At 42.0% G+C, this 288,358-nt stretch overlaps 6 protein-coding genes and 7 long non-coding RNA genes across 17 annotated transcripts in view; 3 read left to right on the forward strand and 10 right to left on the reverse strand.

Annotated features, from left to right (window-relative positions):
- Positions 1–477: 477 nt before the first annotated feature.
- LOC308462569 lies at positions 478–24,231 on the reverse strand. Of its 2 annotated transcripts, XR_013979213.1 has the most exons (6): positions 24,184–24,231; positions 22,765–22,854; positions 21,187–21,300; positions 19,647–19,806; positions 1,238–1,354; positions 478–718 (listed from the first exon to the last, which is right to left on the reverse strand). It is a non-coding gene; the product is annotated as an uncharacterized lncRNA (long non-coding RNA). The 2 variants fall into 2 exon arrangements; XR_013979212.1 differs by lacking the exon at positions 19,647–19,806.
- A 14,908-nt stretch (positions 24,232–39,139) lies between these two features.
- Positions 39,140–41,813, reverse strand: LOC308463421 (tigger transposable element-derived protein 1-like; the record flags this gene model as incomplete). The annotated part of the gene is made up of 2 exons (XM_080981776.1): positions 41,519–41,813; positions 39,140–41,027 (listed from the first exon to the last, which is right to left on the reverse strand). The coding sequence occupies exon 2, from the start codon at positions 40,841–40,843 to the stop codon at positions 39,140–39,142; it is 1,704 nt and encodes a 567-aa protein (XP_080837902.1). The 5' UTR covers positions 40,844–41,027; positions 41,519–41,813.
- Positions 41,814–65,314: 23,501 nt separating this feature from the next.
- GJD2 (gap junction protein delta 2) lies at positions 65,315–72,051 on the reverse strand. Its single transcript, XM_081013020.1, has 2 exons — positions 71,944–72,051; positions 65,315–70,264 (listed from the first exon to the last, which is right to left on the reverse strand). The coding sequence occupies exons 1-2, from the start codon at positions 72,012–72,014 to the stop codon at positions 69,421–69,423; spliced, it is 915 nt and encodes a 304-aa protein (XP_080869146.1). The 5' UTR covers positions 72,015–72,051; the 3' UTR covers positions 65,315–69,420.
- Positions 72,052–78,889: 6,838 nt separating this feature from the next.
- On the forward strand, positions 78,890–85,079 carry LOC308462773. Its single transcript, XR_013979338.1, has 2 exons — positions 78,890–78,926; positions 84,457–85,079. It is a non-coding gene; the product is annotated as an uncharacterized lncRNA (long non-coding RNA).
- An 8,417-nt stretch (positions 85,080–93,496) lies between these two features.
- On the reverse strand, positions 93,497–104,029 carry ACTC1 (actin alpha cardiac muscle 1). Its single transcript, XM_080979015.1, has 7 exons — positions 103,891–104,029; positions 102,495–102,643; positions 100,118–100,442; positions 98,593–98,754; positions 97,674–97,865; positions 94,013–94,194; positions 93,497–93,840 (listed from the first exon to the last, which is right to left on the reverse strand). The coding sequence occupies exons 2-7, from the start codon at positions 102,621–102,623 to the stop codon at positions 93,697–93,699; spliced, it is 1,134 nt and encodes a 377-aa protein (XP_080835141.1). The 5' UTR covers positions 102,624–102,643; positions 103,891–104,029; the 3' UTR covers positions 93,497–93,696.
- Positions 104,030–110,847: 6,818 nt separating this feature from the next.
- Positions 110,848–118,876, reverse strand: LOC308462493. Of its 2 annotated transcripts, none has more exons than XR_013979178.1 (3): positions 118,721–118,876; positions 116,974–117,116; positions 110,848–111,213 (listed from the first exon to the last, which is right to left on the reverse strand). It is a non-coding gene; the product is annotated as an uncharacterized lncRNA (long non-coding RNA). The 2 variants fall into 2 exon arrangements; XR_013979179.1 differs by lacking the exon at positions 110,848–111,213 and adding an exon at positions 112,381–112,740.
- Positions 118,877–118,904: 28 nt separating this feature from the next.
- LOC308462515 lies at positions 118,905–126,846 on the forward strand. The gene is made up of 2 exons (XR_013979191.1): positions 118,905–119,002; positions 126,535–126,846. It is a non-coding gene; the product is annotated as an uncharacterized lncRNA (long non-coding RNA).
- LOC308462486 lies at positions 121,888–127,968 on the reverse strand. Of its 2 annotated transcripts, none has more exons than XR_013979176.1 (3): positions 127,830–127,968; positions 125,538–125,604; positions 121,888–122,625 (listed from the first exon to the last, which is right to left on the reverse strand). It is a non-coding gene; the product is annotated as an uncharacterized lncRNA (long non-coding RNA). The 2 variants fall into 2 exon arrangements; XR_013979177.1 differs by lacking the exon at positions 127,830–127,968 and adding an exon at positions 127,125–127,506.
- An 880-nt stretch (positions 127,969–128,848) lies between these two features.
- Positions 128,849–165,104, forward strand: LOC308462622. The gene is made up of 2 exons (XR_013979236.1): positions 128,849–129,073; positions 164,875–165,104. It is a non-coding gene; the product is annotated as an uncharacterized lncRNA (long non-coding RNA).
- Positions 137,185–190,206, reverse strand: AQR (aquarius intron-binding spliceosomal factor). The gene is made up of 35 exons (XM_080977623.1): positions 190,019–190,206; positions 187,752–187,808; positions 187,220–187,260; positions 186,097–186,132; positions 184,041–184,161; positions 182,153–182,293; positions 180,968–181,036; positions 180,564–180,664; positions 180,022–180,098; positions 178,253–178,317; positions 176,479–176,595; positions 175,188–175,301; positions 174,119–174,222; positions 173,279–173,381; positions 170,054–170,174; positions 168,971–169,112; positions 168,397–168,575; positions 166,741–166,908; positions 165,683–165,852; positions 159,983–160,224; positions 158,717–158,857; positions 157,826–157,895; positions 155,699–155,809; positions 153,945–154,054; positions 152,221–152,356; positions 151,151–151,360; positions 149,764–149,901; positions 147,894–147,965; positions 147,171–147,358; positions 145,877–146,048; positions 145,226–145,396; positions 143,634–143,719; positions 142,754–142,928; positions 141,957–142,070; positions 137,185–137,653 (listed from the first exon to the last, which is right to left on the reverse strand). The coding sequence occupies exons 1-35, from the start codon at positions 190,127–190,129 to the stop codon at positions 137,387–137,389; spliced, it is 4,440 nt and encodes a 1,479-aa protein (XP_080833749.1). The 5' UTR covers positions 190,130–190,206; the 3' UTR covers positions 137,185–137,386.
- Positions 190,207–196,140: 5,934 nt separating this feature from the next.
- ZNF770 (zinc finger protein 770) lies at positions 196,141–199,598 on the reverse strand (the record flags this gene model as incomplete). The annotated part of the gene is given in 5 exon segments (XM_080981791.1): positions 196,141–196,226; positions 196,229–196,333; positions 197,843–197,999; positions 198,003–198,124; positions 199,589–199,598. Coding segments are annotated over 5 exon segments (480 nt in total), but the record flags the coding sequence as incomplete, so codon positions are not given.
- Positions 199,599–208,121: 8,523 nt separating this feature from the next.
- LOC308471833 lies at positions 208,122–220,148 on the reverse strand. 2 transcript variants are annotated; one of them, XR_013983167.1, is made up of 4 exons: positions 219,438–220,148; positions 217,278–217,358; positions 211,448–211,530; positions 208,122–209,495 (listed from the first exon to the last, which is right to left on the reverse strand). It is a non-coding gene; the product is annotated as an uncharacterized lncRNA (long non-coding RNA). The 2 variants fall into 2 exon arrangements; XR_013983168.1 differs by having other exon boundaries at positions 211,444–211,530.
- Positions 220,149–232,729: 12,581 nt separating this feature from the next.
- DPH6 (diphthamine biosynthesis 6) overlaps positions 232,730–288,358 on the reverse strand; it is a 240,207-nt gene continuing 184,578 nt past the window's right edge. Inside the window, exon 15 of the mRNA XM_080980137.1 lies at positions 232,730–235,349. Coding sequence (XP_080836263.1) covers positions 235,231–235,349 — 119 coding nt within the window. The 3' untranslated portion in view covers positions 232,730–235,230. The remainder of the gene's footprint in view (positions 235,350–288,358) is intronic.

The following is a 288,358-nucleotide window of genomic DNA, read 5'->3' on the forward strand; positions in this document are numbered from 1 at the left end:
AAATCATGAGCATGTTTTCCAGGTGTTCATGAAACTGGATGTTAAGCAAACTGGGGGTTGGAGAGGAGATGGGGCAGGGTGGGGGAGAGAGGGAAATAAGCTATGGAATCTGCATTTAATTTTCCATTTATTTTTAAAAACTATTTCTCAAAGACCCCTTCATCCAAAAGATTCCAGGGCAGTGCACAAAAGTATGGATAGAAACCAAATCATGCCGCCGTTGTTGTTGTTGTTTAGTCGTGTCCTACTCTTCTTGACCCCATGGACTAGAACACGCCAGGCACTCGTGTCTTCCACTGCCTCCTGCAGTTTGGTCAAACTCATGCTGGTAGCTTCAAGAACACTGTCCAACCATCTCGTCCTCTGTTGTCCCCTTCTCCTTGTGCCCTCCATCTTTCCCAACATCAGGGTCTTTTCCAGGGAGTCTTCTCTTCTCATGAGGTGGCCAAAGTATTGGAGCCTCAGCTTCAGGATCTGTCCTTCCAGTGAGCACTCAGGGCTGATTTCCTTCAGAATGGAGAGGTTTGATCTTCTTGCAGTCCATGGGACTCTCAAGAGTCTCCTCCAACACCATAATTCAAAAGCATCAATTCTTCGGCCATCAGCCTTCTTTATGGTCCAGCTCTCACTTCCATACATCACTACTGGGAAAACCATAGCTTTAACTATATGGACCTTTGTTGGCAAGGTGATGTCTCTGCTTCATGCACATATACTTCTAAATGCAAAAAAACACACAAAAACTTATAATGTGCTCCCGGCCCAGAGTAACATGTGAGCCAGCGGTTCCAGGAAGGCAAATGATAACTGCACATAAAGACCTGGACGATGCTATCAATGGCTCTGCTGCTTCAGCTAGAGGTAGTAATGTTCCTAAATACCAGTTGCTGGAAACCACAGGAGGGAAGAGAGCTCTTGTGCTTGGGTCCTACTAGTGGCATCTGGTTGGCCACGGTGAGAACAGGATGCTGGGCTAAATGGGTCATTGGTCTTATAAAGCAGCTGCCTCAGGCAGCAGGTGCTGGGGAGCTACAAATCAGCAGCAGGATGCTGGAGAGTCAGGTGTGCCCTACATCCCTTAAAATCAGCTTCTTTCTCTCAGGTATAGCATAGGACTTTCATGAGTCTTGAAGTAAGAATTAAGTGCTGCTCTGGCCAGCTTCTGCATATGGGAAATGACATGGTCTGGTCCTTTATTCAGCCAGCAAAAAGTTTTGAGCTGGCCATTGCTACTCACTTGTGATCTCACAAATGTTGAAACCCGTCAGCAATTCTTTCATCGTTCCAACCTCCCAGCCACGCACTGAAAGCTTTTCACACTGCAGCGAAGGAATGTGATTTCAAGTGAGCCATTCTAGATTATGATAAAAGTAATGGAAGTGGTTAATACTTAATCTTTCCATGCAGACTACTAAAGGAGGCTCATAAATTATTCCATTATTATGTGATTTGAAATGCAAATCCTAGGGCTAAAATTAATTTTTAATTTTTTTAATAAAAAAATGTGCTTACATTTCTATCATTCCATTAAGGGAAGGCATTGAAACTGAAATTCTCATTCTCTCTCTCTCTCTCTCTCTCTCTCACGCACATGCACACACTTGATTTCTTCAAATGCCCAAACATATTTAGAGAATCTTTAAGGACTGGCACATAGCAGGTACATAAATGTGTAAAACCTGCCATACCTGGGATTATTATTTTTTTTGTATTTTTTTGAATTTATAACCAACACAAGATGCATCTCTCTTATCAAACCACCCTAACGGATGTTTTTTATGCCCCCCCCCCACACACATTGCTAAGCATATGCTTGAGATGAACAGAGCTGTTAAATGGCTAATACTAGTGCTACTCCTAGATTTATATAATAGCAATAATAATAATAATTTACTTCTTATACCCTGTCTATCTGATTGGGTTACCCCAGCCACTCTGGGTGGCTTCCAACATATACAAAAACATAATAAAACATTAAACATTTAAAACTTCCCTTTACAGGGCTGTCTTCAGATGTCTTCTAAAGGTTGTATAGTTACTTATATCCTTGACATCTGATGGGAGGGTGTTCCACAGGGCGGGCGCCACCACTGAGAAGGCCCTCTGCCTGGTTCCCTGTAACCTCACTTCTCGCAGTGAGGGAACCTCCAGAAGGCTCTTGGAGCTAGATCTCAGACCATCAAAAACTGTATTACAATTTAAAACAGAGTGTAATGACAGCATTTGCTTCAAAAACAAGATCAGATCTAAGTGCTTTCCTTGTCTTTTCTTCTCTTTCATTTTTCAACATAGCCTGTCCATAAATTTCATAAGGCTGAAAGCTGCACGTCTCATATGATTTGTTGTATGCCAGCTCTTTAAAACATTAATGGCATTTTGAATAAAACCTTAACTATGCATTTTTAAAAGAACACAGCAGCTTTTCAATGTCCCTTTGCTTACAAGCAGCATGAAAACTTATTTCGGCCATTATCACCTTCAGTTTATTTATTTGAATTAACATCCGAAGAGCTAATTCCCTGAAAGTAAATGAACAATAGATACGAGATTATTTTTCCTTGCCATAAATACCCTACAGGGAAACTGGCCCTACTTTGACACATCATTTATTTTTAAACTCCACATATAAATTTGTGAACTCTGCTGATCTGCAGTGTCTGCAGCAATGGTACATCGCTGGAGAGCAAGGCCTTTGGGGAGCACCCACAGCCAGGAAACCCAGTTGCCAGAGCTTAATGAGTAGTGTTTAGAAGAAGTGGCCAATGTAAATTAAATGGAGGAAATTTACCATTTCTAATGGAACTTGTTAGTATTCAAGTCAAACCTACTTTCTGAGATGCGCTGATTTTAAAACACACAGGGCAAAATTCAGTGCCACACTATGATGAATATTTAGACAGAATGATTCCCCCTCTCTGCCCCCTGTGCTCTATTCAGGGAGGGGCTGTTTTCTGACCCTTCCCGGAGCCAATTGGGTGGGGATGCCACATTGCACAAGTGGAAGTCCTTGATCAGGGCTTCTGCTGACGTGGCTCATTAGGTAAAACCTACCCAAATACACAAAATGGGAAGGGCTACCTAACATATTTATATTATGCTTTGATGCTGATTAAAAAAAATATGATGATGATGATTGGTGATAATAATCCATTTTATTGTGCTGGCTTATTCAGTTAGTTGAATTGCCCATACAAAGCAGTCCCAGGCTACATTTTCAACATCTTCTGCAAAAATAACTTCAAGCAGCTGGGCTGGGAAAGATCACTGAGAGCTAGTGTGGCATTGTAGCTAGAGTGTCCTCTTCTGGTTCTATGGAGCAAGGCAGGTGAAGTATGGCAGCATCATGGAGAGCTCCAGGAGAACAACTCACACCAACTCACTGAAGCTAAGTCTGTGTCCCCAAGTTTGTCTTTCCTAAGCTCTGCTTCCTTTTTGAGAAGCAGAATTTCTAAAGGGCCAATGCTCTGACTTGAATACAGTGGTACCTCAGGTTACAGACGCTTCAGGTTACAGACACTTCAGGTTACAGACTCCGCTAACCCAGAAGTAGTAGCTCGGGTTAAGAACTTTGCTTCAGGATGAGAACAGAAATCATGCTCCGGCAGCGCAGCAGCAGCAGGAGGAGGCCCCATTAGCTAAAGTGGTGCCTCAGGTTAAGAACAGTTTCAGGTTAAGAATGGACCTCCAGAACGAATTAAGTTCTTAACCCAAGGTACCACTGTACAGGCATTTTCTTGTACTCCATGCACTATTGAGCTATCAAGGTGGTTTGGGAGGCACACAGTTCATCAGGCACAGGGGAAGGAACTCATGAGGGTCCTGACTCTGTCTCTACAGGTTCTGATGCCATGGGAAGTGGTTCAGGATCAGATAGAGTAGTCTCCTGATAACTAATATCAGGCTCAGAGTCAGGAATTGGGACTTCCGGGTCAGCGCCATCGGTGAATGGCGGAGTTCCTCCGTCTGGAGGAACGGGCTCCGTGGAAACTGGGTCTTCCCGCCGCAGCGAAGGTGGGGACCCGCTAGAAATCCCAGGCGGAGGAAGCCTGGGAACGTGGGGTTCGGCAGGGCACCAGGAGCGCCCCCCTACTCACAGGGAATCCCATTTAGGGGCTCCGGAGAGAAGTGGGGTGAGAAGCGCGGTGCTGCGAACTGACTGCTACTTTCACAGAGTGAAGCCGCACAGCCATTGCCGGAGAGCGCTGACTTTTTCCTGTGGACAATTGGATTTAAAACAAGTACCCGTGAGTAGAAACAGAAAATTGGATCAAGAAATTTCTTAATTTGGTAACGAAGCGGGAAGGTTCAAAACAGGAAGTCTGCCTTCCGCTTTTTGTATATAGACTAAAGCAAAAACTTTGTAAGCTAAAGCCTGGAAAGCTGTCAAAAAAGTCTAAATTTCCTTCATCCAGAATTACTGAAACCCCCTTGGAAGCAGGAGAAAAGGGGGGGAACTTTGTTCAACCCTAGCAGGAGAGGGAGTGAAGAAGGATAAGTTTCCACCGTCTCTAACCTGGGAATGGGGTGTCAGAGACAGAAATTGTTGGAGAGGTTCATTGACCGTGAATGGAATATTTTGACAGATAGCTAAAGAAGAGAAACAAGCTGATTCCAATGTTGCCTTTTGCATCCTAAAGAAACAAAATATCTGAAAAAATCTGAAAAACGAAAGTAATTTTCCTTTGTTGGACTTGCCTAAAAAAAATGGATACAAATAGAAATTGCCTCCTCTAGAGGGAGCTTGTCAAATTGTTGCTGCAGTACATTTGAGGGCTCAACAGATGTGAGATTAAGACCGTGGGAACAGGCTTTTCTGACCTTGACTAAAGATGAGCTGGAAAGAAGACTGGGTGCTTGCCTTATGCAAGACAAGTGCCTTGCTGGAACAGATGCATGAGAAGATGGACTTGATGAATGAGAAAATGGATTTGACTGTTGCAGTTAATAACTGTGGGCAAACAGGGAATATTGATACAGAAATTATCCAGGGACCAACTCATGAATCTGTACTGACTGGGCAAGTGCAGAAGATAATGGAGGAGGATGCGGTTGCACCCCAAATAAGACAAATGGAGAGTCCCGAGGCCCTACAGGAGTATGAGCCGCTGTCATTGAAGATTGAAGTTGGAGTGGGCCAGGGGGAGTCTGGAGCTGAGGAGGTTCCCAACATTGGAGAGACTTTGGAATATGCTTTTAAATACTTTTTGGACTATATTGAGGATTGTGGGGAGTGGGACTATGGGGAATGGGCAGGTTTGATGAAGGGAGATGGAGACAATTTTGGCTTGGAATCCCCCAGAGGCCTACCCCTCAATGAGAAAGGAAAGAAACTAAGAAAGAGACCAACAAAAGACAAGGAAAAGGGCAAGTATAAACAAGAAGGAGAAGAATTGCAGAAGGGACATGGAAGAGACTTAAGGGCCTCGGACATAAGGCTTCCAGGTTGATGGACTAGATGGAATGGACAGTAAGGACTGACACGATCCGAGACCAGGAAGAAGGGACGTTGGATGAAGATTGGAAGAAAATTTATAAAGAAAATTTTCTATTTAGGGAATTGGCTAAAAATTAATGAATATTAGGGAAAATGTTGGAATGAAACTATATGACTTTAGCAGAAATGATATCAGGAGTAATGTATATTTGATAACTAAGATTCAAGCTTTAAGGTATTTTAGGGTAAGATAAGGTTAAATAAATTAAGGTAATGTGATAATAGAATATGGGGAAAGATGGAAAGGATTTGTTGAGCTAATGATTAGGTTAAATTAGGTTAGGATAAATTTTTTAACAAAAATTGAGAAAGATGGAAAGAATTTGCTGAAATAACTAATTAAACTAGAATACAAAAAGGGAGGTGTGAGGAAGTCAATGAAACAAGCAATTGGAAGTTTTAGATATGTAATTTGGGATTTGTGTTTTTTTTATATATTTTTGTTGTATTGTTGTATTGGTTTTTGTGTTTTTTCTTTTCTTTTTATGTATTATAGTGTTGTTTTTTAATGTTTTTTTCTTCTTATAATTCTGAAACTACTAATAAATATTATTTTTTTTAAAAAAGGAATTGAATTTGGCTCAGCCACTGACATGAGAGCCTCTAACTGGTTCTGCTTACTGGGGTCATAGAGTGTTAAAGGCCAGGGAGGCCCAAGTTCAAATTCACACTCAGCCAAAAGGTTTGTGGGGTGAACTTGAGCCTGTCACAGTCTCTCAGCCTCACCTACCTCACAAATTTGTTGCCAGCTCTCTGGCATGTGTAACAGAAATAATTGTTATATACTATCATGGGTTTCTGGTGAGAAAGTGGAAGATAATGCAATAATAAAATAAAGGTGGGTTATCTATTTCTGTCACCCTTGCCACAACAAGCTCAGGGTACCATCTATGGTCATTTCCCACCCCTTCATTTTACCCTCACAACTACCCTGTAGATTAGAGGTAGATTAGGGTGAGAGAACAACAGGCCTACAGTCACCCAGTGAACTTCATGAATGAGTAGGAGTTTGAACACCAGACTCCCTGGCCCTAAGCCAATGCTTTATCCACTACACCACACAGACTTACTGAAAAGGGTGTACTCGCTTTAAGATGGCTATAGGCTCAGGACACTGTTTACTAAGTACTGCCTTTTTGAGAGCCCACCTTCATCCCAGTATTGTTGCATGGCCCTCTGGACCACACACAGCACCACAATAAAGCCTATCAATTATTTATTTTTCAAACTATATTCACCTTATACTGGTGACTCTGGACCAAGTCTATTTGTCTACTAAAAAGGACAATTCAGATACTTTTTTTTACTTGTACAAGCACTCCCAGTAACCCAGGAAACCCCTTGCCTACTGACATGAGCAGTGTAATATCAGAAGACCTAGCTTCAGAGAACCCTCCAGATCCTGGAGCATGCTCTTATCTCAGAGTGCACCTGATACATCCCTCGCTTCTGAGAAAGGTCAGGACTCCTACTCATCATAAGGTTTCTCTTGTTGGATCTTTAAATGGCACTCAAGTGAATCCCAAGCATCACAGTGTTTTTTGCCCAGTCCTCTTCTCCTTTGTATAACTTAAATCCTTTCTGCTTTCCCCAGTTTTTTCCTTCGTTATTAAGCCTTACCTGAACAAGTTTCCCTTCAACCTTCCCTTTTAAGTGATTCCTTTTATCCATCTTTACAATGTCAGTCCTGCATCACTCCCAGACAACAATTATGCCTGTTGCTCCTGATGGATCTCTTTTTTACACAGGCATGGTATGTGCCAAAACCTCTCCCCTTTTTAGCTATACAGTGGTGCCCCGCAAGACGAATGCCTCGCAAGACGGAAAACCCGCTAGACGAAAGGGTTTTCCGTTTTTGAGTTGCTTCGCAGGACAAATTTCCCTATGGGCTTGCTTCGCAAGACGAAAATGTCTTGCGAGTCTAGAGATTTTTTTTTCGCTTTCCCCCCCCTTTATCTAATCTGCTAAGCCTTTAATAGCCTTTAATAGCCTTTTAGCAGCTAATCCGCTAAGCCTTTAAGCCTTTAATAGCCGCTAAACCGCTAATAGCGCTAATCCGTTAAGCCGCTAATAGGGTTGCTTCGCAAGACGAAAAAACCGTTAGACGAAGACTCTCGCGGAACGGATTAATTTCGTCTTGCGAGGCACCACTGTAGTTTATTAGGGGTTTCACATCATTACAATAAAACAGTATACTCTCTTATTCCCTCTGCTCCCTACCTCCCAGCCCAGCCCAGCCAACCCCCTACCTCCATCTGCCCTCATGCCTACACCCTTTACAGCTACAGCATTTTCACTTCTGATGTTCAGTTCTTTGGTGTGCCATGCAGGGCTCAAGCTCACATGCTCAGATAAGAGTTAGGATCAATCAGTGTCAAATCTGCATTGGAATCCCAGGTTAACAACTGTAAACATTGTTGTGTTTCTAGATGATGCCATGGCCTTTGGCTAGTGCAATAAAGTTTATGATTATGAACAATTGTAGAAGTTTCCATCCCTGCATTGTGCCTCCCACTTTTCCTGGTTGTGGGTATTACTCAAAGAATTGTAGAGTTGGAAGGGACCCCCAGGATCACCTAGTCCAATGCCCTGCAATGTAAGAATCACAACTAAAGAATCCTGGACAGATGGCCATCCAACCTCTGCTTAAAAATCTCAAAGGAAGGAGAGTCCACCACCTCCCAAAGGAGTCCGTTCCACTGTTGAACAGCTCTTACTGTCAGAAAGTTATTCTTAATGTTTAGTCAGAATCTCCTTTCTTGTAATTTGAATTCAATGGCCCTACACTCTGGATCAGCAGGAAACTAGCTTGCTCAGTCTTGGTGAAGAGTTCTAAAAATGCACTCCAAATATCTTGGAAACTTGACTTTTTGTAGTTTCTGGAGCTCAATTTTCTCATGGGCTCCTAGTTGCAGGATGTCTTGTATACAGTTTTCTGCTCTTGGTGTGGCTTTCCAAAGTTGGAGGATTATTCATTTTGCTGCTTGCATGGCTCGATGGAGGCATCTTTCCTGACTTTTGGATAATCCCCTACCTGGCAGGTTTGTAGCCAATTATTATGTTCCCACCTCCTATTAACACAGATTTCTACAGGACCATCTCATTGCACCCTTCCAGTCCACCCATGTTTACAGATGGGTCAAGTGTGAGAGTAATGCCAAGGCTACCAAGAGCAGCTCACACGTGACTTCTCTTCTATGAACAGGAAGTATGCCAGTTGTGATTTTTTGTGTGTCTGTCCATGAAAGAGAAGTGGCCACTAAGTGTGAGTGCATTCTTCCAAAGTGGCATTGCTTATGCAATCAGGCCACTCACATAAAGTGTGGAAGCTAGTCAACCATAGTAGTATCTGCATGCTGCTGAGTATTCACATATATGAGTTGGCATAATGTGGAATTCAGGAAATCGCAGCCCTGCCAGATGGTCATCCAGCTTCTGCTGCAAACCCTCTAACCAAAGAGACTCCATCATCTTCAATTGTTTGTTGAAATCTTATTTCCTATGTTTCAAACCTGTAAATTCAGGGTCCACTCTCTGGAGCAGCTGAAAACAAATTTGCTCCATTATCTGTGTAAGGGCCCTTCAGATATTTGGAGATGGCTAACATATCACCTTTTAATTGTCTCTGGACTGAACATGCCCAGTTCCTAAAATCTTCCATCACAGGACTGGTCTCTAGGCCACTCACAATCTGTGTTACCCTCTTCTGGGCACATTCCAGTTTGTACTTTCATTGGACACAGCACTCCAGGTGAGATCTGACCAAAGCAAACAAGAGTGGAATCAATACTTCTTGTAATCTGAACATCATATTTCTGTTGATGTCATCTAGAATCTCATGAGCCTTTTTTGTTTTTTTGCACACACAGAACTGCTGACTCATATTTAGCTTGCAATCTACTTTAAAAAAAAGCAGCCACCCAGATCCTTTTCACATGTACTGCTGACAAGCCAGATGTCACCCATTATGTGCTTCTTATTTTGCCTACCTAACAGCAGAACTTTACATTTCGCTCCCTTGAAATTCATTTTGTTAGTTGTGGCCCAGTTCTCCATCCTGCCTATTGCAGAATTTAGCAGTCAGGTTGCTCACCAGGGCACGACAGTTTGAGCGTATGACATTGATCCTGGCCTGACAGCACAGACTGCCAATTAGTTTTCAGGCCCAATTCAAAGGGCTGGTTTTGACCTATAAAGCTTTAAATAGCTATCCAGACCCTGCAAGCATCATCTGAGACCTTTCTTTGTGTGCATTCTCCATGAGAGATCTGAAGGGTGGCAACACAAGAACGGGCCTTTTCTGCGGTGGCTCCCCCTTTGTGGATGCTCTCCCTAGGGAGGCTCTCCTCGTGCCTAATATATCTTTAGGCCCCAGGCGAAAATGTTCCTCTTCAACCAAGCCTTTGGCTGATTAACATCCTATGTCCTTTTAAATGTGTTTGTGGCCGGGGGTATTGTTTTGTTCTTGTTTTTATTATGTATTTTGTGCTTTTATCTTGTATTTTCATTCTGTGAAACACACTGAGATCTTCGGATGAAGAGCAGTAAACTAATTCAACAAATAAATAAATAAGAAAGAAGAGGTTGTACTGGAGGAGGAACCCACAATGTCAAATTATGCCTTGTTTACAAATGCAGAGGTCCAGGTGTTATATGTTCTCCTGGACTGTATCATTTCCCACTGCAGGTGGAGTATCACAGAAGAGCACTGAACCATGTGAAGCTCCACCTACACATTCAGCTAGCAAATCAGAAAGATGCCATTAAAGTTTTGTGTGTGCAAGGACATTGACTGCCCCTTGGGAAATGCCTCCCCACTTACAGCTCTAAGTGGTACAGTCCAAGAAGGTGTTGCACCAATGAAACACATCATATGGGTCCTATAGCCAGAATCACTTGCTCTTTGGTGCATATTGGATATGGCAGTGGTTTGTCCCAATCCCCGGGCAGCCCAACTGTCCCACTCAAATGGCTCAATTCAGCTAACCAGGTGGGCTAATGGAAGCCAGCACAAGGACCTGCACTAGAACAAAAGAATTTTTCCTTCTCTCCTCTCACACCAACCTCCTCCAAATCCAGTTTGGAGGGTCAGGAGAACCCCCAAAACAGCATGCAGGAAAGGAGGGGGGGGGGAGATGGTTTTGTCTGGCAAACGGAAATGCTTGTGCTGACAGAACAATATTATTAGCGCACTGTTGAATTCCACCCAAAGGCTACTTTTACTATGCCTTGGATGACAAAAGCTAAAATTTCTCTCTGTGTGTGCTGGCTATGTATTTCCTTTGCTAATAAGCTCCTTTGGCAAAGAACATTTCTTTTACAGGGTCAAGCACACAGTTGGTGTTTAATACACAATAATTAATAACAGCCATTCTGTGGGAATGAGATGAACGTCATAGTGAGAGTATTAGAGCTATTTATTGCCATAGCAGATACATTTTGCTCTGGCCCAGGGAAAGCCTCACTCTCCTGTCTCTAGCAAGCTATTCCGTGGTGCACTGTAGACGTTTCTCAGCACAGGTTGACAAATTAATCCCCACCTCAGCTGTGTGTGTGCATCAATCACATTTCCAGGCTCACGGGTGAAGTCAAGACACCCGCCAGACCATACTTTGCATGTTATTATGCGAGTGGAAAAACTCTGCAGCTCAGATCATAGAACGCAGGCTGTGCCTGCGGAGATGCCAGGGGGAATATTCAAGCGCAACATCAAACTGGAAAATAGGAGCTTGTTACAAATGAGTTCAGCTGTTGGGCTGCAGTGGTGCAAAGAGGCAGAATGAGCTCCGGGAGATGCTTGCAGCTCCAAGAGGACAAAGTGCTTGCAAGTGAAGGCAGGGATGTGAAGTCACTAGGAATAATTCTAAATGGGAGGAAAGGTGACATTTCATATTTAAATAAAAAGTCACTGCTGCCAAGACATTAGGAGCTTTGGGACCACTATATATCTTCCCATGAAATTCTTCCATTCTTCCTTCCTTCCTTCCTTCCTTCCTTCCTTCCTTCCTTCCTTTCTTTCTTTCTTTCTTTCTTTCCATTGTCTTGCTTACACGTTGCACAAACCCTGCTTTATATATTAGGTGTGCTGAAAGTAAAGCATTTACTCATGCAAACATTCCACACATACCCTTTATTTGTTTAAGTGTGCATGTTACATTCATCAGCCAGTGCACATATGCAGTAGGGTAGTGGAAAATTCATAAGTGCAGGTTCCCTTCATAATAGTTACAACTACTCCCACTCAAATGCATGCCCCTTCTAAGCATAGACAACTTTCTAAGATTATATAATAATCTTATAATTATAGAATAATAGCAATTTTGCAATCATAAATGCAGATCTCCTTATTTTGCCTTTCAGATCTACCATTTTCTGTGCACATACATGGTAAATCACAAATGTGTACTATAAAGCATCACAGCCTGGAAGGACAGAAATAAAAGATACCATACAGCTCAAAAAGGATTTTAAAAAAGTATTAACTCATGCAAAGATTCCTCCAGTATCTTCTTTTGGAGTGACTTAAGTTATGTTTTCTGTGTAGTTCCATTGTAGGTGACAGAACTTGCACACCAGTTTGTTGAAACTGAAGGACCTTATTGTGTGTGTGTGTGTGTGTGTGTGTGTTCCTAAATGTTTAGCTTGGAGCATGAAGTGGCTAAAAAGCTTCCCTTTCATGGTGATTGAGTGCTTTTAGGACTTTGGAGACAGGGACCCTGGAGGGATCCTAGAACAGAAATAGTAACAGGTCTTTCACCCCTCACGACCCTGGTCCACTACCTCATGGTCATGCATATATAGCATGCCAGCAACTGATAACCAAAAAAGGCATGCCATGGCAGGCTAATGCTATAGATTTTGCTCCTGATTAGTGCATTTCAACATGGCAGGGCACACATAGAATGGGTATTGTCAGGGGTTCAGGAGCAGAGGCACAGGAAAGGGAGGAAATAGAGAGCGAGGGGGAGGAGTCCGAAGGAAATGTTAGCGATGACAGCGGTCCGAGGTCTCTGAGTCTTTCCAGCGAATCGGAAGATTCACAGAAAGGGGCTCCCATGGTCAGAGCAAGGGGGGTGCCTAGGGGGACACCCCAGGAAGAAGGGGCCAGAGGGGACTCAGAGAGCAGCAGTTGGAAATCAGGACCAGCGTCCACACCAGAGTGCAGTAGGGGGGAGGAGTCCCAGGCATCGGGATCAGGCGGCGCACTGCCAGTGGGAGGACATGAGTCAGGATTGGCCACGCCTCCATCGGGGAGCGAGGAAACGGTCGAGAGGAAGGTTGAAGGCTGGGCGCGCGCGCCAAGTTCAAATGTACAGGAGGGCGGCGCAGTTGGCAGCCCGGATAGGGAGCCAGGTCCCAAAGCCCGCCGAAAAGAGGGGGAGGAGTCAGGGGGGTCAACGTCAGCGTCAGAAGAATCCAGGAAGGAAGGGACCCCGGGGGGTAGCAGGACCCAGAGGAGAAAGGAGAGACGGAAGAGGTGGAGTAAGGCTAGAATCTTAAACTGGTGTACAGGGGGCGGAGACTCAGATGGAGCTTCGCCGATCTAACCCCTAGACGTAGAGCTGGGGCGCTGCGGCTTGAAAATGGAAACTGTACTTCAAGAAAGACTTTTGTACATTACTGCCGGCTAGCGTTGGTCCTCTGTGAGCTGGGACCTGGAGCCAGCTCTGACAGGTATGAACATTACCTTCTAGAAAAATAGGTGCCAGTACTGCGTACCCTTGAGTACGCCCATGGGGGGAGCACTGCCTTTGCCCCACAGATTGCCACTGTGTATTGTTTATCTTACTAGAAGCCTGTGAAGCCCGAATGGCACTGAAGGTGACAAGACTTCTCACGAGGCCTTCTCGGTGGTGGCGCCCACCCTTTGGAACGCCCTCCCATCAGATGTCAAGGAGATAAGTAACTATACAAGCTTTAGAAGACATCTGAAGGCAGCTCTGTTTAGGGAGCTTTTAAACGTTTAATGTTTTATTATGTTTTTGTATATGCTGGAAACTGTCTAGAGTGGCTGGGGCAACCTAGTCAGATGGGTGGGGTATGACTAGAATAAATAAAATTATTATTATTATTATTATACTGAGCTCTGTGCTATGTGGTTATTCAATGTGCCTTTTGTTTATATTCACTTCTCCAGCAGTTTTTTGCTACTCTTTCATCAAGTGTATTACTGCCTTGTTTCGACTGAACTGCACAGTTCACAATGTCCAGAAAGCTCCATTTACACGTTGGTTTAATTAAGTTTAAACTTCTAGGTTTGGATTCAACAGCCTGCATGTCACATCCTCTCACACAAGAGGATGCCCCAGGTTTTGCAGATTCATACCTCCAGCTGTGTTTAGAAAAACAGATTATAAATAAATAAGCACATATACAATAAATTGGTGCACCTTTGCTCTGCCAAATGCTAAATTATATGCAGACTGTTCTTTGAATTAGCCCTGAGTCCACTAATCCCTGAACATCTGGGATGACATTTTCTAAGGTTACACCTGGATTACAAAAACATGTTGTGTTCTGCCAGCTTGTGTTATATGTTCCCAGATACAATTTGTCTTATATAATTTATCGCTTGTACTTGCTTCTGGACCAGGTCTTAAAGATGACATGCATAACTTATTGTCTACCTTGAGGGAATTGATTCAATTCCCAGGCTTTTGATTGCAAAGCTGCACAAATCAGCTTAACGATTCCATGAAGAGTGAATAGAGAATATATATTCTGGCCTTCTTGGGGGGGGTATATTATTTTGTTGATCACATACTCCTTCTTTTGGCTATTTCCTGTGCCCCTATTGCTTCTGCACTTCCCAAGTGTCTTGTCACCCTACCCTAGCTTTTGGGTACATCCCCTCCCTTTCTGTTGCTATAGTAACTAGGTTTACTCTTAATGTAGTACTATTTTTGGCCAATGGCCCAATTCATCAGCAAATCCCCTGTTTACTTTTTCCTTGTTATTGCTTAGTAATCTAGCATCAGAGCTAGATTGGAGAGAAGTCCAGCACTTTCACTAACAAAACTATTAGCATTTGCAAAAAGAAGGGCGGGGGAGGAAATCCCATTATATACTGTAGTGTAATCAGAAGATGCCAGAGACAACGCAAGCTAAGTGATACTTCTGGACATAATATACGCAGCATTTCTTAGAAAATAAGGACTGGCCCTGATTTTTCTATATATAAAAATAAGGCGGGAGCATTTGCCACCTTTGTCCCTGCTACATGACTCCCCTTGGGTTGTATACAAAGTAGAGCTCCACGGACAGCGCAAGTACTTCTTCAACAAGGGAATGTTCTCTCCCTCTCTTCCCTCCTTCCTGCAATGCCTAAATCTGTTCTCGGGCTCTTCCAGCCCTCTGTCGTATATCTGATGAGAGTGCCAAGTATGTGCAGGGAGAGAAGAGACGGGAAGCAGAAATCCTTGCCCTGGTGGGCTGGACTACAGTGGTACCTCTGTTTAAGTACTTAATTCGTTCCGCAGGTCCGTTCTTAACCTGAAACTGTTCTTAACCTGAAGCACCACTTTAGCTAATGGGGCCTCCTGCTGCCGCTGTGCCAGCGGAGCACAATTTCTGTTCTCATCCTGAAGCAAAGTTCTTAACCTGAGGTACTATTTATGGGTTAGCGGAGTCTGTAATCTGAAGCGTATGTAACCTGAAGCATATGTAACCTGAGGTACCACTGTAGTTGAACACTGCCTGTGGGCTCTTCAGAAAAGCCCTGCTGGACCAAACCAAATGCCCATCTATTCCAGCATCCTGTCCTCACTGTGGCCAACAAGATACCTGTAGGAAACCTGCAAGCAGGACATGAACGCAACAGCATCCTCCCCAGTTGGGCTCCACAGAATCTCGCATTCAGAGGCATACTGGCCCTCCTACTGGAGGTAATACACAATCATCATGGCTAGAAGCCATGGGCAGCCTTAAGCTCCATGGGGTTTTTTTTCTAATCCCCTTTTAAAGTCATCTAAGTTGGTCATTACTCTATTGTGTGGTTGTGAATTTATTAATACTACTACTGCTACTGCAACTGAATTTACATGTGTATCAAGGTAATTTACAAACATATAATGGAAGCAGCTAAAATGGTTTTAAAAAACAACAGCAACAAAAATAATAATGCATAAATAACTGGATAGGTTTAAAATTAACTATGTGCTGGCCGAAGAAGTACCGGTACATCTTCCAACCTTCAGCTTCTTTGGAAAACCCCAGGTTCTAGTGCTGTCAGTAAGACAATCTAAGTTTCCCAATAATCCCTGGAATTTATCTTTTTCGCCGCTGACACACACTAGTTTGACAGTTTCATTGAGCCATATACAAGATCTATTTCCTGGCCAGTCACCACCAGTTCAGATCCCATAAGAGTATTGTGAAGTTGGGAATATTTTGCTCAAATTTACTTGGCCTAGTATACCTGAAGGAGCATCTCCACCCTGATCATTTTGCCCAGACACTGAGGTTCAGTGATGAGGGCCTTCTGGCGGTTCCCTCACTGCGAGAAGTGTGATTACAGGGAACCAGGCAGAGGGCCTTCTTGGTAGTGGCACCCGCCCTGTGGAACACCCTCCCGTCGTATGTCAAGGAAATAAACAACTATCTGACTTTTTGAAGACATCTGAAGGCAGTCCTGTTTAGGGAAGTTTTTAATGTTTGATGTTTTATTGTGTTTTTAATATTCTGTTGGAAGCCACCCAGAGTGGCTGGGGAGGCCTGACCAGATGGGCAGTGTATAGGAATTATTATTATTATTATTATTATTATTATTATTATTATTTACACATGTTTACATTGAATCACATCTGCCATTTTAATGCCCATTTACCAAGTTTTGAGAGATCCTTTTGGAACTCCTCACAATCACTTTTTTTCCTCACCACTCTGCACAATCTGGTGTCATCATCAAACTTTGCCACATCACTGCTCAACCCTAAACTGAGATGATTTAAGAAGAGATTCTTTAAAGGCCTCTCAGCTGTAATTTATATCTGTCTTCCATCATCTCCAGCCGACATGGCCAATAGTCAGGAGTTATGGGAGGTGCAGTCCAACAATGTCTGGAAGTCCACAAGTTCCTGACCCTGCTCAAATCACTATCAGTTTATCACCAACCACTAAAATTCAGCACAATTCAAAAGACTCAAAGCACTTTGGGAAAATCCCCAGGTCTGCAATGCATAGAAAAAGAAGATTCCATGACTGCAGGTTAATGTTTTTCGGGTGTTTGTTTGCTTGTTTTGTATAATGCCATTATCTGGCATAAAGCTTTAATTTAATGGAGGCAACTAACAAGATCAATCCACATTCCCAATTATTATGCTGAAGTCTCTGCACTTAAACCAATTTAGTCCCATTAACGTCAATAGGACTACAGTGGCTTAAAATCCTACTATTTCACCTTAGCTGGACTGTGGATCTGACCTTGAAAATGCTTAATGAAATTGTTACAAAACACAGCTGAACCTCCTCCTCTGTCATATAGACAGATATATATATAAGGTTGGCAGATTCAGAGGAGATGCATGGTCTTTGCAGACAGTATGTTAAGTGACTTATGTGAAATACTTGTATTGTACAGCGGTATTTCAGACAGTAGCAGCTACAGTAATCTAAGCAAAACCAGAGCCAAAGGAAGATTAATCCATCGCAGTTAGACGTTCTATTTTAAGCAGCGGGAGCAAATGTCTAGTGGCTGCACACACACTAAGTTTTCTGCAACACACTACTCCAGTTTGGTGCCTGATGAAAAGGAGCCCTGTAATGAATCTTAAGATCGTAACTCACGCTGTGCCTGTCACACTGGTGTTATTGGCATGCAGAGACTGCAGGGAGGACCATTTGGTTTTTACTTATTATTCTACAACACAACTATTTTTAGGAACTTTAAAAATAAGGCAGGATCCCTCCCTCCACCTGTGCAAAAGATGCAGAAGGCAATATTCCCTTCCAGAGCCAGACCCTTGCACTTGGCAGGGTGCCATTCCAGAATGACCCCTGACTTTATGGAGGACATTTTTCAGAGGTGAGGGAGAAATGCTTTTGGAGCTGAAAACACCCATTTATATGCATAAATGCCACTTCCGTTGCTTTCCAGATGCTGATACGTCCCCAAATTCTTTGTGTTGGTGTCTCCTATGTCTGAAATATGCACATTTCACCAGTGCTATTTTAAGGTACAACATGTTTCATCACTATTGTACACTTGGCCCTCTTTGTCACGAGCACGGAGCGGGTGGCGCTGTGGTCTAAACCACTGAGCCTCTTGGGCTTGCCGATCGGAAGGTTGGCGGTTCGAATCCATGTAACGGGGTGAGCTCCCAATGCTGTGTCCCAGCTTCTGCCAACCTAGCAGTTCAAAAGCACACTAGTGCAAGTAGAGAAATGGATACCACTGTGGCAGGAAGGTAAATGGTGTTTCCGTGCACTCTGGTTTCCGTCATGTGTTGTGCCAGAAGCAGTTTAGTCATGCTGGCCACATGACCTGGAAAGCTGTCTGAGGACAAACGTCAGCTCCCTCAACCTGAAAAGCGAGATGAGCGCCACAACCCCATAGTTGCCTTTAACTGGACTTAACCATCCAGAGGTCCTTTACCTTTATCATGAGCAGTTTTTGTGTACCCATGTTCCACCCTTTGCTGAGGCAATGCTTCTCACTTTGAACTGTAATTGAGTTTAAAATGTACCATAAGCAGTGCCTTTCAGTCCCACCTTCTTAGAATCATGGAGCATGACTGAGTCAAAATTAGGCACTTTAAAATCACACTGTGTTCAACAGAGACACAGAAAACTGCCTTAGACCCATAGTCCATCTACAGTGGTACCTCGCAAGACGAATGCCTCGCAAGACGAAAAACGCGCAAGACGAAAGAGTTTTCCGTTTTTTGAGTCGTTCCGCAAGATGAATTTCCCTATGGGCTTGCTTCGCAAGACGAAACGTCTTGCGAGTTCTTGAGAGTTTTTTCCCTTTTTCTTAAAGCCGCTAAGCCGCTAAGCCGTTAATAGCCGCTAAGCCGCTAAGCCGCTAATAGCCGTGCTTCGCAAGACGAAAAAACCGCAAGACGAAGAGACTCGCGGAACAGATTAATTTCGTCTTGCGAGGCACCACTGTACCTCAGTATTGTCCACATGGACTGACAATGACCTTCTGGTATTATAGACAGAGGTCTCTCCCAAACCTACTTGGAAATGGCAGGGAATGAACCTGGGACCTTCTGCATGCATACTGTAGGTGATGCTCCACAACTGAGCTACAACCTTCCCCTGTATGGTTAACATAAGTTAACCAAGTAACTGAACCTCTCCAATGGGACCAAAAAGTGCTTGACTTCAGCTGGATCATACCCATAGCTTGTAGCTAGCAGTTATGTAGGAGGATATGTTTAGAAATTGTTAAAGATAGACAAGGAACATCTACAGCCCAGAAGTTCTTGTAATGAAAGCAAAGATCAGAGACAGGGCCATTAGCAATGTTCCATCCTTTTGCAATGGAATGGATGCCAGCAGCGATGTATGATTAATGCCCTCAGACATTGGAGGGTTCTTTCTATTTTGAGGTAGTTACTTTAAATGTAAAGCCAGATAGACAGTGCTTGGATTGAGTGTGTCAGGGCTATGAAGATAGGGGAGAGGAAGATAAGCAGATTAGGGTGCACTTGTGACCTTTTCTTTGCACACATTTAGGGAAACAATTGTGGGAAAGCGTGTAAGAAAATTGCATAAAATAAATAATAACTGGATACTCCCTCAAAGCAGTCAATAACAATCATTTGTAAGAACCTTATCTAGATTATGTGTGTTATTTCAAAGCCAAATATCAAATTTAAAGGAAAAGGCAGTTGTGGGCATTGTGGTAACATTTGTGAACATAGTAAAACAGCTGTGTTGTGTTCTGATAAAACAAGACAACTGTGTGACCCCATAATAACAAACTGTTTGTACCAATATGTTTAACAAAGGAAGACACCGATGTAAAACATAGGTATGTGGTGTGTAAAGTAGAAAACATCCCATATATGAGCTAGATATGCCTCCTGCCCACCGTAACATCTGGCTGAACTTCCAAATTTCAATCAAGATGTCATAGAAACTCACAAAGGGGGGGGAGAGATCTGGATTCAAAACTTCTAAGTGGCAGATGCACCTGTGAACATACCTTTGTTGTTGTGAAGGTCTAGTATAAGGCTCCAATTTAAAGGCTGAGATACTTGTGAGGGAGTTGAGGGAGTTGTCTTGTGTGGTAAAGTCAGCCATTTTCTCTCCTCAGAAGTCTGCCTCAAGGGAGTGTATACCACCGCAATCTCCTCAACGAAGAGCTGGGTAAAATTTTATTTCTTCGAGTTAGTTTGCAACCTTCACTGAAATCATAGAGTCATAGAATTGAAGAGCTGGAAGGGACCCTGAGAGTCATCTCGTACCCCTGGAAAGACACATCTAGAATTGTGCTGCACTTTCAATTGCCCATTTCTTGATGCCAAATATAAGCTCCTTAGAAAGTCATGAGGCAATGCTGCATCACTCAAAAATAGCCAAATGGCAACCCTGTTGATACTCAGCAGTATGGTTTGACTCTGTGTAGAAAAAAAATATTTTATGGAGGAAATTAATACTGAGCAGAAGAAAAGCCCAAGCACTGCGCACCGTATCTCTTCCTTAGTAAGCTAAGGGTTAACCCTGCTAAAGGAGCTGAGAATGGAATTCAGCGTCATGAAGGAAGGAGGGGCAAAAAGTTCTGCTCTGCCTGGATATTGCTTGCTTCATCTCTGAAGGGAAGACATCTTTCTTAGCATTGCTATTAGTCTGACAGCACCGCTAGAGGGACCAACTCATGTTTAAGAGCTAGATGTAATCTGAATTGATCAACTTGACATGTCCCAAATGATTAGTCCAAAGCACAGCATCTAATATTCCGGGTTCATCTAGCATATACCATTCTCTGTCTCTTTACCCCTGTCCCTGCCAGCCGCCATTTCCTTGCCAATTCTGTCCAAGGTAGGACACCCCTCCTGATCTCCATCCTTCACAGGATATGCAGAAGTCTTTGACGTGCAGCAGTATTACATTGTCCAGATAGAAAACAAATGAATTGGTTTTGGAAGTACCAGCAATGTACTTCGCAAATATCTTTTTAAAAACCAAGAAACCAAATTGCTTAGTCTATGAGTGTTCTCTTCTGCGTAGGAGTTATCTGTGACAATTAGAAATCCATTAGGACTTATTTAGCAATGTGTTCCCTTCATAGTTTAGACTCTGTGGGATAGTCTGTAGTACTTTCAAAAAGAGCAGCTTACCCTGATATCTAGCCTGTACGTAACAGGTAGAAGGAGTCCTGTTGCTGTGGGTTGAGGAGTCAGAGCAGTGGCTGGAGGGGTCATAGAGTTGCCATCTCTAAGTGTAATGCTGCAATCCAATGCACTCTTATCTGGGAGTAAGCGCCACTGAACACAGTATGACCTACACTTGAGTGAATGCAATGGTGCAGCTGCGAGATTTTAGATGGCCACGAATGCTGCTTCAGTTGTGAATCACACACTTGACATTTCCCTCCCCTCCCCCTCCCCATTCCCTGCTTTACATCCTTATTCCCTTCTTCTGCATTCCATCAGAGCACAAAAACAAACAAACCAAAGTTGCCAGCCCTGATAGAAAGAGAAATACTCTGATCATCTGAAGTTGCAAATTGTAAATTCACTTACATCATAGCACCCATCATGACCACAGGAACAAAATGGGGCTTGCTTCTGCTGTCCTAATGCGGGACACATTCATTTGGAAATAAGTGTCATTTTGTTGTAGAAAAGGAGAATAACCTTTTTCAAAGAAAAATAATGAAATGAGTGCCTGTAACTGTATACATGCCTGGCTAGCTACCCCTCGATTGTAAACACTTCTGAAATTAAATTTCTGAAAACTGATAGGTCAGTGGTCTGGTTGCACACTCTGGTTTTCTCCTCCCTTCTCCCCGTTGCACCCCACAGTTGTAGCATATAGGAGTGAGTTTATGGATACAATCATAAACTTAGAAGGGTAAGCACTACTAAAACAAATACTACTTACTTCCAAACATGAATACATCGGAGGGTTCCAACACTGGGTTAAGGCAGGAGTGGAGACCCTCTAATGCTCCAGATGTTTTGAACTTCAGCTCCAACTCCCATTAGCTCCACCCAACATGTCTAATGGTCAGGGGGAAGGGGAAATGGAGCCCAGCAACAGGTTCCCTGGTGATGTCCTTGGACCTTTCCATCAATCTAGGCTTAATGCTGGACCATAGGACATTGCTTTATGGCACTGGTCCATTGAGTTCAGAATTATCTATATCAATAGGCAGCAGCTCTCCAGAGTTTCAGATGGAAATCTTTTTCATTCCTACCTGGAGAGACCAGAGATTGAACCTTGGACCCTCTGTAGGCACTGGATGTTTTCTACCACTGAACTCCAGCCCTTTCCTGCTATAACTATAGATGTTGTGACGAATGATTGCCACTGCACATCCTGCCACTGCCAGGATGGGGTTGTGAGGTTCTGGTCTAGCAGCATGGCATCCTAAGATCCATTTGGGTGGTCCAGCTGAAAATTTGTTGCCACAATTGTGCCTTTTTTGTCACCCAGTAATTTAGAGTTTCACAGTTCTGCTCCACTTGGCATAATGAAAATACTTTAAGGGCTGCTATGCAAAGCTTTAGGGACGCAGGTGGCGCTGTGGGTTAAACCACTGAGCCTAGGACTTGCCAATCAGAAGGTCGGCGGTTCGAATCCCTGTGACGGGGTGAGCTCCTGTTGCTCAGTCCCTGCTCCTGCCAACCTAGCAGTTCGAAAGCACGTCAAAGTGCAAGTAGATAAATAGGTACCGCTCTGGCGGGAAGGTAAACGGTGTTTCCATGTGCTGCTCTGGTTCACCAGAAGTGGCTTAGTCATGCTGGCCACATGACCCAGAAGCTGTACGCCGGCTCCCTCGGCCAATAAAGCGAGATGAGCGCTGCAACCCCAGAGTCGGCCACGACTGGACCTAATGGTCAGGGGTCCCTTTACCTTTACCTTTTATGCAAAGCTTTGGTATACATAGAGGCCATCTTTGAGCTTGCATGTGTATGTGATTTTAGGATTCCTGCATAACTATGCACAAGGTTCTATCTAATTACTGCTTCTACATCAGTTTGACCCTATCTGACAGCATAAATGAGAGTTGAGAGAGGGCCTATCTTTGCAATATTCCAACATAGAACCGATATAAATAACACAGATGGTTCAAAGGTGTCGTTTTTCATATTTACCTGAGACTGTGCCTGGCATTCATTCCAGCTCATGACAAATAATGTTCTTCATCATCACAAGTGCTCCCACAGGAGAAACATTAAAGAAAGCTTGGTTTGAAGATGAAATAAATTTAAGTTTATATGTAGAAAGAAATTGAGAATTAAAGAAGACATGGCAACTCCAAATAAATGTCAATTCTATGTTACAGATTACAGTTGTGCCTTGGAAGTTGAACCGAATCCATTCCAGAAGTCCATTTGACTTCCCAAATGTTCGGAAACCAAAGCGTGGCTTCTGATTGGCTGCAGGAGCTTCCTGCAGCCAATCAGAAGCCACGCTTTGGTTTCCGAACATTTTGAAGCCCCAGAAGCCCTGTTGGACATTCAGGTTCCAAAGAACGTTTGCAAATCTGAACACTCACTTCTGGGTTTGCAGCGTTCGGGAGTAAAAACATTCGATTTGCAAGGTGTTCGGGATCCAAGGTACGACTGTATTAGGAAATGGAAGCCACCAAGTTAGGGAAGGCTGCACCTAATTATACTGCAAGCAGCCATCCTATGCTTCCATCCAGTTCATGCAACAACTTTCTCCCATCAGCAAATAAGTCCAAACAGTTCCCAAGGTCTTGAGTGAACACAACAAAATCACAAAATCTAAAATAGGAAGGAAAATGGGCAGAGAAAACAGGCAGGTAATATACTAGTAGCAGCCTGTGTGTTGAAGCAGCGCCCCCTTCCATCACCTCGTCAGTGCAGCTTACCTGGACAGGGCTGGGGTTGGGGTTTTGGAGGGGTCTGGGCAATGTGGGCACACCAGTGGCATTCCTATTGATGTGCCCATGCAGACCCAACCTCAGAAATGTCCTGCCCTTCCTCAGCCACATCCTGATAAGTTGCATTGATACTCCATATGGACTGTTACTGGAATATGTATACCAATACTGGATAGACAGATTGACCTGAAGCTTCCACATACTGTGTAAATCCTCCTCGCAAACTTCATGTTTAACATTTATAATGCCAACAGCTAAGCACTTTGAATGGCTTTCACCTTCACCAAATGCCTATGAGGCACAGTTATTCTTATGGCTACCTGAAAGCTTCCCATGTTAAAAGATGACAGACACCAAGAAGATACAGTGGTACCTCATGTTACATACGCTTCAGGTTACAGACTCCGCTAACCCAAAAATAGTACCTCAGGTTAAGAACATTGCTTCAGGATGAGAACAGAAATCGTGCTCCGGTGGCGCGGCCGCAGCAGGAGGCCCCATTAGCTAAAGTGGTGCCTCAGGTTAAGAACAGTTTCAGGTTAAGAACGGACCTCCAGAACAAATTAAGTACTTAACCTGAGGTTCCACTGTATTCAATAAATAAAGGCACAAATACACTACAAAATGAGCAGCGGCAACAAAAAGTGTCGCAGCACAAGCTTACCTTTTAGTTCTTGGGTACATAAAGAGCTGCCACAGATTGTTTTTGTTAAAATGAATGATTAGCAGGGGGAGGAGGAGAAAGCCAAGCTGCCTTCCTCACTTCTCCACTCGCCATGCAGTTGCCAGGCCAACTGTGGTGACAGCTGATTGGCTGGCCGCCCAGTTCTTCTATCTTCTTTAGTCTCGTGACTGACATGGCATGGTGCGAAATGTTGTTCCATGAGCAGCTGGCATAAAATCCAAAGAGGAAACCCCTTAAAGATGGCCTAGACAAGGTGTGGGGGTGGGAAGCATTGGTGGAAGTTACATCTGTCGTCTGTCATAGTAATATTTCCTTTTAAAAAATGTTACAAACGAAAGCTAGTCTAAATGAACTTGTAAAGGTTCATTCATACCATATGATATATTAGAATAGTCTAGGACACATCAGTATATTCTAGATTTTACCACACAATTGGCTGTTGGTGTATTAGGACCTCTAAAATCTAGTTTGGTGCACAGGGCCTCAGATCTGCATTTCTCAAAACTATGGGTCCAAGGGTTGGGTTTACCCTTCTTTGGGCCTGTTGTTTTTTTTTTTTAAAAAAAGCAACAACAACCCCAAACTAGATGTGGCTCAACCTGTATTTGACTGGTTGCTAAACAAATAAAGAATTCCTGTCATTTAACCTGGGTTAAAGGGAAAGTTTCACAGACCTATAAAATGGGTGGACTTTTTCCATATTCCATCAGATTCCAAATTAAGCTAACATCTACCCCATGGATATCTGCTGGACACCTGACAATCTATCATCATCATCATCATCATCATCATTATCATTATGATGGCTTCATCCACTAATGGAATCACTTCAAAATACATGAGAGCTTAAGGCCTCTGCACCTATAACTTGTGCACCTTCTTACCCAAAAGCCCATATTACTTTTCTGAGATGGGAGCAGCAAAGATTCTTTCCAGATTTCGGGGGGTGCAGGTTGTACATAGGCCTTTGATATTCCCCAGACACGTGTAGTCTCTCCAAGGCATCATGGAAATTGCCAAGCTCAGGAGTCCTTGATCTTCTGACAAGGGTAAATGAAACCCAGACAAACACGAGAGTAGCCCAAAGCCTTGTTCACACTCTCTGTTCAGTTGGAAAGAAAAAGGCAATCTGGATATGGTGGCGGACTTTTCACTGGATTCTTCCTAGGTGATCAATCAAGACCTCACCTCCTGCTATCTGCTTTCTTCTTCTTGCCATCTGTTTATATGAATGTGCATGGCACCAAATTGCCTAACTATCCTGAAAGGCAGTTTCAACAATGCACATGTCTCATTAATCACTCAGAATGAAGGTGAGGGAACTGGAAGAATGGCTGGCAAAAAAATAAGAACAAGGGCATTGATCTATACAATATTTCCAAAGTTATTGGTGACTTGTGCAAGTAACATTGCACAGGGCGGGTCCATGCATTCCCCTAATATCTACACCCAAGCTGAAGATATAATTCCAAGAAGACTTCATATCACATCAGCATCTGCCCTCCCCTAACTTTTAATTAGGAGGTTAAAACACTGGTGGCTACACATGTGTTTCTGTCAGTATGATCCTTAACACCAGCTGCATTCCAACAGTGAAGTTTCTGAGCACATCATAGCCACAGCTGAGCCACACAGGGATCAAGGTTTTGCTGACACACTGATCTGTTTTTAGAAGGGGAAACAATGCGTTTACTCTTCTGACAGAAAATAAAAACATGTGGGGAACAATGACTGCAAAATTAGGAACATTTAAGTCCCATTAATTTCAGAGGGAGAGTTAAATTGTTGTTTGTATTGTCTGTTACATTTTACTTCTCCTTTTGCTTTTGTACATCGCTCTGTCCGCCTAAGGAAGTAAGAGCAAATTTTTTAAAAAGGATTTAAATAAATACATATATACATGCCTAAAACTCTCCCATTGAAATCAGTGGACTGCAATTCCAGACTCTTAGGCTTTGGTAGTGCGTGTCTAAATATTCAAGCTCAGGGTAAAGAAAGGCTTGGCACTTTCCTGCGAGTTCATTACTCTCTATTATACTGGATGCAAGTGGCAAGTGCTGACAGGATTGATGCTAAAATGAGGCCACTAAGAAACAGGAGGGTGGTCTCAGAATCCTCAGGGGAAATTGGAGTTTGTGGAAGTACAAACTATTTTTTAAAAATAAATAAAAAGTAAGTGTTAGGAAAAAGAAGAAGAAGAAGAAGAAGAAGAAGAAGAAGAAGAAGAAGAAAGGAAACATCTGGAAACTGCCTAGTGGCATGCTCAATATCCACAAAATATTGAATTCCAATGGAAAAAGAAATATATAGGGTGTGTGGAATGCCATGCTTGAGTTCCTCACCCTTACAGAATCTTGAGAGAGGGCATGGCTGGAATCCCTGGCCAAAGCACAATGGATACACTGAAATAATTTGTTGCAGGTACAAATTGTGTCTGTCTAGTTGTCAGGAAGCATGTATGAATCCAGTTTAATTATTGTATGGCTTTGGCTACAATCCTCAAAGCTCAACCAAAATTCAGATAAATTTTAATTAGTTAATTCAAATGAAGACACTGTGATCTCAATGGGCAAAAAAATATTTTTGAAGTCATTAATGAGAACATTTCTCATTTCTCATTTAAAATAAAATACCTTAAAAGTTAAGCACATAAAAACAGGGTTGTATTGTAAGCTTTGCTAAAACAGAGACAGAAATCTTAGCTGCCCAATATTTTTTATATTTTTTTTGCTTAGCACTAGCTGGATTTTGTCAGCTAGGGCAGAAAACTGCTGACATTCTGCTGCAGAAGCTAATCCTTTAAACAAAAGAAGGTGAATAGCTTGGTTTCCTGGTCCTTCCTAGAAGACTCAGCATTCAGAAAAGGGAAGAGATGAATAAGCTTTCCATTTGCTCTCTGTGAAGTGAAGTTACCATCCCTGGACTAAAGTTACACATTTAAAAAAAAAAAAAAAATTAAGGAGGAAAAAGGAGAGAGAAAGCTTCCTTCCTTTAACTCTGCTGATGTAACAGCAAACCACTTAGCAAGATATTGAGCCAAGATCTGCAGCCTCCTGCGCTGCTACCGTAGCTTTCTGTAACTACAGCACAAACAAATAATGTCAGGGCAGCAATTCATCTTGTGGGCCTGTTTCTGCTTACTAATCACTGGGGAAATCTCCCTGTAACTTTATAATCTGTATCTTGAAAGTGTTTAGAGAAATGATTCAGTTGAATTTTCTGCTTTGGGGCGACACTATTTCATTATGCATTATGGATTCCCATATGCATTAGAAATAGAATTGTAACTGGGATTCTATGCAGTTCAGTCAGACAATCCTGTTCTTACAAGCTTGGTCCTCGCTTGGGGCCCCTTATTTACTTCACCCCCAAAGGTGCTCTCCTCCATTGTCTCCTAGGATAGACAGATCCCAACAACAAACAAACCAACACCAACAGATTAAGCTCAACTTGATCCCACCTGAACTCATTCATCCTTCCTTATAAGCCATATTTTACCTTCCAGAGCTCCGCTGTCTGAAATACTAAACACAACCAGGGCTGTCTTTACCCGGGAGTGCAAGGGGTGTGGAGCACCCGGGCACTGAATTCTGAGGGGCGCCAAGCGTCCATTGCTGAAACTGCCTGAGCTCTTAAGCATCAACCTGCTATGAAATAATAAATAATTTTAATCAAGCTAGAAAAACAAAATACATATATACAGTGGTACCTCGGGTTAAGTACTTAATTCGTTCCGGAGGTCCGTTCTTAACCTGAAAATGTTCTTAACCTGAAGCGCCACTTTAGCTAATGGGGCCTCCTGCTGCGGCCGCGCCGCCAGAGCACGATTTTTGTTCTCATCCTGAAGCAATGTTCTTAACCTGAGGTACTATTTCTGGGTTAGCGGAGTCTGTAACCTGAAGTGTATGTAACCTGAAGCCTATGTAACCCGAGGTACCACTGTACCTAGGTATTACCGAAATGTATACCTACTGTTTCACTAAAGGACTTTCGACTTTGTGCGCCCATTTACCAAAGACGCACCGCGCCAGTGGTGGTGCTTATCATTCACAACGGCGGCGTTTGTCAGACTCAACCATGGTGCTTGTCATTCTCACAGTGCGTGCATGCGAAATTAACTAAATTTGGGGGCACTGGGTGGATCTTTGCACCCTGGCGGCGCATATGATAAAGACAGCCCTGAACACGACACACTGTACATTCTGGGTATGAAGAGCAAAGACAAATGCCTGATTGTCGTTATATTTTAATTGCCTGGCACCTTCCTTCCACCACCGAGCAAATCGCACTAGTACCAGTAACATTTCTTCTCATAAATTAACATGCATAAATGTGACAGGAGATTTTCCTTTCAGCCTCAGCTGCGGGGACATGTATATATATTGGAGCAGGAGGCTGTTTCCACCGGGGCTTGTCTACTTTTGGAGTGCAAGAGAACATGGCATACTGCAGATCTTCTCTCAATTACTTTGGGAGATGTTACCTTAGATATAACTCCTTATGACTAACCCCATTGGGAAATGTTATTGTCAGTTCACAGGTGATCCATCCTCTCAGCATACTTGCCAATGCAATGGCAACAAGGGCCAAAAGGTAAGAAAATAATGAGAGAATCATCTCACTGCAGCTCTCTTGCTCTGATACATCCTTTGCAAGGTAGCAGAGTTTGGATATTCATCACGCCTAATTAAGTCCAATTTTGTCTCATGGCCTCTGATACTAACTCAGAATAGCTCAGCAGGCACTCTAGGCTAAGGATGGAGGAGAAATATGAGTCGGTTCACATTGAAAGGCAAACCTGCCCAATTCATACTTTTCAAAACAATATGCAGGCTGACACACCACCATTCTTCAGAATTCTTGCTTATCTGAATTTTGCAATGCAGGTATCAGGCTCCTGGGACTTGGCTCCCCCCCCCCTTTTTTTTTTGGCCATAGATAAGCAGGACAAAGCGAAAAGAGTCCCTTACCATTTAAAGAGTCTTTAATGATCACAGCAAAAGAACAAAGCATCTATTCTTGGAATTAAGGTGTTCCCAATTAAGGATTCCACCCACTCCCCCCCCCCAGTCACTTCCATCTTGCAACCTGGTTGCAACCTGTGTAGCCTCCTTATCTGCTCTATGTGACCTTGAACTGATAGGCTGAATACTTTCCAGTGAGACAGAGTCTGTTAGCTCTCTCTCTTCCTGTTTTTCTTCACTTTGTTGTTCACTCCCCAGTTCTTCCCAACTTTTGTCTTCAGAACTATGCCCCTCTGCAAACCACTGTTCCAAATCTATACTGCTCCACTGCTCCTGGGCAGCTTCAGGATCCTTGTCAGCGGCAGCAGGAGGGGGAGGTTCCTACCATTCCTCATCAGAGCAGTACTCCTCAGCCTGGCCTCTGACAGCAGGTCTGCAACCAAACAATGTTTACAAAAATGCATGTATTAGGGCAGGGATGTCCAACACATCGATCGTGATCTACTGTTTGATTCCTGTGAGGTTTTGGTAGATCACAGTCGATCGCTGGCCCCCTTTCCAGCCCTGGCCCCTCTCCCTGCGCAGGCCTCTATTGTTGCAGAAGGGAAGCCGGAGTTTAGAAACGGAGGCTGTTATCTGCCAACGATCGTAAGGTTAGTGGCTGCTCATATTCGTCTCTCCCTCATAAGAGCTGCAAAAAATCCCAGACCCCCCCAAAAATGGTGCATGTCCCCTCCCCAAAAAAAACAACTTTGCGATCGCAGTTGGCCACCCCTGTATTAGGGGAAAGTGTGCATAAAAATGAATACCGTATTTTTTGCTCTATAAGACTCACTTTTTCCCTCCTAAAAAGTAAGGGGAAATGTGTATGTGTCTTATGGAGTGAATGCAGGCTGCGCAGCTATCCCAGAAGCCAGAACGGCAAGAGGGATCACTGCTTTCACTGTGCAGCGATCCCTCTTGTTGTTCTGGCTTCTTAGATTCAGAATATTTTTTTTCTTGTTTTCCTCCTCCAAAAACTAGGTGCGTCTTATGGTCTGGTGCGTCTTATAGAGCGAGAAATACGGTATATTAGAGGAAGTAATATACAAAAATGCTTTGTGTTAGGGGAAATTGCTTGCAAAAAAATATGTATATCAGTCCAAACTACCTACAAAAATGAGTTTATTCTGAAAAATTTGCACTACAAGGCTGGTGGATTTTCACGAACATTTTTAATGAAAAAAATGCAAATTGCTGCAGTAATATGGAAAACTCAACTTAAGACTGGAAAAAATAAGAACCTTAAATTTTTGGCCAATCCTATTTTTAAACTGTTGCATTCGTTGCCAATTTGCTTCCAGGCAAGGTGCTCACAATAGTGCATATAGCCCTAAATCAGTGGGTCCCAAACCTTTTCAGCCCACCACCCCCTTGGTTCCATAAACTCATCCCTCATGCCCTCTACCCCACCCTATAAAAAGAGAGGGGGGTTGGGTGGGGGAAGGTGGCAGTGAAGTTGAATCAAAGTGCTTTTCAAACATCTCCTTCCTAACTTACTTCAGGATCACATTTGTCAGGTATCCCCTTCATGTTCTATAATATGCCCAGGAAAGGATATAGGCCATATAAACATATGTCACTGCAGGATACATTAAATGTCATCTAGTTGGGCAGTAGAGAAGGTTGGATCAGCAATTATACTTACTTATGGCTTTATTAAATTTCTATACTGCCTCTCATCTGTGAATCACAGGGTGGTTTATGATATAAAAACACAAAAATGCATAATGTAGTTACAAACAAAACCAATACCTGCCCACCCCAAAAAATCATATCTTCCCTGCTGTCAGCATGAACCATACCGAAAGGAACCACGCAATCCGCCCCTGAATTTGGATGCAGCTTTGTATCATATGCATAGCGTTGTTTTGTCCCAATCTCTGTGTATGTAGAAACCCATTTTGCTTCAGAATGGATTAGCAAGCATATTGCTTGTTTGTTTTGAAACGAACGTCACTTCTGTGCGACCAGTCCCACCCTGTAGAAATTCTTCCACTCAGTGAATGAATTCTTATGCTCACTTACACGGGAGTAGGTCACCCTGAAGTAAACTGGATTTACTTCTGAGTAGACATGTGTGGTGGTGGCCGATTGGAAGCCTTTGCGATGAAGTTCCTTCATTTTCATGAAACAGCATTTGGCACTGCAGTCCTGTACAAGCGTTTAGCAGTAATCAGGGCCATGGCATGAAAAATTGCAGTGATTAAAGATGATTAAAACTAGAAGCATTGTTCTTTTCCTTACTGCCATTGGTTCTTTGCATTGCAACCAGAGTGCATGTTCCACTGTATCACTTTGGCAGTGATGCTGCTTAAACTGAGTCATCTCAGGTGATCTATATTTAGCTGTACTGAGAAAGAGAGACGGGGGAGAGAGGGAGGGAGGGGGAGCTATTGCTGTCTTTGAAGACAATAGTTAAAATACTATCAACAGCAGTATGATCAGGATAAGACTGATCATTTGAATTGCACGTCCATCTGGTTTGAAAACAGATTTTTAAGAATCCTTATGTGTAAGCACTGGACTATCTCATAAGGCCATTTTACAGACAAAGATTCACATCTCTTTCTGTTCTGAATCAGCAATTTTCTTCCTTTCTTTCAAAAAATGTTACTTTATAATCTGGAGCTGCTAAGAAGCTTATGCTGCCCTCTTGTTTCTATGGACCACCTGCTAAGCTGAATCTGGATTTTATATATTACTTCTCTCTCTCTCTCTCTCTCTCTCTCTCTCTTGCTTTCTGATTAAATGCTACAGTATTCAATCTAGATTTCATTCACATAGCTTTCTCCCTTGTTACTATTTACATTACAATAAAATAGTTTTAAGTATTTTGCTTCTAAAATATCTAAAGATACTCTGTCCACAGAATACAATAAATAAAGCAGGTCTGCCATAGGCTTGCAGTCTTTAAGAGACGTAAAACACAAGGAAAGGTGGTGGTTCTGAAATCTTCCTTGGGTACCCCTTCTATTTTATGAATTTTTTATTTAGAGAAACAAGCTGAAGACGTGGGAAAGTGACTTCTGCAATAAATAAATAAATCCCAGCTTCAGAATGAGTAGACAGACAGGACAGTTGATAAGATGACTGCAGACTGATAGCCTTATGTCATTGCTGTTTGTCTGTTTTGTTCTAACCAATATTGTTGGTATATTTTGTTTTGTGAGCTGCCTCAGGGACCAAAGGGAGAAAAATTTTAGTGTGTATAAATGAATTTAATTTAAAGAAATTCAGGGAGCAGCACAGGTCTCAATGAAACTCTGCTCCTCCCTACAAGCACCACTGGCTGTGTCCAATTCTTGATATACATTTATTTATGTTTCCATCTAGCATAGGACAAACTACCTTGTGGGCCCAGGTGCAATGAGCCTGCCATTGATAAGACCAGGGTTTGAGAGATGCAATAAACACAGGACGATCATCTTGGATGTAAAGCCATACCTCATGTTATGTTTGCTTCAGGTTGCACGTTTTCACATTGTGTCCCGTGGCGACCCAGAAGTACTGGAAAGGGTTACTTCTGGGTTGTGCCGCTCGCGCATGTGCAGAGGTGCAAAATGATGTCACACGCATGCACAGAAGCAGCAAATCGCGACCCGCACACACACAGACGCAGGTTGTGTTCTTTTCAGGTTGCAAATGGGCCTCCGGAACAGATCCCGTTCCCAACCAGATGTACCACTGCAAACAAGCCACAACTTTATTGATTGCAGATGTCAGTAAGTTTGGGCATAGGCATGGGGTATTTACCCTGAATCAGCCAGCCCATCTGTCGGCTGATTGCTGTGGTAGAGTCGATCATGAGTTATGACATACATTGGGGCAACCCCTGCACAATTGCCACCTGGGGGGAAGCATTGCCCCCCGGACCCCTTTAATGGGATAACCCAATCCTTTGGTGGGGGATCCCCCAACTCCCACCCTTGGTCTGGACTAAGGATCCAACCCAATGCCTTATCCACTGACAAGTTGTGATAATTGCCACAAGGTAGGCAAAACCCCCTGACAGCCCATTGAGTCTGGAGGAAAAATTCCTGCTTGGCCCCAAATATGGTGACTGAATGTTTCATTGGGCAAGTCGAAACATAAATACTGTATTGGGTGGGACCCACTTTGACTGAGCTGTTGGGGCCAGTCACCACCCTTTCTTAGGCCTAGGGAGTGGACCACACCAAAGGAGTTTTCCCTCAGGTCCACTCCCCAGACCCTACCCAATGGTCCATCTGTGATTGGTTGGGCTGCGGGCAGCTTCGATCAGCCCCCTGCAGCCACTAAAGGAAGACATGATGTCCCCTGCAGGCCATGTGGGACCCCCAGGGTGCAACTGCCACTCCCCCAGAGAAGAGGTGAGCGGTCTTTATATAGGTTGCTGCAACAGTCCCTCGAGCTCAGCATTGTCTACACTGATTGGCAATAGTTTCCAGACAGGCAATCTTTCCCAGCCCTAACTGGAAATGCTGGTGATTGAAGCTGGTACCTTCTGTATGCAAAGCAGATGTTCTACCACTTCATTCGTTACACTTCATTCCCGAATCCCCCCTTACATGTGCACTGAAACACTCCAGCACAGACCAGGTGGTAAGAACATAAGACGAGTCTGCTGGATCAGGCCAATGACCAATCTAGTACAGTGTCCTGTTCTCACAGTGGCCAGCCGGATGCTTGTGGAAAACCTTCAAGCAGGATCCAAGCACTCACCCCTCCTGTGATCTCCAGCAACTGGTATTCATAAGAATTGCTGCCCTTGGCTGCGTAGGCAGAGCATAGCCATCATGGCTAGTAGCTATTGATAGCCTCCTCAAGGTCTTTATGTGCAACTGTCATTTGCCTCCTGCGGCCCCTTGCCTCACAAGTTACTCTTGGCCTGGGGCACAGAGAGGCCAGTGACAGCTGTGTGAGGACACAGGAGGTGCACAGGAGGTCCCAGACTGTGTTATGGATAGCGCACTATGCTGTGTATATAACTCTGCATGTGCGCCAAAGGGGAGCAGGAAAAGAAGAGGGCTCCTTTGCCTTTCAGCATAATTTATTATTGTTTGCATTTCAGCTTACAGACCCTCCAAGTGTCCCTATTTTCCAGGGACATCCCTGATTTAGAAAAGCCATTTCTGATTTGATCCCAGAATTTCCTGTTTTTCCTTAGGATGTCCCTAGTTTCACTGGAGAAATTTTGGAGGGTATGGAGTTATCTGACCCCCTGAACCGCCTGAAGGCAATTCTGTATTGGGAAGTCTTTTTAATGTTTAATGTTTAATTATTTTTTATATATATGTTAGAAGCTGCCCAGAGTGGCTGTGGCAACCCGGAAAGATGTGTGGGGTATAAATAGTAAAATTATCATTATGTAATGGGGCGTCCCTAATTTCATCGGGGAAATGTTAGAGGGTATGAGCATAATTTATTATTGTTTGCATTCTCTACAGCTCTCCTATCATGGGGACCCATGGAAGTGAACAGCATAAAAATGCAATCCAGAAATAACTGAAACATTTATACAATGCATCTCTAACACCTGTTATAAGAAGGTATTTTTTTAAAGATTTCCCCCAAAAATAATGTAAATAAAGAAATTTCCAGATGTCATTAACAATAAAAATATTCCACCAATTTTGATTTAAATGTATAGATTAATATCGGCAGTCCATATGTCCAAATAGGTATTCAAACAAAAGTGATGAGTATAAATGATACTTTAAAATGTAGGGAAGTTTGGGGGGGCATTGTCAAATCACACATAATACAAGACTTCTCGGGCTTTCTACACTTTTGTAAAATATTACTTGAAACTTTAAAACAGATGCTGTAACCTGTGTTATCTCCCCTTGCCTCCTACAGCTGGTAGTAAGTTAGGGCCGAGATATTACAGGGGGAAATAGTTACACTCACTCGCCCAATTCCACTGGCACCAATAAAAGAATCAGAGCCCTCTGTGCCTGCTTTAAAAAACAAACAGAACATTGAGATACATAGTCATGGACCTTCATACATGTGACAAGACCCTCGGTTCTGAACTTAGTGAGGTAAATAAGTTAGAAAACACCATAAAACACCCACCCATCCTGGGAAACACCATGAGAGGTATAGAGTTTGGGGACACATTTGCAACCATGCGCCACACTTGGATCCAAACCACCTGGGCAATGGCAAGGAGGAGGAGGCGCTGGCCAGTGTTTTCTGCTCTCTTGTGCTATTCTCCTCATGTTTCACCAGGCAGATGAATTAGTTGCTAGATCACATGTGTGTCTGCCCTTTTAGCTGTTGGAAGTTTTGCAAAGATCGTTGTTACTTAACAAAGTTGCAGCCAATCTTTACTCACCTTGGCATGTTGACTGTAGTTCTCTGCCTGGAAATCCATATTGGATGCACGTCTAACACCTGCACTTCTGTCAGCAAAAAAACAACAACACAAAACCACGGGGTGGGGGTGGGGAGTCAAATGCCACTATGTAAACATCATGGCATGTGCATAAAAATTCTCTCTCTTTTCCTTGTAAGGCAGATCTATAACTAGGTGTTCTACACCTTGTTTTTAACTCCTGGTACAATTCAACTAACATCCTCCTGCCCTTGAAGTCAAATTACTCTCTCGGGAATCTGAATTTTGACAACACACTTTAAGGACATCATTTTGGCCTAGTTTACTTCTGGCTGCCACACTGCTGAATTCAATAACATTAAAAAAGCCTTAAAGGAATACAAAAATCGATAGATAGCATTGATATTTCTCTTGTAAAGTGTAAGAATAATGGTATAGGGATGAATGCAGTCTTTATGAGGGATGGCGCAGGCTTACCAGGGACATTTGCAAACCTCCTCCCCACTATTTGCAGGACACGAGTCCCCAAACTAGGGAAGTAGGAACAGAGTGTTACAGGCCACCCCAGTCCCTGCTGAAGGGGTCTTGGCCCTCACCCAGGGCCTGTGCTCCTTTGGAGAATTGGAGATGTGGCTGTCATAACTTTAAGAAATATGATTTCTTCACATATTTACCCCCGAATTTAGATGAAGAGAGTCCAGATCTTACAGCATGGTCATCTCAAGAGGGGCTTGTTCCCCACAGCAGTGCAGCGCTGGAGTCCAAGGCATCTCTCACAGCCTGCCTTCAGCCAGCCTGCCCTGCCCTGTCTATTTTGTTCTCGTTTCTTCTCCCCAGCACACCTTGCTAAAGATACTCTTTTCCTGCCATCTCACACCCATGGGTGCAAATCATCATGCAGATGGGTGCATCATGCAAACTAAGTGCTCTCCCTCTTGCCCAGAGTTATTTGCAAAGGCACCACTTCTCCCATATTGCTAGAAGGTCTTAGTGTGCGGAAAACAGGAAGGAACACTCTTTCACATTCCCAGCTTGCTAACGCCATCTAGAAATAGTGTTGTGCCAAAGGAAGAAGAGGTGACTTTGCAGGTAAGCCAAGGGCTTTCCTCCACATTGCAGTGCTGTGACAGGGAGGAGACGAAATGCTGTCCCTTGCTCGCCAGAGATCATTGCTTGATCATTCTGTGACAGCATTCCCTCTCCTCCTCACAGCAGTGCTCTGTGTGAGTTGGTGCTCTGTGCATGGTGGGTGAGTGTGTATGTGTGTTTGTGTGGACTGTATGTGTAGCATGTGTTGTATATGCAATGAGCTTGTGTGTGTGTGTGCAGATGCATGTACATTTGTGTTGGTCATTCCTACCCCTGACATTTGAACCTCAGAATCTGCTGATTCCCCTTACCTGGGCTGCATTAAGGAGAATGTTAGAAGAATGTGCTTACTCAGATTGTATTAAGAATGTGCCAAGAATTTCTGCCGGGGTGTGTGGACTCTGCCTTGAGCTAGCCTGATACAGAGTAGGCACCCTATTCTTTTCCCTTGCTTTCCTCTGAGAACATGACTTAATTTCTACACATGTGCAAAACTAAGGTGAGGGAATGCCTCTATGTAAAGCTTTGTGATTTATATGCCCATTGACTCGACTTTTGTGGGTTCTCCTGTGTGTGGCCATCTCAAACATCACAGTGGTGTGTTTATTAAAGAAAGTTTATTAAAGAAATCCACAGTGGCCAATTGTCGATATGCTCTTCAGTCCAAAATAAAAATTATAACAGACCCTCCAGGAGGTTTGTTTGTTCTTTTATAAAGAAAGCTACTTCAGAAGGTGACAGTCTAGAGTAAAGAACTAGCAGGGAGGGAAGCTTAATTCTTTCTCCATCTACTGCTTCTCCTTTCCTTAAATGCCATGCTAAGGCCATTTGCCACCTTGGAGATTCAAATACAGTGGTGCCTCGCAAGATGAAATTAATTTGTTCCGCGAGTTTTTTCGTCTAGCGAATTTTTCATCTTGTGAAGCACGGTTTGCCATAGGAATGCATTGAAATTCAATTAATGCGTTCCTATGGTCAAAAAAAGTCCAAACAAAGCCAAATTTGGTACAACAATAGTTTATTAACTGCTCTTTATTTATTTTTTTTAATAATTTTTTTTATTAAGGTTTTAAACAAACAAAAAAGAAAAACAGCACACACAAAAAACAATACCTAACTTAACAATAAAAACACAAAACATAACAATTAAAAACAAACTCTCTTTTCCATTTCCAATTTTAAATTACTTATTTTCTGGACTTCCTCATACCTCCCTCTTTTGTATTCCAATCCACATTATTTGTCCAGCAGTTTCTTTTCCACTTTTTTAATCTCAATCTTTAATTTAATAAAACGTTAAGATATATAACTTCAACTTTTTTAAAACCTAATCCTTGATCTTAATGTCATATAGCTTTAAATTTTTTTCCCTTTTATTATCAAATTTCCATTTCTTTAAACATCTTTAATCTTGATCTTTAATCTTAATCTATCCTTAACTTTAACCTGTACAGCTGGAAACCACTTGTTTTCAGTCCAACATCACTCTAACATTCCTTAATTTTACAGTGTTTCTGAAGATAATCTTTGAATTTCTTCCAGTCTTCCTCCATCGACTCTTCTCCCTGGTCACGGATTCTACCAGTCATTTCCGCCAATTCCATATAGTCCATAAGTTTCATCTGCCATTCCTCCAGCATGGGAAGTTCTTGTGTCTTCCAATACTTTGCGATGAGTATTCTTGCTGCTGTTGTTGCATACATAAAGAAAGTTCTATCCTTTTTTAACACCATTTGGCCTACTATGCCCAGGAGAAAGGCCTCTGGTTTCTTGGGGAAGGTATACTTAAATACCTTTTTTAATTCATTATATATCATTTCCCAGAAAGCCTTAATCTTTGGGCACGTCCACCAAAGGTGAAAAAATGTACCTTCAATTTCTTTACATTTCCAACATTTGTTATCGGGCAAGTGATAGATTAAAGCAAGCTTGACTGGGGTTATGTACCACCTGTATATCATTTTCATAATATTCTCTCTTAAGGCATTACATGCCGTAAATTTCATACCTGTGGTCCATAACTGTTCCCAGTCAGCAAACATAATGTTATGACCAACGTCCTGTGCCCATTTAATCATAGCCGATTTTACCGTTTCATCTTGGGTATTCCATTTCAGCAGCAGGTTATACATTCTTGACAAATTCTTAGTATTGGGTTCTAACAATTCTGTTTCTAATTTGGATCTTTCCACCTGGAAGCCAATTTTCCTGTCCAATTTAAATACCTCCATTATTTGATAATAATGAAGCCAGTCTCGCACTTTGTTTTTTAATTTTTCAAAACTCTGCAATTTCAGTCTATCTCCGTCTTGTTCCAAAATTTCCCAATATTTCGGCCATTTGACCTCCATATTGACCTTTTTCAAGGCTTTCGCTTCCATTGGTGACAGCCTATTAACTGCTCTTTAAAGTCACACATACTTTAAAGAGCATTTCAAAAATTGAAGGAACAATAAATTAAGTTTCTAAACATGACAGAAAAACATTTAAAAATCAACAAAGTGTACTGTACATACATTTTCTAAGACTCTGGGGGACCACTCAAAGAAGGTTCCTCTTCCACTCTTTGCTTCTTGCCGAGGAACCTGTCCATGGTCTGCTGCTTCATCCGCCTTTTCAGCAGCTCCCTGAGAGGCAACATGACCGTCGTATCAAAAGTGTTCGCTTGGTCATGTGCCACGTGCTTGTTAGGGTGGTGCCGCTCTGCAAAAGCCTGCACCTCCTTCCACTTCTGGCAAATGTCCCTCAGTTCTTGGGAGGACGGCCGTTCCTCAGTTGCTTCCTCCTCTTCCAGCGAGGCCTGCTCCTGCGCAACCTCTGCCTGCAGTTCAACCAGCTCCTGGGTGGTCAGCTCGTGGTCGTGCTCCTCCACCAGCTCGCTGACGTCCTCCTCTGTGACCTCCAGGCCCATGGTGCTCCCCAAGGCAACAATGTCCTGCACCACTGTTGACTCTGGTGCATCAGAGTCACTTGGTGCCACACAGTCCAGCCACAGGCTGCGCCAAGCGCAATTCAAATTTCTCTGGCTGATCCCGTTCCAGGCCATGGTGATCATCTTCAAGCAGGTGACGATGTCGAAGTGGTCCTTCCAGAATTCCCGCAGGGTGATGGTGGTGCAATCAGTCACCTCGAAGCATCGCCTGAAAAGCTCCTTGGCGTAGAGTTTTTTGAAATTGGCGATGACCTGCTGATCCATCGACTGGAGCAGTGGCGTGGTGTTAGGCGGCAGGAACATGATGTTGATGAAGCTGAACTCCTCCAACAAGTCCACCTCAAGGCCTTTAGGATGAGCAGGAGCATTGTCCATCAGAAGCAAAGCCTTCAGCGGCAGGTCGTTGTCCAGCAGGTACTGTTTGACAGCAGGGCCAAAAGCAAGATTGACCCAGTCCACAAACAGCACACGTGTGACCCAAGCCTTGCTGTTGGATCGCCACATGACACTCAGCTGCTCCTTGTCGACCTTGTGTTTCTTGAAGGCCCGTGGGTTCTCCGAGTGGTACACCAGCAGGGGCTTGATCTTCAGGTCGCCGCTTGCATTGGCACAGAAGAGCAGGGTCAGACGGTCCTTCATGGGCTTGTGGCCAGGCAACTTGGCCTCCTCCTGTGTGATGAAAGTCCTTTTGGGCATCCTCTTCCAAAACAGCCCGGTCTCGTCGCAGTTGAAGACCTGCTGTGGAACGTAGCCCTCCGTCTTCATAACCTCCAGGAACTCCAAGGCAAAGTCTTCAGCCGCAGGAACATCAGAACTGGCAGCCTCTCCATGCCTGACCACGCTGTGGATTCCAGATCTTGCCTTGAACCGGTCAAACCAGCCTCTGCTTGCCTTGAAGACTTTTGGCTCGCCTGAGGTTCCTGGCTGTTCCCAGATGAGGTCTGCGTGCAAGGCCTTGGCCTTCTCACAAATCATGGCCTCAGTCACTGTGTCCCCTGCACGCTGCTTCTCTTCTAACCAGATGAGCAGCAACTTCTCGACCTCCTCCAGAACAGCTGGGCGGTTCTTCACGATCCTGGTGACTCCCTTGGCTGCATCAGTCGCAAGGATCTTCTCCCTCATCTTCAGGATGGTCCCGATGGTCGATGGGTTCCTGCCGTACTCCCTGGCAAGGTCCGTCACACGCATTCCACCGTCGTGCTTCCAGATGATCTCTTTCTTCATTTCCAGCGTCACCTTCTCCTTCTTCCTCTCGCCGGCCTCCGCAGCAGTAGCAGTCTTCTTGGGTCCCATGGCAGCACAGCTCTTACCTTCGTAAACTCAGAAAAAGAAAAAGAAAAATCAGCAATTCAAACCCAGAACCAAGTCCTTGAATTCCAAACACCCAGCCCAAAATCCAAAAACCCCAAAAAAAGTTTTAAAAGTTTAACTTACGAAATGGCTGCAAATCACCAAAGTCTTCAAAATCCTCAAATGGCTGCAAAAGAAGTTTTGGGAAAGCTTTAAAAATCACCAAAGTCTTCAAAAACCTCAACTGTTCCCCCAGCCCCTCCCCAACTGTTGCAAACCCCACCCCAACTGTTGCAAACCCCTCCCCAACTGTTCCCCCAGCCACCCAGCACACAGAAATTCAAAACCCAGAAATTTTTTTCAAAAAAAACCAACATGGACCAATGGTCACAGAAAACCATAAAAATGCAGAAAAAAACACACAAGCTCCCAGATTCTTGCAAACCCCTCCTCAACTGTTCCCCCATCCACCCAGCACACAGAAATTCAAACCCAGAAATTTTTTTCAAAAAAACACAACATGGCCCAATGGTCACAGAAAACCATAAAAATTCAAAAAAAAACCCACACAAGCTCCCAGATTCTTGCAAACCTCTCCCCAACACCAAGTCCTTGAATTCTAAACACCCCAACCCAAAATCCAAAAACCCCAAAAAAAGTTTTAAAAGTTTAACTTACCAAACAGCTGCAAAAGAAGTTTTGGAAAAGCTTCAAAAATTCAGCAAACTCTTTAAAAAGCTCAAAAAGGCCACCACACCGCGTGCAATGTGTTGCTCCTCGAAGTCAAGTTGCAACTGCACCTCTTCAAGCAATGCACCCTGGGTATTAACGGTTTTACGAAATAGGAAACAAACTTGCAAGACGTTTTCGTCTTGCGAAGCAAGCCCATAGGGAAATTCGTCTTGCGAAGCAACTCGAAAACGAAAAAATCTTTCATCTTGCGAGTTTTTCATCTTGCGAGGCGTTCGTCTTGCGGGGCACCACTGTATGTGTTTACCTTCACAAACATGTATTTGGAACCTCACAGGAGGGAGATATGCTGGGGGTGGACAGTATCTTAGTAGAGAAATACAGTGGTACTTCGGGTTAAGAACTTAATTCGTTCTGGAGGTCTGTTCTTAACCTGAAACTGTTCTTAACCTGAAGCACCACTTTAGCTAATGGGGCCTTCTGCTGCCGCTGCACCACCCCTGCATGATTTCTGTTCTCATCCTGAAACAAAGTTCTTAACCTGAGGTAATATTTCTGGGTTAGCGGAATCTGTAACCTGAAGCGTATTTAACCTGAAGCGCATGTAACCTGAGGTACCACTGTAGTTGGCATAAAACTGGTTAAGCAGCCCCTGCTACAAACCACTTCTGTGCTCTGTTGCCCCTTCCTGAAGCTGCTTGCTTCAAAAAGGAACTGCCATTGTTGGTTTTATAGCACATGTTTACATGCGGTGATTAGTTAAGGCCCATATAGTGTTGTTGTGAAATTAAATTGAGAACTGTAACTAATTTGTTTACTGAAAGGACAATTACTCCTATTTGTCTTTTCATAAAACAAGCTGATTAAAGTTCTCAATTTAACTTCTAAACAAAAACAGTTCATAATCACTTCTGTATTATGCAAAAGGTAGATGTTAGGTGTGTGGCTGTTTACCTCTTCTACTTCCTAAGCAAGTGCAAACAGAAAAGGCACACGGTGTTGTCAAAACAGTTGTTATTGCTGAATTGGTCATTCAAAATCTGAATTACTTTTTTTTTTTTTTTTTTTAAAGAAAAGCACTCAGACCTTCTGCCCGCAAGATATCACTGGGTTAAATCACAAACGTTCTTCAGCAGAATGGCAGGTTTCCAGGCTGACAGTATGCGGCATCTGACAGCGCCTATTCTCCTTGACTGTGCCGTGGGATAGAAAATGTTCATGTTGTTCCCTGTGGTTTTACATTAAAATGAAACAAGACTTAGAATTTAAATAGCTGCTGAGTTCAGCAGGATGATGCTCCAAGCTTAACTGCCTTGATTTTTACCACAGCAATGTCAAAGCAGCAACAGAGAATTCCACTGACTGGATTTCAGGGGATAAAGACTGTGTGCTGTGCATGTACCAAATTTGTCATACCTGCTTCTGCCTAATAATACTTTAAAACACCAGCGTTCTTTGGGAGCCCCTGTGTGGGAGTGGCTCCGACACCCCTGACCATTTTTTCCTCACCCTGTCCATCATTTGAGACCATGCAAACCAACAAACAAGCAAACCCCTAGTATCTTAAACTGCAGCAAGGGGTTCTAGAATTCTGCCCTTGGGTTGTGCTATCTAAGTGCAAGATGATTTATACATTTGGCAGAATCAAGTAACAACAATTTGCCTGAATATCATTATCTCAGACTGCAGGTAGGAAGAGTTGCAGATCTTAACTCTTCTCCAAGAAATAAATTCCTTGCAAGAATACTGTTTCATTGATATCCCTGGTCTGAACCCCTCCCAGTCTTTGCTGGTAGGTTTTTTTTCCCCCTCTCACCACAAGGGAAATTTCAACATGTAAATTTTTTCCTGCAGCCTGAAGTAGTACAGACCAGGGAAAGCTGTACTACTTAATTCTTCTGGGCCTCAGAATCAAGTTCTTAGGTCAATAATGCTGAAGGGGTTGGATTTCTGTAGTGCTGTAGTACAGATAACTGTAGTACAGATAACTAGGTCAGTCTTCCCAGCTATAGTGAAGTGGTATCAATACATATAAGTAAGCACATACAAACCTATGCCATCTTTTGTCATTTTGGGTGAAGAGTAAGTAGCCCAGGTAGTGGCCGTGTAGCCCAAGTTGCAGATCACACTCAGCCCACTTCTGGAATCACAAACCCAGCTCTAGAATTTTCAAATGACATATCTTTACCATGAGCAGTTCTGAATTTGGGCAAAAGGTGTAGTCAAAGGCGCTCTTGTGATCATACCATTCAGCCTTAGTATTTGAATATGAAAGCAAAGCCTCCAATAAGTTCAAGAGAAAGAGCAGATAAAATGAGAAAGCTAGAAGGAAAAGATTCACCTTCAGAGAAATTCATTATCTGGAAACTGTTCCCAAAGGTGCGTATTTTTTGGTTAATTATATGTGACAGCAAATTGGATTGCAGCAAAAATGGATCAGCAGTTTTTATTGTACTGATGCCGAAAGCTTAGCTCCTCTCTGTATGCAAAAAGGCAAGGTGGGTTTGTAATGCTGGAAACTGAGCAGATCCTTTTGATACAACTGGCTTCAATAGAATTCCAGCCCTACAACCTGGGAGGATTGTATACTCTGAAACTAGATGCACACAATCTGGATCATGCAGCTTTCAAATCCCTCCAGTACTATGATAACATCACTTTAAACATAAGAATATAACCGAGGGGCATCAAATCAGCTACCCCTGATCTAGAATATTTCCGTTTCTTCAGTGGGCAAAAAATCACTGTACAAAACAAATGTAGTCAACCGGACTTTTCAAACACATTTAAGAAGGAGCTTAAATACTTGCAATTACGGGCCATTGATGTTTTCATGCCAATGTAACTGAAAAAAATAATGTTTCTTATGACAGCTCCCTCAAGTAAAAGTACAGAAGTATGCCTTATTTATAGATGAGCTGACATGTCAACACATTTTGAGTTGAAACTTGGTGTATTTTTTCTTTTTTTTTACTATGAACAAACAAATCTTGGAGAATAAATTATGAATGACATTTGTAGCTATTTAAAGAAGATTTGTTTTGCTTGGCTAGAATTCTACAAATTAGCCCTAAAATGAGTTGCTAGAAATTAGTGTTATTATTGGATACTACTGGGTGTTGTTATTTGATGGCGCGGGGAGGTCATATAAAGATAGGTGTTCCCTTGGTCGTTACAGAGAAGGAGAAACACAAAACAGGCAAAATGGCACATTTAGGTGGATCAGCCTATTTTGGTGAGACGGTATGCAGTGTTTTGCATATTTGATGAAGCTATTTGTAAATTAAAAGACTGGGCATAATTCAGCCAAAGTTAAGCTCCAGGCAGCCGAGTCTTATGCATATCTAGCTGTGTTCAATGGTACTTCCTTACAAATAAGTGTATGTAAAATTACACATATTTTAAAGTCACTGTGATTCATCAGATTGAACACTGTGTTTGTGCTCATCATAGGTATACTGTATAATGGGAATGAAGTTCATTTCCTGAAACAAGAAAAAAGGGGAGGGGGAATTAATATTTATTTTCAAAGAGGCTATGGTCTAATACATTAACTATCTGTAGTCTAGAAAGCAAAGATAGAATTCTCACATGGGCAGAATTCTATCCTAATTTATTTTTTCTACCCCTTATTTCCGAAGTTTGACAGAGCACTACTGAACTGCCCTAGAGACAGCATCAAAGTAAGGTGTAACCACATCAAAGAGGGAACCTGTAAGACAGCTATGTCCTCTTTTGGCAAAAGACAGCAGCAGATTCCCAGCTGGTTCGGCACTGTCATTAAGAACATGGAAGCTGTTGTTGCTGCAAAGCGCAAGGCACTTGTGGACTACAAGTACACGTCCTGCGAGAAGACACTTGCTGCACTGAGAAAGGCAAGGAGCGATGTCCAGCAGATTGCCAGATAATGTGGCAATGACTACTGACTAAGGCTGTGTCAGGGCATTCAGTTTCCTGCTAACAGTGGCAATACTTGCAAAACGTACAAAGGCATGAAGAGAGCCTTTGGACCAACTGTCAGAAAAACTGCACTCCAAAAAGAAAAAAGAGAGGCAGAATGAAAAAAGAGGTGGAAGAAAGAAGGAGATCTTCATGGTCCTTGCTTACTGTGGATATTATTAAGCAGATTATGACAGAGCAAACAATGTCCCTTAATGGGAAAAAAGAGGCACTATAACTCTCTGTTTTGACTTTACACCCAATGGCGCAGTCTTCCATTGTCTCTCAAGACAGTCAGATACCAACAACCATTTCCAAAATGGAAATGTTGGTAGATATTTTCATTTCTTTCTATCTGCCAAGTGAAAATTCCCTGCCCCCAATATTGGATAGTTGTTTCCAGTTGATAATTGCTCTTATCCATAGGAAGGAAACACTTTCCTTCATGTATCCAGAAAGGAAAGTACACATTCCCAGAAAATTATGTTCAAAAGAATTTACCGCTGCTAATAGTAATAGCAGAGCAGGAAAAGCCACTGTGCTTATATCGTGCTGCCTTCTCAACACAGTAATGAACATGGACGGTAGGAGACAGGAAACCTATATAGAACAATGTTTTGATTATTTGTATTTGTATGGTATTTAGACTTGTTTGTCACTTGCTATGCAGAGGTTTCATAAATAAAATTCATTATAACAGCAACACATTAATACAAAAGCACATTAGTGTATTTTTGGTCTTTGTGGAAGCCGCCCAGAGTGGCTGGGGAAACCCAGCCAGATGGGCAGGGTACAAATAATAAATTATTATTATTATTTAGATGTAAATACACACATACACACATACAACAACAACAACAAACAAACAAACATGCACATACATATATTTTAAGGGGCAACATACATAAAAGTTGTAAAAACAATTCAGAAATAAACTAAGACAAGCTGATTTTCTTAACTCACAGGCAGCCTCTTTCTGATACCAGTGAATTAAGTAGTTTTTACAGGGTTCTTCTCATTTTCTCAACTAAAACATGAATTATATTAAAGTGACACTTTTCCTCTGTGGTAATGAACATAGCATGGCATCATCCCTCACATGTGTACATTCGTTAAGCTTTCTAACACCTTCCACTAACACTCAGCCTGCTGAGAAGCCAAGTGCATTAATCAGGATGAGAGTTCTTCATCCTTAAGTGTGAAAAGGCTATATTTAGGTAAAAGACACAAAAAAGAAATTAGAATTTCACTTGAAAGGAACAATTCGCAAATAATCTGTACAGTATTTTTTTAAAGATCAACCTTTCCATGTGTGTGCTCCATTTAGAAGGCTTCATTTGAGGCATAGCAGGCGTGAGGCGGATTAGGAGTGAGTGCTTTGTGGATTGAGCTTTTAAGGACAAAAAGATATTAGTGGAAAACAATTGGAGTCTGCAGCAAAAGATTGCAGTGTTGCAGTCCTCCTGTTCTGTGTCCCAGTCACTCAGCCATGCCTTCTTGCACTGTACTCCATCCCATTCCCCTCCCCTCTATTCTTGTCCTAGGGTAGGCATGTGTCTTACCTTACAGCCATCTGAAAAGCTGTCAAAGGACCTCCCAATATTTAAAATACATTTCCATTTGAAGGGATCTCAGGATCAGGTCTGGTTTAAAGACAAATAAGTGTAAGAAGGGAGAGAAGAGGCCTTGATGTTGCCCAAAGGAGTTAGCACTTGGACAGCAGGGCTGAGGAAGCACATTTGCCACAGTTTTCCCCACTATGATATGTATTGCGTTTCTAATTAATCCAAAGTGAGTATGTCTAAATTTGCATCTTTACACATAGATAACTGGATGCACGTTTCAGTGCAAATCTAATTTCTTTCACCCTCCTTTTTAAAAAATAAATAAAAAATGATGCATTTGCTCTTGGGGGGTGATGCATGTTGTTCCTCATTATGGTTCCCCTCCCCCAATACTTTTTGTACTTTTGCTGACACTTCCCTCTTGTGTGGAGGTAGTGCTGTTTTGGATACATAAGAATCCATACCCATCCCTAACCTGCAGAAATAGAGAGAGAATGACTGGTTAGTAGGCCAGACTCCTCCTTGTCTATTGATCCTCAGATGGTCAATAGTGGCAAGAGACAGGAGCTGAGGGTCATATTATGGTGTTCACATCAACATCAGCTGAATGGGATAAATTTGGAGTCTTAAGAGAAATGGCGGGTGGGTGGGGGAGAGAAAGAAATTTAGGACTCTCGATGGTGTGACTGGAAGTCATAAATAATTGTCAGGAACGTGCCTTCCCAAAGTGACAGCGATGACTCCAGAGAAGAAGGGGGGCCGGCTGAGGGGAGTAGAGGCTTGATTCCTTCCCACACTGAGGGTGAGGTGAGTCCCTCCCACTCGGGAATGCAGGCTATAAATCCCCAAGACAGCACAGGGTGGACAGAGCCTGCTTCAGAGGAACAGCCGCTGTTAAATTCAGCTCAAGAAGAGGAGGAAGGGGCAAGCTGTTCCCGAATCTCCTCTTGGTAGGTGAAAGAGTAGAATACAGGCGCAACGCCAGCCCAGCAGGAGGTGGGGCAACCAGTGAAGGATATCCTGCTGGCGATGGTAGAGTCACCCAGTGGGTCCAACTGCCTCATTGGGAGAGGATTGAGCCAGGAAGGCTCTGACTGAAACTACTGTGTAATTACTAAATAAATAAATAAACCTGCCAGCTTGCCGTGTCTTGGTGTGAGAGAGACATCGTAAATCCCGACACTGAAATTGTGTTGTAAGAAATCAATTTACTTTATGTAATCTGTTTTATCCTTTGGTTTTCTTCTTCTTTTCTTCTTTCTTTGTTAACTGTTTTTTTCTTTTAATAACTAATAAAGCAATTTTTAAAACTCAGCTGAATGTATGAGGGAGTGGTTACGACAGGCCTCTGTCATTTCAGATTTCTTGGAGCCAGCCTCTAAACAAGAATATTGGAACACATCAATTCTTATTTCTTGCAGGATCTCTCAAATGAACCTACTGGAGATGTAGCCACCATACCATTTTCCTTTGTCCCATACAAGTCAAAGGGGTGCATTCACCCCAGTGATTTGTAAGGCAGAAGATAAAATAAGCCTGTAAAAATAATGTTGCAAAGGAGGACCTTGGCATTGCCTTCTTAGCAACAGATTCTGGTGGCTACATGGAACCAGATTTGTTTCACTGAGACTACTGAGGTTAAGGGGGGGGGATGAACATTCCATTGAGAATATATGATACACCAAGGCTCCTTATTTCAGGCACCAGCACAATGTGCAAAGCACATTTTGTGCTACAGTCCCAAACTTTACACTGTTCTAGAGCCACAGCTATGTAATGGTATGTGCTTGGTATAAACACACCAGAACTAGAAGCAGTTCACCCAGTAGGGTGGAAACACAATGCTAGAATCTGGGCAGGTGTGCCACTACACTTACTGAGTGGGGTCGGCCAGAGGGGAGTTGATGTGGTGTGGGTGCACCAGCAGGAGTGCCCCCACTGCACCCCTACTGTGCTGACTTCCCCACAACCTGTCCCTCCTGGCAAACTGCAGCAGCACACCTGCCAGGAAGCTAGCATTGTGGCTGCATCCCACCAGACAAGTCACTGGAACACAACATTAGCTGGTCTCCATAATGTGTGCAATCCACTCTTTTCCTTCTTCTCCTTCTCCTTCTCCTCCTTACTCATAATTATTTAAGGATAAAATCTAGCAGAAGAAATTTACAGGGGCACTTCAGCAGACTAACAACATTCTAAAGTCTGTCATGCAGAAAAGGTTCAAAAGTACTAATTTAACTGCAAGACCCTTGTAAAGTTGTACCCCCTGTACTCCCTTATTGGGGGCCCTTTGCCAGTGTTATCATTCCCTGGTATTTATTCTTATCATGAGGGAGGCATTGCAAGAAAGGGCGGGGGAGCTTTTGAACCTAATAAGTTTTAACTGATTTTGAAATATTGCACTAATTTGTAGTGGAAATTATCAACTTGATAGTGAAATATCAAGGAATAATTGTATTCAACTTAACACACAGCCCAGCAATTTGAATCCATGAGTGACATTGATAGTAGTAGCAGCTGGACCGCCTGGTCCACAGAAGTGTAAATACTTCATTCCTCATTTTTAATGCAAAGGGTTTGAAATATTAATTAAATCAATTAAATTTCTCAGAAAGCATTTTTACATGACCGGGGATCTCTCCAAACAACATTTAGCCATCTTTACAGAAGAAAGCAACATTTCAAAGTTTTGCATCGACAGCCTTCAAGCCCTGGATTCCCAAAGAAACTGAAACAACATACCATATATGGAGGTTTGATGGAACAAAGGTCATACACATTTATCACATTTGCACTCTGTACTTCCTCTAGGCAGAATGCATACCCTCTCCTGCCAAGTAGAAGCCAGAGTGGTGGAACCAGCCTTAAGAACGTAAGAGCATAATACAAGCCAGATGGATCGGGCCACTAGCTCATCTTGTCCAGAATTCTGTTCTCTATCTATTTCCTCCATGCCATGTATAATTTATAAACTTTGATCACTCACCTTTTCTCTAAATGAAAAAGCCCCAAATGCTGTAACATTTCCTCATAGGTTCGCTGCTCCAAATTGTGTAATGTGTTTGTTTGATTGATACGAGACAGGGTGGAGGGGGGAAAAACCAATATATTATGTTACTGCCTTAAATAACTTTTGGAAGATCCTCTACTGCAAACTGATATTATTTGCCATAGAGATGCCCCTGGCTGAGGTTACTTCCTGCCTTGACAACAGTGCAAAGTTGCTCCTTTGTCTCTGATCATAACACCCTTTGGCCTAGACACTGTCCGTTGACCCAAAGAAGCCTTGTGGTGGCTGGTCATGCCCTGGCTGAACTTAACACCCTCCTGTCCTTTTCAATTGTCTGATTTGATGAATCCATGAAAACTGGATAACAATGTACAGTCGCCCAGACACAGAGTCCTTTGTGAGCTTTGAAGTGCACATAGAATTTCTGCCTAGCTTGGCGCACCCCCCACCCCATTTCACCCAGTTCTTTTTCCAGAGGGGGTTACTCTTGCCTGCAAAGCGATTGGTGAACTATAGCAAGCAAGTAACCCCATTTCATGGGGATTCATTTGTCTTTTTCATTTTCTTTTATCATCTTATTTCTCTATTCTCTCATCATGTTTTACTGGGCAGGGTTTGTTAGGATATTTCCGTTCCACCTTAAAAGGGAGCAGGCTGTGAGTCACAGAGTCTGCGTATTTCCTGTTCACAGGATGTTTATGTTTTCTGTTGCTTTTGTTTTCTCTCTGTGTCGCAGACACTAAAGCAGGCAGTCACGTTTTTCTGTGTTCTGATCAACGCTGAATAAACTTGTAAATAATGCTCTCCTGAGTGCAACTTTTGGCTGTGCTAATTGCTGATAGAGTGTGCATGAGCTCTAGAATGTGGCAAGATATTTTCTAGAAACTCATGTCGCTGCGTGCCTACGGGAGGTCGATGGATCGTCCGGCAGACGGCTTGGGGGCCTTGATGGACTTTATCTCCCTGGCAGTATCCCAACAACAGGTTTCGGGCCCAGATTCACAGCACTTACAGGAGAGTAAGACTGCGACAGACTGCTGAAAGGTATGTGGAGGAAAAGCGAAAGTGAGGCTTTTCGTTGCCGCGGCAAAGTCCCTTTGAACTCCGGCAGGCCTAATTGGATCTGGAAGCCGCGCCAAAGGCTTCGTGATTAATGGGAGCCAAGAAAAGGAGTCTCTGAAGTGAATAAGACTCAGGCTCAAATAAAAAAAGCTGGAATGGAGTTTTTCCAGGCTTCTGAGGCTGCTGGGTGCCCAAAGTTAAATCGGCACAACTACCAGACCTGGGCAAAATGGTGTGAGAGTTTGCTGCGTCAGTTTGGAGTGTGGCATACTGTGTGTGAAGCCCCTCCAGTTCCTCTGACAGATAGATGGAGGGCCGCTAATTCGAAGGCGATAGACGTAATCGTCTTGTCCGTCTCTCTGGAGGAAATAAAGACGCTTGCTGGAAATCTGACTGCACGTAAGATGTGGCATGCTTTGAAGATAGCCCATTTGCCAGTCATCCCAGCCCAGAGTTTGACTGCATCGGAGGTCCTGGCTGTTTCCCAGAATGCGAGTGAATGCAGGGATGCCGAGGGCACCGGTTGCAAGCTGCAGGGGGAGCTGACTGTCACGTCATCCCAGGCAGCATTCCAGCCTCCAGGAGGAGCCAAGGAGTCGGCAGCTGAAGGCTCTGTTTCTCATGGGAACCAAGGTCATCGCCTTTGCAGAGGCCGGAAGGGCAAAGGTAAACAGAGGCAGACGCCTGCAGATGGCCAGAAGCAGAGGGAGGGTGAAGAGCCCACGCCAGAGAAAAACAAAGCTTCACCAAAGGCTAAAGGCAAGTCTGATGGCCAGGAGCAGGGGGGCAAGCTGCAAAAGCCCACGCCAGTGGAAAACAAGGTTTTGTTTGCTGGCACAGCCTCACCAAAGGCTAAAGGCAAGTCTGATGGCCAGGAGCAGGGGGGCAAGCTGCAAAAGCCCATGCCGTTGGAAGACAAGGTTTTGCTTGCTGCAAAGACTGCTCCAAAAGCCAAGGCCAGGTTTGTTGTTGATTCAGGCTGTACCCGCCATGTCTCAAAAGACCGCCATCTCTTTATCTCCTTCAAACCTCAAGAAGGTGAGATCCACCTGGCTGACGGAAAGACGTTGCGAATCGCAGGAGAAGGGACTGTGAAACTGGCAAGTCTGCACACTACCATCAAAGATGTACTATATGTTCCAGGTGCTGCAGACAATTTGCTCAGTGTCCCACAGCTTACTGGGCGTGGTTTTGAGATTTCCTTCAAGAGGAGCGTCTGTGTCATCAGAAAAGGCAAAGAGGACATTTTGCATGCAAAGTTTATGGATGGCTTGTTCTGTATAACTTATGATGACATTGCTGCTGTTGTGTCTAATGTTGATTCTTGTTGTGTTGCACAAACTAACAAAGTTCTTCATGCAGGATGCATTCACGATGCACACAGAAGGTTTTGCCATCTCTCTTGGAAGGCACTGGCCAAGATGCCAGAGATGGTTGAGGGTTTGAACATCAAACCCTGTAAGTTTCACATGAAATGTGTATCTTGTGCAGAGAACAAGGTGAAGGTTGCTCCAAAAGGCAAGGAGTCTAGCAGGCAGGCTTCCAAACCCTACCAGCTAGTGCACGCAGACCTGGTTGGTCCACTTGCGCCCTCTTTGGGTGGAGCAAGGTACTTCATGGTTCTAATTGATTCTTTTTCAAGGTACATTCATGTGTTTATGCTCGAGCAGAAATCGCAAGCGTTTCCGAAGTTCAAGGCATTCTGTGCTTGGTTGGAGAATGTTCATGGTAAACGTATTGGCTGTCTGTTTACTGATCGAGGCGGGGAGTTCACTTCTCAGCAGTTTGAAGCTTTCCTGGCTGAGAAGGGAATCCAGCATGACTTGTCAACGCCTAGATCGCCATGGATGAATGGGCTTGCGGAGCGAGCAAATCAAACGTTGCTGCAAGGAATGAAGACATTGTTGCATGATGCCAATCTCCCTGATAAGTATTGGGGGGAGGCTCTGTCGAATTTTGCTTACACTTATAATCGCAGATTGTCATCACCTATTGGTTGTACTCCCTATGAGAAGATGTTTGGTAAGAAACCCAACATCAAGCACATGAGAATCTTTGGTTCTGACATGTGGGTACACACCCCACAGAGCAACAAGCTTGGGAAGCGTGGGGCACATGGTTTGTTCATGGGGTATGAAAAAGGTGCATACAGGGTGTGGATGACTGACTCTAAGTCCATTAAGTTCACAAAGAGTGTTGAGTACAATCCTAAGTGGGGGGAAAATGTGGGAATTTTCCAGAGTTACCCAGAGGAGGATGAAGGTGGTGTCAAAGAAGCAGCTAAAGCTGAGGAAGCTGCTGAGGATGATGATGACGATGATGATCAGAGTTCGGATTCCAGTTCAGTGGGCGGCGCTGCTGCTGATGTCGGTGACCGTGATGACACAGCAGACTACAAGAGCACAAAGGCCTCAGTCAGACCATCTGATGCGTCTGACAATGAACTGGAAGAACCACTGTTCACCATTGGTCACTTTTCTCCTAAGAAGGAGGAGATGAGTCCAGAAGACTTGCGTCTAGTACGCAGATCTGAGAGGGCCACAAAGGGCAGACCTCCAAAGAGATTTGCTGATGAGTTTGCTAAGACGGCAACTGCTGTTCTTAGTAGCTCAGAGAAGGTGTGGGAACCTTCAAGCTTCAAAGAGGTTCAGGAGTTAACCTCTAAAGATGCTGAGCCTTGGCTTAATGCCATGAAGGCTGAAGTTGATTCCTTGAATAGGAACCAAACTTGGGAGTTGGTACCAGTAGTCCCAGGGATGAGACTGGTTGGCAGCAAATGGGTCTTCAAGGCCAAGACAGACCAGAATGGCAAGGTTGTCAGACACAAAGCCAGATTGGTTGCCAGAGGTTTTTCACAGGTACCAGGACAGGATTACCACGAGACCTACTCACCCACCGTCAAATATGAGAGCATTCGGCTGATGCTCAAGATCGCTGCGGAGGAGAAACTGCATGTTTCCCATCATGACATTAATACAGCTTTTTTGTACGGGGTTTTGGAGGAGGAGCTGTTTATGCTTCCACCAGATGGGATGCAGATACAGAAGGGAATGGTCTGTAAACTGCGGAAATCCTTATATGGTCTCAAGCAGAGTGCCAGGTGTTGGAACACAAAACTCACTGAGACATTGCTTTCTCTAGGTTTTCACCAGGGCAAAGCTGATCCATGTGTGTTTGTCAAGGAGGAGGGGCAAAACAAACTGTATTGTTTATGTTTTGTTGATGATCTTCTGATGTTTTGGAAGAATCAGGCTTTGTACCAAAGCACCCTAGCTCAGCTGAAGGAGCACTTTGACATGAAGGATCTTGGTGAGGTATCCAACTATCTTTCTCTGCAGGTGGAGAGGGACCAAGCAGGTAATTTTCTGGTACACCAAACACAGAAAATTGCTGATGTATTAACCAGGTTGAATTTGGTTGATGCAAACCCAGCAGACACTCCGATGGTGACAGGTTACCAGGTAGACAGTACTGCTGAAGCGTTTTCTGACACAACGCTGTACAGATGCATTCTAGGCAAGTTGAATTTCATTGCTAGATGCTCAAGACCTGACATAGCTGTAAGCTGTAACCTGCTTAGCAGACATGCTAACAATCCTACTGTTCAGGATTGGAAAGCTCTGAAGCGCATAGCCCGCTATTTGAAAGGGACTATGCACTACAGGCTGAGGTTCACCAGTCAGAAGACTGGAGGTCTTGAAATCTTTGCAGATGCAAGTTTTGGAAGTGACACCACGGATGGTACAAGCACTTCTGGAGTATGCTACATGTACAACCACTGTCTGTTTGACTGGTTGTGTAAGAAGCAGACGACAGTGAGCCTAAGTTCCTGTGAAGCAGAACTCAATGCTCTGTCATTTTCACTCATGGATTGTGAATGGTTGATGCAACTGTTTAAGGACATCAGAGTTTCTGTGAAATGTCCTGTACAAGTGTATCAAGACAATAGATCTTGTTTGGCTTTGCTGAACTCGGAGAGTTGCAAGCAAAGGACCAAGTACTTGCAGATTAAGCTACATCGTGCAAGAGAGTGTATTCAGAAAGGACTCATTCAGGTGTCCTACATGCCAGGAAATGAAATTCCTGCTGATCTGTTGTCTAAGGTTGTTAACAGAGAACAACTTAAGGTTTACGTACAAAGGTTGCAATTGGGTTGAACCACAGGTACTACAGGTTACACGAAAAGGGGGAGGATGTTAGGATATTTCCGTTCCACCTTAAAAGGGAGCAGGCTGTGAGTCACAGAGTCTGCGTATTTCCTGTTCACAGGATGTTTATGTTTTCTGTTGCTTTCGTTTTCTCTCTGTGTCGCAGACACTAAAGCAGGCAGTCACGTTTTTCTGTGTTCTGATCAACGCTGAATAAACTTGTAAATAATGCTCTCCTGAGTGCAACTTTTGGCTGTGCTAATTGCTGATAGAGTGTGCATGAGCTCTAGAATGTGGCAAGATATTTTCTAGAAACTCATGTCGCTGCGTGCCTACGGGAGGTCGATGGATTGTCCGGCAGACGGCTTGGGGGCCTTGATGGACTTTATCTCCCTGGCAGTATCCCAACACCTAACCTGGGGCCAGCCCAAGACATTTTGGCACTTGAGGTGAACCACAAAATGGCATCCCTGCCCCGCCAGGGAAGAGGAGGTGGCACTACGTGGCTAGAGAAGTGGAATGTTTCGATGCTCAGCCAAGCTCCATTATGCACAATGCTGTGGCCCTATATTTTGAGGCACCCACCCTTTTGTATGTGCTAAAGTTCCCATTCATATCAATGGAAGTGGCAACCCCAAGATTACAAAGGCACACATGGAATTGCCTTCTCTACTGTAGGAAATGGGGTGGTGCCATTGTGTCTGCCAGCCTGCTTTGTGCTGCTTGGTGTGATTGCAGGCCAAGAGACCCTGGCTTAGCATGATCTTCTCCCTGCCCCCCACATCTTTAAAACATAGGGGGGAAATCAGCTCACAGATTCATTGTGAGCATGAATGAGATAAAGCACTCTTCATAATTAAAAAATAGATATACAAGTTTCATACAAAAAAAATAGAAACTGCTTTAAAAATAGGCAAACAAAAATTGCCACATAGATTCGGTCATATTGTGCATAATTATTTAAGCCCTATTTAACACAAAAACTAGTAAACCAGCTGGTTGCACTGGCTTATAATCACTGGAATTAAAACACAAACATACGTACACACAACTATACAATGCAGAACCACAGCATGGTCAGAGTGTAACCTACATCATCCCATGTCCACTCCTCAGTCCTACCTAACAGGATTCAATATAATCTCTTGAACTTCATTGATCCTAAATAACCAATAAACACTCAGCAACGTCATTTGTAAGCAAAGTTATCTAAGCATTGACAGGTCTGATAGATGCAGATATAGAGAGATATTAGATTAAAACTGTGGATTGCTTTGAAATCATTGTAAACACATTTATACGCTAATCCTCTTCTGCTCATCAGATTTCATTTGCTATCAGTTTCTGCTTCCTTCTGAAACAGAATTTCACTTAAAGATAAGTGAGATATGACCCGCTTTCCTTAAAACCTAAGAGATAAAATTGCTAAGGAACATCTAATTAGTTGCAAGGGAGGGGAATCAGACAGACTGAAATTGGTTTCATTGAAGTTCCATCCTTCATGTATGAAAATATGTGCTTACTCTGGTTTCAAGGAATTTGTTTCTCTTGCAAATGCAATGCTCCCTTTCCCTATCCTTTCAAAGCCAATGTGACATGGAGCTCTTGCATCAATGGGCTTCCATGTGAGTCGGGCGGAAATCTCACTGCCTTTTGTATGTACAGAAGCTTGCCCTTCATCTGTTTGCTACCAATAAAAAGTAGCATTAAAAAACTATTCAGGGAAATTCCTATGCAGATATGCCATCATAAACAACAAAGACAGACACCTCAGCACAGACTTTGGTGTCTCTGAAATCAGCAAAACACAATAAATGTTTTCATCATGTACCAGGAGTGTCAGCTTGGCGCTGTGACCGTGGGTGGCCAGGGCCATGGGTGCCACGCAGCGTGCAAGGCCCTGGCACCAAAATTTGAGGGTGCCTGGCCCCTTCATGGGGAATTTTGTTGTTGTTGTTTAAAAAAAAATTATTCAAAGTTATAACAAAACATATTTTCCAAAAACATATCCTTATTCTCCCCCATTTTTCCTCCCCCCTCCCCCCACAACCCCCCCCCCCCACCTCACCCCCCAACTTCCCTCAGTTCCAGTCTTTGGTTTCTCCAATAATGCTATTTTCTGCATGTTACAGAGTTGTATAGATCCTCCAACTGTTTAGCTAATTATTATCAGTAAAAAATTGTGGATGTTTATTCAAAACCTGCCAAGGAGTCCAGTTCACTTTGTTGCATCTTCAAATACTTTGTGAAAGGTTCCCATTCATCCTTAAAGTCACAGTTATCCTTGTCCCGTAGCTTATATGTCAATTTTGCCAGTTCTGCATAATCCATCAGTTTTTCTTGCCATGATTCTTTAGTTGGGATTTCTTCAGTCTTCCATCCTTGTGCTACCAGAACTCTCGCGGCCATTGTCGCATACATGAAGATGTTTTTCAACTTTTTTGGCAGGTCTTTCCCTACAATCCCCAACAAAAATGCCTCGGGTTTTTTAACAAATGTTAAATGGAACATTTTCTTCAGTTCATTGTATATCATTTCCCAAAAAATTTTAATTACTTTACAATCCCACCACATATGATAAAATGTTCCCTCCTTTTCCTTACACTTCCAACATATGTTTAAGCTAGTTTTGTACATTTTCCCTAGCTGCACTGGTGTTGTATACCATCTGTACATCATCTTCATGTAGTTCTCCTTCAATAGTGAACAATCTGTAAATTTTAAGTCAGTTTTCCATGGGGAATTTTGTGAGTGCTCAGGCACCCAGGGAGTTGGCACCTATGTCATGTACCCAAGATGATGCCAAGCATCACTGTCAAATTTGCAAATGTGTTTTGTATTTCTGGAAAAGAGGGGATCTATCTCCAGCACGTGTGTTACCAAGACCATAACTTTCAGTTGCCATTCCTTTCTGATTTATGACAAAATAGCTTTTCTTCTGTCTTGGTGCTCTGTGAGTTAGTTACAGAACCAGAATGCAGTTAGAAAAGACCACAAAGCCCTGTAGTCTAAGCCGCTGCACAAATATAGGAGACTCCATCCACCAACTCTCCACAGATTGAGCATAAGTGGTCCAAAACATAGGTCCCAACTACACAAAATGGTAAATCATGACAGTAATATGTAAATCTGTGTTTATTTTATTTAGTTTTGCATGTGGGTTGGTTTTTTTCATTGATGAATTCATTGTTTACCTTCTGTTGTGCTCCTTTGGAAGAAAGGTGATTCATTCATAACAATGGTGGTGATGTTTGGAATCTTATGTGTGGAACACACCACACAAACTTCTTCTTTAATATGCAGTCAGGCATTTGGAGTATGCGACAGGGAGAAAGGGGCCTTATGCTTTCCCCCATGCCCAATATAGATCACCTCCCACCCCCCACGCTTCTATTAGCAGCAGAAGAGGGAACACACAGACATACAATTGTGCCTTTAGGTTTTCTCTTCTGTGGCTTATCGCAGCTTCAAAGGAGATTTAAATCAGGCAACTGGTGCAGGGACAAAGGGCTTATCCCTGCACTGTGGCTACAATTCCAATCTGTCTCTCTGTCTCTCTGTCTCTCTCTTTCTCTTTCTCTTTCTCTCTCTCTCTCTCTCTCTCTCTCACACACACACACACACACACAGAGCAGCTGATTTTCAACAAAAGAAATTACATTGGGCGTTACAGAAGTTCATTATAACATGCCCTTTGGCCTGTGGTGGCAGAAAGAAGGTCCATCATAAAATGCCTGCAGAGTAAATCAATCCAGGTGACTCAAGCAACCTGCATGCACAGAAGGACTGTACCAGGATGCCCCAAGTGATGGTTAAGATGGATTTAAAGCATTTAATCACATGTAGAACTTCACTTAGCAAAGGTGACAATGTTTGCTTTAGCGGTCAGTAAGAACAGGATGACAGTGGAAACCAATTTGCAAAATCCCACCCCCCTCTTCCAAACTTCCCATTCAGACTCTGGAGTAGTCTTCTGAGACCTGGTGCCTTCCAGATGTTTTGCACTACAGCTCACATCATCCCAAGACTGATGTAGCCCAAAATGTTTGGAGGACACCTGGTTGGAGAAGGCAGAGTGACCAAGGAACAGGATCCAGCAAAGCTGTAAATAAGAGTAGGCTTGATTCTAAAGTACAAGGGTCAATGGAACTACAAGGACAATAGGTTGTCCCTCACCCTCATAGTGTCCTTCAATTTTGAACTTCTCCCATATAACTGAATGGCTGCTACTCACTTCAGTAGGGTAGATATCAAAGCTTCATGGGGAAAGCACAACTGGATCGGACTATTACAATGTGTTCTACAGACGATGTGGAAACTTCAACAGGTACCAAATGCAGCAGTCCCCTTAGTTCCCAAATACCGAAAGACTGTCTCCATCCCTGTGGACCTTTTTGGGTGTTAAGATCTTTTTTTTTTTTAAAGCAATTTATTAACTTTTACAATAAAAATAGACATAATAAACAATGTAACATCGATCTTAACATATTTTCACATTTTCTTTGGACTTCCTCACACCTCCCGCTCCCATTTTCATCGTTAAAACATTTTGTCAGCAATTTATCATCTTGTTTAAATTCTTATATCCCTTCTATATTTCATAATCATATAATTCTCAAAAGGAGCTAATTTTTCACAGTCTTACTTATTTTCTTAAAAAAGCTTCTAAATTTAGTGGTGCTCAGTTGTTTTAGTCTAGCATCTTATTTAGCATTCACTCAAATTACAATACTTTTGTAAATAGTTCTTAAATTTCTTCCAATCCTCCTCAATCCTCTCTTCTCCCAGGTCACGGATTCTGCCGGTCATTTCAGCCAGTTCCATGTAATCTATCAGTTGTATCTGCCATTCTTCCAGTGTGGGTAGATCTTGGGTTTTCCAATGTTTTGCGAGAAGTATCCTTGCTGCTGTTGTTGCATACATAAAGAATGTCTGGTCCTTCTTTGCCACCCCTTGGCCGACAATACCCAAAAGGAAAGCCTCTGGTTTCTTAGTGAAGGTATATTTAAATACCTTTTTCAGTTCATTATAGATCATTTCCCAGAACGCCTTCACTTTAGGGCAAGTCCACCAGAGGTGGAAGAACGTTCCCTCGCACTCTTTGCATTTCCAACACTTATTATCAGACAGGTGGTAAATTTTAGCAAGTTTGACTGGGGTCATGTACCATCTATAAATCATTTTCATTACATTTTCTTTCAGGGCGTTACATGCAGTAAATTTCAGTCCATTATTCCACAACCTCTCCCAGTCCTCAAACATGATATTATGCCCAATGTCCTGTGCCCACCTTATCATAGCCGATTTAACCGTTTCGTCTTGTGTATTCCATTTCAACAGCAAGTTATACATCCTTGAAAGTACCTTAATCTTTGGTTCTAACAATTCTGTTTCTAGTTTCGATTTCTCCACCTGGAACCCTAATTTCTTATCATTTTTAAAAACTTCTTTGATCTGAGCGTAATGTAACCAGTCTCGCACTTTGTCTTTCATTTTCTCTAGACTCTGCAATTTCCATTTGTCTCCATCCTTTTCTAGTATTTCCCAATATTTTGGCCATTTAGCCTCCATATTGGGTCTTTTTCGGGCCTTGGCTTCCAAAGGTGAAAGCCACCTTGGTGTTTTATTTTCCAGCAAGTCTTTATATTTTGACCAGACATTAAACAATGATTTTCTGACAATATGGTTCTTAAAGGCCTTATTTGCTTTAACCTTGTCATACCATAAATATGCATGCCATCCAAAGGTATTGTTAAACCCCTCCAAATCCAACACATCAGTGTCTTCAAGAAGTAGCCAGTCTTTTAGCCAGCAGAACGCTGCGGCTTCGTAATACAACTTTAAGTCTGGCAGGGCAAAGCCCCCTCTTTGTTTTGCATCGGTTAATATCTTAAACTTAATTCTGGGCTTTTTGCCCTGCCAGACAAACTTGGAAATGTCTCTCTGCCACTTCTGAAAGCACTCCGTTTTGTCCAAAACCTGAAGTGTTTGAAATAAAAACAACATCCTTGGCAATACATTCATCTTAATAGCAGCAATTCGGCCTAACAAAGAAAGTTTCAATTTTGTCCAACTATCTAGGTCTCTCTTAATTTCTGTCCAACATTTTTCATAATTGTCCTTAAATAGACCTAGATTTTTTGCTGTTATGTTTACCCCTAGGTATTTCACTTTTTTCACCACATTAAGTTCCATCTCATTCTGAAACCGTTCTGACTCTGTATTAGTCAAATTTTTCCCCAAAACCTTAGTTTTCTGTTTATTTAATTTAAATCCAGCCACCCGACCAAAGTCATTAATCAGTTGTAATACTCTTTTCGTACTGGGCTCTGGCTTCTGCAAGGTCAAAACCAGGTCATCTGCAAAAGCTTTTAATTTATATTGTTTCTGACCAACCTGAATTCCTTCCACCAACTGATCCCTTCTAATCATGTTCAATAGCACTTCCAGAACCGAAATAAATAACAAAGGGGAAATAGGGCAACCTTGTCGTGTCCCTTTTTCAATTTTAAACTCTTCCGTAACCACATTATTAACTATCAGTTTAGCTTTCTGTTCTGAATATATCGCCTCAATCCCATTTTCAAAACCCCGTCCCACTCCCATCTCTTTTAAATTTCCCATCATAAATTTCCAGGAGATATTGTCAAAGGCCTTCTCCGCATCTATAAAAATTAAAACTGCTTTTGTATTTATATCTGTTTGCAGAAGTTCCAAAATGTCAATAATGTTCCTTGTATTAGCAAACAGATGTCTTCCTGGGAGAAAGCCAGCCTGGTCCTTATGAATTACTTCATTTAAAACTTTTTTAAATCTATTTGCCAAAATGTCTGCAAATATTTTATAATCCACATTTAAGAGAGAGATGGGACGGTAGTTCTTAAGTTGTGTCTTTTCAGCTTCCGACTTTGGTATTAATGTGATAAATGCTTCCTTCCACGACTCCGGTGCCCTCCTCCCCTCCATAATTTCATTGCTGACCTCCATCAAAGGTTGTATCAAATAGTCTTTCAATGTCTTATAGTACTTGGAGGTCAGCCCATCTGGTCCTGGAGATTTGCCAAGTTGCATGTTCTGGATAGCTTGTTCGATCTCCTGTCGTGTTATTTTAGAATTCAGGATTGTCCTATTTTCTTGTGACAATTTAGATAATCCGTTTTTTGCCAAAAATTGTTTAATCTCAACATCATCTTGCGGCCCTTGGGTGTATAATTTTTTGAAGTATCTCTGGAAACACTTTCTAATGTCCACCGGATTCTGGATGTTTTTTCCATCAACCTCCAAGTTTGTAACAGTGTTTAATCTTTGTCTTCTCTTCAACTGCCAAGCTAGCAGTTTTCCACATTTATTCGCCGACTCAAACGTTTTTTGTTTCATTAATTTAACCTTCCATTCAATTTCCTGATTTATCAACTTAGAATATTGTGTTTGATAAAGTTTAATTTCTCTCAGAGTTGGCTGTGACTTCGGATTCACTCTTAATTTCTTCTCTAATTCTTTTATTTTATCCAAGATCTTATCTTTTTTCTCATTATGTGTTCTTTTCTTCACTGCATTCTGTTGTATCAAGAATCCCCTCATTACAGCTTTGCTTGCGTCCCAGATTATTCTTTTTTCCACCATATTATTCATGTTTATCTCAAAATAGTCCTTCAAAACTTTTTGGGCCTTCTTGGTAATTTCCTGATCTCTAAACAAATTGTCATTCATCTTCCATCTAAAGGATCCAGTTGGTAATAGTGTCATATCCATCTTTACTGCATTGTGGTCAGAGCAAGTCTTTGGGCAGATTTCCACTTTTCTAACCTTAGGTGCCAGGCCTCTAGAAATCCATATTTGGTCGATTCTTGTCCAGGTCAGTTGGGCTTCAGAAAAGAATGTTCCCTCTCTTTTTGGGTGTTAAGATCTGCAGAGGGTCTTTTGGTGGCTCCACCAGCCTCAGAAGTGTGTGGATGCCAGCCTGGGAGGGGGCTTTCTCTGTGGCGGCCCCTAAATTGTGGAACTCCCTCTACCATGGAGATGTGTTTAGTATCTTCCTTGTACAACTTCTGACATATGTTGAAGATACACCTCCCCATCCTGGCCTTTAACAATTAAGATATTTTGTTTTGTAGGACCTACCTCTTTTATCGAATTTAAACTGTTCGGTTCTATCTGAAACAATTTTTCTTGCTTTCTAGCAGTAATGGTTTTATCTTGTTTTCTGCTTGTATATTCTGTTTTCCTGTTGCAATCTGCCCCGAGACCGTATTGTTAATTAACTAAACCTGGAACTTCACTCCTGTCCATGGGTGGACTGCTTTCACATGTACGAATCCTGTAGGGCAGAAATGTGTGTCTGTATGCAGAGGACAAAGAGATGTGCTGCATTCCCACCTCCCTGCAAAGGTCCCCCCACACTACCAGTCATTGTAGATAATACTGTGGGCTAGATAGACCCTTGATCTGATAAGACAGATTCCTATGTTCCATGACACATTGGACCTCAAGCTCTAGAACAGTGTTTCCCAAACTTGAGCCTCTAGCTGTTTTTGGACAACAACTCCCATCATCCCTAGCTAGTAGGACCAGTGCTCAGGGATGAAGGGAATTGTAGTACACAAACAGATGGAAAGGAGAAACAAATTTGGGAAACACTATTTTGGAATCACATTTGGGGGAACTTGTTTTTATAAGTGGCCTTAAGGGCTCTCTAGACCAGCGTTTGGAAACCTTTGATCCTCCAGATGTTGGACTCCATTTCCCACAAGCCCAAGACAGCATGGGCAATGGTCAGAAATGATGGGAGCTTGCAGCCTTAACAATCTCTGGAGTGCCCCAAGTTGCCAGCCTCAAATCTGACAATAATGTAATATAATATACCGCCCTCTCTGGGAAGTAAATGGACAACTATTGCCAAATGACATTCAAAACAGTTTTTCTTATATTAGAGATAATACAAGAATCCTTGTACAGTTCCTCACTAATGTCTGTTAGGACACGGGTTAATGTCTAACACAGATAATTTAATGGAGGTCACGAAAGCAAGGACACTGTAAAGACAAGTCAGCCCATATCCTGTCTGCTTTTCTTTCTTCCTTTTTTCCCCTTAATACCAGCAAATCCTTCTTTCCCCACTTTGATATTTTGTAACTTTCCTTAATCTTCTTCTCATCATAACCCTTCATCCTAATACATTTTCTGCAATCCTGACCAATTTTCAGAGCATCCAATTCAAAACACAGTGCGTTATGCATTGATTAGTCAAGCAGGAGATTGCAATGCTTTGTTGTTGTTGTTGTCGTTGCTTTATGCTACTTAATTGTAGTTAAAGGCAAAATTAGGAAATCCCTTACAGGTTCCCAATAAAAATTAGCTTTAAAACAAACAACACAAGCGTTTAACAAACAATAAATGTTTATCTGAAATTTGAACTCCTCTCTAGTTCAGGAAGCAACCTCTCCACCCCCACCCACTGCACACATTTTAAGGTTTTCATTCAACAAAAATGTACCAGAAGCATTGCATCAAATCTGCTTAGAACAGATTTGTATTAAGTTATATTATGAAGCCTCCTCAGAGCAGGGAACATCACACTGAATGTAATGAATGGAGGAAAAAATGAATAGATCGATTTCATTGTAGTTTGGTATGGTAAACCTTTGGGTTAACTTTACTTGGAGGCAAGTTATACTGATTTATATGTGCCTTCCAAAAATTGGTGCTGAAGCAGCTGTAACAGAGCCTAATACCCTAACTCTTCCCCCCCCCCCTTGTGTTCCTTCCTCCTTCCTTCCTTCCACACAGGCATCCCACCCTTCCTATCACGGTTTCCAAACTAACCACGGTTGGTGTTATGTGGGTATTTATGGCCACCATGGTTAGCTTAACCCAGAATTTCCAAATCTGCTTCTAATCCCAGCTGCAACTTGCTATTGTTTCTGCCACAGAAATAAGATTCTGTTTTTGTTATATACATATGTATTTATTGGAGTTTTTAGCAAAATTTATGGGGTTGTGAGTTTCCATGAACAACAATACTGTAGTATTCCATGCACGCAAACACTTTTGCACAATTGGCTCATGTTAATATTCCATTTTATTCCCATCCATTTGCATGTTTCCAATCTCATAAACAAGATGTGCATCGCCTATATAAAAGCTGCTGTAGTGAAAAATAAAAGTCACTGGCATTGCTTTTTAATATTTACCCTTTTTGTGCTTTTCACTAAAAGCATTGAAATGTATCGTCTGACAGGTTTCAAGGCATGCCTTCACCATTATTTTCTACATATACTACCGAGAACTTAAAACATGGACCTAACACTATGGAATCTGTACACATTTAATTATGCTGAGCATGATCCAGAACTAGTGAAATCCATTGGTATTTAGCCACTGACATCAGTGAGTTTAAGTAGGTTCTTTCTACACATCCTATTGTTTATTGTGCATTACAGTTTACTTATTATTTTTACTAATACTATTACTACCACTATTACTGTGGCTAGTGTTGCTTCTATTAATACTACCACTACCACTGCTGCTGCTGCTACTACTACTACTACTACTACCAATAATGTAATTCCCATGTAAAGGAGCTGTTTAAGGTTATCCCAGTGGTGTATAAAAAGAAAATCAGATTTGCCTATGTATAAAAAATATTCTTTAGGAGTTTGTTATACTACCGATGGAGATCTTTAGCTGCCATGTTTGCCTTCTAAAAATAACATTCATGCTCTGCAGTTACATATTATTAGATAGTAGGAGTATGCACTGAAACAGTCACAAGTACTTTCAAATGGAGGGAAGGATCCATAATCAATTAAAAACCATTCATTTTAATGAAAAGATAATGAAAAAGGCATGTTTTAAAGCAGCCCATATCCTTCCTCTACCTCACATGTTGACACAACCTTATGATGACCATTATTTATAAGAGACAGAAAGGGTTAAGCAGCAAATTGGCACTGCAGTCCTAAATGCACTTTCTTGAAAGTAGCACAAGCTGATTAGAGCGGATGACCTGATTCACACATGCACCACTTGTTGACTGGTTTGCATGTGTGAATAGTTCATACAACGTAACACAGATGCTGGGAAATTTTAATACCACTTCAAACCACAACACTTTTCAGTGGAGTCAGCTCCCAAACTGGTAAGTAGCCAGTCTTCAGGTGTACAATGTCCACATGTAGAAAAGCCAAGGGACATACACACATGTGTGAACCAGCCTGGCGTTACATCCCAGCAAGTGTATTTAGGATTATTGATTTCAGACTCAGTCCACCAAGTGCTGCTCCCACATTAGCCTCACTGAAGTAAGAATGTGTTGCTCACAGACATTCTTCCATGGACTGGAATCCAACTTCAGCACTTCATTCACAGCTTAAGTCTGATAGAAGTAGCTGCCTACAGTAAACAACTATGGCATTGAGTGGCATGCCCTGAATTTTCCAAGCATTTTCACAATTGCAATGACATCTCTGCACTGAAAGGTGGTCAGATTTTACAAGTGTAAAGCACAATACAGTGGTCAATAGGGTTTTGTTTCAGAAGTCTACAAAGAAATGTACATTGAAATAAATGCAAACTGACTGCTGAAGCTTGTCTGTTTCAACAGGCAAGCATATGTCCATTTGAAGCAAACAATGAAGACCATTCTAAAACAGCCTTGTTTTCATAAATAACAATAAAATGTCTTCAGTCTTAACAGTTTCCTATCCGTTAGTTATGGATTACCTTGGTTCAAAGCTCAGTGTGCACTGAGCTTTTAAGACCAGTCTAGTCCACTGGTTATCCCTGTCCTTTGTGCTTCCCAATGCAGCTCAAGTTGCCTTGAACATTTAAGGAAAGACAGTGTATAAATAAATAAACAATAGCCCTGTGTAGTTAGTTACACATGGCTAGTTGCACCAAAACGCGGATGGAAATGGCCGCATGTACATTCTATTGAAAGCAGACGACATATCCATATTCAAATCTGATTTTACTGCCACCCCAATCCAGAGGAGGCGATTCCTTGATATGGGCTGGGCTGGGCCTGATTTTAGGATGACATACTAATGTGGATATGAAGGAAACCTAGATGTGGATTAAAACCAATTTCACTCGCATTTCAAAAGTGTTCTGTCATGGAAAGCCTGGTGTGTCAGGGATAATTTGTATGAAAGGTTGGGAATCATGTGCACCTGCTTCACACATTACAGTAGAAGCAGGGGGGGGGGCAAGAAGTGTGAGGCACTCCTTCTCCTTTCCCAACTTCCAGGCAATTTGTGAATTGAATCTCAGATCAAGATGATATGCACAGTTACTGCAATGCACCATGCATTTGATCATACAGACAACCCAGTGAAAATGGTCTGAGCCTTGAAAAAGTGCCAATTTATCCAATTAGATTGTTTATGGGATGGCCTCTGTGACCTATAAAGTCCTGGTGAAAGCAGGGGAGGGGATCCCATTCACATACAGGGGATTTAACATAATGCAATCAATACTTAGAAATATTACAATTTCTGTAATCTAAATTTTCCAGGCTACTTAAAGTTGGTTTCAGTGACATTTTGGGTTCCCAAAACAAATTCCTATATGTTTATGTACTTGAATGCTTTAACCAATTTTTGTGTGTGTGTGACTGTGTGTGTGTGTGTGTGCAGACAACACTGTCAACGTCCAGGTAGTTGAAATTAAATACTTGAAAAGCATACTTCTCTGTCCCTGAAGGGCTCACATTATGAAAAATGATAAGGAAGTTAAGGGTAGAGAGAGAGAGATTATATATAATATTCACACACACATGCATATACACACAAATAGTAAAACCTGCATTTTCTGGATCATGCTGCATCTCCTACTTCTCCAAATTCATTGCCCTACTATAGCACCATGTCATTGTAAAAAACAACAACCCAAAATCATATAAATGTTTCATATCCAAATGTTTTGGATATTATCCAGGCCATGAATATAAAAGAGGCTGTAATATAATAATCCCTATGTTCTAGATAGATATCCATATAAATTTCATCTTCATATAACAATGCAATGCTAGTAATATATATTTATATATAGTATGTATATATAAAAGAAAGTTAACTTTCTATTTTACAAAAAGGCAATTATTTTATTATCAATATAGTTATCAGCTGCTTTTTTACACCATTGCAGTAATTAAAGGAAAGAGGAAAGGGAAAGCTTGATTAAAATAAAAAGTAGATATAAAACCCTGTGGTTTCAAGTTGGGATCCCTTGCCAAGCCTTTGACTAAATACAGTTAAATTCTTTAACTTCAAGTATGGCACTTATATAAATAAGAGCAAAGAGGCGGTGACATATATTCACAGTTAATAGCGATAAATTCTACTCCTTTGGTATATGTGTCCAAAAAAAACCAACACAACCTGTCGGTAAATACATAACTTGGCTGAACTTTAGATCAATCATTTGTATGCATATAGCAGGGAGCTGTGGTTTATTTATTTGTTTATGAATTTGGTAGATCACAACTAGCATAATAATGATTAAGGTCTCTGGTGTAAGTAGGCAGGCAAACAAAAAATAAATAAATGGCAAAAGTATTTTCAGCACTACCGTTTCTTGTGTAGTTGATTTTTGTACAAAAACAAGGATAGAAAAATGCTAACCATACACAGTAATCAACTGTGTGATGCTGACCATGTAAAGTCAGGCATCCATCAGATGAAGCTCATGGATGTACTAACAGGCTTTACGGTCAGATGCCTGGACAGTGCAAATCTCTCCCTCGGCTTTTATAGACATGCTTGCAATGGAATATTGCTATGACCCCCTCCCCAAACCCTCCCTCAAGAAATGGCTCCCTTGCCGTTTTTCAATATAACATTCTAGACACATTTCCCATCAGTTAGGAAAATTTTCTTGTCCTCGTGACGGTTGAAAAGATGCTCCAGTCAACAAATAGCAATGGACCACTCGGGGGAGGAAATAACTGAGCTGTAAGGCCAGATTGAAGTTGTTGTATAGCTGTTTTTTTCATCAGTCTTTTATTTAGCACACAGTTTTGTATCTGGTTTAGAAAGTGCAGATCAAGTACCTTAACGGCTTTCTTGGTGGTTTGAGGAAATGATTGCTTCAGCAATGTCCTTTCCCTAACACTAATGCTCGGTAGGTCAGTGATCCCCAGCAAAGTCTTCTGGTTCTGCCACAGCCTCACACGTAAGCAGAGTCACTGGACTGAGTCCTGCCAAAGTTAGGCACACTCATACGTGGCAGGTCTTTGTTTCTGATTTCATAAATCGATTTCCGTTTCGCTTGCACTCCCCTCACTGCCATTTTGATCTTTCTCCAGCCCAAGTGGTTCAGTTCGGCCAAATTGAGCACCACACAAATGCCACTGACGGCAAACATGAAGACCAAGAAGACTGTCTTCTCAGTGGGCCTGGAGACGTAACACTCCACTTCCTTAATGCAAGGATACCTGTCACATTCGTACATGGATGGGACATTGAATCCATACAGGAAATACTGTCCCACTAAAAACCCAATCTCCAGGGCATTTCTGAAGACCACCTGAATGATATAAAACCTAGAGATCCCTTCTTGCCGCCTCATCTTTGACTTGGTGGTTCTAATAGCTGGGTTGGGAATTTCCTTTACTTCCAAGCAGTCAGGTTCTGCCTCCTTGGTGGAGTTCTCAGTGTTCTGCAGCACCCCATTGACAATGGTATTCTTGATCTTCTTGCTGTCGTCCCTCTTCATGGAGTCCTGATCCCTGTCCAAAGTGAGGAAGACAGTGGAGTACCTCCTTTCCCTCTGCTTGGCAGATTGGTGAACAGAATATGTTATAAAGCAGAGGCTAGGAGTGCACACCATGATGATCTGAAATACCCAGTATCGAATGTGAGAAATGGGAAATGCTTGGTCATAACATGCCTGGTTGCAGCCTGGCTGCAAGGTGTTGCACACAAACATAGTCTGCTCATCGTCGTACACAGTTTCTCCTACAATGGCCACAATAAGAATCCTGAAGATCACCACCACGGTCAGCAGAATCCTATAAAACAAAGGTTAGATGAGTGCACATTTACAGGGCAGAAGAGGAATACTGAAAAAAATCACTACTATTTTAAAGAAAACACATAAATGGAGTATAGCTCTGCTGGTGGCCACTAGCCAAGCTAGTCAGAAGCACAACTTCTGTGTTCAGAGACAGTGTGATTATTATATGGTAAAACCATAAAAGTCATGATGGGTGTCATAATCTTGCTCAACTTGCTCCTGTCTGGCCACAGTCAGAGATATCCATTAGATATGTATTAGATGCCCTAGAAGGCATTGCTGATGCCCTAGAAGGGGTTCAGCAATCTGCCTCTGTATATTCTTCCCACAAACAAGTGTAAATATTTTTATTTGCAAAGACCTCTCCAGGATATTACTTGTTATCCCCCCCTTTTTTGCTATTTTTATTTACACTTTCTCTATGGCTGTGCACTAGCTTTTAGGAATCCTTTTTATTCTACATTAATTTGGGCACTTTTAAAGTAGTGAATGTGATTCACAAATTTATAAAATAACCAAACCGATGCACCACCGGTCAAATCCAGCATGGCATTTCTTATATTCTTTGAACTTAAAGAGGTTAAGAAAACGCAGGCTAATTTCAATCATTATGGGGAGCTGTCCAGTGCTGATCTTGTATCTCATTCAACCTTCTCAAACTTCTCCGCTTTTCTTGAGTGGCTTGACCAAACAAAAAACAAAAAATGATTGCCTAAGCAATGTCCTTATCCATACGGATGTTTACAGCAAACAGAAGGAAATGCTTGCTTGGTTTATTTGAGCACAAATCTTACTTTGGCTTATACAGGGGAGAATCTATAACCACAATGACAGTTCTAAGCAGCCAGTTGTGTGCGTGTTTTTCTCCTGTACCTCAAGTGTCCGAAAACAGATGTCGGTCAAATAAAAGAGAGTGGCACCTCTCCCACTTTCTATGGTATGCAGCATATTGATCAAACCATAAATGAGAGGAGGGAAGCAAATCAAAGGTAAGGGAGCTCACTTGTCCTTACTTTACCCTTGCATTTTGCCAGCTGCAATCACCAGCTAGATAATAATACGACTCTTTGAAAGTGACTCATTCTAAATATTACTATTATTATTACTATTATTACTATTATGCTACCTAACAGCAAACATCATCCACATCTTCTGTCTCCTTTAAATGTGCATTCAGTCATTCGCTTTTCTTTTTTAATGAATAAGCCGACGGGGGTGGGAAGGGAAGGGGGGGGGAATGGATTATATCGAAGGTTAAGAGAGTCCCGTGCACTAGCAGTGAACTCTGAAACAAAGCAGAGAAGCGGTTTGGAGGGAGGGGGGGCGGAGAGAGAGACCGCGCAGTCCTGTGCGGTAGCAAGTTTGCCAAAGAAATAATTGGGAATGTCGAAGGGGATTGGGAATGGGGGTTGCTGGGAAATCCGGTGCTTCAAGGTGTCCGGTTGGGCTGCGGCTTCCTCCCCCCCCCCAACTCCCCCTTCCTGGAAGCCGGTCCCGCAGGAATCCAGGGGACTTCCTTCCAGGGCGATGCCATTTAGGATGGCGGGCAGGGAGCGCGCGAGGGAGCGCAGGAGAGCGCAGCGTCCCCGTGGAGCTCCCTCCGCCGCAGGAGCCCGGCAGGGTCAAAGAGGGCGACGGGGAGGGAGGCGCGCCGGGAGCCGTCGGGCCGCTTACCTCCCTATCATAGTGGAGTGCTGCTGGACGGCGGCTTCGAGGAGTCTCTCTAGGATGGTCCATTCCCCCATCGCGGTTCATCGGGAGGCGAAGGCTCGGGCAGCGGCGGCGGCGGCGCAGGAGCGGCGGCGGCGGCGGCTGCGCTCCGTCAGCCACGGCGGCGGCGGAGACGCGCGTTCCCGGCCCGAGCCGCCCGGCGTGCGCAGGGAGGGACGCTGCCCCACGGCCGGGCGGGCTGCCTGGCAGGCGGGGCGGCTGCCGGGAGCCAGCCTGGGCGGCGATCGCCTGGCGCAGCGAAGCCCAGGCGGAGGTCGCCTTCAGTGTCTCGCCGCCCGCCTCCCGGCCGCCTTTAAGTAGGCTCTGCTTGCGTCACGGCCAGGTTGGAGGGGAGCAGCCGAGCGGCGGCGCCACAGCCCGAGAGGGATCGCCAAAGCCGACCCCCACACAGCGCCGCCGCCGCCGCCCCCGAGGACCCTTCGAGCGGGCGGGGTGGCGTGGGGTGGGCGCCCATCTTCCCCACCCCGCCGCCCGACGAGAGCTGCGCCTTTGGGGAGGGGACGGGCAGAGGGATGGGGGGCCCCGACGACGCGCCTCGCCATCCACGGAGCAAGGAGGAGGTAACGAGTGGCGCGGAGGGGACTGGGGCCTCAGGGGATCCCGCGACGCCTCGCCAGCCTCCCCGGGGCCGGATCCGGGCGCCTGCCTTTCTTCCGGGCGGCCGTTTCCCGGGGACTTGGCCTGCGCCGCGTCCTTGACAAGGGAAGGCGTGTGGGGAAGGAGGGAGGGAGGGAGGGAAGGAGGGACGCTTTCCTTCCTCGTCGCCAGCCCAGCTAGACGGGAAGAGGAGGCGAGTCGAAGGCGCAGCAACCTCCTTCGCGCCGGAAGGGAGGGGAAAGCAAGATCCCCGCAGATCAGGAGCTGACACCCCCCTCCCTCCCCACGGTTACCGAGCAGGACGGACGGAGGGCCGCTGGGGACGATCGCTGCTCCGGACGCCAGGTCGGGGGGCGCCCTAGACGCCGAAGCGCCCCCCCCTCCCCTGCGGAGAATGGCGCCTCTGCTTCCCTAGGCTGGGCGCGTGAGAAACCTCTCGCACGGTAAGAGCGCAAAGGCCGCCATCCTTTCCTTCGTCTTCCTTGGCTCTTCGCTGCAGCAGCTCTGGCAAAGGGAGACCCGAAGAGGACACGCGCGAGGAGCCTTCCTGCCCTGGGACTGGCTTGCCAAATGGAAATGCCAGTCGCCAGCACCATCTGGGCACACCTGCTGAGGCCCCAGCAGCTAGGAAGGCCCACTGAGGAGGTACAGCTGGGCCTGGAGAGCTTGGGCCCCACTTGGTTAGAGGGGGTGCAACCTCATCTGCAACTTGCAAGTGAGGGCAGGTCCACACCATGCGTTTTAAACGGTCTTTAACAGATGCTGCCGCCCCCAAGAATTCTGGGCTCCATAGTTTGTTATAGGTACTGAGAGTTGGGAGGAGACCCTCACAGAGCTGCAGTTCCCAGTGCCCTTAACAAACTACAGCTCTCAGGATTCCTGGAAGGGGGAAATCCGTGACTGTTAAAGTGATGTGAGTGTGTGGATGTGAACTGAGTTTTGGTGGCTGCAAAGAAGGGCCCAATCAGCCTGGATGTCGCTGAGCCCTCTGCACCACCCAGAGGGAGAGCACAGGTGAGCTTGAGAAGCCTCAACATCATAAGAGAATAAGGCAGCTGGATCAGGCCCAAGGTCCATCTGGTCCAGCATCCTGTTCCCACAGTGGCCAACCAGATGCCTGTGGAAAAACCTCTTGATCTTTCACCCAATATAATGGAGGCTGGCCCATTCGGACATAGGGGCATTGCCCCACCAATCTCTGTCACTTGCCCGTCTTCTTCCTTGCAACCAGGCCAAGGACTGCTGGTCCGCTTCCTCTTCCTTAGTCTCAGTGTTGCCCCTTGTAGAATTCAGCAGAGAGGAGAATGGGGACATTGCCTGTCATTGCTTCTGACTCCACTGACCTGTCCAGGTGTGGACACCAGCTGCTACTGCCTTGGCTGCAGGCAGGTGGAGGGATCAGTTACGGTTTGCCTCCCTCTCCCTCTGGGAGGTTCAACTTGCTCACACCCTCTGCCTCTCTGGGCTGGGCTGCATGGGCAACAGGGCCTAGCAGGCTGCACAGAGTGAGCAAGAGATCACTTGTGTAAAAGATCTGTGGCTGCTTCTTGCACCTCCTCTGGAGGTGGTGCCAACATCTCTGTTTACCATCTCCCTCTGTCTCTGGCTGGCATGAGGGGGGGTGAGGGCTGAGGGCTGTGCTTGCTGGGCCCAGTTTGCACTGCCATGCCACCAGCAGGAGAGAGCCCATGTGTGATAAGCTAACAAGATGGTGGGCTGGCTGCTTTGGGCCATTTGCACACCTGCCTGCTCTCTCCCTCCAGGGACCTGCTGCGGAAAGAGAAAAGGGAGAGCAGGTGGACAGAGCCTGCAGCTAGTGCTCTTATATTCTCTGGCTCTCCCTCCCTCCCTCTCTCTGCAGCACCACAGGGCTCAGTCCCCTCACCCCACTGCCTAGAAAAAGGAGGGAGGAGAAAGCCACCAGCCTCTGTCTGGTGTGAGGAAACCTGGGTCCACTCAGGGGGCAAGAAGGAAGCCTCCATAGGCCAGAGAGAAAGCCTGGCAGTCATGCATTTCTTCAGGTCCTCTTCCAGCTAGACTACCCACATGCCACCTATTGTCCTGTGGGGAGGATTCCAGGAAAGAGGGGCAGGGGCATCATTGTCTCACCCCAGGGTGATACATCACCCACTGCCCCATGGGAAGGATGTTTTTTTTAATATGTTATTGTTGTTTAATGTGCTTTCCAAATATGCAATTGACTGTTACTTGTAAGCTGCCGTGGTAGGATTTGTATCCTGAAAGGTAGGAGATACATAACTGTAAGAAATAAAGTAAAATTAAGGTTCAGCTAACTCATATCAGCTTCTCCTGTCCTGCCTCTTCACACATCACATTTTAAATATGTATTTCTAAGCATGCACACCTCTTTTAAGTGCACATTTCCAAAGAGATGCCTAAAAAGGTAAAGTATGAATTCAGTAAATATATGTTTTGCTCAGTTACACATCTCACAGAGCTGTGATTGACTGAAGTTCCCTCCTGAGTGGACTTTCATTGGCAAACCCAGGATTGTCTCTTTGATGTGTGAAATGCTAGGGGCCAAAGAATCATTACTGAAACAGAGAGATGTTTCGCAGGTCTGCTGCCATCGTTAATATATGTGTACCTCGGCTAAGTTAGGTAGCCAAATAATATGTAAAGCATAAATACAAAGACTTAGATGGTATCATTTCAGTGTCTTTTAATAACTTCATTCTTTAAAAAAATTGAGGTTGGTGAGCTTCAAATTAGAGAATTACTCAGTGTACTCCATTTATATGGTACAGCTGTTTGCACTACACAAAATCTAGTAATTATTTGCAAAGGGGGCAGTTGTTTGTCCTTACAGAAGTGCAAAATGTATCTCAGTAAGTCGTTAGTAGTACAAATGCAACTAAGGGCACATTGCAAATGTCGTATTATAAGTTTGATATGTACATAGCATGTACATATCTATGGGAAAGTGGCCTCACTTCATAATGTACTAGAGTGATGTGACATTGTTCCTTGTTATTAATGAACTCTGTGTGTGAGAGAGAGATTACTACATATCACAGTCAGTTATAACAAGAAATAATATTGCATTACTTGTCATTCTAGTACATTAACGAGTACACTTTTTTTACAAAAATGTTTGCAGTTATTTTCCACATAACATGTACGTGTAACCCTCCTTAATAAATTGCATTTGCACTACTAATGCATATTTATTTTCTACATCCCCTTATTACTATTATTACTTATGGGAGAATTCAACGTAGTGCATAGCTGTCAATTCCCTTATTCCGAATAGGATTCCTCGCAAGAAAAGGGAAAAGTTGACAGCTATGACATAGCGCTAAGCAGATTGCTCCATCAGTGCAAGCATTTCTGCTTTCCTGATGGAATGATCTGCCCTGTCCTTTCTCCCACTACCCTGTTCTGGGGGTTCTCCCGACCTCCTGCCAGTTGGCGGGGTGAAGGGGCACACAAGGAAGGAGAGAGGGGAAAGCCCTATAGTGCTAGTAGAAGTGCTTGTGCAAGCCTCTACTGCCAGGACTCACCAGCTGAATCTCATTCTTAGATTTCTTACCCACCCTTCCTCATGAGATATCGCTATGTGTCACAACTATTTAAAAATGCAGTCTTTAAAAAAGTTAAAACAGACTGCAGGTAAGAGAAATGGGCGAGTCATAAAAAAAAAATTGAGTCTCGGGTTGCAAAAGTCCAGCATACATCTTCAGCACCTGACCAAAACTGCATAATGGAGGTTCCAGGTTCACCTCCCTGGGGAGGGAATTGCACATCTTAGAGGCTGCGACAGAGAATGCCTTCTTGTCATCCCTCAAACTCACAAGGGCAGCGGAACTGCCAAGAAAGCCCCCCCGACTGATCTGACCCTGAGAGTCTGGAGGGAAGGATCAGTCGTTCTGATATTTGGGGCCTAAGCCATTTAAGGTGTTAAACATGAGTGTGAGCACCTTGGCTTGGGCCTAGAAATGAACTGGCAACCATCGTTCTTTTCAACTAACTCTTTGAAGTCTGTAGCCACTTCGGACAGTTTGTGGCCTTTATTATCAGTGCTATTTTTCTAGAAAAAGAGGTGCCAGAACTCACCATGAATGCCTCCCTTGTTCTCTTACAATGGCATTGGCGCCCACCTGAGAGGTGCCGGAACTGAGTTCTGGTGACTTCCAGGTGGGGGGAAAGCCCTGGTTTTACCCATCTGTACAGTGGTACCTCGGGTTAAGAACTTAATTCGTTCTGGAGGTCCGTTCTTAACCTGAAACTGTTCTTAACCTGAGGTACCACTTTAGCTAATGGAGCCTCCCGCTGCTGCCACTGCGCGATTTCTGTTCTCCTCCTGAAGCAAAGTTCTTAACCCGAGGTACTATTTCTGGGTTAGCGGAGTCTGTAACCTGAAGCGTCTATAACCCGAGGTACCACTGTACTTCTTTATGTGGCCCTTTTACATGCTTGTGGTTTCTCAGCTGGTTCCTAGTTTCACCCATTTACCTAATAGCTCTGAACCACACACGCTAACAGACAATACAAATGTGTAAGTTACAGCTGGAAAGAAATGAGGGAAATCAAGTCTAACAGCTTGCCGCAAAGACGCAAAATCAAAACTTCATTAGTTCTGAAAACCAGAAGTGGCCGATTATACTGTAAGCAGAGCACCTTGAACTCTACATGCTGGTTCCTACGCCATGGGGTGAATGACTTTTAATGCATAGCCTTGGAGTAATTAAACTTTATGGAACCTAAGGGAAGGCCTTTCCAAAAAAAAATCTCAGATCTTTATAGCTTTAACGATTAGAAGAATTTAATGTGCATTTTACAATACCTGTCATAATTAAAATCCCATATCTGCGCTACATCAATGCACCAATATACCAGTTCATTAACTTCATTAATTGAAAAGGTTTCCCTTTTAAAAATGTACTGCTGTGGATTGGCTGGTGTGTGTGCAAGTAGACGAAAGGGGGAAATGAGTCTGTTGCAAATTAGGCATTGGAGTGAGGGTGTGTTCCTGGGCACGAGATAGCATCAAACAGACCAACTGCCATATGGGTATCGTGTATCTGAAGAAGTGTGCATGCACACAAAAGCTTATACCAGAACGAACTTGATCTATAAGGTGCTACTGGACAATTTTTTATTTTTATTTTTTATTTTTTTGCCATATGAGTGGCAGTGGAAATGCTAAAAGAGACAGAGGACAGTGGCTGAGTCATTACTGGCATCAGGGCACCTACAGGGCACCTCTGACTGGCAATAATGGCCAAGCCATGGAGGTGCACAGTCTTATCGCTGGTCTGGAATGTCACTTTCTGACCATGAAGTTTTTAGTCTTCGTGGCTAACAACAACAATGTGAGGATTAATCAGTTTGCTGAATACTGTTAGGCTAAGTGTCTCCTTGGGACGCGGGTGGCGCTGTGGGTTAAACCTCAGAGCCTAGGACTTGCCGATCAGAAGGTGGGCAGTTCGAATTCCCGCGAGGGGGTGAGCTCCTGTTGCGCGGTCCCTGCTCCTGCCAACCTAGCAGTTCAAAAGCACGTCAAAGTGCAAGTAGATAAATAGGTACTGCTCCGGCAGGAAGGTAAATGGCGTTTCTGTGTGCTGCTCTGGTTTGCCAGAAGCGGCTTAGTCATGCTGGCCACATGACCCGGAAGCTGTATGCCGGCTCCCTCGGCCAATAAAGCGAGATGAGCGCCGCAACCCCAGAGTCGGCCACGACTGGACCTAATGGTCAGGGGTCCCTTTACCTTTAAGTGTCTCCTTACGATTCAGCAGTTCTCAACCTGTGGGTCCCCAGATGTTGTTGGACTACAACTCCCATCATCCCTGAGCTCTGGCCTTGCTAGCTAGAGGCGATGGGAGTTGTAGTTCAACAACATCTGGGGACCCACAGGTTGGGAAAGGCTGGGTTAGATGAATATCATTCTTAGGGGAATCAGTGCCTTTTCACTTCTTCATGATTCTGGGTGGAATTAAGCCCCCAAAATGGAATTGGTCACTCTTATGTCTCTTATAAGACCTTCAGGTGAAGAGTGCTTTTCAAAAGAAAGAAAAAATGAATAAATCTATCAGACGTGCTTGTGGTTTTCTCCTTTCAGATGTGGAATCCATTCCATGTATATGAGGGTTTTCTTGTCCAGAGCTGCCCTCTCACTGCAGGGAATGGAAAAGTCTACTCTGACAGGAGCTTTGTATGCATAAGGACTTCTAGGTTGGAGCAAGACAAGGTGTAAGTTCTACATAGCACAGCTGTGGAAGCCAGACTAGGTCTGGAGAGATCCAGGTTCAGATTCCCCGCTTTGCCATGAAGCTCAGAGCGTTGTGTGAAGATAAAATTGGGGCAAGGTGAGAACCATGCATGCTGCCTTGAATTCCTTGGGAGAAAGGGAGGGCATAGATGCAAATAAAGAAAATTAGAGAAAGTACTGTAGGAGTTCCTCCTCAATGTCCAAGAAATGAAATGCGACCTCTCCACATTTATGTTTTTAAAACCCCTTTAAGAGTCCCTCCAGTTCCTTGAACACAAGGAAACTGATCCACCTCTCAGACACGCCCCCCCCCCCCAAAATTAGTGGATAGGGGGTGGCTGCTTCTCAAGTGGCTGTGGGCATCCTTGGGAAGCATCCCTGTTGGCCACACTGGAGGATTGATGTGGGAAGGTGGACTGGATAGAAGCTCTTGATTCTCGAAAGCTTCATAACTAATTCATAATAATTATACAGTTTTAGAAACAGGTTTGTTGCCTTTTGCTTGCCGCAGTATGTGGTCCATTGTATCTCAGAAAACGTTCGGTTGTGAAGCAGTTTATAAATCTGTAAATAAATAAAAATAACTATGACAATTTTTTTTTAAAAAAAACACAACCTTTTAATCACGTGTAACTGAGTCTCACAACTTGACTAGAGTCATCCAGCCTATGACGTGGCCTTCTTGGATAAGTTGTGTACTCTTGCTTCTCATAAATAAATAAATAAATCCCTGCTCATCTGACTGGGTTTCCCCAGCCACTCTGGGCGGCTCCCAACAGAATATAAAAACACAATAAAACATCAAACATTAAAAACTTCCCTAAACAGGGCTGTCTTCAGATGTCTTCTAAAAGTCGGATAGTTGTTTATTTCATTGTACACCAAACACATCCTTGCTGCCTAAATCAGTTCAATTCCTAACTGAAATCAGTTCAAAGGCATGTGTGTGTGTGTGTGTGTGTGTGTGTGTGTGTGTGTTTGTGATGACATGGTTCAAACACATCCAGAGGAGCGCTTGATTGGCTCTGCCAGTGAGTGCCACCACACCAAAACACTACTGGCTAGTCCAGCCTCCAGTGCTCTATAAGTTTATCACTGCCTCTTAAATCATTGGTGTACATTCTGCGAGGACTTGGTTTAAGTTTGAATGTATCTGAAATCCCCAATAAAATGGGAGTCAGACTGCCTTGCTCTGCAAACTGCCAAGGTGGAAATAAGGGACTGGGAAAGGTGTAAGGCATGTGCAGAACGGAAGTGTCTGTAAGCTCTCCATGAGGATTTAGCAGCCTAAGTTCTCCAACCTGCTGTGCTGTCCAGAATGTGTGCTTTGCTGAATGTGGCACTTTTGTCAGTAAATCAGCCTACATTTTATTCACAATCCTGTAGGATTAAGGTTAGCTTGATCTTCTCTGGCTTACAACGATCTGTTTCTTAATGAAGCAGCAATATTGTTTGCAGGGTCAAAGCAGTCCCTTTAAACGTTTTATCAATTGTACTCATGCTGTTTAAAAGTCAAATCCTCCTTTATGGAGTGGGAACTGGCTCTGGTAAAGAAAAGGAGTGTGTGTGCATGTGCACACACACCAAATTTGTGTTCCTTCCCAGATATCCAGAAGAAAGTGTATGTTTTGAATGTTTGTGATTCACAGAGGATGCCCAAGGGATTAATGATTATTTCTTTTTAGTGTGGATGCCAATGAGAGGTTGCTTTGTCTCTAAGGAGTTATGGGTCAACCTGCTTCACAGATCCAGCTTATTTATGCTACCTTCATCAAACAGCCCTGTTTAGGGAAGTTTTTAATGTTTTATTGTATTTTTAATATTTTGTTGGAAGCCACCCAGAGTAGCTGGAGAAACCCAGCCAGATGGGCGGGGTATAAATAATAAATTACATTAGTAGTAGTAGTAGTAGTAGTAGTAGTAGTAGTGGTAGTATTAACAATTTTAGCCAAAGACCAGCCAGAACACCACAGCTGAAGATTCCCCCAACCAATGGTATCAGCATGAGAGCAGATCTCATAGAATGAATGAATTTTCCAAACCACAGACATGAACATTTATTTCCCCCAAATTTCACACATAAATGGCACCTTAATCTGTTTGTGGTTCTCATGGCATGGAGAGGCTTGTATACAAGGAAAGCTGTGACTGAAGCACAGTGTCCTTTGCTGTCGAGCATCACTGGTATTTGAGTGATCCAACATTGCAAAGCTAAGCTATTTGTTGCTTTGAATATGAGTGGGCTTTGTAGAAAATGAGAAAATCAGAATCTCTCTCTTGCACACATGCAAAACCTCAAACGGCAGCACGGGATCTTTCCCAAAGTATTCTGATTTTGTGTAATGATTTCAAGTATTACAGCTTTTGAAATCACAGGAGTGTCAAAGAGTGAGTACTAGGGTCTGGACATGACAGGATCCTTCTGTGTACCTTAAAAGTTTGTTAGCGTACCCTACCATCAAGGCTGTAATAAAAGGTACTAGATCCTTCAGTCTCCCGTATTCACATCAAAGGGGAGAGGAAACCCCATACATGCACAGGGAAATTCTATATGTGCACAAGCTCTGTGTGTGCAAGCACATGCAGTGTGCATGGGGCTCTAGATCAGAACAAATGGCTTTAACCTCCCAAATGCCTAACAGCTGCAGTTTGTAAAAGTCATAGGATGTTGCAGTGGTACCTCAGGTTACATACGCTTCATGTTGCATACGCTTCATGTTACAGACTCTGCTAACCCAGAAAAAGTGCTTCAGGTTAAGAACTTTGCTTCAGGATGAGAACAGAAATCGTGCTCTGGCGGCGCGGTGGCAGCAGGAGGCCTCATTAGCTAAAGTGGTGCTTCAGGTTAAGAACGGACCTCCGGAACGAATTAAGTACTTAACCCGGTATACCACTGTATTTCTTTGTTCTAAACCTCTACTGGACCCAATATTCTTTATTTCAACTTTACCCCCTCTGAGGCTTTTGTTTTCGGTTATTTAGCACTTTGTGAAAAGGTACAAACCCTTTCCAAATATAACCCGTGCATTTCTTTCCTTATGCTGTGTAATTGCACTTGGATGCTTTAAAATAGCACTTTCAAGTGCAAGACGTGAAGTGTTTTGATGAACTTTCTTTCAAAGACTAATGCTAGCAGCTTTGCAGACAGTGTTTGGTTTAATCCACAGCAGCTAAATAATTAGCTGCTGAACTGAAAACACCCATCTAAGATCTCAAAACCATCTGCTCTGCTGTGTTTTCATCTGGTGCCTGCGTGTGTATTAATGACATGATTGCATCAGATTGTACCTTTTATTCATAAAATCATATGAGGACATCTGCTGCTATCTGTGGGATCTCAGTTCTTGAAGAGAGCACATTTCACAACACACAGCGTTTCAATGCACAATGTTACTTACCTTGCAGAGGACCTGAGCAATTTATTCTGTACTCGTAAACTCTACTCTTGCACACTAATGAGCTTTGAAGAACCTGAGCTGATAGCTCACAAATGAACTGTTGCAACAGTTGCATTAACCTTTGCAACATCAGAGCTATTAGTAGAGAGAGGGGAGAAATGTGATTCAGTTTGCACTTAAAGGCAAATTTACCTGATTCACACTTTCTGAAACAATATGCAGACCAACACTCAACCATCCCTTGAAATGTGTGTGTCTTCAAATTTTGCAATGCAATTCTCCAGACAACAATATGTACAAAAATGCACATATGGGCTGAAGTGCACACAACCTTAGTTAAAATAACCTACAAAAATGCATTATGTTAGTGGAACGTGTGCACAAATGTGTAGATAGGAGTAATTTTTACTAAAATACAAAAAGTTTTTCAGGACGGCCTAAAAAAAATGAAATTGCAAATAGATATGGAAATGTGGGGAACTGTCTTGCCAAATGCAAGGTGGTTCTTTAAAAAATAATAATTCATAAGCAATGCAAAACACAAGTGGCTGAGAAGAAGATTTTATTCCCAAACAGCAAGTAATATATACCTACCAGGTATGCACTTCTATCTGCCACTTGAAAGCCCTCAAGCAGTAGCCAAGTGATTCCCCCAGGTAGCCTTAGATTGCACAGCCCTGTGGCCAATCAGTCCATGCACAAGCTTCTAAATCACTCTGCCCAAACCATCTGATTTTATAGATAGCCACCTCCTCCCAATGCCTCACTTTCCAATAACAATTTCCAACATTAAAGAAGGTTCCCAGCACTAACCTCCCAGACTGATTAAGGCAGCTGTGTGGGGGGCTTCACCTCCTCCCAACTGATTAGGGCAGACATGGTCAAACGTGGCCCTCCAGCTGTTTTGGGACTACAATTCCCATCATCCCTGACCACTGGTCCTGTTAGCTAGGGATGATGGGAGTTGTAGTCCCATAACAGCTGGAGGGTCAAGTTTGGCCATGCCTGGATTAGGACATCAGAGGAGGTTTTCACACCTTTAATAATAATAATAATAATAATAATAATAATACCTTTATTGTCATTGTACAACCTGTGTACAATGAAATTAAATGAGTCTCCCCAAAAACACTCAGTCTCGTTGCACTCTGTGTGCTTATCGAACAACACACCACCTCGCAAGTCAGTTTCGCTATGTTATTTTCAAAAACTTAACAGCTGCCAAGGAGGGGGGAGGAACAGAGGCAGGAAGGGTAGCCATATTAGAATCACTACTTCCCCAATATACAATTGGTCCAAGGGGCACCTCCGGGGGGATGCTCTCCCCCTGCCGCTGCCTCCAGAGAAGCAAAGAGAAGAGGCAGCTGTGGCTTCCAGGTTCTGGCGAGATTGTGCAGAGGTCTCCAAAGGACCTGTCAGGGCTCTTGTGAGATCTCGCCAGAACTGCAGCTGTGCAACGCCAGTAAGCACAGCTTCGACGACGGAAGCAAGGGAGGTGGGCAACATGCAGTGTATGTGCAGGGCAGCACCTTCCCGTTTCACTTCAGTCGGCAAAATGGGACTTGCTGCCCTGGCCCCAGATGGCTTTGGGCCACTCAACCTGGCCTGTAGCAATCTGAGCCTGTCTCAACTTGACTCAAACGAGGCCCCTGTCCCACCAAATAGGCCCGAATCTGGTGCACAATCCTCAAAAATAATCCCATGGGTCATGAAATACCATTTTAGAAGGGGTATTGTAAGAAAGACAGAGCTATTCTGCCTGGCCTTCAGTTTGAATTAGCCTGATCGTCTATTCTCTATTCCCTTTTCCCTTTCCTTTTCTATGAAAAAACCCTTCTGGGACCCCTCATTTAAACTCTTCCCTGGTCTCCTTGCTGGCTCTAGTAGGACTTGACCAGTTAGCCCTGGTGATCATTTGATGTTTACTGACTGCGGTTCCCGCCCCCCTCGCCCCAATGATCCCTGAATTTTTGAATTTTATTGACATTGATGCTGCATTTATGTTGTATTTTATGCTGTTTTTAAGTCACATTTTAATCAATGTTTTATATTTGCTGTTAGCTGCCCTGAGCCTGGTTTTTGAACCAGGAAGGGCGGGGTATAAATAAACATTTATTATTATTATTATTATTATTATTATTATTATCATTAAGCATCTGTAATACTTACTGCTTTGACATATGGAACAACTAACTCTTTTTATTTCACTTTGATGGACCTCTCTCTCAGAACTGAGCTGAGAAAGCACAGTGAAATGTGAGAAGACATGTTGGGATATTTCAGTATGAATTCGTTCACACACAGCATTGCTTTTGGACCTAGCGCAATGCCCTGTCGCCTTTTGTCTTCATTCAAATGCTGAATCTTGTACATGCTCCAGGCAGTTCTTACTTCAATATGCTGATTTAGGGCAGTGCTTCTTTCCCTTGGTTTGATGGTAACACTACCATATGTCTTGGGTATTCCTGGTGCCCTCTCCTCTATCCCCACATCTCTCTTATCACCAGTCTCAGAAGAAGAATTCACATTACATTAAATTGCAAGGCAGTGCTGAAGCAGTCCGTTGAAATTACTAGAGCCACAGTGCGACTGATTTGAAAGTGAAACATCTGTGGTGAACAAGGAGGGTGGAAATCAGCAGCTCAGTAGGGGACTCGGTTTTTGTTTTATTTTTAAATCTCTATGCTGTTCAAGGCCCTGGGGGGTGGAATTCTGCAATTCAAATGTAAAGGAGCAGAAAAAATGTCTATTTATTTCAAATGAAATATATGTAACCCTGAAACACATGTGTATTGGGGTATGTGTACGAAATGATGTTTGACGGATGAAAATAAAGGGAGTGTGTGCCTTTAGCTGGGTCTAAGCAATACAGCACATGATTTCATCCATGATCCCTGTTTGGCTAAATGATTGTTGTTTGGTAGATAATTGGCTGTCAGGCTCTTTAATAGAGAGGGAAATCTCTAAATTGGTGCCTGCGGTAGATGCAATTCCCCCTAGGAAAGCATTTCACTTAAATTGGGGCTGGTGGACTTTTATTCTTGTATTTCTGTGAGGGTTTTTCTTTTTAACAGAGCTCAATCGTATTTCATATATTTCACAATTTAATTCTATTTTATCTCACTTTCACCTTGCTTTTTCTCACTCAGTTAACTGAGAAACTTATTTGACTGGGAAAGAAAACAAATTTTAGTGGCTGAACAGATTTGACCACCTAGCTTGTGTGTTCACATCTGCTTTCCAGGAAGAAGGACACAGACAATCACTCCTTGCACCTTCTTCTCCTGGGGCACACATCCTCTTTGTATGGGTGCAACAATGCAAAAAAAATTGAGTGAATGAGAATTGGGGTATCTTTATAACTAGAATAGCAGTCTGCAAGGGCTCCTTCTCACCCCTTTAGATGGAAAACTGGAGACCTTCCCATTTTGCAGCTGTGCCCTGGGAAACAAACACATGTCATTTGTTGGAACCTTTCTTCTGGTTTAGAACTACTGGCTGGTAAGAACTTCAGCCAACTATTTCAAGAGGTGAGTTAGAGACCTCCCCGTGGTCATATGTTCTAGCATAAGAAAACACACCAGGTAACCATTTCAGATATAAGGTCAACTAAAGCATCCATGACAGATGGCCATCCAACCTCTGCTTAAAAACCTCCAAGAAGGAGAGTCCATCACCTTCCAAGGGAGTCCATTGCAATGTCAAACAGCTCTTACCGTCAGCATATTTTTCCTGATGTTCAGTCAGAATCTCATTTCTTGTAACTTGAATCCATTGGTTCGAGTCCTACTCTCCAAAGAGGGAGAAAACAAGCTTACTCCATCTTCCAGCCCTTAAGATATTTGAAGACGGCTATCACATCTCCTCTCTGTCTCCTCTTTCCCAGGCTGAACATACCCAGCTCCTTCAAGCGCTCCTCATAAGGCTTGGTTTCCAGACCCTTGATCATCCTAGTGACACTCCTCTGCCCCTGTTTTATGCTGGCCTTAATGCAACACTTGAGAGAAGGGAGTCAGAAGACTATTTTCAACCTCTGCCTATGATAGAAGTTTGACAGAAGCCCTGATTTCTTAATGTAACAGTGTAAAGCATGCACAAGCTGTTTAGCATCTTTCATGTATTTTCCTTGAAGGCCAGCTCTGTTATGTACAACTGGTGTTCAAAGGTACCCTGTTTTGTAGCAGAGTGGCCCATATAATCTTGTATATGGGTTGCTCGGAGGCTGAATTCATTTACACATTTCCAATGCAAATGCGCCCTCAATTTTTTAGCTGACTGATGAATTCCTTGCTTTGGATATAGAAACTTTCCATTTTAGATGGCTTTGAGGTCTTCCACACTTCTCTATAAGAAACCAGCAACTCCTAATTTATGACAAAAATAGCTGAACTGTGGATTCTATTTTTTTTTTAATGAACACAATAACTCTCCTGGTACTCCCCCTCCTGGCAGACCAATCATCTGTCCAGTGGTACTTGTATTGTTCTCAAACCGGGTTGTTAGATTGGAAAATCGATACTGTTATTTATTTCTTTACATTTATATTTTGCATTTATTCTGTCTTGGTATCTTAGGAGTCTAGGACAGGGTACATGTGGTTCCCTGATTGTCTCCCAATCAGGAGACAAAGTCGGTTAGTGTCATCAAGATGGATCACAGCCTGGGACTAACTAGTGATGAAACTACAAGGGATAAATGTCAACCTTTGGCCACTCCTCTGTGCCTCTGACACTTAGAAACTTAATAAACCTTCATGGCATCTGTTAAGCCTTTTTCCAGGCGTTCATTGAATGTGTGGTGGGAAGGGCAAGGAGACTGGCCAAAGTCCCTGTTTTGGACCAAAGTGAATTCCTTTTGAAGAGCTCCATAGATAGACCTATGGACTGACTTTCAGTTGTAAATAGGTAGGACCTATGGATTCTTTCAAAACAAAAGCACATGGATTTGGGAGGGGGTTGCCACTACAAACCCACTCCTTCCCCCAAATGCATTCATTAAACATTGGAATGGGGCTTCGGGAAATTATTTTAATATATTTAAATTCTAACAATTTAAGAAGGAAGGTGGTGGAAAGGCATTGTATGGTTCCCGAAGGGAAGCATTTGTTTTCATTGTTTTGCATTACTACTCAGACAAGCCCAATGGAACAACCTTATAGGATGCATTGTGACAAAGTAGGGAACCCCCGGGATATACTCCCCAATCATTTCCTATCATGTCTACATACGGAAACCAACTTTGAAAATAGTTCCCAATTTTATCTAAGGTACAGAATCTCCTGTGCGTTTAAAAAGAAGGGCCTGATTTGTCCATACAAATATTATTGATGAGATTATCGTATTCCTGGGGGAAAGAGCATCATTTATTTACCATAGATCCTTTTTACAGAAAATCCATGGGATGTGGCTGCCCACCTGCCGCATCCCAAGGCTTTTCTTATTGTCCTCATGTGTTTTTTCAGACCTGAATTGAGGTTGGGCTTTTTTGCTTGTTTTGCTTAAATTAGCTAAGATGAGTTATTCTTCGGTCTGAAGACACTCAAAGCAGCTTACATAGTTAAAAACAATAGAAATGCAAACAACAACAAAAACAACAACAATAATAATTTGTACCCCGCCCATCTGGCTGGGTTTCCCCAGCCACTCTGGGCGGCTTCCACAATGACCAAAAGTACACTAATATGTCATACATTAAAATCTTCCCTGAACAAACAAAAACCATCATAAAAACTATACAGTCGTCCCTTGGAAGTTGAACGGAATCTGTTCTGGAAGCTCCTGCAGCCAATCGGAAGCCGTGGAAGCCCTGTAGGATGTTCGGATTCCAAAGAATGTTTGCAATCCGGAACACACACTTCCGGGTTTGCAACGTTCGAGAGACAAAACGTCCGAGTACCAAGGCATTTGGGATCTAAGGTACTACTGTACAATTAGAAACAGCAGCAGATAAAATAGTATGTTAAAAGCCAAAGCGCAGTGTGAAGACTAGGGAAAGGGCCAGGGAACCACAAATCAAAGGCATGTTGAAAGATTCCCCCCCCCCAAAAAAAGCAGCAAATACTAACAGAGAAGAGGACCAATATAGATCTCCAAGGGGAGCGAGTTTCACAATCTTGGTGCCATCACTGAAATGACCCTGTCTTTCATATCCATTTGTCCAATGCCACACAAGGATGGGACCAAGGGTAGGGCTTCTGAATCTGACTAAGAGGGGAACTCATGAAAGGGCAAAAGTTTCCTAAGCTGACTTGCCCCTAAGCCATGTATGGTTTAAAAACTAAAATGAACACTTTGAGCTAAGCCCAGAAATGAATAATGTGCATTGATAATTGGGTCTTAGCCCAATTTTCACACCACAAAATGATAAAGGGTTCTTGTAGGAGAACTGATGCACCCATCTTTCATAAATATGACCAGCTTCATCTTCTAAGACAACGGACGATGCCTCCAATTTTCGGCCAACTCTGGCAGAAAATTAAAAAGTTAGAGACGTTTTCTTTCCTTGGAAAATAAAATTTAAAGGTTCCCTGCACACACAAAAACCTATTGATGGATGTGGAGACTCAATCCACTCTGAAGGGGCTCCTTTGCCTGAAAATTTCACCCATTTATGGCGAAAGGAAAGGAAAATACGGCCATTTGTTATTCCTTATTACAGGGGACGCTCGGGTTGTGAACATGATCTGTACGGGAGGCACGTTCACAACCCGCAGCATCCACAACCCGCAGCGCTGCATCTGCGCACGTGCGGGTTGCGATTTGGCGCTTCTGTGCTTGCGCAAAGTGTGATTTAGCACTTCTGCGCATGTGCGAGCACTGAAACACGGAAGTAACCTGTTCCGGTACTTCCAGGTTTTGGCATGTCCGTAACCCGAAAACGCGCAACCTGAAGCATCTGTAACCCGAGGTATGACTGTATAGTCATTGGGGACACAACAGAGCTTGGATTTAACAGATAAAATTTGAACCTGAATGGAATTGGAACACACAGCTGATCTGACACAAACTGAGCTGCTTCCAAACACTGCAGATACAAGGCAAATATTGTGGTTGCTGCACACACCATACTACAGCCTGAATTCCATGGAAAATACCAAGCTGTGGAGCATGTGCATTTTATGCTGGCTTGGTCATGTCCACAGAATGGAAGATGGCAGGATCCCCAAGGATGTGCTCTACAAGAAGCTGGCTTCGGGCACCAGGCCCATTGGCAGACCAAATCTGTGTTACAAAGATGCCTGCAAATGTGACATGAAGACTGGCAACATCAGCCCCACCATGTGGGAATCCCTTGCAGATGTCTGCAGTGCCTGGAGACAGACAGTCAGATTGTGCATCCATGACAGTGACCAGAGGAGGAATGACCACTGGGAGGAGCACAGAAAGAAGAAATGCCATGGTACACCTGCAAGAAGAAGAAGTAGAGTTTGGATTTGATATCCCGCTTTATCACTACCCGAAGTAGTCTCAAAGCGGCTAACATTCTCCTTTCCCTTCCTCTCCCACAACAAACACTCTGTGAGGTGAGTGAGGCTGAGAGACTTCAGAGAAGTGTGACTAGTCCAAGGTCACCCTGCAGCTGCATGTGGAGGAGCGGAGACGCGAACCCGGTTCCCCAGATTACGAGACTACCACTCTTAACCACTACAGCACAATCAGACACCTTCAGCTGCCCCAGCTGCAACGAAACATGTCTCTCCCATATTGGTCTCTACAGCCACAACAGGTGCATTAATCCTCCAACAGTTTGACTTCCCCCCTCAAGGCACGCTCTTCCACTGTCTCCCAAGACAGACCGATGGCAGCTGAGCAACTGATGCGTTTTGTCTCATATTTACAGTTTTGGCATTTCTTTGGGAAGAGTGGCATATGCATATTTATAAATAAATGAATGCCGTAAATGAATTTTTGTCTGATCTGTATCCTAGTTGTGCACTGTTTTCCTAACACAAACAATTCAATGGAACTGAAATAACCCACCACCTTTGGACCAGCCTGCCTAATCTCCATGTTGTCCAGCCACAGTATGTCAGTGTGTTTACTTAGTGCTGCTTATGGCTGCAGGGGGGCGGGGGGAATGGGAAGCTCGGAGCTGAGAGCACATTGAGAGCTGAGGAGCTGCTGCAAGCTTTGTCATTAGGTAGAAAATGCGGCATGACAGACGTTATCAGGCCTTCCAAGGAAAGCCAGCCACAGTGCCGCAAATGTGCCTTAAGATTTCCCTTTCCCTTACCTTTCTCCTAGCAATGGACAGAATTCCCAGGGCAATGATTAAGTTAATGTGCTATGAATAACATAGCTGGAGAGAGGCTGCTGCTGAATAAGAATAAATACTTCATGCCAGATACATCAGAGAAATGTCCGGTCTGTTCCAACATTTCCCCACCTGTAGCAGCTTTGCAGAACAGAACCCCGTAGCTTTTCCAGCATTCTGCTCAATGGAGAACTTCAGTGGTTTACAGTTGGGAGAAAAGACATCTGTAGTACTATAAAGGGAACAGTTTGAACACACACACACACTGTATACATACAGCATACACATTATATAGTGTTGTGCACAGTCCAGTCTTAGGGTGGTGAGAAGCTTCGGCAGTGCAAGCACCTAGCAAGGCTTCCATTTTCTTGGGATGAAGGTCAGTAGAGGCTGTTGTCTCTTTAGGATATATGGCTTAATTTGCACATATAGACAACCTGAACATAGGATGGAGGAACTCCCAGCAGTCATTCTCCACAAAACTTGCCTTCCCATTAGGTTCCCAGGGAGATCCTCGAGCTATAGCTTTGGGTCCAGCACAGAGCAAAACAAACCTATGCATCTCCAGCATCAACCGAAACTCTAGTCTCCTTGGTACAAAATTTCAGGTCAGGGAAGAACCCAATGACCCCCTCGTCCCTCAGTTGCTTCTTTTGGGATTAAAAAAATTATCTCTGGCTCTTTTTTTGTGTGTATTGAAAGAACATTAATGGCTGAAATTTGCTGACATTGGTTACTACTCTGCCAGTGACAATGTCCTAGGAGAACTACACCCTAAGTCTACTTCAGTGGAAATTTTACAATAAAAAGTGCACCAGGGATGTAATTTTACCCCCAGGTGTAACTTAGGGATGTGTAAATCAGTGTTCTCTCTCTCTCTCTCTCTCTCTCTCTCTCTCTCTCTCTCTCTCTCTCTTTATTTATTTATTTTTTGCATAAGTGGCCACCCAAGAAAACACCAGTATAATCCCAATGTAACCATGCAAACACAAAATTTCCAGATAATTGTGACATGACTGTTACTTAAAGCAAAACCAGAAAATATGGTGGAGATCCAGGATTGAATCTTTCATTTATTTAAATACTGTTATTAAAAGGAAAAAAGCTCTGGTGAGCCCACACCAGATTAAGACTGCAGTGCTAAGAAGGTCTTTGTCCACTGGGAGTAAAACACTTTCCCCACTGATAGCAGTATAGGTATGTGTCTGATAGGGTTAGATCCCCTCTCCTCCAACACTATGGCCCATAGTGTTTAAACTCTATCTAATACAGTATTTTTAAATTGCTATAACCCACCCTGCGGCCTTTTGATGAAGGGCAGGTAATTTATAAAATAACAATACTGTTGTTTGGGAAGAGGGAAATCCCCCCCCCCAAATAAATGAATCTATTATTCTAATCTAGCTAATATACAATATTTGGCATATTGTAGGGGGAAATGCAGGCTGCAGCTGTCCTGGGTGTAGCCTATTCAACTGAGCCTGGATGGGCTGGTTGAATGTAAGTCATTATAAAACAATTGACAGTCCATAGCACTTAAAGAGGAATCCCTCAGGTCTGTGCAAAACCGGTGACCAAGGTGATGGGGAGGGGTCTGAGGAAGGAGGTTTGGGTTTTAAAGCAAGGTGTGCTTTGGCAGAAGAGGAGGGGAACAAAGAGGAGTCCTCCATGAGCTGCTGGAGAGGCCAGAACGCCATGCGTGGTCTGGAAGGACAGAGCCATCTTGGCAGGCTGGCTGAAGGTAGGCTTAGAAGAGATGCTTTGGACTCCAGTGCTGCACTGCTGTGGGAAACAGACCCCTCATGAGATGACCATGCTGTAAGATCTGGACTCCCTGCATCGAAATTCAGGTGTAAATATGTGAATAAATCATATTTCTTAAAGCTACGACAGCCCCTGCTAAGCCTTGATTCTCAATGGAAACATGAGCTCCTGGAAGCCCCTGAAATCTTTACACTGCTCTGCAGAGGTTGGTATCCGACTTTTGCAAAAACAACAATAATAATTCCAAATTTCACACACACACCTGTGTTTTACTAACATTTAAAGGTATAGTAGATCTGATTTCTGATCTCTGTAATCATCTCCAGTTCAGCCTCATCTCATTTCAAAGGCCTCTCTGTCCCTAAGACTGATGGTGTCTCTAGGTGAAACTCAACTGATGGCTGCTAAAACATTTGTTGCTGTCCCTTGTAATCCCAACAGATTGTGAGTCTAACATGTGGAACAGGAGTGTGGCAACTGTGATTAAAAACAGTTTATAAACTGTTGAAAAGCATAAAGAAATAGCCAGGCCTTTCACCACCTACTTTTGCTATTTTAATAGCACCCACAGTGGGGTGAAGAATTTCCTGGCCTGGTGCCAGACAGGAATAAGAACTGGGCTGTAAAAGCACCAATAACATTTTGTTTAAAATTGTAACTACTCCAGACGTTTGCTTCAGCACATCCAAGCTTTACAGTTGTTTCTTTCAGGGTTTGGCGTAGGCTTGAGAAGGTAGGGGAGGGCAAGTTGTCAGAAGAGATTAGTGTTTTCCTTTGCTCTGTCTTGCCCAAAGAAAATAATTGATGGGTATTTGAAGGATTAAGAAATCAACCCAATTTATTATAAATAATTCTCTGATCATATTAACATAACAGAATTGGGTTTGCTGAGCAGTGCTTAAGCTTTCAATGTTTAGATTACGCTGAGCTTTACTGGGGGAGAAAATTTTCCAAATCTAGTGATTTAATGCAAAACAGATTGTCACTCCTGTCCTATATATTTTATTTACCCCGGGCTACTGCTTTTCAAATATTAGCATCAAATACAGTATTTATCTGTTCAAGTTTCAAAAGGAAAGCAAAAATACATAGACAGATTGAATTAATAGGAAGAAGCTGAGCTTCTTGTTCCACCAAACAGGATCACTCTGGAGGACAATGATGTCTTGAACGCTAAGTGCCACAAATATATATATATATTACTAATCAGCTTTTGGATGTCCACACAAAAGAAAACAGCCTGAAGAGCATATTTAGGTTGCAAGTCCCAGATCATGTTTATTTATAAAGCAATAAATATTCAAAGAAGCACAAATAAATTGCACGGGTGTGTGTAAACAAACTGTACAATAACTGAACCAAGTTCAGGAAGGATTACTGGAAAAAAAGACTTCAAGAAGCATGTTGTCATCCTGAGTGGGAGATGAGTGGAGGGGGAGGGCAGGGAGATGCTTAGAAGCACTTGCGGTGGACAATTGATGGGCCAGCCTCATCATACTCCTGTTTGCTGATCCACATCTGCTGGAAAGTTGAAAGAGATGCTAAGATGGAACCACCTATCCAGACAGAGTACTTCCTCTCAGGAGGGGCAATGATCTAAAGAGAGGGAAAGAAGCAAGGTTCTCAGTTTCCAGACAATATAACTGCTTGCATCATTGTTTCTGCTGTCCCATAAGACATTGACACACAACGTTCATACACATTTTCAGATTTGGGTAAAGTTGAAATTACTCTGATTTTCAGTTTGGAACATGAAAGATGTGCTCACCTTGATTTTCATGGTGCTGGGAGCCAAAGCGGTAATTTCTTTCTGCATACGATCTGCAATACCAGGGTACATGGTGGTGCCACCTGACAGTACATTGTTCGCATACAGATCTTTACGTATGTCAATGTCACACTTCATGATGCTGTTGTAAGTAGTTTCATGAATACCAGCAGATTCCATGCCTTGGAAAGAAAAGAAAATGTGCAGTTGTTGAATGACGAAGGTAGAAGAGATTTTATGAAACACTATTCATAAGCAGAAAACTACAAAAGAGAACTGAAAATGCAAAAAGCCATTTTCTCATCAAGAATTTGCCATAAAATTGGGTAAAGTTTTTTTTAAAACCCTAATATCTGGGTTAATAAATAAGGTATGAAAGGAAAGGAGGCAGGTGGGATAGTTTTTAATAAAATGAATAATAATAATAATAATAATAATAATAATAATAATAATAAATAATAATATAAAAGGTTCAGAATGTGGCATAATGCCAGTTATACCACAGAAATGTAGCTTGTTCAGAACTTCACAGGTGTCACTGTGTGACATTTGGCTATATATAGGGGCTGTGGAAACACAATCACTGTGTTCACAGAAATGGTTGTTTATTGTGTTGCACTGATTCGTTTTTACATTTCTCAAGGCAACTTTAGCACACCAAAGCTTTAAAGCAACGTTCCAGGGAATGTTAAGATTGTTTGCATGAACAAAAAAAAAAGTGCTGTATGAACCGTTTTTGTGTCAGTATGTTAGATGGATATGCACAGCACATGTCCTCATAAATTTATACACAGCACAGTTTTTTTTAATGACTGGGCTAATTTGATTTGACATGATGCAATGTAAGACTGATGGCCCACATGGTGAGAACTTCAAGGCACAGGGGGTTATGCTAGCAATTGCATTTGAAAGTGGAGAAATGCAGAGCCTGTGTTTATGAAGGCGACAGATGATGAAGGTATGAGCAGGAGCTTAGCTGGGAGCATGGGGAGAAAATACATCAGAAGTAAGAATTTACGGGTTACGTTCCAATGTATTAGTTGACAGGTGGCTGCTTAAAGTGAAGTGAAACTTGATCCTTAACGAAACAGCAGCTGACGAGCAGCTGCATTTAAACACACAAAACTTACACTATAAACACTTGCTGCATCCATCAGATTTATTTGGCAGAACAAGGGGAGATTACTATCTCAATGAAATCAAAGGTTGGTTTTAGGGAATAGGAATCTACCCCAGCCTTTCTGGAACTTCAAGTTATCTTTGGAGCATTTACAGGGTGCAGTTCTCAGGCACTGCTCCAGTAGCATCTCCACCCATTTCAACGGATCTTATGCGGAGTTGTCCCTGCAAACTCTATTGAAGTGCAAGGAGGTAAAACCTCTGCAACACACCTTTGTCTAAGGTATATACCGTAAACCCTCAGAACTATGGCTCAAATAAAACTCACAAATGCAGTCAATCAAAACCACAATGCCAAGCTACTAACACACAACCTTTCCTCAAGCATATTACTTTCCTTTATTTGTAACTCGTCACTTTGATGTTACTAACATACTGGATCTGGCATAATATGGAGTGCCATTCTATATTTAATAAATCATTGTTGTTGTTGCTGCTGCTGCTGGGCACTGGAAGGGTCAACAATAAATTAGCCATGGATACAAGTTTCTGCAAGGCCAGAAGACCTGCTCTTTATTGCGTTCAAGATTAAATAGCCAAAGAAAAAATTATATTTGAGGAGCATTTATTGTGATTATTTTCTTTTGTTGAACATTGCAATGTGATTGGCACAGGACAACCACTCTAGTCTTTAAAGTAAATGATGTTGTGCCTTTGGCATTCATGCCTGCGACACAGGCACATCTAATAGTCCATGGCAATAGACATTCGGCCCATAAAACTAGGGAGCTAGTCAGATATGTAGATATTCCTAATAGATGTCTCCTCACCCCTCCCCAACACCCCTAGTGTAATTAGTCATTTTGCTGATGGAGAGAAGCCTCACACGGCTGGATAATTTAATTTAACTAACTGAGAAGAATAACCAAGAGGATAAAGTTATTAGGCCTCAGACGCACATGTTTGTTGGACTAGATGCAGTAATTCTTCAGGATACACATGTCTCCTCCCCCCCCCCCAAAAAAAGAGCAAACTCAACAAATGAGGATTTTTGCTGTGTGGTGAGAACGTGTGCCAAAAAAAAGGAATGCAGCAGCAGCAGCTGACAGCCAGTTCCAATGCTACATTTTACTCCTTTAGTGCCACAGTTTGCTAGACACTGTCTAAACAAAGCAATCCATCTCCTTAGACTTTGTTATCACCTGCTAAATACAATAAAGCCCCCCTAAACTAGTCCTTGGTCATCAACAAGGCTCACAGTGGGGATGGGATGCCATTCCAAACAGACATAACTATGTGGTGGAGCCAATGTGGTGAAGTGGTTTTTGTCTGACTAGGGCCTGGAAAACCAGGGTTCAAATCCACACTCAATCATGAAAGCTCACATGAAAACCAGTCATTTTCTCTCAGCCTAAACTACCACAAAGGGTTGTTTTGAGGATAAAATGGAGAAGGGCAAAACCATGTATACTGCCATATTGATTGAGCACCTTGGAATAGGGGTGGGCTTTGGTAATATGGCGCCCTGAGTGAGGTCAGAATTTGGCGCCCCCACCCCAATACTACTTATTTTCACAATAATTCCTTTTGGTACAGATGCTTTGTTATGGATCTTACCCATATAAATATATGTTTGGTTGTTGTTGTTTTGCTCCTCAGCTCAGCCCCGTGTGAGGGAACCACCCACACCACCCGAAATCCAGGGGAAAGGTGGGATAGAAATTTTATCAATAATAACTCCCCAAAGCATTTTGAACCCCAAAGGTGTTAGATTTCTCCATGAAAGTATTTTAAGGCATTGTACACAGCAGCAAAGTTGTGTTTAGTATTTCAAAGCAGCCATCTAAGCAGATGCGGACCTACACAAATTGGGAAACTATGATTGTGTATTTTAAAAAATGTACTTGGTAAGTGCCACAAACAAGAAATCCTCCTTTTAAGGAAGATACCATTTATGTAGAAGAGCAGGTCTATGGATAGTCAAGAGAGGTGCCTATTATTTTTTGTGGCTATAAAATATGTGTTGCATGTAACTTGTATATTATATAAAGTGTTACCTCTGGTTACTACCTTAATTCATTCCAGAGGTCTGTTCTTAACCTGAAACCGTTCTTAACCTGAGGTACCATTTTAGCCTCCCACTGCCACTGCGCCGCCACTGCGCAATTTCTGTTCTTATCCTGAGGTAAAGTTCTTAACCCGAGGTACTACTTCCGGGTTAGCAGAGTCTGTAACCTGAGGTGTTTGTAACTCGAGGTACCACTGTAGATAGTTCACTAGTTGTTCTGTAAGTATGATATGCCATGTAATCAGTTAGATGCTTTCTTTCTTCCTTAACTGATCTTGTGGGGGGGCAGTTTGCTACCAGAAGTTTTAGTTCTATAACTGAATCTGGCCTAACCATCCCACTACCTTCCCCACCCCCCAATCACCACACACACTTCCTTCCGTCAGGCACTTGTCAGTAGTAATGATCCTAAAATTTGTGAGGGATTCTGTAACATAGATGAGTTTTGCATGTGGCATGCTTCAGGACACTTACCAATGAAAGATGGCTGGAAGAGTGTTTCTGGGCAGCGGAAACGCTCATTCCCAATTGTGATGACCTGGCCATCAGGCAACTCGTAGCTCTTCTCTAGAGAAGAGGAGGAGGCTGCAGTAGCCATTTCATTCTCAAAGTCCAGAGCAACGTAGCACAACTTCTCCTTAATGTCACGGACAATCTCACGTTCAGCTGTAAAGGCAAAACCAGAAATTAATGGCAGAGAGGAGGAGATAAAGGCCAAGGAAAGGCAAGTGGGAACCAAGGCGAATGAAAGTGTATTGAGGAAAGAAACCATCCCTTTCTCTGAGAGGTTCCCTGCACTCAAACAGGAGTATAGAGATCTGTCACATCCTGGAGGTGCCTACAGCATCACTCAATAAACTAGATGGGTTGAAGAAATGTAGGAGAAGCAGGATTTGTGCAAAAGCAAAGTCTTGCAGGGTAAGAGGAGAAAATGGTAGTGGGGGTGGCCCATGTGGAATCTGGCAAGAAGCACAGTTCCAGTCAGAGGATTAAAACATATATATTTTTAATCCATTTTATATGACTTTGGCTATCATTGAATTTAATTCTACCGAGTTGCTATTTTCAAGTCTTCTAAAAGTGGTATGTGTTAGTGTAGAATGTAGCAGAACTCATGTTTTAAAAGAAAGTTAAGCAGAATATTTTTGCATTAAATGTGCACGTTTTATAATCAACATGTTTGGGGAGGGTTTTATAATAAGAGGAATTAGTTCACAGAAATACCTTTTAATTGTGGTGACAATGTAGGCAATGTATTTAGTTTGTTCAACATTTTGTTGCCGTGCTTGTGTGTATGTGTAGTCAAAATCTTCATGGACAGATAGAAATCTATATTAAAACAAACCTTTGCTCCCCCCACCCACATTTCCAAGTGAGCCTGAATTGTGCTTACCAGTTGTCACAAAGGAATAACCACGTTCTGTTAGAATCTTCATGAGGTAGTCGGTCAGATCCCTGCCTGCCAGATCCAGGCGCATGATGGCATGAGGGAGAGCATAACCTTCATAGATTGGGACATTGTGCGTAACACCATCCCCGGAATCAAGGACAATACCTGTGAGATAGTAATGGCCAAGATCAGATAAGCCTCTATGCAAACAAACCTATAGCAACGTTTTCAGGAGCGATGGGGCCTTTCAACAAGCAATTTAGCAGGTCAGAAGAATTTGTATGCAAATAAAGACTCAAGTGGGGCCCTTGATATAACAAAAATGACTGAGAAGGGAGAGCTTTCTTATTTCAAATAGTTCTCAGCATCATGCCACAGACCATAATATCCAAGACAAAGACTTCCTGAAATTCATCTTCAGCTTACCTTTTCTACCAGTAATGGTACTGTCTTCCATTACAACTATGGTAAGATATTTATTTTTTAATACTGAGAGTATTTACTACAGATTGTCCCCCCCCCCCCAGCATAGCATGCCCATGCTGTATTCACAAAATGGTGTCATTTATCCCACAAAGCTGCTATGACATATAAAGGGCCAAGAGCACCTGATCATCATCCTTCATCTTGGCTAGGCAATGACCAGGTGAGAAGGAATCACATGACTGGCCTGCCTATATGGTAGGAGAGCCTTCTCTGAAGTGGTAACCCCTTTCTGGAATCATCTTCCCTTCTTTGTGTTTGTTTTGGCACCTGCTGAAGACCTTTCTGTTCACCCATGCCAGGCTTTTTAAATAATTTAATCAGGTTAAATAATTTAACCTATTTCTTAAAATCTGTTTTTAATTTTGGGAGTTTTGTTGTACTTATGTAGTTTGTTGTTGTCTTCCTTTTCAATGGCTTTATGTTTTACTTTGCATTCCAGTTGGCATTTTTTACTTGTATATTGTGAGCCACACAGATAATTTCTTATTATGGAGTGACATTCAAATAAATTAGAGAAATCATAAAGAAAAACGGGAAGGCGCCAACTGCAGGAAAAGAAGGGTGGAAATTCCCAGGTGCTTCTAAATATATTTATTGGGCCCTTTGGTCTCCAGCTCGGTTGGTCTCCAAGATGGTGCCAGGTCCTATGGAATTTGGGATACATATATTGATGCCATAATGTTTACTGGGCACCACTTAGAATGGCTAAACCAGTGGGCTATTACCATGCCTGCAAAGGGAGAAAAAGGAGAAAAATGTGCAATAGAGACTGAGCATTATTGTAGGAACTACAGCTTTTTGAGAATCTAGCTCAGGGTTGGGGAAGCTATGGCAACTCCAGATGTTGTTGCAGCTACAACTCCCATCATCCCTGATTACTGCCTGGTGTTGGTTGGGGCTGATCCTAGTTGTGCTCCAACTTCTGTGGAGTTGCATGTTCCCCACCCCCGATCCAAATTTAATGCAAAATACAAGGAGGGAGTGAACTTGGTTGGCTTAGGTGTAGAGAGACTGCTAAGCCAAACAACCAGTTGCTTTTTACCTGTAGTACGTCCAGAAGCATAAAGGGATAGAACAGCTTGGATGGCCACATACATGGCAGGCACATTGAAGGTCTCAAACATGATTTGGGTCATCTTTTCACGGTTGGCCTTGGGGTTCAGAGGAGCCTCGGTAAGCAGGGTGGGATGTTCTTCGGGGGCAACACGCAGTTCATTATAGAAAGTATGGTGCCAGATTTTTTCCATGTCATCCCAGTTAGTGATAATGCCATGTTCAATGGGATATTTCAAGGTCAGGATACCTCTCTTGCTCTGAGCTTCATCACCTACATAGGAGTCTTTCTGGCCCATACCAACCATGACACCCTAGAGGGCAGAAGAGACAAGAAAACAATGCCAGGCATTGTGAGACAGTGTAGCTTAAAGGACAAAATGATTGACTTCAGTGGAGACAAGCAGAGGAAAGTTGATGGAAGATGGTATCAACAATTCATCATTTAATTCGTGTTATTAAAAGGTCATTTTCTTCTTTCGCTTGGTTATGGAACAGGTATAAAATGTGGGTGAATGAAAACTAATATATAAAATGTATTTAGGGTGCATTTGCATCACCTGTCATTTAGTAGTAGTTTACTAGTTTGTTCCAGCACTAACTGCCACAGTAAAAAACAACAACAACTTCTCTAGTTTCCTCACTGGCAGCACAACGTGGACATTACTCCTGTACAATATTTCCACATACTTCCCAAGATGAAGTAATTGATGGTTGGTTACTGTTGAAGTAAACTACTGCTGTTTGGCAAATGCAGCCTCAGAAATTTAAGGAACAGTGTTAAAGCATTTTGAAGTTATACTGATGGCATGCTTCAAGTTCTTCCACTTGAACTGGATAGTTGGGTCTGGGTCATGCCTGTTTTTCATTGCATCCATGAACCTGAATGGGCCAGCATAGTTCAACACGTCACATTTATTAGCAAATACATCCAATGTTATGTTCCAGAAATCATGCCAAGTTAAAGTTTAAAAAGTTAAAGGTGATCTCTTTCAATGGTTATGGGGAAAGTGGATTTTTTAAGACTTTTATAAAATTTGCAGATCAAGAGTAGTCCTTCAGAGGACAATGGACTACAACTCCCATCATCCCCATTCAGCATTGCCAGTAGCCAGGGATAATGGGATCTGTAGTTCAACAATGTTGGGTGAGTATGGAATAAGGATTGGCACTGCTACTACTTATTTGAGAGGACCCAAAAGTCATGTATTTATCATAGGTATGAGATTGTCAACATACAAAATTTTAAAACTATTTTTCAACGGAAAGTGAATAATAGAAAGTAACAGCCTGGGAAGCTAACACAAAAAGGAAAATAAGCAAGGGAATAAGATACAAGTGAGAAGTAAATACAGGATAGAAAAGGAGAGAAATGGAGCAGAGGATTAAAAGCAAAAGAAGCAATAGAATGGAAGTTTAAGGGGCCATGGAGTAGTAAGAGGACTTGGAAATTATTGTTCAAGTCTCTGGGTGATATGGAAAAAGTCACTATTTCTGATCGTAGTCCATCTGACAAGTCTGTTGTGAGATATGGAATAACCCCATTGACATTGACCTAAATTCCTTGGAAGGTGATTGGAATGCAAGTGAGGAAAATAGGATTATAGAAGCAGGGCATGCAAAGTTGCTTTGCAGCTGCAAACTACTGGAAGAGAAGGTTACTATTAATGAGCATTTATATAAGGTGCCAACTGTACATTGTAGGTCCTACAACATGCGGCACTGTGGAAGTGGCACTGTGCCAAACGGGAAGGTTTAGTTATGTGCAGCAACTATGTACAAGACAGAAACGGGGAAGACCGATTTATATTAGTTTTCAAATCACTTCCAGTTTAAAAAGTTGGAACTCGCCAATGGGGAAGAGGAATACAAGATCAAAGCAAAAGGGGGGGCAAGGAATTGAAGTGTTACTAGCAAGTAAATGAAGACGGAGCGGGGATTGGAATGTCAAAAACTGGAACATGAATTCAATCAATCTATTGCGGTCAATGACCAAGTACTGTAGAAAACGAGTTTGAGGAGCGTTGTGTCTCTTTATGCCCAATGCTACAAGTTTATGATTTGTGGAGGCACACAAACTGATCTGCCAAACAGATAAGAAGAGAAAAGTTTGCGGCAAGGGGATGGGGAGATTCACTGCAGCAAGCTGAAGAAGAGAAAGTTAGAGAAGCGAGGATTGCTGAGGGAGAGGAAAATCTGGAGAGGGAAAGATCGGAGCTAGGACGGGTTTTAAAGGAAAAGGAAAAAAGGACGCGTGTTCGCGTACACTGCACATGTATGCATTAGTTTGACAGTCCCCCGGGCAAGTCAAAGGAAAAGACTGGTCTCTCCTTGTTCTTGGGTGTCGTCGGGGGTGGAAAGTTTACCTGGTGCCTGGGGCGGCCGACGATGGAAGGGAAGACGGCGCGAGGGGCATCGTCTCCGGCGAAGCCTGCCTTGACCAAGCCCGATCCATTGTCGCACACGAGGGCGGTGGTCTCCTCGTCGTCACACATCTCGGGAAGGAATCAGGGAGCTGAAAGACACAAGATCGGCAAGTAGGGCGCGTCGTCCGGGCCGGGGGGCCAGACCGAAAGCGGCGGCAGCGCTAAGCAGAGAGCCCCTGAGGCTGGGTCGCTTCTCCCCTCCCGACCCTTCACGTCTAAGCACGAAGAGACAAAACAAACAACAACAAACTCCACCCAGCCGAAAGTTCCCCGCTCGGGCCGGTTCCAGGCTCCAGGCAACGGGCTCCCTTCCCCAGATGCCACCCATGATATTCCTTGGCTGCGCTTCTCTAATTCATCCGGCGGGGCTCCAGTTACAACAGGTCAGAATGCCTTCGCGCCACGGGAGACACGACTGTAGTTGGCGCGGTCTACACATTGCTTAAGCAGGTGCCGTGTTTGGATCGCTTTAGGGATTTAGCCCGCTCGAATTCAACAGCGCCCGCCTCAAGCAATTTGTGGATCGCAGCGCTCTCCTATTTTCTTGTATTGCCCTGTCTCCAAACTCGGGACCCTCATATTTTTGACTGAACGCAAATTTGGAATCCCAGTAAGGTTTTTTGGGGGTTGTCAGTACTTTCAAAAGTCGTTATTTCTTGGGATTCCCCTCCCCGCAACTGTGCAAGTGGAGAGGGTGAAATGTAAAGTTAGAAATAGCGCTAATGTGGCGGCTAAGAGAGAAAACACAACATTTCTTTGTTATGTCTCGGGCAGCGTGCTGCAAGCAAAACAAAACCACCGGTGAATTTTCCGAGGGAGACCAAATAGCCCAATCCTACACAGTTAACTCTGAGAGTAGTTGAACTTAAACCTGTTACTCTCTAGCCATCTCTTCCGCGCGCGCGCGCAAGCCGCGCAGCGCACCCCAAAGGCGATCCACAATCCGGATGGGAAGAGTAAATTTAAACCGATCTTGCCTGGCGCTTCATTAGCTGAAACAGCGCGATCCTAACCGTAAGTAAGTCCTATTGAATGGGGCTTACCCCCAGGTAAAACGGGGCTAGGATGGCAGCGCGAAGCTGCAAGCGCGCACAGCCCCATCGAACAAAGTGTGACTTGCTTCCAGGTAGATCTGTGCGCAGGGTTGCGCAGCGGATCCAATTCAATGCTTCGTAGCCCACCCAACCTCTCTGGATCGCACAGTCGCGCAAACACACGTCCCGTCGAAGGCAACCGAGGTGCTTGGCAGGGAGGCTGCCCTGAGGATGCCCAGCGCGGCTCCTGCCTTGCCGCATCCAGGCTTAGACGGCCGGGCTTGGTCAGCTGCGCTACTCACCAGCTCAACACTTAGAACTGCGCGGGGGTCCTGAGCACCAGGCTGGGTCCCGACTCGCAGGGAGCGCCACCCATTTATACTCGGCGGAGTGGCGGTGTCACTCTCCGGCTCCTGAGGGACCGGCCAGGCACCTTGTCCTTATTTGGTCGCCTTCACGCCATTGAGGAGCAGCGAGGCCATTAATGGAGTAGGGAAGGCAAAAGTCACAGCCCGGGCGAAACACTCGGGGCCCCACAGCCCATGTAAGGTAAGCCGAGGGGGTTTGTAGTCCAGCTGCTAAGGGGGATGGCCAAATAGGGAACCCTTTTGAAGGGGAGGGGGGCGAGTCTGTGTGTATGTGGGTGGGGGGGGTGGGGGGGAGACTCATGCCAACCCACTTCTGGAGGCAAGTTAAAACACATATGCCTCCTCAATGAATGGAAATGGCTTTCTCCATCTTGGTGCGCTTAAAGAATCTCAAAGCTGTGGAAAGATCAATGAATTAAGCTCTCGCTGCCACAGTGTCTGGCATGTGTCACTGCAGAGGGTGGGGGTGTCGGCAACTAGACAGCGGAGGGAGAAGCTTTCAAAGGGCAGGGATGGATTCCTTCAGCAAGATGCGAGGAGCTTCCCCTCCCCCACCCCAGGCCCCATTGCCTTCTGTGCGTGTTCAGAGACCACCCCACCCCATAAGGGGTTGTTAATCTATAACATTCCTTAAGCAGAAAGGAGGTTTCACCAAAATCAATTTCTGCACTTGGGGTGATCAGCCGGCGAGAGAATGTTTCAAACTGTCTATTAGACTGTTTGCACTGTTTTCAGAATGCTTTGGGGAAAGTTTTATTATTTATGTTTTTGCTGCCTTGCGTTCCTTTGTAAGGAAGGGTGGGGTAGAAACTGAATAAATACCTATAAGGAATGAATAAGTGGGTTCTGCAGCTGAATGTTTTCAGCATTTCCATTTCTCTGAGATCATTCTGTTCTGTTCCCACTCTACTTTCTGTCATTGTCCCCAGCCAGCCTCCAAACAGCCAACCAGTACCCCATGCAGGGCTGTCTTAAGCATATGTGGTGCCGGGGTGCAAATATCTGCCTGGCACCCCCCCCCCAGGTTGCCCAGTCCCAGGTGCACAGGAGGGTGGAGTTGGCCGGCCACCTCAGCGTTTCGCTGGCTCGGTCGCCCCTGAATTCGCAGCGCAGAGCCTCCCACAGCAGGTGAGCCTGCCGCGGCACTCCAACCGACAGATGGGCTCTTCCCCAGACTTAACTCCTGGGCCCGGGACTCTCGGCCTGGCGCCCCTGAGACCCCAGCCCCTGGGTGCCCCGCACCCCTAGTGCCTATGGGTAAGACGGCCCTAACCCCATGGCCACTGAGCAAGGTTGGTTCCCATTGGGCTGTTTTCAGGGTTCCCTCTCCCTTTGGGTCCACCCCCAAAGCACTTTTATTTGTACATTTGCAAGCTTTGGGGATTCCCCCAGCCCTGCTAGCTACATAAGGAATGGCCCTCACATCCTGAAGATTTGAAACATATTGACCCATTAACAAAATGTTAAATAAGTGTAACTGAGTATTTTATTTTGATTTATTTTGATTTTGAATTGTAAACTGTCCTGTGATCCTTGGATGAAGGGTGGTATAGAAATTCTATGAATAAAAAAGTAAATAAAAAGTGATGAATCACAAGTGGCTAAAATGCAGGTGAGTTATTTCCACGACCATCTGTGTTCCATTGCTATTAAATATTTTCGTGTCAGTGCGACATTTCACCTCATGGTGCTGGGCATTCCTGGCATTGTGGCAATGACCCACCCAGTGAAGGGATTTTGTGACATCATGCAGTGGCCATTAGAGCCAATGGTAAGTACATATTTGAGAGCTGATGTAGAGCCATGGCTTTTTAGTGCATGGGTCATTGGTTGAAAAGCCCCTGCTTGAAACTTTAGGTCAGCCACAGATCCAGAGGCTGGCTTTGTGCAAACTAGGATGTCTCAGATCCAGGTCTGTAATAGGGGAGTGGTCATCATATCGCTTTACCTTGTTATAAAGTTGATGAGGATGATGATTAGGGTGGTTAATGGAGTAAAAGACTTCATTGGCTTCTTATCTAGACCAATTTCCTATTCAGCGATCACATCCATACAGGAAGCTGCATGTAGTTTGTCAAATGGGACAGATGAAGGCATGAACTGATAACATTAATTGAAAGTTTTGTCATGCCAGAGTAGAGTTCCATACAGGAAATTCTGTCTTATGTGCAGCAGCTCTTGGAGCTAGGAAGTCCATAATCTAAGCCACAAGCTCATTCATCATAACTTCGCAATGTGTACAAGGAATTCATGAGGAAGGGAGAACAGAACTGTTTCACTAGCTTGGTCCACAATGTCATGCACTCCTTGGTGCTGCCTCTGACCTTCATGCACAGAGTGAAAGATCTGAAAAGTGGTGTGGACATAGGTGATTTTTTCCAGACCTGTGAAAAGGTCATCAGGGTGGCATATGATGTCAGAGGTGGTGCCAGTAGCATGGCCAGAGTCCCCTCTTATCCATCTGCTTATTATGCACACAGAGAGAAGGGCTCAGCAAAATCATAATGTATTTGGACTGTGAGTCCCTTGGGGACAGAAGTGTCCACATTTGGAGAAACTGCTATAAGCTGCTCTGAATCCAGGGGACAGAACAGGAGATACATCTAATAAATTTTTAAAAATGTATTGCTAGATTTCAGAAATTTACACAGGACGTTTTCAACAGTACCATCCACATCAAATAACCTGAAAGAAAGAAAGAAAGAAACTGTGTTTTGGAACTCATCAATTTCTTTCTTTTCCCTCTTTCTTTCATAGCCAGCTCTTATTCAGTAACAGCAGGTGAGCAGGCTGATTACTGAGACTGTCATGAAAAAGTACCTAACTTAGAGAGAAAGCAGCATATGTTTCTGACACAGAGTGCACTAGAAGTGTCTTTAAGCTTTGATAAACATGGGAAGAAAAATGCTTGCCTCCTGTAATTTGGCAAATAGGCAAGATGTGTGTGGCGGGGGCATGTTTCTGATGGAATGCATTAGCACATGTTCATTTAACCTTCCAGTTTTTGTCCTTTTTTGTGCACGTTTGATTGTTACTGCATAGTAATGCACACAAGGAAGATGAAACAGCTTGAACCACAAACAAACAAACCAAAAAGCGAGCTCTGGTATTAATGAAATGTGGCAGTTGCTTCCCTGCTCAGTTATTGAAACATCTAGATTCATAATTTGCTCCAGCGGTGGAATCTCAAAGATTCATCCCAACAATTTAAGGATTTTTTTTGTTGTTCTTTAGTTAAAAATAGAAAGACCGGAGAGGCAGTTGTTGAGTGGGCTTCGCTTGGTATGCAATGGCCCAGATTGTCAATGTGTATCCTAGAGGAACTTCATTATATGGCAGAGTACAATGTCCTTTGGGAACTCAGACTTTAAATTATCCAGACATGTGCATGTCTATGTGAGATATTTGGAAAGCAAGCATCAGGAAGGGGGAGAGGAGGACTCTGCTAGCTACTTCTAATTAAAGGTGTATGCCGCAATGCACTTGCAATTTTGCTGTTTTATCAGCATTTCCCACACAAAAATCTTATATACACACCAGATGTTGCAAAGCGGTGTGTGCTGTCATAAAAGAAATTACAAAACTTGCAGCTTTTTCAGATTATTTTCTCTGAAATACAATCTTACTGCGAACATTAACAGCATTGTTTTTGGTGTAACCAAATAGAGGAATTAGGTGTTCTTTGACCTTATAACAGATGAAACACTGGGTGTGTAAATAGTCAATGAGGAATTTAGCTCAGGATGCTAATCCTCCTTTGGTTTTCTCCTCAGCCTATCCTCAGTGTTGTAGCTAATAACAATTTGCAAAGTATTAGAGAAGTTGTAACAAAAACCCAAGCACACTGGCTCCCCCTCAAAACAGAATTGTATGGATAAATGTTTTCAGTCTCTAGAAATATATAGATACCAAACTTCCTCTCACCCCATAGAATATAAGCAGTGGAGTCTTTCCACAGCACACAAAGGCATTTCTGTGGGTGTGTTATGGATGGAGATGGTGAATTTGAACGTCTAAAGCCATCACAGTGTATTGCTCTGCAGCTGACAAATCAGTGAGTTTTAGTCTGTCCAAGCTTAATTTGCTTTACTGAAAGAACAGCAGAAATCAAAACTATCCATTTATTACCTTCAAACCCTTGGAAGTATCCACTTATTGAAACATTCATTATAAAAACTCTGTTGAGTAGAATGGTAAGTTAATGTGTGTAAATAAAAAAATGGCATCTGCCCCATTATAGCCTTTCCCAAAGGACCCAAATAAAACTCATTCCTATGGCCAAAATCCTACTGCTTCCTGCCTTAAAGTGATGTTACAGTGGCTGGTGAACAGGAAACAAACAAACAAACAAACAAACAAACAAATAAATAAACAAACAAACAAACAAACAAACAAACAAACAAACAAACGAAAGCATTACTTGAGGGTTATATAATGTTGGGATCAAAAAGGCACTGGAAGAGTCAGGTTTTTCAACTACGTTGTTGCATAGTTCCTCTAACACAACAGGGCTTTCCCCCATTTCCTCTCCTTACCACCCCCAGGGCCCCCCTAAATTTGCTCTGGAGGGTTGGGGAAAACCCAGAAAACATTTAGGGGGCATGCAAGGGGAGGAGAAAGTCCTGTCGTGGAAGCAGATCTTGTTCCCCTCAAGCATACCCCATTTAGTGCTACGTTGAATTCCACCCTTTGTTTTCAAAAATACCAGATCAGCTTTTGCCAATTCAGCACAGAAGAAGTTAACCTGATCAAAAGGAGGTGAATGATTAGAGATTGGAATGGCCTGGAACATCTCCCAAAAGAGCTGCTAGGCATTTGTATCTAAAGTGTACAACTAATGTACAGCTTCCCTTCTTCCTGTGAGTTCTGAAGTGACAGATATCCACAAAGACAGCTGTTTTATTTATGGAGCCATAGGGCCTCAGGTGCTACCAGAAGCAAATCTTCTGTTCCATGGGAAATGCAGAAAAGCTGATGGCATACATATTCAAACCAACTGCTTTGACATGTCTGTATTCAAGAGTACATGATGAGCTCATGGGGTTTTGTCTATAAGGGACACTTTGGGGCATTTCCACTTGGATATCAGTATGAGAGTGTTGTATTGTCCATATTGGATAAAGCAGCCACATGTCGTGCCCAAAAGTTCTCCAGTGCCTAACAAATCCAGCCCCCTTTTCCTGACACCTTCTACATGTTGAGGCCCCATAGCTCTGCATTAGTTCAGCTAATCACCTGGCACAGATAGCATTTCTAAGAAAGCTATCTTGGGGGTTCTGACTTTCAACTTCCTACCTAGCCACCTAAATTTTGTTTCCAGGACTGTATATCTAAATTACCCTGCCCTGTCATTGCTAATGTGCACCTTGACTGTTGACTACTGCTCGGCCTACCTTGATGGAGCATGGCATCTTGAACCTTCACATCAAGCAGGCAAGTCAGCAATGCAATTTACATCCCCCTATCTCACATAAAGCTATATGCCACCCCAGGCTCCTTTGTGAAAAATGGAAGGGTATAAATTAAATTAATAATGAATAGATGTAAATAAATTGATTCTTCTAATTATCAAATCACTCACTTCCAGGAGCCCCTAAATCTCCACCTACCCACCCTCAGAAGCCTATTCTCAGCATGAGACTCACTGTCCCTTATAAGGGATTATTCCCCTCTTCTTTAGAGCGACACTCTCCTTCTATGAGACATTAGATGAGTTGTCATCTTGGGAGCAGGGTTCCCAGAGGTGCCCTCCACAAACCTCTCTCATCTTCTCCAGATCAGCTACCTTGACTAAGAGTTAGGAGTTCACTGCACTACTGCAAGACACCCACAACTTCTATCTAAATAAATTTCTTGTTAGACGAACTTCAAAGAGACACCACATCTGGCTTGGATTTTTCCTGCCTCTAGTTCTCATCCTTGCCATCTGGGACATTATTTCAAGACTGAGGGCAGAGTAAAGACTCACAGCATGATTCAAAAGGACCTACTCTCATGTATAAATAAGATCAAATAGGAGGAAATGGTGTATTTTAAGATGACTTGTTGTTATGGCAGGGATGGGGAATCTGTGATCCTCCAGATGTTGCTGGACTACAACTCCCTTCTTCTCTGACCATTGGCTACACTGGCTGGGGCTGAAGGCTGTTGAAGTCCAATAACACTTGGATGGGCAACAGATTGCCAATGCTTGGCCCATGGTCTGGAACACAGGGATGTCTCTCTCCCTGAAATGGTCCCCCTATAAATTATAGGAATGCACAGCATCTTCTAGATACTGGCATAACCTCTAGCCCAGTTCAGGCATTTTCCCCTCACATGATTACAAGCTTCCAGGGATCTAAGAGCCTTAGTTGAGACTCCTGCATTCCAGGGGGTTGGACTACATGGGCGACGAGGTCCCTTCCAGCTCTGCAATTCTATGATTCTATGAGCTTTTGTGCTTAAAGCAAACTCTCCACTGCAGGTGCTATCCTTAAAAGTCATGGAGAGGTGTACTGATCGGGCACCAATGATGCACCTGAGAGGCATCAGGAAATGTGTTTGCATCATGCATTTGTAATCGTGTGAGTTGGATTGGCAAAATAGGGCTTTCCAGTCCCCATAATTAGAAATGTCCCACCTGGGTGACTTGTATAATTTAGGGACATTGAATTTTCAGGATTTGGACCAACATTTACCCTTGTCTCTAAATTACTAAAGGGGACTCAAGAGCAATAGAACTGGTTAATTGCAACACCAACAACCAGTAAACAAGTTACACTTCACAGCCAGCATGTGTGCTTGTGAAGACCTTTCAGGGTAGGGTCCTAGTTTTTAAGTTATACTGGTTAGTATATTTACATGCCAAAAGCTAAAAGGATGGGTCAGGTAAAAATATCATAACGCCACTTTTATAATGAATTAAGTACTTTTTAATGTGAATGGTCAAAAGAAGAGATACAGGTGGACTGTTAGTGCTAAATACATATAAAGGATGCTTGTGAAAGAATGGAATGCTAAAATGCTGTGAGATCTTTTCTTCAAATGATGGGCTTGCCAGTTCTGATGTTCTGAGCACACTCTCTTCCCAAATTTACTGCTTGCAGCAAAGATCCAATGGCATCATCAAATCCTAACAGGGTAACCATTGGTGATGCAAATCCATAAAGGGCTGCCAGAGCCACACTCAGGGGCCAAGCAAAACAAACCAACACAGCCAACCAGATGATACTCCACAGAAGACAGCAGTAGTGAGTTGTGGGTGGTGGTGCTGGGCTGGCATAATAAAGAAACAAAAAGATTTCAGTCAGAAGCATTTCAAAATACATTTCTACACTGAAATCATGTAGCATTTTTTTCTTTTTTCTTAAAATGCTCCAGCAATGAAGTTTTTCTCAGGGTCCACACAATACCCATCCCTATCAAAATGCCATCCCATATTTCCTTCCCATTTAATCTGGGTTTACTATTTCCCAGAGATGGACAAATCTGTCAATCTCAGTGTCTCCTTTTTCTAGTCGAGCTCAGTTCTCCACATTTCTATGTCAGCTGGCAAATTATTTTTCTTCATTAAAAGTCCTCATTAATTTTTTTCACAATTTTAGTTCAAATTCTTCCTGCTATGCACATTTTTGTGTGCAATTTTTCCTGATATATATGTTTTTGCGACCAATTTCCCAAAATATAATGCATTTTTGAATGCCACTTTCAAAAATATGTGCATTTCTATACACACTGTCCCTAATACAACATTTGTATAGACATTATTTGGTTGAAGAACTGCACCCCCAAATTCAGACAACTGCAAACTTCGAGGGATAATTGTGTTTTGGTTTGCTTATTGCTTTAGGAAGTACGAATTAGGAAGCTCTGTATTAAAATGTAAACAAACTAATTTCTTCCCCACCCCTACCACTTAAACATGTTTCACTAGTTGGCATGAAAATGGCAGGTTCTCTTCTTGTGTTTCTCACTTCCTGGATTTTCTGCAGAAATGGTAAATCTGGATTAAATGGGAAAATAATGTAGGATGGCATTTTGATGATGACAATGTCACATGGACACTGCACAAAGCTTGCATCCACAAGCAGCACCAAACCTACCAGAATCTGCCATGTGGAAATGCTCAATGTCTCCAACAGAAGCGGGTTCTACAAAAAGATATCAACCCTCCCCTTTTACCAGTGTGGAGCCAAATCTATTACCAGTGTGGAGCCAAATCTTGTTGCTTTTGGCACAGTCCACACAATACTATAATGTATTGTAAAATATGTCCTCTTATGCACACACTAAAATCCACGTTGGTATTGATTAAAGCATCAATAAGCAAATTGCCCATCTCAACTGATGATGTCTTTGCAAGAGTTTAAGTTGCAGAGGTTAGATTATTTATATAGTGATGATGGCTAAAATGGCAGATAGGTAAAAATATCATGAAACCAATTTTATAGTGAAATAAGAACTTTTTAATATAGATGGTTGAAAAAGAAGAATTACAGATCAGCACTCGTGATAAGATATAGGTAAAGGGAAGGGACACCTAATGCTGCGAGATCTTTTCTTCAAGCAATAGGCCTGCCCATTCGGACGTTCTGAGCACACTCTCGTCCCACATGTACTGCTTGTAGCAGAGACTCACTGATATCATCAAGTCCTATTAGGGTAATCATGGGTGATACAAATCCATAAAGGGCTGCCATAGCCACACTCAAGGGCCAAGCAAAAGCCACCAGCACCACCAACCAGATGATACTCCACAGAAGGCAGCAGCAGTCCATTCTACCAGCTGGCGGCTGTGGGGTGCTGACACAATAAAGAAACAAAAAGATTTCAGTTTGAAGCATCTTAAAGTACATTTCTACTGTGATTTCACATAGGGGGGAAACAGGTTTTCCAGCCAAGAATACGCAAACATATTATCAAGCAGATGAACTGCTTTTCCAGCAGATTCAGACGATTCAAAGCTAGGATTCCTTTTGTAGTCTGCAATAATCTGCTTTAAAGAAGCAACTTCTTGATAGATCATCAATGTTTTGCCTCCATGAATTCCAACTGCCTTGTCCCTCCCTCCATGTTTTAATTATATTTACATCCCATATTTTTTCCTAGTTCAGGTTGGTACATATGATTTTTCCTTCTGTCCATATTACTCTCAGAACAATCCTGTGAGAATAGTTAGGCTGAGACAAAGTGGTCATCATTGCCATGTGATCTTCTTAGCTGAGTGGAAATGTGAAGCCCCAGCCTCAGCAATCCTTCTCTGATACTCTGACCACTGCATCACACAGGTATATATAAAATATATGGGCTAGGAAGAGGACTAGCGGCATTCACTTGAAAAAAGTGGTAAACTATGTTTGGGCCCAGGTGTCTTCCCAAATCTTATAATGCTTCCTGGGCTGCCTCAGGTAAAGTTCAGTTCTGCATTGCCAAGGCAACCAGGGACTGCGCTCGGCTGTCGCAGTAGCTCCTTCCCATCTCTGTTTCTTGGTGGCTCCATCTTCTTCCGGATCAGGGCACCTGTCCCATTTGGCAACTCAAGGGTCAAGAAAAAGTTTAAAGAGCCTCTGTAAGGCCATGCCCTGGACACATTATCTAGGAATGCCACCAAGCTGAATGTAGATCAGGGTTGCAGAATGTCTGCTTATAAGGGTCAGTTCTGGCAGAGACTCTGACAAGCTTCAGAGTTTGGCTCATGATAATAAAGGGGCTGTGCAATGGATTGTCTCCATAAAAAAAGATGAGCCTAGATTGTTCCTTTTCCATTTTAAGGAGGGCATATTCCAGCAACATCAGGGAAGACCCCACATTCAGATAACGATGTTCACTTGTCTACTGCTCCTTGAAGTGAGCAGGGTCCTACCATGTGGGCAGGGTAAGGTGCGGAGAGGAGTCTGGCTAAGGGTGCAATATCATTACTAAGGTGGGGGGGCAGATAAAGGCTAAATTGATTATTATGCTTGAAGATGTTTCTAGGAACTGATTTCCCTTTATGTCCCCATTGTCTGGATTTGCTGGAGTGCTAAGAAGCAGTGCAGGCAACATTCTGAACAGTGAATTGTTGTCCTAGAGAAAGTATGTTTGTGCAGTTAAACCAGCCCTTGTCTTTTGAGAGACAGAAATGTGTGCTTCCCCAGGTGACATGATCTCTCAAGACCTACCAGTTCAAGAATTCTAAGGTGGCCACTAGATACTTTAACCCAACCCATCCCCCACAAAAAAGAGGACACTTATTTGCATCAAAATTGCATATGGTGATATATATTTACAGATGCAAATTCTTAAATAATTGCAATTATTTAAACAGAAAGAGTACATCTTACCCAAGTGGGCAAGACTGTGAGTGTGTTGAATATAGGTTCAAGGTCTCTGCTGCTTTCCCTTGATATGGTTCTTCAGAATCCTTCAGAAAGAAGTCACTAAAGGACTGGAAAGTAGGGCAGAAGGCCACTCGACAGTGTTCCTTTTGCACAGACAGAAAGGCAGGACAAAGTGCCATAATAATAAGGGTCACTCATCAAAAAGACCAATAAGAACCAGTGTTGCTATAGCCTGCCATCATTCGCTAGCGGGGCAAGAATGGCTAAACCACCTATTTTGTTTTGTTTTTAGATATTTCATGATTGTGCAGTGGGAAAATGCTTGTGTTCATATTGGTTCATTAGAACAAAACAAAATAAAAGCCTAACTGTTTTAAATATATATATTAATGTTTTCATTACAGCTACACATTATTTTCTTTTAAAAAACACTTAATAATATCACAAAAGATATTTGCTTGTGGAACATGTAACAAAGAAGAACCAAACAAGCAAAGTTTTCCAAGCAGATACACCTTTTGCCATCATCCTTGATGAAACATTGACAGGATATTTATTTATTTATTTTGGACCAGCCAAAAGTTACAAAATAGTCAGCTAAGGGTTGTTGAACTCTTCTTCAAGCCAGGTTTTCTTTCTTTTTTTAATTAAGCAAAAAGAGTGTGGTATTTTCTGGGACATGGTTTACTTTCAGATATGCGGAAGATGTAATTTTAGAATTTTTAAATATAAACTTTTTTTTCCTGTGAGTAACGAAATTCTATGTATTGGATGGAATCATTGTGTGTGTATAGGAGGGGACCCACATTACAATTGTGCGCTGAGCCCTCCAAAATGATGCTTGGATCATGGCAGTGAGGGGATTGAAAAGGAGGGGTGGCAGATGTGACCCTGAGACTCAGTCCGAATCTCTCTCTGTGAGACAACTATGGCTAGTTGCCCACCTACTGCAGCATCCTCTTCTCACAGTGTCCAACCAGATGACTATGGGAAACCTGCAAGAAAGACTTCATAACAGCTCTCTTCCAATATCTTTCCCATGAATGGAATTCAAATGTACAAGGGTAAATCTAACAAGAAATGCTGCTATTATGAGCAAGTTGCTTTGTGCAGGATTTATTTATTTATTAAAGCCATTTCCTTGAATTTTATCAATATTAAGCCAAAATAACCTTTTCTATCATCGAACAAAGAAAGGCACACAAAATACTGGAAGATACCAAATTTTTAACTAGTATTTTATCGTCTTGACCATTCTTGGTGTCCTTTTACATCTTGGACACCATGTTCAGCATACACACACATCATTATGCATTTTTAGCAGATTTTTGCTGCTGCTCTTTTCTTAGCACATTTTCATAGAATCATAGAATTGTAGAGTTGGGAGAGGGACTGCGAGGGGTCACCTAGTCCAACCCTTTGCATCGCAGGAATCTTTTGCCCAACATGAAGCTCGAACCCACAATCCTGAGATAAAGAGTCTCATGCTCTATTGACTAACTGAACACAGTGAGACTCAATTCTTAGTAGACATGCACAGCTTTATATAGACTACTCATTATTTCTCCCTTTGCTTAAACATAGTTCAGAAATGGGATCCAGGTAATGAGAGTCATAGCCCAATTCTATGCATGATGAAGGTAATTAAGAATGTAAGAAAAACCTCTGCTGGATCAAGCCAGTGCCCCATCCTGTCCTCACAGTGACTTATCAGATGCCTGAGGCAAACCCACACACAGGACTCAAGCACAAGAACACGCTCTGTCTGCATTTTCCAGCAACTGGTATTCAGAAGGCTGTTGCCAACTGTGGAGGCTGAGCACAGCCATCATGACTAGTAGGCATTGCTAGCATTACCCTCCATGTATTGGTCTACTCACTTCACTGATGCTTTCTCCCAGCTCATAGGATTGCAGATTTTGATCTACAGTTTATATCACATTCTGCCATTTCCTCTAGTAATCCAGGTAACATGTAATATGTACAGTGGTACCTCGGGTTATATACGCTTCAGGTTACATACGCTTCAGGTTACAGACTCTGCTAACCCAGAAATATTACCTCGGGTTAAGAACTTTGCTTCAGGATGAGAACAGAAATCGTGCTCCAGCGGTGTGGCAGCAGTGGGAGGCCCCATTAGCTAAAGAGGTGCTTCAGGTTAAGAAAAGTTTCAGGTTAAGAACAGACCTCCGGAACGAATTAAGTACGTAACCAGAGGTACCACTGTAACTTGTCTAGAAGTACTAAGATAAGAACTTTATTTATATTCTACAGTATATACCTTGCAAATTATACAGTCTCAAAATGTTTTGAACCCCCATGGAAGTCAGCTAAAAATGAGAAACTCGTTTTCCTCTCCAGCTGCTTAGGTTTCCATCAGTGCAATCTGATATATGTCTACTCAGAAATAAACCTCACTGAGTTCAATGGGACTTACCCCAGGTACATATGGATAGAATTGCAGTTTAAGGCACATTTGCCATATATAGCTCTTTGCCAGGAGGTATTAGTAGAGCTTACTCCTGAATAAACATGCATTAATTGGCACTGTAAATCCTGAAGACATGGCATTCTGATTTGTCTTTAAAATGTTTTTAATATGGTACTTACCTTCTTGCCTGAAATATATTGTTAGATTAGGATTAACACATCGTTCTGTACATGAAATGGAATGCATGAAATGTAGAGATTCTGTACCAAAACTAAGAGCCTATACCTTGGAGCAGGTTCAGGTTCCTTAGGAAGGAGTGATTCAGCAGCAGCTGATTTTGGCTCGGTAATGTCCTCATATGGGTCTCCTTCCTCTTCTCCTTCATCATAAGCAGACATTGCTTATCAAGCACGCTCCTTTCAAATATGCTATTAGTGAAACCAAATTTAAAGCAGCGTTAGTTCCAGATGAAAATAAGGTGTCAAACCTTTAAAAACATACTATTGCTATCCGTCAGAACATTCCTGCAAATGAAATTATATTGTGAGAGGGCTCATGTAGTTGTGGTTTATACAAACACATCAACCATGTTATCTGCATCCTTTCTATCCCCTTTCCCTGCTTAGCATTGCTTCATGATAAATAGACACTATCCTTCTTGACCAAGTGACCCACACTATTTCTTGATAGTTTTCTTTTTTGGGGGGGGGGGTTAGTTAATGTGAATTATGGAGTTGGAAAGAATTGACACTGCATAGTTTGATAGCCAGTGAATTCTTGTAACTGGCATTATATCTGGGCTATTGCAATGTTTTGTACAAGAGGCTGCTTTTGGCAATGGTTTGGAGATGACCGCTTGCCCTGCTTGGGGGTGGGCAGGGGTGGCTGGTTGTGGCCCCCCACTGTCCCCAAGGGGTGAAAGCCAGCCAGACCTCTCACAGCCAGCAGCTTGGGCTGGCAGGATACCCAACCACCCTGGAATTTTGAACTGCTTAATCATGGGGTGGAACCTGGCTGGCAGATCGGAGTCAGGAAGTCTTTACTATGGTCCGCCTCGGAATAAAAGCTGGCTGCACCTGGGTCACTCCAGTTCAGGACCATGATGGTCACATGACAATGCCACATCAAGTCTGACCCTAGGTAAGGGGGAAGCCATCCTTCTGCAGGATTAAGGCACTTGAAAAACTCCCAGATTATACTCCTAAACAATCTTTCTGGGCTGTCTTGCCAAGATGGGACTCAAGAGGCATGGAGTTAACTTTGCTTGGATCCTTTTTGAATGGTCGGGGGACTTGACATTTGGGATGACTTAGGGTTCTATTTTGTCCCCTGACATCTTTTTGACCAGATTTCTTTTGACATCCCTGTGAAACTGCTGTAAGAAGTCATCTGGAGTCTTGGGTTAAAATGTCAACTATGTGGATGACACATAACTCTACCGTTCATTTACATCTACCAAATCCAGGAGACTGAAAATTCTGAATGGAGGCATTTTGGGATGGATCATGAGGGCAAAGAAGTTGAAACCTGAGCCAGGTATGATGGAGGTATGTGGGTTGGCAAGTCAATTTAGGCAGTGGTTTGCAATTGGTTTTAAATGTTTCATTCCCTATGAAAACCCAAGTTTAGTAATTTTGGGGGGTTCCCTGTCCCCCACCCCCCAGCCTTTTTCATTTTTCCATTTAGGTCCTTATGGGGGGAAAGGATACACACACAAAATGGGAGTTGTTGTTATAGGGCTTCACATCTCTCTGTGTTACCTCTCTGCCTTGCTAATGTTGAAATAAAATGTTGGGACTATCATGTTCCTTCAAGCTTATGGTTCCCTAAGCAACTATAACATTCATGCTTGCTGGTCTTTACAGTTTACCAGGTTACTAAATCTCACCAGGTCACTGCTGGAAACAGGGTTACTATATCTATTATGAAGGGCACAACAGACTTGCAAACCACTTTGCCACTATTTGTTCTTATTCTTTACTCGCCCATTTAACTCAAAGTACATTTCTCACCAAATAAATAAATGGCTTACCTCGTATATATATAAATATCCCACAATTCTCTTTTAAAATGGCTCATTTAGTTTTCAGGTGTTCACTGTGATCTGAAGACATCAGCAGGCTTTTGAAGAGAAGGACTTTACAAAAAAAAATCCAGGCATCCCCTCATAGAATGCTTACAGGCTGTTCAAAGCATCATTGTTTCTAAGTAACCAGTATGATGTCACACTTAGGGAAATCTAAAAGACTAGAGTACCACTCCACTTCTCCTGTTCAGCCTTACTAGGGCACCTGCTCATGACAGATCAGAATAGGTAATTATGTAAGATGGGGACTAAAACCGAGAGTAATGTGTGTAACTGAGGTGTGGTGTGTATGTGTGCATTATGTTACCTAAACATCTGTCTGCTGCCAAATATTTGGAGGGGGCTAAGGTAGGGGCAGGCCTTATAACCCCTCTTTCTCCTTCCCCAACCACCCCCCAATTTTAGCCAAATCAACACAGTAGCTGAGGGAAGCTGGTACAAAAAGAAAGGATGTCTGGAGCCCTCTGTCTTCTCTATAATCTAAGCACGGTCTTGAGAGTTATTTTATTCACATGAACACTGGATGTTGTTGGCCTCAACTCTCATCAGCCCCTGCCAGCACAACCAATGACTGGGGATAATTGGAGTTGTAGTCCAACATCTGGAGGGCCAAAGGTTTCCTATCTGTGCCTTACTCTGCAATGTCATTGACTTTTTAGAGTGGGCTGTGTCTCTTTTCCAGGGGCGCTTGGACAAACCTCCAGTCATGGGTGACTTTGGGCCAGTCCCCATCTCTCAGCTTAACCTACTCATAGTTGCTGTGAGGGTAGAGTGGGGAGCGGGAGAGCCATGTACAGAGCCTGGAGTTATTCAGAGGGAAAGTGTGATATAAATTGAACAATAAATAAATAAAAATACGTAGTGGAAATTTCAGTATGTCATTTGACATTAAGACTTCATGCTCTCTTAAGCTGTCCTGAAATTCTGTTTCCCTAATGGTTCGTTTATAATGATATACTTTCACATTTATTTATTTAATACTTTTTTTTCCGAGTTGCATTTGTCATTTCAAATAATCTTTTTTTTTTTTACCTAAAGCTTATTGATGAATATCAGACCAATTAAAATGAGAATACGTGCTTTTATTTCCCAAGGAATGTGAATTGCACCCAGAGTAAATGTTTTTTTCTAATACTCAGAGATCACGCCCATTGTCCAAAAGAAGAAATATACTGCTACATGCAATCTATTATCTGTCTAACCTTTTGACGTTTCTTTTTGAGAACATTCAGAAGAGGGTTAACACTGCTGGAATGGCTGCACTATGCCTTCCTCTTGAAACTTCAGCCTTATCTACACTATACTTTAAAAATAGTAGTATATTGCTTTCAACAGTCGTGGCTCCCCACAAAGAATCCTGGGAGCTGTAGTTTATTAAGGGTATTAAGATTTAGGAAGAGAATCTTATTTCCTTCACTCAGGTATAAGTCCCATTGTGGTTTATCAGTCAATCCCTCTTCCCAGGAAACTCTGGGAACTGTAGCTCAGTGAGAGGAATAGGAGCATCCTAAAAACTCTCAGCACCATTAACTAGTTCCCAGGATTCTTTGTGGGGAAGTCATGAGTTTAAAGTGGTATGATGGTGCTTTAATTGTACAGTGCTTTAATTGTGCTTTTCAGTGACAGGGCAGAGAAAGGAGAAAAGTTGTTAAGTATTTAAATATTTATAAACTGCACTTTCATATAAAGTATAAAGGTAGTATATACAGTTCCCCTGTGTCAGCACTGCAAAAAGTGTTAGCATGGAGGTAGAATTAATGACATTGTTTTGAGAACAGCTGCATTAATATTGGAATGCACATGCAGATTGAAGTGATGCCTGACGGGAGGTCAAATGTAATAGAACTACCTCTATGGTAAGCATGTTGTACTATCAGGATGCATAACCTGGAACACTACCGTTGGATAAGCAGGCTTTGATAGGGTCCAATAATATAGTTTATCAGCTTATATGTGATACCTTTTCCTAGACAATCAGAAGCTTGCAAAAGTTAACCATGCTTTACAATTTCAAATTATGTGTTCTGTCATGTGGGGCTCTCCTTGAAGATAGTCTGGAGGCTGCAGTCCAAAACCTGCAGCAATGTCCAAAAAGCTCTAGCCTGGCTTTTGGCAAGCATAGGCAAATGAAAACACACTGCTGCTCAACTGTGCTAGCTACTCATACGTTTTCAGACAATATTCAAAGTGATGTTGAGAACTTTAAACCCCACTGTCATCTGAAGACTACACCAGATATCACCTCTCCCCATATAGGCCCATCTATCTGCTGAGGTCAACTTTAAAAATTCTGCTTCAGGTTCCCTTAGTTTGGTTATTAGTTTGGAGTATTAGAATTTCTGCAACAAGAAGCAGAGCTTTCTCTGTATTGCATTAATGTTATATTAAGGAACAATTCCTGCAGATTGTATATGTAAGTTTATCTCCAGCTTTAGAAATTTGCATAAGCCTCACATTTTTGTGAAGGCGTATGGATTGGAGAATCTTGTGGAGGTTTGGTGGTTATATTGTTTCAGGTTCTTCTTTTTGTTGTGCTGTTCTGGTGATAGGGAGCCCTCCAGCTGGTGCCTGACATGCAACTCCCATCAGCCCCAGCCAGCATCGTCAATGATCAGGGAAAATGGGAGCTGGAGTCCGGTGAAACCTGGACAGCCACAGATTCCTCATCCCACCCCCTTTTATATATAGTTTTTATATAAGAACTTATATAATTGCTTTTAAACTATGTTGGCTGCTACCTTGAGCATTGCAATTTTGCTTTATCGAAATATTATAAATAAGATACAATATGTTATGAAATGTCCCAATTCCTATTTTAGCAGGAGCATAAGCTAGAATAACCATTGTTTGTTCTAAAAGGTCAACAGACTGGGTGACAAATAAGGAAGAAACTCTCCTCTGCAGCTTAGCAAGGGACACAGAAAATATAAGAGACAATCTGATAACATTAACCATGATCTGACATAGATAATGGCTTCTGAGCTGATCATCTTGTGTTTAATGTGTTCCTCCAAGATAAATAGAATGTAGGCCTTTCATATTATTTAGTAAATACTGTAAAGGTTTATCAGCAACAACAGTAATATGAATTTAAAATGCAGTGTGCACAAACAGAAAGTTCAGGTAGCTTTATTATGTCTTATGGTGTTAACATACCTAAATAATTACATTATAGAGAACCGAAACAAAAACAATGGTTTCTAAAGCATATTCACAATCAAGTATAATAAACAATTAATACAGATTGATTTATACATTATTAACTGTATACAGAGATGCAAAATTCACTTTAGTGAGAGACTCAATTTTAAACCGTAGATAATTTATGGCACGAAGCAAAAAACACAAAACCAGAGAAATACAAATCTCATAACTCTCTCTCTTTCTGATTAGATATTTGCAAGCTGTTTGCATCCAAGTTTCTGAACATTCACAGTTTGAGAATCTGAGGTTCTGATTCAGATCTCTCCAGTTGCAGTGCATTACACACAAATGCAACATACATAGGAATTGTGTTTCAAATACAATTTGGGAACTTTATACTTTACTGATGAAAACCAAATATTCATATAAAACCTCATTGCCACTGGACAACAATACATGCTGGGTAATTATGGTAGTCTCGTTGTTAACAGAGAGGTTTTCCACTGCGTACATTAGTAGCACACACTTTCCCCACATGCACCCCCTTCAACAAAACTTCCCCAACATCATCTAGACCTATCAAAGTAGTTAAAGGAACTATAAATCCATACAGTCCTCCTAAGAATATGCTTATGGGCCATCCAATAAAGTACAGTACGATGAACCAAATTATTCCCCAGATGATACAGAGACAATCCATCTTCACCCTAGTAATACAATTAGTTGAGTTAATTCAATACGTTTTGATACAAAGGCATTTTATTTACTAGACTGTCAGATTACAGATTAAATTTCCTTTAATATTTCAGCATCTCTACAAAAATACACAGAACTATAAAGGAATGTGTTACAAATAAAATCCAATTATCAAAACATGAAAATTGAATGTGTAAATATATAGTTTTTGTATATGGACAGAATGGAAACTGGCATGTAGACAGTCATCTACTTTAATAAAGCTAGGATATTATAAAATAGGGATTTTTTTTGTATACACTCACATTAGGAGGGCATACATCACCAATAGGCAATAGTACCTAAAACCACTTTTATGCTGTTTATTAGCTGGTTAAAGGAGAACAAAGACTCCTCCTCATATTTATTTTTACTTTTATTTTCAAAATACAAGATTGCATTTGAATAATACTAGGCATAATACAACTTGTCTAAGAAGTGATATACAAGCTCTTTCCAAGGGACGAAAATAAAAGCATTTCACTCCACAGCTCAACACAACTTGATTCCTACAAGTTTCAAATGCAGTGTGGGTGGGCTTCCGGTTTAAAATGGGCTTCTTTAGATAGCTGTGTTATTATTCCATTGATTATGCCTTTGGGGTCTGGTATCATACAGGGTTGCCATATGTCTAGGAATCTCAAACATGTACTCTTTTGGGGGGGCTACATGCCAATCTGGGGGATTTTTACAATTTAAAGCAAATGTGCTTGTTTGGAGGGGTTAATTTTTGTGTGTGCATGCTGGCAGCTCGGGCTCAGGCTCAGGTGTGGGCCTGTCTTGGGCTCTGGCGCAGGCAACCCAGGCTCTGGCTTTGGCTCAGATTGCTCAGGCTCGGCAGATAGCTGGGGGATGAGCAGGCAATTGCTGTCTGGATTTTTACCTCTGGAAATATGACAACCCTGCTCTCATGATACTTCAGTGTTGTGGTGCATAAATTTATATTTTCTTAGTACACCTGTGATTATACATAAGACCACATTTAGAAATGATTACTGCATAGGAAGACCCATAATTATGAAAGCATTTCGAAAGCAAGCATATATAACTATAAAGGTAAAGGTAAAGGGAACCCTGACCATTAAGTCCAGTCGCAGACGACTCTGGGGCACTTATCTCATTTTACTGGCCAAGGGAGCCAGCGTTTGTCCGCAGACAGCTTCCGGGTCATGTGGCCAGCATGACTAAGCCACTTCTGGCGAACCAGAGCAGTGCACGGAAACGCCAGAGCGGTACCTATTTATCTACTTGCACTTTTACGTGCTTTCAAACTGCTAGGTTGGCAGGAGCAGGGACCGAGCAACGGGAGCTCAACCTGTCGCGGGGATTCAAACCGCCGACCTTCTGATCGGTAAGCCCTAGGCTCTGTGGTTTAGACCACAGCGCCACCCGCGTCCCTATATATAACTATACCTTTTCCTAATAATAATAATAATAATGATAATAATAATGATAATAATAATTTATTTATACCCCGCCCATCTGGCTGGGCTTCCCCAGCCACTCTGGGTGGCTTCCAACAATATATTAAAATACAGTAATCCTAGAGTTACTTTTTTAGAAGGAGTCAATTTAACAAACTCTTCTTGATGCCAGCTCAGATATCTAATAACAGAATCCAAAAAGTGTTACTTCAGTCCAGGAACAACATTAACTTTTGCAACTATGGAACATTATATCCAATGTTTGGCTATCTTTGAATCAGGCCTGGAAGTTAATTGACAATCCACACTGTTTTTTCATCAGGGCAACCAAGGCTTATTTAGGCCTGAACCCAAACTCAAGTAGGTCAACATAATCTGTTTCATCCAAGAGCACTTGCAATTGCTGCACTGAAATCTTCTCAATCACCTTTCTTAAAAGGGGGTATTTGTGACTTTGTGGTAGTTGTCACAAACTGATAGGTCCAGGTGTGCTTGTATTTTCAGGCGTGGTTGGATCACTGCCACTTTCAAGGTGGCCAGGACCACACCCTACTGCAAGGATGTGTTGACCACACCCTTGATCCATCTGGTCATACCTCCTTGGCAAACTTTAATAAGAGAGTCAAGGGTTGAGGAAACAAATGGTTGGCCACACTGTTGCAAGCACCTCATCCATATCTTCAAGCCAAATCTATGGAAACAGATTCCATGGTGTTACAGCAGATGTTGCACTGTACACCTCATTTGAGACTTCAGTGAATGTGGATGTGGTGTCAAGATTATTAATTAACTTGAAGATTCCAATCTGGATGAAAAGGCCAGGTTTAGATACAATTATTTTAAGGAATAATATACATGAATGAAATCCTTAGGCAGCTTTATCATCATGAACCTAAGCCAGAAATCCAAGGATATATTCATAAGAATGTATTTACTTCAATGAAAGATACATTCTGGAAAGTCTGAGTAAGTTAACCTGGTTGTCTCCTATGGAGATATGAAAGGTCGGGGGGGGGGAATAGAGGCCAGAAGGTGTGTGTGTGTGTATAAATATGGGCAGACTGATTTCTATGAAATACGCTAACAGATAAGATCAAGCATAATTTTTTTAATACATTTGTTGCAAGAAGGCATAAACTGTGGTGGGCTCTCAACAATCACTAACTTTTTTATTATTTATTATCTAAATGTCTCTGTTCTTCCTAACGAATCCCACTACCAACTCACTTCTTTGCTCTCTGAGAATATCTGATTCAGCACAGATGACACTTGTCTCAAAAAAGAAACAATTACTACCACTGCTGGTGATGACTGAAATATGTACTTAGTAAGGAAAATGTGATTTATTTATTAAAATAGGAAAAAAGATAACCAGCAGATAAAGTTAAATGGTCCAGTAATAAAATAAAGTATTCTGCTTAGCTGTTAAGTGCAAATAATAATAATCACCCCAAACTTACCTTTATGTTGTATGGAATTGTTGATTATAATGTCTTTGAAAATCTGCCTTATTTTTCCAAGCAGTTACTAAAATAGAAGTAAACAAGCAAGCTAAGGCAACACCCACAAGCAAAATACCAGAAGTATCTTACAAATACAGTGGTGCCCCGCAAGACGAATGCCTCGCAAGATGGAAAACCCGCTAGACGAAAGGGTTTTCCGTTTTGGAGGTGCTTCGCAAAACGAATTTCCTATGGGCTTGCTTCGCAAGACGAAAATGTCTTGCGAGTTCCTGCGGGTTTTTTCCCCTTTCCTCCCCCTTTTTCCCAAGCCGCTAAGCCGCTTATCAGCTGATCCGCTAATCCGCTAAACAGCTGATCGCTAAGCCACTTATCAGCTGATCCGCTAAGCCGCTTAACAGCTGATCCGTTAAGCCACCAAGCCGCTTATCAGCTGATCCGCTAAGCCGCTTATCAGCTGATCCGCTAAGCCGCTTAACAGCTGATCCGTTAAGCCACTAAGCCGCTTATCAGCTGATCCGCTAAGCCCGCTAAGCCGCTAATAGCGCTAATCCGCTAATGGGCTTGCTTCGCAAGACGAAAAAACCGCAAGACGAAGAGACTCGCGGAACGGATTCTTTTCGTCTTGCGAGGCACCACTGTATGTTTCTTTCTCCTCATGCAAGTCAGCTGATTTGACCAGCAAGACTATGCTAAGCAAAATGAGGTCATACACTGTGGCAACAGAAAGAAATATAATATTCATTAGTTTTCAAGCACTTCTAGTTGTAAGAAATGTTATGGAAATGTCTGGCAAAATGCTGGCAACTACGTAAGAATTAGGTACACACACAAAAGCATTGTTCTTAGTTATTTGAGTTTGTCTCCCGTATTCATGTAAAAATACACATCTCTTTTCTCCATTCTTAGCACATTTGGGTCTTGTTAGCTTGCTCTTGTTTCTCAGTAACACCCCATATCCATCTCATTCTCCCTTGTCGTCATTTTCATGCTCTAGAAGTTAGTAGCTGCAGCTGAATTGAACGCATGACAAATCCCGAATTCAGTCCCCATCATGTTCACAAGAAGCAAAAGCGAAGGAAGAAAAGGAATACTTCCCTCCCCTCCTCTGTTTAAAGACTTAATTCCCCGATACTTGCACTATTTGTGTGGATGTTACAGAAGCAGGGCCCGTTATTTCTCTCATGAAGGAGCCTCTGTACGCTGAGATATTGAGATGTTCCAGAGGAAAATAAAGTACTACTGGACTCCTGTGCTCAACAATGTAAAGAGCAAGTACACTGAATAATAAAGAGTCTGTGCCATCCTGGTTAATTGCTTATATTTTTGTTTATATCATATTTTTGCAAACAGCTCTCTTCCCCAAGTCAATTATTTTGTGTCACCTTCTCCCTTCTCTTCAAATCCCATTACCTCAAAGACAGGCCTTCGTTTAATTCTCCTCTTGCCCGGCAACCGAGGAGTCTCTCACAAATCATACCTGTCAAGGCATCCTCCACCTTACCTGTCCAAAGCTTGTGTGAAAGTCAGGCGCTTTTGTAACGAGCCTGTTACACAGCTTTTGCTTTATTTATTATTATTTTTTACCTCAGGTAAACACCCAAAGAAGCTGATTCTGTAGAGAATTCCTGCCCTCAAAGAGAACATGTGGTAGGCTGTGTACAGGCTACAGCTATGAAGGACGTTCCTTCCCTCAAAAGATTCTGGGCCTTGTCGTTTAGCCCTCACAGAGTCACAATGGTGCCGTTTCTCTTGGCTCTGCCAGTTCAAAAGTTTGTGGCTATAAATATGAAGGGCTGCAGGGACAATGGAGACTGGGTTGCCTATCCTCCACAGTAAAGCTTATTAAGCCAGTGCAGGAGGAAATTAGTATTTGTAACGGCTCAAAGTGTTGCTAAATCAAACACAGGCCGTCATTTAGAGTCAATATAGAGGCTGCTGCCATTACCCTGAAGAAACAAGACTAGACTGAAGCAGACCACAGGCCCTGTCTCACTCACTTATCTTAGGCCTCAGCTAAACACCCTTAATTTGGAAATATTCCTAACCATTTGGCTGATCCTGGATACAAGGCTAGAATTTGAACCAAGAATTTAGGTTTTTAATTCTTTCTTCCTCTCTGCAGTCTCCTCATAGTTTTGGTTCAGGCCACATGGTGCAATTTTAAGAACAACTACTCTCTCTCCCCGCCCCCCTCAGTTTTGCTCAGTTTTTTTCAGGGGAAATGGTTGCAAAAAATAGCTTTGTAATTCCACACACACACACACACACCCAATGTCATATATATAATACCTCTCCAAAAGTGAAAGGAAAATGAAATTTAGGCTCACAAACATATATGCAGGAACAGGCCACATCATTTATATCAATTGTGGAGGAGGAGTGGAGGAGTTTGGATTTGATATCCTGCTTTATCACTACCCGAAGGAGTATCAAAGCGGCTAACATTCTCCTTTCCCTTCCTCCCCCACAACAAACACTCTGTGAGGTGAGCGAGGCTGAGAGACTTCAGAGAAGTGTGACTAGCCCAAGGTCACCCAGCAGCTGCATGTGGAGGAGCGGATTACGAGTCTACCACTCTTAACCACTACACCACACTGACCCTTGTGTACAAATTAGCCCCTCAGTGATTTGATTCAGACTGCAATCCTTTGCACACTTACTTGAGTAAGAACTGTTGATGATAGGATATACTTATGAGAAATTATACATAGGATTGCACTGTTGGGCTATGGTGCTAATACTATAGAAGGCAACCCCATTGAAACAAATTTGGCTTCCTCCAAAGAAGATTCAGGATTGGGGTGTTATACATTATGAAACACAGTGTGAATTCCTTGTTTCATTTTTTTAAAACCCACTTCATTCTTCGATTCCTAGTTTTTCTATGCTGCTGCTGCAAATGATGATGATATTAATATCAAAGAACAGAGAGGGGAAAATAATGTGATATCTAATTTAATACTTCTATTGCAAGAGGGGAGAGAGAACTCTGCCACCTAAAACATTTTTTTCTGTTTGAAAAATTGCTGTTTAACATTCACTTTCCCCCTCTTTGAACAGCCCTCAGCAGCTGAAAGTTAAAAACTGCTTTACTCTATGCTTATTTGCAGTATCTTTCCAGGAAGTTGTTAAACTGCCAGAGGTCACCTACACTGGGAAGAAAGTCAAGAGAGAGTGCAACCATACCGACAACAGATTTGTCAGCAGTCAGGGCAAGCTCAAACTTGCAGCTTCACTATCCTTCTATTTTAGAATAGCATAAGAAGGTTGCAGAACTGCACATTTCAGTCAGAAAATGCACTCACGCCTTGGCAGTAACATTCCAGTTTAGTGTTTTAAACCTGCTCTCATTCTACCACAGAGAAGCTGGAATGAAAAGGTACTGTAGAATTATATTCTAGTGCTCTCTCTTTAAAGATCCTAGAACGCAGCTTGTGTTTGTCAGTATGGCTGAGTTCCAGGAAGGTTTTGCTGCAATGTCATTGACAAAGTCTTGACTCCAGAAGTTCTTTATAAAGGCATGCAAGAGAAAGGTGTGGAAATATTTTCCAAAGCACTCCTAAAAAGGACTGTGGTATGAATAGAGAATAGAATAGAGTATTTCTGAAAGGCAATTTGCACCCTCACATCTGGCAGTGTGTTCAAATATCCTCGATTTGTGCCTCAGTAGGGACCCCAAATTAAGAATCCATTTCTTCTAATTAACTCTTTTACCACACCGGTTTTTTATGAGATGCTTCCACCAAATTCAATCTCAGAAATTTACAGACTCAGGTCCGCCACTCATTACATATCCTATGTCAGGTGCATATTGGGAATGGCAAAGACCAAGACTTTGAACATATGAAGTGCCTGAAATAATGTCTCCTAAATCTAAACTGGGAGGGTGAGTTTGTGTAAAGCAGCTCCAGAACATAAACAGAGTGCAAAGCAAAATACAATTATTATTATTATTATTATTATTATTATTATTAATTTATTATTTATTTAATAATTTATTTATTATTTATAATTTATTATTTGTACCCCACCCATCTGGTTGGGTTTCCCCAGATTATCACACCCACTAGAATTCCCAGGTGCTCCTTATTCTAGTGAGCACATCACAATCCATTTGAATATCAAAGGGGTTCCAAATTCTAAATTTCATAGTACTTTAACAGTAATATGTTGACATGGCAATGATAGTGTCCTGTTTTAAATGTGGGTGGCTTGTCTACATCTTCTGTGCTTCTTGTGGAGGCATATACTATCTGTCACCCCCATATGATCTGAATTAGGAGGAAGAGGAGGTGCTAGACTTGTGCCTGGGGTAGAAATGGACTGGCTGTGTGTTTCAAGTTCCTAAGTCTGTTATGTGATGAGGCAGCCTGTTCTGTATGGAGCTGCACTTAACAGGAAAGACCCCATGTTGCCTTAGTAGAGTGCCTACTTTCCAGCTATGACTGGTTCACCACTGTGTTACCTCCTGTTCAGAGCTGTCTTGGACACTTACCCCATGCTTTGTTAACCCCTGGATTAGACTATTTAGAAGTGCAGAATATGGAAGCCAGGATAATGTCTGATATTGAGGGAGGACCCCAAGGGCCACAAAAACTGATAGTATATCGCTTTAAGAAAATGCTATATCGCTTTAAGAAAAAGCTATGAAACTGTTAATGCTAAAGCTTTGAAATTGCTGAGAATGCAAAAGGCCTTTCCCAAGGGAAGAGAAGAAGCTAACGTTTTATCACAGAACACACGCAGCTAAACACACAGGTTTACAAAGCACAATAGCTCTGTGTAACACAATGTATTCCTATATGAAGGCCATAACAGACACGATGGGAATCAAAGCCTAGTCAGCAGAAACAATCGGTGCTTATTGCACAAGCATACTAACCTGAAATGTTTCCAACAATTAGGATGGAGTAATGTGAAATACTTCTATACATATTATTGGATGAAATTAAAGGGCTTTGTGTAGAAACTTATAAATAACCCCCCTAGACCTAGCTGGGGGATTACAGTTCTTGCAGAATGATCCGACTGTAACCTATTGCTTCCTAAGTAATAAAATATTGGCTGGACTCTTATCTTCTCCCAGCTCCTGAGTCTCGGTGGCCAAAGACTTAGGAGTTTTTATAGGGTTTGACCTCTTGCTACAATATGACTGCAAGTACTCTTACTGCACTTATTCTGAAGTTTCTATCCAAATTGTTAGTCTATAAAGCCCTAAGTGTCTCTAATATCTGGAGGAGTGCTGCTGCTTTCCATAGGCATCATTTCATGTACTGAGATCTGCCGATGATGCCTTACTGTTAGAGCCATCACCTTCAGAGGTCCGGGGAATGGTGGCTTTTGACAGGGCCATCTCTTTTATGGCTCCAAAACTGTGCAACTCCATCCCCAGAGAGGTGCACCAACCACAACACTTTACATCTTCCATTAGCTACTTAAGTTGCACCTGTTTACCCTGGCCTTTGGAAGTGAAGCAAGAATGTTGTAGTTGTCCCCCTGGTAAATGTATTATTAGCTGTATCTGTGTTATGCTTTTATCATTATTTTTGGGGGTTTTGATGATTCATTATTTTGTGGTTGTATTTTAGTTTATCTAACCCATACTGGTACCTCAGAGTGAAGGGTGGGAAAGAAATACCAGAAATTGAATAAATACACAAATAAATAAAATACATATAGGAACAGGAAATTCAATAGATGCTCCCTTGGCCTATAGAGTGAGATGAGCACGCAACCTGAGTCATCCGCGACTGGACCTATTGGTCAGGGGTACCTTTACCTTTACCTTTAAACTCTTAAAAGAAGCTATATGCCTTATCGGATTCTAAGTGATGGATTAAATGAAGATTTGCTGCTTTACTTCTCAATAAGACTTTACTACAGTTCTGTATTCACAAAATGCTTAAAAACTGGTATATTAGTGGACTACAAGTTATGTTAAATGTGTAATTTGGTAATATGTTATTTATTTACTTTCGGAAACTTCTTAGCCACCTTTCAAAGCACCAAAAATTCCAAAGTGGTGTAAAAATATGAAATAATGTCATTTTAAGGTACTAAAATAGAAAGATATAGAAAGATATGTATAAGCATTTGATCTCAAGCCAGCAATCCCATTATAAAATACAAAACCCTAACTCACAGCCATTAAAAACAACATACATTAACAGAACCATTAACTCCTAATTAAAAGCAAACTGCAATAACTGTTTTTTTAGGAACAACCTGAAAGGAAACAAGCAGAAAGCCAATTGTACCAAAGAGGAGGCATGAGGGAGGCAATTAAAAAAATGCAAAGGAACAGGGGGTGGATCTTGAAGGTGTCATTGGTTAGCTATTTGAAGGGAGAACGAAATTGAATTTCTCATTCTCTTAGAAGCGAATGGATTCAATGGGTCATCTAAAAGCATGCTGGCTGGGCCTGATGTCATGCCAACCTCATCATCTCTCCCCCCCCCCCGATAAATAGCCTGTTGCGCCATTGGAACAACATACAGGTGTTAAGGTAACAACTGGATATATTCCAAACTGTGCATGCAAGAGGCTTCAGCATCAACTCCAGCAAAAATGCCACCTTCTTTAAAACATGTAGGCATATGCAATGGGGGTGGGGAGATAAGCACATTTGCATGCCCATAAGAAGCCACCCACTGTTCCTCGGGTTTTCTTACTAGTAAGTCTACATCAACAAACTTACTCGCTTCATCTAAAAAATTATAGTAACATTCTTTATAGTAAGGCTGGGAGAGAGATGAGTCAGAAGGAGCAGCTGTTGTCAACGCCTCCTTTTATTGCATAGTTTAGGCTGACAGGATGCCAGTGGGTGAATGTTGTATGAGTAGGGAGTAATTTAGGACAAATGGCTCACCAATGAAATTTGACCTGCATTTATAATTGAGACGAGATGAAGGCATAGTATACGCATTACTAAAAATATTAAAAGGTAAGGTGGAGATACAACAGGGAAGACCAGAATCTCCCCCAAATTAATCTGTTTAGGTCCATTGGTATCTATAACTGAATGAATATAGTTCAGTGAGTAGTTATCAAGGATGAATATTATAGTTAGGAGTCCCACAAAAAAAGAAAAAGATAGCAACAGCAGAGATTATTGTCAACCTGGCTGCACTTTTTCAGGTTATAATGCAACATGGCAGCAGTTAAAAGGGCAAGTTCTCCCACTGTGACAATTTGACTTCTCTTTAAAGGGTCACGGGAGAGTGAACAGTCATTAAACCATTTTTACAATCCCTTGATTTTCAGCCATCTGTAAGTTACACAGGCTGCAACAGGACCAAAAGACAAAGGCTGCTGCTCTAGCTGAAGGTTGTGTGGAATTCAGTTAAGCTTTCTGCCATTAGAATGAGGAAAACTATGGGGGGAATTAAAGATAGAGACATACATCATATTGACAGGAATTAATTTTGGCAAAACATGGCTAACAGGCAAAACAATTACCACCTATCCCATGCATGCATAGCGCTTAAGAGATTTTTTTTCCATGCAAATTCAATTATTAGTCATGCTAATGCCTACCTGGTAATTACATTCCCAGATAAAAACTGCTTGTGACACTCTAGAAATACCCATTAAGAATACCTCTCCAGTGCTAATACAGTGGTACCTCGCAAGACGAATGCCTCGCAAGACAAAAAACTCGCTAGACGAAAGGGTTTTTTGTTTTTTGAGCTGCTTCGCAAGACAATTTTCCCTATGGGCTTGCTTTGCAAGACGGAAACATCTTGCAAGTTTGTTTCCTTTTTCTTAACACCGTTAATACAGTTGCGACTTGACTTCGAGGAGCAACTCATAGAACGCGGTGTGGTAGCCTTTTTTGAGGTTTTTAAAGACTTTGGTGATTTTTGAAGCTTTTCCAAAACTTTCCCGACACCATGCTTCGCAAGACGAAAAAAATCGCAAGATGAAAAAATCGCAAGACGACAAAACTCGCGGAACGAATTAATATCGTCTTGCGAGGCACCACTGTATGTGGTGCACATAAGGATGCATACCCATCTATCTACTTTATATTTTAGAAAATGGTCTGTCCGCCTTCTGTGTGTTTGGACCCCACTCAAGATAGCATTGCCAAACTCAGCATGAGGGTTCGTGAGGTTGGGGCAGCAGCCTTCATCAATGTTTGGACACTATCCACCATTTTGTATCAAGATGGCAATCTAAAAAAATAATTTTGGTGTGACTTTGCCCATTTGGGGGCATAGGTTTGGTCACCTCTCCAGATATCATTGTCAAACTCAGCATGAGGGTTCCTGAGGTCGGGGTGGCAGACTTTGTCACCAATTGGAAGCCAGGTGCCAGTTTGAATCAAGATGGTGGACCAAAGTGTGACTTTGGTGTGACTTCACCTGATTTTTGGAGTGATTAGTCCAAATTCAAAAATTACGCCATCCATTTAAAAATCACAATACTTTATTGGTGTCCAAAAATTCCCAGACAGCACTGGGCACTCTCCACTGGTATTATATATGCCATATATGTGAAAAGAACACACTCCATTGATGTTCTATCTTGAAATGGGACAGTGGAGAAGTTATTCTTCCCCAGCCTTGGGTCCCCCACATGTTGGACTACAACTTCCAGAATGCTTGACCATTGCCCATGCTGGCTAGGGGTGATGGAGGCTGCTGTTCACATATTGTTATTATTAAAATAGGTAAGTAAAATATATAGCATGACAGTCAACATTAGGCCTACTCAGAATAGGCCCATTAAAGTCAATGAACACGACTAACTTAGGTTCATTAATTTCAGCAGGTCTCTTCTGAGTAGGAGCTAGTTAAATACAACCCGCAATACCCAAGCATGTTCAGAACTGGAGTAAAGGGAGCTCAAAAAGCCAATTACATAGGTCAGCACTATTGTGGACTAGGAGAACATCTAGCATTGTGCTGAGCAGTGTGCATGTTTAAAGGAAGCTTTTCAAGGGATCCAGCAGGGTGCATCACCTCCATGAGGCACAGCCTCAGGGTAGCATTTCATTCTTAAACAGCAGCCATTCACTTACATAGAAGAAAGTAAAGCAGCAGTAAAAGTGACCCCTCTGGGGTGAAAACTACATTTGCTTCTTATCCACCAAGAAGCAAGGATGTGGCCATCTGCACACTGCATAGCTGTCAACGTTTCCCCTTTTTTTAAGGGAAATTCCCTTATTCCGAATAGGATTGTGCATACTCTTTGGCGCTCTTCCTTGTTCACAATGGAAACTTGGCAAAAAAGAAAATATCACTGATGTTGTGCACCAGTCCATGGGTATATTTACTTTATTTAAAATTTCTTAACCTTTTATGCCAACAAGGCAACTTCAGTTAGGATATCTGTTGCTGTTAATGCTTCAGTCCCTTTTAAAGTTTGCCCTGCCACCAGAACACTCCTAGAAATGCTAAAAAGGAGCACTCCCTCCTCACAGTCCATTCCTTTCCCTGTACAGTAATTAGTAAACATTCCATGTCCCCAGACTATCAATCTAAAAATAGCTCTCCTGACAACAGAGATGTCAAATTTAAGCAGCAGGATGGTGAAGCGCCTTGCGACGCATAACAGGACTGCTCCAACGCGGCTGCTTGGTAATTCAGGAATTTATAGCTGATAAATGGGCCCTGTCACATTTATCTCCAGTAAAGATTGACGTGCCAAGACTTTTATTATCAGTTTCCCACCTGGATGGTGCATAGTTCCCCATAATCTGAACACCATGGTTGATAGAACATCGGTGACCGGGCCAGTTTTCAATTTTAGGATCCATCTTTGGATATTCTATATAGCAGATGATGTACCTATAAAACACTTAATAAAATTTCCTGTTTGCAAGTGGTGTCTTTGGGCACTTTTCCCATATCCCTCACAAGTTATGCCCACTTTACCAGCTTGACAAATGCCAGTGCAGGCACCTTCACACAGCTCAGTGTCCCCAAAACATGTCCAAGAGCTGGCTCCCCCACTTTAAGAGGTACCACTTGCCAAAGGAATCTGCAAAATATCACCAGTTGCTTATTGCATTCATTTGGGCCATGTACTCTTGCTATTGAGACTCTTATCCCGGCACCAGGTTAAAGTATGAGCAAAAATATCTGAAGTTGCTTCATTAAATACATACAAACTACCAGCAGCTGTTCCTGCCAGTGTTGGGATTTAAAAAAAAAAAAAAAACCAGCAGAAATAAGTTGTTAGATACTAGAATATTTTTAGAAAATAGGTTAGAAAGCAGACGATCCTTAGCTGAGCTGGTCACATGTTGCCTGAAGGCCTTGTACCATTCATCCCTGATTAAACATATGAATGTTAGTTTATGAAACTGTATCACAGTGTCTCTAAGCTGTGCACCATTAGGTCTCTCTCAGTGACAGGTTAAAAAGCTGCAGTTTATTTTTGTGCATGGTGGAACTTATGGAACCACATATTTCCAAAGCAATTTTATTTTCTTCTGGGAAGGCAATTCAAGAATGTAAATGAATAAGTGTCTAAATTAGCAAGTGTAGATTCTGTGCAATTTACAATGCAAGGAAGACTGAGAACAAATTGATTCTCATTAGCTGAAGATATCTCTATCCTATATCTGATGTTGTGAGGGGAAGAAATATTATGCTTATTTTTGTATGCGGATAAACTGCACCACCAGAGGCAAGGCTAATGGAATATATCTAATATAGCTTGAAGATTGAATGCTATTTTAATGATCTATATCTTTTTGTAAAGCAATCCTATTGGCAACTTTACAAGCAAATATACAACATTGGCAGCAAAGAACGTGAAATTCAGGTGATAGTTAACTTTGAAACATACTGCTTGTCCAGAGGATTTATAGATGTAAAATGATCTGCCAAGATGATTTCTCTCAGTTGTAAAATTGGAAATTTAAAGATGGATGTTCAATCGAAAATGATTCTAGAACACCTACTCTGGTAGAATTTTACTGATCTATTTAACATTTTGCCTGTGAAATCAAAATCAAAGGCATATTTGCTTTTTTCACATTTATTCTACTGTTAGTCCCGCTAGCTACAAACCAAAGTGTTGCAAGACACCATGTTGTCAATAGTCATGAACCTCACAAGGCAAATGTAATTATTAGATTTTGGATTTTTGTTTAGTTTTCTTTTGATGTAGCAGAACTATCACCAGCTATCTAGAAAATCCAATAAAAAACTGCAAATAGTGTTGTTGTTTTTTAATAGCTCTGAGTCACTAAAGCATATAACTATGAACTTATGGCTGGCAAGATGCTGGACTGGATGGGCCAAGAGCCTTACTCCACAAGGTTTATGTTCTTATAACGTCATCCCCCCCTCAAGCTAAAGAAACAATTAATATGTCTTCGATTATAAACAGATCATGTGGTAAAACTTCCTGGGGTGTACCACTTCAGATGCAAATACTATACAGGACATGACTGCAAGCTTTTCCAAATAAAAGACTCCATTACTAGCAGAAAAATGGGGCAACCCTGAGCTAAGTTGTACAATCTCTGAGTGTTCTTTTCCAAAGCTTCAAATCAGGATAAGGACCAAATATTGTGGTCTATGCTCACCCCAGCTATCTACATTGTATTTGATTAAAGAAAATACTTGACTGGAAATCTCTCCAAATTGAACTTTATAGTATCAAAAAAGGGGAGTTACACAAAGGATTGATAAAAAACTCCACTTTACTAAATACACAATACAAGTAAAAAAAACCTCCTTTGCTAACGATATGTTAGTCATAAACGATACTTAAAAGTATCATTAATATTTACTCTTGGTTAACAGTTGCTTGTTTTACCGACTAACATGTTTCGTGGATATACATATGATTAGTCATCTCTGTGTGTCCGCTTGAAAAAGAAAAGTTCATTTCTCTGTGCCATCTTCAGTTTCACTGTCTTCACTATCACTGTCTCTTCCAGGATGCTCAGGCATTTTCCGATGCTCCTCCTCAATTTCCTCTGCTACCTTTTGTTTCTCATTCAAAACTTTCTCTTCTGCAGTTTCCATTGGTGTGGGTTTGACTTCAGTTTCTGTTTCCATTTCAAGATCTTTGCTCTGAACTTCTTCACTTTCCTGAGATTGAAGTGTTTCGATTTCTTCAACAAGTGTTGGAGGAGGCAGCAAGTTTTGCTAGTAAGAAAATTAAACAATTCATTATAAAAATGCCTGCTTTTTGTTTTATAAACAGACCCATATTTGAATGCAATTCAGGACAACCTAGGCATCCTAAATAAGACTTCAATACAATTCAATAATGTACTAGCATGTGAATACAGGTGTTGCTGCTCAGGAATTCCATGTGTACGGCTTGCTGACTGTAATTACAATTAATTTACTTAATAGCGTACTGTCATTGGTTATAAGATATGTAATAAAGTATTAGAAGACTCCCTGGAAAAGACCCTGATGTTGGGAAAGATGGAGGGCACAAGGAGAAGGGGACGACAGAGGACGAGATGGTTGGACAGTGTTTTCGACGCTACAAACATGAGTCTGACCAAACTGCGGGAGGCAGTGGAAGACAAGAGTGCCTGGCATGCTCTGGTCCATGGGGTCACGAAGAGTCGGACACGACTAAACGACTAAACAACAAATAAAGTATTATTTGACGTGAGATTCTACAAGTGAGAGATGCAATTTCAAAAAGGCTAGCTACAAATGAGGTGATTCACAGAAGTCTTATAAAGGAATATTTAAGAATTCTTGGAGAACAGGTGATGTCCCTGCAGTCTGGAGGTGGGAAAATGTTGTCCCCATCTTTAAAAAAAAAAGTGGGGGGGGGGGGAGAAAGAACACCTAGGTAACTACTGACCGGTCCTAGAATGGATAATTAAATGGTTGGTTTGTGAGCACTTAGAAAGGAAAGATGCTGTGATTACGAAGACTCAGCATGGGTTTCTAAAAAACCAAGTCTCATTTCTTTTTTGATTGAGTTACAAGCTTGGTGGATCAGGTGAATGCTGTGGACATAGTGTTTCTTGATTTCCTTAAGGCTTTTGACAAAGTCCCCCATGATATTCTTGCAGAGAAGCTGGTAAAATGTGGGCTGGAAAAGAAACTGTTAGATGGATTTGTAGCTGGTTGACTGACCAAACCAAAAGAGTATTCACTAATGGTTTCTCATCATACTAGGAAGAAGTGACAAGTGGGGTGCTGCAGGGTTCTGTCCTGGGCCTATTGCTGTTCAGCATTTTAATAAATGACTTTGATGAAGAAATCACCAGATTTTCAGATGACGCCAAACTGGGATGGGTAGCTAATGCCGCAGTAGACAGAATCGGGATTCAATATTAGTTTAACAGATTTGAGAACTGGGTCAAAACTAACAAAATGAATTTCAATAGGGACAAATGTAAGGCTCTGCACTTAGGCAGGAAGAAACAGCAGGGGTCTTAGTAGATCACAAGCTTAACATGTCAGTAGTGTGATGCAACAGCAAAAAAACAAGTGGATGTTATTCTAAGCTGTATCAACAGAAGTATAGTGTCTTGATTGAGTAATACTCCTGCTCTATTTTGCCTTGGTCAAACCATGCCCATAGTACTGTGTTCATTTCTGGGTACTACAATGAAGAAGGATATTGACAAGCTGGAACATGTGCAGAGGAGGGTGACCAATATTATAAGCAGTCTGGAAATCAAATCTTATAAGGGAATTGGGTATGTTTAGCCAGGTAAAGAGGAGATATGATAGCCACGTTCAAATATCTTAAGGGCTGTCACATGGAGGAGGGAGCATGCTTGTTTTCTCCTGCTCCAGAGGGTATGTTCTGAACCAATGGCTTCAATTTACAAGAAAGGAGATTCTGGCTAAACATCAGGAATAACTTTCTGACAGTAAGAGCTGTTCGACAGTGGAATGGACTCCTTTGGGAAACCTCCTTACTTGGAGATTTTTTAGCAGAGGTTGGGTGGCCATCTGTCATGGATGCTTTAGTTGCGATTCCAACATTGCTGGGTGTGGACTACTACATGACACTTGGGGTACCTTTCAATTCTACAAATCCATGACTTTATGTGGGGGATGAGAATGGTGTAAAGAATTATGTAATTTTATTTTACTTATAGTACTTTTGTGAAGAGAATGCATGGCCTGAGAGTTTACATATCTCCCACTGAGTTAAAATAAAAAAAATCCTTCCAGTAGCACCTTTAAGACCAACTAAGTTAGTTCTTGGTATGAGCTTTCGTGTGCAAGCACACTTCTTCAGATACACTGAAACAGAAGTTGCCAGATCCTTCTATATAGTGAGAAGGTGGGGAGGGGTATTACTCAGAAGGGTGGTGGGAATGGGAGATTGGCAGATAGCTGAGATGAGCCTGCTGACGACTCTTAACGACTGTAATAGGTCTTACAGGAAAAGGCAAGGGGTGAGAAGGTGAGAAATGGCTTAGTCATGTATAATGGGATAAGAATCCAATGTCTTTGTTCAAACCAGGTCTCTCCATGGTTTTAAGTTGGGTAATGAGTTTAAGTTTGGTCATGAGTCCCACTGAGTTAGACTTTCTCCCTGAATTGTGCTTTTGCAGCAGGAATCCCACCACTGTGAGACTCCAGAGATGTTAACCCTCCCCCTTCCATCAGTACACTGACTGGGGGAAAGTCCTGGAGTTCACAGTTCCTGCCGCCTCCTTTCATTATATGTAGGAAGTAGCATTCAAACCAAGAAATTCCATTTGAGACTCTTGCTTCAGATGTTACATTCTAATGACAATACAGGGAACAAAGGACAGGTGGGGGGGAAACAGTGGCTGACTCCCGAGTTGCTGCTCAAGGTACAAGGCAATATAACCTTTGAACAGGCTCTACTAGCACTGGGAAGAAAATGTCAATGTTTATTGGGTTTGTTGACCTATGGAGCAATGTAAAGCGACCTGAGATGTCAAGGGAAGTTGTATGAGTGTTGTTCTGTTGTACGAGATGGGGGTATGGCAGCAGAACATAAACAGAGATGTTCTGCTGGCAGAAGGGGAGGGGTAAAGTGCATGTGTGGATAACCCACGTCCAAAGTCTGCTCATTTCCCCAAAACCCTCACAAAAATGTCACAGCTCTCTGCTAGCTCTGGAGTTGGCACAACTAATTTTCTCACAGTAGTCAAAAGAAAAATGGTGCCACAATGAAACAGCATGGCAGTGGATGTGGCACTCATTCTGTAGGCTGATCGCCAGGGTCTTATCCCCTGACCCTGGTATAAATTTGAGTTAGAATTGCTCTGGCCAACTAAGACCAGACATATCCAGTAGAATTCTAGTATTAAAACACTGTTATTGTTGTTTGTCTGGATTGTGGTATATGTGTTGTATGTATTTATGAAATAACAATGGAACTTTTTAAAATAAAAAAATTCATTTCCAACTCTGGAAAGATAGCAGAGAACCCCACCCACCTTCCTCCACATCTCTTCCACTATTCCATTTCGTTGTTCCAATGAGCTCTTTCACACTAGCATTTCCGCACACTATTAAACTGAAATTGCATCTGCTATTAACTCATGTTTCTGACAGCCATGTCATGGAGAGGAGAGATTTCAAGAACGACACTCAAACTTTGAAATTACTATATCTGGATCTCTTAATATGTGGCCAAAATGCTATTTTGGGGAGACTAATTATAGGGATTAAGGAAAGCTGAATCTCTCAAATAAGGGATTCCTTTGTCCCTGGAAAAATATATATTTCATGCTGCCGGATACAAAATGAGACTCCTTCTGCGATGCAGCTGGTATCCATGCATGATAACGGTTATTCGATTCTTTTTGTAAGTATGGACTAATGTGATGTTAAAAATAACATCTCAGTAGTGCTACAGAGAATACATACCAGAGCATTTGCTGCAAGTCTGCATGAGTTATGGACTTACAAGGTTATCCAGTCATTGCACTATAGCCTGTAAGTGTTCGAACATAAACTGAGCATGCAGACTGTTTTTCAGAGAATGTAGCCAGTGCAACTCCTGTTCACATCAACAAGCTTGTTCTAGCAGAACAGTAGAACCAATATGCAAAAGGTGTTTTTCATGTCACAGGATGTTCAATGGCATCAAGTGGTTTATTTTTCTCCCAAGAGAATATTTTAAGACTGCCCCCCACCTCAAAAAACTATCCAGATTTATATCAACATAATCAGCCAGACTTCCAAATGAATGATTTTTTTGTTTTGCTAAACATGAGGACATCAAGGCAGTGGTAAGGCCTTATCATCCTGTTTTATAAAAATAGGTTTGAAATTGTTATGCTTCATGAAGACTCAAATTAATGCTGAAGGTATGAAACCAATCGTATGACAGATTTCAGAAACACTGCTATTGCAAGCTCAAAGGAAGAGGTCAGACGTTTACTAACTTACTTCTTATCAAAGATTTATTAAGAGTGCTTTCACTCAAAGCATTCCCAATTTTAAAAAGTACGTTTTCTCAACTCTCAGTAATATTTACCTGTCTGTGCTGGCGTGTATTCTGTATCATGTGCATATACATGTTGTACACAAAGTTGGCCATCTGAGGCATATTCTTTATAACGTGGACTTGGTGAGATGGGTGTTCTCCATTCTAGAGGAGGGGGAAAAGTACTATTGAGATATTTAAAGCAAAAAAAATGAACATAAGAGCACTTTTGTAGTAAGATAAAATATTCAAAATCCAACCAATAAAACTTATGCCTTAGGAAGGAAAAGGCAAAGCTCCCTTATACTGAGGGAGACCACTGGTCCATCTAGCTCAGGATTGTTTACACTGATCCCTATGAGTTTAGGCAACAGGCATTCCTAGCCCTACCTTACTTAATAAAAATATATATACCACTTAACTGTAAGAAAACCTCTAAGCAGTTCACAAAAATATAAAACAAACTATTAAAACTCCTGAAGAAGTTAAGAACAGGTATTCAAACACATTCAAAAGATGAAAAAAGATGAAGATAGCTGAACAATGAAACGTGATCTGCATGCAAAGCACATGCTCTACCACTGAGCTATACTCCTTTGGTAGCATGCAACCCCCTGTGCTGTTCAGACAACCAGACTTCCACTTGTGCAATGAAAATTCATCTTTTTCTCCTCCCCCTCCCGCCACCGGTGCATGCTCAAAAATTGCTCCAAAGGATTGGAGATTTTGTGGGTGCATGGTGGGAGCAGAAGAAGGGGGAGTCTTGTTGTGTGAGTGCAACTCTGCTTGGATACAACCCACTGTTTCAATCGGACTGTATTTATGTAATTCAAGACAGCTCTCCATACCTGCCGGGCTGCTGGAAAATACTCCGTAGGGATTATATGCAGTTGAAGAGGGCGAGCAGTGAGCTGGCTGAAAGCTGGAGTCAGCTCAAAACAGTTCTGGAATAGCGATACTCGGGCAAAAATATAAAGCCCAAGTCTTGCTCTTGACATAGCAACCACCAAACGCCGAACATCCCTTCAAGAAATAAGAATGAAATTGACACACTGTTAGAATCAACTACCATTGCTACAAACTTTGCAGAACTACCCGAATACTGAGAATTAAAGCTAGGATTTCCTGCATGCATGGCTTGTGCTCTACTCCTGAGGTCATGGGGATAATATTTTAAGCACCATTAGGTTGCAGTTTGATCTGACATAGGAAAATCTGCAAAACATTTTATTTCCTCTTCAACTGTTAAAGGTACTTAATGGTCTGCCTCCCCACCACTGCACACTTTCTCCTACGAAGCTCTGGAGATGCCATTGATCACAATGACCTCACCTTTTAGATACAATATCAACAACTCCAATTATTACTTGCGGGTCTGTATGCATATTCAAATACCACAGGAATGATAATTTACTGTTATGGGGATTATCATGATCCACATCTCACTAAGGCGTAGGTTGATCAGTCATCTTTGCAAGAGTTAATTCCAGTTGAGGTTTAGCACCAATGATACCCAATTAAATTTATCACAAGACGGTATGCTTATTAACAAAACTCGCAAATGTAGCGGATGCAGTTTGGAGGATTCTACATGCAGGAAAATACATTCTGAGTAATGAATGGGTGAGAGATAAACAAGGCTCTACTGAGCTCTGCCCGAGCCATCTTTATGACTACCGCACGACACTACTTGGACTCTGCCCTTTGCAAAGATACGTTATTACTTACCTCAAGTGGCCAACCGCTTTAGTTCGCACAAGTGAAAGGATGATATAATCATTTTGCTGACCTTGAAACCGGTCCACAGTTGTCACCTAGCAGAAACATGGAGAGTGTTAATTCACTGGCATCTCACTGAGATTTCCAAAGAACATTTGGAAAATTAACAATGAAGTACAGCTTCGTAGGCTAGTGAAAGCAAGCTGGCCTTTTGGTGCTAAGCTGAAAGGCTTCTTTCTGAAAAGATGGTGGAAATTTACTCCATTGCAAACAGGAACGGGGCAACAGGGAAAACACCCGTCTTCGTAATGGAAACTCGTAGACATAATCAGAGAAATCAGGCACAAACACAGCTTCTGAGTTAGGGATGGAGGAAAATTTTGTTCGTGTGCATTTTTAAGCAAACTCACCTGACTTATACCTCCCAGACTAAGATACAAATTAGAATGTAATTATCCTTTGGATTTCTCACTTTTCTGAATTTTTCCAAAATGTCTATTTTGGGATAGATTCCTCAAGAAATGTGTACACTGGGACAAAATACATATTTAAGTATGTACTTCAATACAAATCTTGTTTATTTTAAAAATCCACACATTAATGAGGAAATGGGATGTAAAAGATTTATGAATAAACAAATGTGCATGTCTGGGAATCAAGGAGGCTGTGGTCCCTGCGGATTCTCGAACCACAACATATGACCAGAAAGCATGTGCAGAGGGAGGTCCACAGCATCCTATAGTCTTTCAGTAGCCTTCCTGGGGATCAGAGGGTTGCTTGAGAACACTGTCACCATTGTTAGATCCAATGTTTCCAAAACTAAGCCTGTAAAACTGGAGCTTTTAGTTGGTGACATATGCAGTACCTGGTACTGTATTATTCCTGTAATATATGCCCCAAATGCCATTTATGCAATAAAAATGATGAAATATGCACTAAAACCAGAGATGTGTGCCTTAACTACACTGTTTTCGGAATACAAAGAAAATGCATACTTCGCTTATTTAAAATTTAATGTTTTCATCAAAAAACATCTGTGCAAAATTTAACAGGCGCCGTATATCATGTTCTTGCATAGTAATGTGATTCCTGAAATGTAGCTACTAATGGTTACAGTTTTCCTAATCTTAATTGATGTTGCTTATAAATACCGCTATGGGGCAAACCTTGGCAAAAGCCTATGCAATGTAATTAGCCATTATAACATCTTGTGCTCTATTTCCGGGCTTATTTTTGCTTTTGAACAAGTCTTGAATAATTAAAATATTCTCCTTCAAGATACAAAGCTATGCCTTTTGTGAACTAATGACTCAAAAATCCATTTGCATATAAATCTGACATCTAATTATAATTTGCTATATTATCTCCTGCAATTCACCAGCTAGAATCTCTGTGCCTAATTTGCTTTTTAGGCTCAACATTAGACAGGAAAAACAACAAATGACATAGTGGCATCCAATCCACAGGCAGCAATCAACTCAACCAGTGAACAAACTTAAAATCCTACTAGTAGGTTTGTTTATAAATATATGAAAGGAAGGAAGGAAGGAAGGAAGGAAGGAAGGAAGGAAGATGCAAGTGAATAGTATCTGGAATATTACCTTGTTTGGTCTTCCAATCATTGGGTTATTCCCACAACGCTGATTAATAATATCCCGAATGAGGTGTTTCTGGCCATTATAGGTTGTCAAGATACTTATCTTCTCTGCAGGGTATCCTAGCAGGCACATGTACATGAACAGGGCAACAACATATTCTGCCTCACCAAGATTCTGCAAAGGAGAGGAACTTGTTTTATGCACTTGGTCAGATAATATTCATGCAGCAAGGTTGGAGCAAAACCACCACTTGGGAGAACATGACTCCTGCCTATTAAAGACATTTCCTTGATATGACTTCCTGAGAGCGAAAAAAGGAAATTTAAATGCTATTGGCATCTGTACAGTGACAATTTTTTAAGACACTATGGTAGTATATAGATGTATATGCACACATATTTACATATACCTCTCAGAAAGGAACATTCCCACTTCCAGCCAAGTGGCACGAACTGCAACTGGTCTCCATCACCCGCAACCCATAAGTTATATTTTTATTGTACACTGGGGTGGTAGTGATGGAGGGGAGATTTCTATTGCCCAGTGCTTGCAATTTAACTTAATATTACAAAACTAAAACTTGCATTCTGTTTTCATAGTAAGTAAACACCCTGATGTGAGTACCAAAACTATTATGAATTGTTTTCCCCTTACCTGATAGAAGTAAGGATTGGGTTCAGATTCTCCTACGCCATGGAAATCTTCTACATTTATGAGCTGGAAGTCATACAGGAAACCAGCATTTGCTGTTCTGAATTCTGGCAAGAGCTGCACATGTGGCAAGTTACCCAGGTTCTTGTAACGCCAGTTGTAGAGATTGCATAAGCTTTATGGGAAATAGATTTGAAGACAATTATTGTCAATTGTCAACATGAGTGAATATATTCCTTTACTATTCTCCATGTCACCTATAAAATTAAATTTCATGCATGAAAAGCAAATACATTATTACAAAACACGTTTACTGGACAATGAGCAAGGAAGGAGAACAATTCTGCAAAATGAGAATCACAATCAAAGGTGAACACATTTAGAACTATCAGACTCCTGTATGGTCTGAAATATTTAAATTGCTACAAGTAATCGCCAGCACTTGGAATTGTACCAATAAGTAGAATGAGATGCAACACAGATTTCAAAGCACTTAAAGGGGTTTGCAGTGAAACAGCTGAAACAAAGGAGGGGACCTTCCTTTAAGCAGCATCTTGCTGCCTGTTTAAGCTTTGAAGTCCTGACTTTGGGACTTCAAGGCACCAAATCCCTCAATTTCATTTGTGACACCATGGGATTGATAGGTGGGTGACCCTGCCCAACGGTCAAAATCTGGCCCCTGTGCGAGTGCAAGGATTTATGCTTGCTCAACAGAACTTTCACTCTATCCTCCCCCATGCCCCCCCCCCAAATCTGTTCTGGGGGGTTCACACGACCCTCCAAACCAGAAGGTTTCAGGGTGAGGGGAGAATGCTCCATTGCACAAGCATAAATCTTTGCAATAATGGGTTGAGTCCACTGGATACTGATACAAAATTCCTTTCAATGTTTCAGAGGGCTTTAAGGAACAGAACTGATAGTCATTATTCACCTACAAACAATGTTCACTTTAGGTTGTATTTGCTGATACCACTACGTATCACCTGAGTGAGTCACTGAGACAATTCACAGCATGCTCCTCCTCCATCATTATAGCCTAGAGAAGTAATGCATGATCTGAAAAGGCTTATTTGCCTTCTTCAGTTTATTCAATAACCTTAGCATTACAATCTGAACACTGTAAAAGGCGGAGTGGCTACTGTTATGAAACTGACAAGAGAGAAAAGTCCACCTCTAAGAAAAACTTGTTATAGTGATCATTAGGCATACATAGCCTTCAAGGCAGGCTTCAATAGCTGTATGGATAGTTTTCCTTCATACAAGACCTCCTATAATTTTTATTTTCTTGTTGCCTTACCTTGCTCTTGCTCTTCCTTGAGCGTCCAAGTCAACAGTTGGCACTCCCACACGGACAAAGCGCGTAAAAAGAGACTGCTCCATGTTCGAATATTTTTGAAAAGCCATGTTTTTAATGACTGGTGGCAACTGATGATGGTCCCCAATCATAATCCACCGCTTCAGTCGACTGAATCCATCCTGGGGATTCTATCGAAAACAAGCAAGATGCTAGGGTTGAAATGCTAGAACTATTAGTGACCACTATTTTTGAGCTCTACATTTACTGTACTATGGTGAACATTACTTTCAAAGCTAGAAAAATGTATAGCTTTATCTTTATTCTGTATTCATAAATGAAGAGGTGCAAAAAAACACCTGTTAGGAAGAATAGATTCTTCTGTATTACAACACTGTCACTTGCAGTCTTTTCTTCCATGGCCACTGTGTGTTAAGAAGCAAGTAATGTGGTCTTCTTTCCTGTGCAAATCATTCCTACATAAAGCAAATTCTTGACATAAATCTTATTTAAATCCAGATGAGCCCAGCTACATTGTTGGGTTCCTGATATTGTTCCTTATTCATAAGGCTTTCCAACGTTCATAACGAAAGTGTCAATTGGAATGTTTCTTTTTTCATGCATGGTAAAAAAAAATGTTATTAACCAATACAATCTTAAGTACAAATAGTAAAATAATTACATTGAAATAATGGTCATAAACTGAAGTGCTGCAAGTGTTCTTACCTGTAAGAGGAGTGGTATAAAAGTTTCAATCTCCAGTATCTGAGCAGCCTCTTCCATTAAGATGTTATCATACTAGGAGGTTAAAGAGAAATATGTTAGGTTTTCGTTTTAATGTGGGAATGATTAGTTCATATCGGAAGCCATTTGCTTACTGGTGTGCACACAGTATATTGTCTCCCTGCCTATTTAACTTATATGCAGAATTCATCATGCGAAAGGCTGGGCTGGATGAATCCGAAGCCGGAATTAAGATTGCTGGAAGAAATATCAACAACCTCAGATATGCAGATGACACAACCTTGATGGCAGAAAGCGAGGAGGAATTAAAGAACCTTTTATTGAGGGTGAAAGAGGAGAGCGCAAAATATGGTCTGAAGCTCAACATCAAAAAAACGAAGATCATGGCCACTGGTCCCATCACCTCCTGGCAAATAGAAGGGGAAGAAATGGAGGCAGTAAGAGATTTTACTTTCTTAGGCTCCATGATCACTGCAGATGGTGACAGCAGTCACGAAATTAAAAGACGCCTGCTTCTTGGGAGAAAAGCAATGACAAACCTAGACAGCATCTTAAAAAGTAGAGACATCACCTTGCCAACAAAGGTCCGTATAGTAAAAGCTATGGTTTTCCCAGTAGTGATGTATGGAAGTGAGAGCTGGACCATAAAGAAGGCTGATCGCCAAAGAATTGATGCTTTTGAATTATGGTGCTGGAGGAGACTCTTGAGAGTCCCATGGACTGCAAGAAGATCAAACCTATCCATTCTGAAGGAAATCAGCCCTGAGTGCTCACTGGAAGGACAGATCCTGAAGCTGAGGCTCCAATACTTTGGCCACCTCATGAGAAGAGAAGACTCCTTGGAAAAGACCCTGATGTTGGGAAAGATGGAGGGCACAAGGAGAAGGGGACGACAGAGGATGAGATGGTTGGATGGTGTTCTTGAAGCTACCAGCATGAGTTTGATCAAACTGCGGGAGGCAGTGGAGGACAGAAGTGCCTGGCATGCTCTGGTCCATGGGGTCACGAAGAGTCGGACACGACTAAACGACGACGACGTGCACACAGCATCTGGTAATTTATTAAATAATATAGTATGTGCATAATGTATTTTGCTTATAGCAAAACTTGTATAATTTGACTTTCTGAGTAGTGGTTTCTCATTTTTTTGCTTGCATAAACAGAGCTACCTGAAAGATATGAACGTGTCTAGTCAGGATATAGTGAAGCTACACCAAGCTCAAACCTGACAGGATGCTGAAAACAACCAACATTTGAATGAGTTTTCTGTGTCTTTGACATGTATGTTCTTGGCTTGGTATGCCTGCAATTAGACTTCACAATGTGTGTGGTACCTGCTAACAGATCTTGAAAGTAAGTAGGTAGGGGAGAGGAGCAGGCTCATAGATTGGCGACTATTAGAAGTTATCTTGGCACAAGAGAACATTTCAGAATTGGGCTGCTCTGGTAATTAGTTTCCCTCCAGGATGGTGAAGGTGTGAGACATCCGGGAGATCTGGGTGGCTTCTGGGTCTACAACCAGCTCTTTACCTATCCATATGGTGTAGTACAGGGCTTCATGGCTGAGGCTTGAACCATGGTACCCAAGGGACAAAAGAGGCTGGACAGGCAAACCAGTTCCACAGTCCGTATCAGGTAGAATAGTACTGATCTTCTGCCACAGTGTTCCTATGTGTATGACATAGCTAAGTAACTAAATAAAGCTGTGGCCAATTGAATCCAGCATCCATCCTTTTTGCCAATTTGCAACGCATTCCTTCTCCTACCTGTTGCCTTTATAACCCTCTAACAGCAGCAGATGACACACAATTAATACAGGGAAGCCTTAGCATTTTGTCCACAGTGGCGTTACCTTGAAACCCAACTCAACCAAGTCATGGCGTTTCAAAGCAGCATGCGTGCAGGTCATGGCAATGATCTTTGCTTCCTTCACAAGCAGGTATTTGGATCTGTCCAGTCCACTGCGGAGCAGTTCAAATGCTCGGAATTCCTACAGAAAATAGTTGACAGCCACACTTCTGTGAAACAATGCAGAATACTCACGCTTACAATAAAACTGTGTGACTTTCAACTTGCCACCAAACAAAACAGTTGCAAAATCCAGGGGTCTGTGGGTGCTCTGAAGCACAGATGGAACTCACACACACATATTTTCCCATTCATTTGAACGTCAGAGACAGATGTTTGGGCATAAAGTACTTCCCTAATTTAAAATCAGTCGCAGGGTTCCACAGATGGGCATAGACAACCAATCTGTCTTCCTGTATATTTGTCTTTATGCAGAATTTCAAAATTGGCACATTTGGGGAAATTAGGAGAATCCCTAATCAACAGTGATCTATTGATCCCTGATCAAGAGAAAAACACCTCTAAGCACAAGGACGAGCAGATCAATTTTCTCTACCCTCCCCCCCAGGTTTTATTATTAATTTTGAGATACATTAAAAACAAGCATCATATTCACAACACCACCAGGCAGGCTTTTTTGAATGCCTATGAAAATAATAACATAAGACAAAATACGCAAACATGCAGGATGTTCCAGTAACATTTCATCATAAATGGATTTAAATATTGCTTGATATATGCTTTCTAACCCACATCTTACAAAAGGATCTTAGAAAAGTTATAGCCTCTTATTAAACTCTGCCTACTTTATATATATATGTTTCTAATTTCATTCATTTAACTGAATAGCATAATCATTTAATGAAAAAAGATACTTGCTTTTAGAAGCAAGCACCCCACCAATTGTTGATTCTATTCTTGCACATGGTTTTTAGTATTTCCAAGATTACTGTTTTAGGCTCCATCTTCCCTTTGCTCAACCCTATTCTTCAAATAGTCTTTATTTTTTAGGACAATCTCATCAAAGTAAAAAAAAAATCCACTTTAATACTGCTATATCTCCAATGACTTACATTTTTAAAACTAAATCTTATCATTTCAGGTATTAAAACACTCCTGATAGGATACTTTATAGTAACAGAATTTAACACACACAAATGCAGCTGGATCTTTTGTATAACCATTTCTCTTCAAAGAATTGCAACCCCAAGAAAGTTTCCAAGTTTACATTATTTAACTGTTTGACAAGTTTCAATTTACAGGACCTTATGAAAATTCAATATACATAGTGTGTATAGTATGTGAAGTGCTACTCATTTCATTATCAGAACTTTCTTTCCCTCTCTATAACAGAAAAAGGAATGCCACAGTTAACTTCTTATAAACCTTACCTCGAGCTGAGTGAATATCTTTTTAATATGTCTAAAACATCCTTCGGCGATTTCCATATCTTCATTGTAAGATCTGCCTTTAAAAATTGGCTGAGGGGCATTTGCAAAATACTGATGGAAAGGAAAGAAGTTGCAGATATCAGCAACATCTGAAGGTTTGCTGCCTTTAACTTTCACTTTGCTCATATACTCTTCCCAACGAGACATTACCTGGAAAAAAGTGATCACATTAACATTGCTATTTTGCAATCTCATATTTACTACGGCCAGAATCCGAAGCGTTTTGCACAGAACACTGGGAGAGCACTAGGCCTTTTTCTCCATGCTCTACTGGAACCTCTAAAGCAGGCATGGCCAAACTTGGCCCTCCAGATGTTTTGGGACTACAACTCCCATCATCCCTAGCTAACAGGACCAGTGGTCAGGGATGATGGGAACTGTAGTCCCAAAAACAAGTTTGGCCATGCCTGCTCTAAAGTATCCCCTCTCTAGCGTGGGACTCAAGACATCCAAGGAGATGTAGCTGGAAGACAGAAATCAGCAAACCAACTATGGGCATGTGAAAGTACCTTCCACTTGTGCATACCTGGACCCTAGTCTATGAACACAAGATCAACATTTTAAATTACCATTGTAAGTCCATATTGTAACATATCTACAAACACACTGAAATAACTTTTTTCATTAGGAAATATGAAACATCTCACCGAGATTCCCTGCAAATAATAAAAAGTATTTTCTTTTCTTTTAGAATGCATCTCTCAACATTCAAGGTGGGTTACTGCTTATATAATATATAATCAAGGCAGAAAGGGTACGCCAGTTCAGACTCCTTGCCAAAAGTCACACAAAGCAAGAACATTGGCCTTTCTAATTATGACTCATCGCACACAGGGTGGAAACAATAGGAACAAAAAGAAGTAACAGCATAATTATAGCTTCAGTTGCCATTTGCATTTGAGAGTGAAACAACGGGTTCTTCAGTCCAAGTTCTGAGAACTTCATCCCAATTCCCCATCTAAGTTCCTTAGAATGCTATGTTCACGCCTGATCTTTATTTAATTTCTTACTTGATATAAGAAGAAGTGGCCAGCTGTTTCACAAGTATAGGAAACATCACCAGGGACCCCCAAACTCTCCTGTAATCGGCCAACTTCCCGCAGAAGCTCCAATCTCCGTGCTAGAACATAGTTTACTCTTCCATACCTGCAAATCAGATTAATACAGTGAAGAATGAGGTACATGGTTGAATCAGTTTTGCTGACTACCAGTTTGATTCTGGACTGTGAAAAAAGCTGCATGTACACAAACACACAATTAGTGTTAAGCACCTGAGGAAGATTTGAACTTTTGTTTCACAAACAACCACCTTCCAAAGTGAATGGCAAGTCACTTCTGAACAAGGGAGTTCCTTCATAGTTTTCAAAGCTGCATTGCATTGCATTGTAGTTTAAGAACACAAGAAGAGCCAAAGGCCCATCAAGTCAGCATCCTGTTCTCATAGTGGCCAACCAGATGCCAATGGGAAGCCCACAATGGGACATGAATCACAGAACTGTAGGATTGGAAGGTACCATGAGGGTCATCTTAAAAAGCAGAGACATCACCTTGCCGACAAAGGTCCATATAGTTAAAGCTATGGTTTTCCCAGTAGCGATGTATAGAAGTGAGAGCTGGACCATAAAGAAGGCTGATCGCCAAAGAATTGATGCTTTTGAATTATGGTGCTGGAGGAGACTCTTGAGAGTCCCATGGATTGCAAGAAGATCAGACCTATCCATTCTGAAGGAAATCAGCCCTGAGTGCTCACTGGAAGGACAGATCGTGAAGCTGAGGCTCCAATACTTTGGCCACCTCATGAGAAGAGAAGACTCCCTGGAAAAGACCCTGATGCTGGGAAAGACTGAGGGCACAAGGAGAAGGGGACGACAGAGGACGAGATGGTTGGACAGTGTTCGCGAAGCTACAAACATGAGTCTGACCAAGCAGCGGGAGGCAGTGGAAGACAGGAGTGCCTGGCGTGCTCTGGTCCATGGGGTCACAAAGAGTCGGACACGACTAAATGACTAAACAATGAGGGTCATCTAGTCCAACCCCCTGCAATGCAGGAATCTTTCTGCCTAACATGGGGCTCAGACTCACGACTGGTCTCGTGCTCTTCCAACAGAGCTACCCCAGCTACTTGAGTACAACAGCATACTCCTGCTTGTTGTGATCACCAACAACTGGTATTATAGAAGCACACTGCCTCTGATGCTGGAGGCAATATAGCTATTGTGACTGGTAGTCAGTGAAATTCCAACATAAATTTGTCTAATCTTTTATAGCTATGCAAATCAATTACCATCACTCATTCTTGGGGTAGCAAATTCTGTAGTTTAACTAAGCATTGGGTGAAACAGTTTCTTCTTTCATTTCAATCTCCCACCATTCAGCTTCACTGGATGACCCTGGGTTCTATTATTGTAAGGTGGGGGGGGGGCGGGGATTAAATCCCTTTTGTGAAATGGTTTTGTATTTGGTTTTTTACAATTATTCACAGCAGCTTCCCTTCTTATATATGATATATTCAAGGGAAACAGTCTAAAGGAGTCACTCTGCTTCCATTACTCCTGGAGCTTTTGGACAGGTTGCAGGACTCAGAAATAAAGTACCCTTCAGCTGTTCAGAGAAATCAAGCCACCCAACAGAAAACCACCCCCATAAAAACAAACGATTAACAGGTCTTCTCTACCCTTCTTCCTTATGTGCATACATTTTACATGGTTCTGCTTCTTATGAGCTATCAGCTCACCTGCTGAAATCTTTCTCTGTCTCCAGTGCTTCCTCCCCATGACCAAGGCGCAGGAGGTGGCGCTCATCAATGTCGAGAGCCATGATTTTCTCAAACAGCTGGTTCAAGGCCTGGAGATTGACAAGAGCAACAGGAAAGTAGATTTTAGGAATCCAGATGCTATTACGGGGAAACCCTGGATGTTAGAAAAACCATTCCTATTTTGGTAGAAATTGAAACGAAACAAATATGAAGAGGCTATTTGCACTGGGGACCATAAGGAAAGCTTGCCTTTTGATTCCAAAGAACCCAACCCCTTTTTCAATCCAACTGGGCCAAGCATACACCTATGTAAAGTCATACCTCGGGTTATGAACGCTGCGGGTTACAGACCGCGCCGAACCTGGAAGTACCGGAACGGAAGCGCTGAATCGCATCACGCGCGTGCATGCACGCACAGACGCGGCGCTTCAGGTTACGAACGCTGCGGGTTGCAAACGTGCCTCCTGTATGGATCACAATCGCAACCGGAGGTATGGCTGTATAAGATTTAAACCTGTTGATAAAAACCCTTCTAGAAAAGAGCAATGTTCCTATCTAGTCTAATGCCTATTGACATTAGGCCAGTACCCTCACTATATTGTTTTTAGACACCTGCTGTTTTATTTATTTATTTCAGCAAGCCTACTCAGATACATAATTTAGCAATTTATTTTATCTGTGATTTATTGGTAATTATTATGTATTATATAAAACAATATGGTTTATTAAACCATGGTTTGGCATTATGTGTGAACCCTGCTAAGTGGCTTAACTATGGTTCATTTACTGCCAACAAACCATGAGCTGAGCTGAAGCCATGGGTTGTTGTTGGCTTACAAACCTTGGTTTGTTTCAATGATTAAATGTGAAACCAGCACACTTTATCACAGTTTGTTCTGACCACCTTACCACAGGGGTGGGACAACTTGTGGTTGATTCATGTTTTTTTGTTTGCTTTTTTGTTTTTTTAAAAAAGCAAACTATGGCTTAGTGATATATGCAAACTGGGCCCCGGTGTGTTTCCCCCAAGTCAATGATGCAGAATACATGTGAAGACACCATACAACACGATGGCAGCATCTCTATGTGGCATGGAGATGCTGTCTTGAGGCTAAAATCTTGAGTCTAAAATGCAGTACCACACAGTGCTTGCTGAGACTTTGCTCAGCTTCACCAGAGCCTAAAGCCTCCCATTCCACAGTGGCACATAAGGATACCCAGATAAAAAGGTAAATGCAGGGACGCAGGTGGTGCTGTGGTCTAAACCACTGAGCTTCTTGGGCTTGCCGATCAGATCGGTGGTTCGGATCCCTGTGATGAGGTGAACTCCCGTTGCTCTGTCCCAGTTCCTGCCAACCTAGCAGTTCAAAAGCACGCCAGTGCAAGTAGATAGGTACTGCTGCTTCGGGAAGGCAAATGGCGTTTCTGTGCACTCTGGTTTCTGTCTCAGTGTTCTGTTGGGCCAGAAGCGGTTTAGTCATGCTGGCCACATGACCAGGACAACTTTCTGTGGATAAACTCCAACTTCCCCAGCCTGAAAGTGAGATGAGCACCGCAATCCCATAGTCGCCTTTGACTGGACTTAACCATCCGGGGTCCTTTACCTTTTTCTTTTTCTTTTAGTTAGATAAAACTCTTTCTTTCTTTGAAGGACCGCCTGCAAGCTGCATTACATGTTCTGAAACTGAAGTGAGGAACAGTCATAGGAATAACAGGGCACAACGTTCATTTACCTGATTGGAATGTGTAACGATCAGGGTCCTCTGTTCAGGGAAGTTGTGATAGAGATTAGAGATTATCTGCACTGCCACGTCAGTTTTGCCTGTGCCAGGAGGCCCCACCACCTACAAAAAGAAAAGGAATTTCTCATTGGGGGACAAACTGCTGAAAAAGTATACATTAGGCAAGAACAGAGCTGTGAGTGGTTTTTTAAAAAACAACACTACCCATAGGTAAGGAGTAAATACAAACATACATGTGAATGCATGTGAAGGTGAGAAGAAATAATTGGCAAGGGAATCCCAAGGACCTGAATGATAATTAAGTAGATCCTGGCCATCTGGGCATAGGCTGTGTACATTATCATGTTGAAGACACATTTAAAGAGTTTAATGCAGGGGTAGCAAACAGCATACAGCCCGCTGGCTGGATCCTGAGCATCCCCAATGGGCCACCTGGACAGGTGGCTGGGCCATGCAAGCCCTGCTTTCAGCAGGCATTGGCAGAACTCCTTAGTGTACCCAATAGCCAAAAACACTCAGGAGTATACTTTTAAGACTGCTGATTCTACATTTGTCTTTAGTTGCCCAAAAGCTGGCATAATATGACAGGGTGTGGCTCAGGGAAAACAGCCTCCTAGGACAAATTTGGCCAGTAGGCTGGAGGTCCCCAGCATCTGATTTAACGGTTCTATTGTGAACCTGGCTCCCAGTACGTTTCAGAGCACAATTCAAAGTGTTGGTGCTGACCTTTAAAGCCCTAAACGGCCTCGGTCCAGAATACCTGAAGGAGCATCTCCATCCCCATCGTTCTGCCCGGACACGGAGGTCCAGCGCCGAGGGCCTTCTGGCGGTTCCCTCGCTGCAAGAAGCCAAGTTACAGGGAACCAGGCAGAGGGCCTTCTTGGTAGTGGCACCCGCCCTGTGGAATGCCCTCCCACCAGATGTTAAAGAGAAAAACAACTACCAGACTTTTAGAAGACATCTGAAGGCAGCCCTGTATAGAGAAGCTTTTAATGTTTAACAGACTACTGTATTTTAATATTTTGTTGGAAGCTGCCCAGAGTGGCTGAGAAAACCCAGACTGATGGGCGGGGTATAAATATTATTATTATTATTATTATTATTATTATTATTATTATTATTACCTGAATCTCCAAAAAGGGAAAACCCCATAGAAAAACCAAAAGGAGGAATTTGCTCCCATAAAAGCCATTAAAAATGCTTTTGATCTAATAAAGCTATTACTCTGATTAAGCCACTCCCGACATAAAGGGGGGGGGTTTGCGGGCTCACGCTCCATCTACAACCTTGCGGGGCTAGCTCAGCCCCGCGGGACTTGGGAATCACGGGGATTATCTCTTACCACGCCAGCCAATCGACTGGCGACACGGGCGGGGTTAGGTCAGGTCATTTAAGGTCGGGGCAGCCTGTGCTCTGATTACTGATTACTAATAAAGCTATTACTCTGGTTACTGAAACTCATATCGGCTCCGCCACATTGAACAAAAATTTCCAGTCAAAGGAAATGTTTTGGTCAGCTGGCAAAGCTTTATTTTTTTTATGAGAAAAATTCCATTTCACCCCTCTCCTTCCCCACTTTAAATGTCTAGTGAAAAATACAAACCTACTCAACGTTAAGGAGCACACCGAGCTTTTGGCACCATTTAATTTTACACAGTGGGCAGAAGAAATAAGAATTGCATGTACTTCAGAGATTAGCCAATACAGTGGTGCCTCGCAAGACGAAATTAATCCGTTCCGCGAGTGTCTTCGTCTAGCGGTTTTTTCGTCTTGTGAAGCAACCCTATTAGCGGCTTAACGGATTAGCGCTATTAGCGGTTTAGCGGCTATTAAAGGCTTATCGGCTTATCGGCTTATCTGCTAAAAGGCTATTAAAGGCTTAGCGGCTTAGATAAAGGGGGGGGGAAAGCGAAAAAAAATCTCAAGACTCGCAAGACATTTTCGTCTTGCGAAGCAAGCCCATAGGGAAATTCGTCCTGCGAAGCAACTCAAAAACGGAAAACCCTTTCGTCTAGCGGGTTTTCCGTCTTGCGAGGCATTCGTCTTGCGGGGCACCACTGTATTTAAAAGCATAATTTGTTAATAAAAGAGGAAACATGTAATAATATGCATCATTACCATTGTCAATCCAGGTTGCATTCCTGCACGTATAGCTTCAATCTGTGTATGGGTAAATTGAATTGTATTGCTGAAAATTGAATTAAAGTAAATTTAGTTAATCCAGAGCATGAGACAATAAACTGAAGTTATATGAATTTATTCAATATAGTCTTCATGAATATTTTCCTTCATGTTATTTTTCTTTGCAGTCAAAGAGACCTGAACTTGCTTAAATAAAATATGCTTTTTACATTATTTGGGTAGATGAAGGAATTCACAAATATCAAGAGAAATCAATTTCTGCCTTTAGGGCTGAGATAACACTACAGTACTCCAAGTCATTACATGACTGTTCTGAAACTTTTAAGTGACGGTTCATCACGTGTAATTTAGATATTGCAAAGCCATTGACCAAAACAGCTAATTTGATCAACGTCAGAAGTCATATTGTATCACTGAGCTTGAAAGGACTAGATACTTACTGCTAAATGTCATTTTAACATACATGACTCCATACAAAACAAAAATACACCAACAATATGTTGAGGAGCTGCTCACTCAACAATGCAACAATGATAAGAACATACTCTTTACTAACAAAACTGACTTAGCTGTATAAATATGATTTGCACATCTGAAGATCACTTTAATACTCTGTAAGCAGTAAACTGTGATAACCCACTTGACAATTGCCTCAAGAAAATGTTTCTTCTCATTTGAATATATATATATATATTTATAAACTAAATAATGACATCTGAAACATATGGAAAGAACGACTTACAGAGAAAGCAAATCCAAACCTATAAACATGATTTCATGTTTTAAAAAACTATTTCACTGACAGACATTTTGTAACGGAAATGCGCTCAACACTGATCCCTTTAGAAAGATGTACATGGATATTACCGTTTGGGTTGATTATATGGGTAAGGTCCTCTGTTGGGGATGACATGGGGCTCAACAATCAATGTTTTTGAGCCATCAGCTTTTTCTTCATCACACTCTTTCCGTTTCTTTCCTGCTTCACTTCTGACTGGAAATGTTATCCTATTGAGGGAAATCATTGTTCTTCAGCTTCATGTTATTTCATACATGAGACTGTTCTTCCAATGAACTATTTTCCGCCACAGATTAGCTAGCCCCGGTACCCTCAAACCTTGACCTTTATAACAAAATGAAGATGACAGCATGAGGCAGGGAAGATTAAATCTGAGATGACTGAAACCCATGAGAACACAGTATGGTGTGTGTGCTTTCCTTTTCTTAATTTAAGAGTTGTTGTTTTTTAGGAGAGAGACTAGATAAGGAGACCATTTGATATACAGGACAGCAGTTGCTGCAGGCAATGGCAGGACAGGCATCAAGATATCAATAAAGTAGATTTCTAGAGCCATGAGACAAAGGCAAAAAAATAAGAACAGAGACTACATACAGTGGTACCTCAGGTTAAGAACTTAATTCGTTCTGGAGGTCCGCTCTTAACCTGAAACTGTTCTTAACCTGAAGCACCACTTTAGCTAATGGGGCCTCCCGCTGCCGCTGTGCTGCCGCTACACAATTTCTGTTCTCATCCTGAAGCAAAGTTCTTAACCCGAGGTAATATTTCTGGGTTAGCGGAGTCTGTAACCTGAAGCGTATGTAACCTGAAGCATATGTAACCCGAGGTACCACTGTACAATACATTAAAAATTGCAAAGAAGGAAATTGCTGTTAAACAGCATTCCTAAAATCATGAGGGAAGAGATGGAAGATGGAAGGAACACTGCTTTACAGCGTTTCCCAAACTTGGGTCTCCAGCTGTTTTTGGACTAAAACTTGCATCATCCATGGCTAGCAGGATCAGTGGTCAGGGATGATGGGAACTGTAGTAGAAAAATAGCAAGAGACCCAAGTTTTGGTAACACTGTTGTAAAGCTACCAAAGTCAGGAATTCAGTCAAACAGAAGATGGCACCTTATGAATTAGCAGTGTGAAAGAGCCCTTCTGGAAAATTCTGTGTGGTTCCTCCACAGTGCAACACATGCAAATTCCACAGAAACGTAAGCTGTCCACCATTAGCATGCTTTTCTATGACAGGTATGCCCATGCATAAGAAAATGAGAATCAGATGGGAGCAGGCCTGACTTGGAATGAACATGAGCAGTATTTGAGCGGTCGTGTTTCTTAATTTACCTGAATGGAGGAATCTGCATTGCAGGGTCTTCAACTGTAACTTTAATGCTGTATCCAGGAAAGCTGGCTCTTAAATGATCAATGGAGAGGAAAGTATCATTAAAATCCAGGGATGCGATCTGATTTGGCATTTTTGAATAGTGAGCACTACTTGGGTCTCCATAACCAAGGATAATGTCATGTAACCAATCAGGAACCACACAGTCGGTGTTCATCAAATTCCTTATAGTCTCCAGAACAGCCTAAAATAAAACAGGACATGATTTAATGCCAGTTTTGTACTCTGGTATCAAACAGATTTGCACTCAACTTCACGAGCCATTTCAGCCTTTCTGTGTGTTTCAGAGAAAATAAGTTCTCTTCCAATGACAGGTGTTTGGTCAGACTGAATCAGTAACTAGATTTTCAGCTGACGTCAGCCCACAAAGAGCTAGTTCAGCAAGACAAGAAGTATTTATGGACAGCCTCTAACTACCAAACTATCCCATTAGAATGAGCAAATTCAGTGCAGTTGACAAAAAATAAAATAAAATTATGATGCTGATCTTTATATCATCTGCAGGAACATTAGCCAGAAAAGGAACGTTGCTGTAAACATGGAATCACAACAAACATGCTATTTGCTGCAGAGTGAATATTCTGTAACAGAGGTGGACAAAATAGATTATATTCTATCTTCTTCATCCTGCGCAGTACTGGTAGCTGAATTCTTCAGGACATTAATGGCCAGGTTACAATGTAAAAACAGTGAGAAAACACAAGGTGTGGGGAATAAGACACAGGAGGGGACTTTTAAAGGACTGCTTATCTAACAAGCTTAAGTGCTGTTACCGATCGAGCCCCAATTTAACTTCAAAGTTAATCCACATAAAATAGTTCTATTAAACCAATTCTGCCCCTCCTCAATCAAAGAGACATAATAATAAACTATGGTTTACTGTTATGAGAATGAGTCTAGGTGAGCCTTATGTTTGGCCATGCCCCCTTGTCCTCCAGTGGCTCCATGAGGAGACTGGAAGCTGTTTGCTTAACCTCACTTTAGCATCCTACGCTGCCATTAAGAAGCAGAGGTTCTCCTGTTAATTAGAGCTTAATTGGACTAAAGTACAGGCGCGTGCTAGAAGAGCTGAGATCACAAATTGCGGAACAGAACCAACTGCAAGGTCGTTAAGGTTTGAATTTGAGAGAAGACTGCGTTCAGTGCAAAAGACGGTGGGGGGCAGTGGAGCCTACAGTTTGGTTTCCTCTCTATACTTATGATTTGGCAACCCTCCCCTGAATGTTAGTTCAAATTATACTTGTACAAGTGAGGATGGAAGAAATTGAATTAAAAATATGGATTATAACATCAAACGGAACTGTGTGTGTAAAGAAGAGAAAAAGGAAGGGAAACTCAAGAGCTGATTCTTTCCCATCCTTTATTATCTATGAAATGAACTGAATAACGCTAAAGGACTTGGAATTTAATTTAATTGGAAGGACAATTGGCCATATATATCCAGCTGGAAGGATGAAAGGAGTCTGTGTGCTGCCAAGGAACTGATAAAGGTTTCTTACTGAGTCATCTGTAGTTTGACAGACCGCACTTCCTTCCAGGCTGAGGGGGCGGGGGGGGGGAAATGGTGACAACAGTTTATTTACTGGGACAGAGTGACTTTTGCAGCTATTGTTAAAAGTTCTTGGTGCAAAACAACAAAGCATGGGATGGAGTGATGGAGAAAGTTCTGGAACAACAATGGGATATCAGCTCCGCCCAAAGCATGATGGATAACAGCAACAATCAGGAGAAAGACATAACATCTTACAAGGACAGGAAGAAACATCACAGCCAGATTAATTGCTACATACAGGAAAGAACAATGATAAAGTTTGAGTCCCTCATTTTACATTTTATAAATTAATATGTCAACACAAATAAGTTATTAATATTGCAGTTGTTGTATAAGGGATTATTATTATGACTGGGATATAACTGAAACTAGTAAGATTTTGGAATGCAGAAATAAAGAAAACCAGAAAGCCATCAAATCTAGCACACGGGGCCACTTTAATTAAATTATATTAATTGGTATTTGAATGATTGGTATTAATAATTGTATTATAAATTTGCATTGTTATAATGAGGCTACTATTGGAATGTAATTGAAAACTAATAAAAAAATTCTACAAAATAATAATAATAAAGGTTGCGAAATTCAAATCCTAATCAAAACAGACTACTTTGTCACTTTCACCCAGATCTGATTCACGGAGAAACCATTCCAGAAAGAGCAGCTTTAGGGCACAGCTGTGCAAAGGAAGTAATGTCTGAGCAGGATGTTCATAAAACACAGCAGCTGCTTCCTAGCAAAGACATACATGAGTGCAATGGCAGAGGGGAAATGTGTCAGTGCAATCACGAGTCACCACCAGAAAACAGTGGCTTTATTGGTGGAGACACCAGGTCAGTCAAAGCAGCCCCAAGGCCATTCAGTACTCCATGTGGAACAATATATACAAACGTGACCTGCAGTATTATTACCATGTTATGAAATACTAGACAAATAATGTATACTCTTTTAAAAATGTGTGTAGATGGCTGCACAGAAGTTAATGGACTATGCTGAAATGGCTAAAATGACTGGAAGAGTCAGAAATCAGGAAGACCAAAATTTTAATAAGGAATGGGGAAAATTTATAACAGGTTTCCTCAACCTCGGCCCTCCAGATGTTTCTGGCCTACAACTCCCATGATCCCCAGCAAGCAGGACCAGTGGTCAGGGATGCTGGGAACTGTAGTCTCAAAACATCTGGAGGGCCGAGGTTGAGGAAGCCTGATTTAGAACTTATCTTAAAGACCACTGTAAACAGTTAAGATCGTTAGTAGGAGTGTGTACATACTCTTTAAAAAATCCATTTACCTGCTTGACATCAGCTAACATCCCTCCTTCCCTGGTGACAGTCCCTGTTCAGCACGACGTGAGAAGCCTCTTTGAGGAAGGGGTCTTCTTATACCATGCAGAGCTCTGAAGCAGGCAAAAGCAATGCAAACAGCTTCTGCATGCTCCAAAACTCAACAAGAAGCTCTCTTCCACCCAACTGCATGGAGATTGGCCTGCTCTAAAGTCCAATATGCTAGGAAACACCCTCAGTCTGAAGTCTCCTGCATATGGCAGAAGTCAGTAGGTGATCCCAGACTGTAGCCGTCTAGTAAGCAGAGTCAAAATTTGTGGCCTCCTATGAATTATTTTTTACCCTATAATATTCTGGAAATGTCTCTTTAAATATGTACAGAATGGCACTGTTCTATCTAATAAACAATAGTTTGGGATCTTCATACTTAAAAACAACTTAGTTCCCTGTCTCCCTTCCTAACTGGATTAAGTTGTGAAATTTCTCTTAAAACAAAATATGTGGCCTCGCATCTGAAGGATGGCTCCTTTACTTAATCCTCTGCATTGAGGATATTTACTAGTTCTAACATGTAAGCGAAGAGCAGGACATAAAAAATAATGTCCAGCTGATCTCTTGCTGATCAACATACTGTTAAGCTTGATCCTGAAGTCAAGACCAGTGCCAGGTTTGTCAGGGCACTTGGCAGCTTCAGGGTGGGCATCTCTCCTCTTACCGTGGATGTGACTAGTATGTGTGCCCTGGCAGGGCTTTGTTGATGTTTTCACCTTTGCTACGGCGGTGACAGTGGCAGCCAAAGGTAGCAGCAAAAACAGCAAAAAGAAAAGCAGTCAGTCTAGCCAGCCAACATTACTGCTGGCGCCTGCCATTTCCTCACAATACTTATGGAGCCCCGAGGCCATATCACTCCTAAGGAATGCCAACGAGGTATTGTGGGGAAATAAAAAATGGCAGCTGCTAGCATCAGCCACATCTGTCTGGGCTCCAGCCAACATTCTGGATCAGTGATGGGCTGCTCCTAAAGGCCTGGGCCATTGGAAAATGCTCAACTCTGGATGACAGCCTTGCAAGTAGTAAGACACAAAAATTGTCCTGGGCATTAGAAACATAGGAAGCTATCTTACACCACATCAGGTCACTTGTCCATCTAACTCAGTACTGTATACTAGCAGACAGCAGCTCTCCAGAGTTTAGGACAGAAGTCCTTCCCAGTAACCTTGATCTCCAAATCGTTTCAGACTTAGACGCCCTTTATCTCATAAAGACCTCGGTGAAATTTGAAAGCTTCCAGGCTCTTACATGTACAGATCCAAATATATCACCTTATCTTTTCCGACGCTAAATGCAACTGTGCTGCCAATTATAAACTAATTAATATTGGCCGAGTACATGTAAAGGTACTCGGCACAAAAGGAGATTACAGGTAAGCCAAAGCAACCAGGATTCTAAAAATTGCACCAATAATTGCAAAGGACTCCTTCTTCTTTCTAGAAAGTCCAATCCATTTTTTAAAAGCACTAGGCATTAATCTTCGTTTCACCACTTCAGGACAATTGGCAACTCCAACAGTAAAACAGGTTATCTGCTCAGCTGATAAAACTCTTTTAAGTGCCGTAGCAGATGGACATCACCTCATGATCAGACAGGAAGAGTGGAGTTTTGCATGGATTTGCATAATACCTGATCTTGCCAATCGATGAAGCAGCAGCTGTATTTATGACACACAAGGTTATTTGAGGTGATCGGTTAAAAATGGCAACATTCCGTCTTTGAAAAATGTATTTATTCAACAGATGACTAGTATAAAGGGAAACAAACTCCAAAATACTAATATTTCTTTGATGTAGTGGCCACAAGCAATAAAAGGCAAGAGGGCAGACCTACCATGGCGAAGTGCCGACTGTCATATTTAGCTATCGCTTTATGTTTGTGCTTCTACAGCTGTCATGTTTGCTTAATTTAGGAGACTACATAAGATTTTTGCATCTTTCTCCCTACAGGCTCAGCAGAGAAATCAAGCTGTCTGCTATCTGCTTGACACACTACCAACATTTGTCATTAGTGAGAATGACTTACCTTATTTTCTGTTATGTGAGCAAGGAGGCATAGAGCAGATAGGGATAACCTATCCTCCGGGATAGAGCAATCCCAAGAAGCAGGCTGAGCCTCATCAATTGGTTTAACTTTTAACATGAGAAAAATGTGAAATTAAAGAGACACTGCCAAATCATTTCTGTATTATCTGGTTGTCTGACTGTCCTTTGCTTGCAAATAACCTTTTAAAAACTTTGAAGGCAAAACTTTTGTTTTCAGCAGAACACTGAGCAATCTTTTCAGCATTCAATACAGATTTAAACTGTTTCACTCAAGGGGAAAACCCCAAATACCAGCATGATTCCTACACTGCTAGCAGCAGCGGCAGATGCCCTGGTGGCATATTCTTAATTTAACCATTACTGCATTATAGCTTATAAAGCAGAACCACATTGCTTGCAATTCTGAAAGGCGACGCACTAGCCACCTTTTGCCCAAATTTAATGTTGCTTTGATAATAAGGTGACCTACGCTGTGGATTCCATCTGAAACTTGGTGAGTCCAAGATCCAGTAGATTCATTTGGAAATTTAGCTCTTTAGGTGCATGAAGTTTCACCATGAATGGGTTTAGGATTTAAGACAAACAACTAAACAGTGGGAGGAGGAGGACCACACATTTTTTTAATGGACATATGGCCCACATTGACACAAGTTCCAAAAAATACTCTGCTTTCAACATTTATTTTTAAACAGAAAATTGCACCTTGACTTACTTTAAAGTTGTTTTCTTTTGGCTTTCTCCTCATAATTATGTTAAATGTCTCATAGACATCTTCTCTTCCACTTTGGATGGTATTGGTCATGTCTTGTTGATACTGATTGGGATCCAAGAACACTCGAAACGTTCTGGAATCACCTTTAAGTCTTGGTTTCGGTTCTGGTCCTGTTTGCATTGAAAGGCAAATAAAGTTCAAAGTTGTTGAAAGATAAACTAAACAGAAAATGCCTTGCAAAACAACAACAACACTTTTGAGTAATCTGTTCACACCATGGCCAATCCTCTCCAACTGATTCCAACTTTCCTTGCCCCTTTCTCCTCTCCTTGCCCCTGCCTAACAAGACTGTCCCTTCCTGGCTCACATCTGGTGATCCATTCTGCCAAAAACAGGTGACTGGCATTGGGACTATTTAGGTCAGCTCTACATACCAGCCAGTGTCACTGAATGGATCAGGTCAACCAGCTCTGTTCCTACCATCTCTAGAATAAGCACTGCTACAGCCTGGCAAGAACTAGCATATTCAGGGTTTCTGAGCTTGCCCATCCTAGCCAGGCTGCTACAGGGAGGGAAACATTCACCATCTTAGAGCCACAATCACATTCATGCTGTTAGCGGGGAAATTATGCCTACCGTTAAGTGCAATGTAGATGTCACTTTCATATTTTAACTAAACATATTCAGTTGTTCTTTATTTATTTATTACCCATCCTTTAACCAGCTGGTCACAGTTACAATGATTTAAAATTCAAAATTTAAAGCAGTTAAATCCGATCACAAATCACAAGAATAGGCTGGGCTCTGCAAACAAATATCTCAGACATCTTTGCCAGGGGCAGAGAGGTGTGTCTTCATCACTCACCAAAAGCTTTATAGTGAAGAAGGCAAGTGCACCTCTGTGGGGAGGGTGCTCGATAAATTATATGCCACAGCAAAGACCCTCCTCCCAAACTTCTGAGGCAGCCTGAACTATCAAGAGGGGCCCCCTCTGCTGATCTTAATAGCCAGGAGGGTCTGCAGGGAAGGAGACGGTCTTTCAGATATTATCGACATACCTTCTTCAATGACGCGGCCCTTATCATCCAACATTCCCTGGATTTCGCATCCTCTCACATATACCAGGCCTGTCTGCTCAACGAATGGCTGCCTTCTGTCAAACTTCGTACCATAAGGCTGTGTGGGTCGGACAGTAATTAAAAAGCAAACATCGTGCTTGCGCAGACCTAAATGGAGGGAAAACGTCAGTGCATTCTGATCATTTGCAGGTGTAGTGGTTATTTTATACTGTAGCTTCATAAAGTTGGTCCCCCACATGGCTCATATCCAGAGCTTGTAACAATTAGAAGCTGTGTAATCAGTGTAGTGGGTCCAAGCCTGGGGAACTCCCTACCAATTGAGATTAGACAGCCACCCTCCTTGCTGAATTCAGAGATATGATCAATACTGTCTTGTTTCAGCAGGCCATTTAAGGTAGTGTTTGGTTTTAGGGTACATTTTTACTGTTTTATTGTGCCATTTTCTGTGTATTGCTTTTATGTACACAGGTTAGAAATGCAAATAATTAGGTGGTATATAAATGTCTTGAATAAATGAACAATTTAAGTCAGTGAAAAGCAAAAGGGAGATTGTACAGAAATAGTTTTCGAAGGACATGCATATAATTAAGCCAGTAGCAGCTTTATCTCTGTCCCCTGTGCTATCATTAATATGTGATTATCTTATTCATATACATTTGTAGACCTTTTCCAAGACAAAGATCTCCACCAGGAATGTAGGAACGTAGGAAGAGAAGCTTATCTGAGGCTTGAAGCCAGGATCCCAATCCAAACAAATGTTTTAAAAATATAAAAATTCACAATAATTTAGTGCATTTTAGTGCAGGCTCTGCATTTTGAATCAGGACATGCAACCAAAAGGATTACACAATCCCATCGTATCTTAAACACGTCTGTTGCTGAATTTCCGAACTAGCCGTCAGTGTCCCCCCAGAGCATGAATAGTTGTTCCTATGCATCTTGCCAAAAAGGTCAATCCAAGTATAATCCCCCAAGCAGCAAAGCACTGCCTTGAGATAATACACTAGGGAACACAGAGAAGACTGTAGTGGCATGCAAGTCCTGACAACACACAGAAACCCCATCAGAGAAATGTTCATTTCAATTAAAGTCAGAATCTTTCTCACCTTTCATATCTATTACCCAAGTAGACTTAGCAGGATCAGACTATTTACTGATGCCCATTGATTTACAGAACTGCAGCTCTAAGTAATATTCCCATTTTAAATGACTGGCATTTTGTAGATATAGGAAAACGGGTGGATGGTGACACAGAATGAATATTGCATATTGTTACAACAGTTCCAGATCAGTCTCACAAAGGGGGGCATAGGTTTCTGAGTCAGAATATAGGGCTCACGCCCAAAAATCTCTTAGAGGAATTAGCTATCCCCATACCAACTTTTAATCACTCCTGTCATAGAACGGCTAGACCAATAAAAGAATGCTTTCTTCCCCCTTTCAAAAATATGGAACTAGGAAGAACTGATGATCCCAAACTACGTGTTACTGAGAGCACTAGCATTCTTACTTTAAGCAGCAGGACTTAATAGGGAAAAGATGCGTTTTAAACACAACAAGCATACAAACTTAACATTCACCCCAAATAACCGGGGATGCGACGTCACACTGCTGTAGCTACACACATATACATACCTTCCCATTCATCTTTGATGTTGTCTCTAACATTCAAGTTAATTGTGACATCCGCTCGGACTCTCATGGGCCAGTTTTCTCCAATGTTGGGCTTTGCCACCTCTATGACTGTGAAAGAGACAATGGGCTGTGCCATTCGAGCCCACCCACCAAAGACAACGCCTCCATATTCAGACTGCCTGAAGAGCAAGGTCAAAACAAGAGACTTTTGCATTCAGATCTCTAACACACGCCAAAGCTAATGACATCATTTCAAATATATACAAAATTATATCATTGGAAGGGACCAAGGGACCGCCAATCCTACAGGTGGGAATAACAAGCCCAAGGTACGGCATCTCTTCCTGCAATTTATCCAGGAAATTCAGCCCAAGAGAAATTGTTTGCCGTTAGCAAATAATCTGTCCAGACCCTGTTTGAGATTATAACTCACCCTAGGGAATGCTCTATTAAACCCAACACCTTTCTAATGGCCCCAGAAAAACCGGGGGGGGGGGAGGGGAGTTGAGAAATCACACACAGAGGAAAGTTTTTCTTGATCCAACAACTTCAAGGTTATAGTTGCATCCATTACCATGGTTTCATCCTACTGACACTATCCTCAATGTCCTGCCTGATTTCATAAGTAGACTCTAGGCGGAAGAGGTTGAAATTTCTCAGGAGGTAATCATGGAGAGTAAGAAACTGTAGATTCAATTTCGGGAGGGCAAGGCAGCCTAAGGAAAGAAAAAGGGGAGGAGGAGGAATGGTTGGTTTGTTGGTTTGTTTATCACATCAGACTTGTTCAGCCATTACCTTTATGCAATTACAATCACATGGAGCAGGGCCACACTTCATTAAAGGGCACTTGTGTAGAGGGGAGCCTACTCTACACAAGCTTTCCTTTTCAGACCGCCCCCCCCATCAAAAATTACATAGCTAGCAGGAGCTGGTTGGTTAAGCTCCATGCTGTTCTTCTGCATCAGTATGGGAGCTTGGGGAAGCCATCACTCTATACAATATTTGCACTAGTCCATCACTGTGCAGCCCCCACTGGAGACTTTTATAGCACTACATCACAATCCTGGATTTGTATAAAGACAGAGTGCAGCCCCCTATGGGAGGTTTTCTAGTACATCATCATAACTACTCCAATCATGTCAACTGCACCAATCCATGCTTAGGCAAAGTGGCAGACCAGGAACATTTAAAATTTAAGCATTTTCCAGAAAACATACTGTAATGGTTCTAGGGGTTGCTCGTGCGTAAGCCGGTGCAAACATCTGGCTGGGTTTCCTGAGTGAACCTTTTCTGTCCGGACAGCCACTCACCCGTGGCTGTCTCAATCGCTGGCAGAATCCGTCAGTGGGTGTTTCTTAAACTTCTTCCAGCAAAGAAGCTCTTTGACGCCTAGTCTCCTCCTACTCTCTCTGCGCGAAAGCCTTCTGCGCAAGGAGGGCGTAGGCAGCGGAGGACCCCTACTCTCCCTGCTGGTCCTCGGCAAGGACTCCTGGGACCGCCTTGCCGCTTCCCCCATCTGCCCCCCTTCTCCACTGGTGCTACGCTGATTCTCTTCCCCAAAAGATGGGCTGCCTCTCCCAATCCTGGGACGCTCTCTAGAATCCCTCTGGATTTTGCTCTCTCCCTCCGGCACTGATGGCAGTTCCCTGACACATACCTTCACCAGAATAGTACTCAGTTGGGACTATATTTTCATCCCAAATAATCTTCTCAGTGGGATACAGAGGCATTTGATTGAGCTGCTGAATTTGAGAAATTCGACATTCATGCCGGGACACCTAGAAAAGACAAAAACATCTTGTCATGTGCCCTAAACAACATTACAAATATTTATAGGATACTCAAGAAGACTGGAAAGACTATTTTACACCAACTGGTTTAAGAGGTAAATTGCAAAGAGAAAGTTAACCTTTTTATTTTATGCTGAACATGCAAGTTTCATTCACATGACATAAGCCAAACAAGAACAAATGTGGACAATCCTAAATGAGCATCGAGCTTGCGCAATCCTGTCCCATCTCCTCCTCTGATGCAACCAGGAAGACACTCTTCATCAGAGTTTAGTCTCACTTTTAAAGGATCCTGGCTCAGCTTTACAGTCAAACCAGCGATCATGGTTTAAAACATACTCTGTAACTTCAAATCATGGATTATGAGGCTGGCTTGCTAAACTAACCAGTTTGTTTTAAACTAGGAACCCCAGTGACGCCCTCTTCCACGCCGCACAAGGGGAGAGCATATCAGCCCGTCTCTTTGCTTGGGTTTACTCAGCTTCATCCATATAGCACCAAATCATGTTTTAGTAATATGTGGCCACATTGTCAGTATTTAGCTCTGAATACATTTTTATAAGTTTGTTGAAGCCGCTCCTATTTGTTGTTTTGTTTGGTTTTCCATTTTCGCTAGGACACGCAACAAAATGAAAATTTGTGCCTGATCACCACACTCATAAAAAAACACCCTGTTGGCGGGTGAGGAACCTTTGGCCCTCCAGATATTGCTGAACTACAACTCCCATCACTCCTGGACATTGGCCATGCTTGTGGGGCTCATACAAGTTGTAGTTCAGCACCATCTGGAGGGAAAAGTTCCCCCTCTCTGCTGTAGGTTCATGAATTGTTTTACCTTGATGCAGGCATTTCCTCTTCTCTCTTAATTTTGGATCCAACAATGGTTAGCATTACATGTGCATTAGGTTGTTTGCTAACCATGGTTATTGAAAATGTTAGGACACATACAACCCAGTTTAGGGAGATTTGAAACTGAAAGGAGGGTGATGTCTATGGGATAGGAGACTGCGTGAGAAGCACGGAAGTCTACAATGCATTCTCAGTTGTCTAACTATGGTTAGGCAGTTGGGCAATGTGACATTTGCACCAGGCTACACACACATTCTCCTGCCAACCTAGCAGTTCGAAAGCACGTCAAAGTGCAAGTAGATAAATAGGTACCACTCTGGCGGGAAGGTAAACAGCGTTTCCATGCACTGCTCTGGTTTGCCAGAAGTGGCTTAGTCATGCTGGCCACATGACCCAGAAGCTGTATGCCGGCTCCCTCGGCCAATAAAGCGAGATGAGCGCCGCAACCCCAGAGTCGGCCACGACTGGACCTAATGGTCAGGGGTCCCTTTACCTTACACACACATTCTACAACCTAAGTCCCAAAACTTGTGGAATATAAAAAACCCCAGATACATCGCTATACGCGACTGCCAGCACCCAGTTATGTAAGTCTAAAAAGTTGTGATGTCTTTGGGACATTCACAGAATTAACAAAAGCCTATCTAAGCTGCATATTACATATTTGGAGGAGGGGAAGAGGAAGGGAGTCCTGAATAACAATTTTAAAATGTATTTCTTCCCCAGCAGTCCACTGGTCGGCTGAAAGACTACACAGCTTTGAATACAGTTTTGAACAGAGCCTCAGAGCACATGGCACACGTCCAGCGACGCATTAGCAACATTGCAGAGAGCTTGAACCACCACCCAACACAAGTAAATCTTCATGGCATCACACAATAGTTAGCAGCGTGACCTCGTTGTGACACAAAATGCAAAGTTCAAACCAGACATGTTAGGATGTTGCCTCCATCTGTTTGTGAGTCTCTTGAGAGACACATGAATAAATAAATGTAACTGCAAATTAAAGTTCAGTAGCGCTAGCTGAGTGGGCAACTAAACAGAATGTAAAGACCTGAAAATACACAAGCACTGCTGGAATGATGTTGACAAATTAGGAACTGTGATGAGCACAACTTCACTGAACAATTTTTCCCAAGCAAGTCCATTTTTAAAAACTCACAAGATTGATATTTAAGATGCTTGGGTAAGATCATATAATAATTAATACCATTCATACTAAAAAGGTCTTAAAGACCATTCAGTTAGAAGGAAGAATTTATTAAATAGCTTAAATATCCATGCTATGCCGCAAATATAAATCTTTCATGCAGTGTTTCTCAAACTTGGGTCTCCAGCTGTTTTTGGACTACAACTCCCATCATCCCCAGCTAGCAAGCAGGGCCAGTGGTCAGAGATGATGTGAACTGTAGTACAAAAAACAGCGAGAGACCCGAGTTTGAGAAACTGCGTTAATATGTCAACTAAAGCCCCATTCACTCCAACAATGCCCAACTCTTGACCATGAGGTTATGACTCCTTTAGTAATGTCAGAAAAAATCCTTGCTAAATGGGAGATTTTTGAGGGGTAAAGCTGGGGGGGGGGGGGGGAAATCAAAGGAACAGGGTCAGTTAAAATTTAAAAATGGTCTATAGGAATTAAGTTTCACCCTCCCCCCCAAAATCCCTGCTCTACGTTTATGTTTTTCCCCCAATTACTACATTTTAACAAATGTGAACACAACACAGCAAAGTTAGGTTTTTTCTAAAAAAATGTTTAGGGGTACTCTCATTTTCCTACTCATATTGAAACACTGCCCCTCAATGAGGCCAAACTTAGATTCACGAAATGTTTAGGGGGATGCGTATACACAACCCTATTTTAGCTAACTAATTCTTTTTAGTCAGATTTGAAATCTACCGTGATAAAAAGTTGTCACCTTTCTCCTTTCAGATCCTAATATATAACTTATTGAAACTTTGAATTCATGTACTCTTGACAATTCTTTGTGCTAATGGCAGAATGTGAAAACACAGTGCATAGGGTTTGGAGTGCACCCAAGGGATTTGCAGCCCGACCCAGACTATGACTGAGTCTCTGGTGCAGAATTTGCGTTAACCCAAGGGCAGAAGGGGGGAAAAAAATCCCGGCCTGCCCTCTAATGCCTTGATAAAGAATCATGGTGTCCTATTCAACATCACAGATATCATTGTACAGAAGGAAAACAGCTTGACCCAGCAAAGACAGACATAAGGCTGTTTACCAGCAGCTCGAGCAGAAACTCTTTGTCATAGCTTGTATTTTCCTCTTCAGGTAGGGCTGGCAATAAGCAGAGATAGGATGCCACCTGGTGGAGTGTTTCTGGACTGAAGAAAAAAGAATAAAGCAAAAGTCACATAGCGCTTGAGCTTAATAAATGGAGCTGTTTGCTTTGAATTTCTGTCAGTGTCCTCCCCCCAAAAAGTACAATAACTATTTGTGTGGCCTACTGACCAAGATTTTGATCTAGGCTATTCTGCATTTTAGCTAACACTCTTTGCTCTTATGCAAGGAACTTAACACTGAAAGGATTCTTGACAGAGATTATTATTCATATTTTTTTAATTAAAAAACAACCTACAATCAGACAAATTCAACAACTTCTTTTGACATACGAAACCCTCAAACAGTGGTGTTAAGGCTATAAACCAGATAGCCTTTACACATATACTAAGAGACACTGCCTTTTCAGAAGCTGGCTTTGTTTTCCCTCCCTTCACCCCTCTCAAATTTTTGTTGGGGAGTTATTATTTGGATAAACTAAACAAGAGATCACTCATGATTCTCTGAATCATAGTTTTAAATTTATCTACTGCTTGGTTACTACAGGTGGCCACTATTTCTATTTAGGCAAACATTTCAGGGTTTATTTAGGCAATTATTACTAGAATAACCAAGCTGTGGTGTGGTTTTGTTGTTGTTAAAGGGGGCTTCCAATTCTAACTGTTGCTCAAACAATCAGCAACTCACGGTGAACCTGTAGGATTTCCTACTCTCCACACCAAATCATTCACACCCAGAAGAAGCAAATGATGAGAATAAAAGAAATTAAAATGTAACTTACCTCAGAGGCCCAAAAAGTTTTATGAGGGAGTCACGTGTGTCTACAGCAGATACATTTGAGAGGGCAAAATTGTAGAGTTCTGGGAAATGTGCGAAGGCGGCTCTCTAGAATCCAACCAAGAACCAGGATGAGAAATCAAATGCTATCTTTACTCAGCAACGTGACTTATGCAACACTCTGCAATTTAACAGGCCAAGTACAAACCCCCACAAATAGCGTAAGGCTAGCTCACAGCAAGGACTACATCACTGGTGGATCTGAGTTCACACATGAGAACTGTGTCACACTTCCATATAATGGGCTGTAACCAACAAAGCTGTCCCATTAGCACAAGGACTTCCACCTGCACAACAAGACTTCGTCCCCCCCCTCTATTTTCTGTGTGTGACCCCCAAATCTGCTTTAGAGGGCTGGGGGAATCCCCAAAACAGACTTGGGGAAGAGGCATGCAGGAAGTGGAGAGGATATCCCAATATATAGGCATGAATGGGGCCACTTTGTTGGATGCAACTCAATGATGTCCATTTTTTTCTGAATACTGGTTAGGATAGGGTGGTTGATAAGAAAACAGTCGGAACAAAAAAGACACGGCAGCTATTTTAATTCTAACAGAAGCTGCAATGATTACAAGGGAGAGGGGCCAAACATTTCAAACCCTGCTGTATCTGTATGTATGGACTGCCTGCTATGTTAACATGAAGCTTAATGCAAATATCAGGAGAGGGACAATACACCACGCTATGGGAGTTGGGGAATGCCAGCATGATTCAAATTCCCCCCTGCCTGGACGGACTGGCTATCTGCACAGGGCTTTGGCAGCTGACTTTCAGTACTATCCACTTACTAAACCAAGGACATGCCCCCAAACATCAAAGTTTCTGAATAAGCACTTATTTACCAACAGTACTTTATTCATATTAAGAACAGACATATCCACCCATGAAACTGGCACTATTTCCAGGCTTCCAAATGAGGTGGTTTCCTCCCCAAGTCTGTCGTCACCCCTTTTCTGACAAGCAATCTTACACCTCTGTGAAAGCCTTCAGTTATACCCGAGGCCGTTAAATACCTGGAGGGAAGTAATTCTGTCATAGTGAATAGTAGTCATCTCATTCTCTGTCAATGCATTTCCAGTCTGGTCATTAATTTCAAAACCAGTGTAGAATTTGAGCATGTCTAAAAGCTGAAACAAAATGGTGACAAATTAGATATACAGAAAAGCAGGGTCTTCAACCACCACATGGGGCCCAAGACTATATAGTCGAGGGATATTTCATTTTATTTCCAAAATGTAAAACAAACAAAACAAGTTGTATCATTTCATTGCTTAGAGAAGGCAATTTCATTTTTCAGTCCATTACAAGCCAGCTGTAAGAGAACATAGTGAGGAGAAGCTGGAACCTTGCTCCTCATGTTTTCTCTCACCCTTCCATTATTACTCTCCCTCTACCAAAGGGGAAGTAAAGTATGTATTATCACGTCCAGAATATGCACACACCTCATGAGTGAGCGGACATCCAGCATTAGTCATACATACAGTAAACATTTGTTTAAATGTATTCTGACATTACACTTCTGTGTGTGTGTTAGATGAGGCCCAGCAGGCCTGATTGTTATCTGTCCCCACCCCTGCAGGGCAACCCTGACCTGACAACATTAAAGCGCCAGAAGATGGACAGGTGGGTTGCCCGTTGCCCCTGCCAAAGTCCCTTGCACTGAGCTTCCCAAGTGTTCAAAAGGAGGCTGGTTGTCAGGCACTGAAAGTGTAGCATGAGGGGCTTTGCCGGCCCAACGCTCATAGAGCTGGCAAAGCTGCTTTGTGCAGGGATCAAATTCCCCAAGAGGAACTCAGTGATGCAGCTGATGGGCAGTGGGGGAACTCGGTTGCGCAGCTGATCCAGCCGCATCTCTACCTGCTCCTTATGATCTCAGGTGTGGGAAGATGGCCATGGTTTGAGGAAGATGGCCTTGCAGGTAATATTGAGAGCTGTGCCAATAATTGCCCCTAGTCTAAGTGCAGTTCCCTAAAGCTCATCCATACTTTTAAAATTGGCTTTGGCATGAAAAACCCAAATATAAGCAGGCTTAACAAAATTGCTTCAGCCATAGTTGCTCTCCATCTAGTGCACCCCCCCCAAGTCAGCAGTGTTTAGCCATTGTAGTTGCACTATGCTGCCTTCCTGTATTACATGCTTCTCATTAAGCAACACAACAGGGGCCAACAGCAAGCAGTGGTTGCCAACCATCACTTTCCAGCTGTGATGCTGTATTTTTTTTTGGTAATAATGTTGTGTTGCCTTGGCTAGCGAGGATTTTGAGGTGCTGAAAGAAGTGCTCTGCAAAATCAAAGCGAGTCGTACCTGGCAGAAAAGATGACCCTCCTTGCCCCTTTTGGCTAGGCTGGATAAGTAACAATGCACAACGAGGTGGGAATCATCAAGTATCGTGTTAAACCAGCGTCGTGTTGGAAGTAGGGCCTATAATAATAATAATAATAATAATAATAATAATAAAATAAACAATCACATATATGTCAACATTTGGGAGGCTGTTAGTAACTAGAAAACTGGTTAGAATTCAGTGCTTTCAAAAAAAAGGTGGTAGTGGTAGTGATTAGGTGTCATGAGGTCCTTGCAATGTCCATTTTGATAGTAGTATCTGTGCAATGCCCACAGGGCTTGCCCAATGGGCTAATTTAAACAAAGATCAGAAACAACACAAAACCAAAAACAGAGAAGTCCCATTGAATTCAATGGGATTTACTCCTGAGCAGCCATGTGAAGAATTAAGCCCTCTCCTTCTCATTTAAACAACAATTTCTAAATTATTCATTAATAAAATATTACAAAAATGTTTCTTTTCTTTAAAAATCCTCCCAAAATATCTCCTTGTCAGATGTCAAAAACCGCAGCAGAAACTGGGGGTCAATAGACTATTGCAATACAGCTATTTCGATCATTACAGCTCCATACTACAGAAATACATGAAATAAGAAAAGCAAAACACCTTATATGGCCATAACTGTCAAAAGGTTTTAGACAGACAGAGCACAGTTAATGGCAATGAGAAGCCTGAACTGATTAAAGGGGGGGGGGGCATATTTATTGACAATAAAAAATGAACTGGTGGGAGCACATGGCTCACTTCCACCAAAGTCATGCTAATCGCTGAAATGCTCGGGCAGTTTAGCCTCAATCACAATATAGATGTAACTGAATACAAAACCCTGAAAGGCCCTGGGGGAAGAAAAGGGATCTTAAGTATAGGTAAAGACACTCTGTTCAGATGGGACAAGCTACAGGAGAACAAATGTGATGGCTTTTTATAGACGATTTCTGGTTTGCCAGTTCCAATCAGCACAACAGGCTTCAGAAACTATCTGAACTCCTTTAACTCTCCTGTAATGCCCTTAGCGCAGAATGAACCTACATGAAATGTTCTGATGCTTGGCATTTTGGCTACGATCCAGCAGCATCCCTGCTGAATATCTTGCATACCCTCTCTCTGGGGCCAGAATCCTGTTCAGAGTGGATAGGCTCAATGATACCAACCATGTCCTCCTTGGAAATGTTGAGTTTTTAGCAGAACAAACAAATATGAAAACATATCACATTTCTATTGAAGATTAAAGCCGTGGAGCTTCGTAACTAACTGCATCCAGAGTGGGTGACACAGCCACACTTTTTTACAGAGTCTCTGCTGCTGAAATAATTTTACACATCTTAAAATAAAACAAAGGCAGTCATATGTGATATGATTCCTGTCAGTTACCGATGCATGAACTAGTTCGCTATTCAAAACGGAAATTTTCAGGAAATCCGGAAGAATGCTGCTAGGCATTTTAAAAAATAATAACAACAATTTTGAAAGCCTTGCTAGGACCTTCTCACAATATAGATACCATAGGAAGGCTGCTTCCAGTCAGCGTGTAGACAAACCTAAGCTATACAGACTGATGATCTGATTCAGTGTAAGGTTTGATTCAGTATAAGAGGACTTCCTATGCTCTATGTGCGAGTTAAACATACTTCAGTCAGCTGCTTCAACACTAGGACTAACGCAGCACATATTTTAGTTATTCAAGAGGCTTAGATGCTACAGTAGATCACTATATTCATCCCATATTTGGCATACCTCTAGATCTATCATGAGTTCAATGAATCTTTCACAGTAATGCACTTTATCCATAGAGAGAGGACCTACAAGTAAATACAGGTAATTAAAAAAGTAATCCTGGAACTGATGTATAATGCATCCAAATCAAATTTTGCTGATGCTTAAGAGTTATTTCAAGACCCTTGGTTCTAGGCAGAGATGGCCAAACAATTTCTATTTTTGTGCCTCAATTACAGTCCAGTTTGCCAAGGAAAATGCCTTTTTTTCCTTCTTCTGGCACATCAGGGACTGCCACAACTATTTTTTATTTTACTTTTTTCATTGAATTTGTATACCGCTTTTCATCCGCAGATCTCAGGATGGTTCACAGCATAAAAATAAAAGATAAAACCACAAAATACATAATAAAAACAGAAGAAAGCAAAAACCACTCCTCCCACAAACACACTTAAAAGGATATAGGGTGTTGGTCAGCCAAAGGCCTGGCTGAAGAGGGATGGTTTCGCCTGGTGCCTAAAGCTGTCTTCAGCTGTTTCTGGACTACAGCTACCATCATGCCTAGCTAGAAGGTCCAGTGGTCAGGGATGATGGGAACTGTAGTACAAAACAGCTTGAGACCCAAGTTTGGAAAGCCCTGGTGTATAATGAGGGTGCCAGGCAAACTTCCCTGGAGAGAGCATTCCACAAATGGGGAGCCTGAAGCTGAACAGAGCACCTTAAGGCAACGGTACCCAATGTTCCAACTGACCTGGTATTTCCAGAAGGGAAGGTCAGACAGGGTGAGAGTATGCAAGGTTGGGAGCAGGTATCTGAAGGTGCACAAATCACCTTCAGGCAACAGCTTCCAACACTTTTCCCACATGATTTTCACGCTGTGAAGCCAAAAGGCTGGGCAGGCAGTGAAGAGAGGTTTCTTAGGGCTCCTCAGCCAAAGAGATCCCTGGCATTCTCCTACCTTACTTCCAACTCAAAACTTAGGAGGTGGCAGCGGCCACAAAAAAGAAGAATTATTATTCCCTGTATAAGCAGAAAATATTCAGGCCAAGTTTGTCTATTCTAAAAATAAACCCTCAGTGGAGAGATATCCTTGAGGTGTCGGGTCTTTCAGCAGGGAGAGAAATCCTGGTGGATATTAAAAAATAATCACCAAATAATATTTAATGTGAAGCCAAGTATGTTTAAAGTAGAGAGCTAATTTGCAGTTCGGCAAGCACAGACTCTTAAGTTATGCATGAATAAGACTTGCCATTACTTCAAACTTACAATGTGACGCTGAATTTGAAAGTAGTTTTCTGAGAAATTACAAGTGACCTATTCATTTGAAGAACTGAAGCTAGTTTAAAAAAAGACAGTTCCCTTTCGATATTTAGCAAATCTGTTTGACTGCTTTTCAACTGAATCACGTCAAAAGTAAAGTCACTACGTCAGTCTAGCAAATTCTACACAGTGCAACAAGAACAAAAACTCCCCACAAAAGGGTTCAGAGAAATCTCCCTTTGTTTTGCATCAGAGAAACAAAGTTGTGCAACGAGGAGAATTTTGCAAATAATGTGTTCTACAGAATAGAACTCCTGTGCATTTAATAGCATGCTGATTTTGCTCCCATTCTGGAGCTAGCTCTCAAGGCAGGAATGCATGCCCTCCCTCCAAGATACTAGAAGCTGCAATAAGCTGAAACGGGACAAATCACATTTTCATCTGGGATGCCTAAATTTGGGGAAAGGGCAAGGTAAAAGAGAAGAGGGTCTCTTGCATAAGCCCATGCACTTACAATTTGCACTACATACCTGAAATGGGTATTGATTTTAATACAGAGATGAATTTCTGGATCAGTTGCGAAAGGAATCTTCTTTCTTGAAATGCCCTAAAGAACAACAACACATGACTCCACATCCTGCTTATGAACTTCCCAGATGGATCTGGTTGACCATGGCAGGAAGCAGAACGTTGGACTAGATAAGCTTCTGTTCTGACCCAGCAAGGCTCATCTTATGTTCTAACATAAGTAATTGTATTACTGCATGTCTTTCAACCTGGCTTACTTGGGGAAGGTTCCTGGTCAGTCTATTTCATGTGTCAGTACTTGATGAATAAACCAAGTATGCCAGTATAATATGCAGGAACATATTGTGGTACAGCTGCACTGTATCACATCCACTATGCACTATACCCAGATGGCAAGCAGATGTGGGGTCTTAGTCAGTCCAACTCCTGCTTTCCCCAAGCAGCATGAGGTACAAATGGGCCTTTGCCAAAACAGCTCTTCTTCACAGACAGCAAATTACAATCCCCACACATGATTTTTTAAAAGCAATACTATTAAACTTACTGTGCCCGAGTATTTTCATCCATTTTCTCGTCATTCTTCTTGATCAAATTCCAAAATTTTCTAAGCTTTGATGTCTTTTTCAATTCGAGTGCCAGACGAGCCTAAAAGGGTGAGACAATTAATTCTTAATAGTATGATGAGCTAGATCTCTAGTATTTCCATCCATCTAATTTGGGTGCCCCAAAGGTAATTTCAAAACCCCAAACTGAACAAACTTATGCTTGCCCATTGTAAAGGCAGAAGATTTTAAAAGTCTCCAAAACCACTGATTAAAATAGCAATAAATCTCTGACAGCAGAAGCTGTCATGCAACGGTTCATTAGAATGCAGCAGAAATGGTCCAGTGAACCTCCATGTCCACATGATGCTTCAAAGGTTCTCTGCATTCTTTATGAAACACTTACAGGCTGCAGGCCCATCCACATGGGCAGGGAGATAAGCTGCTGGACTTGCCCTCTGATCAAATCTACTTCCTGTTGCAAGAAACAGAACAGGCTATTAATATGGTTGTGAGGCTTGGATTCAAAACGACAGTTGCACAAATGAAAGGCACTTCTAGTTGCACAAGGAAAAAGGGGTGCCCCCAACTTTTGGCAATTCCCTTCCCACTACAGCCTCTACATGCCACCTCCCATGCTCTACTGGGAGGGCCTCCAAACCGTCCAGAATGGCTTTTGGAAGGCTGCAGTGGTAGGTCAGGAAAGCTCCATTCCATGAGGAAAGGGGAATAAATAATCTACAGCTGGCCATGATCACTAGTATTCCATAAACCAAACACGGCCCGTGAGCCACGAATCATGGCTTGTCAGTTCTCCAAAAGCAGGAAAAAGAAGAAAAATCCCCGCTAATGCACTTCGTTTGGTGGGTCAATTTTTTTGCAGATCTGATGTTAAGGGGTTAAGGGGTTATCATCTGGGTCTATATAATTTTCTGTGCAAGGAGTGGCTTCCGAGTCATAACGTCATACTCTGGAGAGGCCCAGGCTATATAAAGCCTCTATAAAGCCAAATGCTAACCAAAAGGAAAACTTAACTGTCCATTTGAAGAATCATATATACTAAGAACAAACAAAGATGCAGAGTTCTATCGGCTATGTAGCCCAATGTGGCTACTGAGAAAGAAAATATCGGTGGGGAAGGTGAGGAAGAGGGAGGCTGGAGTAGCCTGAAAGAGGACAAGACTAGCAGGAACACTGATCAAAAGTTACTCTGCAATACAACACTTTCATGCAAGTCCCACTACTAAATCCTAGGGCTTAGCTACTGAATATTTGCCCAGTGAAAGAGGTCTTGGAACACCTGCAGAACCTGCTCAAACATAGGCTCTGATTTGTCCTTAAGAGAAATACAATCTCTAGTTGAGGAGCAGGCATTGGGAATGGCTCTAAATGGATCTTTGGAATCCTAGCGTAATAAATGCCACTTAAGAGGACTCCTTCAGAAGAATACTGTGCAACTGAATGTGGAAAGGCACAGCATGCTAACAAGAAGAGGCTGCTCTGAGTAGACAGGACTATGGACACTACTGCCATATTTGGCAAACACACCATAAATGACAACAATGACAAATCTCTGAAGAATAAAGCTTACCAGACTGTTGAAGCAGTGGTCAAGGAAAAGCAGGAGTATGGTCTGCTCCTGCAGAGAGAACTCGCTGTCACTTTCAGCCAAGGAAGCATCCAGCACACGTTTGAAAAAGAACGGAAAGTGCTCTGGCTTCTTTTTGAATGTCTAAGGGGAACATAAAGTCAGAAATTAGCTCACATGGAACATCTTTTTCATATTTCTATGCTGTGTGGATGCATAGTGGGGGAATGCACTCACTGGACATGACAACTGTAAGCTGTTGGCAAGCACAGACTGGCCATTTGCTCATAGGTTTACTGCCGGAACTAGCTATGTAGTAGGAATCGTAGCATTGTAGCGTTTGTGCTTCACAGTAAGCAATTTGGTGATGAACACCAACAGAACAGCTGTATCTTTGAACAATGCAAAAGACAATGAGTGATATTCAATATTAGTTATACTCAGAGGAGATCCACTGAAATCAATGGACTAAAATTATTTAGGTCTGTTAATGGGTTTCCTCCTATTAAACACTGGATATAATTGCTGAAGAGTGTTAAGGGACAGAAGCAGGAGTCAGACCAATCACTTCTATCTTCTTGAGGAGAAATAGTTGGGTAGTACCCAAATACAATACCCACACTTCTATACCCAGCTGAGGGGTAAGCACAACATCTTTTTTCTGAATGTACAAAGGATCACAATGGGGGCAAACTAGCAAATAACAGAAGTGATTCACTCACAACAGACCTGTGTCCTGCAGCATGATAGAAATTGGGTTATCAGTGAAAACTCAAAAAGTAAAAGTAGAAATAGACCGTGTACAGAAAATTGAAGGCTTTTTATAATAAATAAATAAACTGAGACCCAAACAAGATATGCTGACAGAAGCTTTTCTTGAAATGCAGCTTCAGAGAGGCATTTTTTAATTTTAAAAAATCAGGAATATGACAGGGAAATAATTAGTTAAAACTTATTACCGTATTTTTCGCTCTATAAGACGCACCAGACCACAAGACGCACCTAGTTTTTGGAGGAGGAAAACAAGAGAGAAAAAATTCTGACTCTCAGAAGTCAGAACAGCAAGAGGGATCGCTACACAGTGAAAGCAGCAATCCCTCTTGCTATTCTGGCTTCTGGGATAGCTATGCAGCCTGCATTCACTCCATAAGACGCACACATATTTCCCCTTACTTTTTAGGAGGGAAAAAGTGAGTCTTATAGAGCAAAAAATACGGTACTTCCCCTCTGGAACTCTCAAGGCTGCTACTTACATAACAAAACCGTGTATTATCCAACTTCATCTCCTTTGGCTCCAAATGGAAACCAAGACCCCATTCCAAAAATCCTAGCAGTATTGCTGCTTCCTTCCTCTGCCTCCACCAAGGTCACTATGCTCCCACCCCCTGCCCAAAGAACGCTTCATTGCATTACCACAGGCATGCCTCTTAATGTAAGGATGTCTCTCAGCATTACTGGAAGATGGAGCCATGGAGACTGGAAACTATTGATAATGTAAAATGGCCCCAAAGCAAACTTGTTCTCCAGTTTCCAATAAAGCTGTCCTACAGAAACGAACATTTCTCTTGCCATTATCTTTTGACAGCACAAAAAACTTCGCCATTAAGTGCCAGACTTTGTCAAGTCACAACGCAGAGAAAACACCTCCCAATCACTGAAACAATTCTTTTCACATTTCTCCTGCTTCCACTGTGAAACCTTTCAACTGTCCCTTGCTATTCTCTAACAGGAGCCTGCTGTTGTTTTAAAAGGCCGCGGCAGACGACTTCAGACGAGGCACAGTGACAGCCGGTATTGCGCTTTCTGACATGCGACGACACTTTAAGTGGGCAATGTGAAAGTTGCAAATTGTGGCTCAAAGTTACTGCAGGCTATAATTGAAGTCTATTACCTCCCATGCGGGAACGTTCTCCCTGAACTTTTCATTCACCATACAACAGATTGACATCAAATAAGCCTTGCTGGACACCTCGGGAGAATAATTCATCCACAAGTAATTTTCAAGGTACTGGCTGTGAAAAGTGAAAAGACAAGAGAGTTACCACCCATCGAATATGTCATTCATCGGGGGACAAGAAACATAATGATCTTTTTTAAAAACTAAAAAAGTCATCTATATGATTTGTACGTAGCTTCCAATGTCGCCTCCAACACAGGTCACTGCAATAAAAGTTACCAGGGCCATTTAAATCAATCTGAGTGAGGACAGCACATGAATTAGCCCTCTGGAACACTCTGTTCATTAAAGAAGTTTTACATGTACTTGGTACAAGCACTACATTAGTCTGAACACTAATTCATGCTGATTTTGTAAGGAGAATAAGAATAAGCATCCCTCCTACTTGCGACACGCACTTCAGCGGACACTTGCTTTAGTACTCAAAGGCAAATGCCTCCTGTCTCTTGAAATAAAAGCCATCAGCCTAACATAGAAAGGCTTTAGGAAAGTCATTACTACACCAAATAAAACATGAATTGTGGAAAAAATTGAATCGACAGGATGGACACTTGCGAATGCGCTAAAAAGCAGGACAACTTGGTTTCACAAGCATAAGCAAAATCAAAAACCTATTTGGGAGTTGAGGATATTCAACCTAGAGTGGCCACAAATAACTTCCATGCACTCCCCCTCCTCCCTACAGCATCTTATAACTTGCTTCTTCCTAGCCCAGGGTTTCCTAAACTGTGGTCTGTGGACCACCAGTGATCTTCAAGTGTCATTCAGCTGGTCTGCAGCATGTCCCCCTTAAATATTCATACTGATTTTTAAATTTTATTCATATTGGGGTTTTAAAATTTCCTATATTGTATCTTATCGTATTATAATTTGAAATCTTTGGAATGCAAGTTGTAATACATTGTATTACAATATAATAAACAGAAGAAGCAATAACAATACCACTGCCTCTATCCCTCTGCATTACGCTTGCCACTACCAGCAGAAAAATATTTAAGTGGTCCACCATCAACAATTTTCTAGTAGTCCATGGGAGAGGGGTAAGTTTGGGAACCACTGCCCTAACCAAAACAACAAACCTTTTCTACATCTAGCTCATGTCGAGGCTCCTCCAAGCCCCATTATGAAAATTTATTTGTGTTCCATCCAAAGACCTATTTACCCAGCCCATCTCCATTCTTCCAGCAAAGGCTCAGAGGTTTTTCAATCTAATTGGGCAAGGATCACATCCCATTAAAAGTTTATACATTACAGGCTCAGTGCAAAAGCAAAGGTTTCAACAAAGTTACATAAAACACCCAGAGTGTCATCACTGCTTACAGGAAAAAAAACGAAGCTGGAGGAAGCTTTGTTTTCTCTAAAAGTTTGGAAGAGTTAAACAAAAACCTATACTTTAGCTGGCATAACATTGTATTTCCTGTAGTTTCAACTATACCGCTTATGACACACTGGGATATGGCCAGGTGAAGGAATGAGCTACATTATCTTTCCAAACAGCTATGGTATTTCATCCTTGCCTTAGTAATGGTAAATACAAATATTATTTGTACAGAAATTAGAATGTTTGAAGCATTTCATACAAATTATGTCAGCAATCCTTATAACGACCCTGTAAGATATATTCAGAGATAGAGCCAGCATTGCACAGTGGTTAGTGTTGGACTAGGGAGCCATGTTCAAATCCCCAGGCAACCATGAAGCTCAGGGGTGATCTTGGACCGGTCACTGTCTCTTGGTCTATCCTACCTTACAAGGTCGTTGTGACAATGCCTTGAGTTTTCTGGTGGGCTATATATGTATCAAACAAACAAACAAAATTATCATCTCCATCTTGCAGATGGAGGATGTGGAGATTAAGCTGGGATATAGTGGATTGCTAATAGCCAATTAGTAAATTTATGGCAAAGGAGATTTTTGAACCAGTAAGACACTACCGCACATGGGTCAGATTATCATTTTAAAATGCATTTCTTTCTCCAAAAACACTTACCTAAATTCCAGAAGCATGATTTTTCTAATCGCAAATCTGAAATCACAGGCAGGGGGAAAAATTAACATTTCAACTCTTGCCTAAATTAGTTTACCTTATGTTGCATATTTGAACTCAAGGGGTATTGTGCTTTGGATAGCAGATTCCTTATGGTGCTGATGATGGACTTTTGATTGCTCCACATCTCTTGTGATATAAATCACTGCTGGGTTCTCTGCTGTCTCCCATGCTATGTAACATCCAGCAGAGGCTGGTCTATTAGAATGAATGGACCATCAATATCAGTCTGCCTCAACCAGCTCCCACCTGTCTGTCCCCATTTACAAATAGTTCAGCAGGTGGCATTGGCTATCAACCTTAGTCTTAGTGTTACAGGGAGAAGGATGGGGACAAAACCTGAATTAGTTGGTTCTGAATATTATTGTCTATGGCTGGTGACCTCCTTCCCTTCTCCCCTACCAGTTGTGATGGGCACCAGCTTTCACTGTTAACATGAAACTGCCATCAGAGATGTCATCAGAAAACTAACAACTCCCAGCTGCATTTCTCTTTTTCATTCAGTCCAGATGGCATTGGGATATATGAAGGTTGCAAGTCTTATATTATGGTTTTAAACTGTATTTTTCTCTCTTATTGTATAAGCCAACTTGAATGAGATTTACAGTGGTACCTCGGGTTGCAGACGGGATCCATACCAGAGCTCTGACCAGATCCCAAGGTTTCCGCAACTGGAGGGACCATTTCTGGGCATACGCGCACGGCGAAACCCGGAAAAATACTTCCAGATTTGCCACGTACGTATCCCAAAGGATATGTAACTGGAAGTGAACACAAGTAGAGGTACCACTGTACTCATAAAGACAGAAAAAGACTATAAATCTTTTAATTAAATAAAAATTCTAGACAGGTGCTCATAATCAGTGGTGAGATGCACTGAACTATGGCCTGTATTTTTTCTAAGGAATAATAAAAAATTGTCCTTGCAAGACAATTTATGCAAGAAAAGCATATATATACACAGAATTCGGACACTTATTTTATGGAGACTTCACTGTTTGAAAAGTCAAAAATGTGTCTATTATGATACTGATAATGGATAACAGAGAAAATGCAGTATACATACTTGGACCTAACAATTTCTTTTCCATACACATCTTCAATAACCTACAACAAAGAAAGAGAGAGGGTTTTTTGAAAAAAGAAAAAGATATGCAGCACAATTCTTGCTCTCCTTTATCTCCTCTTTTCAGTAACATGCATTTTCAGAGATGAATTCTTTAACACAGTAGCATGGTTTTAAAACTACAATAATGCTTCATGTTTTCAACAAATGAAATCAGAAGTATTAAGAAGACTGTGCAGGGAAGGAATAATAATCTATGCACTGAAATCAAATTGGTTTTTAAAATAAACTTCAAGGAACCTTTGGAGGTTTGACAAAATATTCCATTATATAAGCAGCAAATATAGAATAGACTGTAAAAGCTGCTGTCAGGGTGGCTTATTTGTACAGTTTTAAACAAAGTGCTGACATCAAATCAACATTCTTCCTGTTCTGTAATCCAAAGTAATTTTTTTTTTACTTTAAATACGAGTTTCTAGGATTTATTGCACTACCAATTTAAAATAGAACTAACAATGTTTTAAGCATTTACCTTCGACTCAAAAGGTAGCCTTTTCTTGACATGTGGTGCCCAGTACTTGTTTGCCAACTGTAAGATAAAAGGTCATTCCATTAAAATATACAATCAGAAGTCCTAGCCTACTCTAACCAAACCTCCATTCTATAGGATAACATGAGAATATTTCCATACTTTCCCTCTGTGTACAAAAAGGGTAAGGATGCAAGGTTTTATACAGTCATACATTGGTTTTCAAACAGCTTAGTTCTCAAACATTTTGGCTCCTGAACGGCGCAAACCCAGAAGCGACTGTTCCGGTTTGTGAACTATATATGGAAGCCAAATGTCTGACGGGGCTACAGCTTGGCTGCTTCCCGCAACCAATCAGAAGCTGTGCTTTGGTTTCCAAACATTTATAAATAATAGTTTAATAACTTGAATATTCAAACACTGCTGAGCCTTTGCCCTCTAGATGTTTTGGCCAGTGCTAGCTGGGGCTGATGGACATTGCAGTTCAATGTCAAAGGCACCAGGTGGATAAAGGCTGAGCTAGCTACTCATTATAGGGCCAGATTGCAGTAAGCAAGTAGTTTCCTCTAGGTGAGTGGCATGCACACCAGTTTGTTGAAAGCTCTATTTTTTAATAATGAAAAAGGACCGGCAGACATTCTTATTTTGAGCCCTGATTTATAAGGCAAAATATCTTACTAGTACAATGGTCTGCTTTGGGGGCACAGTCCCAATCCCTCCACAGTTAGTACAGTGAGTATATCCTCTGTGTGTGCTCCAGCCATTCATTTTATCAGTCAGCAAAATGATGGTGCCTGTCAAAAGGCTTACTGCAACTATATGCAACCGCAATCAACAGATGATAATAATGACCTTTCCTCATGGTGTTAATTGTTGTCCATGGGTATTTAGGACAATTGCTTTCCTTTATTATTAAATACAAAGTTCAGTGTTGGGAGAAACAAGTCATATGTGCCTAATGGTCAATACACCCACAAATACAATACTTTTGACACTGAAGACAGAAGGTCTTTTGGACACATGATGCTTTGCAGGAAACATGGTTGAGGTATCCTACCTTAGTGTGATCATCAACAAAACCTCCATGTTCCGGGGCAGTGCACCTAGTCTAACTGTACTACTGATTCCATATTTTACCTTGCCTTTCCCAGAGGCATCTATCCAGCTTTTGCAGAAAACAGGTGCTGGATTAGAATATGAAATGTCGATCTGATTCAGCAGCACTGTTCCTACGAGAACATAAAAGGAGTGCTGCTGAATCAGACCAAAAAGGCCAATATAACCCAGCATCCTGTTCTCACTGTGGTCAACCGGGTAGGTGCCTATGGAAAACCCACGAGCAGGACATAGTTTCAATTCGACCAGTGTTTAACTGCTTTTAATGGTTTCTCATTGTTCTTATTTTTATCTGTAAGCCTCCTTGAGTCCCTGTCAGGGGGGAAAGTGGGGTATGACAAAATATAAAAACCACCACAACAATCCAGATGTTTAGAAATGCTGGTGCGAATTCTAATCTATTTTAATGTTTTAACTTCTTGTATACAGTGGTACCTCAGGTTAAGTACTTAATTCGTTCTGGAGGTCTGTTCTTAATCTGAAACTGTTCTTAACCTGAAGCACCACTTTAGCTAATGGGGCCTCCTGCTGCCGATTTCTATTCTCATTCTGAAGCAAAGTTCTTAACCCGAGGTACTATTTCTGGGTTAGCGGAGTCTGTAACCTGAAGCGTCTGTAACCTGAGGTACCACTGTATTTCAACGCACCGTAAACTTTTCCTGGTTTTATCTTTTCGTAAACGGCTTTTGAGGTGTTTTCTTCTTGCAACCAACAAACTTCATGAAACAAACAAACAAACAAACCCAAAGGACAGCACCCTTAGCCATTGATTACCCAGAGACGCAGTGCCTCTATAATCCTAACGGTGGCCTGGTGGTTAGTGACAGACCGAAAACCTGGGAAACCAGGGTTCAAATACTTTCCTGGGCATTAAAAGCTAACTGGGCGACCCTGGACCTCCCACCTTACCTCGCAGGATTGTTTTTTTTTGGGGGGGGGGTTAAATGAAAGGCGAGGCAAGAACCTCCGGGGGGGGGGGAGAGAAGGTGGGAGACAAGTGCAATCAATAGATAAACGGATCCTCCCTCGTGGGGGTTTCCCTCATGTGCCCATTCAAAGGGGGACGAGCCCCAGATCTCTCTCCACCTGAGCCCAGTATCTTCCGGATCCCTTTGCTCCCTTCGGGTCTGAGGTGGGGGGCGTGGGGGGCTCACCTGCGTCACGAACTCCGCGTTGATCTGCGACACGGTGGGAGCCACGATCTTCTTGGGCGCAGGCTGCTCCTGCTGGGCTCCCGCCGAGGAGATCGCCGGCGCCGCTGCCATGTTGCTTCCGCGCAGCAGCCCCTTCCACGCCTCTCTCACGAGGCCAGCCCGCCGCCCTCTCTCTCTTGAGAACCACGCTTGGTATCGCCCGTTCTCTCCCCCCCACCCGTAGTATGGTTTCGCCCGCCCGGACTGAAGCCGCTGCTGCTGCTGCCGCCGCCGCCGCACACGCTACTTCCGCTTCCTTTACAGATTCCGTTCGCCGCTTCTCTTTCCCCTCGCGTTGAGAAGCTGGAGCACATAGAGATAGAAATAATAGCATGACGTCCACGCCCTCAAGTGACTTCTTGAGGGTTCCATTCCATGCACACTTAGCAAGGAGGAAGTCCCATTACACTCAACGGGCTTTACTTCTGCGTGGGCAGGCGCAGCACTGCCCTGTGTTTAGGATCTGCATTATACACTTGGAAAGGTTGAAAGCGCAAGGTGTCCGCGTGCAACCGAATAGTTGAGAAGGGAGGGGATTTATCTAGTTTATTTTTTACTTTTGCTGCAAACAGAGGGGCGGGAGCTTTTGTTTTGTGTCTTGATTTCCGCTTTCAGAGGAGAAGTGGCCGCGTCAAAAACCGCTTGTATTCAACGAAGAGTGTAACCCTGATCTGCAAGGAAACCCGATTTAATTTAATTTAATGACAGCAGCTATCCTGCGCGCGGTTACCTGACAATAACTCACGTTTACCGTGAAGTTAGGGTGAAAGTTTCTGTTGTGACAAGAGTTACAGCGCAGTCCATACCTTCTCTACTCTCTACCCAGTGAATTCAGTGGGGCTTACTCCCAGGGAAGTGGGGTTAGGATTTCAGCTTTGTTACGATAGCTTTCCTGGACTGCAGCCCACTTTGTTATCCACAGTTGACAAAAGTGTGCGCGTGCGTGCGTGTATACACACATTCACACGTTATACACTGTTGGTATGGTCATGGTTTTAAGTTAGTGGTTTAAGACCTGCTTGGGCTCCTATCATTCTCTCCCAGTCCTCGTCTCTGAGTGGAGCTTTTCCCTTAGTTTAAGTCACGCTGCAACAAAGTAAGCTTGTGCTTGTTCTCTCCCTGAACTCAGCACGACACACACAAGAATATAGGCAGAAAATCTCAATAATTATACGCATGACACTTTGCTATGAGTCCAGTTACAGATGGGTAGCCGTGTTGGCCTGCCATAGTCGAAATAAAAAAATTCCTTCCTGTAGCACCTTAAAGACCAACTAAGTTAGTTCTTGGTATAAGCTTTCGTGTGCATGCACACTTCTTCAGATACACACTTTGCTATGAGATCATCACAATAGGAGCTTTGAGCCACAGCGTGCAATGGCTTCAGCCTAAATGATTTAAACAGGAGTGCTCGCTGCTCCCCTCTGCTGGACGTCGGATGTAACAGCAATATAAGTACGGATTTTATTTCGTTGCTTTACCAGGGGTCAGCAAACCTTTTCAGCGGGGGGCCGGTCCACTGTACCTCAGACCTTGTGGGGGGGGGGCAGGACTACATTTTTTTTGGGGGGGTGAACGAATTCCTATGCCCCACAAATAACCCAGAGATGCATTTGAAATAAAAGGACACATTCTACTCATGTAGAAACACACTGATTCCGGCCGGACTGAGAAGGCGATTGGGGCAGATCTGGCCCCCGGGCCTTAGTTTGCCTACCCATGCTTTATTCAGTCATTACTGTATATAATTTCCTACTTTACATGCAGCACAGCATTTGTCAGTGCTTGTATATTGTAATGAAATCCCCCCCCCCATCATATGAACCTGCGGCAATGCTTGCAGGATATCTTTGGGACCAGGCCATATATGTCTGCTATCCCTGGAACTGGATTGTGTGGGATATAAGGCTTTATTTATTTATTTAAAATGTAATTAAACATATACAAAAAGAGCCCAACTGGAATACAGTATTATCTTTGCATAATTGTTATTGACCATGACACCTTCAGGCAGCACTTAATCGTATGCTGGTATTCTCTTGTCAGGCCGGGACATTCCTTGACTCCACAGACTTCTACAGCATTGGTAAACACTTCCTCTGCTTGCCTGGAATGTGATGGAAACATAGGAAATGACCTTATTTGGCCCCCTGCTACTGGCTCGGCTTGGTCAGGCAGAGGTCTTCCTCGTCACCTGCTAGTCCGATCCTTTTTCAGAGATAGCAGACTTGTGGCCCTCCAGAGGCTGGATGCTTCCAGACGAGCTGCTTATTGAGCAGTCACTCTCATCTGTTTGCAGGAAGGTCTGATGGCATTGCATCACAGCAAGTGTAACCCCAGTACATTTCCCCCATCACTTGCCTTGTTGCAAAAAGTCCAATCCTTGCATAATGCCTCACAATCAGCTATAACTGTGCAAGCTGAATTTGCTGCCATGTGATTGGATTCCACCTGAAAATTGCCACAGTCTGGAAGTACCCATCATTGGACAACCTCGCTCCCTGCATTGCCTCAGACCACTGGCCAATGCTGGCTTGGAGTTGGAGGCCAGCACAATCTGAAGGTCCCTGGTCCCTGTTTAACCAAAGATGCCTGGGACCCAACCTGGGATCTTTTGCATTTAGAGCATGTGCTCTACAGGCTGTTCTGTAACTTCCATTCTGATCAGAAAGGGTTTAAAGATGCTCAGGTTATCCAGACCGACCTTTTATGGTTCCCTTTCCTTCATTTTCCAGCGGAAAATTAGTGGCAAGAAGAATTTCATAGCCACCCTGATCCCATTTTTGCAGACAGCTGCCAGAATCTAGTCCTGCCAAGAACCATGGGAAATAATCTGTTTATTGTTGCATCAAACCAGCCAATAGTCATGCTCCAACAGTGAGTTGGAAATGCACAAGTTCATCCACAACTTTGCATATATTTGTGTTAAAGGATTGAAGGCCATTACCAAATCAGTAATTCCAATCCAACTTGAGTATATTTTCCCATTTATGAACGCTGGAAATGCTCAACTGAAAGTTCCCACTGCAAGCCAAAAGGGACTTAGCTAAATGAGACCAGGTATGTGGAAGTTGTCTATCTAACCAGAACATCAGCAGATCTTTTTCTTGGTTGTAAAGACTGGATGTGTATGTTTTGTTTTCATTAACAAACTATTATGCTAGTTGGCTCTATTTCTTGGATTCAGCCTCCTCAGATGAATTGGATTTGTCGAATGTAGTGGTGTGTATTTCTTTCTTTTTCTTTTTTTACATAGCAGAAGTTCCTTTCTTTGTTTATCTCATTAAACAGTAATGATTGGCTGTACATTATGCCTCAGTTTAGTAACAGATGCTTTCTGAAATATTCAGGACTTTAAAAGGAGCCTTCTGTGCTGTTCTGGTTTGTGTATAAATATTTATTCAGGACAACTTCTGAAAAATGTTCTACCGTCTATGTCTGTAAGTAAAATGCACAGTAAACTTTGTGGACGATTTATCTTGGACTAAGTAGGACTCTGCAGGCCATATTCTCAGGCGAACCAGTTACCTCATTTGAGCCCATGCTTATACGGTGGGCTGAGTGTCAAAGGTGGTTCCCCCACCATTTTTCTTCACACCATCCAAAGGACCTCCCAGCACATAGGTCCAATGTCCAAACTATATTCATAGAAGGGAAGCCAACACCCCACCCCTAACCAAGCCAGCACTCTATCTGGCATGTGAGAATTCTCCCCATAATACGATGCCAAGAGGAGCAAGACTGATACCATGTTGTGGGAATAAAAAGGCAAAGTTCTACATGTACTTACTTCACCTGCTCCTTTCTTTACCTCAGGACTGGGGAAACATGTGGCTCTGCAGACATTGTCGGTCTCCCAATTCCCATCAGCCACCAACCCCCCAGGGATGATGGGGTCATAGTCTGAGCAACATCTTGAGGGCTCCAGGTTCCCCATCCCTAGAGGGAGCCATCCATTAATAGAAGGCTTCCTCAGACTCGGCCCTCCAGATGTTTTTGGCCAACAACTCCCATGATCCCCAGCTAGGAGGACCAGTGGTCAGGGATGATGGGAATTGTAGTCTCAAAACATCTGGAGGGCCGAGTTTGAGGAAGCCTGATTAATAGGCTGAGGGCTGTATTTTGAATTTAAAATGTCCAGCTCAGATTAGGTTAGTCTGCCAGCATGTTGCAAGTGGTTAACAGACTGACATGGAACAGTTACAAGCACACTAGTCCAAAGGTGGGCTACAATTGGTGGAAGAACAGTGATGGCAGCTGCATAAACAAAGAAGAGGTGAGATTTAGGACTAAGAAAATCCGGCTAAGCTTGAAAGCATATTGGAAGAGCTTGGGGAAGACTTGTACCCAGTGGTAACATGTAGGTCAGGATAGATGCACTAGTGTATCTGCACCACAATCTTTCAACATGGTTGGGCTGGTATCAGTGGAGGCTTGAATTTAGTTTTCAAAGTGAAACTAAACATACGCAAAGTTCAAAAACTGCTCAATAAAAGGAACATTCATTATAAAAGGAAATATAGAAGTTTCATTCAGCAGTAAAATATTTAACTCCAATGAAGAAAATGTGATTTTTGAGGGGTTTTTTTAAAATATAAACCTCCAAGATTAGGCAGATATGTGATGCAGAGGCGCTTGAAAACACTGGGAAAAAATACTAATACATGAAAGTACACTTTCAACAGGATTACCTAGGTATTTTTCTGACACCCATAAAAGCATACTCATCTCCGGCTCATAGAAGTAAATTGGGGGTACGCTTTTGAGAGATTTGTTAAACTCAAGATGGAAATGATCTCTTGATGTTAACAATAGGAAGGTTGCCACTAATCTGTAAATCCCAAGGAATAATAGTTTGATTGATAGGCAGGAAACATATCACTACAAATGCTGGAAGACCATAATTTGTAAATTGATGGTTCACTAATAATCCAGAATGATAGGTTGATGTTTCATCAAGGGAGTTAATGACAGATGTTCTCCTGGTAGCCAGGAACCCAACTTTAGCCTTTGGAATATGATATTTCATCAGAGTTTGAGGATTTGAAGGCCCTTCTTCACTTTGAATGCAGAGAAAACTTAAATTGTGCAAGGAAGTATCTGTGGGATTGAGTGTGGGTATGTATGAATATTTTTAAGGATTGTATGAAATGTATGTACATTTGTAATATGTATGTATTAATGTTGAATTATTTTAATAATATTTTTTTTTTAAAAAAATTGTGCCAGCTAGCAGAAACATCATTGGGATCCAGTTGTTCTCTTTAGGATCCTGATGCAGAATTAGCACTGCTGCTAATTAGCCCAAGAATCTATTTGTCCCTACCTATGTACCAGTCACTAGCCATGGAATAGCTTGACCTTTCTCTAACCATCAAGCCAACTCAGCCTCTTCTCCTCTCCTGGCATAGTATATTATATGGTTCATGCCACAGCTACACCCATCATTGAAGAATGTGCAATTGTATAAGCAACTAATTTTGTACAATTACATTTCCAAGAATTGTTTGACTCTCTGACATACCCGAATTGTCGTCGTCTTCTTCTTCTTCTTCTTCTTCTTCTTCTTCTTCTTCTTCTTCTCTTCCTCTTCCTCTTCCTCTTCCTCTTCTTCCTCTTCTTCCTCTTCTTCCTCCTCTTCTAGATAAAGTGATGCCTTCTCAAGTAAGAGGCTCGCCTGAATATTTTGTCAGAAACAACATTCAAAATGATTCTGCTTGGCATACTTTAATGGCGTATTTCAAGTTTAAAGAGTGCTTTAAATGCCTTAAACAGTATTAAAACCTCTTTAACTTTTCTGCTTTGCTGGTTTATCTTGGACTTCACTGGTGGAGAAATCATCACTAGCAGTTTGTTCCTTTCCAACCCTTTATTACGCAAATAGAATTAAGTTATCTTTGCTATCAGACTAGAGTCCATCCACAAAGTTCTGTCTCCAATTTGATTTCAGTTACATGGTTTGACTGTGACTCTCAAAAGTTAGAGGACCAAGGAGGATGTCTGAAAATAAGGTGAAGATTCAAATTCAATCTCCCAGGCAAGCAAATTCAAATTTTCAAATTTGCGCAGCTTCTACCTAGGCTCTTTTCAGTATGGGTGAGCTGATGTCTTTTAAAATGGGCCGACTGTCTAAATGCCTTTCTGTAACAAGTACAGCCAAAGGGCTTCTATCCTGTGTGAGATAATGTCTTTGAAGCTTGGAAGAAGGAGGAAAGGTTTTTCCACATCTGTCGCATTGGCATACTTTATGTCTATTATGTATATTTTTACTGAATGCTAAAAGAGTGCATTGAAGTGCTTCTGGTTATCAAAGAAACTATCATCTCATGAGCCATAAAGTGAGTCATCTTTATAATGCATAGAATCATCCATGGCGGACTTTCACAGCATACCTTTCTGATTAATTTCTAAATAATGGGTTTCTTCAGGCTCTTGCTAGGATAATGCCAGAGCAAACATCTTTTCCTTTGGATTGTTCTTGCAAATGTCCAAGCTTCCTGGGTCCAGAACTCTGCTTGCTTGATGGAGCCAAATTGTGACTTCTAAAGTGCTGCATTTCCCCATTTTTTTCTTGTATGAAAAGGGAAACTCGGAGACATTTTCTCCACCATGTTTGAGTTTCCTCAAAGGCTGGTTTTTTCTTAATGTGGGCTTCGCAGTGGTAAAGCCACTCACCTGCTGTTGATACTTGTGAGTTCTTAGAGTCAAAGCTATGGTTTTCCTAGTAGTGATGTATGGAAGTGAGAGCTGGACCATAAAGAAGGCTGATTGCCGAAGAATTGATGAATTATGGTCTGGAGGAGACTCTTGAGAGTCCCATGGACTGCAAGAAGATCAAACGTATCCATTCTTAAAGAAATCAGCCCTGAGTGCTCACTGGAAGGACAGATCCTGAAGCTGAGGCTCCAGTACTTTGGCCATCTCATGAGAAGAGAAGACTCCCTGGAAAAGACCCTGATGTTGGGAAAGATTGAGGGCACAAGGAGAAGGGGACGACAGAGGACGAGATGGTTGGACAGTGTTCTCAAAGCTACCAGCAAACTGCGGGAGGCAGTGGAAGACAGGAGAGCCTGGCGTGCTCTGGTCCCTGGGGTCAAGAAGAGTCGGACATGACTAAACAACTAAACAACAACAACAACAATACTTCCTTCACATTTGTGCAAACTGCACATCTGTCCTGTTTCAGAACGTTGTTCGCACTCAGAGCACTGCTACAACATAAATGCAGTGATGACGACCCAGCTGATCTCCCTAATGGATGTCATATGCAGTAACAGTTTCAATACATTTCTGTGCACTTTGCAATGCTGTCTGTAGCATTTGGCTCCTAAGACTCTCTCTCTAGTGCAGTATCCAGAGTAATGTTCGGAGCATGAAACTGTTTGGGCTCCAGAAGTTTGTTCTGGGGTTTAAAACCCTGATGACAAAGAGAACATTCAGAAGTATTCTCTTCATTGGGTTTCATCTCTTGATATTTTCTGGTGTGTCAACTGGCAAAAAGATTTAACACATACTTTAATGGCTTTTGGGCAGTGTGGATGTGCAATAGTGTGGATGTCTATTTAGGTTAGATGGCGCACGAAATATCTCGCTGAGAGTCTCACACATATGCATGCTCGTCCCCCTTCTGGCATCATGCAGATAATCAGATCTGGTGCGCAGAGGCTGCACACCCTCTCTTTCTCTGTAAAATGTTTTGGGCAAAGAGAACATCCCATGACCCAAGTCTCTTTTGTCTCTTTTGCTTGGCACTCTTTGATCTTTCAGCTTGCTCAGCCTCACCCTAGATGTTCTCACTGTGAAGCTGTTGGTGTCTTTGGAGTGCAATTAAATGTTTGAAGTTTTTGTGACAAATGTTACACTTGAAAGGGGCCTTATGGGTGAGCCAATGTCTCTCCAGATGGACAAACTGCCTGTAAGTTTTGCAACTAGCATGACATCCCTATGGCTTCGGGCCAGTGTCTACAAGATAACACCTAGATAGTTTGGATGACGTTTCAAACTGTTTGTAGCAGATGTCACATATATATATGGCCTTCCCCCAGATATTTGGCTGGTTTTTACACCCTGGTGAAATTTTAGCATTTTGTACATCAAGCTATATGATTCATATTTTGTCAAAACCTTTGGCAAAAATAAAGCCTTTCAGCTGGAACCACCAACGCCCCACTGGGTCTCTCTAAACAGTGCAAATAAAATGTTTTAAATATATGCTTTGTTTTCTTTAAAATTGTGACATGTTAGTCTGCAGCAGGGGTGGAAAGACAGAAAAAACAATGCCTTTTTTCTGCCCCCTCTCCCTGATGTTTGCTGTAACATGAGCAGAAATAAAACAGCTTATGGCAGAACCCATGAATAAAATGACCTGTAGTTTTGTGAGATGCTACCCCATGACGGGGTGAGCTCCTGTTGCTCGGTCCCAGCTCCTGCCAACCTAGCAGTTCGAAAGCACAAAGTACAAGTAGATAAATAGGTACTGCTCCGGCGGGAAGGTAAAAGGTGTTTCCGTGCGCTGCTCTGGTTCGCCAGAAGCGGCTTAGTCCTGCTGGCCACATGACCCGGAAGTTGTACGCCGGCTTCCTCAGACAATAAAGCAAGATGAGCGCCACAACCCCAGAATCGGCCACGACTGGACCTAATGGTCAGGGGTCCCTTTACCTTTTTACCAGTGTTATGGGTGCTTTGAATTATACCAATGTTACCTGATGTTTCGTATGACTTTTTCCTTTATAGTATAATGCATTTATATTTATATTTTTAAATGTAAGTCGCTGGGAGACCTACTTAAGCAACAAGCTACTAACAAGTCCAATAAATAACAACAATAAAATTGTTTCTTGCACCTTAGCAGATGCACCTACTACCAAATATGTGTTTTTTTTGTTAACCCGCCGGTACCCAAAACTGGAAAAGGCAACAAATTGCTCCTTCAGCTCTCTTCCCGTTGTGAAACCCGCATATCCAAGTGCCCATTTCTAGATGCGCATGCAGCAGTGCCATTAATTAGTGTGCATGCAGAAAAGCAAGGAAATGCATAAAGCTTCTGCACTCCACTCCTAGGAAGAGAAGGAAGCACCAGGCGCACGCTTACTGGAATAGTCTTTCCTTCTGCACAAAAGGCCCCAGGCCCTACGGGAAGCAGAACATGGTCTTTTCCAGGGCACTGCTTCATTGTGTGCTTGTGAAGTACAAACCTGCCCATGCGCCTCAGCACTTCCTACTGCAAGGCTCAGTTTTGTGGAACTTGGTGCATGTTTCGTGAGAGAGAAAGTCCTCCCTTCCCTGTTTCAGTGTGGCTTGCTCCCAAGGCAGACAGTGTTGGTAGCACTTATCTACCATATCGGCTTTCAAAGGCAGCTTAATGCAAGTGTTCTTGGACTCCTATCAGCCTGGGGACAATGGTCAGGGATTGTGGAAATTGTACTCCAGGAACATCTAATCCAGAACTACAATTAATCCAGAATGCGGCAGCTAGACTGGTGACTGGGAGTGGACGCTGAGGCCATATAACACCGCTCCTGAAAGACCTACATTGGTACATTCCTGAGCATAATTCTAAGTGTTGGTGCTGACCTTTAAAGTCCTAAATGGCCCAGTATACCTGAAGGAGCATCTCCACCCCCAATGCTCAGATGAGGTCCAGCTCCGAGGGCCTTCTGGCAGTTCCCACACTGTGAGAAGTGAAGCTACAGGGAAACAGGCAGAGGGCCTTCTTGGTAGTGACGCCTGCCCTGTGGAATGCCCTCTCATCAGATGTCAAGGAAATAAACAACTATCTGAATTTTAGAAGACACCTGAAGGCAACCCTGTTTAGGGAAGTTTTTAATGTTTGATGTTTTATTGTGTTTTTAATATTCTGTTGGGAGCCGCCCAGAGTGGCTGGGGTATAAATAATAATAATAATAATAATAATAATAATAATAATAAACAACCATCTGGCAACCAATCTTGGGTTTCAGATAGTACATGGGTAGATGAATCTAAAGAGCCCAGGACACAAATTTTCACAGCCCTCTAGCTGCTATGGTGGCTCATTTACCAGAAGTAATGAATTTAGCATTAACTCTGGAAGCATATACTCAGTTTTGACCAAACTAAGCCTCCCACCCCGCTAGTTGGGACAGTGAAATAATTTGCAATGCCTGAAAACATATGACTGAAATATCTTTTAAAGAAATAAATAAGAGGAGCACTTTTGGGGGGAGGGGAAAATCCAATCTTAAGATGTGTGACAGCTCAACACAAGTGCACTTTTGATGCCTTTTTGAGATTGCTGTGAAAGATGGAATAGATATGCTCTAACAAGTGGATTATGAAACCCTGTTAGCTCTTTCAACTGGTATTTATTACACTGTGGCTTGAACTTAAATCTCTTACTTAAACAGCAGATCCCTTGGTGATCCAGTGAAGATTCTCCTACAGTAGGACTGCAGGGTCTGACCCATAGGGTATGTCTCACCTGTGCGTCATCACTTACCCTTTATTGATGCCAAACATCTGCAAGAGGAAGTATTAAGAGGAGTAGCATCTTGTCCGGCAGCAAAGGATTAATCAATCAGAAGCAATGCATAGTTTGATTCCCATGAAATCAGGTTATCCATTTGAGAGCTTGCTCAAATATCTTGCAACAAAGAAATAGCTGAAAATACAGCAACTGCACTCCCAGTTATTCTCTGCCCTTTGTTAAGGGGGAACAGGTGTGTTGTTTGCAACTTGTGTGTGAAAATTCACAGTAAGAAAGGGAACAGGAAATCCTGCAGGCATAATTTACAGGCCTAAGCATATGATAATCATCTTCAAAAAAATTCAGAAGTCACATCTCCCGAGGACTGTCCTTAGCAGGTGTTCGGAAAGCATAGAATTTATTGCCTCTGCGTATCCACCATTCTTTAGTTTGACAGTGCTGGAAATCAAGTCAGATCCTCTTGTTTGCAGATATCCTAAATAATGGCTAGTGCAAGGTAGCAGAACATACATCAAGCGACAACACTGCCATCCCAAATTTATTTGCAGAAGAATTTAAATTAGCAAGAAACACAGCCAAAAAATATTTATGAGCACTAAATATAGGGAGTGTTTTTTGTTTGGCTTTTTCTTTTTTACTTATTCCGCTGCCAGAAGCACAGGGATTTAGAGGGAGGAAAATCAATGAGAGCTAGAATCCCTATCCAAATAGTGAACTGATGAATTACCATGCAGCTTACCATGGGAAAATTTAAGCACTCTGATCAAATGATATAAGCCTGTGATGGAGAGTTTGATGGGAGCAGTGGAGTGGCACAGTGAACCTAAATAGTTTTGGCCATGCTACAAGATGCAGTGATTTATTTCATGCAGTATGGAGGCAGCTAGATCAAAAGATGGTGATCGTGCCAACTTCTTGCACAAACCACACCTATGCATTGTGATGACATCTTTCAACAAGGTTTAGGGGATGAATTCAAGCCCCTATGACAGGGGTAGGCAACCTAAGGCCCATGGGCCACAAGCGGCCCACAGGGGTTGTTTAACCAGCCCACGAGCCACCCCCAAACTGAGACGCCCGCTCGGCAAGTCCCCACCAGCTGTGCTAAACCGACGCGGCGCTGGGACTCGCTTCCGCAGTGCCGGAAATCGCGTCTGAGCATGCTCAGATGCTGGAAATTGCATCTGCACAGACGCAGACGCTGACGCTGGAAATTGTTTCTGTGCAGACGGAGACTCTGAAAATTGTGGCCGTGCACGCTCACGCACGCGCACAATCCAACCCATGGGGGGATCTCCACTGGAGTGAACCGGCCCAGGTGAGGTAAACCTTGCTGACCCCTGCCCTATGAGATAACAGATGTCAGTAGGAGAACGTACGGAGCAAATATAGCAAATATGAGACTATAAAAATAGTTGTTGGGTAAATACAAATACTGTTCAGGAAGATGCTTAAGTTTTTTTGCCAGTTGGTTGTTAGCAACACCAGGTTGACATCTCTACACTATTATATATTGATGATGCTGACTCAGTTCACATGTCACACAAAGCCAAATCATGCCTTAGCAGGAGCACGCAGGCTCCCAGAGAGGAGATCAAGACTGCTTTACTCATCCCTTGTCTTGGTTGTGCTGCGCTGTGCCAAACTAGGCTTAGTTTTTAATTGTTAATTTGTGGTTTTATTTTGCTCATTAGTCGCCCTGAGCACTCTGAAGGAAAGGTGAGAAATAAACGTTTGAAATAAACAGAGACAGAGTCAATAATTTATTCACTGCAGAAGCTAAAATCCCACAAAGGGATCATAGCGTCATAGAATTGTAGAGTTGGAAGGGATCCGAGGGTCATCTAGTCCAACCCCCTGCAACACAGGAATCACAACTGCTTGAGATGAGATCTGGCACCAGGTTGGGCAGGTGGGCATTTTTTTCTAGGGGAACAGCCTGCATGGGCCAGATTTGGCCCATAGGCCGGAGGTTCCCCACCCCTTGGTTACATGGTTTTTATTGTGTGCGGTTTTTTTTTTACTTCTTTTTTTTATTAAAGATCTTATTGTTTTACAGAAGTATGAGTAATGCCTCTCGTATTTTTTCCATGTATCATTTTTACAAATCAGTTTCATTTGTTGAGACATTGGGGGGGAGGGGGGGAGGGGGGAAGATGGGGGGGTTGGGTGGCGATGTTTCTATTTTGCTTAATGTATGTAGGGTTTGGTGTCAGCGTTGCTCGTGCTGTTCATTTGTGTTTCTTTGGTGGTGAGAGAGGTTGGGGTTGGCCTAGGGTGTGGTTGTTTGTTTGTGATTGGCTGTGGTGATCTTTCTTTTCGTGTGAGTGGGGTGGGTGGGTGTTTTGGATCAGGTTAGCCATATTGATTTGTATGCTGTTGGTGGATTATTGTCATTGTCTTGTTGGGCTGTGTATGTGATGAAGGGGAGCCATACCGGGGTAAAGGCGTCTTCTTCTGTTTGTCCCCGTGTCAGTTTCAGTTTATTGGTTAATTTTTCTAGTAGGGCTGTTTCCCATACTATTTGGTACCATTGGTCCATGCTTCCTCCTGACAGGTCTCTCCAGTGTCTGGTTATGGTGTTTCCGGCTGCTGAAAGTAGGTGGGTTATGAGTTCTTTGTGGTGTAAATGGGCATTGTTGTCTTGGAAGATGTTTACACGGTTGTACTGAGACCGAGGAGACCAAGGTTTAAATCCCCACTCTGTCATGGCCTACTCACTAGGATCAAATGGAGGTTAGGAATGCCAGGAGCACTGCTTTGAGATCCTTGGAGGAAAGGCAGGATATCAATGCAGTAAATACTGCCTGAAAGAGGAGCACGTTGCCTGTGATGGATAGGAGCACTGGGTAGCCTGTTTAGTCTGTTGCATTTGGCTCTAATGGAAGTCTATTTCCAGAAGGAGGTCTATAGTACCTGATGCATTTTAATGTGTGGCATCTGTCACAGACAGTTCAACTAACAGTCCACAATCAACAATTTAGTTGCCATGTCTGTTCCGTTCTTGAAGGAAAAAGCAGAAGCCGTATCCGTTAATCGCTAGAATCCCTGAAGGGTTCCTGCTTTGAAATTAGTTGCAGGCACTATCAATTATATCTCTTTAAATGGACACATTTAATTACTACAGAAGAGAAATTGATTTTTAAATTACCACTGATGGCACTGTGGGTATCTCAGTGTTCCCAGGTACATCCAGGCTTTCAAGTGTAATGAGTGTATTAATTAATCTCCCATTGGCAGTAAATGTGAAAAGTTTCTCTAGCGCTCTTCTCCTGCATCCATTGTTTTCTGCTTAAAACAAATAGAGAGTACTATGTGGCCCTAGAATCATTGAGCTGGAAGGGATCCAATGGTAGCCCTTTGCCCCAAGAGAGGATATCTTATATTCGTGCCTGGTGCCTGGCCACACTTTTGCTTGTTGAAGAATTCTCTGCTAGGATTCTGCCTGATGAACAGTTCTGTGTTACTCAGCACAGAACAACATGCCCCTATTTCAGCAGTCATTTGTCTAGCGTAACACATCAGCATCTTTTATTGCTTATTTTGGGGGGGAAGTATAACAACAACTAAGTACAGTGGTACCTCAGGTTACAAACACCTTGGGTTACAAACACTTCGGGTTACAACTCCACTAAACCGGAAGTAGTACCTCAGGTTAAGAACTTTACCTTAGGATGAGAACAGAAATCGCGTGGCGGCAGCAGGAGGCCCATTAGCTAAAGTGGTACCTCAGTTTAAGAACGGTTTCAGGTTAAGAACGGACCTCCGGAACGAATTAAGTTCGTAACCAGAGGTACCACTGTATATCGGGATGGCCAAATGGATGCCCATGGGAAGCTCACACAAGGCTCTGAGTGCAACGACACTCAGCACAATGGCACTCTACCTTCCTGTGGTTCCCAGCAAATGGTATTTCGAAGCCTACTACCTCCAGCCATGGAGGCCAATCATAGCTATCATGGTGAGCAGCCGCTGATAGGCTTATCCTCCATGAATTTGACTACGCCTTTTTTGAAGCCACTTGTTATCACTGCCTTCTAAGGTGCCTCCTAGTCATAGGCATCTAGGGTGGGACAGTTGATTGGATTGATTGAATGGATGCGGATGGCGCTGTGGTGTAAACCACTGAGCCTCTTGGGCTTGCCGATCAGAAGGTCAGCGGTTCGAATCTCCGCGACAGGGTGTGCTCCTGTTGCTCCGCGACAGGGTGTGTCCCAGCTCCTGCCAACCTAGCAGTTCGAAAGCACACCAGTGCACATGACCCAGAATGTTGTCTGTGGACAAACGCCGGCTCCCTCGGCCTGAAAGTGAGATGAGCGCCGCAACCGCATAGTCAGGTGTTCTTTGCCTTACCTTTTACCTTATTATGCTGGATAATTTAAATTATATGTTGTATTTTGTTGGTCTGGTTTTTTTTTAATTGTTGCAACACTTCATGAGATAATTCCTGATGAAGGGCAGGATAGGAATCCAGTCAATCATAAAAATTATTGTATGTATGACTTATGCAAGTGTGCACTGATCATTATCACTATGTTAACTGGGCCCAATGGCCCCAAAATTAGTTTGGCAGAAAAATCCAAAGCATATAAGCAGCTGAAGAACATTCCGTATAAAATATTCCTGGGGCAACATTTGACACTAGAGAATCAAATAAGCTATTTTTACCTTTCTTTCCTCATAATACTTTTTAGCTCTAGCAATTTAATTAGTCCATGCCATCAGTTCCAGTCCTACTTCATAATGAGACCAATTTGTCAGTGTTTAATACATAAGGGACTGTTTTTTATGATCTATACCCAATAACCACAATACCTGAGTTGACTTGCCAGGAGGGGTTTCATCATTCTGTTAACTGAAGTGTATCATTTGCATGAAATCTGCATAAGTCTATGTTTTCATTTGCTTTGCTTCAGTACTTTAATCATTTCCCATGGTTGTTCAAGTAGTATGTAAAAAGGAGAAACTCTTCTATTTGAGCGGGCTCTGGATCTGCAATGAAGGGGTCCTGGGTGCTGTGCCGCTGTGAAATTTGGGGTGTTTTGTGATGTCATCTTTCAGTCCAAACAACTGTGTGTGCTTGGGCTGCCTCACTAAATTTCAAAGGAAGGATTAGATATGTGCAGATGACTTGAACCTAAAAATAAAAGCTGCCTTTTTGGATTGGTCCAAAGTTTATTTAGCCTAGCATTCTGTTTCCAACAGTGCTCAGGTCAGGCAAGCATCTGGGAAATTCAGCAGTGATCTGACCCTCTCCTAGGAGAAGAGGGGAGGAGGGAGGGAAAAGGGGAGCGGATAAAGAGTGAAAGAAGGGCTGTCCTGCCCCATACTGGATGTGACCCTACCTATGGCTGGCATCCAACCCTTGACAGGTCCCTGACCCCAAATTTACGGGGTGAGAAGAAAGAGCCTCATACTGACACAGTTGAGGTTTTATAGGCAACAGCAAAATATATGTGGTCCTTCGTGGTAGCAAATTATAAGAGCAAAGGGCTGGATTTTACTTTGTTACCTCCCCCCACCTAAAAAAAAATAAATGCTTATGATTCTTAATTAGGACAACTTTCAAAGTTTGGTAAGTGGCCATCAAATTTTATAAGAGAAATTTAGCTTCATGTTTAGATAAGCATGTAGAAAGTGACACAACATTGAAAGAAATTTTAATAATTTTATGCAGCTTGGCAAACAATATAAAACCTGCTAATCACAGGGAAAAAAGATTTTATTTTCACGACGTTCTTAACCACTTGTGGAGTACTTACCAAATGTGTCAGACAGACTGAAGCAATCCACTTAATGACTTAATGGAGGAGTTACATTGTTACAAAATTCAATTACTCCCTTCATACCTAAAGTGCTAAGGTTACGCCGGCATTTCCATTACAAGCTCCTACTGAAAGAGGTTTATGTCACTCGTGTAAAACTCAGTCTTGGTATTGAAGGTCACTGTCTGAGGAAGTATTTTTTTAAAGGAGATGCTGTACTTAAATTACCATACACCGTCCCATTCCACTTGTGTGATTGTATTTGATATGAGAGCACTCAAAATCTATCAAATATTGAAGAAACCCCATCTTTGCACAGATGCAGGTTCGTCCTGCAGATGCTCAGCCTTCAGGTATATCAGTCTGACAGAACACTTACGCATGTGCTTGGCTGCATGGCTGCTCATATTTCACTTCAGGTTAGGTGCTGTTGTTGAGGAAGGTCCTGTTTGAGGTCAGCGATGAAAATCTGATGTATAGGCTAAAACAGGGTTTCTTATCCAGAGAATGCGTGGGAGGGAAATCACTGACTTCACTGGAGCACACGGCACTGATATCCTTTTGTTTCTCTGATGTCCCTCTTGGCGGGCATGCCAAGACATGGAGAGGCCTGCTCAACAGGCCCATTTCTCTAGTAGTGGTTATATCGCTCAATCTAGTGTTCCTTGTGCAAAGGGTTCTTGCATGAACAGAATGCCCTTTTGTACTGCTCATACAAACCATTAGCATATAAAAATATTTTAGTGAGCTTTGTGACATAGGCCATTTTACTTGTTTCTGTTGCAGCATTCATCAGTCTCTCTGAGCTTTATATCAGCGGTTACATAAACTGAGGATCTGTATCGTTTACGGTACCTAATTTTTAAATGGCATGGTCTTGTCTTTTCTGTTAGAAATATCCTACAAAGCTGCCAGCTTGGCTAGACACCGTCTGCATTACCATAAAGCTTCTTATGTTTGAGTATATATATTTGTATATCAGAGGAAGGCTGTCTGAAACAACGGCTGCATGGGAGATTCCCATGACAGATTTGCACTGGGAATGTGACTGTAATCATAAAAGACGCTTTGTCTTCACTATAACATCTCCCCACTCCTCCATATTCAGATCAGCTTTTCCAAAGCAAGATTCATTCAAAGGAAAGACCATTGGAGTGTTGGTCCCTGTGACAAGATGCTGTCTTTGTGAAAAATCTGCTTCTGTACTGAAATAATGCCTCCAGCTTAGTGAAGACCAAAGGCAGGTAGGTAGCTTGGGGAGAAAGAGGGATGTGTTGCTCTCACCAAAATCTGGATTTCTGCAACCCTCTTTGAAGTGATGCTCAGCTGAGTGGTACTGAAATTTTCAGGGAAACCAGTGGGGAGCATAATTATACCACCAACCTGGATTCCTGCTGGCTTTCCCATACTCAAAGACTCACTATGAAACAGAACATGTTTTCCAGCTGAGCATCAGCTTCAATAAGGCAGGTGTGGAATCTAATTCCTCCCCCCACCCCTTCTAGCTAATTCTTGGCTTTGGGAGACAGGTAGGGAGCCCGGTTCTGCTCTGCACACCTTCCTGAAATTGACAATCAGCTCAGAGGTATGCAGCTTACATAGCTGACCTAGGCTTCAAGGATGGAGGATAGGAAAACCCCGTTGTGCTGCATCTCACCCAAACAACAGTTTCTGGAGACTGCTGGGAAATATAGAAACTGGATCAATAGGAATATAGATACTAAAAGACAATTTTTAATGCAAGTAAAAAATCGATCCCCTTAAACTTTACAACAGAGTGACAAAGATTGTGTTAATACTTATCTGAAATGTTTTCGCACTGCCTTTTCTCATAAGATAGCTTGGAAGCTTGCATTTAAAAACACACACACAGAGGGAGTTTTCTTCAATGTCATCAAAATCCAGCAACAAAAGCCAAATAGTGTTAAAATAAACTATCCACACCAGTAGCAAAAAATTAGGTATTTCCAGCTCCAGCAATGTCCAATACATGTTGCTTCTGGGGCTCAAAAGCTTTCCTGACCCCTGATCTTAGTGAGTAGAAAGTTTCATATGCGAGAAGACAGTCCCTGAGGTGTCTTGGTCCCACATACACAAAGTTGCAGAAGTATTCAAGAGTGTAGAGTGGGGGCAATCGGGCTAGGTGTTGCCCCTGTTGTCCTCACCCTCCAAATAATGGAGGGCAAAAGAGATGAAGCAGGAGGCTCCTGTAATCACAGTGAAGGGTCCTCAACTGTGTGTGGAGCTTCCACATTTAAAAGGTCACTGAATTAGTTCAAACGTCTCTGAACTACATCTGAAAGTAGTTATCACAATTGTTGGGCAGGCTGAATGTGAATTGTTTGTGGTAAAATTTTCACCGATTTCTTATCGATCATCAATGTCCGTGTTCTACACTTTTCTCTCTCTCGCTCAGTCTCTTCAGACTCTTTGGGCCTTTAAGTTTAAAAATCATGATTGCTGAGGGAAACAATTCCAGCAATTCACATTGAATTGTATGTGTATCTTAATGTTTTCTTAGTCTTCTTAGGTATGTATTTCATACTTCAGCAAAGCAGCTAGTAGTATTCTGAATGCTGGATTTTTATTTTTTGGCCAAAGATCATTTGGATGAACTTGAATTGAACTATGATCCGAACACGAACCAAACTACAGTCGTACCTTGGAAGTCAAACAGAATCCATTCCAGAAGTCTGTTCGACTTCCAAAACGTTCGACTTCCAAAGTGAGGCTTCTGATTGGCTGCAGGAATCTCCTGTAGCCAATTGGAAGCTGTGGAAGCCCCGCTGGACATTTGGTTTCCAAAAGAACGCTCAAAAACCAGAACACTCACTTCTGGTTTTCGATCATTTGGGAGCTGGAACGTTTGACTCCCAAGGCGTTCAGGAGCTGAGGTACGACTGTACGAACATGAACTATAATTAGTTCCTTTTTGGACACGATGGACTAGAACTACAGACATTTTTAAAAAGGATCCTTCCAAGCTCTGGAATAAATTCCCCACATCAGACTTTTGGCCTTCATGAGCAGGGATGGAGGGCTGGATAGAGCCTAATAAGCCCATCCACACGCTGCCTGCTCATGCGTAGATTTCACTTGCATTAGAATGTCTGTATAGGGTTCAATGTGCAAAGTACTGCATCCTGTTCTTAGTCACGTAGTCACTGAAGCCAGCCAATGAGAAAGCGAATCCTCCTCCTAGAACAACCTATGGATTAAAGAAGATTTTTGGGTGTTTATTCACTGTAAGCAGAGGCTGAGAGCCATGCTCTCCAAGGCAAAGCTGGCATGGGCCCTTCCCCACAAAGGGCACATGGCAGCATAACTATGCAAGCGGTGTGTGAATGCCACCTGGGCTGCCCAGATGAAATCATTTATGCACTAATCAAGGACCATAATGGATAGAAGCAGCAACTATTAGGGCACCTGGGAAAGAGGCAAATGGCTCACAGAGGCACAATCAACCTCAGAATGTAATATAGTAGGAAACAGAGAAAACTTGAGAATGCCATTAGGGATTAATTTCCCATTGCAGAATGTGAAGGTTCACTTTTAAATTAATTGCACTTTCCTCCATCCCCATTGTAATTAAAGCAAGTGAAACACGGCAAACATGCCACTCAAGTCTCAGGCATCTCAGAGCTGTCCAGGTACTTGCTATATCATCCTACTCATTTTTTTGTGGGTTCCCCCTCTCAATTTTTTTAAATATGAAGATCAATCCCTGTATTCATAAATGTAACCCATAAGTGCCACAATTCTGTTGGGATTTCCCCCAAGCTTTATTTTATGCCCGTAGGAAAGATTGCAAGAGGAACCTTTCTTTTGTAAAGTGATCTTCTAATTCTGTTCAATATCTATCATTTTCAAGGCCAAGTAATCATATTTAATAGATCCTAAATTATATTCTGTCAGGCAAGGACTCCCTTGACAATATTAACCAGTGCAGACAGACTGCTGGGTGTAAAAAGAATACTCTCTCTCTCTCTCTCTCTCTCTCTCTCTCTCTCTGTGTGTGTGTGTGTAGCCTGCAAGAACTTGCATTGAGCGGCTCTCCCAAAAAGGACTCCATTTGTCTTTCTTTCCTACTTCTCCTCCTTCTTCTCTAATGAACAACAACGATCATATAGGTTGCATCCAACAAAGTCGTTGTGATCCTAGAATGACTTGTGTTGCGACCCTAGAATGACTTGTGTTTGTGCAGTGGAAGTTTCCTTCCCTCTCTTTCTCCTGTGCCCTTCCCCCTAAATCTACTCTGGGAGGTTCCAAACCCTCCAGACAGAAGGTTCCATTGTTTGAGTGGAAGATGTTCCAAGAGGGCAATGCCTCTGTTGGATACAAGTTAGACCCTGAATCTTCAGTGTCGATGAAGGAATCCACTGGGAGCGGCTGCCGAGACCACATAACACTGGTCCTGAAATACCTACATTGGCTCCCAGTATGCTTCCGAGCACATTTCAAAGTGTTGGTACTGACCTTTAAAGCCCTAAATAGCCTTGGTCCAGTATACCTGAAGGAGCGTTTGAGGGCCTTCTGGCGGTTCCCTCACTGCAAGAAGTGAGGTTACAGGGAACCAGGCAGAACGCCCTCCCATCAGTGGAACGCCCTCCCATCAGATGTTAGGGAAATAAGCAACTATCTGACTTTTAGAAGAGATCTGAAGGCAGCCCTGTTTAGGGAAGTTTTTAATGTTTGATTCTATTTTTAGTATTCAGTTGGGAGCTGCCCAGAGTGGCTGGGGAAACCCAGCCAGACCAACAGGGTAATTATTATTATTATTATTATTATTATTACTATTACTATTACTATTTTGAGCTGTCCTATCACTGGCTGTGAAGACAGAAGTGCCTGGTGTGCTCTGGTCCATGGGGTCACGAAGAGTCGGACACAACTAAACAACTAAACAACAACAACAATCACTGGCTGCCACTGGAGTTCTGCAAGACTTTGCTGGATAAACCCCCGGGATTGCCCACACCGGAATAAAATGTACCCCATCTCAGTGTTGCCCTGGATCTTTACATTCTCACTTTTAATGTGTGGTCCCCCCCCCCCCCCCCGATTCAGACTTTCCTAGGTTTGAAAAGCTCCTCATTAGAAGGGAGAAATGTATGGAACAACACCGGGATAGGGAATACATACTGTAGAATACATACATACAGTAATGAGGAGACAGGCTGGTGAGAATCCACATTTTGCTTTGTTGTGGACAAGCCTTCTGAGTCTTCAGTATCAATGATGCCCTATGGAGTTATAAAGAGACAAAAGCATTTTATCTTGATTGATAAACTACACTGGAGAATTTCCTCTTCTAAATACTAGCATATGAAATGGAGCAGCTCCAGGTTAACACACTCACTGCTGCTGAGTCCCATAACTGAGGGGCATATGAAGTTCTTTATATAAGGTGAGAATGCCACCTGCTCGCACCAGCTCTGTCATTTTAATCAAGCAACTGATCCCAAGATCACAAAGCGTCTTCCATCTCCTGAGGAGATAGGAGGAATCCAGTCTTCAGGAGTGGAAAATGACTTTGTGATAATTCTGTTTGTCAGGCTACCGCGGCTCTTCACCTATCATACACAGCAGTATCCTGACAGGCAGAGCCTTGTCTACACCTACCAGCATGCAAGAAAGCAAAAAAGAAAGGGGGGGGGAGAGAGAGAATGGTTAATCATGACTGACATGAAAGCTTCAGCAACTTGTGCATTGGAAAATGTCCAAAGCAATAAAATCCAAAGGACCAATGACAACTGTATGTTGATACTTCCTCAAACAGGGATGGTGGGGTGGGGTGGGGAGGAACTCGCAAGAGTACAAGGTGAAGCTTCGAAGCTGAGAATTATAAGAAATACAAGCATTGATAAGCAACTATTCTGCATCCCTCACCTGTTTGCTTCCTTCCTCTAATGGGTACTTTGACAGACTATGTAAGGTATGATAAGCACTGATAGTCATGCCTCAGTCCTTCTACCCCTGCCTTGTGGCTTAAAGTTCTGCCTTACCTGAGAGGCTGAGGAACCGCTCAGGGTGTCAGGGATCAAGATACTTGCAGGGGTTGCCTATGGCAGCACCTGCAGTTGCCACTGTGCCCATCAGGACTTTCTAGGGTGTTCACAAAAGGTCACTGTCCCCTCATAAATCCACAGTACATGAGAGACGGTTTGCTTTTCTTGCCCAGTTCCCTTTTGCGCTGGCTTGGCCTCTCCTGTATTGAACACCACCTACTCATAAACAGGCCTACCTTTCACTGGATGCCAAAACTGGACAGAGGAGCAGGGGGAAGGATTGATTTGGTGTGTCACTTTCCCAGCAACCCAGCTGAGCTCAAAACGGCTCACGACAACAATAAAAAAACAACTTTTTTCAAAATCACTTCTTACTACAGTGGTACTTCAGGTTACAGACGCTTCAGGTTACAGACTCCGCTCACCCAGAAATAGTACCTCGGGTTAAGAACTTTGCTTCAGGATGAGAACAGAAATTGTGCGGCCGCGCGGCAGCAGCGCGAAGCCCCATTAGCTAAAGTAGTACCTCAGGATAAGAACAGTTTCAGGTTAATAACGAATTAAGTTCTTAATCCAAGGTACCACTGTACAAAACAAAATACTATAAATACTATGAAAGTACAAGAAATGATCTAAACTATATAAAATAAGGGGGAGGGAAAATCACAAAATGCAAATCAATCACATTGGATCTACGTTAGGAACACCAATCAACAAAAAGCAGAAAAACTATCACTCAAATCGTTCTCACTTAGGAGTTTCTCTTTGTGAGTGAGTATGGCAGTGGCTGATTTAGGTGCCCCCCCCCCTTTGATGGGTGGGTGGAGGGTATTCCTGTCTGTCTGTTTTTATGTTTGATTTTGTGCTCTTGTCTCTTTTTTGCTCCTTTATATGCTGCAGCCATTTTGTATTATGCCACCTGTCCAATGACATCCTTTTTATGACTGGCAGGCAGAACATTCTCTCAAAATACCAAACGTGCTTACTGGCCTAAATGGTTGGCAGTCCTATAATATGGGAAGTTGTCCAGTAAAGAGCATAGAAGGGTACAGACTTGCTACAGCACTTGCCAGGCCCCAGTTGAGGAGTTTTACAGCTGGTTCTGCTGCCACACCCCTTTCTGGCATGTCAGCAAGTTTCTAACTTAAAGCACATGAGAAGAAAAGCATCTTCATCTTGAGTAGGAAACAAGGATAGAAGACCTCAGGCTGGCCACTGTGCCATTGATCCTTGGGGTAATTCTGGAAGTTCTGGAACTGGGAATTATTTTCTCATGTGGTGGTTGGAGTGCAGTTGTTGTTCAAACCCTTGAGCCCCATAAATACTACAGCCAGCCATAGGGTCATACTCTTCTTCTGATGTCTTATCTAGTTCTGTGCTGTTATTGGCACACAACAGGTTGTTGGAGAGGTTTCTGGCAGTCTAGATGACACAGCATCTTGGTTTTGCTCCAAAGCTTCTGCTGCTACTTGCAGCCATGGGGCTGGAGGGTAAATCTTAGACATTTGTGAAGACAGGCTCCAGTGGATTGAGCAAACTAGACCAATAGTGGGTCTGATGGTAAAGAAGTCTGTTTCTGCATGTGTTGTAGGGGGAAGTGACGGGTAGATGGGGCTCATCATCCTGGGAAGGTAGGAGAAGGAAAACCCTCATCCTAAACCTCCACTGCCTTGAGGGACATCTTCGGGAGGAGAAGAAGAAGAAGAAGAAGAAGAAGAAGAAGAAGAAGAAGAAGAGGAGGAGGAGGAGGAGGAGGAGGAGTAGTAGTTTGGATTTGATATCCCACTTTATCACTACCCTAAGTAGTCTCAAAGCGGCTAACATTCTCCTTTCCCTCTCCCCCCCCCCCCACAACAAACACTCTGTGAGGCGAGTGAGGCTGAGAGACTTCAGAGAAGTGTGACTGGCCCAAGGTCACCCAGCAGCTGCATGTGGAGGAGTGGGGAAGCGAACCCGGTTCACCAGATTAGGAGTCCACTGCTCTTAACCACTACACCATGCTGGCTCTAAAAGGCTAAGGTAAGCCTTACACAAATCCAGAGTGGAGTCCCTAAGAACTCTCTTGTATGCCTCCTTCTGGCAACTCCTGCAGCCAAGCTGGTGTCAAACATCTTGCTCTGCTTTCCTTTGGACCACATCAGTGAGGAAGTGAGGGGGCAAGTGGTCTTGTCTACTGGGAAGCCCAGGACTTCCATACACACGGCTCAGGCTTATACCCCAAGGAAATCATTTTGGTGCTGCTAGTGCAGCAGTTTGACTTCATCCCCAGAGGCACACTCCATTGTCTACCAAGACAAACGGATGACAATAACAACAACACACCCACAAGGTCATTGGGCAGGTCTGGATTCACCCTCCCATTGCTGGGACCACCTACATCTGTTTCCAAATGGACACAATGCTGAGTAATGCAGAATCAATTTGCACTGAGATTTTATCTTTGGAATGAATATAATGCGATTCGTTCGCCATTCATCATTTATCATTATAAATGACTGGTTTGGAAAGATGAACAATTCCAGCCAAAACAGGACTGGGCCTTGCGGTTCTTTCATCAGACAGTCCCAAAGTAAATTTTAAATAGTATAAACCAGTTTTGTCCTGTTGAGCACCCATATTTGGTCACATGAATCTCTCTTGGAGACTAAAATAGGTAAAAAATGTAGACCTGTCAGATCACTATGATCTTCAGAGGATGCACAACTTGCAGTATTCCACCTTGTGGCAAAACAGAGGGGGGTACTGCGGTGGCACTGCTGTGTGTCTGTCGTTCATTGAAAAGATACCTTTTGACCCCGGTGGTCCCCTGACCATTTTAAACTGCCTTCTGTCTTGTTGATGCTTTGTTGTGCTGATATGTCTTACCATTATTGCTTTATAGTATTTATATATTTTCCCCATGATTGTATTCATCCACAGTAGCAAACTGCTTTGGGGTTTTTTAAAATGAAAACCTGCCTAGAAATGTTTTTAAAGCAATTAAATAATAACAATAATAAATATTCTCCACAGTGGAAAAAGAAATAAGATTTCACCCAAATGTTGAAAAAAAAGATGTTCCAAATCTAAGAAAGGGTGATATCCTATTATCCCCTTGTCTCATCTGAGTTAAACTTTAGTTTAATACCACCCTGGGTGCTTTTCAATTTAGAGAAAAGGTGACATAGTAGACCATGCATGGCATGAAAAAAGTGGATAGAGAAAAGTTTTTCTCCCATTCTCATAATATTAGTCTCCAATGAAGCTGAATGTTGGCAGATTCCGGAAAGACAAAAGAAAGCAATTCTTCATAGAGTGCATTGTGGAATTTGTTCCCACAAGGTGCTCTGATGGCCACCATCGTGGATGGCTTTAAAAGAGGAACAGGCCAATTTGTGGAGGAAAAGACTAACCCTGAAGGTTACGTTCTGCCTTTTCTGCCAGAGCAGAGGTAGATTTAAGGCAGCACAGCCAGTTCTGCCACACCGGGCACCAAACCTAGGGGGTGCGGCAGGACGTCAGAACAATGACATAGTGAATTGAGCAGAATGGAAGGCGAGAGGCAAGGAGGCACTGAATGTTGGCTTTGCACAGGGCACCACTGAAATCTGAAAGACCAAAGTCTGTGTCTGGTCAGAGGCAGTATGTTTTTGAATACCAGTTGTGGGAACCGGCAGGGCAGAAGAGTGCTGCTGAGCTCTGGGTCTGCTTTTGGGCTTTCCATAGGCACCTGGTTGACTTCTGTGATAACAGCATGCTGAACTTGATGACTCACTTGCCCAGACCCTCCAAGTGTCCCTATTTTCCAGGGACATTCCCAGATTTATAGAAGACGTCCCGGTTTCTGATTTGATCCCAGAATGTCCCACTTTTCCTTAGGACACCCCTATTTTCATCACAGAAACGTTGGAGAGTGGCTGGGGAAACCCAGCCAGATGGGCAGGGTATAAATAAATTATTATTATTATTATTATTATTATTATTATTATTATTATTATTATTGAGTTATCCAACCCCCAAGCCATCTGAAGGCAGCCCTGTACAGTGGAACCTCAGTTTTCTAGCGTCTCGGAAGCTGAACAATTCAGAACCCGAACATCAAAAACCCGGAAATGAATGCTCCCATTTTCGAGCGCACCTTGGAAGTCGAAACGGCTTCTGAGGCACGTTTCTCCATTTTTCTCAATGGAATTTGCCAACCACCCATTGCGCCTCGGTTGTTGAACTTTTCAGAAGTCGAACGGTCTTCTGGAACGGATTCCGTTCGACAACTGAGATACCAGTGTATAGGGAAGTTTTTTGCTTTTAAAAAAAATGTTTTATTATGTTTTCATATATGTTGGAAACTGCCCAGAGTGGCTGGGGCAACCCTGTCAGAAGGGTGGGGTCTAAATATAATAATGATAATCATAATCATAATGATAATGATAAGATAATGATAATGATAGGATGTCCCTATTTTCATCAGAGAAACATTGGAGGGTGTGCTAGCCTAATGCAGCAAGTCCTTCCCATGTTCTTATGAAGGATTCAACATGCACATGCTATTTCAACCACAAGCATTTCACTAATAGGTTTGACCATGCCCAAGCACAGAGAACCTCCACAAAACACACAGCTTCCCTCCCCCTGCCCTGATCTGGCTCCCATAGAGACACCACAAATTTTAAGCTGGTTTCCATTGCCTTCAGTATTGCTTCCCTTTTTTTTAAAAAAAAAAGCAAAGGAAATAACATTATTATTACTTGCAAAAAAAAAGAAAAGAAAAAAGATCCTGTTATAAACCTTTGCTTTCTGCCAGAGGAAATAGGGGTTATGTTTTTTCTTAAAGAACAAAAAAAATAAATAAATAAGAGGATATAAGAGGAACAACGGTATAACCTGCCAAATGTATTTTATTAAGCTTCTTAAATCTTGCTAATAAGACAGAAGAAATCAGCCCTGGTGATTTATGTGTTGTGCAAAACAGGAAGGAAGCCAAAAGGCAATGGCTGGCAACTTACTGGAGTGTCCCTGGCCTGTAGGATGCTCATAGGAAATAGCTGCTATTATGCTGTGTCTCCAGAGGGCATTTTTCCAGTACTCTGTGGGGGAAGAAAGCACTTCTGGAATCACTTCTTTCTGAATCATCTAGCTGTAGATCAAATGCAGTATATACATCAGAGCTTTAGTGGGAATTGCTGGTAGGTCACTGATATGCAAAGCTAAACTTTAATCGTCTTCAAATGTTTCAGGGCCATTTAGATTGCAATTCTGAGAATCCAGCAAGGGGGGGGAGAAGGGGGGGAATCGTGCAGGGAGGTTGGTGGGGAGGAGGGGAAGGGCAGCGTGTGTATGTGTGTATGTGTGCGAGTGAGAATCGATGGGCCTGATTCACAAGAAAGTTACAGATCATTTACATAGGAAAGGAATGCATGAAAAATCCTTGACTGCTTGCCTCTGTGATTTATGAAAGCCCCTTTCCTGTGCAAGCGATTAACTGCACTCCAAATGCTGTGGGAATCCAGCAGAGAGAAAGTGGCTGAAGAAAAAATGGGGACTGGACTGGGGTGGCGGGTGGTAGGGGGGAACTTCATAACCTGTTAACCATGTGTCCTGAAGCCCACATCATCACACATCAGAAGTATTCTTTCAGCTCATCTTCCGCAGAAATTGTGTCTGTGACGAAAGAGTTGAACCCAGTTCAGATTGCTGTGAGGCACTGCGTTGTGAAATGCCTTCTACGTGTTAAAGATCCAGAGTTGTATAGGATGAGGGTGTTAGGCTAAGGCCAGGAAATCCCAGGTTCAAACTTCCAGATGGCCATGACAGTTATTGGGTGACCTTGGGCCAGTTGCTCTCTCAGCTCAACATACCTTGCAGGGTTGTTTTATGAGGATAAAATGGGCGGGGGGAGGCAAGAGGAGAAGAAACCAATATTTGCTGTCAATGTTTTATTTGTTTTACAAATGTTTAAACTGCTTCCCAGCCTGAAAAACAAGTGGTGGGACTCGCCTAACCAGCCCCATCAGTGGAAGCCCTGAATGAGGACGTCTCCTTGCACAATGAGGCTTTACCCCTCTCTCCTCCAACATGTGCCCCTTGCACTGTGCAAAATGGGCTTGGGGGGCATTTGCAGAAGCTCTAGAACATGGGGTTGGAGAGGGGGGAGCATTGTTCCATCTGGCAAGCTGCAATGCTCAGACGGAATAATTGGAAGAGCAAGGCATAGCATTCCACCCAGTATAAAATAAAATACAATAAAATTTCTACGAAACTTAGAAACAATAAAAACATTTCTACAAATGGAGAAAAGGCAGGATAGTAATGTGGTAAGTAAGTAACTACCGGTAAGTAAACAACACCTTCCTTGCATGTAGAAAAAAAAGATTTGGGGGAGTAAAATTCCAGTTTAGCCCTCTTCCTGCTGTGCTCCTTTACGGTGTCCTGTGAGGAAACATTCAGACCTGGAGCTTCTGCCTGCAGTCGGAAATGGTGATCTCTCAGACGTATTTCACCACAGGGTTTTGCGGAATGTGTGTGGACCAGGCCCTAAACAGGGTAGACTTGTTTAAAAAATGTAGGATTGCCCTGAAGGGAGCAGACTGGATAGTGATGCCTCCATGTTGGTTTTTAAAATCCTCATGGATGGGAGATGAGAAAGGATGCAGGGTGAAGAGGTGGCCCTGTGTTTGCTGAAGAATGGCTTCACCTCAGCTGCACACCTGCTTGGGTGGTTTCTGAAAAGCTACCTGAGTAGCTTTAAGATTTAGAAGAATTTGTTTTTTAAAAACAATGTTTACACTGGTTTTGCTTAGCAACAGCCATGAAGAGAGTGTTCAACGGGGAATGCCCGCTGCTTAGCTCATTAAAATATTTAGAAGGAAGCACATCTTATCAGAGCCCCTGGGGCTGCCAAACCATGCTTCTCATTGTTCCAGAAGGCAAGTTGTTTCTCTGCCTGGTTTCCCTTTTCTGTCCTTGAGTGAGCTGACAGGGAAGCTCTTGTTTACAAGCTACCCCTCAGTAACCTGGATCACAAACAGCATTTCTCCAGTGGTTTCTGAACAGAAAGTACAAAAATGAGTTTTCCTTGTTCACAAGTTTGTTACTCACCTCTCTCTACTTTTCCACAAGAGTTTACACACACACACACAAACAGTTTTCCTCCAGATGATTCTCACCATTCTTGGCTATTGAATAAGTCACTGAATACAACTTGGCCATTTTCACATCCGAAAGAGGTGGTGCTGGGGCCGTTTTTCATCATTTCAACCATAAATGTAATCCAGGGGAACTTCAAACTTTATGCCTGCCTGTGAGTCCCATTAGGTCTGATTGTCTCTATTCAGGCCAAAATGAAAAGAATGAAACCTCTTAGTGAACTGTAAACCAGCAGTTCCACTTCTGAACCTCCTATTGAAATTCCTTTGTCCAGCAGTGATCACCTTAAGATCAGTAGCAGTGTGTTCTGGCCGACAGAAATGTTCTCTTACTAGACAACATTACACAGTGCCTGAATGATGATTCAGACCATTAGAAACATTGCAAGTAGAAGTATTTCTCAGTTAGAAACAGCCCTCAGAAGCAACTCTAAAACTTCTACCCTTTTTGCACATCCAGTTTAATTACTTTCAGATAAGCGCTCAAATAGTTGGTCTGTGTCTATCTCATCTGTTCTCTCCTTAAATTTGATTACCAGAATCACACACAATGGAAGTTAAGCCCCTAGTTTCCTTCCACCTTCATCACTTCTCTTAACTGCAGTTTGGTGTGTGCGCTCTTGCCATCAACAGTAAGATCAGAGCAGTGTTCAGAGAACTTGGAAAACATTGCTGTCAAAGAATTCTGTGTTCTTATCCATATAAAGCATTGTGGTAACTTCCCATTCCACTCCCAAGCAATCTACTAGGAATTCCTTTTTTAAAGATTCAGTATAGCATGCACTTATTTCTTTATATTTTATGTATAAGCCTTTCCAGCTGTTCTGAGTCTTGCTAAAACTAACTAAATCAAAGATGCAAAGAAAAGCGATTAGAACTTCTGCAGGGTGTTTCAGTTCTAATACTTACCAAGGAAGAAACGGTTGTTGGGTTTGTAAAAGCAAAACCAAACTCTTCTCTTGTTTTATTTGAAAGAGAGCATGCAAGGTAGAGCCAAATCACATACCATGAGATAGCCCATTGGTTGGTTGGTGGGTTATTTATTTATGGCACTATTTGGCAGAAAGATGGACTGCACATTTAACAAGCAAATAAAGTAAGTAAGTACCGGTAAGTGCCAGGAAGGAGCATGTTTAACCCCTATCTTCCCTTCCATTGTTCCCAGTGCAAAATCATACATTTTCTTGAGATTATGTCAGGTAAGAAAAAGCACATTGTGTCGATGTATTGCTGTCACAGGCCCCTGCATCTGCTACCTTTTTAAAAAACAAAAACAAAACAAAAACAAAAACAAAAAGCCAGAAAACTGACAGACTTCCAAGTGATGCAGTTAGCACCACAGGCAGTATACCTAACTATCTGACCTCATGTTGAATAAGCTAGTGCAGCTGATGTAACTACATAGAAGGAACCTACAGGATGAAGGAAACAACTGAAAACAATGAGAGAATGACCTAGATGAGGAATGGGGAACTGGTGGCCCTTCAGATCTTGCTTGTCTCCAAACCCCATCAGCCCCAGGCATAATGGTTAGTTGTTAGGGATGGTGGAAGCTGTAGTTCAACAACAGCTGAAAGTTCATAGGTTAGCCAGCCCTGACTTAGTTCCTTTTTCAGAATGCAATCCATAATCCAGTTGGTCTAGAGCTAGTGGCTTAAAACTGAAGGAAATTCTTTAAAATAATTGGGTTGCAAATGGTGGTCTTCCTCATTTTGTTGCGCCTGTGACAGTAAATGTTGTTTTTAACTCATTTTTTTCGAGTATATTAAGTAACCCATAGCTGATATTTTTACATGGAATATGAATTGCATTACCTCACAAAATCCAATTTTTCTGATCATAAATGGGTTTATTCTAGGTCACATGAGTGGCACATTGTTAGGGCAATAACAAAGTGCACTTTTAATAACACGGGCACCAGAAACAAGCATTTTAATCATTCCGAATCGGCAGAGAATGCTGACATGCGGCAAAGTTTTCTGAGCAACTGTTAAATGTGGCCTTCTTCACCTTGAACACTTGGAGGCAGCATTGCCCAGTGAATGCTCCAGAAAGCGACCAGAACACCCAGGATTTGGAAATAAAGCCACGATTATGAGGCATACGAAGGACAGGAACCTATGGAAATTTCAGTAGCTCTATTTGAGTAAAAAGAATACACTGTGAGGATCAATTTCTATGACGGATCTTTTCCATCCTTGATGTGTCTTCAGAGCGGGGCTTGTGATTTTCCTCCTGAAAGAGAAATAAGAAGCCGGGGGGGGATGGGGGGGGGGTTCATTCCTTTCTGCTATCAAGTGTGGCAGCTCAGTCAAATTCCCATTCTGAAGTACTGCCTAGTCAGACATGTCAAGTTGTGTAGCACTCCTTCTCCACGGGCAGAACTCCTATTTGCTCCTAAGTCTGACACCTAGATAAAGGCCAACTATTTCAAAGAGTTTGAGGCCCAGTGTAGCGTAATGGTTAGAGCAGGGGCCCTCAAACTATGATCCGCAGGCCACATCCGGCCCTCCAGGCTCATAAATCCGGCTGAAACGCTGTGCCGGGTTTACCTCAGCATGTGGGGACTGACTGAGGCGTTGAATGGGAATAAACACCTCAAGCGGTGGCGGCTCTGCCAATGAAACGCCGCGCCGGGTTGCATAGGAATTCGTTCATATTTTTTTCAAAATATAGTCCAGCCCCCAACAGTGTCTGAGGGACAGTGAACTGACCCTGGTTTAAAAAGTTTGAGGACCCCTGGGTTAGAGTGTTAGAGTAGGGCCTGGGAGACCAGGGTTGAGATCCCCACTTGGCCATGAAGCTCACTGGGTGACCCTTAGACTTCTAGCCTAACTTGCCTCACAGGTGTACATCACCTAGAGCTTCTTCTAGGAAACATAGGATATCAATGTAACTTAGCCATGTTCATTAATTTCAGTGGGTCTACTCTGAGTAATACTTAGCTGAATCCCATCCCTTGTGTTTATATTGGGTAAGTTGGACTCATGTGGTTTTTTATTTATTTATATTTATGCCCGGTCTTTTCTCTAGCAAGCTCAGTGGATTGTACACAGGATTCCCAGACCATCTCCCATCAGCCAAACCCAAATTTCAACAGAACTGCTGCAGCATGTTCAGAGTACACCCCTGGGCTTACGTTGCAGATTCATTGTTTCCAGTTAAAAAGGGATGCAATCAGATTTTACGAAGAAGAATGGTGCTCTTTGGACTCCAGGTTTTGGTGATGATTTGGAATGTATCCTTATAACCACCAAAAGGAAAAGGAAATCGTAACAACTGTCCTCTAAATCCCCAAGGCTCCTTTGGGTACATGCTAACAACCAGCAAACTTGCAAGAAGTATGTTTGGTAAGGCAAAGGGAGAGCTGTATTGGAATCAGGTTCCAACAGTCACTGTTTCACATCTGAACCACAATGCAGCTGCAGCCCCTACTGAACAGTCTGAATATACACATTTAGATGAAAAACAGGATATGCATTTCCCCACCCGGTTCTTACAGAAGATCGGAGCTGAATTGGAGCCAATGTGCCTTAGCACTGTTCACAGTGCATTAAACTTTATGGTTCTTCAAATTCTGAATGCATGTATTTTTTTTCATATATACATATGGAGGTCCTGTGTATGTGTATTAGCACATATTGTTACATACTTGAAACAGTCAAAATGAAATGTGGTTGAATGGCCCACTAAGTGGGCGCTTATTTCACCACCTCCATCCATGTTTTACCAGAACACCACAGGGAATAAGCTACTTTGCCTCATTTATGTATGGCTTTATTCGGCTATATTTCCCTTGCTTCCTTCTTCTGTCTCTTGCCCCTAGGCCTGTGCCAGCCTTGCTCTCTCAAACTAGGGTTGCTATATTTCAAAAAGTAACATTCCTGACACCCACAAAGTTATTGAGCTTTTTTTAGGAAGACCCCAAAATTGTTCAGCCTTTTTTTTTAAAAAAAAGAGATTTCAAGTTTTTTTAGCTGTTTTCTAGCTGTTTTCAAGTTTTTTTAGCTGTTTAGCTGTTTTACACCACATTGCCATTTTTTACACCCGAAAATCTGTCAGGAATTTTCCTGCCGTATGGCAAGCCTATCTCAAACTGACTCCCCCTTCAGTTTTTAGACTACAAGATTGCCTACTCTTAGTGTTGATTCAGAAGCTTGAATTATGATTGTTGAGCTTTCTTCTTTTCTTTTTTGTCCAAAGTTGTTGATTTCACCAACAAAAATGAGTTTTTGAGCTATTTTTAAATGAAAACACCAAAATCTACACAACCAATTTTCCTGGACATTTCAGTGATGTCTGCCTAGACACTGCTTAATGGGGTGTATGGCATCCCTAGCTTGAATACCATATTTGGTAATTCAATTTCTGCCTTATTGTGGATCCTGGCTGCCATTTGCCAAGATACCCCATTGTAAAAGGGAATTCCAATCTCAACCCAATGCATATTAAGAGCTAATTTTAAGGGGCCCCACCCTGAAAGTTCTAGCTTATCCATTATACATACAGATGAAATTCTTTGTGTAGGTTCCCCCCCCCAAAGGTAATTCTAGGTTGTTTCATGTACAGCACAATTCTATGCCTGCAATAGGATTTACTTCCAAGTGTGTATAGCAGGAGCAGTGAAACAATGGCCCTTCAGATGTTTGGAGATGACAATTTTATTCTCCCTTTCCATTGGTCATGCTGGCTAGGGCTGATGGAAGTTGAAGTCCAACAACATTTGGAGGGCTACGTTTGAAATCCACCAGGCACATTTTTCACCTGGCTATCGACCACTTGTGACCAAGTGAAGATGCCTGGGTGCCAGGATGGCGCTTGACATCTCCATCACCTGGAGGTAAGTGCCTGGGGATCCTTGGATCTTGACTGTTTTCACACACTAGCAACACATCCTGTAGAATCCTATCCGCTATATTTCATCTGCACCATCAGAATGAATTTGAGGAACCAAAGAGTCGTATTGAAAAATATGACTTTTGAGCCGTCTGGCCCCAAAATGTCAACTAGGCATTCCATTTTGGCAACTAGCTTATATATCTGAGTTTCTAACACTGGCCACAGGTGTATAATTTGCTCCTGGTGTATACGATTGCAACCTTGGTTTATTTTTCAATATCTTTTCAAGAGTCCTTTATCTAAGAAAGGAGAGCAGCCATTGCTTCCGTCCCTTGGTATGAGTGCTTATACCTCTGGTTAGGAGAAGAAAAGTCTGCACATATATGAGGCAGGAAGGAGGGGAGAGAAAGCATTTAATAATGGAGTTGATAAATAAAAGTTCCAAGAGTTTGTGCATGAGCTTGGGAGAGGATGCAAAGGGGAGGGGGAAGATGAAAAGAAGAGAGTTTAGTATATGTAGCAAGAAGCAAAAATCCTGAAGTCCTAAGTTAACTCGCACAATGCTTTCAGGAATGGGGGGGGGGGGGAGGGACCCAACACTGTCAAAACACAACATTAGTTTTCAGAAGCCTCCAGGCAAGATTTTATTTATTTAACGTTAGCTCCTATTTTAATAACAAAAAAGTGGCAGCATATTCTACATCAAAGAAAAAAACTTTTCCTAATGTTTCCATTCCTCTTCTGAAGTGCAGGCACTGAAGTAATGGAGCTGTCTGTCTCGAAATAATTACGTGAGTGGCAGGATCTCAACCCCAGGAAAGCTTTTTGTCTGCACTGGGGATTGTGCTATAAAGAGTGTCGTGTCTTGCACTGCGGAAACCAAACACCAATGGGGGGTAACTGGTTTAGCTATTGAAATAGTTATATTATGTAGATAATTACCCCCACACACCTGAAAACAGACTAGTGCTAAACGCCTGGCTCCGAAAGCCACTATCTTTTATTCCTGCCTCAAGAACAGAGATGCTGTCAAGGACCACCATGTGGAGATTTCCATGCTGTCATCAATGAGCTAATTTATACCGTGCCTTTTACCTTGCAAGGCAATCAACATTATTAAAGCAGCTTTTCAAAGGCAGGAAACACTCTAATGACTCATTTGAGGTGTCCATGATTACTTTCATTTATTATGATCAGTGTATTTGGCTGCAAGGTAAATATTCCCACGTATTCCTTGAGATTGTGTTAAATGAAAGGAATGGCAGCGAGTTACCTGCCAACCACTCAAGAGTGACTATACAGAGCAGATTTGGAGGCCCCGTTCTTGAAGTGTAAACAGCAGGCCACGAGTTAATCAGACATGGAGAAGGAACTCAGAGGAATAAAGGAAGGTGAAAATGCAATTTAAGTCCTACTTCAATATTAGCATTTTTGATTGTGCCATATTGTATGTGGTAAATATATCCAAGAAGCAGTTCTCTCCCTCTCTCTCACTTTCAGAAAGTGAGAGAGAGAAAGTGAGAAAGCGAGACATAGAAAGTCCCATAAAAAGCACCAGGTTCTTCTCCTGGAGCAGTAGTCCTGGAGTCAGAAGGTCCACGCTGCTTTCAGGTGAAGTTGGTACAAAATGACAGCACAGGGTGGCCCATGATATCAACAATGATATCAAATTGAATCATAACCCAGCCCACGTGAAAACCTATCTTTAAATATGAAACTTCCAACACATTTCAGTAATAATTAGGGAAATTATCCCCCTCCCCTTCCCAAAAGAGCCCAAGGCCACAGCAGCAGAACAATAAAAACAATACAAATATATATTTTAAACCATGGGTCAATGCCAGCACCACCAATGGGGCCTCCCCTGGTGATCATAAGGTGATAGTGAGGTTAGGAATCTTTTAAGTACTTGGGTCCCTGAGTACAAAGCCTCTGAGTGGCTAGGACCCAAGTCCCCGTACTAACACCCTAAATTGGGCCTGGTAGCTCAATGAAAGCCAGTGTGGTGTAGTGGTTAAGAGTGGTGGACTTGTAATCTGGTGAACCGGGTTTGCGTCCCTGCTCCTCCACATACAGCTGCTGGGGGACCTTGGGCCAGTCACACTTCTCTGAAGTCTCTCAGCCCCACTCACCTCACAGAGTGTTTGTTGTGGGGGAGGAAGGGAAAGGAGAATGTTAGCCGCTTTGAGACTCCTTCAGGGTAGTGAAAGGCGGGATATCAAGTCCAAACTCCTCCTCTTCTTCTTCTTTAATTTTTTTAATACTTTTATTTTGCTTTAAACAAATACATATAAATATAGACAACCAAAATAAAATTCCTTAATAGTAATAATAATGAAAAAAGCAAAAAAGCTACAAAAAACATCAAAGTACACGGCATAAAACATAAGCCGTTATGGGAAAGAAAAAAGAAAAAGGAAAGGACGATGAGAAAAAAGAGGGGGGGGGAAGAGGACGATGAGCCAAAACACAAGAAGGCTCGTCTTCTTCTTCTACTGTCCTCTCATTACATGGTTCTATCAAACTGCCACACTCAACATCCTGGGCGCTGCATTCAGCACTTGGTGCAGCTCCCAGATCATCTTCAAAGGCAGCCCTACACAGAGTGCATGAAAGGCATAAGAGAAGCATATTGGATCAGACCACTGGACCATCCAGTCAAACATCCTGTTTCCATAGTGGCCAACCAGATGCCTATGGGAAGCCGACAAGCAGGATCTGAGGGCAAGAGGACTCTTCCCACTTGTGATCCCCAGCAACAGCTCTTGGCTTACTGTTTCCAGGGGTGGAGGGAGAGCACAGCCATCATGGCTAGCAGGTATTGCTAGCCTCGTCCTCCGTGAATTTCTCTGATCCTCTTTTAAAGCCAACCAACTTGATGGCCATTGCTACCTCTGGTGGGAGCAAATTCCATAGTTTAGCTGTGCGTTGTGTGAAGAAGTGCTTTCTTCTGATTGTCTTCTAATCCTTAGCTTCATGGCCTTGAGTTCTAGATTTGTAGAATTGCAAAGCTGGAAGGGCTCACAAGGGTCAACAAGTCCCACCGCCTGCAAAGCAGGAATCTTTTGCCCAATGTGGGTCTCGAACACACAACCCTGAATCATGTGCTCTTCCTACTGAGCTGTCCCAGCAAATATTGTAAGGGAAAATAACTTTTCTCTACCTACTTTCACCAAATTATGCATAATTTTGTATGATCATTGGATTCCTGGACATGAGAACCACCTACCCACAGCAGCTCCATCTTATCAGGATTCAGTTTCAGTTTACTGGCCCCCTATCCATGAATGACTGACCCCAAAGTATTGTCTTTTCATATCACACATCTTGCACTGGCTCCCGGTGGAGTATAGGGTCAGGTTCAAGGTGCTGGTTTTGACCTTTAAAGCCCTTTGTGGCTTAGGGCCCTCGTATCTACGGGACCGCCTCTCCTGGTATGCCCTGCAGAGGACCTTAAGGTCCATGAATAACCATAATTTAGAGGTCCTGGGCCCTAAGGAAGTCAGACTATCCTCCACCAGGGCCAGGGCCTTCTCAGTGATGGCTCCGACCTGGTGGAATGTTCTGTCCCATGAGACTAGGGCCATTCAGGATTTAACTTCCTTCCGTCAGGCCTGTAAGACAGAGCTTTTCTGCCTGGCCTTTAATTTGAATTCAGCCTGATCTTTTATTTCCATTCTCTTCCTTCCCTCTCCCCTTTTATGAAGATCACCCACTCTGAGACCTCACAGCTAATTCTCCCCTGGCCTCCTCGCTGGCCCAAGTAGGACCAATTCAGCCAGCTAGCCCTGGGGGTTATCTAACTGATTTTTGAATTTTATTGTTATTCATGTTTTTATACTGTATTTTATGCTGCTTTTATAATTAAGTGTTTTAAAGTGTTTTAAATTTGTTGTTAGCCGCCCTGAGCCCAGTTTTTGAACTGGGAAGGGCGGGGTATAAATAAAAAATTATTATTATTATTATTATTATTATTATTATTGGATAGTTAATATCCACTTTTTGAAAATACACAACTGTCTGAAGCCTATGAAAGCCTGTTAAATACATATTTTAGGGAAGAAGGACTGAAGCAAAAGAGAGAAAACCCATTAGAAAATAGATAAAAATGAAACAGGTGTCTTATGGTGCAGGTAGCCTAAGGAGGCTTTTTAAGGTATGGAGGGCAGTGCGGAACAGGCCAGGAAAATGAACGCAGGTCCTAGGCCAGGGGTAGCTTATGCAGACCCTCCACGTGTCCCTATTTTCCAGGGACATCCCCGATTTAGAGAAGCCATCCCGGTTTCTGATTAGATCCCGGAATGTCCCACTTTTCCTTAGGATGTCCCTATTTTCACTGGAAAAATGTTGGAGGGTATGGAGTTATCCAACGCCCAAGCTGTCTGAAGACAATCCTGTATAGGGAAGTTTTTCAAATGTTTAATTATGTTCTTATATATGTTGGAAGGTGCCCAGAGTGGCTGGGGCAACCCAGCGAGATGTGTGGGGTATAAATAGTAAAATTATCATTATGGAATGGGACATCCCTATTTTCATCAGAGAAATGTTGGAGGGTAGGCTGATGTGGTATCCTATAGATGTTCTTGGTCTAGAATTCCCATCAACCCTAATCAGCATTGCCAATGAGCATGGATTATGGAGGCCAAGAACAATAGGAAGGCATCAACCTTCCTTCTGTTCAAGGTATTGCCAATAAGCAGTTGTACACAATTCAAAGAAACGGAGAAAGAATGACTTGAAAAACAATTGACAAAAATCCACCCCAAAACCAGAATAGAAGATGAAGGAGTGTATCAACAAAAATGGGGGGCATTTGCATGTAACATAAGGGTTCATTTCTCAGGTATCCAGTCTTTTTTTTGTAAATTAAAATTTTAAATATGTGTAAAAAATTCAGTGTTCAGATGAAAGTAAGTTATATTTTTTTCAAAAAAGCTTTCAAGATCTCAAGTCTGTAGTTTGAATGCTTAGCTAATACATCAACACTGGCTAGCCTGCCAAAAACACTAAAATACACGGAAAGAGATCATAAATTAGTAAATTGTCAACTCTTCTTAATATGAATCTCCAGTGCCAGACACAGTTATAATAGTAAAAGCAGGTTACCTAAAAATAAGTGCCAGAGTCTAATCAAAAAGCAGAGGGCAGTTTTTATTTTAACTGGGTTTGTAGAAGTAATCTCGATTTTAGAGAGGCCGCCATGATTTAACTTGGACACTTGAAAACCTTGCACATTTCAAATTTCAGTGTTCATCTGGGGAACTATAATACCACACAGTAGAATCTTTATTAAATCAGTGCATTCATTTATTTGAGATAAAATGTTTTATTCAATCATTGTATTTTGATAGAGTAGACTATAGCACCAACGCGAGATAATGGATTGAACAGAGCATCCTTGAAGGAGAATCGCTTGCTTCAGATCACCTCTCTTTTCCTCAGGAGACATTCCGCTTCCAACATCCGCACAAATTCCAAACCTTGGGCAGAAAGATGCACCAGTGATACCTGGTGCAACAAATCAGATTTTGATTCACCTCCCTATAAAACTTGGGGAGGGGTGAATCAAATAATCCCTGCTTAAAATACCACAGTGTCATCTTTTAACCTATCTAGGAAGATCGGCTCTGCTGCTTTTATGGCAGCTCAGCCATGTGTACTGCAAAGGCTCGCTAGCATCGAGGCTATCATTTCGACAGCTTTCAGGAAGAGAGAAGCAGAAAGTTATATTCCACTAGTTTTCCTCCTGTCGTCCTGCTTAATCATTCCGTTTAATCTCCTTTTCTGTAATTAAAGACTTTGTAGCACATGCTGATGCATGTCTACTCAGAAGTAAGTCTAATTTATATTAGTGGGACTAAACAACAACAACTCCCAGGTAAGTGTGTATAGATAGCACTGTAGCTTTAATCATGCAGGAAGTTTATTCAGGTCGGTTACCTATTACATAAATTGTTTGTATGTAATGGTTGTTATTATTACTACTAATATATTGTCTTGATATTCATCTCTTGATACAATGAAAAAGAGACACAAAGGGAGGGAGGGAGAGAGAGAGAGAGAGAGAGAAAGAAAGAAAGAAAGAAAGAAAGAAAGAAAGAAAGAAAGAAAGAAAGAAAGAATTTCCAGGTTGCATACTGTTAACACAGATTCCCTTTTGGATTGAAGTGTTCTTTCTCTCAAGATTGCATTTGCAGCATTGGCGTACCTTGTGAGTCATAACATGAATAAATTGTAAATTTTCCTGAGGGTTTAATACAAATCAAGGAAACCGAAAAATTTTCTTTTGTTTGTATATCTATTTTTTTAAGCCCTGAAAACTAATGTCTTACTGTGGCATTCGTATTTACACTCCTGAGATCAAAACCTGTCTAGGTAAAATCTATTGCACTGTCAATCTGGTGTAGCTTTTTGTTTTTTTAGCATTTATAAATTTCAAATATTAAACCTCTTTACTCCATTTCTCCTCCCACATCAGAACACACAATCTGGTTACAAAGAGACCAGGAGAGAAAAAAAGGGGTGCTGTTTGAAATTTCTCTCTTCCAGCAGGCCAGGTAGTTATGATGAAAGTATTTCAATGTTAAAAAAAGATAAAAAGGTGTTAAGACGCTTTCTTCTGTTGTGTAAGTCCCGGGTCTCTAAGTGAAGCAGCACCTAACTTGCATATCAATATTGAACAAATTGCCTTGTTCCTGTTTAAAAACTCAGCAAACCTGGCTGATATACAACAGGGAACAAATGTGAAATATTCCAAAGACAAAAAGTCAGTGTTATCAGAAGTCTTCCCATAAAGTTTCCTTTATAAGTTTCCTTTTATTCAATTGTCAACCCCCAACCCCTGCCTAGACCAGGGTTTTCCCCCCAACCAATATAAAATTATAAGTGGACATTAAAAATGGTTGGAAAAGAGTTGAAACTCAAACAGTAGACAAAAACCACACCACATATTGACATATTTGAAAGTCTGGCATCATTTGTGCAGGTAATACAAATAAATAGTACCTTTCTCTTAAAATGAAAGCAATATTACAAGTAAGAGGAGGAAATATGCTTGAAACACTTTCCAGGCTCCTTGAATGTGATGGAAACCACTGAGCTATCCAGATACACACATGGGACGCAATCCAACATAGGGATGTTACCCAAGTGATGTGGGAGATGCAGAAGCACAGCTTTTTCCGGGACCACTGGGGTAACACCCAGGCCATAGGGCATTGTTGCCCATGATGCAGCTTCTTCCCATATCAGCAATGCTCTAGATTTGGGAGAGTTGAAGCTGCTGTGGCAAGGAACTATGTACAGTTCTGCATTTTTCAGGAGTACCTGTGAGCCAGCTCTGACACACTAGAAAGCTTTGACCTTCATCCCATTTTCTGTTTGTTAACTTATTGCCTGCTCACTCTTTGTTCTGAAGCAACAAAAGATAGAAACATGAGATTGAAACTGTCTTGATAAATGTAAAGCCTGTATCATTTGCAAAATTATTTCAGTGCCACAAGATATGAAAGAGGGTGGGGATAAACAGAGAGAGAGAGAGAGATGCTAGGGTTAAAAAGTTTAACTAACATACCCCAGTCATTTGCCAGTTATGAAAAAGTTGTAGAGATTAAAATAGATATTGCTTATGACCGATGTGCCAGTACATTGGTTGACAGCACAGTGTTGTTCAGTAAAAAAAAGAAAGAAAAAGAAATGTGACCTCCAACATTCAGGCTGCGCTGGGACAATTTTTAAGCACGCCTATGCCTTCCTCTTTCAAAAAGACTTGTCAGTAGTACACATGAAAAGGATATTGGGATTATAATCAATCACAAGCTGAATATGAGTCAGCTATCTGATGAGGCTGCAAAAAAGTCTAATGCGATTTAGGTATCCATTAATAAAACCGTAGAGTGGTATCCAATTATGGCTGGAATCTGTCAGAGGAAGCGGGGAGGCAATTTTTGCCAATTTTCCTCCCCCCTTGTGATTCCCTCTGTATCTGTTCCACAGTATTGGGGGTTGCCAAGAGCAGATTTAGGGGGTATGTAGGGCACTATAGGGAGGGCTAAACTGGAAATTGCCTTCTTCTCCATTATGCTAATGGATTCCCTTCCATCAGCATATGATCACCACTGGATATCACCCATAGATTTCCAGTCCTGTGAAATAATAGTCACACTTGGTTCTGTGTTACTAGGACCTCATTCAGAGTACTGGACCCAGTGCTGCACTTTCAGGCATATTGGAACTGATTATGAGGAGGGCAACAAAGATGGGCTATGGAATAGAGAACGAGGCATACAAGAGGCTTACGGGACTGTGCATGCCTGGTCTAAAGAAAAGAGGACTGAAGGAAACCCTTTTTATTTTATTGGGTTGTCCTTGCTTTTATTTTGATTATGTATTTTGTGTTTTTATTTTGTGATTTTATCCTGTGAACCGCCCTGAGACCTGAAGGTATAGGGTGGTATACAAATTTCAACAACAACAATAACGACAACAATTTATTTTATTAAAATGTTGAAGCCCTGTCCTCCCATTGCAGCAGCACCATGCAAGCTCACAACTTAAAATATTACAAATTTGTGAAAACAAGTATAGAAAACACATAGATCAAGGAGAAAACCCAGCTGTCAAAATGAAGCAAAAAATGTTATCTGTCACATACCAGAAAAGTCTGCTAGAATAAAATGGTCTTTAGTAAACAATGGAAAACAGTGAGGGAACGGGGGCAGCCATACCTTGTGGGGCAAGTAGTTCCAATTAGAAATTGAGCCACTGAGATCTGTCTTATGCTACCTAAAAATGCTTTCATCATAGGTTTTCAAATACTTAACAGTTCCACTAATGCAAGCACTTTTGGCTGTGCAACAGAACGTCCCCCCTCTCTCGTCTCCTATTGAGCCCCCTAAGTAAGTTCTGGGTCCCCTCCCTCTGCCTTCTGGAGCAGGGACACAGAGGGAGTAAATAGGGCAGCAAAGTTCCGCTGTTCAGGCAAAACTGCTTGGATAAGTGTTTAGTTGTATTCTGCTCTGGATAATGTTCTGCCACATAGACTAGGACAAAGTCTAGATCGAATTGGCCTAAGGTACAGGATAGTAGATTTGGGTTGAACACTAGGAGAAAATTCTTGAAGGGATCAGAGTCTGACAATGGAACAAATTAGCTAGAGAGGTGGGTCCTCTTACTGGACGTAAGGCAGAAACTGGGCAGACATGTGGGGAATGTTGTATCTCCAGATTTACTGCACTGAACTAGTGGGTTGGACTTGATAGCCCACACAACCCTTTTCTAACTCTACAATTCTGTGATGTGCTGAAAACTTCTCCATGCAAAGAAGTATAAAGAGCTGCTTTGCTGCTTTCAGATGGAATGTCCCCATGCCATAATCAATATGGGATGAAGCAATGGAGAAACCTCTTAATACATTCACAGCAGCAGGGCACAGCCTCATCAAAACCAAGTGGGTTTCAGCTGTGGGCTTGTTGCAGATACTGGCAAATTAAGCCTGTGAGTATAATTCACTCACATAAATTTTGGGCTACGAAAGTTTCTAGGGGGCATCCAGCCCTCAACCACTGTCTGTTGGGAGTGAGGAAAGGGTTGCTTGTAAAATGCTGTAAAACACAGCTAGAAGCTTAGTTCAAAGCAGGATAAATTTAATCAGAAATTTGCACAAGGCAAAACTTTTATCTTATGGCTGCAGGAAGATCCTGGCAACCAGATCCATAAGAAAGTCATGCAATAGTACATCAAAGGCAATGGGAGCAAAATTCAGACCTTGGTTTAGCAAAATGCTTCTCCATGGAATTACTGAACAGAGTGGCTTCCATATTCTGTAACGGCACCAAGTGTACCATTTGCACCAACTGCAGTCCAGAATTGTCCAAATGACTTTTGAGAAGTTAATCCCTGTCTGAAGGCATGCTGCTGGAAGGTCTAGTTTCAATGGCAGACAACTAGCTGATGATGCCCCCCCCCCCCCCCCCGGCAGAAGCTGATGCCTGAACATGTACTGCCACTACCACCACATGTGGCAAAGGGTGCAGCAGAGGAGGAAAAGTCCCCGAGTCAAGAGGCTCCATTTGGTAATCCCAATCTAGAGATCTGCCACCATGCCAGAAGGCAGAGTTGAAGCTGCCACTGCTGCCTGGTAAAGCTCTCCCATCTTGTCTGCAATGCAGGAGATGGCCTTTTGCAGATGCCCCTCCCCGGAAATGTCTATTTAGGGAAGGCTGTACCAGTAATGCTGGAGCTGCGGTGATGGATTTGTATTTGCATGCTATGAATACTAATAGGCACTCTCTGGAGGCTTCATTTTTTACAACAAATTGGCAGTGGATCCATTCTGAGTACTCAGTTAGGTTTTCCTGCAGTCTGCTATGGGGCATGAATGAGCCCCTTGAGCTTTGGCAGCTGTTTTCCTCTCAGAGCTAATGATGGGATCCTCATGTGTGTACAGGACTCTGGATCTCAGGCAATATGGGGCCATTTACTGTACTTATGACAGTACAGTACATTAAGCTTAACAGGGCTGTGTCAGCATAAATAGAGCATTCCCTTGAAACAAGACTCTGATCAACAGAAGGTACACCAATATGAGGAAATTACCAATTAAAGGCAACATGTTGAGAATCTTCCCCAAAACTATCAAAGGATGTATAAATGTAATTAAGGGATTTTCCACGTAAACTTAGCAGTCTTCTATAAACGTTATGCTAAAGCAATGGAGTATGATCTGATCTTGGTCATGAAAGATACGAGGCAGGAGAGATTATGGAGTTATGGATGTGACATTTAAATTCCCTGTCAGATACCAGATGATATTCCAAAACTCCCTTGGTGAAAAGTGGGGAAAACGGTATCTCTTGCCAAAAGTTTCAGGTACAGACAGGCCTGCTTGTTAATGCGCCACCATCATTTTCAATACAGTCACGTGATGTCTTCTTGCTTTTATAGTGGAATGAATGGGCCGATGCTCAGTGTTTAGCTACTGGCTGAGCCAACATGCTATGTGAATAATTTTGTTGCCAGGTAAATCCATCACAGGTACCATGATTAGAGCTGGTGCTTTCCTGCCCATTTGCTCTTTGAGATGTCCTCGGAGTCCTGTAAGATAAATAAACAGATCCATTGATACCTTTCAACTCATTTAAGCATTCAAAAAAAACATAACCACATGCTGCAAATAAGCGTATTTATCTAAAAAGAACGAAAAACAACCTGATTAAAATAAAGAAATCCCTTTGGTATGATTCAGCACAGCTCCTTTGACATTTTGATGCAGAAAGTTCAGATTGCAGCTTAATGCAGGAGAGCTTTCCCCACAGTTTCATCCTAGTTTGTTGGTTGAAAAGCCAGGAACTTGGACTTCTGGGTTGGCGCCTCTGGCAATGGCGATTTCCTCCGATCGGGAGGAATCAGCTCCGTGGAAAACAGGGTCTGAACCGCCACGGCGAGCCGGAGACCTATCAAAAACCACAGGCGGGAGAAGCCTGTGGACGTGGGATTCGGCTGGCACCTTTGCGCCCCCCTACTCGTGGGGAAACCCAATTTCGGGGTTCCGGAGCGACGTGGGGTGAGTGGCGCGGTGCTTTGAATTGATTGCTTCTTTCACGTAGTGAAGCCGCATTGCTGTTGCCGGAGAGCGCTGACTTTTTCCTGTGGACAATTGGATTTTAAACAACTGGCCGTGAGTAGAACGGAAAATTGGATTAAGAAATTTTTTAATTTGGCACTGAAGCGGGAAGGTCTAAACAGGAAGTCCACCTTCCGCTTTTGTAGATAGATTGAAGCAAAGACACGGCAAGCTAGAGTGTAGAAAGTCATTTGTAAAGGATCAAATTTTCATCATTTAAAATTACTGAACCCCCCTTGGAAGCAGGAGAAGAGGGGGGAACCTTTTTTAGACTGTTTAAACCTGCAGAAGAGAGAGTTAAGGAAGGTAATTTTCCACCGTCATGAACCTGGGAGCGGGGTGTCAGGACAGATGTTTTGGGGAAGTTCATTGACTATGGACAAACGTTTTTGACAGATAGTTAAAAGAAGAGAAACATATTGATTCCATTGTTCCCCTTCACATTTAAAAGAAACAAAATATTGACAAAATATCCGAAAAAGGAAAACTTTGTTGCTAGATCTGTGGTTTTTTTTAAAAAAAGATGGATACAAATAGAAATTGTTTCCCCTAGAGGGAGCTTGTGAAACTGTTATTAAAGCCGAACTGGGGAGCTTTGCAGCTGTAATAGATTAAGATCGTGGGACCAGACTTCGACCTTGAACAAGAATGTGCTCGGAGGCTCTGGTGCTTGCCTTTTGCAAGACAAGTGCTTTATTGGAACAGTTACATGAGAAGATGGATTTGATGACTGTTGCGATCGGAAATTTTGGACAGGCAGTGGGTACCTATATAGAACCCACTCAGGAATTAATCCAGGAATGTGTTTTGACAGATCAGATGAGGGAGGAGGTTGTTGCTGGACCTCGGGTGGCAGAGATGGAGGGAGCTGTGGCCCAGCAGGAACATGAGTTGTTGGATTTGACAAACGACCCTGGAAAAAGTCAGATTTGGAGAGATGGAGTCCAGCTTGGCTTGGAGATGGGGGGCTGGATAGACCCCCCCTATGCAGGGATGTTTTGACCCTTCAAGTCTGGCTTTGGGCCGGGGGGAGCTCGGAGCTGTGGGGGCCTTTAACTTTGGAGGGACCTTGAAACATGCCTTTAGATATCACATGGATTTCAGTGTTGACTATGGAAAAGGGGCTGACGTGTTGAGAAGGGACAAAAATATTGTCAAGCTGGAGTCTCCCCAAGTGAAAAGAGTTGAAGACAAAGTAAAGTACAGGTATAAACATGAAGAAGACCTGCGGAAGGGACATGGAAAAGACTTAAGAGCCTCGGATATAAGGTCACCAGGTTGATGGACTAGATGGATGGGATAGAAAGGACTGACAAAACCAGAGACCAGGAAGAAGAGACGATGGATGAAGATTGGAAGAAAGTTTTAAAAAAATTATTTAGAAAAGTATCGTAAAATTAATGAGTATTAGAAAAATGTTGGAATGAAATTATTTGGCTTTAGCAGAAATGTTAAAAAGAATTATATAAGAATATGTTATGGTTAAGAGAATTTGGTATAAATAAGATTTAAGTTTTAAGTTTTAGGGTTTTTTATGGTAAGATAAGGTTAAAATAGATTAAGGTAATTTAATGACAGAATACTGTGAAAGATGGAAAGGATTTGCTGAGATAATTAACAACTAGAATACAAAGGGAGGTGTGAGGAGGTCGATGAAATAAGTTAATGACAGTTAAGGATCTGGAAATATTGGATTTGTTTTTAAATTTTTTGTTTATTTTTGCTTTTTCATTTTGATGTATTGTGTGTTTTGCTTTTGCTTTTTGACTTTGGTTTTTACTGATTTGTATTGTTTAATTGTTACTTTTATCTACTTTTTTCTTTTTTTCTCTTTTTCTCGTTTTTTCCTTCTTTTTTCTTGGTAACCTTAAATTTCTCAATAAATATCATTTAAAAAAAAGAAAAAGAAAAGAAAAGCCAGGAACTTGGTAATATCATAATTTCCAGTACTTCTTTTCTATAATGTGCTGTACGTAGAAACTGCCTCAACCACACAAATGGTACTGTGATATAATAAATAATAAAATAAAGACAACTTGGAGCCTGCAAGTTGGTTCCAAATGCAAGCTGTTTATGTAATTAATGTAGAAGTAAACAATCCTCTTTTATAGTTCTTGTCATCTGATTTTTAAAAGCACGGACAGGAGACTGAGACATGAGCTCTGGCAGTAGACAAAAGCAGTCAACGAGCTTTGATGCCAACTAGCATTTATTTATGAATATTCTCCTATTTGTGTACTGTGTATTTTTAGCACCCTGCTTTTGTTCTTATTTACTGGTTTATTATTGGTTTCTTGAAATATGTTGCATTTCTAGATGCTTAGGTTTATGTTGATAATACTTGTGTGCAAGTCTTTTATTATTAGGCTGGTTCTCCTATACCAATCCAGTCATGCACTGAGATCTTCTTCTCTTCTCTTCTCTTGGTACCCTCATCATCACCAGGGGCCAGTACTATTACTTCAGAGGCAGGCAAATATTTTGCTAGGCTTTTAAACTCTTTTCAGCAGATTTTGGTTTTTATTCTGATTGCAGCTTTTATCTCCTGCACTATGCTGCTGTTTCATTGTTTTCAGATGTGCTGTGTATGTATGCAGAATGAGACAAATTTTGTATTTTTATTCTTCTTGTCAGTTATACAAGGAATGCAGATTAGTAATGAAGGTGTGGCATATCCAATTAATTAATAAGGGAGAGGGAACAAATAAGGCAGTACTATAATGAAGATTTATCTTTAGCACTCACCTCCAAAGAAATAAGACGAGTTCCCCAAAAAATTCCTCCTAGGTTTTTTTTTACAGTTCAGACATGTGCCTGTTTAGAAGTAACCCCCAATGTTCATTGGAATTAACTGTAAGTGCAAATATCAATGAAGCCTCAATATGAATGTTTCTTAAATGTGTAGAAATGTGAAATGTCATTTTGTGAACAGTTAACTAGGTGTTATATTGTAAACTTTTTTAAAAGAACTCAATTCAAGACTGTTTTTCAACAAGTTTATTTATTTGCTGGCAAATATGACTGCCCCTCCAATGTTTCATGATGCTGAGATCCATCGGCTAATTAATAGATTTCATTAGATTTACCACAAATCCAGCTCATTCAAATAATGTACGAGAATAATTTAAGAAAATGATGGAAAAGTAATTGCAAGAAACACTCCTTTTCTTAATCAAGTTATAGTGCATCCTTTTAAGGAAAGTGGTAGTTACTAAGCTATGTTGCACTTTTGTGGCTAAAAATGTTTTCTATTTCTGTGCAGTAGAGCACAAATCTGAAGGACACTGGGGAGGGGGGAAGATGCTAGATTTGGCTTTTAACTGGCCTTCCATTGTCAGATTCTACAATACTGCAATTGTAGTAATGCAATGTTTCATACTATTACAAAGCTTAGCTACATAGACAGAAAATGTTATTCTTTCCCTATGATTTCAGAGCTGTCACAACCTGTGCCATTCAGAGGCGATATGCTGATGATTATTATTTTACTCAACAGCTTTACGAGAATAGAGCATTGTCCAAGGCCTTCTCATGCAGATATTGCGTCGCTTGGAAGGGTTTAACAGATGGAAATGGTTGGTGTTAGAGGTGAATATTGACTGAGCTGAACCCAAGATCAATAGCTGCCTCAGAAGTCAAAAGGACTTCATGTTCCATGTTTAAAACAACTTGGTCTATGTTTTCCAGCAATGTGCTCATTCAGGGTCAGCTAAGCACCATTGCAATGAGGCAACTGGAAATGTACACGGCAGCTACATTTCCACACACTTGTCAAGTGGATGAGAGGCAACCCATTGAGAGCACAAACTAGCAAAAGCCTTGCCTTTCTTCCAATGAAATCACTGGCACATAAGCCTGCCACTGTTTTTTGAATTTTCGTTGCTTTCAGTGGGCTTTCATTGGACTGGGATTGAAGATGTCAACCCATGCATTATTTGCATCTATTTCTCTTCCTTGAATATGTTGAAACAAGAGTTCCACTAAATTTAATTTTTATCACTCAATTAAGCAATTGCCCAATACTAAAACCACATCAAAAAGGTAAAGTATTTTATTTCCTGGCAGAATATTTGGCAAAACCACTGCAGCCTTTAGAAACCAAAACCTATTTAGGATGGAGGGGGGGGGAGAAATACTTTTAAATTCTGAGATTTAAAGTGCACGCTAATCACAAATTAGCTACTTAAGTGTTCCACACTAGAAAGGAAAAAAGATACACACATATAATGTCGTCCTGATGGCTTTTATGTAAGCTAATTCAGGCAGAGAGGGCCAATATGCTTTCCTGCAGATTGCTCTATTAACATTATACAATGCCTGTAGTGCAGTAAGCTGTTGCTTAAAGTGCAAGTTTAAGCCAAATCTATGCCTTAGCTTAGAAACAAGACTCCTGCCATTGGCAGCTATAGCAGAGAAACACAAGGACTAGTCTCTGTCCTCTGAAATGAAAGCGGAGGAGGGACATTTTCAGAAAGAGCACAATTGTAGGCCAGAGTACTAGATTTTTTCTTCTTCATTTGTCCCTGCCATGCTCCTTTTGCTACCTTTCCTCTCTGTGTTTTAACCAAATACACTGTTATATCACTTAGCGCAGGTCTTTAAATCCCAGAGCTAATAAAGCTCCATTGCTTCAGCTGTATGGATTTGACATGCAGCATGTGCTTTGAAGAGAAGCTTCACAGGGGATCAGGTTCCTAACAGTCGACTAAGAGTTTCAGTCCCCACAGAGGTGCCCCTGGCGTGCTGAGCACTTAACCCTTCGACCAGTACCAACATGACTGTTCACAAATTATTGATGTCTCTAAATCCCTGGCAGATTGCAGACAGGTCTTGTCTCCCTTGAAGCCCAAGCATATGGCCACTAATGGGATGGATTAAGAAGAAAAAAATACATGCAAACACTCAGCCTTTGCCACATGAATGTAAAGCCACAGAAACAGGAGAAGGTGATTGAACTGGACTGAACACTGCTAAATACATGATTAGCCTCTTGTTATGGATCATTTCCATTGATCTATATCTGGTTTTGCAGCACAGTTTAATTAAAGCTGTCTGGAACAAGCCTGTCCCCTAAATGATCAGCTATGCAATGAAAACGTGAAACTTGAGGAAGCTCAAGGCCTCTAAAAAAGCCTCACTGACTTTGTGGTAAAATAACAGTAGCAGAAAGGGAAATATATTTTCTGCACAAATAAACTGTTTTGTCGCAGCATCTCAGGTTCCTGAACGTGGTTTTAAAAACACAACAAATCTCGTTTCCTTTTAAGTTTGTTCTTAAGGTGGATTGCTTTTCACTCCCAAATAATTCTCTGGAAGCCAATAAGCTTACTTGCAAGTTAATTATTTCCTGATAAAAGGGTCTAACAGTGCGTCCTAAGCACGTCTATTCAGAAGTAAGCCCCACTGAGTGCAATAGGATTTGCTCCTAGATAAGGCTGTACAGTACAGGATTACAGCCTAAAATGGGGGGTCGGATCCAGCCCGCAGAAAATGGCCCGCCAGCCCCAGGAGCTTTATCTCCCAATCTGATCAGGACATAAAGCACTCTGCCTGCTCTTTAGAGATCCTCCCACTGCAGTGCTCAACATTGCAGTACTAGGACTGCAGATAAAGCCATCTGTCTGCTCTTTAAGAGCAAAAGGCAGCACACAAGGCAGCCTCTCCGCCCTTGTTGCCAGAAAAGCTGATTGTGTGTCCCTGTGTGTGTCACTGTGCATGTTTGAGAAGCGAGAGGGAGTATGTGCTGTGTACCTGCATGCCTGCTGAGAGGATCTGCTGCACATGTGGTGATTGTACATGTGCGGTGCAAGTGCACATGTGCGCACACATATACACCTTAGCCACACCCAATGCTGGCATGTTGTCCTCAGAGGGGTGGCTGACTGTCAACAAGGCGCTTGGGCCAAAAAGGGCTATTCAATTTTTGATTTTACTTCTAAGTCACGTTAGAAAGACTTACACTTAAACCTATTTAATATTATTGGAACTGAATGGGTTTTAGGCAAGCATCTCAGGGGGGTTTCAGGTAGCAGGCTGTCACTGTAGGATATACAAAATTTACAAAAATCACATAAGCAGGCCCAACAAGCAACAGATTAACCATAAGGGAAACTGGCAAAACTACAAGGGGGACAAAAATGTAAATTTCCAATTTTACCAAATACCTAGGTAAAAAACAAATGCAGGTCATTCCAACGGATTAAACAACCAATGATCCTAGCAACAGTTCTTACCCAATTTTTCACTTATGGCAGCCCAATCACTTTCCTTTTCTTTCTCACACAAGACGGCCACACTCTGTGCCCACAGACACTCACTGTGTGGATTTTGAGAAATTTAACACCTTTTAGCCATACCGCCCAGGCTCTTCCAGTGGAAGACCAAAGCTCCACTGGCCAGAGAGTTCAATAGCTCTGCCTGCCCTCTACAACAAAGAGAAGGGAAACCAATGCTGTTCTTAGGTTTGATAAATAATAATAATAGGTCACCTAACAAGGTGCCTCTCATTCCGTTTCTCCAGTCATGAACTTGGTGGCAATGGCCAGGAAAATGTCCAGCGTTTTCCATTTCCCACAATGCCCCAGAATGATGCTTCATTGGCTCTTTAGGGCACTGTGAGAAACTGAGAAGGGAGGGTGGTTTCCCAGATGTACTCAGCGCCACCTCATAGATCCTCAATGGAGGATGGGCAGATGGGTCAAACGGGTCAACATTAATGGGTCCTGGCAGCTACTGACAATACTGTGTCCTGGTCCCAGCCCTGGCCATTTGATAGATCTGAAGCCAGAAGACATGTTGTTGGAAGTACTTGAGAAGATCCAGTGAACACCCCCCATTCAGTATTGACTGCTATTAGCCTCTTTAGCACATGTAAGTGGCATTCCTCTTCCTGGAAACCAGACACAATTTGGTTTCCAGGCAGACCTTCTGAGCACAAGGGAGTCAGTTGGGGAATGTAAACTTTAGTTCCTTTCTTTCTTTGTCCGGACAGCAAGCCAGTCTTCATTGAAGGTACCCTCAGTGACCTCCCTCAGTCTCTAAGACGTGCAAGCAGAACTATCTCATGCCCTTTAATAGGCCTCAGCCTAATAGGCCTTATCTTGCTGTCCTCTGACCCAGAATGGCTTCTTGCAGTTTAACTGCACACCTGGTTTTTGTCCCAGAATAAAATCAAGGCTCTTCTGCCTCATCCAAGTTACTAATGGAGCAAAAATGCAGAAAAACTGGAGTCACTGTCTTTCCGATGAAATGCAGCAAGGCCAGTAAGGTCAGAGAGATCACACAAGCCAGAGAGGCCATACTCTTCTCAAAAATGAGAAAGATAATTATTTGTTTCATTTTAAATATGTTTTTCATCCTGCCTCTCCTTTTTTTTAAAAAAAAAAAAGACTCCAGTTAAAGGCAGCAATAAATATAGATAAAATATAGGCGATAAAGCCAATTCATATTTATAAGCTTTCATGAACAGAATGATTATTGAGTGTCAGGTGAATTCCACAGCTGGGGAACCACCACAGGAGAAACCACATATCTCTGTCTCCGAGAGTCAAGGGCAGTGGGGCGCCCCAAGAAGGGCCTCAGAAGATGATCTCATTTGGCATGCAAGTCTGTAAGGGAAAAGACAGTTACTAGCTCCCATAAGGACTGGAGGCCAAGGGTATTGCCATGAGTAGGGAGAGCACTAACATTTATGGCAATTGTGCTTTCTAAGAGCTGAGTCATTTGCTGAGGAAATGAAAATTTTTTGACTTTCTTTTAAAGTTAAGTAGATGGTTACCATTTCCCCCCAGAGCCTAATAAATAAATAAAAAACCCTGTAAAGCATTTATGTTATTTTTAGAGAAGGCTCAATTATGGGCCTGTCATCGTGCACAGTACATCCTTTTATCAGGCCACCATGCTAACTTGTTCTTTTCCACAGTAAAGTTTGCTTAATGACCAGTTTAACAATAGATTTTTCACTGTAGGTGTTAATTAGAGCTTTGTGGACTCTATAGGATTTGTGCTCACTAAACCCTGTAATTCAAGACAAAAGCGGTAGGAGCACACCAGCCCCCTTTCTCTTTCCATGAAGACTTGACGGTGACTAAACCAAATCTAAGAAACAACAATCCCACCGCCACACCGCCTTCTCTTTTCTATGGATACCCAAAATCATACCACACCGCTTCAGAGCAGAAACAACGATAGCAAAGAACCCTTCTTTTCAGACTGCAGTTTCCGAACTAAAAAACCAAGCTCTACCATCACAATAGTCTTTGATACAGATGTCACAGAATGTTGCTGTCTCCTCAAGATTATTGTGAGAAGTATCTCTTCTTAGTTGTTTGGTGTCTTTGGACAGTAAATCAGCCTTGAGTCTCATCAAAATTATCCACATGAAACAGATTGGTTTGATGTATCCACTCCTCACTTAAGAGAGCTTTCAGTTATACTTGCTGAGACAAAAGGGCTGATTCACATACTGTTGTGGAGACAAAAAACCCCTGTATATGGTGTGAGGCATATGCGGCTTACATAATCCCTCCTCATGTGTAGAGCATAATGGATTACATACACTTTATGAGGCCTCATAGGATCCTTTCCAGCCCACCTCAGGTAAAGGGCGCAGTTGTCTTGCATTCTACTCAGCATGCTTCATATCCTTAATAAATCAGTTAATATAAATCCAATATGGTCTTTCTAAAAAGGAAAAGTTTGCAGCCAGTGCCTGAAAGACAATAGTGATAGGGCCTGGCAAAAGGACCTGGGAGAAATTCCAAAACCTGGGTGCCAACACTAAGAAGGCACCACTGACTCCATTAAGATGGAGCCGTATGTGCTGTTATTTTGGACTTGTGTGCACATGCTCAGCACAATCAAATATGGCTAGTTGAATGAAGAATTCAGAAGCTTTTCTTGGGTGGGTGTCTAGGGGAGAGAAGAGTTCATATTCATGACATGAATCTTGCATTAACCTAGAATTCCTCTGAAAGATGTGTATAAACGATAATTAGAGGACAAAGACTAGGCTTTAACTTTTGAGATGTTGTCTGAGTCACACCCAGAAAAGACCTACTGAAATAAATGGATTTGAGTTAACTGTTCCCATTGTATTTAATGAGTCTACTCTGAATATAACCTACAGTGCAATTCTAACCATCCCTAGTCAGAAGAACGTCCTATGGAACTGAATGGGTCTTACTCCTAGGTAAGTCGGGTCAGCACTGCAGTCTTGGCTGAATTCAACCCTTTGACTATAAAATTACACTTATTGACACAAAGTACAAACTTCAGTGGAATGGTGTTCATGAGTCCTATACTTCGAAGACCAGTCTCTATGATTACTAAGAAAGCAACACCAGTAAAACACCACATCTATTATTCATCAAATGATTGATGCAAATTCCCCTACACACTAGTTCTATGGGGCCTGAGTGATATTTGAGACTCTTAAGGGTATATGGCTACTGGCATGTAAGCTACAATTCTGAATTTTGGAGGAGTGGTATTGATGTGTTGCAAGTTGAGAAATACAGTATTATATGGATAGATATGAGCAAGCAAGAGCCAAGTTATTAACGAGATGGGGGGGGGGACCTCCCTCCTGCTATTCCCACACATTTCATTATATAAAACGTTGACCTGACCTGTACACGCTGCCACTAATGCTTCCTTCTGTGGGTTTGCGCTTGTAATTAGTTGTGCCATGCTGGCAATGCAGATTTCCCCCCAGTGAACCTGCATATACTAAATTGTATCAGCTTGAGCAGCACATTTGGAGGAGACACAACCCTTTGCCTTTTCTTTCCTGTGACTGATTTACAACTGCTTATCGCGGTACACAATCCCAAAGCACTAGCTAGTATTGAGATCACCTGGCAGTGATTTGCAAAATCTGAGAGGTGGTAAGTAAAGCCTTCAGGTGAGAGCTGGGAACTTTGCTAGGGCAGTGTTTGGAAAGCTCTGTCTGTGCCTTCTGTAAATCAATGACTTTTCTCCAGGGCCGTCAATCTGGCACCTTTCACAAGTGTTAAATTCACTTAAATATTTCCCCCCCTTAAGAAGCTGTCATGAGACATACTGAAGCAAATATGTCCTTTAGTGGATACACATGGACTCTGTTGTAACAGTGTCTGTTAAGTGAGCTGACATCCTAGGATGATTTAAAAAATAAATAAATTCAACATTTGTTGGGTATCATCGTATTCTCTATGCCAAATAGTTTCAAAACTGGAAATAGCCGAATGAAGATAAAAACAACAACAATGGAATGCTGACCAATATATGCTTAAAAGAAATGGAACACTGTTTGCTTTGACCATAGATGGACAAAATCTATGCCATTTTTTTGGCATTTTACAAACTGCAGGTATATCATGTTGCTTGTCCTCAGCATGTGTTGTCCTCACCTTATGTTGTCTAGAGATTCTAAGCGGAATGATGCTAGCATAAGTCTCTGACTTCCTCTAGAAAAGAGAATGATTCAGAGTGACATTGTACATGTGTGCCTGAATTTATCCTCTTTGTCCCCAAAGATTTGACAACTTCATGTTCATAACTCTTTAAGCTTAGAATTTTTTTTTATCTGGTGTGTGGAAACCAATATATTGGGGTGGTAAAGAGTGTGAGCTTCACATCATGAAAACAATTTTGGCTACAAACTCACTGGATTGGCTTAAATAAGCTACTCTCTCTATCCCCTTTATGCTCCCATCTGCAATATGAGAAAATAAGAATACTTTAAGACTTTCCATGGTGGTTTCAATGATTGCCAAAGTGCTTTGAATATCCAAGAAAACATAACTGTGTATAAATGCTAATTTCATTAGCTCATTATTCCATATACTGTTTTTTCGCCCTATAGGACGCACTTTTCCCCCTCCAAAAATGAAGGGGAAATCTGTGTGCGTCCTATGGGGCGAATACAGGCTTTTGCTGAAGCTTGGAGAGCGAGAGGGGTCGGTGCGCACCAACCCCTCTCACTCTCCAGGCTTCAGGAAGCTATCAGCAAGCCTGAGGAGCCCGTGGGAGTTCCCGCAGGGCTCCCTAGGCTGCGGATAGCAGCCTGCTGCACGGAGCGCGGGGCGCGCTGAAGCAGAGCGCCCCGCGCTTTGGGCAGACATCGGCTAGCCCCACAAGCTCGGGGGACAGCGGGGAGGCGGAACGCCGCCATCCCGCTGTTCCTCGACCTGGTTTGGTTTCCCCACCTGGTTTTGGGGGGAAAATAAAGGAATTCCCCCCCTTTATTTCCCCCCAAAAAAACTAGGTGCGTCCTATGGGACGAAAAATACGGTACTATAGATCCATTTTACAGAATGGAAGTAGAATTATTTGCTTAGGGCCACTGAGGACCCTAAACAGAGATGAAATTACTGTAATTGTGTCTTTACATTTATTCTGGAGTGTGGGCTTATAATGAATGGGGATCACAGCAGGCATGGGTGGCAGCAGAGGCGATGTTTCCCTGCTACATTCCTAAGGAAAATGCCTCTTCCACAGCAAACAACAGCTTCAAAAGATTGCACCAAGGGAAGAAAGAGTTAAATTCCCATCCACACCTGCTGTGATCCTAATCATTGTAAGTCCCTGTTTGGGCCTGAGTTCAAGGCTAAGCTGGGATCTAAAGCTAAACCATACCTAAAGGCGTACATCTCTCCAGCCTCTATTACGGAGAACAACAAAGAATTATGTTGGAAAAGCTACTGAGAACAATGTTAGAAGCAATGGGTCTTACCAGTTATTTGCATTTCGTGTTCATGATTGTGTCAATACATTACAGTAAGGTTAAAGGTAGGACTGCAGCCATAAAGTCGTAGGATTAAGTCTTCCCCGAGACTGTAAACCACATGCAGTGACAAAAGCACCAACCACCACACTGAACATGCTAAATATGATTCATTCATTGTAGATCATTCCTATTGATCCAGCTTTGACTTCTCAGAACAGTTTAATCACAGCTGCCTGGAAGAGGGTAATGGATGGCTTAGGGGATTGGTTACGGGATACACAGCAAGCCATTCTCAGGTCACAGGTTCAATCCCACAACTAGTTTGGCAATTACCAGAAGTCGTTATTACTGTATCTGGTGACTTATGTGAAATAAACTAGTGGAATTTCATTTGAGTCACTCTCGAGAAAAAATACGCACTTGCACACCCTTCCTAAACATCATAATCAATACCAAGGGTGTGCAAATCAGAATGTTCCTTGAGCCATTTTTGTAGGACAGTGAGTGGCAGCGACTCCATCAAATTTATTTTGCTAATAAATTTGCAACCATACAAATGCAAGCGTACTAATTTGCTTAGGGCAACCTCTCAGAGGTTTGGCATCTACGACACACAACGTGCATATGAATCAGTAATGATTCAGCACCATGCTAGTTTACTTTGTGTTTACTATGGAGAACAGCACTTTGATTTCTGAAGCCTTAAGCCACATCTGCAAAGAAGGCTATAAGCAGAAGTTGGCTCTAGCTGATATTCGGTTTATTAAATGAAGGGCGCTGAGAACGGAAACTGATGTGACGTTCTAATCACTTTTGAGAAACATGAAGGGCTAGTGATGGAGAGGTGACCTTTATCTCAGCAAGGAAGATATCCCCATAAAAAAGAAGGCCAAGCTGTGAGGCACAGTGAAACACTGTTGTGATTTATTCTTGTACCTGTTTCAGGGAGGGAGGGGGAACCCTACTGTGACCCATGGCCACAGCATCCAGTTTTAATAATCTTACAGTACTGCTAGAGGGAAATAAAACATCCAATAAGAGGTGTCAGTTGCAAAATGAAGCAAGATGCCCACTCTCTAAACCAATCTGTGGTCATCATTGGTGCTATATATGCCATAGGCCCTAACTTGTCAGTGAATATCAGGCCCTCTTCATTAAAGTACACGTCAGTGAAGAGGACAGGGTCTAATGGAGGTTCAAAAATCTTTCCCAGTAACGTCGTGAATTCCAGTGGTCCAATAACGAAAACAGTTTTTTAAAAATAAAAATTAGATTAAAAAATAAATAAATAGGGTGTTTTAAAGCTACTATGATAGTGTTATGGGGAAGCAGAGATCCCCCAGAGTGCCAGATTTCCTCCTCTAGATTTTTGGGTGCTGGGATTTAATCAGAGTGCTGATAATTAAGGTGAGTTGACAGGCTGAGCTTGTTTTTCTGCCAGATAGAGAGGCAGAGGGAGATGATGGCCCTGTCTAATTAACCCACAGCAAAAGTCACCAACAAGACAAAAGACCCTACCGGGTAACCAAGAGGGAGGCTGCCAGGCCAGGCCAACGTGGGTGTGATGTGACACGAAAAAAAAGTTGTCCTTTTATACAGAGGTTTCTGACAAGTGTTCTGGGAACGGGGACGAAAAATTGGCAGAACTCCATGTGCACTGGCTGGTAGAGACCGGGGGCCATGGCTGGTTGCTGCTTTCGACTCAAGCTTGCTGAAGCTATGACAGGGGCAACGAGATACATTATTCAGGTGTAATGTTCTGCACCCTCTCCATTTAAGGTTTCAGCTGTAAACAGGTGTGAATAAACCATATTTCCTAAGACACTGCAGACTCCTATGTTCCTTGATTTTGCAATGGAAACACAACTCTGGGCGGGCGTCTGGAACCCGCTGGAACCTTAGTACAGTACTGCTTGGCAGAGGTTGAGGGTGGTGTGTAACAATAGAAACAGATCCTCATTTTTACTAGTAAAATATGTACACTAGTACATGGAAGGGGGTGGGAAAAACCCTCCAGTGGGGTGGAAGGCTTGATAGATTACTTCGCCAGAGGACAGTAACACCAATTTTATATCAGCATGCTTTTGTACTTAAGCAAATTAATTTACTTGCTTAAAATATTGGATCCCATCCCCTTTGAAACTAGGGCAAAACTTCCAACAACAAAATAGTAACAATATAGATGTCAACAACAATCCATTAAGAATAAGACCAGAATACACAAACTTGGTTCTGGCATATGATTCTTACTGGTCTCTAGGGTCTCTCTGTTGTGTTTTTATATATTATGTTGGAAGCCACCCAGAGTGGCTGGGGCAACCCATTCATATGGGCTTGGTACAAAAACCAAATAATAATAATAATAATAATAATAATAATAATACAGTAAGTGACTCATGGGGATTCCAGATTGCGGCTTAATCTAGCAAAGAGTCATTCAGATATTGCAAGCAGGTTGTGGGCAACATTTTCTTCTTTTAACATTAGAGATCTGGATAAAATGGGGAAGCATGGACTGGTATTTTGATGTAAATAATGTCATGTGGATGCCGCAAAAAATATGCCTGCATGAGTAGCACCATTCCCACAATCAACACCTGTTTGGAAGTGCCCCAAGAGTGTGACATAATAATTTGATTCAGTGCTGCTTATTTGTTCAGCATTTTATGAATTGGTGATGTTTTAATGCCCTGATGATATGAATTGTCTTATGGTTTGGCAGTTCAGAAATATTCTTTTAAGTAAATTAATAAAAAATAAAACTACACATACATTCACCAGTTCAAAGCTCACTTGACTACAAGCTCATCAACACATAAAGGTATTTAATTGTTTTTATATATGAACTTGTTTTATATATGCTCTTATTGTATTGTAAAAGTGCTTTGAGAAGCAATTCATAAATGAAATAAACAACAGCAGCAGCACAATTCTAAACATTCTTACTGAGAAACAAGTCTCACTAGATTTAACAGGATTCACTACCTTCGTAAGTGTGTTTACTGCAGCAATCCCATGCCAGAATACTTGGGAATAAAGGTAAAGGTAAAGGGACCCCTGACTATTAGGTCCAGTCGTGATTGACTCTGGGGTTGCGGCGCTCATCTCGTTTTATTGGCCGAAGGAGCCAGCGTACAGCTTCCGGGTCATGTGGCCAGCATGACTAAGCCGCTTCTGGCGAACCAGAGCAGCGCACGGAAACGCCATTTAGCTTCCCGCCGGAGCGGTACCTATTTATCTACTTGCACTTTGACGTGCTTTCGAACTGCTAGGTTGGCAGGAGCAGGGACCGAACAACGGGAGCTCACCCCGTCATGGGGATTCGAACCGCAACCTTCTGATTGGCAAGTCCTAGGCTCTGTGGTTTAACTCACAGCACCACCCGTGTCCCCATACTTGGGAATAACCTTCACTAATTTACCACCAAGCAGCCATGTATAGCATTGAGCCCACAACAACCCTGTAAGGTAGATGAAGTTGGAAGGCAGTTTGGCCCAAGGTCATCCCATTAGCTTCATGACTGAGTGGGAATTTGAACCCTGGTGTCCCACCACATTGGCTCTCATAATGCTGCAATCCTGAGCACACTTAACAGAGAGTAAAGCCCTTTGATATCAACAGCTTACTCCCAAGTCCCATTAGCATCTTGTCTAAGTTCACTACCTGTCAACCTTCAGTGACGCCATTTTCCTAACCCTCACATATGCAATACTGGGATAATAGTCCAGGCTTCACCATACAGGGTTCTTGTAAAGGTTCCCTAGATAATGTGCACAGTGCAATTTGAACATCTGAAATGTGTTAGAGAAACAGTATGTATTATTGAAGAATTTACAAGGGTAAACAGTAAAATATACCCCCCCTACACTTTGGTATTTTATTGTTTAAGAAAAGGAGGCAGAGGAAAAAATATAGAAAAGAAAATCACTTTACTATATAATATGGACATCCAAGTTTACTTATTTTGTGGGATAAACCAATCTTTATAATGGGTTATTTAAAGTTTTAGCAACTAATTTAGGTAAATGTATTTTTGAACAATCCATAGCTCTGTATCGTGATTCCAAGTTATTGCTTTCTACTTCTAGCATGAGCTATAAAGCAAAATATTAAAGCAGTAAACTTTTTTTCCTTGGAAATACAGTGCATAGTTATTTATTCGCCTATACTCCATTTCTCTCCAGGGAAATCTGGAAGTTTTAAATCCATTGATCCCCCACACTTTCAGTATTTGCCTTCTTCTTGGCCTCTGAGATAGTTTCTGTTTGCCAGTCAAATTCTAGAGATTTGTTTGCAAATTATAAATCCTATTGTGGTTTCATCTTTAACCAGTGACCAGTATTTTATTTAAAGGTACCCCTCTCATAAAGTGTTTTATTCTGAAGGCACGGTAAAGATTTACAATATGCTAAACCGGGCAAAAACTCTCTAGTAATCAGCAACAATACATTTTACACTCTATCATAATAATTTTTTCTGCCTCCATGTCGATAAAACTTTCCCTCCTTTTTACAATGGTTTACAACTTAAATAATTTAATACAACAGTTGTTATATTTTTATTGCAGGCTTATAAAACTTGTGCTATAAGTCTCTCCTATGCAATATATTAACCAAAAAATGACAGAGTAGACGGGTAGCTACTGATTACTAAACCTATAATTCAGGCTAGAAGTTCTGAAGACGTTATAAATGGCTTTTACTTCACTTGCACACTCTAGATGTGTCTTTCAAATGAACTGCCTGCCTCTTGGCATTCAATCTTTCTGCATCCATTACTTCCTTGTGTATATATTATAAACAAAAAAGGCGTTCACATTTCAGACGACACACATTGTAGCACAATAAACTGCTTCTAGTCAACGAGAATAAAGGATTGGTCAGGGAATCACAGGCACAATCTAATGGGAAACGGTCTTGGAGCAGGGCTTATTAAAACACATGGAAGCTGTTCTGGGGCAAATAGTTCATGCAAATCTTATTCACGCCCACAGCCAGCACCTGCAGATGGGCAGCCTCTCCATATGCTCCTTAAGACAGCGGTTCTCAACCTGTGGGTCCCCAGATGTTGTTGGACTACAACTCCCATCATCCCTGAACTCTGGCCTTGCTAGCTAGGGGTGATGGGAGCTGTAGTTCAACAACATCTGGGGACCCACAGGTTGAGAAAGGCTGCCTTAGGATGTGAAATGCACCTCCATCCTTTGGAATGCAATACACCTGTCCTAACTGATGACATGGAGGTGCTTGGCATCTCAAGACAAGCCTACAATCTATCTAGGAAAAAGCTCTGTTGCGTTTTCAAGAAAGCACACGTAGGACTGCGCTGCATGGCATCAGTGTGTAATTTGGTTGATGATCGCAAAAAGCTTCATGGACTCATTATCTCTTGAGACTCCCACCCCCAATACAGTAAGTAGAGTGGGTGGGTGTTTAAGCACTGATGAAAAGTAAACCTTTCTTCGCACTCTTTAAAATTCATTTTCAAAGGTGTAGTGGGAATTCTTTCTCTTTTTTTGCTTCTAATTGTAAGATGAGGACACCTCAATGAGAAGGGATAGGAAACCAATGGCATTCTAGATGTTGTTTGACTCTAGCTCCCATCAGCCTTTGCCAGCACAGCCAATGATCAGGGGTGATGGGAGTTGTGGTTCAGCAACACCTGGAGGGCCACAGCTTCCTCCTTTCTGTTCCAGATGGTATGTTAAACTCTTAAGTCTAGGCTTAGTCCAACATTCTTCATCACCTATGACCTTGAAATTTATCTCCCTGCCACAAACCTATGATTGGCTCTACTTAAGCCAGGGATCAGCAAACTTTTTCAGCAGGGGGCCGGTCCACTTTACCTCAGACCTTGTGGGGGGCCAGACTATATTTTTGGGGGGAGAATGAACGAATTCCTATGCCCCACAAATAACCCAGAGATGCATTTTAAATAAAAGCACACATTCTACCCATGTAAAAATACCAGGCAGGCCCCACAAATAACCCAGAGATGCATTTTAGATAAAAGGACACATTCTACTCATGTAAAAACACACTGATTCCTGGACCGTCCTTGGGATTTAGAAGGGAATTGGGTCGGATCCGGCCCCCGGGCCTTAGGTTGCCTACCTATGACTTAAGCTGTAGTTCTTTGCATGACTGCAATTTCTGTGCATGTTTTTCATACCTTCAAAGCTGCATTCACACAACTTAACATCACTTCAGACTGGCATCTGATAGAATCAAGGGGCAGTCTAGTGGCCAAGTCCTTTGTGTGTATCCCAGGATCAGGTTGCCTGCTATATTTTTGTCTATGTTAGAAATATTGAGAGACATTAGATGGCAACACCTACTGCAGAAATGGCAACATGCTGCCCTCGTTTAGTAAACGTATCTCTTAACAGCTTAATAAAAACCATGATCCTTACATAGCCTTTCTATCAAACATTCCAGGAAAAAAAATGAGAATACTAAATGCACCAGGATAGGGAAAGGATATGCTCCATTTGCTCTGCAATGATAATCTTTTACAAAAGAGGATTTTTATTATTAATTCTTCGCCTTCTGGGGATATTATAATTTCTAGAATGTAGAAAATGCCTTAAGCACAAGCAATTTGCTGAGCTAGACTGAATTTCAAAATGTTTCAAATGAGCTGATAAACAACTGCATAATTAGCCATTATTAGATCAAGACCGCACAATACATATATCCAACTGAGACAGCCAATGGATAGGGAAATTGGGGATATTGTTTTAAAAAACTAAAAGCCAGTGTTCTAGTTCCACTTCTTACATTTTCTTTAGAAATGCAGATTATTCTATCAACTAAACCCTTGGGGTCTTAATCATTAAACACATACTTCTTGTATGAATAATGAGCAGTTTATGGGCTGAATATAACCCATACACTAAAGTGATTAGATTGCAAGCCTTCTCTCTCCTCCCTCTCCCACACAACACACAGTCTCACTGCACGGGCTGCATGCAAACATTTCTCTCTCTCATTATATCCAATGTTCCTTCTACCTTTTGACCTAGTGACCTAGATTCAATTGCAATGTCCTTAAATTCTAAGGCCTGTTGCTGTGATATCTGGCTTTACATAAAAACAGGATGATTTCCTTTTGAGAAGGAAGAGTAAAACAAATTAAAACGCAGGGCTTTTTTTTTTTTTAAAAAAAAAACATACTGCTTTAGACATTTGGGGCTTTATATATCATGGCTGCATTTCTGTGTAAGAACACCCTCTCTCTCTCTCTCTCTCTCTCTCACACACACACACACACACACACATAGACACCAATGTCACAGGGTTATGGATCACAACCTTTTAAAGTAAAATGGAAATTGGAGCCAATTGTGTGATTGTTTTCTTTGCTAACTTTAGAACACTCCTCAGGCATGGCAGGACCTGAATGTATTGTTGCAATGATGATCTCATTATAAGGCACTTGGGACGTTTAAGTGTATTAGTATTTTTGTAGCTTGACATGTAGAACTTTTTCAAAAACAGTTATCTGCCATTCTGCAAAATTCTCCCCAAAGACACACTTAGCTGCATCAATGGGATTCAGTTTTAAATTCACCTGTTGGGCTTACAAACGATGGTATAGTTTTTGTGGCAGGAAAAAAAAAAGCCTTTTATTTAAGGTTGCGTTATCCCAGGACCACAAACCCATGAAATTGGGTGATGATTTTGCAAACAGAGCACATTTCACATTACCCCTGTCCTTGGCAATTGCCAAAAAAGATGGAGAAAGGTGTAAGGTAGGAATCAACTTACTTGTCCCTCCACCAAGTTTTGAAAGACAAGGTGGGGTGAGCTCACATGACATAAGTCTTGCCATAGGAGTCTGCCATGCGAGCTCCATCTGAGAAGATGCACCTGATCCCACCCATGAAAGTGGTACCCGGCGACGCAATTGTGTGCTCCCCTTTTGCCTCCAGCTCCACCGCTTCCTGTTCAGCCCTTGGATGTTTAAGTGCCCCACTGCTGGATGAGTCTCTGCGCTCTGCCAGAAGGGTGGAAAAGAGCCAGCAGATCTGCTTCTCTCTGTCTCTGACATCTAGAGAAACAAGGGGAGGATCTCCATCCTTCATCCCTGGGTGCCAGCCTCCCAGTTCCCCACCTGGTCTTCCTCCTTCCTCTTCCTGGTCCATCTCCAACGTAGACACCACTGATTTGTATGAGACTTTTTTTTCCACGTTAAAACATTTAGTATTGCCACTACCTATAATCTAGCTTTCAGCACTACTGAATATTGTGACATGAAAAGTTTTGTCAACAGTTAGAAACAGAACTACAGTGCTGATAGACTAGCATCTCAGCCAGTCACTTAAGAACCTAACCAGATTAAGTCGTATAAAGGTGTATAAAGAAAAGCTTATTATTATTTCCTTAAGTTGAATAGGGCAATTTCCCAATCAGAGTAGAAGGATGGGGCAGAGATCAGGAGCCATCTTGTTATCCCAGTTAGATTCACCTCCCCTAATGTTTGAGTCCTACTGCTGTGTTAACTCAGAAGACGGTGGCAGTCACCGTCTTCTAGTGAGTCATCAGATTATTTTGGGGTAGGTGTAGTCTAAATTGTAAAGTTGGGACACCTAGAAACATGTCAGTTTAAGGAAGAGAGTAAGGACTTGGTGGCCCAGTTTGCACATAATGCTAAGCCGAACCATGGTTTAGCTTCAGGTAGTGTGGCAGCAGCAGGGCCAGCAGAATACTGTCCTGAACTGTAGCAGATCTTTCAAGAATCCCAGGCTCAAATCTCTTTGCTTGTAGCCATCCTAGGGGGCAAATTTTGATCAAACCTCTGGGACAGGGCAGCTACGGCATTACATATGTTGTGAGACTCTTAACTCTCAGCAGCTCCAGCAGATCTGGTCAATGCTCTGGGATGATGAGAGTTGTAGTCCAGCAACATCACTGTTTTAACCGATTAATCATGTTGATGAATGGATTAAAACTTGCAGCCTTATTGAACAGGGTTTTCTTCCCTTGAGAATAATACATGTTAAAAAGAAAGGGGGGGAGGGGAAACCCTATACATTAAAGCAATATCATTACCCATCACCTGTTGCCTGAAATAGTTAAAATCACGGTGCAGAACACTGCTACATTATAACAGACACTGCTTCAGTTATAATAATACCATCTGGCGGCCAATTAGTCCCTAATACAATTTTATTCTTCATGGAATTTTGTAAGTAAAATGTAAAACAGTCAAAATAGTTAATTGGCCTACTGGGGGAAAAAGCTGCATGGCTGATCTCTTTAAGTCGGGCGAAAAATGGCTCTGGTGAAAGAACTGTAAAAATATTCATAGAGAGATTTATTTTTTTTAAATCCAATGTGAGTTTAAATATTTATCTTGCATGTAAAATGCAAAAGGCTAAAATGTGAATGTTTCAGAGTCCTAACCTCTCAGCAAGTTTTAGGCATATCTAATTCTCTGGACAGTTGATGTTATTTATGACAAAAGTGCAATTTGATTGTGGTTTCACTCTGTTTATAGTTTGATATTCCCGCCCCCCTTTTACATCAAGCAATCAAGTAGCAGCAGTGTTATCTCAATTACTCTGAATAGCAAGCAGCTGTAACTCTAAGGTTCAAGTTCTGTCTGCTCGGTGTCAATCATTTTAATAAACTAACAAAATGAAGGACAAAAACCTATGAAAGAAGCATTTTGAATAAATGCCCTTGAGCACAATGCAGGTCACACCTCTGAAAATCCCACTGAAATCAACTCTTTCTTCCTATGAAATCAACAGGACATAAGGGTGATCAACTTGGGCTAGATAGTGTTTATTACTGGGACAGAGCTAAGGCCCGGTTCATGTGATGCAGCCACATGCTAAGGAGTCCTATGGCACATGATGCTGTTGTATTCACAGAGTTACAACACTCACAATCTCACCCTCCTATTAAAAACTTACAATACAACAACAACAACAATAAAGGCACGACACAAGCCCTTTCATTAAAAGTGGTCAATTCTGCGAAGCTTGTTGGAACAAGAAAGTCTTCACCTGCCGGTGGAAGGACGACAGGAAGGGAGCCAGTCTAACTTCTCTAGGGAGGGAGTTCCAAAGTCCGGGAGCAGCCAGGCTATTCCTGTCCAATAATGGCCATAGCTGGCGAGTCACCTGAAAGTGATGAAAGGCATTCCAAGTCATGGATTGCCCCTGGGACTCTACTGACATAGATGGTTCCATGAGTACGCTTGGACTACCAACCTACTCATATTTCCTATTTCTGTACAAAGGAACCACCCACTCACAAACCCTCTGTCTTATCAGAATTTAGATTCAGCTTATTGGCCTTCAGCCACCAGTGATATAGTGAGTAATGATAATCTTTGCCACACCATTTTGACTTTCCAGTTGTACAAAACTGTTTCAATCACTATGCATATATTAAATGTTCGTTTGAGCAACCTTGTAATGGAATGAGCTTCCACTCCCCCCCCCCCCAAATTTTCCTGGAAGTAAGCTCTGAGACTTTCTTCTGAGTAGACCTGTATAGGACTACACTGTTCAGAGCTATTTTGTTAATGCATAATGTTTTAAACACTGAAAAGCATGCTATATGCAACATGGCTGTTCCTTTATGTGATTATGGACCTCAAGCTTTTCTAAATTAGAGTCCCCCTGAAAGAACACACCTGGTATGTGATGAAATGATAATAAAATATCTTTATGCACTAATCTCTTGCTTTATTTATTTCCCCTAACAAGGACTTCTGGAAACCTCTGTATCATTAATGGACATATTTCTTCTCTCTGATACATCCATTAACTGCCACAGCTAATTCTGATCTGTATAAAGAGTAACAGTTTAAAGCAACTAATTCACATATCAAGTACTTAAGGGCTGTACAATGTTAAAGACCTTGCATATTTTTACACATTATCCCTTGACAGGAGATAGTAATTGAGACCTTAAAACAGTAGATGGATCTTCCCTTGTCGAACATAGGAGGGGAAATAAATGCTATTAGACCAGACATATTGCCTAGGAAAATTTATCACAATTTTGCTCAGGATACAGATAAGGGGCTAGCTTGTTTGTTTCAACCGATTCTTACCTTACCTGGCCCAGTTGTACCTTGCTAGGATAGTACTTCCAATCTGTCAGAGAAAACTGTGCATTATGCAGTTCTGCTATTCGTGATGGTCAGTGCCAATCATTTCAGCTCCACTGCATTAAGTTACTAGGCCCAGTTGTGTCTCACTGCAATGGGGCTACAAATCCTGGTGTGTGCCAGGTATGCTTGGAGGCCCTACCAAACATACACGACCATATCCAGAAATAAAACTTTTGTTTTAAAGTTTTAAAGACAAGGTTTTAAAGACAAGGTTTGGTTTTTGTGCACACATAGCATCAGAAACAATCAATGTAAAATTGTAAAATTTTGCTGAGATCATAATAATCATACATTAGAGAAAAGGGCTAAAAAAATGTACTGGTTATTTCAAACTGACATTTGGCATATTTTTCCTCTGCCTTGCTGGCCTTCTTGTTCCCCTTCTACCCAGATTCAAAAATGCATGGACTTCTGTGAGCTTGCCCCAAATCCACATTTCTCATTGCTCCTTCATATGATCAGCTACTTCTTTCACCTTACCTGCACAGCGGTACACATAGGACTGGACAGTAAAAATCAGTCTCATCCTATACTATTACTCCTTATTGCAGCCTACTTCAACCTGATGCCTTCACGATTGGACTACAACTCCCATCACCCTGAACTATTTGCCATGCTGATTGGGGCTGATGGGAATTGTAGTCCAGAACACCCGGAGGGCACCAGGTTGCGGAATGCTGCCGTTTTCCCTCCTCCCATTTTTGCTTTTCTATGAGCATTTCTTATTTCCTCATGATTAATGCAGCCCTCGGCTGGTCTAGATTCCCTTGTGTATTTCTTGTGGCAGCCGGATGGAACCACTTCAAGTAAAAGTACCACCAAGAATTCTGTGAAGCTGAGTGACTGAAATGCTTGGCAAGCAGATGGCCTTAGGAAAATGATTAATTTAGAAAAGCAATTGCCCTTGTGAGCCTCTTTATATTGATAATATACTGCATAAAGTGAAGAAGACCTATTTTAAGCCGTATGGCAAATTTGCTGTGTGGACTTTTTCAATTCTGCTTAATGCTATCCTCAGTTAATTTGGGCAATTAAAACAGGCCTGTGGAAATAAGGTGTGGGGTTCTTTGTGTGGTTTTTTTTTAAAGAGAAGTACAATATTTCATATTAAAAAGAACAATTTTGTTGCCATTTTATACAAATTGTCTCATTTCGTCACCCACATTTCCTTTCTGTGTTCTACGTTTCAGTGAATTCTCATCTCCCACTGCTACAGACTATTAAACAGTGGAAGGAAAGCTCAGTTAAGTGAAAAGGTAATGAAACAGGTAAAATCACACAAAAGAAAGTTAAATGGTTTGCGGCGCTGCTGCAAGCTTTGCTGTAGGGGGATCTGCCACGCTTGCTCATTAAGCGGCCACCTATGCATGCTTTACACATCCAAAAGGTTCTGAAAGGAGCATCCAAAACATATCAAAGATGGGCTGAAGACTTCATGCACTTTAGAGAACAGCCATTGCGTGATGTTTTATTGGAACTGGCTCAAGTTATCACCTTTGAGATCCAGAAAGCAAGCGGCTTTAAGTGACCCAGAGTATCAAATTCCAGTTCACAACTGTGAGATGGTGCTGGAGGGCTGACTAAGAAAGTACCTTTAAGATCCGATTAAAACAACAACAACCCCCCACTCCCAGCTGCCCGAAGGCCTTATGAAAAATTAATGAAGCAGATGCAATTAATATCAAATATGCAGAACATTTAGCCTTTAGGTGGGGATACCATTCAAGCCTTCTGTGAATACGTTTCTCAAATATTTTCCAGTTTATAGCATTACATGACTCCCACCAAATCTCTTGCCCTGCACTGATGAAGGCTAGAGCCTATCTCTACATTGCTTGTTCTCCCCTTACTTTGATCACAAGAGAAACCACTCTATTTTATCACATGAAGGTAGCTCAATACAATGTTATGAACCAGAGCATCTGACTTATGGCTATTAAGTTTGTGTAAACCCCACATATGGTTTCTGAAAGCCCAGTTCAACAAGCTCAGTTTCACCTGCGTCAGATTGCTGTCTCGACTTGCATGGTCTCTCTCTTTCTACCGCTATGGAATGACTGTGCAACCAGTGACTGTGTGTATTTTGTTTGCGCTTCTCATACGAAACGTAAGTCCACTCTTAGATTAGCACACAGGTGCACACATGAGAAGATGTGCATTTATGCGAGGAGCAAAGATCACAACCCTGACATCACAACATAGTCTCATCTCCTAGAGAGATCACACATGCCACTCTTCCAACAGATATGACCATCTTAAGCTTGCCCAATGCAGTGAACCCCAATATGCTAATATTTACCGTGCATGCCTTAAGAATGGCTTTTAAATTCTGTTTAGAACCTAAGGATGGGTTGGCCTTGAGAATGGGCTCCTTTACGAAACTGACTATAGAGCAACATTATTATGGCCAGCCTGGATAGCTCAGTTGGTGAGAACGTGGTCCTGATAATGGCAAGGTTGCAGGTTTGATCCCCGTATGGATATTCCTGCATTGCAGGGAGTTGGACTAGATAATCCTCAGGGTCTCTTCCAACTCTACAATTCTATGATTCCATCATTTTCAGTATTCAGAAGGCCTTCATCCACACCACATGCCCAACTCAACCAAATGAAGCCCTATGGTGCCTATCATAAGCAAGCAATTGCAATGTGGCCTTTGCCAAATTTTGCTGCCAAGCAGGCTCTCATTAGAAAACATGCTACTGAAGATAAGAATTTCCTAACTAAATTGGGGGAAAACAACCCTGAGAGTTACAATGGAACTTTGATGATCTGCAAATTGGGATGGATGATTTGCGAATTGCAAATTCCCACTGATGTAAATGGTGATGAGGAATGATAAGCAGTGGTGGTGGCAGAGGATGAGTAGGTGATTGGATGAGTGGCAGAAGGGGAAAATTGAAATTGCTGGGTGGAATAACAAGAGGGGCAAAGCTCTTTTCCCGCTTCCTTTGATCCTTCTTCCCAACAGTGTGGTGTAGTGGTTAAGAGCGGTGGACTCGTAATCTGGTGAACCGGGTTTGCGTCTCCGCTCCTCCACATGCAGCTGCTGGGTGACCTTGGGCTAGTCACACTTCTTTGAAGTCTCTCAGCCTCACTCACCTCACAGAGTATTTGTTGTGGGGGAGGAAGGTAAAGGAGAATGTTAGCCACTTTGAGATTCCTTAAGGTAGTGATAAAGCGGGATATAAAATCCAAACTCTTCTTCTTCTTCTTATGTGGTTTCCACTTGCTTCTTTTTCAGATTTGGCGACTGCCTTTCTTTGTTAACATTTCAAAACTGGTGTGCAAAACATCTACACAAAGCCAGGAACAGTATTGCAAAATACTGCCACTAGAGGTATTTAAAAGATTATAAAAATCTCAAGAAACAGAGAGTAACTTTTTACTTTCCATCTAGAATGATATAGTCAAAACAAAAGCTCCCCCCCCCAACAATGTTACGCACTCCTTGAGAGAGATAAGTGGGATCCAAATGTGGCTAAAGGCATTCTAGCTGTCTAAAGTGGTAATTGCAACCTTTTTCGTTCTCACTTCGTATCATAATTGAACATAACTGCACTTAATGCAACTACAGGCACTAAGACATGGCAGAAGACTAGATCTACCCAAAGTCATGTAAATACAATCACTAGAGACGAGATAGCTATCTGAGAGGAAAAGTTCAGAATGCAAACTCATCCCCTTGAACAAAGTGGCCCCAAATATGGTTCAAGAAAAGCCATTTTGAGCTTAGCTGGGCTAAATGGCATGCCACCGACACCAACAGCATTTCCATTTGCAGCCATAGAATACATGCCCCATGATCTCTTGTTGAAAATGATGCTCCGCAAGGTCTCCAGCTGTGAATGATGCATCACTTGCGGCTGGAAACCATGAGACTTGTATAGAAGCCTCATGATCTCTGGTTGCAAAGGAAAATGAAAATAATGCTGTATAGAGTTGAGATCTCCTGCAGAGCCTCTTCCTGGCAGCACACAGCATCACTTGCAGATCAATCCCAGGCCTCTTCCCCCTTCCCCAACATTTGGAATTTAGGGCTGGAATCGATTTGATTTTATGTCGTACACCACCCTGAAGGGATCTAAACCCCAATATGATGAGGAGATTCAATATGATAAAAAATTTAATTACTGATAAATAAAAACAAATGACTGCTATTGTTTGGACAGAAAAAGGGGAAAAATGGTTACTGAAAGTGCTATAATCTATTGAATGATAGGCCTGGAAACCAGTTTGAAGAGGATAAAAAGAGATAATGAACTGTTGAAATAGTACACAAAAGAACATGTTCAAGAAATTGAAGAACAAAAGGAAGATTAGATACAGGATAATAATTATCCAAAAGTAAAGGCTCAATGCATTTAAAAAATAAATAAATTATGTAACCTGTGTACAATTTATTATTTCTGTGCAGAAATTGGAATGACCAGAAGTAGGAAAATGCTGAAAGGGGCAAAAGTCAGTTCTACACTTTAAACGTCCACTCTTTTCCAAGATGATATTACATTCTGTTGACTGACAACAGGAAAAATTTTCCTGGCAGAGATGGGAGCCAGAGGAGATCCGTGTGCAGACTTTTAAAATTACAATACGACCACTTGAATTTCCCATGTCTATTGTAATATACCAAACTAGGATAAATCAAGCAGACTTTCGTGATGTTTTGGGGGTGGGAGAGTAAAACACGCTATTTCAGACATTTTGGACTCCTTCTAACCATCAATTTCCAAATGTACTGTCTGTACTAAGTAGCCATTAGAAGAAGTAGCTGCATAGCACAGGTGTTTCAGCTCACGCTAGTGGTACAGAACGTCAGACCCGGGGGCTAAATGGAGCCCTCCAAGTCTTTCTGGCCTTCAGGAAACTCACTAGGCCACAACCCCTCCTCAGGCAATGCCCCTTTGCCCAGACCATATCACTCACTGGCCCTGCTCTGTGCCCTTCCTTGAGTGCTTTTGTCTGGCCAGAATGTGACCTTGACCTGTGATCATGCAGCCCTCAGGTAGAAAATAATAATAATAATAATAATAATAATAATAATAATAATAATAATAAATTTTATTTATATCCCACCCTCCCCAGCCGAAGCCGGGCTCAGGGCGGCTAACAACAATAAAACAGTACAAAAGTACAGCACAAACAACACTCTAAAATCATTCATTATAAAATTAAAAGGGGTCTGATACCTAAATTACACTCTCCTCATGGTGCTTGGGAGTCTGCTATGGTACCATAGATATTAACCAAGAGAGGTTGTTTTACTATGACACTCTGATTATATAAGTTAGCCAGGAACTGAACTCAAGAGGTCTTAGATCAGGCAAAGGGTACAAAGACCAATCAAGCACTTCCTACAGAGCTAGATACTGTGCAGTATCATTAAACTCCCATTCATATCAACAAGGGCGCGCGAAGGAGGACCCTTCATCAAACACAACATGCAGCAGAAACGTCCATTATGTTCAGAGTAAGTTCCAAAAACACTTTCAAGGTACAAAATGATGCTCACCACTCTGGCACTTAGAATGTAAATCTATTTGAAAAACACCAACACCAACAGTCGCTTATTCTCTACCGTACTCCAAAAGTTATCATCTCTGAGGAGAACAAAGCTCTCATTTCTGTCTCACCTTCCCTGTCTCTGTGTCCTAAAACAATAGATGAATTCCCCACAGTTAAGACCTAAATGCTTGTACTTGCATTTGGGGGGACGGATGGACTATGGATTTATTTTAAATTTAAGATTAGACTATAAGCTTGAGTTTTAACGTAGCAGGTTAGGTAGTATATGTACATTGAAGAATCTGGAATTCAAACATTTTGCTCTTTTACTCAGTCCACATTTAGAAAGGATCACCACTGCATCAATAAACAGACATTGTTTTTTCTCCTTCTCTCATCAGCTTCCTGGAATTTATTCCCCCTACCCCCCGCCCCGCTTTGATTGTAGGATGCTTTGTTTGAGTTCTGACAGCAGGAAGGTGTTTACATTTTGTGATTGATTTTGGCCACATGCTGTTTGCTGCAGCAGCAGATGACTGATCATGCATCCTTCATTTTATCTGGAACCTTGCTGGATATCATGTTGTCATTAAGCAAGTACAAGCTACCGATTACCCAGGCTTACATCCTTGTATTCCTGCAGTCAGTAAATGCTACAAGATACCTGTGATTTAAAAAGGGGGGATAATGGGTTTGCATGGGCTATGGGATTCTGCACACTTAAGTTGGAAAGGGCAAGTCTTCGTTGTGGAGCCTTGGAGTAATGTTGATGAATGTCAGGTTTTAACCATCTTGATTGGGGTTCTGTTGGTTTCATCACTAGTGGTAGCTGATCTCCACAAGGCCTGATGGGGCAGAAAGCAGGGAAGTGAACAGCAGGTGGAGACATCTGCACTAGTCCTTAAATCCTTTGTTTCATTTGGAAAGCCATGCACTGCCTAGTCTCAGAGGCACAGGATATGTGAGAGAGTCTGTTTGATTGGACTAAGCCCATGTCCACTGCGGAATGCACTTCGCTGACATTATCTCGAAAATCATTTTACCAGCTCTTCAAGATAAGTCAGTATTACCCTCATATGTGGGGTGGGGGGCACAGCAGGACGTGAGGGATGAACTGAGGGAAGAGCGAGAAGGACATCTAGAGAATTTATGCCTGAGCAAAAATTTGAACCAGAGGCCTAATAATTCACATTCTTTCATGACAACCTTGAGGAAGATTTTGCTACTTTCAATAGTGAAACAAGCCTCACTATTTCCAATAGTGTATATACTCCAAGGTAATTGTGCCAAGATTACACCATTAGTTCTACGCTACATGAGCTCCCCACTGAGATAGTTTAACAGCGTGTGGGCTTTAGAACCGCAAACGCAAAGTGATATCGGATGGAACCAAGTCTCGTATATTCAAGTTAACTTAAGCTGTTTTCCACTTGGATTGTTCTAGGATTCCAGTGTGCGGAATAGGAACCAGGCTACAAACACCCTGATTTTCTAAACGTAAGCCAAAGACACTTTTTGGAGAAGAAAACCAACAAAGCAGCACAGTAGTAACACCCAAAGGAATTAATAACCTGTGATTTGACCTATATATAATAATTGTCTAGGAATCGTTCTTTGGCACTGACATTGATACTGAAAAAAGCATGAGCAGCAGGGACATATGTAAAAGATATCTAAACTCAATCATGTGTAGCTCATATGCCCCTGAGAGGTTTCTGTTGACTGTGCAGTGAACTGGACTTCAGAGGTGAGTATGGAATGAGTATACCATGCCCACTGAAATATCTGAAGTGGAGAGCAAGGGGGTCACATATACACAATGCAATCGGGGCTCTTCGGTCTGACTGCAAATCTGATACTGACCAGCACTGAATATTTAAGTCCAAGTAACTTTAGGCAGATGATAGAGAGCTCTGTTCTCCACCAAGAAAGCATGTAGGTGCCCCTTTTCTAGCTTATCTCAATAGACATTGATTAAACTAACTCTTTTTTTAAAAAAATCATGTGTTATAAAAGTTTAACAGTTTCACATTACATTAATAGTAAATGTAAATCATATTAAACTTGCTTCCTATTAGATTCACTGGTGGTTTCTCCGATATTCATTGGATGTTGAGCGTCAGCATGTTGTGTGACAGTAACTGATTCATCAAGAGTCTTCCATATATTAAATCGACCCTCTGCTCATTTAGGAAAACCTACCCCCTCCTTTTTGATTCCAAGTATAATTTGTATTGCTCCATCAAAAATGTACAAATTATGTGCATACACCATGGATCCATGTTAGCTTTTTCTCTAAAAGCAGCAATCCCATAGATTGAGCACCACTAGTACAGTGGTACCTCGCAAGACGAATGCCTCGCAAGACGGAAAACTCGCAAAACGAAAGGGGTTTTGGTTTTTTGAGTTGCTTCGCAAGACGATTTTCCCTACGGGCTTGCTTCGCAAGACGGAAACGTCTTGCAAGTTTGTTTCCTTTTTCTTAAAACCGTTAATACAGTTGCGACTTGACTTCGAGGAGCAACTCATAGCACGCGGTGTGGTAGCCTTTTTTGAGGTTTTTGAAGACTTTGGTGATTTTTGAAGCTTTTCCAAAGCTTTTCCGACACCGTGCTTCACAAGACGAAAAAAACCGCAAGACGAAAAAACTCGCGGAACGAATTAATTTCGTCTTGCGAGGCACCACTGTATGCCCAGGGCCTTCTATGACTTGCTATATAGTATCTTCTTGTTACAGTTCTTTGTTGTCCCTAGGCTGCTCTCATGCAGCTTCCTTTGGGTGTGATCCTGTATGTGGTATATGTTCACGACAAAACCTTGTGCGTGGAACTGATTCCATGGTTTATTCTCACGTGACTCGCACCTTCCCTCTCTGCTGAGTAGGAAAGTCCCACATGATCTGCATCACTCATGGAAATGTGGAACTATGGTTCCCAGGCCACTGAAGCTCTCTCAGAAGGAAATCACACCAAATCTTTGGACTGCCTGTGATTCTCTGGAACACAATTATGGCATTTGGCATGCTGGCTGTTAAAAGCTGCATTTCTGGTTAAAACACGTAAGGAAAATTCAAGATGGGTTTGTTGCTAAAGTTAGGCAAAATTTCACATATATAACCGGGTCCTTTGTGCTTTGCATGTATCAAAAGCAGCTGACAATAACATTAAGAGCTGCACTACATCTTTTATAGCACACCAGATGTCAAAGGCAAAACTTAAAAAGATTTAAAAAAATTCTCTCCTGAACTTTTCTTATAGCTATATAAAACTATCTTTGGGGTTTAGAAGTTACAGAGCAAGTGGCAAAAATGTTTTTCCCCCCACTACACTTTTTTTTTTTTTACCCCTGTAATGGCTGCATTTTTAAAAGATATGTGAAAAGGAAAAAGAAAACGTTAAATGGGTGGTAGGTGGCAGAACAAAATTGCTACACTTATATGAACGGTAAGCACAGTTTCCATAAATCCTCTCCTTCTGAGTCAGAGTATGCCTTTCAAAAGGTGCTTCAATAAAATAAAAACCCCGACCACCCACATAAAAAGCGCAGTGGCACTTGGTTTGTCGAACTTGAAAGCAAGCAGCATATTCTCACAAAGTTCTGCCTTGAAGCAGATGACGACGATAGCAAAATCAACACCCCAGCCTTCCTCTGAGGAGTTCAAGATAGCATACACAGTTGCCCATCTCCATCCTCACCAATAACCCTGTGAAGCAGGATAAGCTGAGAGATGGTGTCCCACCTACTGGTCACTCAATGTGCTTTGCAGCTTAGTGGGGCTTTGAACTAGATTCCCTTCCAAGTCTATACAGTCTCTCATAGGGGATTTTTTTCCTGTCTGATGTTTGCCGCTTGCCTTCACACCCGAGGGTGAAATTGGATTTTGCAGAAGGGTAACAATTATTAACGCTGAAACAGTTTGGGAAGCTTTGTATCGGAAACTTTTGTATCCAGTGTGGTTGACAGGCTCAGAATATGCAAAACACATATTCCTATTTTTAGACCATTTCGGTTCAACACGACTGACTGAGTTACAAATCCATGCAATGTTCAGGGAGACTAATCAGCATCTCATGAATTCATTGGGGTTGTCCATACTGGTTAATTCTGAACAAGTTGAAAAAAATTAGAAATATCTTATGCGTGCTTCTGATATGGGGAATGTTATTTCTTACATTTTGCATGGGAAGGTATTTTTCTATCGTCACAGAATTTACCACAACCACGAATTCTCCATAATGTGGGGAGTTCTGTGATTTGTACAGGGGACTGATTGAAGATTTCATACCACACACACAGAGTGTCTATAATGCCAGCAATACACACCTATTTTCCTATTCTTGGCTGTGAGTCATGGAAGACCTGCTCCCTGCCTTGCAAGCCTTTTCCCACCTGGCTTGGGAGGGCGGGGCCCTGACTGACTCCAGCTACAAAAGCAGAGGCTTCTGAAGAGGCCAAAGACCATATTGGCATAGCACAGACCCAGATCCTCAAGCCTGAGATTCCACAGCCACTGGTCACCAGGAACCACCATTGGCAGGATTGGCAGCAACGGCAGCAACTGCAGCAACGTAGGTTCCAGGCTTATGGTAATATTTTAGTCTCTTGTGAATTATGCCATTTTTAATGTGCATTTTATATCTGACTCCCTTTAGTAATGCTTTCTTTTGAAATGTTTCGATTATTATTAATAATAATAATAATAATAATAATGTGGTACCTCGGGTTACATATGCTTCAGGTTACATACTCTTCAGGTTACAGACTCCGCTAACCCAGAAATAGTGCTTCAGGTTAAGAACTTTGCTTCAGGATGAGAACAGAAATCGTGCTCCGGTGGTGCAGCGGCAGCAGGAGGCCCCATTAGCTAAAGCGGTGCTTCAGATTAAGAAAAGTTTCAGGTTAAGAACGGGCCTCCGGAACGAATTAAGTACTTAACCCGAGGTACCACTGTAATAATAATAATTTATTATGTATACGCCGCCCATCCGGCTGGGTTTCCCCAGCCACTCTGGGCGGCTTCCAACAAAATATTAAAGTATAATAGTCTGTCAAACATTAAAAGCTTCCCTAAAGAAGGCTGCCTTCAGATGTCTTCTAAAAGTCTGGTAGTTGTTTTTCTCTTTGACATCTGGTGGGAGGGCATTCCACAGGGCAGGTGCCACTACCGAGAAGGCCCTCTGCCTGGTTCCCTGTAACTTGGCTTCTTGCAGTGAGGGAACCACCAGAAGCCCCTCGGCGCTGGATCTCAGTGTCCGGGCTGAACGATGGGGGTGGAGATGCTCCTTCAGGTATACTGGACTGAGGCGCTATATATATACACAGTATGTTGTTAAATTTACTGCGTTCTGTAGTTGACCTCCTTTGTAAGGCTTTATTTTAAAATCTTATAAGGTAATATTTTAGTTTCCTGTTAAATTATGCTGCTTTGAATGTATACTTTATATTAGTCTTTCTTCAGTAACGTTTTATTCTACATTGTTTTATTTGATGTTTTAATGTGCTTTGAGCTCTCCCCCCTAAAAATATAAAGTGGTATATAAATGAAATGAATAATAATAATAATGCTGAACCTGTCACACTATATAGCAGTGAGATTTTGGGTACAACCTGTATCACATTGACATTAATGAAGAAATTCCTGTTTACTTTAATAAAAAACAGCATATTTCCCATCAAGGGTCAAAGATGCCTCATTAAAAGCCATCTTTGAACCTTGATGGGAAATATGCTGGGGGGGGGGGGTTGGGGGGGAGAGAAACAAAGAATAATCTGTTTGTGTGTCCAAGCTGTAACATAAAGCTTAGTTTTTGGATCATGGCCTATTCTTTCAATTTTTGAAAATATATAAAATTTAAACACAAAAGTTTGTCTTATGAAGAAAACCCAAAAATATGTTTTTCAAACTTGCACTAATAATAAAACATGTAACATGAGGACACAGCAGCAGCTAGCAATAATTTCTGAACAGCTTTTATCAGCAACATGCTACTAGAACAAGAATAAATGGCTTAAACTCAAGCTAATCTGATCAAGGAGCAACTGAGCAAGGTGTTTATTTCATCTAAAATCCGCAATCCCAAGCTGTTTATTTTTAAGACTCTGTAGTCCTCTCAACTTCTGAGACATGTATGCGTGTCCATTTTTCAGCTATGGCATCTGATCTTTTACCCTGAACAGCATAAGTTAGTTGGATACATCTGGAAAGCAAAGATGCTTAAAGAAAGAACAGAGGTCACTAAACGAAAAATGACTCAAACAGGCCCCAAAGTACACAGAAAAAGGGGGCATATGCACACATGCCTGTGGGGACAGCTATTAAAAATTGCCAAAATAAATAGCAACAAGGAAGCAAATAAATTATTTCGACAGAATTCCTGAAAACAAGACACGGGACTTTGTGTGATTTTTTCTATATTGAGGTCGGAAATTGGTAGCCTCCCATACATCGCTGGAGAACACACGTAATCTCTGACTACTGGCGATGCTGACAGGGCCTGGTGGGAACTACATCTGGAAAGTCAACGGTTCCCCACCGCTGCCCTACCCATATCAGCCCTCTGGTAGAGAAACGCCCTCTGCTGTAGTTCCAATATTACATTTTCACATTCCTTTATAGAGAGGTAGAACTTTTGGGAGGGGGAAAAGGTGAGGAGTCCTAAGGTGGCATTATAGCAGTACAGTGGTACCTCGGGTTACATACACTTCAGGTTACAGACGCTTGAGGTTACAGACTCCACTAACCCAGAAATAGTACCTCGGTTAAGAACTTTGCTTCAGGATGAGAACAGAAATCGCACTGCGGTGGTGCAGCAGCAGCAGGAGGCCCCACTAGCTAAAGTGGTGCTTTAGGTTAAGAACAGTTTCAGGTTAAGAACAGACCTCCAGCACAAATTAAGTTCTTAACCCGAGGTACCACTGTATAACTGAAGAATAAGGTAAATAATACAAATTGCCATTCTATTAACCACCATTCCACATATAGGTTTCTGAATGGGCATGGTATTGGCAGGGTTTCTAAGCCTCTTCTGTGGCAAGGAGCCCAGTTTATCCACATGTACCCTTTTAAAATGTCATTACAACACACCGCAGTGAATCAAGGCACTGTTCCCTAATTGGTTACAGGTATCATAATTTTATTCCTTTCCTCAAGTACCAATTTTGCCAGCTATTAGTTATTTATTTTTTTGGAACAGCAGCAAAGTTCTGCTGCCTGAGCTATTACATTTGGCACTTTTTGTATTTTCCTTAACAGGAAGCCCAAGGAATTAAAATGAAATTTCCACCTCTGTACATTTGGCATTGAGGTCCATGGTGTTTCCATTCAGCCTAAATTACAAGGGCTTTGGAGAAAATCACAAAACACAACAAAGCCAAAGTTAAGTCCTGTTGATGTCAATGGGAGAGTGAAGATGTGATTCAGTCTGGAATACTATACACAATTTCCTGGGAACAAGTCCCATAATGAGTTCATCGTCTTACTTATTTTCAAAGAGACATATATCGTATTGTGTTGCATTCACTCTCACTTAAACAGATTAAAATGTTTTACCTTTGGTTGGATCAGTTTTTAAAGTTCATTTTAGCACTGACACTTCTTTGGACTTTCCTTCTTTCAGGATGCAAACCAAACTCACCTGGGTGTAACCCACATTGAACATGGACTTACGTCTGAGTAAACACGGGCAGGATTACATTAATACTCACAATAATGCTTGTGCCCTCTTCTGTGAACATTGTGAAAACTAATAAGGTGCAATTAGTCCAATATAAAATCTTCTGGTGTATTTTAATTTATGTAAACTATAACTATTATTATAATAATTATTAATTAAAATTTTAGTTGCTTTTTTTGCCACGGCAATTCAAACATCTCATTTATGCAAAAAGGACATAGATAATTAAAAGCTTGACAAAAAATGAATTTTTTTTTGCCTGATGTCTAAATATGTAACAATGCCTAAATATGTAACAATGGCATCAGGTAAACCTCCCTGGGGAGAACATTCCACAAGCAGGGAGCCACCACTGAAAAGTCCCCTTCTTATGCTGCCACCCTCTAGACTACCCATGAAGGGGGCTTACGAAGAAGGGCCTCAGACAATACTGCAGGGTATGAGTCGGTTCATATAAGGAGAGGCGGTCCTTTAGGTATTAGGGTCCTAAGACTTTATAAGTGAAGACCGACACTTTTAATTGGGCCCAGAAACTAATTGGTAGGCAGTGCAGTCAGGCCAGGATTAGTGAACAACCTGGCCATGGAATTCTGACCAGCTGCAGTTTCTGAATTATATTCAGTCTTTCTTATAATGCATTGCAGTAATCTATCCTAGAGGTTACCAGAGCATAGACAACAAAATTTAAGCTATCCCTACCCAGATAGGGGCAAAGCTGAGTCTCCAGTGACAGCAATGGGCCCAGAAGTATCCCTAAGCTATGTACCTGCTTCTTTAGAGGCAGTGTAACCCTGTCAAGAGCAGGTAGCTTCCTATCTACTCAGTCTAGGAAGACACCCACTAACAGTGCCTTATCTGGACTGAGCTTCAGAGCACTGGCTCTCATCTAGTCCATTACTGAGGCAACATATCGGTCCAGCACATGCACTGCCACACCTGCAGATGTAAATGAGAAACAGAGCTGTGTGTCATCAGCATATTGCAGACAAGGTACTCCCAGTCTCCGGATGACCCTACTCAATGTTTTCATCTAGATGCTGAACAACATAAAGTATAAAATTTACCCCCCACAGAATCCCACATTGAAGGCTCCGTGGGGCCAAAGGACACTCCCCAAGCATCACCCTCTGAAAATGACCATCCAAGAAGGACTGGAACCATCCACCCTCAACTTTGACAGCTGCTACAGAGGGACATCATGGTTGATGGTACGGTAAGCTGCTGTGAGAATTAACAGGGACACATTCCTCCCCCCCAAAAAATCTCTCTCCCAACAGAGATAATCACACAGGGTGATTAAAGCAGTTTCTGTACTAACACTGGGCCTAAAACCCCTTTAAACTAACTAATTGGCAATGTGTGCACCAAACAGTGAGAGTCTGAGATCTACAGCATGGTCTCATTTGTTATTTTTTGCTCATAATTTTCAATATGTGAAAAGGGCACACGAAGTGCATTAGGATAGTGGTATCTGATATCAGAGCGGTCCTAATACTGCACTGAGAGTACCTTTACTTTAGTGCATTTTCTAGGGGGTTGGGCTGTTTGGTCTCCCAGATAAAAGTATTTTCAGATGCCTCTCAACTTTCTGGGCAGGCGATTTGAGCAAAAAAATGTTGGGTGCACACAGAGATATTATAGGCATCAAATCACTGCTTTCATTCCATTTTGTCGTTTTCTGTTTTGTGACTTCTGAGGCCTAGCTGGAAAGTAAGAGCTGTTATATGGCTTTTGCTCAAGTGTTTAGCAGCAGAGGAGGGGCGGGCCACTGCCACTGGTGAACAGGGCCTTGAGAACTCTCCTGACCTCCTACAGGATGGGTCTGAAATTAATTCTTTTTAAGAACTGAAGGGATAAAGACATTTACTGCTTATACAGCTGATGGGACCAAAGAAGCTGTAGTGTTTGGGTAGTAGGGACTGCTAGTATTGGCAAGGAACACAAATTGCAACATACGAAAAGAACACTGAATTTAAGGGTCCGTTTTCAAGAAAATCTTTTCATAGATAAGGTGCCACAGGAATGTGTCATCGCAGGCTGCACAAAAGGCAGAGATAAATCAATCTGAGTGATGGGAGATTGGGGGGGGGGGAGAAGCTTGTTTTTAGGACTAAATTAGACACAGGATCTATCTACTTCAGTATCCTTTTTCCGACCTTGATCACCTGGTTCAGTAATGCGTAAGGGCTAGAACCAAAAAGTGTATTTTTAAAGGCCAAGTAAGCTAGAGGCAAGATATTATTTTTATTCAAGGCTGAGTTTCTGTAACCTTGAGGGTTTTTTCCCCATTCAATCATTTTTGTGGCTAAGAGGAAGCCATAAGAAGATCAAAAGTGATAAATTTTTCTCACAAAAAATATCTCAGGTTATAATTGGAAAGGACTTGTTTGGGATGTGAACTCTGAATTAGAGGTTTCAGTGCTAATACTATTTTTTATTTTTAAACCAGAGTCTTCACATCAATAACAGCGCAGAACATTTTCCAAGACATTTTGTTTAAACACCAGCAGGATTGTTTCTGGAAATATTTCTTTAAAATGAATCAATCCACTTTTTTTTGCGGGACTTAGAAACCCTTTATAAAATAGTTCTAAGTAATGGTGTAATGCTCATTTAAAGGTGTGTTCAACATGGATCTCATCTTCATATCCGTTGATGGCACAGTGGGATAAACCCTCTCTCTGTGTGTGCACATTTTCAGGTTTCATGTTATATTAGAAGGGATAACACAGCATAGGAACATATAAAGGTTTTTGCGAAGCGTTTGAGCATGCAATGCAAATGCTGGATCAGGACCCCAATTTAATCTTATCCTGAAAAAATGTTTTCACCCAGGGTAAAGTAAATCATAAAAATCCTCCTCTCAGGTAGGACCACATTTTGATACTGTATATACAGCAGTAGCTCAGTCCCATGGTTTCACACCATCTTCCAAATGTATAGGCAAACAATAACTTTGAGCATTCTAGTCTCCAGCGGCATCTGGAAATAGAGCAAACATGGCTCTAACTCTAGTTTATCAGTTCAGATATCATACCAAACCACAGCTGGCACAAAGCAAGATTGGAAAATCCATTTCAAACAATGATGTCTGAATCTGGTTTCTGAACCAAGGTTTAGAGTGAAGTGTGAACTGAGTTCTCATGTAACACTAAACCTCAGTTTGTTTATGTGGTCTGTTAGTATGTTGAACCCACCATGGTCAATTAACTATGGCTTCTTTTGCAGCCAACAAAACAGAATATGAAGCCATGGTTTGAAGCTGGCTTACAAATCTTGGCTTGCATTAACTATGGTTTCTTATAATGCCCAAACCCACTGTTCTCTCTTAATCCTGATTTATTTAGGCAACCTGCCCCAGATGCTCACCCTGTTAGAGAGGAGTGGGACTTTTATGGACTTGTATGGTTTTTTTATTTGAGCTTATATTGGAATCTATATTTGAACTTATATGTGGGATTGAGTATATAAGAGATGGAATAAAATAAGTGGACAGAAGAGGACAGAAGAGGACCCCCAAACTGAATAGTATTTGATGGTCAATATATGAACTAAACATTTTGGACTGAGTTGTGAAGGTGACATCTAAATGGTAACACTACATGCGATATTGTCTATATATCTTTGATGTACATCACTCCCTGTTTCTCTCCCCTCTCCTTTCTTCAAAATAATATTTGAGTACAGGTGTCATATAGCTGATATATGCTTAAAGGGGTGAATTTCTGGAGTGCTTGGTTAAGAAACGAACTGAAAATCACCGTGAGGTGAAGGGAAAGAAAGCCCCCTAGAGGCCATAGTTTAAATTTTAATCTCTGATAAATACGATCTCTAGCTCTCTGGTGTCATCACCCCCCTGGTGGTGAAAGTACTTAATATTGATTTTCTTGTCTAAAATGTCAGGGGAAAATGGGGAAAAAATTGGAGGAACTCCAGGTGATAGAAGACAGTCAAAACAGGAGGAAATTAAGGATTTAGACATTCTCTGGTTAAAAATAAAGGAAGAATTTAAACAAAATGGACAATATATGGAGAAAAAATTGGTGGAAATGCAAGAAACTCTAGATAAGAAAATAGAAGGAGTGGTGGGGGAATTGTCAAGTAAAATTAAAGATTTGATGGTTAGATCTAAAACAACAGAAGAGCTAGTCAAACAAACTCAGAAAGAAGTTAGGGAAAATAGAAAAGAGACAGACAGAATAAAAGAGGACCTGGTTGAGGTCAGTAAAATGCAAGAACAGATCTGGGACAATTTGGCTCTGATGGATATGAGGCAGAAAAAGAAAAATTTAAAATTCAGAGGTGTTGTAGAAGAGCCAAATGAGGATATTAAAACAAAAATGATTAAGGAATTGGCAAGATGGTTGGATCTGAAGGAAGAAGAAATTGAGTACACAATAGAGAATGTGCTTAGAATTAAGGTGAGCTCTGTAAAAGCCAAAACCAAAAAAATTACCTGGAGATTGTTTGATAATTTTTAACTCATTAGAGATGCGGAATGCAATTTTGAAAATGAGTTATAATAACAGGTTATTAATTGATGGAAGACCAATTATCATATTTAAAGAGATCCCGATTAGATTCCTTCGAAAAAGAGTTGGATACAAACAACTGGTGACTTCACTGAAGAAAAATGGAATCCAACATAGGTGGGAGTTCCCTGAAGGAATCTCTTTTTATTACAAGGATAAAAAATTCAGATTAACAGATCTACAAGAGGTGAAGAAATTCTCCAGAAGATATGAGAAGGAATTAGGCAAGATGGAAGGAAGCCTTGTTGAGCCCAGATTTACCAGAGCAGACCTCTATGGGGAAGATGAAAACAAAAAGAAGAAAAAGAAAGCATGGAATAAAGAAGAAGAGGAAGAAGAAGGGGAGGGAGAGGAAGGGGTAGGAGGAGAAGAAGAGGAAGAGGACGAACAGGACATTAGCAAAACCACTCGAATTTAACTTTCTCTCTACATATTAAAGAGAGAAATGACGTTGAAACTGATTACTTGGAATATTCATGGGCTTAATGAAAAATCTAAACGAAATAAAGTTGAACACGTCTTGAAAAAAAAGAATGTTGATGTAATCTGTTTACAGGAAACTCACGTTGTGAAAAAACATAGAAATGTTTTGATTAATAGAAGATTGGGAAAAGAGTTTGTAACCTCCGATGTTAATAAAAAAAGAGGGGTGGTGCTATATATAAAGGAGAGATTAGATCCTAAACTGATTTCCAAAGATGGTGAGGGGAGAGTGATTGTGGTGCAAATTTCATTACAGGGTGAGAAGATAATTCTTGTGGGAATATATGCCCCTAATGGAAATAAAGCTGAATTTTTTGGAAAATTAGAGGAAAGATTGATGGAATTTATAGATCAGAAAATAATTCTGATGGGGGACTGTAATGGGGTGGTCAGGCCAGAAATAGATAGATTGTCAAAGAGAAAAAACATAAATGAGGGTAAACTCCCCCAATTTTTTTTTGAATTGGTTGAAAACTTTGGCTTAATAGATACCTGGAGGTGGAAACACCCAATTACAAAACAGTTCACCTTTTTCTCGGAACCTCACCAAAGCTCGAGTCGGATAGACTATGTTCGGGTCTCTAAAGAACTGGTTTCCGGAGTAAATAAAATTGAGATCACTCCACGAACTCTATCGGACCACAATTCGATTTATCTGGAACTAAAAGGTAGAGAACAATCCTCATTTAGATGGAGGATGAATGACACTTTATTTGAGAACCCAAAAATAGTAGCGAAAGCGAAAGAGACAATTAAGGATTATTTTGAATGGAATTTACATAAAGAAACCAGTCTGGACACTGTATGGGACGCGAGTAAGGCTGTCATGAGAGGCTTCCTAATCCAGCAAAATAGCCATAAAAAGAAAGAAAGAGAAAGAAAAAAAGAAGAAATTCTGGTTCAACTCATGGAAAATGAGAAAAAATTGATAATAAAACCTAAAGATGAACAAATTAAACAGACTATCAAAATGCTACAAACTCAGTATTCCATGTTGGTGAATCAAGAAGTGGAATGGAAAGTAAATGAGACAAAAAATCTTTGAATTGGCAAATAAAACTGGGAAGCTTCTGGCATGGCAGCTGAGAAAATGTCAAAGTCAAAATTTAATTAATAAAATCAGGATAGGGGAACAGCTGATGGAAGATCCAAAAGAAATAAGAAGAGCCTTTCAAGGATTCTATAAGGAACTTTACAGGAAAGAAAAAGAAGATATAAAAAGATAGAAAGATATCTGGAAATTTACAAAGGAAAACAGATATCATTGGAGGAAAGAGAACAATTAAACGCCCCAATAACCAATCAAGAAATCCAAAAGTCAATAAAGAAGATGAACCAAGGTAAAGTCCCAGGACTGGATGGGTTAACCTCTAAGTATTATAAATTACTTGGTGAGCAGCTAGTACTGGTTCTAGGGGAAGTAATGAATGCTATTTTACAAGGAAAAGGGAAAATACCGAACTCCTGGAAGGAGGCTTACATAACGTTGATCCCCAAACAAGATACGGACCATCAAAGTGTTAAAAATTTCAGACCGATATCATTGTTAAACAATGACTATAAACTTTTTGCGGACATCTTGGCCAACAGATTGAAGACAATATTAAATGATTTAATTAATAAAGACCAGGGAGGTTTCTTGCCAGGTAGGCAATTGAAGGATAATGTGAGACATATTATTAATATATTGGAATACCTGGAAGTAAGAAATGATAAGCCAGCCATACTGATGTTCATCGATGCTGAAAAAGCATTTGATAATGTATCCTGGTCATTTATGAAGAAGAGTATAGAAAAGATGGGGATCTGTGGCACCTTTTTAAGAGGAATTGAGGAAATTTACTCAGAGCAGAAAGCAAAATTAATTGTGAACAACACCTTAACAGACTCATTTGACATTACAAAGGGTACCAGACAAGGCTGCCCACTATCTCCGCTGCTTTTTATCAGTGTATTAGAAGTACTAATAAATTGCCTGAGAGGAAGAACAGAGATAAAAGGGGTCAAAATAGGCGCCAAAGAATTCAAACTTAAGGCCTACGCGGATGACTTGGTATTAACCTTAGAAGAACCTCAAGAAAGTGTAAAAATAGCATTGGAAGAAATGGGGAAATTTGGGCAACTGGCAGGATTTAAATTGAATAAGACAAAGACGAAAATGTTAGGCAAAAATTTAGAAAAAAGTGAAGTAGAAAGGTTAGAACAAGAAACTGAAATCAAGGTGGTCAAACAAGTTAAATATTTGGGAATTTGGATGTCGGCAAAGAATATAAACTTATTCAGTGACAATTACCAACCAGTTCTGGAAGGAGATTAAAAGAGATTTAGAAATATGGGACAGACTAAAGCTGTCAATGACTGGAAGAATGTCAGCGATCAAAATGAACTTATTACCGAAAATGGTATTTTTGTTCCAGACAATCCCGATAATAAGAGGTTTAAGACAATTTAAAGAGTGGCAAAAGACTCTCTCGTATTTTATATGGCAAGGGAGAAGACCAAGGATCAAATTTAAAATACTGACAGATAAGAAAGAAAGAGGGGGGTTCGCTGTACCTGATCTGAAACTCTATTATGAAGCAGCGTGTTTATGTTGGATAAAGGAGTGGATAACCCAGGAGAACCCAGATTTGTTAGATTTGGAGGGGCACAGCAATAGATTTGGATGGCACTCCTATCTTTGGTATGGTAAGGCAAAAGTGCATAAAGGGTTTATAAATCATGTGATAAGGGGTGCTCTATTTGAAGTCTGGGACAGAAACAAGAATTTGTTGGAAAGGAAAACACCGTGGTGGGTGTCACCAATTGATATGTTAACAGTTAAAAAACTGAACATAGAAGGGAGGGGGGCCACCTATGAGGAGCTTCTGATGAAGGCCGAAAAAGGTTGGAAATTGAAGCCTTATGATCGTATTGCTGGAAAATTGACAGGATGGTTGCAATACCATCAAGTCAATGATGTTTTTAAAGAGGACAAAAAGTTAGGATTTGAAGACAAAAAAATTGAAATTTCAAATAGACATTATAGAAAGTAAGTCTAAACTACTTTCAAAAATGTATAATCTCCTATTAGAATGGAATACAAAAGACGAACTTATAAAAGAGGCTATGATAAAATGGGCTATTGATCTAGGACACAACATAGACTATGATGTATGGGCCAAACTCTGGAATGAGAGTAAAAAATTCACCGCTTGTTCTGCCTTAAAAGAGAATGTCATGAAGATGGTCTATCGTTGGTATCTTACTCCCACCAAATTGGCAAAAATGTACAGAACTAGTAGTAAAACTTGCTGGAAATGCAAGGAAAAGGATGGTGACTTCTTTCATATGTGGTGGTCATGTAATAAATTAAAAGAGTTCTGGGAATCGATTTATAACGAGTTAAAAAAGATGTTTAAGTATAGCTTTCCCAAAAAGCCGGAAGAATTCTTGCTAGGTTTGGTGGGAGAAGATATTAAGAAGACTGATCAAAGATTATATTTGTACGTAACAACAGCAGCTAGAGTTCTGATAGCTCAAAAGTGGAAGCAACAGGAGATGCCGACAATAGGAGAATGGCAGATAAAGCTGGTTGAATACGCTGAGATGGCTAAATTGACACACAGAATTTGCAATCAGGAGGAGACAAAGTACCAAAAAGAATGGTGTAAATTTTTGATCTATATAAGTGAGAACTGTACAAATTTGAAAACTTTGGCAGGATTGAAGTAAATCTTATGTCATGTTGTAATATCTAATCAAAGAAACTGTGAACTATAGAATAGTATAGGAAAACTGATGGAAGGGAAGGACGGAAGTCAACAGCTCTACGGAGCATAAAGTAGGATATATGTAATAAGATTTGATGTTTTACTGGTGTTGGAGGGTGATCTTAAATCTCAATAAAAATTATTTTTTTTAAAAAAAGAGAGGAGTGGGGCAAGAATGATGAGAAAACAAAACCAGCATTAGGTGAAGGGAGCTGTGCTCACCCACAAGATTGATTCTTGTCTGTTCAGCAAATCATAGCATAGTGTTATGTGCAAATGAGACTAGAATCTACCCTAGAAATTCCCAAGGCTTATTACACTTGTTAAGATTGTGTGCAAGTATCCTCTTGAGTTTATTATCTATGAACTAGTATAGAGGCATAGAGATGGGCCTTCTTAACGACTGCCTTCAACGACGGAATTCCTCTAGAGATTTCCCAAACCCTGATTTTGGGCATTTGGGGAACGTATTATTAGACCTTATAAAAAATGATACCTTCTATAGAGTGGGATTGAGCTGGTATTGTTGCTGAATTTTAAGATCTGTTCTATTTGCTTTACCTCATCTTACGTAGTAGCTTATGTACTCCTTTTGAGGTTCTGTTACTCTGCAGATGATTTCACAGTGGTGCATGATGATAAATCAGATCGAGGAATAGATAGCCATTTTATTATGTTGCCTAGTATCTGCTCCTATGCTTGTGATTTGTTTCTCTTTTTTTAAGGATTATGTAACGAGAGATTTCTTTCAATCCCTGTTAAATATTCAGAGACATTTTTGCATACTTTGTACGAACGAGGCTCGCAAAGTCTTAATAGTGAGAACGTTCACATGCTGAGGAATAACCTAGTTGTCTGGATGGTACAGGCAAATCATCTCAAACTTATTTATATTAATGTGCTATGGAAATGAGAATATGGAAAGAAATGGTCAGAATTTATGCTAAAGCCTTCTAAAGGCGTAACAGCATCCTACTAAGTATATATGTCAGCTTAATCTAATCCCCCAGCTTCCGACACATCCTGTGGTCTCAGCACGGTGCCTATAATGCTCTCATATGTTATGAGGGATTGCCTCAGAGAAGTTCACCATCAGGACCACACTTGGTTCAATAAAACTTTACATTTCATCTTAGGCTGACAGAAAGCTATCTTTCTCACATTTGCATCACAAACCTTTAGCTTCTCCTGACATCAATAACATTGGCTATAATACTACCACGTAATCTGTTACAACACATGGAGAGCACATATTTTCAGCTCTCATCTTACTTTGTCAGCTGCAATGGGCCGCTCTAATTTACTTGGACTTGCCTAAATGAACATGGAAATTCTTTGTGACAAAAGAGGGGAAAATACATGCTTTTAATTAGCAGCTCATTTGAGATTTGCGGCAGAGTTTCCTTTTCCCCGCCCCTGATAACTTGAAGTTCTACTACTTAAGCAAAGCATCTTTCTTTCCCCTTCATGTGTGCATTGAAGAGAAGAGCTGCAGGAATTTGCCTACGTCTTCTGGGGTGGATACAGATCAAAGAACAAGAATAGATCCAAAAATATTTTTGTATTTCAATCTTATATCAGGAAAATCTAACTAATCTAATTAACCGTGCATCAATAACTTACTTGGAGATATTTTGCTGTAAGACATCAGTCACGTCTAGGTAAATATTAATGTAACATTGAAACATATACACATCTGAACCCAATTTAAGGTTTCTGTTTGGTTAAAATGAGCACCATTGTTTCACTTGCTTCAGGTTTCTTGCTTTGTGGGACCAAAATGGCTACTAAAGCTCTGATCATTTTGTTGTTGTTAACTGGTGTTTGTCTTTGTTCCAATTTCCAGCGGAGACTGTTGAAAAGCAGGGCTATAGAAAGCTTTCTTGGAATTGTTATAGACAGGATAAGGAAATAACATGCTCAAAATACTACAGGCTCTACCTAACTTAAGAGGTAAGGCACAATATACTAAAATAAAGAAATAGCACATGGAACATAGAAGTCAGCCCATTGATCCATCTAATTCAGTATTGCCTATACTAAAGCAGTTAAAATGGCACCTGAAAGATCTTGTGGACCACAATATCCATAATCCCTGACCAATGGAAGTGCTGGCTCTGGCTGATGGGAATTGTAGTCCATAGCATCTTGGCTGACTCCATACAATGACTGGCAGCTGCTTTCCAGGCTTTCAGACAAGAATCTTACCCAGCATTACCTGGCAATTCCAGAGATTTAACATGGGGACTTTGGCACGCAGCGTGTGCAGTTTACAACTGAGCTACATCCATTGCCCAAGACAGTGAAGTTTGGTCTCAGGCATATGACTGATTTTCTGAATATGGCATCCAATTGGTAAAGCAGAACACATTACAAAAGTCAAACCATTGCAAAGCCATCATGCAATGAAGTGGTTGTGTGAATTGGCCCCTAAACTAAGGACAAACCTAACCGAGGCTTGAAATAATGCCAAAATGAAAAATCCACCCCATTTCAGACCCAGCATGGTAAACAGCTAATCTTTTTAATTTTATTTTCAAGCCGAATTAGCATGAAACATATAAAGTAGAAACAGGAAAAAATAAAATCAGAAGTGTTGATGTTAAATTAACATAAAAGCAATTTACACCATCTAAATATAAAGCAGGCAGTAAAAAGGTTTGGAAGTAATAATTAATATAAATATATAAATATCATTTAAAAATACTTAAAAAGAGGTTTTCAAAGGAATATGCAAAAAAGCTCTGACATGAAGGTTCTACCTTGATTTTCTAACCTAGGATGCTTTTTTTTTTAACAGAAGATTTCTGAAAATTGTTTTAAGGTCATGTTATAATGAATTCAAAGGCTTAATTTGAACAATACTGACATATTCCTGGATGTGTGCCACCAATATATCAATCGCCTGAATACCTTTGGCTGTTGTGGCACAATACATATCTATTTCTCTGTATTATCTACTATAGGTGAGGTTGTGCAGATTCTAGACGTGTCTGGATGCAGTGAGAGGCCTGATTAGAACCAAAAAAACCTGAGACTAAATTCTGACAAGAATTTACAAATCTGGGAATTGGGCAGGTTACCTCCTGCCCTGAAAGAATAGGTATGTATTTTGAGAATGCTGTTAGATCCAGAACTGTTGCAGGTGACTCGTGGCCCCTATGGCTGAGGTCACCTTCAATCAGCTCTAGCTGGTTTTCATGCTATGACCGTTGAAAGCCTGGTCATAGATTATTGTAATGTGATCTATGCAGGGTTGCTCTTAAAGCTGGTCTGGAAGATGCAGTCAGCAGAAAATGCACTGGTGGGGCTGCTATATGATGCAGCCTACCAGGAACACATTAGCACCAATTCTGAAAACTGGCTGCCAGTTTGCTGCAGACTAAGTTCAAGGTGCTCATGTTGACTTACAGAGCCATGTACAACTTGGGGCCTGGAAAACCTTCACTCATACAGACCTGCCCATGCATTAAGATCTACAGGGAGCACCATAACCATCTGAAATTGATTATGTAGGAGTCACCAAAATGGTAAAGTAAGGAAGGAGGAAAGGTTACAACATCTGGGCTTTTTTCATTTATAAAAAGGGGAGTAAGGGAGACATGAGAGAGAGATGTATGATTTTGCATGGTGTAGAGAAAGTGGATACTAGAACTCAGAGCCATCCAATAAAACTGAATGATGGAGATTCAGTACAGACAAATCACTTTTCCACACAATACAGCGGGCAACAGTACATTTCTGGCCCCCACGTGCATCAGCGGAGCACACATAAGCCCACCCTGCCCTGCCATCTTCCAGGCCCTGTGATGAGTATGAGTTACTCGTGCGTAAACTGGTGCCTCTCTAGGCTAATTTGCCTTGTTAAACCTTTCTGACTGCACAGCCCTTTCTAATCATGACTGTCTCAGTCACTGGCAGAATCCGTCAGTGGGCGTTTCTTGAATCTCTTCCAACATAAGAGTTGTTTGACACCCAATCTCCTCCTCCTCTCACTGCGCAGGAGCCTTCTGCGCAGGGAGGGCGTAGGTAGCGGAGGACCTGTCCCCTCCTCACTGAGTTCCAGTGAAGAGTCCGGGAGCCCTCTCTCCGATTTCCCCATCTGCCCACTTTTGTTCCTGGTGTTGCGCTTAAATGCTTCCCCCTCCACTGAGCTGCTTCTCCCCCTGCTGCTGGGTCCTTCTCCAGCATCATCTAGGAGCCTCCCCTTCGCCTCCCGCTCCGATGTCAGTTCCCTGACAGGCCCAAAAGAACCTGTGCGTCAGCGGTGGTGCATCAACTGGACATGCGCAAAATGGGTCACCACCTATACACAGTTCAGCTATGGAATTTGCTCCCTCAAGACATAGTGATAGCCACAATTTTGGATTGCTTCCAACGAGGATTTGACAAATTGATGAAGGGTAAGGGCATCATGGCTACCAGCCAAGATCGCTGTGTTCTACTTCCACTTCTGGCAGTGTGCCAGATTCAACTAATGAGTCCCACTAGTTGAAGCTTGTGCAATGACTTTGACTAGAGCAATGTGGCTTTAGCTCCCTCCCCTCCCCCTCCCCCTCCCCCTTGGAATTGGCTTGTGGGGAGGGGTTGGGAGAACCCCCAGAGCAGCTCATGGGGGAGCCAAAGAATCAGGGGCAATTGGCAGGCCCCCAGCTGGCCCCAGCCCACCGGCTGGTGTGCCGGGGGATCTCCAATCCTTGGATCAGCGTGAAACTGCGACCCTAGCTTCAGAAGCCTTCAGAAGCTGGGCACGCACACTCAGCAGAGTAAATAACGCTGCGCAACAGAAGTGGCAGGGAGAGGCTGTGCTGAGCATATTTATTCAGCATACATCAGGACAAAAGGAAAAACATGTCTTCTCCCCTTCATGTCCAAAGCAAGCAGCATAAGCAAACGGTAGTTCCCAGCAAGCTGTGCTGGAGTGTAAACAGACATGTGACACACAACAGTCTCATGCCTGTACCTTAAGGTGGAATGGAATATCCCAACAGAGAGGAGGGATTTATTCTGCCTGGCAAACTGTAGTGCTTTCACTTATGTAATGATTGCTGTAGCACTATGTTGAATTCTCCCAGCATACTTCTGAATGCCAGCCATAGGAGGGAAGAGCACTGCTGCTGTGATAACAAGATGTGGGATTAGATGGGCCTTTGGCCTAACCCAGCAAGATTCTTATGCTCTTATGTCATTACTGAGGGTCTTCTCCGTAATAGCACCCAGGCTATGGAACTCCTAGATGCAGCTGACATACCTTTGCACCCGTGTGTTTGCTGAACATTAATGTCTGAGTCATTGGTTTATTATTGTGTTGGTTTTCTTTCCGTCATACGCATTGTATTTGAACTTTTTAACGTACCCCTCTCTGGGACTGCTGCCGTACAGGAGAGCAAATAATAAATGTTTTAAATAAACAAAATTTAGCTGCCCCAGATAGAACAAATTTACAGGATCAAGTTTACCTATTCATACCCTTAGAACTACTGCAAACTAATCTTTCTTCTTTGTATACTTACATTTTTAAAAAGAAAAACCTATTGTCAAATGTAAGAAAAAACTATATAGCTTATTATCAGAACCATTATACATCTCTTGAAACATTTGGGATTTGCAAGAGAAAAGATGATAACACAATCTGCAAGCTAGATGCATGTTCTATCAGCTCTTAAACAAAGCACTGCACAATAAATAATATTCTGTCAGGCTATATGTTCATTCCTTGCTTCGTGCATTAGCTGTGCTTATTCTATGCCACACTTTTATCGCTTTCTATTTTTATATTTTAAATCTATTAAGCAATGTCAACTTGAATTTCCTTTGAATAGTGCTGCAGGTTAGGTTTAAAAAAATAGGACAGTACAATCTTTGAGGGCTAACATTTATGTCAGCTAATTAATATGGATCAGTTGAGTTTTGCAAATATCTTTTTAAAAATGTTTGCGCATATGTGAGTCACCAATGGAAGCCTGATCTCTACTCACAAAGACAATGACAAAACTCTGCTAGCTTTTGTAAGAATAAAATGAGATCTGCAGCTATTTTGCAGCCCTGGCATATAGGTGTAAGATGATTCTTTCTACAGCAACAGATCCAAGTGGTGGATCCATGCTGGACCACTTTGTGAGTTTCTCAAACCTGCTATCACACATTCAAGCAGGGGAATTAATGGGAAGAATTTTCCAGTGTCCGGCTAATGTCTTATGAATGATAGCATTATGAAGATCATGGTTATTCTGCCCAAAATACTTGTTCCTACATGCTCATCCTCTCTCTCCACAAGAAAGAACACACCATTTTTTTTCATGTCATGGGATAAGAAACTCTCCATTATATTCTGAGCTACTACCAATCTTAAAGGATTATGTCTGTGGAAGCAAATTCTTCACACAGAACTTGTCTCCTTTCTCTAACACAATTTCTACTCATTAGCTCACTATGCATGATGATAAGTCTCACCCTTTCATGTGTTTAGTAGTAATTTTCTCTAACTGCCACTAAAGTTTATTACAAGCAGTGATCCTGATCCAGTTAACTTTTGCATACACATACATGAAGTATTGTATGGACATTAGAGTTTATTGTGGTTTGCTGATTTTATCTTCTGGTAGCCCTCCTGCTACCTTTATCCTCTGAAACCAAAGATTGGGGGGGGGCTACAATGACATGGCAACTGTTCTTTCTTGACACATGTCTGATAACTATACAAATATAATCATCATCATCATCATCATCATCATAATTTATACCCCGCCCATCTGTTTTTTTTTTTTTAAATGATATTTATTAAGATTTTCAAAGATACAGAAAGTAAAGATTAAAATACATTCAAAGCCTTATTTTCATAGATCCACTTTCCGGGACTCCCCCCTTCCCCCACCCCTACCATATTCCCCTTTCATATTGTTGGCTCCACAAGCTCTCAGTTCTAATTAAAACTTAATTTGTTTAAACCATTATTCGAATTTAAAATTTATACACTCCTCATCAATACCCTTAATAAAAAACAAAAGTTCTCTCCCCAGGGCCCACCCCATTTTCATTCCACAATTTCCCTTTTTTTAAAAAAAATAAGGACACCCCACACAATAGAAATATAAGAAATAAGAAATAAAAAGTATAATAGGTGAAAAAGAGCCAGTTCAGAAAAATATACCCCGCCCATCTGGCTGGGATTCCCCAGCCACTCTGGGCGGCTCCCAACAAAATCTTAAAATACAATAATTCATCAAATATTAAAAGCTTCCCTAAACAGGGCTGCCTTCAGATGTCTTCTAAAAGTTAGATAGATTGTTATTTATTTCTTTGACATCTGATGGGAGAGTGTTCCACCACTACCGAGAAGGCCCTCTGCCTGGTTTCCTGCAACCTCACTTCTTGCAGTGAGGGACCCGCCAGAAGGCCCTTGGCGTTGGACCTCAGTGTCTGGGCAGAACGATGGTGGTGGAGATACTCCTTCGGGTATAATAGGCCGAGGCTGTTTAGGGTACAGTCTTAGGGTGGAATCATCACTGAAGTCCTTGGGCAGCTTCTTCCAATTTAATGAGCAAGATTTCTGTACTATCATCAAAAGTCTAAAACCACAAAATGGGTCCGATTTCTTTCTTTTCTACATATTGTATTTTAGCCAAAATCCAAAATAAATCTGTGATTAAATAAGCAAGCATTTGAAACACTCTAAATAAACGTTTCCAAAAG

Source organism: Podarcis pityusensis (assembly GCF_964106645.2).
Source record: "Podarcis pityusensis genome assembly, chromosome: 1".
In the NCBI taxonomy this organism is placed as follows: domain Eukaryota; kingdom Metazoa; phylum Chordata; class Lepidosauria; order Squamata; family Lacertidae; genus Podarcis; species Podarcis pityusensis.

Excerpts from the sequence above, each read along its gene's own strand:
- ACTC1 (XM_080979015.1), bottom strand. The coding sequence starts at position 102,623 with ATGTGTGACGACGAGGAGACCACCGCCCTCGTGTGCGACAATGGATCG. Across the intron at positions 100,443-102,494 it reads TCGGCCGCCCCAGGCACCAG|GGTGTCATGGTTGGTATGGG; the intron begins GTAAACTTTCCA and ends TCTGCCCTCTAG. Across the intron at positions 93,841-94,012 it reads CCAGCACCATGAAAATCAAG|ATCATTGCCCCTCCTGAGAG; the intron begins GTGAGCACATCT and ends CCCTCTCTTTAG.
- GJD2 (XM_081013020.1), bottom strand. The coding sequence starts at position 72,014 with ATGGGGGAATGGACCATCCTAGAGAGACTCCTCGAAGCCGCCGTCCAG. Across the intron at positions 70,265-71,943 it reads CACTCCACTATGATAGGGAG|GATTCTGCTGACCGTGGTGG; the intron begins GTAAGCGGCCCG and ends TTTGTTTTATAG.
- AQR (XM_080977623.1), bottom strand. The coding sequence starts at position 190,129 with ATGGCAGCGGCGCCGGCGATCTCCTCGGCGGGAGCCCAGCAGGAGCAG. Across the intron at positions 187,261-187,751 it reads GGCTACCTTTTGAGTCGAAG|GTTATTGAAGATGTGTATGG; the intron begins GTAAATGCTTAA and ends TCTTTGTTGTAG. Across the intron at positions 142,071-142,753 it reads ATTTTCCAGCAGCCCGGCAG|AATGGAGAACACCCATCTCA; the intron begins GTATGGAGAGCT and ends CCCCTCCTCTAG.